The sequence below is a fragment of the Eleutherodactylus coqui genome, chromosome 8 (genome assembly GCF_035609145.1).
Source record: "Eleutherodactylus coqui strain aEleCoq1 chromosome 8, aEleCoq1.hap1, whole genome shotgun sequence".
NCBI lineage: Eukaryota > Metazoa > Chordata > Amphibia > Anura > Eleutherodactylidae > Eleutherodactylus > Eleutherodactylus coqui.
In genome coordinates this window covers 69,868,632-70,156,989 of record NC_089844.1, presented here as the reverse complement: position 1 = coordinate 70,156,989, position 288,358 = coordinate 69,868,632, and the positions used below count along the sequence as shown (strand labels likewise).

The 288,358-nt window shown below is 44.4% G+C and overlaps 1 protein-coding gene and 1 long non-coding RNA gene across 3 annotated transcripts; both read left to right on the top strand.

The window, feature by feature from the left end:
- The first annotated feature begins 12,963 nt into the window (after positions 1-12,963).
- On the top strand, positions 12,964-67,684 carry LOC136577499 (uncharacterized). Its single transcript, XR_010786500.1, has 3 exons — positions 12,964-13,329; positions 65,052-65,168; positions 67,622-67,684. It is a non-coding gene; the product is annotated as an uncharacterized lncRNA (long non-coding RNA).
- Positions 67,685-94,209: 26,525 nt separating this feature from the next.
- Positions 94,210-281,542, top strand: AGPS (alkylglycerone phosphate synthase). 2 transcript variants are annotated; one of them, XM_066575786.1, is made up of 20 exons: positions 94,210-94,518; positions 137,706-137,795; positions 151,711-151,801; positions 152,937-153,057; positions 155,115-155,189; positions 164,007-164,078; positions 165,964-166,043; positions 172,442-172,522; positions 177,816-177,941; positions 185,305-185,413; positions 195,885-196,012; positions 219,307-219,358; positions 225,766-225,842; positions 233,405-233,517; positions 242,572-242,641; positions 245,086-245,147; positions 247,417-247,506; positions 262,498-262,597; positions 265,303-265,360; positions 272,336-272,503. In XM_066575786.1, the coding sequence occupies exons 1-20, from the start codon at positions 94,373-94,375 to the stop codon at positions 272,437-272,439; spliced, it is 1,845 nt and encodes a 614-aa protein (XP_066431883.1). In that variant the 5' UTR covers positions 94,210-94,372; the 3' UTR covers positions 272,440-272,503. The 2 variants fall into 2 exon arrangements, with proteins under 2 accessions (XP_066431883.1, XP_066431882.1); XM_066575785.1 differs by lacking the exon at positions 272,336-272,503 and adding an exon at positions 279,905-281,542 and having other exon boundaries at positions 94,213-94,518.
- Positions 281,543-288,358: the final 6,816 nt, after the last annotated feature.

The window sequence follows — 288,358 nt, the reverse complement described above, 5'->3', positions numbered from 1 at the left end:
CTGAAACGGTTGCACCTGTTGGCTGTTCCCAAACCATGATATCAAGACCTTACCAAGACTGGTTGAACTATGGACTGACATCCGACAGAAGCTCATACAGCAGCAGGCCACATGTGGTTGATCCTAGTGGTATGCATCAGGTGGCACATTTGGTATCTTAGTGCCACAGTGGACGACCTGATCCAGCAGTACAACAGCAGGAAAGTTAGATAAAGGAGCTTCTTCCCCACATCATTGCCAACAACGATTCGCATGGGCTCAGGAAAGACTTCAGTAGACCTTGGACATATGGCAGAAGGTCGTCTGGAGTGGCAAATCTCATGTCCTGCTGAACTATATAGATGGCCGAGTCCGCATTTGGTGTAAACAGCAGGAAGCCATATTCCATGGGTGTACCGTTGAGGTCCAACAGGCCGGTGGTGGTGGTGTCATTGCGGGAGTTGTTTCCTGGTATTGCTTAGGGCCGTTGGTCATCATACTACAATCCTTGAATGGTGAATGCTACAGGGACTTGTTAGCTGACCATGTCCTCAGGAACAAGACAATGAATTCTCCACGCTGCCTTGGACTATATCCAAACTCACTGGACTATAACCCCATTAAACATGTTTGGATTTGTTTATGTTGGAAAGGACTCTGAGATCTGCTCCCACTTATCTGCAAAATGTGCATGAACTGATGGAGCTGCTGCGGCCGGCATGGGTGGAGGATATTTGCGACCTTGCAGAATTTGTTCCCCGATGTCTGAAAGCCGTGATCACTCAAAAAGGTGGACCAACCTGTTATTGAATATGTGTTCCTAATGCAGTGTATAAGGCTAAGTTCACATGTTGCAGATTTTCCACAGCAGAAAATCAGCAGCGAGTCAGGAACAAAAAAAAAAGTTGCGCCAAATAAACAGGTTCCATCACGGGATCACCCTTATCAGGGCAGGGATCATGTGGCGATAGGCAGGACCTTTAGCTGAGGGTCTATTAAGGAAAGGATAGGAATTTTATCCTCCCATTGTCCATGTATATTTATTTGGCCCCTCTTTTTATTCAGGTTATTATTACTTTATTCATCCGACCGCTTCATATGTGTAAATGCTGAGTTATTATATTTTAACTGGGGGGCCCTTTTTGATAATGAACTTCTATTGTTTGTATTATAGTTCTCTGATGACCGCCCGGTCAGCGCTGGGATTTCTTTATAACTCCCAATGGACCTACAGCTAACATCTGGCCACAATGTTTCTTGCAGATATATGTGAAACCATGCTGAAAGAGGTTTCTGAAATCCCCATAAATGTTGAGAAAGAAAGGCTTCCAGTATTGGTGTTCATGATGACCATATATGTGCCTAGACATTGTGAAAACCGACATGTGGTCTCTTAACGCCGATTGATTTAAATGTACGGATGCTGTAACATTTTTGTTCTTGACATGCATGAGGGTTGTTTTTTTTTACTTATCTCAACACATAGATATTAAACAAGTGTCCACACTCATTAAATGATGGTCAGTCAAATGCACCAATTTGGGCAGAACCAGCCAACTACTTTATCTACTGTGTATGGACCCAAATGGCACATATCAGGAGAAAGAAGCATTGGGAATTTTTCATTGCTACATGTTCAATCCTTTGTTCCAAAGAAGATGAGCTTCTGGTAATGCTTTATTCCTCTCCCCTACCAAGTATGAATGTTTATTGGGGAGTTGGAAAAAATAGTCATCAGCCTAACAAGTGTGTAGCCGACACCTATCAAAGCACACACAACCACGCTGAGGAGGCGTTTGACTGAAGTCAAAGGTGAGTTTACTCCTTGCCACTCTATTTAATCTCTATGGGATTTAGGCTCTGATTACACTGTATTATAGGGCTATGCTTGGCCCATACGCCAGGGAACCCAACATACTCTACTACACACCAAAGGACCCGATGTTCAAAAATATGAGTACTGCACGTGTGGCACAGAGTGTTAAGGCAGCAGTATGCAGTTCTAAGCTCTCGCTCATGACCTTAAGTTTAATCCCTGCATAGTTCAGGTAGCCGGCTCAAGGTTGGCTTAGCCTTCCATCTTTCTGAGGTCAGTAAAATGAGTACCCAGCTTGCTGGGAGGGGGTAATAAATAAATAAAAAAATTACCTGAAAGCGCTGCAGAATAAATTGGCGTTATGCAAATAACAATTCCCTTTCCCTTTTTTTGGTTGGCTCACTGTAGGGGAGCATAATATGCTTTCCAATTAAGTTACAGAAAAGCTATATGGACAATCATTTGACACCAGATCTACAGAGCTCTATGTAGCCATTCAGTATATGTGCCAATAGTATGTATTGTATGTATTAGAAAATGTGCTTTAGAATGCGCCTCACTAGCAATTTCAGGTACTTTTGTAGTTTAAAAAAAGAAAAATAGAGAAAGAGTGGACTTACCCGGTGCTAGAAGGGTTAATCCGATGGCGAGGAAATAACCCCTCTGCACCTGTTGTCCACGTTTGCCTTCAGCAGGTTTCTTGCTTCTCCGTCTGTTCTTTTGGAGCGGCGTCCAGGGAAATCCTTTCACCGTGTTTTCAATCACGGTCTGGTTTGGATGATCAAGTTAAAAAACGAAAAATATCCCGCGCCTTTGAAGAAACCAATCTTTTTTTTATTTAAAACAACGCGTTTCAACACATAATTGTGTCTTTATCAAGTTTATACATACAACATGGTGTGTGCTGCCTTATATAATGAGGGATAACATGGGTCTGAGGCTCACTTTCCAATTAACTAGGGGCGTGATTTTTCAATTAAGGTGATTTATTTGTCACCTGTCTGACCACGGAGCTCTCAATGGAATGATATGCATTCCATGGTTTTTTTCTCCTTTGAACTTTATTGTTACAGTTTGTTTCTTTTCATACATCAGGTTTAATTCTAAAACTGTCTCATTGAGACTGTTATATAGGGTTATTATCTGTTTATTCTGCCTGTAATTTTTATTTTTTGACATATGTTTTTGTTTAGTTTTTTAAAAAAATTTTATTTGTTTAAAAATGATATTTGTTTAAAAATGAAGGCTTTTATCTTAAAATTTCTCTAATACTTCGTTTAGACCTTCTGGCATTAGGGTATTTAGGCGATAAATCCAATACATTTCTTTTCTTCGTAGTCTCATTATAGAATTTTGTTTTATCGTTTCTAAAGGTATTAGTCTTAATTTTGCACTATTTTTATTGTGTTTTTCTTTGAAATGTTTTGATATGCTATGTTTTTCATATCCCCTTTTAATATTATACCGGTGTTGGTTGATCCTAATATTTAAGCTGTTACTTGTTCTCCCGACATATGTATTGTATGTATTGGCACATGAACATACGATACGTGTATACTGTACATTCAATGTGCTGTGAATAGAGACTTATAGAGACAGCCGAGTGCTGTCTCCGAAAATATTTCAATGTGGACCGAGTACAGTTCAACTCATGAGTTGTCACACTCAGATATTAGGTTCTCAGTCAACATAATCTGACTAAAGTGGTCAAGCAAGTTGACTCTTGAAAGCATTGTGGCGAGGATCCATTAGTGAGGGTTGAGCAGCTTGACTGATTCTAAGAAATGCATAAGAAAGTCCAACTTAACACGCAAATGCCATTCAGTTGAGAATCATTACAAAAATACAGCTGAAGAACTAGAATTTACAAGTAATGAAAGAAATCTAAATGAGAGAAATCACTGCTGAACATAAGGAAAACATCAGGGTTAATGAGAATATAAGCAATGTTGAATCTAGTATAATCAGAAGAACTATTAACTTTTCCAATCCACTGAGCAATCTTGGCAAGTATTCGTAAAAACAACATTTTGTTCATGTTACACTAATACAGATTTTACTTGTCAGAAGTTTGTAAGGACCCTCCACCTACGCACAGCAGAGTAAGACACTGAGCGTGCTGAAACATATTCGTACATTCAGGGGTAAAAATGATTGAAATTACAACTTTGCCCCAAGGGATCAGGATGTTTGGACTTGAGTCCCTTGTTCCCACGTCAAACCAGAACAACACATGTGTACTGCTTAAAAGTTGGGTTAAAAGACTCGCTGATCATTTGTATTTGACCGTGATGGTGTTTTTTGTAAATTTTTTGGTTGGACACAAAAAATTCAGTTTTATATAGTTTAGAGAATATAGGTATAAAGCTAGTTGGGACATGACAGAACAAGTAGAAAAGAACAAATAAACAAAGGGAGAATGGGGGAAAACTGAGTTGGAAGGGGTAATGAACTTGCGTTCATCATAGGAATCAGTGGGTGTTGAAATCACATTTTTCGTTTCTAGTACAGTTGGGATTTTTTTACTAATATAGTTACACAAGAGATGTCGATTTTGCTTCATTAACAAGATATAGTTTTATATAAACTCCTCACGGATGGTAAAAGATAAATAAGAGAAAGAGCTCAACACTTCATTAAGTACTAGAGATGAGCGAACGTGTTCTTAACGAACACTTACGCACCCGAACACCGGCTTTTCCGAGGACTTCCGTGTTCGCGCGTAAGTATTCGGGGGGCGCCGGGGGGCGGGGAGAGGCGCGGCGGCGCGGGCGGCAGCAGCGGGGAACAGGGGGGAGCCCTCTCTCTCTCCCTCTCCCCCCCACTCCCCGCCGCAACCCCCCGCGCTGCCACGGCGACCCCCGAACTTTTTTCGCCCGAACATGGAATTCCTCGCGAAGTTCGGTGTCCGGGCGAAAAGGGGCGGAGCCGAACACGTTCGCTCATCTCTATTAAGTACATAATATACTGAAAAATACCCACTGGACATTGATCAGGTCTTCATGATTTAATGCAGTCTATAAAACAGCAATGGCCCTACTTCTGAACTGTAATTTAAAGGGAGCCTGTCACCTTATACAATGTGTCCAATCTGCATTCATCATGTTATAGAGCAGGAGGGAGCTGAGCAGATTGATCGGACTGAACACCCCTCTAATACGGACCTCACACACTTGCCTCCATGACTTCTCTAGAGCATCACCAATCCTCTGGAATGCTCTACCCCAAAACATACTGACGTTCCCCGACGTACGGAAATTCAGACGCACCTTAAAGATGCACCTCTTCATAGAAGTATACCAAACCTCCTGATCTAGTCCCAACCCCCACAATATGCCCCCCTGCCCCTCCCTATAGCTTTCCACTTTTGCCTATCATGTACATTTCCTGCCCCGTACCTTCTGCACTACTCCAACCCCGCTTGTGTCCTAAAAACTGTACATCACATGTCATCGTCACATTGCTGTGTTCCCCCTTGCTCCACCACCTATACCTTCTGTATCACCCCACCACCTTTGTTTCCAAATAATTGAATATCACATGTAACTTTTGTAATTGTTTGTGTTCCCCATGTGCCTCAAAAGTGCTGCGGAATAAAGATTATTATTGTAAAATGTATAGTTTTATGAAAAAAGAGTCAGTAAACCTTGTATTCTATTGATCTAAATCACTGTTTTTCTATATACCTAGGAGTTCAGTGGGCAGTCCTACTCAGTGTAACACCGCCCACTGGACTCCCAAGTATAAAAAGAGCAAGGATTTAGGTCAATAGATTATAAGTTTTACTGAAACTTTTCCCACAAAACTATATATCAGTCTGCACTATAACATGATGCCTTCAGGTCAGACACCATTTTCAATGTCACGGGTTCCCTTTAACAGGTTTTATGGTTATGGCTATTATTACCATGACAGATTTTCATCCTCTAAGTATAAGCAATAAAGGTTCCCATCTACTGACACCTTGCATGGATCTTGAAAATGGTAAAATAAAAATTGACACAAAGTATAATAAAAAAAATTGAAAAACTTTTCATAGCTTGAGTTGCTGAAACTGTACTACCCCTTTAGTGTGTTTTTACACGCAATGGACTTGTTGAAAACATCTCAGCCACCATTGCATTTACAGTATTTCAATGGGGCGTCTGGAAATCCAAGGATACTCTGCAGAAACCATTGAGATGTATGGAACTGATAATCAGTTGCAGAAATTTGAAATAATAAGGGTATAAGATACCCCCTAAAAGGTCAGACCAACAGGCATGCGGAACGGGAATTCAGAGGTGCTGCACGCTATTTACACATTCTGGAAAGGGCATGTGGGCAGCCTTTTTTAATTAAAGGGAAAAAAATGGAAGTGAAAAAACAACAGCGAGACATATGTTATCACTTGCAATTCCGCATTTATTTTCAGAAACTGTAACGGGTTGAATCATCAGTAGGACTCTGATTTAACTCTCGCAACAAAGATTAATTTTCTGAGGCTATTTTCATTAAAGCAGTATACTCAGAAGTCAATAAATACAGTGCAGTACCCAATCCACTGCAACTATTAAGTTGAAAGCTACAAAAAAATGACATTAGTGTTTTATAGCAAGGAATATCGCCCTATGAAGTAATAATTTAAAATTCTCCTTAAAAGGGGTTTTCCAGGACTTCCCAGGCCCAGAAATTGTGTAAAAAAAAACTAGACATACCTGCTCCAATGACTACCAGTCCAGCACTGGAACCCTGATGCCCACTGCTCAGAACCTGGAAGCAGCAGACTGGTAGTCATGTGCCGTTCATTAAGTACATGACTACTCAGCCAATCACAGGCTCTAGAGGTGCTTCTTCCATAACTAGTGCAGTCTGTGATTGGTTGAGCAGTCATGTGAACGGTGTTCCGGGTTCTGAGCAGTAGGCATTGGGGGTATAGGGCTGCATGGGGAACGACTGGAACAGGTGAGCATGTCTGTTTTCTTTATTTTATAAAATTCAGAGCCTAGAATATATTTAATCTGTATATTTGATATTATCTGTTATTTAACGCTGGGACAGATTCACTTATATTGTCTAACAGTTAAAGCAAACTTAGCCTAGACAGATTTAAGATGTGCTAATTTATTACAGTGACTCATTCTGGATGATTAATCAGGGCCGTCTTTAGATGCTTGTGTTTAACTTTTTATTCCACCTATTAGTTGGCATAGTTTATAAAAGTTTTAGTGCAAAGTTTAAGGTGCATGTAGGCCATGCCCCCTTCCTCACAAAGCCATATCCTTTTATGGATGCAGCAAGAAAAAGTATCTAAAAACAATATCTAATAGATGTACAAAGCATATAAGTCAGTATCTGGTATAATTTATCAGAGAAATAGCATCTTTTCAATAGTGCAGAGTAAGAGGTGATATGAACCTGTTTTATATAATTTGAGGTTGAGCCTCAAATGTATCCCAGTTCAAGACTTGATAGGGATAGCTGCTTCAGCTGTCCTGTGGCAGAAAGGGAACAGTATCAGTAGTAGCCTATGGCCGACCACCTGTACTTGTAAGGTGTGAAGAGCACTATGGTCTAGTTAAAAACTAAGCTAGCCTTTAAAGTCAACAGGACTTGTGTGCACTTGTGTACAGGTACCCCACTCTGATCCTGGGGGCAACAAGATCTGCATCTCCTATTACTGTCACCACTATATTCTTTCTGAATAAAGGAATACAAAAAAAACTATTTTAATCCAATAAGGGCTTCACTTGAAACAAAGTTTTTTAGTTTTAAGAGTTATCATTTCCAGTCATTCATTGACAGCTAAAGAGAACAGTGGACTCCAAAACTGCTTACAGGACAAGTATCCAGTGCCTAAAGCCTGGTTTAGACATAACGATTATTGCTCAAAAAATCTTTTGAGCGATTTTTGAGCGATAATTGTTGTGTTCTTTTTACAGTGCAAGGTGATTGCTCAAACGTTGAGCAATCACCTTGCGCTCCGAGCGGAGGTGTCCCCGCTTTTGTCTTCTGCATCCAGCTATTCCCCGCTGGCAGCGCCCAGCTGTTATACAGCCGGACGGTCCGAGTGGAGAATACAAAAGACAAGTGGGGTGTCCCCACTTGTCTTCTGCATCCAGCTGTTCTCTGCTCTGAGCGCCCGGCTGTTATACAGCTGAGCATTCCGAGCAGGGTATGGAGAAAAGAGCTGAACCGCTTTGTCATCAGGGAGCTGGATACAGCTGAAACAATAGTATCAGTTGTATCCCGCTGTGAATTCCTGATAACTGATCGCTGATCTTTCAGCATACTGAAAGATCAGCGATCAGCGATGGGTTAACGAAAACTGCACAATGTTAGGGCAGTTAGACACAACGATTATTGCTCAAAAGACGGCTTTGAGCAATTTTTGAGCGAAAGTCGTTGTGTCTAAAAGGGCCTTGACTGCCAACACAAGATAAGCACCAACTTGGATACGTCCCCCCTTGACTGGCTAAACTTGAAAAAGTGACAAACCACTTCACTAGACCTGGGAAAAAATGTCACATCAACATCACCTTTTGAAGTTCTTTAAAGTTTTCCATTAATGATTGGGGATATTTCTAGAAGCACTTTTCACTCCGTTTGATGCTTGTTCTATGAATAAACAGGCTTACAGGAAGCAAATATATATATACTAACTTCCAATTTCTGTTACATAGTGCTAAAAGACTTTTTTGGTGACTTTAAAGGGTTGTCTCATGAGATAACCTTTTTAGTATTACAGCATCCAACTTCTGTACCATACAGAAAGCAGCTGATACAGTCCACATGCCATAATGTTGTATCCATGAGACAACTGCCCTTAGGCCTAATGCCCACGGTTGTGATGGGCTACGCGACGGAATACCGCAGCAGAGCCCGTCACGACGCCCCCCCCCCCCCCCCCCCAGAAACCCCATATTTACCTCCAGATCCGCCGCCCAACATCCCGCATATCCCTCATATGACACGGCCGGCGGTAGGCTGGGAAGCGTTTTTTACGCTATCTTCCGCTGTGCTACACAGCGGAAGATAGTGTGACGGATGGCTTCCATTGAGTGTACGCCCCCGGCAAATAGAGCAAGCCGCGGGTGAGTACGGAAGAATTCACGGGGCGAAATTCCACAGTGGAATTCCGCACCGTGAGCATTGCGCTATTAGGTTCAATAGAACCAAATAGCTGCGGGGCAACGCCGCGGATTTCCGCTGCATGATACGTGGCGGAAATCCGCCCGTGGGAATTAGCCCTTAAGGTCCTTCTAACTTAACCTCACACACTTAGGGTTCACGTGTAACGGGGGGGGGGGGGGGGGGGGTATAGACTAATGTGGTAAAGTAACTATGTTGATGTTTAAATTTTGTTAATTGGAATTTTTTTTGTTCATAGGATTTGTCGCAGACCAGCTACACTAGCCAGATGACACCAAACAGGACTAAATGGAGAAAACTAGAGATGAGCGAACGTGTTCGGCTCCGCCCCTTTTCGCCCGGACACCGAACTTCGCGAGGAATTCCGTGTTCGGGCGAAAAAAGTTCGGGGGTCGCCGTGGCAGCGCGGGGGGTTGCGGCGGGGAGTGGGGGGGAGAGGGAGAGAGAGAGGGCTCCCCCCTGTTCCCCGCTGCTGCCGCCCGCGCCGCCGCGCCTCTCCCCGCCCCCCGGCGCCCCCCGAATACTTACGCGCGAACACGGAAGTCCTCGGAAAAGCCGGTGTTCGGGTGCGTAAGTGTTCGTTAAGAACACGTTCGCTCATCTCTAGAGAAAACCTACTTGCCTGCACTTATACCCAGGACTGTAGTGCAACCTCTACCTCATTCTGTTTCATTTACTAACAACTTGTGCTGAAGGAGTATCGAAGCAGTAAAGTTTTGTTTCAATGGCAGTGTGTGGTCCCGACCAGGGGCGTAACTATAGGGGATGCAGTTGCGGTTGCACCCAGGCCCAGGAACCTTAGGGGGCCCATAAGGCCTCTCCTCTCCATATAGGGAGCCCAGTACTATGAATAAAGCATTATAGTTGGGGGTCCTGTTACAGGTTTTGCACTGGGGCAATGAAGCTTCAAGTTACGCCTCTGGCCTCCCGACCACTGACTTTACTGCTCCATGTCCCCATCTTGACGAATCCTTGCAACAGGGAATTCTTCTGATGCTGCACAGCTGACGACCCCCAGGTAATCTCCTAGGACTACTTATATTTGGATACTATGCAGCTTACCGGAACTGCCTCTTCCTTGCTACCAGTTACACATACACCCAAGTGTATTCAGGATCTATGTTGCATCCACAACCTATTCCATAGGGCCTCTGCTATATCTGTGTGCCTCCAATTTTAATTATGAACTTTATAAGAAAAAATATCATGAAATACTCTACACATGACTTCACAGAGCATGTTCCACTGAGACACATGGAGGTAACACATAGATTGCAATGTAGGTTTATATTGCAAACTCTTGTAGCATGTTGTATACAAAACCCCCTTTTTTCGTTTTCTCTTTGCTTCCGCACCCCGACTACATATGACCTAACCTGTGAAGGCACTTTCCAAACTCTATTTGGCAGAAGCAATGGTTACAAAACTCTAGTGATGAACGCTTAACAAGCTTCAAACAGGTTATGCAAATTGATATAAATGAGTCTGTGGCCAATTATCTGAATGCATAATAAGCTACAAAGGCTGAAGGAACAATTTACATGTCTCTGTCCACTAAAGTAAAGAATAACCCACCCCCCTTTTTTTTAAAGGTTTACTATGGCTATTAAGGTCCATTTAGACGGGACGAATGTCAGGCAAACGATGCCCGATACTCGTCCCTGTGTGTCCTAGTAGCACTGGCTTGCTCACAGAGTGGCCAGCAGGGGGGCGGGGAGGCTGCAGGAGATTTCACTCCTCTCGCTTTCCTGTCTCTCTCCACTGGCATAACACAGCAGCCGTTCAGTACGGAACGGCTCCTATTTGCACTGAACGATGAGCAAATCAGCTCATCGTTTATGCAGCATAAACAATGGACGATGAGCTGATCACTCAGTGTAAATAGCAGCCGTTCAATACTGAACAGCCGCTATGTTAAGTCAATGGAGAGGGGCAGGGGTGCGCGAGGAGAGAAATCTCCTCCAGCTGCCCCCTGTGAGCCAGTGATACTAGCTCCCGTACAGCAGCACGGGAGCTAGTATGTGCAGGGACGAGTGTCGGGCATCGTTTGACTGAGATTCGTCACGTCTAAATGGGCCTTTAATCAATGACAGGAAGTTTTTTCCTTGTTTCATGTGCTAGGGTTCTTTGTAGTTTTCGTTCAGAAATGGGAGTATGGCCGCATCAGCAACAACCATACGCAGAAGCCAGAGCCCACTGGGCTTGGTAGGTCAAAGGCAACCTGGAAAAACATGTTCTATACTTGTCAAGCCAAATGTATGTTAGACAAGAGGACCACCTGGAGTCAGCCCTGAAGGTAAAAATGTACCAATTTAACACAAGAATGAATAGAGGTTTCCGGAGATGATGAAATACAGAGTAACCACAATACTATTTATCACTAAAGATTTTTGCTCCCTTTCCTTAGGAACTTTCTCTTAGACAAAACGCAAGAGCTTCACTGACCCTGCTTGACTAACCTGCTTGTTTAGTCGGATCAGCAGATACACTGACATTAACTTTAACCTACTTGTAAAAAAGTGTGCCAAAGTGTTCTGCAATCACAGGTCACTGGAGTTTTCCGTAGGCATAAGACTCTGTATCCGCTCAATGTTCCAGTGAAGTGTGATAAATTGTTTGGCTCCGTGCAGAATTCATTTTCACTGTAGTGCAGAAAACACAGTAAGAAAGACTTAGTGCTCGAGATAAGACAGGTTAAAGATTAATACAGTACATAGAACAATTTATAAGACCATCTGGTGACATAACCAAAGGTAACTTGGGCTGAGAAATATTGGTACATGGCACACTCTTCCAAAAATAAAAGTGAGATGTATCTGATTTCTCTATTATTGTGATTTAAACCAACAACAAACTACGTTTCGAGGCACAGGGCCTCTTCTTCAGTAATGTTAGGGTAGGTTACTGTTAGGGTTTGCTGCTGTGATCTGTTGTACTACATAGGTTTTGAGCAGCACAGCTTCACAGGTGGTATTGATTGAGCTGGCTGGGTCTTGCTTGCTCCAGGCAGCCAATCCCCAAGGTCTGTTTCTGATATATACCAGCGTCTCTGCTAGAGGCTGCTGACCTTTTCTCTGCTTTTTTAGTGTGGGCAGCGTTGTGCTCCTGCATGTCTATGTATGTGGCTGGACATGAGGTGTCTGTGCAGCATTCAGGATGTTCAGTGTGAACAGTGTCATGCTCCTGCGTGTCTGTGCGGCTTTTGGTACGTGTGGTGTGAACTGTGTCTTGCTGTGGGTCCTTTATCATCTAGAACGAGGTAGGTCCCTAGGTTGCAGCACAGGGTCGTCCCTATCGGGATGATCGCCCCGCATTGCAGGCAGGTTTTCTGGGGTTAGTTGTCTCATTAGTGTAAGAGCCCGTGAAACAACGAGGACCCGTGAAGTGGGTGCACAGGCTTAAGTATCTTGGCCAAAATACAATCTAATACTGAAAATTGTATCTACTCCATGTGTTTATACATGCGAGTATGCTTGGTGCGTGTTTTGAGCGTTTATCAGCCATTGGTTTGTGTCTGTCCGCGATTATGAAGTCCGTTTCACCGTTCTGCTGTTCGATCTGGTTTCACCAGTTTATGGGTGTAAATGGCATAACATTTATGTCTGTTTCTCAGTCATGGCTGCAAATTTTGAGTCCAGTTTGCCGTCCTGCAGTTCTCGTGCCAGTAAGACTCTGCAGTGTGTTCATGTCCTAGTTTGACGGTAGTTACAGCTGTAGATGAGGGTATATGTAGCTGTACATTCAGAGGGTAAGGTTCAGGCACCAACTGCAGAGAACTGTGTGTGTCCAGCTGTGCATCTAGAGAAGCCAGAGAGCTCCCTCCAGTTGATTCCTGAATCTTGTCCAATGAATGTACAGCTAAGCATACCCTCAGCCACAGCTGTAACCTACACCAGCATTGCTGAAGAAGAGGCCCTGTGCCTCGAAACGTATGTTGTTGCTGCTTGTTATCACAATAAGGTCAGTTTCAAATGATTGTATTGTACGCATTCGTGTTACAGATCTCATCACAACAAAATGTCTTTCATTTGAAATGAACTCATTGAATTAAATTGGTGTATTTTTGAGCGTGTTTTTTTACACGCTGTAACAGGGTGAGAGGTGTGGTCTGGAATGGAAGATATATGTCACAAAGGTTGTTAGCTTCTGTGATGTAGATCGGTCCAATTGTACTCCAGGCCAGATCTTCCACCTGAACCAGCAAGCTATGTAAAGAGACAGGTGGAAGTGAGTAGGAGGTGTGTGTGTCTGGGAGAACCAGAATTCTGTGGTAAGCAGAGAGACTCTGTGACTAAACGGAGAGCTACATTGTACCGGCAGGACACTTGGGGAACTCCGTCCCTAGAACTGGGGTTTGGAGACACTATGACGTAAAGACAAGCTGCGCTTCCGGACAACTACAGGTCTGTGAATATAAATGGACGTATTGCTGTTAAACTCAATTGTGGACTTAATTGCTCCTCCTGTGGACTGGTGGGGGATAAAACTGATGGACTTGGCAAACTTTATAATTTTTTCTGGAGACCCAGCTGTTTCTGTAATGCTACACTTACGTTGAATAAACTATCTGAAAAGTAAACGTTACTGCTGGCGTACTCATTAACCCCCGTGTCGTTACAACGCTTTTTTAAAAAAAAAAATGCAGCGTGTCCTATTTTGGACCGTGAAAGTCTATGAAGTATGAAAAAAGACAGTGTGAAAAGTAATATCAATTGGGCCCTTTTTGCTTTTTTTTTTTTTTTTTTGTCAACATGCGTGAAAAATGCAGTGAGTATAGATGCAACAGGGACGTAAAAATGTGCATACACATCAAAGATGCCCATACAAATGTCGTGAAACCGGTGCATTTTTCATAGAATTGCATATGCCTGTTTGAATAAAACCTAACTTGGACTATCAGTCCGAGAAAAAAGTCGCTCATGTGAATTAACCCATTCAAATGAATGGGATCTTTTCCTATGCAAGTTCTTTCCATTTCGGAAACGGAGATAACTTGCATAGGAAAATCACCCATGTGAATACACCATTAAAGAGAAGTTGAATACATCTTCTCACCTTTATGCTTTTATTAGTGGAAGAGTGTGTGACATGTACCATTTTTTTCTCAGTTCCATGCCGCCTTAGGATAGGTCATCAATATCAAATGGGTGGGAGTCCAACACCTGGCACATCTACTGATCAGCTCTTTGAAACAGCCGTAGCGCTCAGGCAAGAGCTGAGGCCTCTATGTTGTACACTAAGCACAGTGCCGTACATTGTGTAGTGGCTGTGCTTGGTATTGCAGTTCAAATTCCACTAACTCGAATGGGACTAAGCTGCAGAGAGGCTTTGTAAGCGATGAATGTGATGTCAGACGCCTGAAGAAGATGCCACAGAACTGACTTGGATGCCGTTGGCCCTTCAAATAGCTGATCAGTGGTGTTGACAAGAGTCAGACCACCACGATTTATATTGATGACCTATCCCAAGAAAAGGTCCACAATAGAGAACATCCCTTCAATGCCTAAGGCACATGACCTTATTTTCGGTCTGTGTGCTGTCAGAGCCTAAAACTGACTAGATGCGGATGGCACACGGATTCATGCTAGTCAATATACCAATTCACGCAATGTTTTTTTTCCACACGGATAAAAAAACCACAGAATGAACTACACTAATTTGCGAATCAGACTTGTCTATTCAAGTAAATGGGGACACAAAAAAGCGTATGTCATCCACACTGTGCCAACCCACATATATGACAAACCCCAATGCTAGTGTATCAATATCGTGCTATAGAGGTGGTGTAGATATGGCAGCATGCTATAATAGTGCTTTACAAGACCTCGTTCACATGACATTACTCTGATTCGTATTTTCCATCAGTATTTGTAAGCCAAGCAGGGAAGAGATGCAATTTTTTTCCATTATTGTATTTCGCTGTTTATGTTCCATTCCCAGTTTTGGCTTACAAGTAGTGATGGAAAATACTGACCCAAATACTGTCCTGTGAATGAGGCCTAAGAAGGGATGTCAGAGATTGTGCCTGCAGACACGGGCGGAGAACAGGGAGGCGCTGAAATGTAAAGCAGGCAGAAGGAAGAGGGGAAAGCCAAACTAACAGAGTATGTAAGGCTGAAAAAAGACATATGTCCATCCAGTTCAGCCTATTACCCCCCCCCAGTGTTGATCCAGAGGAAGGCAAAAAAAGCCAATTTTCTTAATTTAAGTGAAAAAAAAACTTCCTTCCCTACTTCAAGTCTGGCAATCGGAATAATCCCTGGATCAACAACCCTTCTGAAGTAATGTAATAAATCGACATAATTCTATCCGTATGGGATGATGAAATAAACTGTTGCAAAATGCCCCTATAAAACCACCCTGATCTATGCCAAGGGTGCCTCAAGGTGTGCTTCACAGTACAGGGCTGAGAAATGCAATCACTTTAGATAAAACACAGTGTATCTTTGAAATTCGCCATTAATTATATCAAGAAATGCATAAATGATTGCTTCATAGCTATATATTATGTGTCAGTACAAACTTCCTGTGTCTTCAAAAATTGTAAGGCATGCAGTAATGTGTGATAGGAATCTTTGTGTAATGTGACACAGTCCAACACTCTCTATTAAAAACCTGTCAGTCTAGCCAAGTTTACCATTTATTACACGCAGTGCTGGCCTTAGGTTAGATCGCACCCTGTGTGGAATTTGTTTTTGGTGCCACCCCAAAAATATGATGTATTGCACTAATAAGTAGTCTTCCTGTATTCTGCTTGTGCAAAAAGCTAAAGGATGGCAGTATACACCAGAAGAGCTAAGTGAATAAATACAGAACCAGAACCAAGCTCCGTACATAAAGACAGAACCAGAACCAAGCTCAGACATAAATACAGCACCGGAACCAAGCTCAGTACATAAAGACAGAACCAGAACCAAGCTCAGACAAAAATACAGTAGCAGATCAAAGCAATTGTGTTTGTGCGAGAGGTGATGGGCTGACAGCAGCACCTTGGAACATCAGAAGGGAGGAGCCAGAGCCTGGAGGAGGATGATTCATGGAGCCTAACAAGATACTGCCACAGGGAAGGAGAAGACTATCTGGTCGGGTGGACCTAAGCCGGGTGATTGCCCACAGTCTACCTCCACCTAGTGTCCTCCCATAAGCTGGTGCCCTGTACAACCGCATGGGTCACATATAGCAAAGGCCGGCCATCATTACACGATTGCAGCTTTCCTGTATGGAAATCAGACCAATGACCACAGAGTACAGTGTAAAATCAAGTGAGCAAGCTTTTTGTAAATCAGTGTGATTCCATATTAGATGGGAAAATACAGTGACCATGAATGAGGTCTGTATCTAAGGGGGGTAAGCAGTGCCCACTTCCCCCTTACTGGATAAAGCTGTTCAGCCGCTTGCAGCAGTGGCCAACCCTGTGGGAAGTTCTGCCCCGTTCTTTCACGAACTGCAGCCGGCTGCAGGGGAAAGGTTTGACAGACCCCGGCGCACCAGTGAGCTACGGCAGACCGCAGGGAAAGTAGAACATGCTAAAGATTAGAGTGCTCATAAGCGCTCATTGAAACCAATACTTAGAATCACTGTAAAGGGGATCCCAGCCCCATGGTAAGGTGGGCGGTGATGCGGCTACAGCTTCACCGCCAGAAAAACGCCTCCATGGTAGGGGACGTCCATGGGGAAGTGTAGCCCCACCTCCTCCAGGGTTCTGCAAGTTTACTATAAAAGCTGATGAAGCTGCATCACTGCTCTAGAATAGCACAGCTAGAGAAAATAGCAGCAGCAGTGTGTGCTGTTTAGCAGCACACAAAAAAGAGCTCTAGCAATGGATGAAAGAAAGGCCACCAGGGCAGCATTAGCGACATGGCAACTGCCACTGTGACAGAGGACAGTGATAACTCTGTCCCTATGCTGGAGGATCAGCACCAGAGGGACAAACTACAAAAGATCCTGATGACCTGGCCCAATGAACGACAAAGGGCTCTGATAACTGAGGGGCCAATGTGGCAATGCCAGATGTTACCCGGCAAGGGAAAGCACTGGGCCGGTGGACCCTGTAGTGCATGAGAGGAGAGGGAGTCTCCCTGCTCGCATGGGACTCAGTCTTAGATGGCACCAAGGATCTGGAATGGCAATAGAGCTGCTAGATATAGGAGACTGGTCTCCACCATATCATTACTGTGCACACACTAGGGACACTTTACGGACTATGATGGACAGACGTGGCTGTTAGTTTGGGATGCATTATGTGGTGATGGGTTTTGTGTTGATATATTATTCCAGTTATGCGGGGGTTAAGTGCTAGTATGTGCTGTGCACAATGTATGTACCAGGGTGGCAAGGCACTAAACAGGGGTGCTACACACCAAGAGAACATTATGGGAGATGGAAGTAATTTTCTACATATTGTGCGGTCATATTTGATGTACCTTGGTAGCTACGGTGCATTGAGGTCATGTTGATGGTCTAATGCCGTGGATCTCCGGAGGTAAAGTATGTAGTGTGACGATGGTTGACAAAATGGCTTAAATGTGGTTTGAAGTGACTTGTCGGTCCGAGATTGAGACATCATGTTGAAATGAAACGCTAGTTAATAATTATGCAACATTTGAAGTACTGGAGCCCTCCTCTGTGGTGATGCTAAACCGCGTTGTTCAGTAAGGTTTATTTTGGTGGTGTGCCATCCTGAACTTGTATCACCCCACCACCCACGACAGGTGCTAGACTAGCTGGGGCCGGGATTTCAAAAACTGCCAACCTTGTGGGGTTTTCTCATGCAGTGGAGAGTATACTAAGACTGGTATGATCACAGAAAAACAACCAGCAAAAGGGGATTCTGTGGACATAACTTGTCAATAAAGAGGATGTTGAGAATCGTTCGTACAAACAGGCACTGCACAGCCAAGAAAATTGGGGCCAAATACAACGCTGGTACTCCAACTAACACGTCCTAACGTGCAGCTCTTCGTTCCTTACATAGATGGACAATAACAGCAGATGAGTTCCAACGCCATTGTGTGTAAGAGAAATGAGGCTTTTAGTCACAATTGCTGCGGTTCTGATGACCAATGAAGGTCTACAGGCTCTTTTAAACACAAAGACAATCTTTCAAATGATTGAAAGATTGTCAGTTCTAGCGATTGTTTTGCTTAAAGTACTAATGGGCACTAATGTCTATTAGCACTTTATCACCTTCATTTGCATGTAAATGAGCCTCCAGCAGCTGTTTGCAAATCCCACCATTTGGTCTGGACTTTGCACTCAGCTGCATTGTCTTCGCATGGGCTCCCTCAGGCAGTCGGCTGAATAGAGTGTAATCAGCTGCACCTATGGAGCGTGCGGTCCCTGTTATCTCTTTCCGGCTGAATGATGGATTTTATGCTCGCCTAAAAATTATCGTTCAGCCAAAGGGTGAAAGATGGAAGCATTTATACACAACGATTATCACTCAAAAGCCATAGTTTGAACAAATTTTGAGTGAATTGTTGTGTGTGTAAAAGAGGCTTAACACGCTACTAGATGGGTGTTATATAGTGTATGCATAGATAGATATATTGATAGATATGAGATAGATGGATGGATAGTTAGTAGAGATGAGCGAGCATGCTCATCTGAGCGTGATGCTCGTTCAAGCATTATCATACTCGAAAGTGCTCGTTACTCGAGCGAGCACCAAGCAGTCCTCGGGGTGGAGTAACCAGCACTGGACACTTGTTTTCAATGGAGCCGCCGGCAGCAGCCACAGCTGCCAGCACCCTTGAATTGTTTTTCATGGAAGGACTTTACATATAAGCCCTTCCCTGAAAAATAATAATTTTAGTGTAAAAAAAAAAAATTTTAAAACGTACCCTCTGCCGCTGCCGTGTCCCCCGCAGGGATGAAGAACAAATCTGCTGCATAAGGTAGATGTTTCCTTCACCCCCGCTAGTAAAAGAATTCCCTGCTGCATCTGCCACATCTGTGACAGATGCAGCAGAGGAATTCTTGAATTCCCTACTGCAGCTGTCATACATGACAGCTGTGGTAGAGGATTCTGCTGCTGGCACCCCGTCAATGGATTTCAGGGAAGAACTTTAAATATAAGCCCTTCCCTGAAAATCCAGTAAAAGTAGTGTAAAAAAACAAAAAAAAAATACATACTCACCTCCCTTCAGCTGCCAGGGCTCAGCCGCGTCTTCAGCCAATCACAATCAGCTCTTTCAGCAGGCGAGGATTTTAAATCCCCGCCTGCTGATAGATCAGCACTACAGAGCCGGGGACACCGAGGAAAAGACGTGGCTGAGTCCCGGCAGATGAAGCAAGGTGAGTATCTATTTTTTGTTTTTTACAGCACTTTTACTGGATTTTCAGGGAAGGGCTTATATTTAAAGACCTTCCCTGAAATCGACTGACGGGGTGCTGGCAGCAGAATTCTCTACCGCAGCTGTCATGTGTGGCAGATGTAGCAGCAGGGAATTCTTTTTACTAGCAGGGATGAAGGAAACATCTGGCACATGCGGCAGATGTGTTCTTGATCCCCGAGGGGGACACGGCAGCGGCGGAGGGAAAGTTGTTTTTTGTAAATCTAAAGCCCTTCCATGAAAAACAATTCAGGGGTGCCGGCAGACTATTGTTTTCAATGGAGCCGCCGGCAGCAGAGCATCGGGCACCTTGAAAAATGCTTGATTCTCCCACTGACTTCAATGGGGTTCGTTACCCGAACTGAGCTCTCAAGCATTACAAAAAGCTCGGCTCGAGTAACGAGCACCCAAGCATTTTGGTGCTCGCTCATCTTTAATAGTTAGATAAATATTAGATGAAAGATATTAGATGATAGACATGAGAGAGAGAGATATGAGAGGTAGATAGATAAATAGATATTAGATTATAGATATATAGAGATGCGATAGATACAAGATGATAGATATTAGATGATAGAAGAGAGAGAGAGATGTAATAGATATAAGATAGATAGAGATATGACAAATGGATATTAGGTGATAGATAGGAGATAGAAATCAATAGATATTAGAAGATAGATTTGAGAGAGAGAGATAGATATGAGATAAATAGATATAGGGAGATAGAGATATTAGATAGATAGATATGACAGATGGATATTAGATGATAAATAGGAGAGACAGATAGATTTGAGATAAATAGATATTAGATGATAGATATGAGAGATAGATAGATGATAGATATGAGACATGAAATAGATACATATGAGCGAGATATGAGATAGACAGACAGATAGATAGAGATAGATACAAGATAGATAAATAGATAGATATGAGATAGATACATATTAGAGTGATAGATATGACAGATAGATATGAAGTAGATAGCTAGATATGACATGGCTATTCAATGATAGATAGACTTTGCAAGTAGAAGCGGAGGTGGGGGGCTGGTACAAATTATAATTTGGTGGTAGGCTTCTGCCATTGTACATGCTGAGCATTGTACTTATTATGGGTGTAGCTCAATTGTACGTGACATAATAATAGAGCAGTTGGAGAAAAATGTGAGAAGAACATTCTTACAAGACAGAGTTGCCTGGGGAACATTTCACATATATTCCTTTTGTTTTCTGTGATTGCTATGCTACCACAAGATGCACAGCCCTCTTACTTCATTATTTTATACCCGTTTACCTCACAACCGCTTACATTTTTGATTAGCCCCTGATGAGCGCCTGTCCTTTTACTTCAGTAATAGTTATTCCGTTTTTGACTGGTGGCAAGCCATCACCGTCTGCTTCCATTAGGTTTCCTTCACAGGTAGCTTTTTTTTGGAGTATTTTTCTAGCTTGCAAGAAACCCAGGAAATTCAGGCATTACTTACCAGACTTTTTAGTGGCTCTTTCTTATACTGACATATGTTGTTTTTTTTTACATGGGGTTGTTTTTCTTAACGTTAAGTTTATGGAAAGCCACTAAAAATACCAACTCTAGAGCATGCTGCATTTTGAAAAAAAATTGCCAAAAAAAATCACACACGCACCAAAAGTGAGGTTAAACAAAACAGAAAAGTGCAGTTTATACTGCATCTCACAACTCCCTATTGATCGCCAGCTAACATCTGTTTTAAAACTGTGTATTTAAAAAAAGAACGCTATGTATGAACCCGCCCTACCACAGGTAAGTGGTCTGCAATGTGTGACTCTCCAGCTGTTGAGCGCCACAGATTAGGTCTACACAAAGCAGAAGACCCCATAGCAAAACTGAAAATTATGGTCCAGTTGTCTGAGTTATTACTCAGACAAGCATATTCGGGCAACTGTAAACATGGAACCTGACTGGGCAAGTGAGTGGGAAAACAGCGCGACTGTCGGGCCGTGTAAACAGGCATTCATTCATCTATGCAGAGAATAGAACCCATTGATTCCAATAGGCTCATTCTCATTACCGCAGCATGCTCTATATTTGCACACCAAATTTCCCTCTAGAAGTCTATGTGGTGTGCAAATGCAAACTCAATACCCACGCAAATGTGCAATACAATTTTGTGGAAAAACGCAGAATTAGAACACATCTGGAACTCATTGGGCTATATAGCCTTTACAATCATGACGCAAAAAGTACAGTAATATGTGTAAAACTGTGCACGAAAGTGCATCGTTCACAGTGCAAACGTGTTGCGCCTATTCAAGCGTCTTTTGCGCTTATGCTCTTGTGAAGGGGCCCTTACTGTGAATAGTGGTGTGTGGCTGGAAGAGATCTCTGGCGCGCTCTGCCTCCATCCAGTGAGCGACCATCTCTTCGGTGTGAAAACACAGTAGAGATAATTGCTGGCACACCCAACAGTAATCCTACCCTAAGGGTATGTCCACACGCGGCATGGATTTACAGTAGCAGCAATGGAAATGAGATTTTCAAAATCTGCCAAAAAATCTGTGCGGTAATTGACATAAGGTGCAAAATGTAAATCCGCAGCATGTCCGTTAGCTGCGGCAGACTTGTGCTGCGGATTCTACCTCTTCAAATGAAAAGTTTCACGTTTTGAAAAGTTTTTGGTTTGGACGGTTCGCTGAACTTTTGCAAAAAATTTGGTTTGGTTCAAATTAGTTTGGACTGAACTGGAATTTCACCAAGACCCCTAAAACTGGTATATAACACTAAGAGCCACAAGAACCCTGTATAACACTAGTGGTTAGGACTAGTATGGAGCAAACCAAACCAGTAGAACCCTGTTTCAGGTATAATTTTGCTAAAACTTCGACCCGAAACAGGGTTCTCCTGGTTTGGTTGACTCAATACTATTAATCGGGGAAAGAAACTCACCAGTGACCGGCAGCCCCCCAATCACCGTCTCCATATAGGCTTATGCACACAGCAGACCCTTGTGTCCAGAGTTGTAGGCTGTGCATGGAGGTTATACATATCTGCAAGATGGCAGCACATAGCCTTTGTGGGCTGCCTCAGAGTATCCCATGATTTTGACATACCACTACTTTTTCCGCTTGGATTTGTACAGAATCTGACAGAAATACCCCGTATGCCACTGTATAGGGCTCTGTGCTATGGCTCTCTACAACCTTGAGGCTGTACAGAGCTGGAATATGGCCGTGTACATGAGCCGCAGTGAGTGTGCCTTTCAGAGGAGTTGTGGGGGGGGGGGGGGGGGGTAACTTAATTATAGGGTTAAAAAATATTAGGGGTTCGCTGGAGACTTGCAGGAATTGTTTGGTTTTTATAGACATTAGGCTTTAATGGAATTGCCTCACACAGTAAGACGAGGTGCACCAGTGTATTTTGGGGCCGTGTGCTGTCCATGTAATCCCACGGACACTACTCCATTATAGCCTATGGGATTACACAATTATACATTTTTTTTTCCCCAGGGACTCATGGTCTACATGAGAAAACTCATGACATGTCCTATTCGTGTCCATTCCTTCAACGACAAATAGGGCATGCTAATGCATATGAATGTCCATATATATGGGACAGGGCTGACCGATGCCAGCTATGCAGACGTCTCTTGGGTGCAACTTGCAGTTATAGCTTGTGTGCACGTTGCCTAATAAGGAAACTAAGGCCGGATTCACATGACCATATTTGCATGCGTAATACGCAGTGAATAGTGTCCATTGATTTCAATGGGTTCACGCACAAGCGCGTATTTTGCGCAGGCAATTCCATTGCGCAAAAAAAATAAGCAGGATGTTCTATTTTCCTGTGCATTTGTATAGGGGAATAGAACATATGAAACCTATTACACTAGTTGGACATTTCAATAGCTGGGACCGTGGTTGTGTCGGGTTTTTTGCACGCAAATGCACACAATTTGCACGTGCAAAAAGTACAGTGACAAAACAGAGGCACACACAAAAATGCAATGCCTGGTGCGCAAATACACGTACGCCTGTGTGAATCTCTCCTTAGCCAGTGTCTACCCTACAAATCTACCAGATTAAGGACTTATTCACATGTGCGTATATCAGACGCCGTTTTCACGGCCGGCCGATATACGCTACCGTCTGAACTGTCCTCCCCCTTACCGTCTCTCTGCCTTTCTCCTCCCCTCCGGCTGTTTGCAATAGGAGAGGGTGAGATGGGGTGGAGCTAAGCTCCCGCCCCTTGTCCGCAGCAGCCATAAGAGGGGCGTGGCAGTGGCGGGGCTTACCTCCACCCTTTACCACCCCCTCCCATTGCAAACAGCCGAAGGGGAGTAGAGAGGCAGAGAGCGAGTAAAGGGAAGGACAGCTCAGATGGTAGCGTATTTTGGCCGGCCGTGAAAATGGCGGCTGATGTACGCTCACGTGAATAAGCCCTAAGGCCGGATTTACATGAGCATATGCGTATTTACTCTAAATTTTAGATAATTGGGCGTCGCGTATCTACATGCGACACCGTGTTTTTTACTGTACTTTTGCGTGCACTAGATATGCACAACTTTTCATGCAAAAAAACATGCATTGATGCAATCAGCCATTGAAATGGCCATTTAGTTTAGTAAGTTAAAAATATGCTATTTCTTGGCGCAGATGCGCAAAATAATAGTTTTTTTTTTTTTTTGTGCAACAGAATTTTGCATGTAAACGAATCCACTGAATTCAATGGCTTCTATTTTCGGCGCACAGAGCACAAAATGTTTTTCGTACATAAATATGTTCATGTGAATCCGGTTTACGACCTCACACAAGCACAATGATATTGCGTACTTGCTTAGGGTCATGGATCGCCATGCACTATCTTGGCGTGTATGCACCTGTTGTACAGGCCAAGATGGCACATACTGCAATCTTTATTACGCGCGTATTTTGCATTATATGTCTGATCGGCAACATGTAAGACTACGGCAGATTAGTACAGCGTATTCTGCATGTAAAACCCATGTGCTGAATATGCTGCCACAATCCGTTCATGTGAAGGAGCCCTAAGGCTGGGTTCACACGGGGCGGAATTGCTGCGGAATTTCCATGCAGACTTTCGTCACAGAAATTCCACCTGCAATCTTATCCCTTTACAATCCAATTTTGGATTCAGGGTTTCCTAGGGGGCTTTCTCTTTCTGCCGTTATACAATGGCACCATCTGCTGGCTAGAGCCAGTACTGCAGTATGTGACATGCTGGAGAGGCCCCCGACAACAGGGTGGCCAGTAATCTACAGTACGGATACCCTGCCGGGCGTCTTCCGACATCGGAGCTGTACAGGCTTCAATCAAAATGTCTTTAGACGTCAGACAGTGGATTGGAAAGGATTAAACCCAAGTCTAAGCAGCAAAGTGGACAAGATTTGCAAAAATCTCATCCACACACTGTGGGCAGTTCGCTGCGGCCAAGCCACGCGGAAACTGACATGCGGTGCGGAGTTCAAATCTGCGGCATGTCAATTGTATACAGGTGGACGAGCTGCTTCAAACGTGCGCCGACGAAATTCAGCTGCCAAAATCTCGCGGAATTTCCGTGCGGTCCCGCTGCGGACATTCTGCGGGAATTACGACGCGTGTGAACCCAGCCTAAGGGTCACATTGACTGTTGTGTAAACCTCATACCCACATACAAGTCTGAGCTGGAAACTGTATCTGCAGCTCTTACTGTACACTGTAAGTCAAATATTTACTAAGTTCTTACAAGTGTCTGTTTTAGGGTGTGTTAAGCTTAAAGAAGGACAGGCAGCGATGGCTGCGGAGCATTATGACAGCTTCAAAGGGCTGGAGAATTATGTATGAAAGGAAAATTAATGGAGTAAAAGCGGTTTATGGTTTTATATGAGCAAACTGTAGATAAATGCTTGCACAGAGTTGCATGTATTGTTCTTCCCTCTCACTGGTGATTGTGGATAAAGTCAGCCAACCATTACCTAAGCCGGAAGACAAGTTAGACAAGAACTTTATGTTTAAAAAAAAAAATGTAATACATTCACCATCATGCCAAATCTATTTGTTGGCAGCTCATGCAGAGAGTCGTGCATTCACTTTGGTGGCTATATTGGTATGGGGTGAGCCCACATTTCCTATATATGTTAGGCACCGTTTGTTAATTATTCTTTTCTTAACTAGTTCAATCCAATATCATTAAAAGGGAGAGTGTTCTCAAACAAAGGAGAAGGAAACGGCAAGATGTCAGGTTGAATGGCGCTTCTGTTAAGGAAGCAGTCAAAGTCAGCAGGGTATCTCTGAGAGATAATTGCTGTTGTCATGTGATATGGGAATGTGCCAGAGGGACCAAACTTTCTACACCCCTGCTAGACCAGTAGACTCTCTAGTACAATACTGCCAGACTCCCGTGTATCCATCACCACTTCGTTCTTCTCAGAGTCTAGGAATCCTCCATCATCTATGCCTGGTTCCAGTCTGGTCAACGGTAACCAGACTTTCCGAGATCGGTGCATATTTTTATTGAGGACTGTTTTCTATTCAAGAACTGTTTGTTACTATTAGGTAAACTAGACTGGATTCAAGCGGAATGTGGAATAGAAGGAAGTTCTTGCGTTCACCGGCTTGGGCCAAGTTGGATGCAAGTGACGGGGGAGTTGCTCTGACCCCTGCTGACTGTGTCTGGACTCCAATCAGACCCAAGCTACTAGATGTACCAACTACAGACAAGATAAGCCATTAGCCCAAGGTGCCGCAGCTCAACCCCAGGGGTTCAGACCAATCTACCTCGTTCATTGAGGGAGTAAATGTACTTGTAGTGCCACTAGGTCTTTTCTGTTTTGAATGTCTTTTCCTTTTACACTATTGCAGGCTGACTCTGTTATAGGGGCACTGTGGCTAAGTGCTGTACCAGGACAATGTGATTCTGGTAGCAAGGAAAGTGGTTCTATTATGGAAGTACCGCGGCACTTGAACGATATCCTAAGACTTGCAAGGCCTATCACATTCTGACGTCTACAAATGCTGGCCTACTACAAAAATTTGGAGATCTATGCTCAACCCCTCTGCAACACACATTGAATGCTTAAGCTGTATGAAGTAAAGCCCTTTTTATATGGATGACTATCAGGCACTTCAGTGTCCAACAGCCGTCCCAGCAATGATCGCTTTTGTGACCAGAGATTGTTCTGTCCTGTCTCCATTCACAGGGTTTGGTTCATAGATGAACAATGGCCTGTTTGCACAGAACCATGCAGACAATTGATGATTTTTAGGTCTGCATGGACGATCTGATCAGAGACTTATCACTGATCGTTCTATCACAGCATGTGTTCACACAGCACAATTACCGTACAAAACACTCAATCCATCGAGTGATTTGCATGATCATCGTGCCGTGTAAAAGGGGCTTAAGAAGGCGCTTAACATCCCCCCCCCACTGTATATCATGTAAATGCCATCAATCAATAATAGATACAATTTTGCATTAATAGATACAAGCACAGTCTCGTTTAATGAGCATTTGAACAACTTGTGTAAAAGCGTGATTGATAAGAGCCTCAGGGATGTTTGCTTGGAACGGTTTTGACATAGAGAAACATGGCACAAAAATATGTATGACTGTTTTAAACATGCCTTACAAAGGCAGTTTGTTGTTTTGGACATCTTCTTCACCTGGTATTTCTCTCCATTTATCCTGTAAGCATGTGGCGCGTTCTCTCAAAGATGATGCACCTGCCCGTCTACAATGGTGCAAGGAGCGTCATCATTGGACAGTTGGGCAATGGAAGAATTGGTCAACTGGAACGAATCGCACTCCTCCATCCGCAAATCATATGGACATACCTGGGTGTGGAGGATGTCTGGGGAACGCCTTTTGTCTGAGTGTGTTGTGCCAACAGTGAAGTATGGCAGAGGGTCTGTTTTGATCTGGGGATCTTTTACGTGGCATGGTCTCGGTATGTTGGTTGTAGTGACAAGAACTATGAACACCGCGGTGTACCTTGACATTCTAGACTATGTGCTGCCAAAAACATGGCAATACTCTGGGAATGGTCAGCAATACTTCCACCAAGACAACACACATTGTTAGAAATTCTACTGTCTTATGCAAATGTACCCAATTTATGTTAGTTTGAGGATATAGATGTTCCACGATTGGACTGACCTGAATAGAGTCCCAACTGGAACCATATTGAACATTTTTGGGACCAACTAGAATATAGAGTCAGTGAATATAAACAGTCGATCTTTGAGAGAACTTGATAGACATTTTGATTCTTGCCCGGATGCCCAATTAACTTTTGGTAGGACAGTGAATGTTTATCTCTCTCTCTATTGAATTCAGATAAAATTGTTTTTTTTTGCACTGCATACCAGAGCACTAAGAAAAGGTACCGTCTGAAATAAAGCCAGGAGTCTAACAAACTTCTGCGATTTACCGAAAACCAATGGAGCAAATCACAGACTTCTTTCTGGAAAGCAAAGAAATCACTTTCTTCAAAACACCCTCTGAATATGTCAGCTGGCAACATATAAAATGCAGAAGGATAGTGATATGAAAGCTGAAGTCCTCATTAGTAGGGTAGGTACATGGGTAGCGGACAGGAGCGTGCATATGTGAAGTGAACAATTTAATGGCATTCAAGTAATGAGACACAAGCATGACTAGCAAGACGAAAGTCAAGGTCAAAACTAAGTCCAATGTGTTTATTAAAAAAGTTCTACTGGGGCGAGCTACTGTAATACAGGACATTACTGGTAGGAACATGGAACTGAAAACAGAGGAGGATCCTCGTGACTGGCCAGGAGTTTTTCTTAATCTTATTTTGTGTGCTGGTTGTGCAGTTGTCTGATAGGCTTATCAATAAGCAAGCAGCATGTGCTAATACATCTTCTACACTCACCAGGCTTTCTCATCACGGCACAAACACAACTAGAATCATAAAATATGTCCATGTAGAGGGGAAACAAATACTTTTTTTTCCCCTTTATTTGTATAGTTTGTTCTTGAGAATACAGTTGCTATTTTTATGCTCTAAACTGGGAGCCACAGCACTCTGTAGGCCAGAAAAACATTGTTCATGGATCCTTAATAACAACCTGGTCTCCAATATTACTGTTGGCAATTAATAAGATTCATGGCGTAAAGGTAAAGTCCCCTGGTGCAAGCACCGAGTCATGACTGACTCCTAGGGTGATGTCACATTGTGACGTTTTCTTTGCGGGGTGGCTTGCCATTGCCTTACCCAGTCATCTTTTACCCCCCAGCAAGTGAAGGGTACTCATTTTATCGAACTCTGAAGGATGGAAGACTGAGTCAACCTTGAGCCACGTGGGGATTGAACTCCTAACCTTCAGGTCAAGAGCGAGAGCTTAAGGCTGCTTAAGGTGGTAGTTCAAAATCAAAAATGGCAACAAAACCAACTCCAGACACCAACAATTCTTGTCTTATATTGCCACTGCCTTTATTGGTTTACTACCTCATCCACTTATTAAGAATCCTTGAATGCAGGAGCATAGATCAGGTTCTTGATTGTATCAAAACTAATCTAGTCTTTGGTACTTAGTGCTCCTGTATTGTTTTCTGAAGAAATAATAACACTCAAGGTGCAACTAAACCTTTCTGAGATATCTTGCTTTGTGATAATGTCTCAGGGATACGATTCAGCAGAGGGATTAAAAGAATATATAATATTTATTTATGAACAAGGGAATGAAAGTGCTTCGTTTTATAATGAAAAGTAAGCAATTAAACTTTTACCATAGAATCACTAGCTAAAGTAAACGCTAGGATTAGTAAAACCTTGGATGCAATACACAGCTAAGGAATTCGGGTTAAAGTGTCTCTATTATGTGAACTTGAGTTCCTATATTACAATCTTAGTCCACAGCTGTGCACAGTATACCTTGGCTAACCAGTCCAATTCCTTCAGCATAATGCCTTCTTATACAAGCTCACTGCTCAACTAGCTCTCTCCCTTGCATTGTGCACACCTAGGCTGTCCTCACTTACGGTTTAGTTGGGCGGGAATCGCTGCTGTTACTGACCTTGGATTGTCTGAAGTCAGGGTTGCAACACTACTGTGTTATCCTCCTTGGCCTCATATCACCGTCTAGCAGACCGACTACCAGTTCGAGACAATAGCCCAACTGCTCTACTCTTCATTGCAGGAAGTGCTCTCTAAACAGTCTTCTCACAGCCAGGGTCCGTGCTCACACTTCTCAACCCTCTTTCACAGGCAGCAGCTCCCTGCAGACTACTGCGCCTCTTTCCTTAACTCTTCGCAGCACCTCCAGCTCATATACATCACCCCTGTGCTTTCCTGTTGCACAGCAAGAAATTCTCTCATCTGTCAGCTTCAGCCAATCAATACATGTCCTTTGAGCATGCGCAGTTCCCATGTTCTAAAATTCTGTGCACATTTTGGTGCATGTGATCATTTTGGAGCAAATTTCGGCACATTTCATAGTCTATCACCACAGCGAACTTTTAGCTCTTTAGGGTAGCCTATTACAATAAAGTGCTCAGTCTCATCACATCAAGCCAACAAACATGCCATGGCCTGAGTGGAATATTGCCTGAGCTTTGGGCCCTTAAATATGCAGCCAGCATATTGACCTTCAGGCATCTTATAAACAGATAGCATATTCCCCACCCATCTTTAGAATAAGGGGCTGCACTGTTGATGTAGCGCAGCGTCCCATGCTATGGTTTTCCTTTACAGCGACACTTCCAGCCAACTGGCTGTGCCGGTGGAAAGCGGCACAGTCCCATTCACTTCAATGGGGTCATACCGTAGTTCCTTGTAGTTGGAGTGCTGCTCAAAACAGAGAAGGGGATATAACCCTACACCAGCCCTCCAACCCCTTTGTTCTCAGGACTGGCCGGACCCCTCTGATGATAAAGTGACCAGGGGGAAGATGATCATGCTTGCATAGCTGAAGCAGGCAATTAGCCCATTAAATGACTGTAGTAAGTTTGTATGTCGTCTGTGTAATCATGAAATCAGACTTGTCTGCTCAGAGTTACAGCTATGTTACACTGATCTCCTTCTGGCAATAGCAATTGTGGTTACAGAAACAGAAAAATTACGTCACTGATCATAATAGCTAACTACTGCGTGCCAAACCCTCTAACAGCTTGAGTCGAGATAATCCTCCCTACAAAGGAGAAGCTTCTTTTAAATGAATTGCCTTGGGGTAAATGGAGGCGTTCTACATTTTTGATTACTATGTAAGCAAAAATACATGAATTTCTTCACAAAAAACTGAACTTCTTGGCTCTTATGAATAAAACGTGTTTGCAAAGTATGATTCCATAAGTCTACAGCACTTGTTACCTGCACAACCACACATTAGGCAATCACCTTGCAGTGCCATATAGACAGGTCTGAACATGACATCCGTGTGGACCTGTGAACATCCATGAGATTCTCTAAATGGCAATTAATGGTAACAAGCATAGCAGTTGCTAGGGGGTTCAGCAGCTATAATTGATCACTGTGTATGGTAGAAGGGAAAAGTGAAGGGGATCAAAATATACCTAAGTTTTACATATAGAGAACAAACTTTATGCTTAAAGGGATCTTGTCACCATCGTTTACGCCTATATGATGCCGCCACCTTGCATTAGTAGTCGCTCTAAGTCAGTGTTTCCCAACTCCAGTCCTAATGGATCCCCAACAGGTCATGGTTTCAGGATCTCCTATAGTAGGAACCCCCGTGGCAATGTCTGAGGCACCGACAATAATTACATCACCTGGGCAATACTGAGGAAATCCTGAAAACATGACCTGTTGGGGGTCCCTGAGGACTGGAGTTGGGGAACACTGCTAAATAGTATCCCAGTCTTTTTTTTCTTTGTACCTATCTGCCATTGAAGTTTTACAACCCACTATGGAAATGACTTCTTCAGCATCACCAGGGCTGCCATGTCCATACTGAAACCCAGCCTTCTAATTTCACTGGAAATTCCATGTATGCATGGACACTGGCCTGCCCAGCACATGTGAGTAATGCTGATCACAATCCCCTATGGCTTCAGTGTTTTACAGCGCATGCGCTTGCATCATATGGTGACATCTTGCCAGATCGTATGCATAGTAAAAAAATAAAGTCAGGTGACTGTGATCGCCATTAGGTGCATGCACCATGTAGTACATTCCTGCGCATGCGCAGTATTTCATATGCACGGGCAGGGGGGACGGATCTCAACTAAGCAAAGGAGGTGGGGTTAGCGCCAAATGTTAGCAGAGTGCTGGAGTTATTTATACTACAAAAACGCCTATCCTACTCACCTCTCCTCGCTACCACATAGTACAGGAAAATATGGGGACAGAATATTGAGGTACAGGGACTCTCTTACAAATGATTCGGCATCTAAGGAACGTGATGTTTACCTGGTTTGGGGGGAGGACAAATCATGGTGAGAGGTTCTCTCCAAAAGGATTATGGTAGAATGGGGCCCTATACTGGGTTTTATTATAGGGTCCCATGGCTATGCTCATGCATTTTATTACTAATATATGTAGATATTTGGACAGAAATCATAATAATAATATTAAACTGGTCTTAGGGTACTTTCACACTGAGGGCTCCTTCACATGACTGTATGCGTTTTTGTGTTCGCACATCCGTGCCGTAAATTTGAATGAATGGACGATTTTCCGGGATCAAGTTGCATGCTTAATTAGCATTTTCTCATCCATTCACATGGTCAGGTGCAACGTTTAAGCGAAAAAATACATTATACCCCGAAAATCCCTCACTCGGCATAAATCTCGGAATGACTTCAAATACCTACATAGAGGCACCTGTAAGCTTTTCCCTGCATTGGCTGCTGCTAAACTCCCTCCCCCTCCCTTTTTTTTTTTTCAAGCTCCCATAGGAGTCTATGGGATCCACCAGCGTATATCGGTTTGAAAGATAGTTCTATTTTTTTACCCAGCGTATAATAGCAGGCGCGGATTTCGGTCAGGTATCTTCTATTTTTTTACGGTGCAACATTTTTACGTGCCGTAAATTTGCCCGTGTGAAAGAATGCATTAGAATCCAGTGCCTCAGATGGTCGTGTATATCAGCTACATAGCAGTGTATATATGCTAGTGTGAATAAAGCCTTACACTGGGGATTCCGCTTTCCTGCTACGTTCATGGGAGCAGGAAAGGGGAATCCCCACGGCCAAACGGCTTCATCTATGGACAGAACTGAACAGTGCCAGGCAAACGCCATTGATTATAATGGGGTCCGCCTACTTTCCGCACAGCTGTCTAGCCTTTGGGCGGAAGAAAAAGCACTGTGTGCCTGTGGCACTTATTCTTCCAGTATTTTCTGCCAGATCTGTGACTTAACTTCCTGCATGAAATTCCTACGCAGATGTGAAATTTGGTCTTATTCTCTAGAGAGGATCTGTTATTTTGGTGAGTAGATGTGAGTACCAGCTTAAGGGTGCTTTAAGACGAGTGTGTGTGTACATAGGTGCGCCAGAAATCACATGTCTATTAGAACCATTAGTTCCCTACGGTGCATTCACATGTCCGTGTTTTACAGGCGTGCAAAACATAGGACATGCATGCACCATAGGTCCATGGTGCGTGTCAATATTCCCCAATGGGAGTCCCCTTGTCACTGAACACTGTGACAGCTGTGGCAGAGGATCGCGATGTTCTCCAATTGCTTTTAATGGGACCGATGCTTCTGCAGCCCCATTGAAAGCAGTGGGCTGCCGGCAAGCCCTGCAGGGATTTTTTGGGGGAAGGGCTTTAAATATAAGCCCTTCTCTTAAAATCATCCCTAGAATGTGTTAAAATAAAAAATATACTCACCTCTCCTTAGCTGCCGGGGCTCAGGCGTGTCCAGTTGTCTCTTTTCCCTGCACTGCTCTGAATCTCTTTCAGCAGGTGGGGATTTAAAATCCCCGCCTGCTGAAAGGGCTGTATCTGATTGGCTGAGCGCTCAGCCAGTCACAGGCAGCACTCAGCCATTCATTGAATGACAGCTGAGTGCTGCCTGTGATTGGTCACAGCGCTCAGCCAATTCTAGGCAGCGCTTGGCCATTCATTGAATTCATTACTAATTCCCCTTTGTAGCATTTATGTTTACCAATGCAAATCTGTCTGGACTGCATAACTGAAATGAACTCGTTGCTGGTCAGCTGCACTGTCTCTCTGACTTTATCTAGTCTGACATGAAGACAGTAAAAGGAACATAAATTATGGATCACTGGCCGGTCTCAGGAATACAAAGCACAGAGCCAGTGGCTCAGAATAATCCGCTACTTTGTACAGTTGTGGCCCACAGCATTTGATCTGTTTATAATCAATTACAGAATACGCTATACTGTTTCTTCATTGTAGCGGACAAGATGCAGGAAGACAGAATCTAAAACAAGACAAATATTGTAACATCATGCCAAATACTCCAGGCCCATTTAGACAAAACAATTTTTGCTCAAAAGCCATCTTTTGAGCAATAATCGTTGGGGCTAAATGTGCCCGTCTTTCACTTTTCTGCCAAATGATAGATTTCAGTTCGGCATGAAATCCATCGCTCGGCAGAACAGCTTGTAAGAGGGACAGCACGCTGTGCTCTGCCCAGGGAGTGCTGATAACAGCTGTCTCAGCTGTCAACCCTGAAGCAGAACAAAAAGAATGTATTCAGAGAACAGTAGGCGGTCTGTTCTCTGAATACAGCTCCAGGTGGCTCCAGCAGTTTATGCAAAATGATCGCTCAAAGCCATATTTCGAGCGATCATTTTTTAGTGTAAATGCAACTTTATTCCTACTGTTTAGTCTGCAGGAAACTGAGTTTATGGGGGGGTCCAAATGGGGCAGATTTGTCGTAGAAATTCCGTGGCATTTACAGTAGTAGCAAAATGGATGAGATTTTTAAAATTTTGTCCACAAGTTGCAGAAATAATCTGCACAAAACCCGTGCGGAAATTGACAAAGCATGTCAATTTTATTGCCATTTCCTCTGCGGAATTCACCTTTTTTCTCAATGAGTGGGTGAATTCACACAGAAATACATGATAAAACCCGCAACAAACGGCTTTCTGCTGCTGTACTCCAATCCATCTGTACTCCATACCTGGTGCTGCTGTGGACTGTGCTTTCTTTTCTCCCAGTGTGTGCTGTACTGTTCTTCGTTATACACCTTACCCCTTCTTTTATCACTAGGTCCAGGAAGGTCATTTTTGTTGACTATGGCATTATCATTTAGTCACAGTCACCCAAGCTCTATATGCTGGGTTGTTTAAGAAGAAGCAGCAGATTTGGGGATTCAATTACAAACCACCTACAAAAGACAGGAACACAATCCACACATCACTGGAAAGAGGAAGGTTCAGAGTTTTTTATGACCTACCAGTAAGTCCCATTTTCTACCACATATACTCTCCATTTTCATGAGACGTGCGTAGGAGACCAGTGATTTTCTGTTTGCATATGCAACGCAGTTCAACAAATTTTCTGTGACACAAGTGCTTTGAAACATTGAAGACACTTGTAACTTTGCATGTAATAAGGTGGCTCTTTTTTTGAATCTATGCCGGAATTCACGTTGCAGTTGAACAATAGATTCATACTTAGCAAACTCAAGGACAGAAAATGATTTTTCCTGTGGTGTTGCCATTTTCCTATATGCTGTCCGTATAAATATACTATAAATACACTGTGCATATAAGCAGACATGCTTGAACGTCTCCCCTCTCGGATAAACAATACCTTAGTTGACCTTCATCAGACCGGTATGTATGATGATAATAATCATTCATTCCTGTCTGAATGCTTTACATTGAGTAGGCACAGACGGAGCTTCCATATAGGGGATTTCTTTTGTTGCAGGAACACATTTCTAAGCACGAGAGCTTGCAATCCTTTGACCTTGATACTAGGCTCTTAAAGCGAAGCTTGTGTTTAAAGCAACTTTAACCCCCTTTTTGTTTGTTTTTATTTTTCCATCTCCATTTTCAAAAAATCGTAACCTTTTTTTTAAATTATTCCGGAGACACAGGAGCTTGTTTTGGGGGGATTTTTTTGTATTTTCCAATGATACTATTTAGTGTACCATATCACGTGTTGGAAAACATATATGAATTTCTAAGTAGGTCAAAACGGGAAAAAAACTGTGCCTTTTATGAAGTAGGGGGGAATGTTGTTTTTACAGCATTCACAGGGCAGTAAAACTGACATGTTATCTTTCTGTAGGTCAAAACGATTACAGCGATACTACTTTCATATAGCTTTTTTAATAACATACTATGCAAAAAAATAACAGTATGTTAGACTGAAGGTAGACAATGTCCATCTAGTTCTGCCTGTTTCCACCCCACTTGTTAATCCAGAGGAAGACTAAAAAAAACCGATGAAGCAGAAGCCAATTTAGCGCATTCGGAGTAAAAAAAAGTCCTACCCCCAACTCCAGTCAAAATAATCCCTGGATCAACAAATGACATATCTTTAAAAAAAAAAATGTAACTCCCATAATGTTTTGATTTTTCCATTGATGCAGCCGTCAACTTTAACTGCAGCATCTACAGAGCTAACTCTGATCATGGCAGTTGTCTGAAAAAGCTGATAGATGGGTATGCAGCGGCCTCGACTTCCGATCTTGCTCCATTCACACTTCATGACCGCCCGACATAAATTTACCGTTGGCGGTCATGAAGGGGTTAAGAACCAGATTCTATATTATTGGCTCTCTAAGGAGTAGGATCCCGTATGTGCACCGCTGGAGTAGTGCCATATTCCTTTCCATAGATGGTGGCAGCACTTATCTTTCTCTACACTTGCTGTGCGGAACCTGCGACAGCTGCCAGCAGCTCATACCAATAGTTCTGATGGCTCCTGCACTTTATGACCAAAGGAGGAAAGTTTTGGGAGTTGTCAGTAAAAGCTGTTGTAGAGTTTGTAAGTAAGTGTAGAAGAAGGGAAGTATTTCTGCCATCCCAGTAACACAACTGCCATTATTGGGAGGGAGGACAGTGAGCTTTCCTAGGCCATTTGTAACTTGAAATCAGACTCAACATACAATGTTACTGACAGTCCCTATCTGCAGCTTAGACACTTTGGTGGAATCTTCCACCAATCAGCATGGGCATTCCACTGATAGTGACTGTACTGATTGGCCATTTACAGTGTTTCCCTGAAAATAAGATCTACCCTGATAGTAAGCTCTACCCTGTTTTCCAGGAAAGAGGGCTTGAAGTATAAGCCCTACCCCAAAAATAAGCCCTAGCTACACTACATGAAGAAAAAAAGAACGATACTCACTTAGCAGCCGGCATCCGGTCACTCCCACTGGGCTACGGCGCTATGGAAGGCTCCCCTGCAGTCGTCAATGTTGACGGAGCATCTTTTGCTGGTGACGGGACCTGGATGATGACTGCTAGGTTAGTGTAAGACACCCCCAGAAAATAAGACCTAGTGCCTCTTTTGGGGCAAAAATTAATATAGGACAGGGTCTTATTTTCAGGGAAGCTCGATAGTATTACTTTTCTAGAGGACAGTGTGGTACTATATATTCTGTACTGCTCTTTTCGGTGCCAGAATGAGGTCTGTTTCACATCTACGTTGGAACCCCCGGTCAGAATTTCCACCATTATCTAAAAGCTGGGCATCTGAGCAGAAACTGAACAGACCCCATTGTAGTCAATGGGGTCTGTTTAGCGCTGTTTGGTTCTGTCCTGAGATGGAGCCGTTCAGCTGCAGGGATTCCCATCTCCTGCTCTCTGGACAGAGCAGGGAACCCTCAAGGCTGATTAAGCCACCCTGAGCCACTTCTAAGGACATCAGATGACGGCGGCTCCATTATATTTTCTGTTACATTGTATGTGCTGTATAAGACCCTGAAGAAGCTGTTGTCCTCAGCATAGAAAGGGATTTACAATGTCCAGCGGTTCTTTCTGACTCTTATTTATAAGGACTTTTCTTTCATCTTCATATTGTATTACTTTGGTTAACATTTTGGAGGCTTCTGACCCAATTACCAGTTTCCATTGCACCCCTGATACATAATACCTTACTGCTATTATACAGGCATAAATTCGGTTGAAGGCTGCGTTGGGGGTTTAAGTTTTCCTACTTTGTTTGAGGAGCAGGAAAGGGCGTGTTGTAATTTGAAGCTTCTGGACCCAATGCAAAATCTGTACAGGGCCCCCTACACACTGTGTGCAATTATAATGCTTGGGTCTTCTTTTGTGAACCCCTCAGACACCAGGGCTCAGGGTGCGACTGCTACCTTTGCAGCACCTACAGCTACAGCAGACTCTGATTAATAAGTGTATACGTGTGTGTAACTTGTTCTTCATATTTACACTCTGCTATTATGACACAAATAGTTGATCTAGTAAGAGGAGCTTTATACCACAGGGCTGCTATGCCTAGCTACACCTTTTGCTAACTAGTTTGCCTACTGTACATGTCAAAGTCCATTTTGCTAAGTGGCTAAGAGGTTTCTTTACTCTACAATTGACTAATCTTCACTTTTCTATTCTACAACTTTTCCTAGTGTAAATACATATTGTATTATAAGTGAACAAGACCTGGCATTAAGTCAACAATGATGTGATTTCTTATCAGTTTGCTAATATCAGATAGCAGAAATGGATTACGGTGAAAGAATGGAAAGCTGGATCGCCAAACTAATGGTTTGCCAAAAATTCAGAAGAGGCTAAGAAGTATGCTTCTCATCAACGTACTCTATGCTCTACTGTAACCTTTACATGATTGGCAGGCGCTAAGATCCTGATGGTCGTCCCAACGATTATATCACTCTTGTGCTTTTACACAGGAACAACAATCGTTCAGCGAATGGAGGTGGAGATCATGGCTGCCCCTCTTCATTCAGACTAAACAGGCAATTTATAGGAAAACGACTGCCTGTTAAGGCCGGCTTCACACTGGCGATAGGCTATTTTGCGTTGCAAGAGGGAGTGAAAACGCAGGAAAATGAAACCAATGGTTTCATTCTCATTTGCGATGCCTTCACTGCACACTCGCAGCGCTAAGAAAAGCAGCGCTATAGCCCATTGTTTTCAATAGGGCCAGAGCCAGCAGCGCTGGGCCCATTGAAAACATAGGCAGTACATCGCGCTCCCCTGACACAGCTGTCCCAGCTATGGCAGTAGATTCCGCAATGAATGGCTGAGGGCTGCCTGTGACTGGCTGAGCGCTCTGACTAATCACAGGCACCGCTCACCTGTCAATCAATGATGGCTGGGTGCTACCCCTGATTGGTTACAGCGCTCAGCCAATCAAGGGCAGCGCTTTCTGAGGGCAAGGATTTTTTAATCCCCGGTCTCCAGAAGATAGATGTCTACCAGGGCCGGAGAGAAGAGCCGGACAGCTATTTTAGGTGAGTAAAAAATTTTTTTTTTACTTTTCCTTACAACTAGAGAGGATTTTCAGGGAAGGGCTTATATTTCAAGCCCTTCCCTGAAAATTATCGCTGCAGTGCTTGCCTGCAACCCATTGCTTTCAATGGGGCTGCAGCACTAAATCCCATTGAAAGCAGTGACAGCTGTGTCAGGGGAGCGCCATGTACTGCCTATGTCTTCAATGGGGCCAGTGCTGCTGGCACCGGCCCCAATGAAAACAATGGGCGATAGCGCTGCTTTTTCTTAGCGCTGCAAGTGTGCAGTGAAGGCATCGCAAATGAGAATGAAACCATTGGTTTCATTTTTCATGCGTTTTCACTCACTCTCGCAATGCAAAATAGCCTATCACCAGTGTGAAGCCGGCCTAAATAGCATGAGCCCACTAGCTACTTCATGGTTCCTTGCGTTTTAGTGAGTCCCTACACTAATATAAATGCATCACAGAAGGGGAAATATAAAAAATAAAAACAATCACAGAAAACGGCCATTACTTACTTATGTGTGGGAGTGTATGCCAAGCAGCCACCCCCCTCATTTTCAAGAGGTAGTGAGAGTGGCTGTCTCATCGGTGTCTCGCACAGGTGTAATTCACTCCCCCATTTGGTAGTCAGCTACCTGCATGGTGAGAGGATGCATCTATATGCACTCCTTACTCAGTAAGTCATGGCCGTTTTCTGTGATTGTTTTTAATTTTTTTTATATTTCCCCTTTTGTGATGTGGCCTGCAAGGTTTGGATGCAGAAGAGCCTCCTCTAGATGTTTGGTCCTGAGCTGTGCTGGCAAGACCCTCTGGCAGACTGTGGACTTATTTGTGGCCTACTGTTGGGTACCAGGATCGTGCCCATCATCTATGTCCTATGCCAGTGCTATGGCTGTTACTGCAGCCCCTAGAGCTTTTGGTATGCACGCACCTGTCTGCTTCTCCTGCTGAGCCTATCTTTCAGTACAGACCATGAAGCAGCTTGTACATCCTGGCTGATCCTCACTACTATCCTGCAGAGGAAAGTCTATTCTAGCTTGCCTGTTCATATCCAGTAAGCTTGCTACATGGATCAGAGAAAACATTGGATGGGGGTACATACACATGGGTGATGTAAAAGTTGCACCTGAGATCCTCTTGTACCCGTGTGCTTTCCGATGTGCTAAGTACAGCACATTGATATGTACTAATCTTGTCCGACTATTCGTACGAGTAAAAAAAAAAAGCCCATGTGCATTCATCTATTCAGATGAAAGGGTGCTATTTCTGTCAGAGGTTTTGACCGAAAATCCTACAGAAATATCGTCCACGTGCATGTACCCTTTTATTGCTGTTCAATTCAGTGAGTAAGGGCTCTGCTGTAAGGAGTTTTTTGGGAACTTTTCAGTAGGTTCTGCTAACTCCCATAATGTTTCATTTTCTCTTACTACCTGTCAGTTTAGAGTCAAATGTCTGTTGGGGGACTTGTGCCCCAATTTTTCTGGACTAGAACCTTGCTCTGGTCTGTGTGTTCTTCCCCCCCCCCCCCCCCCCCATTTTTAATACATTCTTAGAACTTATTCCGACATCCGTATATCAGACGGGTTTTCACGCCCGACTGATATACGCTGTCCCTCTCTGCAATGGGGGGGGGGTAGACGCAGGCGGAGCTAAGTTCTGCCCCCGTCCCGCCCCCTCCCATTGCAAAACACAGCTGATATACAGATGTTGGTATAAACATCCACAATTACAAACCCAGGTTTGAAGGTAACCATAATGCTGATGTGGTCCTTGGTGAAAATGAGTTTGACACCCCGTTCTACACTATTTTGAGTTTTATTCAGATGGTGTTTCAGCACCATGTTTGGTACCTCTAGATTTCATATAGATGCAATTCTGATGCTAAACATTTTTCCAGTTTCTATCATGGTTTGATGCGGTTCTGAGGCATTTTTTAAGTGTAGAGAAAAGAAGGTGAATCCGGAAGGTGACACATGTGCATATGATTCCTACATGGAGCGGTAAAGCATATTGTACGTACACTCTTCTATTATGTCTGCCCCTGGGTACCTCGTCGCCCTGCAACCCAGTGAGCCAAGCTGTAGGGCAATATACTCTAGGTTTTACTGGAATCTTTTGCATAGACCGGTATATGGAGAGCCTTTGGCAAATGGAGTTTAAAAATTAGTCTCCCATTCTTATCAGTGTCTTCTGGCTTAAAGGGAACCTGCCATGTTCTGCATGCTGCCATCACGAAGTGCAGTATAAACTAGTGGCAAACATGCTGATTCCAGTGGTCTTTCATTTATAGAGTAATGTGCAGTGGTGTTTAAGAACTTACAGCTCGTTTCTGCAACTCCTGGGGAGATATGTCACACTTATTCATGAGGTACTGCTAGCCTGACCCACCCGCCATGATTGAGAATTTTCTCAGTATGCAGTGTAATAACTAATGATGGAACCAAACAGCGCCGATCAGACCCCATTGCCTATAACGGGGTCCATTCAGTTTCCGTACAGCTGCCTGGCATTTTAACTGAAGAAAAAGTGCTCAAAGCAGCTTTACTACTTACAGTATCTAGTGCCGGATCTGCGACGGAACCTCCGAATGGACGTTCCAGGCCAATTGTGAACCTGGCCTAAGTTGATCAAAAAGTAAACTTATTCTATAAATGACCAGTGACAGGTAGTTAATAAATTGTAAATCTATTTTAAATGTACCTAATGCAATAATATTACAACTAAAGATGAGCGAGCACTCTCGGATAAGGCAGAGCATCGCTTTTCTCGAGCAACTGCATTCTTGTCCGAACAGGCTCGGGGGGGTGGGGGGGGGGAGATGGGGGGAGGGAGAGAGAGATCTCTGATAACTACCAACTATCACAAAAAAAACAACCACAATAATATTTTATAAGCAGAAATGTAATTTGAAGCTTCTTGACCCAATGCAAAATCTGTACAGGGCCCCCTACACACTATGTGCAATATATAATACTGCGGCCTTCTTTTGTGGACCCCTCAGACACCAGGGCTCAGGGTGCGACTGCTACCTTAGCAGCACCTACAGCTACAGTGGACTCTGATTAATAAGTGTATACGTGTGTGTAACTTGTTCTTCATATTTACACTCTGCTATTATGACACAAATAGTTGATCTAGTAAGAGGAGCTTTATACCACAGGGCTGCTATGCCCAGCTACACCTTTTGCTAACTAGTTTGCCTACTGTACATGTCAAAGTCCATTTTGCTAAGTGGCTAAGAGGTTTCTTTACTCTACAATTGACTAATCTTCACTTTTCTATTCTACAACTTTTCCTAGTGTAAATACATATTGTATTATAAGTGAACAAGACCTGGCATTAAGTCAATAATGATGTGATTTCTTATCAGTTTGCTAATATCAGATAGCAGAAATGGATTACGGTGAAAGAATGGAAAGCTGGATCGCCAAACTAATGGTTTGCCAAAAATTCAGAAGAGCCTAAGAAGTATGCTTCCTATCAACGTACTCTATGCTCTACTGTAACCTCTAAGGGTCCCTTTACATGATTGGCAGGCGCTAAGATCCTGATGGTCATTCCAACGATTATATCACTCTTGTGCTTTTACACAGGAACAACAATCGTTCAGCGAATGGGAGGGGAGATCATGGCTGCCCCTCTTCATTCAGACTAAACAGGCAATTTATAGGAAAACGACTGCCTGTTAAGGCCGGCTTCACACTGGCGATAGGCTATTTTGCGTTGCAAGAGTGAGTGAAAAGGCAGGAAAATGAAACAATGGTTTCATTCTCATTTGTGATTCCTTCACTGCACACTCGCAGCGCTAAGAAAAGCAGCGCTATCGCCCATTGTTTTCAATGGGGTCGGAGCCAGCAGCGCTGGCCCCATTGAAAACATAGGCAGTTCATTGTGCTCCCCTGACACAGCTGTCACAGCTATGGCAGGAGATTCCGCAATGAATGGCTGAGGGCTGCCTGTGACTGGCTGAGCGCTCTGACTAATCACAGGCACCGCTCACCTGTCAATCAATGATGGCTGCGTGCTACCCCTGATTGGTTACAGCGCTCAGCCAATCAAGGGCAGCGCTTTCTGTGGGCAGGGATTTTTTTAATCCCCGGCCTCCAGAAGATAGAAGATGTCTACCGGGGCTGGAGAGAGGAGCCGGACAGCTATTCTAAGTGAGTAAAATTTTTTTACTTTTCCTTACAACTAGAGAGGATTTTCGGGGGAGGGCTTATATTTCAAGCCCTTCCCTGAAAATCATCGCTTCGGTGCTTGCCTGCAACCCATTGCTTTCAATGGGGCTGCAGCACTAAATCCCATTGAAAGCAGTGACAGCTGTGTCAGGGGAGCGCCATGTACTGCCTATGTCTTCAATGGGGCCAGTGCTGCTGGCACTGGCCCCAACGAAAACAATGGGCGATAGCACTGCTTTTTCTTAGCGCTGCGAGTGTGCAGTGAAGGCATCACAAATGAGAATGAAACCATTAAAAATCATTAGTTTCATTTTTCATGCGTTTTCACTCACTCTCGCAATGCAAAATAGCTTATCACCAGTGTGAAGCCGGCCTAAATGGATTGATTTTTATGCTTGCAAAAACTGAACTGCGAGCAATACGCAAACAAATTATCGCTTGTTGTTCAGTTGCGGGCAGTGTTTACACTGAACAATTATTGTACAGTTTTGCACAATCTAGCCATAAACTGATTGACAATTGTTCGATGTAAAAAGGCCCTAAGCTAGAAACCTCATACAAATTTTTCTTGCACTCTTCTATTATCTTTATTATCCTGCCCTGGAATAAGCCGTCCGGTAAAACTCAGGGTTGGGCTGTTGGATGACGTGCTGACGCTTGCAGAAGACATGTTTTGCAGGGGTATTCCAGTCTTTTTGAACTCTAGATAGGTCATTAGTAGTTGATTGACGGGGGTCCGTATCTTGGAACCTCCGTACATCAGCTGATCATCCGCCCAGTTACTTCAGTGGTTATGGCAAGAAGTAGGAGTGCCAGCTTCACTTCCATGGAAATCAGTGGGAGCACCGTGTGTAACGTCCTGTTAGAGAAGCCAAAAATTGCAATGACCCAAGCGTGGGATATTGTAGGGAATGACTCGCTACCCAAGCATACAGCTGGAGTTGGGAGGGTGTAGGGCGTGGACCTGTCATGGTGGCACCTACCAACTCCTGGTCCCGAAGGGAGTTACCGCAGCAAGGGATAGGGCCAGTAGTCCTCAGGATGAGGGTAGTAGTAGTCAGTTCATGATGCCACCGTTCCACACACCAGCATTCATACACGGTGCATCAATAAACAGTGGACAAGTGTATCGTACCTCGGGTCCTTAGGAACGGTAGTAAAACTTTACTAGTGACTTTTTTTAAGCCCGGTACAACAAACTTCAGCAGGCAGACTTTACAGTGCAGGCAGATCAGCATTATTCATTGACATGAAAGGCAATGGCCACAGAATGGCAGTAATTATCACCCCACTCTTGTAGACTTCAGAACACATGGGCGTGACAGTTAACGGGTGTACCACTATACGGTGATCCGATTTTCAGACGGCCGCGTAGGACTTCTAAAACAAACCTCAGATTGTATTTAGAGATTCGGTAGACTTCTGCACTGGCCTTGCTTGGGAAAATACACAGTCACCAGAAGGAGTAGTTACTTATAAGGGCTCTCGGTTACCGGACTTTTGGGGAAAAACGCTCAGGCTCACTCACTCCCATTCTCAGTCTTCTCTTAAAGGTGAAGTCTTTCTCTCTCCTCCATCTTCAGCAACATAAGGGCTGATGGTGCCCTCATGCACCTCTGTGGTAGCCAACCCTCAGATGGTAGATGGGTGCTGCTCCGCACACAAGATAGATCACCCTCTCGAATCCAATCACTCCTATATATAGGTTCATTCACACCACGTCACATGACACAGTAAGATAGATACATTCAACATGCAGCAGAGCTCACAGGCAATGATTTTAAGGGGGTTAACCCTTCAGACGCTGCAGCTGTGCAACACACATACAAAAAATAGACATGAAAGATTTGAACAGTGCATCTACATAAGACAGACATGTAATACAATTATGAAGGGATCCAGAATGTTGTTCTGGGCCACTACACATGCTTCTCCTACACTTCCTGATTCTCTCATGGTCAGGACCGGATGTGATATCCTGACCATAAGTGAAGCAGGAAGTATAGAAGCGCTGTGGTCCGATTGATCCAGATGGGCCCAACCCAGTGCACTGACAGCGGGCCAAACGATCAGCTGATGGATGTGGGTCCTGAGCAGCGGCCCCCTCGTCTATTAACTACTTATGACCTATCCAGAGGACAGGACTTCAGTTCAAAAAGCTCAGAATACCCCTTTCATGCTGATGCTATTAGCATCTTTGCAAGTGTGGTCATTAAAGAATCTTTTACTGATTTTAAAGGTTCTACAAACTCAAAGCCGCAAGCTGAATCTGGCCTGCCACCGCATTTTATGTGAAAAACAATCACAGAAAACGGCAATTACTTACTGAGTAAGGAGTGCATATAGATGCATCCTCTCACCATGCAGGTAGCTGACTACCAAATGGGGGAGTGAATTACACCTGTGCAGGACACCGATGAGACAGCCACTCACACTGCCTCTTGATATAGAGGGGGGTGGCTGCTTGGCGTATACTCCCACACATAAGTAAGTAATGGCCGTTTTCTGTGATTGTTTTTATTTTTTTTTTTTTATATTTCCCCTTCTGTGATGCATTTATATTAGTGTAGGGACCCACTACAACGCAAGGAACCGTGAAGTGGTTAGTGGGCTCATGTATCTTGGCCAAAATCCAAGCAATGCCTTGCATTTATTATCTATTCACATGCAGCACTGCTTTAAGACTTCAGGGGGAGCCGAGGGTGGCAGTACCAATGTGGTTCACTGATGGAAGTGCAGGGCAACCCGCCGAAATATTATGGTGTCAATAGGTTGCTGGTCTGCATGGTGAACTACATGTATCAGAATGGTCTGGCACTTTGTATCCACTATGTGTGGGTGTATACATCAAGCAGCCACCCCCTTCTATATCAAGAGGCAGTGTGAGTGGCTGTCTCATCGGTGTCCTGCACAGGTGATATTGGCTCCTCCATTTGGTAGTCAGCTACCTGCATGGTGAGAGGATGCATCTATATGCACTCCTTACTTAGTAAATAATTGTCGTTTTCTGTGATTGCTTTTTAATTTTTTTATATTTCCCCTTTTGTGATGTAGCATTTTATGTGGCCTGCAAGGTTTGGATGCAGAAGAGCCTCTTCTAGATGTTTGGTCCTGAGCTGTGCTGGGAAGACCCTCTGGCAGACTGTGGACTTATTTGTGGCCTACTGTTGGGTACCAGCATCGTGCCCATCATCTATGTCCTATGCCAGTGCTATGGCTGTTACTGCAGCCCCTAGAGCTTTTGGTATGCACGCACTTGACTGCTTCTCCCGTTGAGCCTATCTTGCAGTACAGACCATGAAGCAGCTCGTACATCACAGCTGATCCTCACTACTATCAGAGGAAAGTCTATTCCAGCCTGCCTGTTCATATCCAGTGAGCTTGCTACATGGATCAGAGAAAACATTGTATCGGGGTACATACACATGGGTGATGTAAAAGTTGCACCTGAGATCCTCTTGTGCCCAAGTGCTTTCCAATCTGCTGAGTTCCGCACATTGATATGTACTAATCTTGTCCGACTATTCGTACGAGTAAAACAAAAAAAAAAGCCCATGTGCATTCATCTTTTCAGATGAACAGGTGCTATTTCTGTCAGATTTTTTTGACCGAAAATCCTACAGACATATCGTCCACGTGCATGTACCCTTATGTTACTGTTCAACTCAGTAAGTAGGGGCTCTGCTGTAAGGAGTTTGTTATGGCACTCTGACCCCCGAGCGCCAGATGGGGTGGCCTGAACTTACCGCACCCCACTGTCCCTGCCTACTTGCCTCGACCTGGCTAACCCCAGGCGGACAACTGGGCGGCGGTCCCTACGCTAGCTAGGGACCTGGCAACTACCTAGATAGAACTAACTGACGGGGGACAGAGTGCCGACAGGAAAGGCAGATGGAATGACCTACAGACAAAGACTGAGCTACAGGTAAGCTGGAGGAAGCTGACTTAACAAACTAGGAGCTGGCTGAGACTAGCTGCAGACAGACTAACTAGTAGCAGACAGAACCAATAACTGGCAGTGAGCTCAGGTCACTGCCAGCCTTATAATTGCAAAACTCCGCCCATGGGTGGAGTGGGAGGAGCCAGCTCCCCCACTCACAATACAAGAGAGAGGAAGCGGTGCGGGCGGCGTCCTACGGGCAGGCCCTCCCACGCCGCCGCACACCAGCCGCCCCACGTCGCCGGGAGAGCCCTGACGTCACAGCTCCGGGACGCCGAAGCCGGAGCGGCGCGCGCTGACCGTGGGACCCCGCGCTGCGCTGCATGGTAACAGAGTTTTTTGGAAACTTTTCAGTTAGTTCTGCTAACTTCCATAATTTTTCATTTTCTCTTACTATCTGTCAGTTTAGAGTCAAATGTCTATTGGGGGACTTGTGCCCCAATTTTTCTGGACTAGAACCTTGCTCTGGTCTCTTTGTTCTCCCCCCCCCCCATTTTTAATACATCCTTAGGGCTTACTCCGACATCCGTACATCGGACGGGTTTTCATGCCCGGCTGATATGCGCTGTCCCTCTCTGCAATGGGAGAGGAGGCGGGACAGGAGCAGTGCATTGAGCTCCTGCCCCTCACCACTATTTGCAATGGGGGGGACGCAGGCAGAGCTAAGTTCTGCCCCCGTCCCGCCCCCTCCCATTTCAAAACACGGCTGATATACAGACGTCGGAATAAACCTCCACAATTACAAACCCCCCTTTTGAAGGTAACCATAATGCTGATGTGCCTCTTGGTGGAAATGAGTTTGACACCCCGTTCTACACGATTTTGAGTTTTATTCAGATGGTGTTTCAGCACCATGTTTGGTACCTCTAGATTTCATATAAGATGCGATTCTGATGCTAAACATTGTTCCAGTTTCTATCATGGTTTGATGCGGTTCTGAGGCATTTTTTAAGTGTGGAGAAAAGAAGGTGAATCCGGAAGGTGACACATGTGCATATGATTTCTACATGGAGCGGTAAAGCATATTGTACGTACACTCTTCTATTATGTCTGCCCCTGGGTACCTCGTCGCCCTGCAACCCAGTGAGCCAAGCTGTAGGGCAATATACTCTAGGTTTTACTGGAATCTTTTGCATAGACCGGTATATGGAGAGCCTTTGGCAAATGGAAGTTAAAAATTAGTCTCCCATTCTTATCAGTGTCTTCTGGCTTAAAGGGAACCTGCCATGTTCTGCATGCTGCCATCACGAAGTGCAGTATAAACTAGTGGCAAACATGCTGATTCCAGTGGTCTTTCACTTATAGAGTAATATGCAGTGGTGTTTAAGAACTTACAGCTCGTTTCTGCAACTATTGGGGAGATATGTCACACTTATTGATGAGGTACTGCTAGCCTGACCCACCCGCCATGATTGAGAATTTTCTCAGTATGCAGTGTAATAACTAGAAAACTGTAAATTACAGCGAGTAGGTGGAGCTAATAACTTCCCATGAATAAATATGACACATCCCAGGTGCCGCAGCAACAAGCTGTAAGATCTTAAAAACCACTGCACATTACCCCATAGTAGACAGACCACTGGAATCAGTATGTCTGTCACTACTTTATGCTGCCCACTGAGGGCAGCATAAAGTACATAACAGGTTCTCTTTAAAGAGACCTTACGTGCTAGAAGAACATCAGTTGAACCACACTATTTTGGTGGGACCAAATAACTATCTGATGTGTATGGGTGTCTCAAGACTTTAGGAAAAAGAAGGATTAGGCATGTTGGACTTCAACATTCCTAATCCTTTATTCTCAAGGGAGCTAAACTGTTGCCCGCACAGTCTGGCTGCAACTTATTCCCTTTGCCTCATAGAGAAAGCATGAACACTCGACCCAACAGAGTGCCCATTTGTATAGGGCAGTGGTGGCGAACCTATGGCCCGAGTGCCAGAGGCTGCACTCAGAGCCTTCCCAGCTGGCACTCGCTGCCATCGGCTGCTCACCACATTAGTAAATACCGACAGGGGTGCCGCAGCTTCCCTGCTGGTATTCACTCAGCAGCGCTGCTAGAGGTGCTGATCCCGGCGCACACTGTGATGTCAGTGTGCAGCAGGGATCCTCCTCCTCCCTCCTCTGACGTCTACTACTTGGTTCCACGAGAGCAGGGGAGGGGAGGAGGTGTCCAATAGCACGGTACAGTGTGCTCCTGGGATCTGTGGCAGCAACAGCGCCAAGCAGAGGAGGGGGGGGGGGGATTGGGGTCTCAGAGGGGAAGGGGTGCTATTACTACTGGGGGCCACTGTGGGATTTCGCTATTACTACTGGGGGCCACTTTGGGATGTCACTATTACTACTGGGAACGCTGTGAAGTGTCACTATTACTACTGGGGGCCACTGTGGGGTGCCACTATTACTGCTGGGGCCGCTGTGGGATGTCACTATTACTACTGGGGCCACTGTAGGATTTCACTATTACCACTGAGATCACTGTGTTGTGTCACTATTACTACTGGGGGGCCACTGTGGGATGTCACTATTACGACTGAGGCCATGGTGCGGTGTCACTATTACCGCTGGGGTCGCTGTGCAGGGTCACTATAACTACTAAAGCTGCTCTGGGGGGGGTCACTATTAGCACTGCGACTGCTCTGGGGGGGGGGTCACTATTAGCACTGCGACTGCTCTGGGGGGGTCACCCTTACTGCTGGGGCCGCACTGGGGGGGTCAGTATCACTGCTGGGATATGTTTACACGAGGTGGAAATGCTGCAGAATGTTCTCCGCAGAAATTTCCGTGGCAAATTCCACAGTGTTTCCGCATCCAAAAGAAGTCGAAATCTGCACGCTGTGTATTTTGAAACAGCCTTGTCCTTTTAAGAACGACGGAGGTAAAAATCATACGTCGTGATAAGCCCCGCCCCCTGACAGGTTGGCACTTTACAATAAATAAATGGGTTTTGAGTTGCAGTTTGGGCACTCGGTATCTAAAAGGTTCGCCATTACTGGTATAAGGGATCAGGAGAAATCGCTGTTGGCGAAACGAACATTTGTACGGTATTTAAGGTATATGGCTAGCTTTGGGAGTCCTTCCGTTTTTTGGAGAGTGCTTGCAACCGGCTGCATTTTGCGTGTACTTTTATTATGATTCACTTTGCCTTTTTATGTTGTATAGTGATAGAAACATGATCTTGGCCTTTCAAAATAAAAAAGCATCAACTTATCCCCAAGAGACAACTGTCTTCAAAAGTTATTGACGTCCAGTGTCTATTTCTTAACTGTTGAATACTAAAGTTATTAACCTCTGGGACGACATAAAGCAGATGGCGTGGTATAATAGTATTGTTCTGTTTATATGATGTGTTTACATTGGCAAAAGTATCCTTACTCAAGGAGGGATTGCAAAATATGTAGAGAAAGTTTTATGGATTGTGGTGCATCCTACCAATTCTTAAGAGGCCCCTCAACCAAATAAATCTGCAGCGCTCTAAACAATTTCCAGGCCAAATAGCAATCTCGTTACTCTAATTGATGGTTTCGATGCAGTGCCAGTCCTTAGCCACAGGACAGGATTATTTTTTAATACAGTAATGTTGGCATTAATACAAGATTTCTGGAGGCCAATAATACATTGATAGCTTTCCAGAAGAATAAAAGAATGTCATTAAAGCAAAGGTTCACTGCATTCAGAGCAATTCAATAATACATAACTATTGCTTCTTTACAGGTGGGAGCAATTCACATATCAGGGGACAGCAAGCACTAAAGTTGGCCATACATATTAGATTAATGCCAGCCGAACCTGCCTATTTCCTTGGGATCAATAAATATCAGCAAGGTTAAAAAATTGGATATAAGGCGTAACAACCATCTCTACGGCTGGGTTCTCATAGGGCGGATTCTCGGCGGAAATCTCGCGGTTTGGCCGCAGAGAAAAACCGCGAGATTTTCGCCGGGAGAACCGCTGCTGCAAAACCTGCGGCGGCTTTGAAGCCGCCCAGCGACTCGCTCTTCTGCTGCGGCCGGCGCTCCCATAGAGGAGTGCACGGCCGCAGCGGGAAAAAAAATGGACATGCTGCGGTCGGCAAATCTGTGCCGCAGTGGCGGCTTCTGCACATGGCTAGCTAATCCCGGGATTAGTGGCCACATGCGGATTTGCCGCGGCGAAATTCTGCACGGAATTTCCGCGGCAAATCCGCTCTGTGTGAACCCAGCCTAAAGATATCCATCAGTATCCAGACACCTGTCCCCAGCAAGTACTGAGGAAGCAGTCTGCTGACAGCAAAACGTATATATCTGCTGGTTTTATAAATAAACAGAAGTTTGGCAAAATCTACCTCATGTCATTACGGATATCTTTAGGTTGTGCCTTATACCCAAATTTTTTACATTTCTGGTATTTATTGTCTAAACATCTACCCAGCAGGTATGACGATACTTGGGGTCGACTGCACATGCTGTCCGTCCGTCTGTCTATCTATCTAGTCTATCTATCTGCAGCCCATTACCCTCCAAAAGGAGGACACAGTCCTCATTATTCTATTTTTCGCTAGGTTTGCTCCATCTTTTTTTAAAATTCTATTTCAGCAAGAACGGCCATCCATCCAATATATGTAGCGGTATCATGACTTTCCGCCGACGGAAGATGTTGGGTGAAAGAAGGATCAAGCAATTGGAATTTAAAATGCCTGATTTTTACTTTTTTCCCAGGGAGATAAGCTGCTGCCAGAGGAGTCTGGTAGTGCCTTACACCCCTCTCCCTATAGAAAACACATGCACACTTAGTCAAGCTGAAGATGTACGTATATAGAGGGATTGGGAGAGATAGCTGTCACGGTTATCTAAAGTCTATAGGCAATTTATAACCTCCAATACCTTATGGCTGCTCTCCCTTACACCATCCTCAGCTTCTCTCCAGTATTTCTGTTAATATCTGGCAAAGGGAGCAATGTGGGTAATAAGCGTAAGTATAAGATAACTGCTATGAATGATTGGCCTATTAAAAAAGCTTGTATGCAGGGTATGTTATGTTTATGTAGGGCACAAGAATGGCGCTCCTCATGGATGTCCCTAACACATCAGACTTTAATCAATGTTCACAATGGACCAATATAGGCAACTATTATATCACCAAAACACAAAATAAGGTAAATAATAGTAACAGAAGTACAGGGATAAGAATGCTATCCCTAACCAACTTTGGTGTCACAGATCCTGCCTAGAAGCAGGGGCTCCCACATCAGGGACCTAAGGGACCTTGTCTGTCCCTAGATGGAGAATTGGGAATATGTTTAATGCAGATGGAAAGAACAATGTAACAGTATTTGATAGAAATGAATACGCCTCACGCACATTAAATAACCTCAGGTAGATGTGACAAGCCAAAGGGGGATAAAGCCGTTGGCAGAGTTCTTCGCGGAGTCCAGGATTCCGCCGGGAGCTTGGATGGTATACTTACAACTGAGGGGATCGCTGGACTCCCTGACACCCGGCTTGAACCTATCTAAAGCCCTCACACCCTTCGAGGTACTATGCATGTCACCTGAATCTACTGAGCATCTTATCTCATTACTATACAGGTTAATTCTGGAACGTGAGATGGGGGACGAACCCCCGACGTTTACAGGAACGTGGGAGGGCGAACTGGGGAAAAGCTTCTCTGCAGAACAATGGCAGAGGTCCTTCATTCTAACGCACAAGGCAACGGTGCATTCCAGGTTGCACGAGCTAAATTATAAGGTCCTGTCTCACTGGTATACCACGCCGGACAGAATACACAAAATGTTTCCCCAGACCTCCCCCCACTGTTGGAGATGTCTGAGCGGACAGGGAAACATGGTGCATATTTGGTGGGCATGCCCCCCGGTGGCGGCACTATGGAAGGAAGTGGAGGAGTTATACAATAACCTATCTGGGGCAGGCGTGGTGTTCTCGCCTGAGCTGGCCCTACTGTCCATGTTCCAGGGACCTATCGCCCAGGTAAGAAAGGGTTTATTGAGATTTTTCATACTGGCGGTGAGGCAGATAATTCCAAGGCTCTGGCGGGACACCACGAGCCCCACTAAGACCCACTGGGTCGAGGCAGTGAATACGCTGGCCAGATTCGAGGAGATGAGGGCAGAGGAGGATGCTACGGTGGAGAAGTTTTATGCAACATGGAGGCCATGGTTAGACTTTAGGTTGTCCCCAGGCCTGGGGGACTGGATTTCCAGGACAACAAATGCGTCGTAAGCACCCAGTACCCTGACAGCCTCCCGCGAGCTGAACGGGCCATGTCGCTCTCCCTCTGACGCAGGGGATCTCAGTTATGATGATACCGGAACCCACCCACTCGTGGAGTTGCCTAACCAGATCATAAGGCTTGCGCAAATTGGTACCCAACAGGCGAGCATAACCCACTACCCGGACCACCCACACCCCATCCCCCTCCCCCCCAATCCCCTTATGGGCTCCTAGGAGCCTCACCCTCGTTAAACTCTTTTTCGTTTGTCTCTTTGTCTCTTTCTGTTCCACCTCGCGGACCCCTACCCTGAGGTGGGATCGACTTCTGTTAGTTAAAAGAAAAAGGTTGGGCGGAGGCAGGCCAGTAACGAACTCCACGGAGGAGAGGGAGTGGAGTGGAGTGGGAGAATGGGCGCATCAATAAGTATGTATACGTATTGATTGTACTAATGTATGTGATGCTTCTCTGGCTTGATTATTGTTACATGCTTTTCCGCCCAAATAAACACTTATTTGAAAAAAATAAAAATAAAAAATAACCTCAGGTACATAGCTGACAGAAGTCTGCTGCCTCACCAAACACCTCAGGCAGGACAATAACTGGCGCCCAAGCAGGGGCGGGCTTGGAAATAATAGACGTCATCATACACTGAGCCCACTGAGGGATTTCCAACAGATGACACCTCAGGGACCTAACAGAAAGAAGGCCCAGCGCCGAATGACAGGGTGCATGCACTGAAGACTTGGTCACGTGGGCCAGGGCCGATGTCATTATGTCACCCTTGCTCCATTTCCCAATTACAGCTTGTGCCCCGCAACAGTATATTATTCGAATCCCACACCACTTGGTCATAGATTGTAACTAACACCAAATGAAAGCTTGATTTGATCAATAATGAGACGTTAAATAAATATATCAAGTACAGAGCTCACATAATACTGTCATGTAGTGCCTACCTTATAATGTAATACTGATAAACAGTACGCCTATATTATCGTCAAACAGTGCTGAAGTATAACCGTCATACAGTGTCCACATAATGCTGCCATAGAATGCCCTGATAAGCAATGTCCTAGTCTTCTAGTGCACATTTACCCAATGTGAATTGCCACAACAGTGTAGCAGCGTATATATGACATGATAACAATCTTATTCAATAGACAACTATTAAATCAGATAACTTATGTGCCGCAGCAACAACTCACCTCTGTAAAGTTTGCTGCATGGGCATCTTTAACTTCTTTTTCCAGTAGTTGACGTGACTCTTTTTAACCTATCTGCCCTTCTCTGGCAAGACAACCCACTGGCAGGGCATTTCTCCCTCCAGTAACAAATCTCCTCTAGCAGGGTGTCTCCCTCTTCAGTCAAGAATCACTTCAACGGGGAAGTCAGCCAAACCATTCAATGCAAATGTCATTCACTCTGCTTGGCAGGAAATCAAAAGTGAATGAAGCTCTGTGATTTGCTAGCTGAAGCTATTGGTAATGTCAAAGACAATGTCTGCTTTATTGTTAATGTCTCAGTTCATTTGTATCTGGGTCTGGGTGAAGGGCAACAAAAAGCCACTCACACAACTAAGAGAGAGCCTTATGAACAGAAAAGAATGTGACTACAAGCCAAGAAGTGAAACTTCACGTATCTTTACTTTGTCCAGTAATTACATGCTTCAAGAGTAAAAAAAAACTTCTTCCTTAGGTTGGGCTCACACGAGAGTAAGATTACAGCATATTACACGTGTGATATGCGGAAATTCGCAGGCAATCAAATACAATGGCTTACTCAGCTCCGCTCACATTTGCGATAGGAATTGCGTAATACGCAAGTGCAACAAAAAAATGCAGAATATTCTATTTCGCCGCCTATTACGCATGTGAGAGAGACCATTGTTCTCTACGGCCGTGTAATCAAAGCCGCCTATACGCAGTTACATTGTGTATGGGCAGCGTATATACGCACCGCTATAAATTTGAACAAAAAGAGAAAAAAAACAGGAATACGGAGCGTGTGTGAGAGAGGCTGTCCTACACAGTACAGTATCACTGCCAGTGATGGGCCGGGTCACTGCAGCTCCGCAGTGGTAAAATGCTGCATGACTCACACAGCATTTAACGCATACGGCCGTGTGAGCCCGGTGTTAGACTGGTGGAGGGTAAACGTAAATGGATTGTTATGGTTACTATTGAAGGTGTTTGGTGGTGGCTCACGGGCAGCCTCTATCTAATAGGAGATCTATCATAGGCATCATGCACTGCACTACATAAGTAGTGCAGTATGTCAGTAATGGAATGCTTGCTTCTTCAGGTCCCCTTGAGGGCCAAAAAAAATTGTGTAAGAAAAACTAACTTGTAATTTATACCACACAGTGAATGTTGTAGTAAAAAAAAAAAAAAAAAAACAAGAAAACAACGTTGTTTGTTCATCTCCTTCTCAAACAAGTGAACAAAAAGTCGCATGTACCACAAAATAGTAGCAATTCAAACTACAAATTATCCTACAAAAAAACATAATCTCATGTAGTTGGAGAGAAAAATTAAAATGTTGGAATGCGGTGATGCAAATATTGTTTTTTTTTTTGTTTGTTTTTGTTTTTTGTTTTTTTTTTCGTGTTTTTATTGTGAAAACAGGTACAGTCACCAGTTCCCTGCAGCATACAAAAAAATCCCAAATGCCATATAGTTGAGGTAGCACAGATGTAAAATATCCATGAACAGCCACCCACACACTTCCCATACATTGGGGGTTGCTTAGTATCATACTTGCACATAGATAAGGCTTGTATGGGGTGACAGTCAGATACGTGTGGTGCACCATGCAGGCTTACAGCCTAATAGTGATGCCCTTACAGTTAGATCGGGAGGGCAGTTCTGCACAGTCTAAGTGTATGACACAAAGCGCTGACACTCCCGACTCTCCAGCATCTGAGGGCTAAAATGCTTCTGCAAATTATTGAGGTATTAGTTGATATTTTGGCCAAAATTTGCAACCTTACAACCCGAGTCAGGGGTCCCCACGTCTTACAAGTCCCTACACTTACCTTACAAACAAATCACTGGAAGAGTCCAGGGGTGTCAGTGTAGTGTGTGCAGGGGTGTAACTATAGAGGATGCAGGGGATGCGGTTGCACCCGGGCCCAGGAGCCTTAGGGGGCCCATAAAGCCTCTCTTCTCCATATAGGGAGCCCAGTACTATGAATAAAGCATTATAGTTGGGGGCCCTGTTACAAGTTTTGCATCGGGGCCTGGGAGCTGCAAGTTACGCCTCTGGGTGTGGGGTATACTTAGAATATGCAGGACAGCCCACCCGATCTAATACTATGGCTAATAGGCTGTAAGCATGGATGGTGCACTATGTGTATCTGTGTGACTGACACACTATACAAGCCTCATCTATGTGCAGGTATAAAAGTAAGCAGTCCCGCCCATGCATGGTGGGTGTGAGTGGGTAGTTCATCAGTATCTCGTACCTCTATATGGCATTTTGCCTTTCTGCAAGCTGCTGGGAATTGGTATTTGTACCTGCCCTTGTGTCTCTGTATCAATAAAGGCGTTTTTACACAGGATGACCTGCTTGACAGGTCATTCCTGTGATGATCGCTCCTGTGAATGAAGACGGAATGGGTCGGGGATCTGCCGCTCCACCCGCCTCCATTCACATTAAACAGGCAGCCGTCAATGTGTCGGTTATACCATACAGTGAACATCACAAAAAAGAACCATAAAAACTATGGGGGCTTTTCTGTTTTTTTTCCATCATCTCCAACCCCCCCCCCCCCCCCCCCCCCGCGCCAAAAAAAAAAAATTATAAGAGTTAAACATTTCTTAAGTAACCCAAAGTGGTGCCATTAAAAATGCAACTCAATACATGAAAAACAAACCACCACATGGGTATACCAATGAAAAAAAATGTTATGTTTTTTGGAACACGACTAGAGATGAGCGAGCACCAAAATGCTCGAGTGCTCGTTACTCGAGTCGAACTTTCAGTGATGCTCGAGAGTTCGTTTCGAGTAATGAACCCCATTGAAGTCAATGGGCGACTCGAGGAGCAACATGCAGGGCTGCATTTCAGGCTCCGAGGTCTCACTATTAAGCCACAATAGTGGCAAGAGTGAGACACACCCCCCCCCCCCCGCACTGTCAGCATAACGATCGTTCTCCTCTGCCACAGCTGTAACAGCTGTGGCAGAGAAGAACGATGTTAGCCCATTGAATTCAATGGAGCCGGCAATACAGCCGGCTCCATTGAAAGCAATGGGCTGCCAGCGAGCGCGGGATGAATTTTCGGGAAGGGCTTAAAAATATAAGCCCTTACCTGAAAATCATCCTAAAATGTGTAAAAAATAAAAATAAAAAAAATTAAAAATTAAAAAATTTTTTTTTTTTTTTTTATGTCAGAATTAAGATTGTTCTTCTCTGCCACAGTCGATGTTAGCCCATTGAATTCAATGGAGCCGGCAATACAGCCGGCTCCATTGAAAGCAATGCGCTGCCGGCGAGCGCGGGATGAATTTAAAAATATAAGCCCTTACCTGAAAAAGAAAGATTTTAGTGTAAAAAAGTATAAAAATGCAGGCATTCTCTTCAATGGAGCCGCTGCTGCTGCTGGCGACTCCATTGAAGACAATGGTCCGCTGGCACACCTAAATTATTTTCCAGGGAAGGGCTTTACATATAAGCCATTCCCTGGAAATGAATTAAAAGTGATTTAAAAAACAAAAAAATAGATACTCACCTCCCTTCAGCTGCCGGGGCACAGACGCGTCTTCTCCTGCTGTCCCCTGCGCTGTGGTGCTGAACTGCTGTCTTTCAGCTGAGAGCTGCGCTGAGCCAATCAGCGGCAGCATTCACTCACCCATTCATGAATGGGTATGAGTGAGATGTGCCTCTGATTGGTCAGGCTGTGACCAATCAGAGGCAGCTCATTCAGCAGGCGGGGATTTTAAATCCCCGGCTGCTGAATACTACTCACAGCTGTTCAGAGCAGTTCAGGAGAACTGCCAGCTGGCCGCAGCTGAACTCCGTCTGCTGGGACCAGGTGAGTGTGTGTGTATATGTATATATATATATATATATATATATATATATATGTATATATGTATATATGTATATATGTATATATGTATATATGTATATATGTATATATGTATATATGTATATATGTATATATGTATATATGTATATATGTATATATGTATATATGTATATATGTATATATGTATATATGTATATATGTATATATGTATATATGTATATATGTATATATGTATATATGTATATATGTATATATGTATATATGTATATATGTATATATGTATATATGTATATATGTATATATGTATATATGTATATATGTATATATGTATATATGTATATATGTATATATGTATATATATATATAATGTATATATTGTATATATGTGTGTATATATATTTTTTTTTTATTTGTACACATTTCTGGATGAATTGCAGGGAAGGGCTTATATATTTAAGCCCTTCCCGAAAATTCATTGTGCGATCGCCAGCAGCCCATTGCTTTCAATGGAGCCGGCTGTATTGCCGGCTCCATTGAATTTAATGGGCTAACATCGTTCTGCCGGGACAAGGTGAGTATATATTTTTTTTTACTTTTTACACATTTTAGGATGATTTTCAGGTAAGAGCTTATATTTTTAAGCCCTTCCCGAAAATTCATCCCGCGCTAGCCGGCAGCCCATTGCTTTCAATGGAGCCGGCTGTATTGCCGGCTCCATTGAATTCAATGTTCAGTGCTCGTTTAATCGAGACGAGCACCGCGTGGTGCTCGTCTCGCGTAACGAGCATCTCGAGCACCGTAATACTCGAACGAGCATCAATCTCGGACGAGTATGCTCGCTCATCTCTAAACACAATGATGAAAAAATGTCTCGGTCATTTGATTAATCATCTTGTCTGAGAAATGAAATGGACCAGCTCACCAATTTGCTTCCTGTGTAAAGCTTATTTTCAAGGAGATTGACCTCCATACGGCCATTGCTCTGCAACTCATCTCAATATGGCTCTTGGGCATGTTCAGCAGCTCAGAAGCCGTTCTATGGCGGCCAGTAGATGTTCTCTGCTTATAAAGCTTATCCAAGTCATCAGTGTGCAGTTTTAAGGGTATTTTTACATGGTGCGACCTGTCATCCCAGAGATGACCGTTCTCATGCTTCGACACAGGAATGGTCATCAATGACTGAAGGCGGAGTGGGACGGAGATTGTGCTGTCCCATCCACCTCCAATCACCGTAAACAGGCAGTCATTCATAGATGGATGACTGCCTGTTTACACGGGCCAATTCATTGTTCGGTTTTTAGGCATGCATAAACTGAACAATGAACAACATATTGTTCGTCATTCAGTCTGTGGATGCTATTACACTACAATAATAGTTCATATTCGTGCTATTCATTGGAATCTGAATGATTTGGTGGCCCATGTAAAAGAGCCCTAAGTGTCTGCTATCTCTGTCCAAGGCATAGAGATTACAGTCCAGACTATAGAGCCTGCACCCTCTGCATCTCCACAGCATGTGAGTTGATCAGGACAAAAGCAGGTGAAGGCAAATTGGAACAGGTGGCAAAAAGGAGGTACTGAGCGACTGGAAGGACTGAAGAATGGAGAATGGGGGAGGGAATATGGCTAGATAACTGGAATCATGAAACAAGGCCAAGAGTCATGCAAGAGAACTGTCCACAGGCTAGATGGCTCAGTAGTGAGAGCTACCGACTGGAGCGCAGGAGGTCCCCAGTTCGATTCCTGACAGAGATTTTTATGGTGACAATACTATGCCTGTAGCTTATACAAAGGCAGCAGTAATGTGCACATTGTCAATGAGGTGTTGAGGTCCCACCAGGGGAAACCAAGAGGTAGCTGGCCTCCGGAAGTAAATCAGGGAAATGGGAACACCCCCTTTAAGACACAAAATAGACTGGTAACTTAGTGGTTAAAATCAATTTCAACATAAACAGAAAAACATACAAAATTCTAGGTCAAAAATTATCCTCCATGACTGGGAAAAATGGCAGAATTTCATATGGAAAGTTCGGTCTAGTTTCCATATTTGTGTAAATGTAGCTTTGGTTATTACTACAGAGCAAAGCATGCTCCACAGGTCCCATCACCATGTTTAATAGATGTGTTTTGTGCATCACAAATTATACATACCGAACGTTACAAACTCCTTGAATAAACCTCAGTTGGGAGCACTTTTATCAGACAGACTAATAATTAAACTGGCAAAACTTGGTTTTTACTGATGGACTCAGCAATGTTTAATGAGTTCATGCTATTAACTTATCAGTCGTCCTTGAATGTTTGCAAATATGTAACTTCTCTCTGAGTAGTGTTAGAACACCGCATCAACAAACATTGAGCAAGAGAATAATTACACTAGACCATTTTATAAATTCATAATAGTTAAAGTATAATCTCTGTTAGGCCATTGCTATAAAATAATGAAAACAATATAAAAATTCATGTAAATGATTAAGCAGTTTTTTTGTTCGCTTTTTGAGGGCTGTACTAAAGTAAATTGAGCTAAAGTACGGGGATCCTCTGCGATCCATACCTAGGATGTGTTTAAGAGAAATGTCTACTGTTCCTTTTGAGTGTCTACTGGCATTCACTGAAGACAATAGGAAACCATTGTTCCTTTGGGCTTGGTTATCACTTTCTGCAATCGTTTGAAAGATTATATTTGCGTGTAAATGGGCCTTAAGTCTTTCTTACAACCAATTATGGATGATTGAAACAGACGTTTGTCAGGCCTTCTTACCTCACCTAGGCTCGTGTTGGACTTGGGGTCCATTTAGACCTGCCGATTTCTCATTTGAACAAGCCAACGATATGAGGGTTCGCTCGGGCGGCCTGTTTATTCAGGCAGATACATCGTGGGCTCGTTCAAGCGAGACATCATTCAGTCGTTCCCATACGCTGTATAAGTGAAGGAGAAGGACTGTGCGATCGGTATTTAAGCAAAATGATTAGTGAACGAGCCAACGATGATTTGTATACCTGCATAAAATGAGCGATGAACGAAAAGCAAACGATGTATCAATTGTCGCTCGATCATTGGCTGCGTTTGCACTGAACGATTATCATTCATTTTTGCTTGTTCCACATAAAAGGGCCTTTACTCCCATGTCTCATCACCATTCCCTTAATTTGCAGAAAAGTGAAGCCACTTTCTTAGATGCCCTTGAACACTTCAAAATGTTAGAGGATGCCAAAGAATGCCCACATGGCAAGCTCCCTAGATATAGCTCGACACCATCCTAGACAAAGAGGACATATTTCCTAGGGCTGAAGTTGGCTATGTTGATGCTGCACTGTTGGTAGAATATAGTGTCAGTTCCAAAAAGATTCCAGGCCTCTGGGAACAGGAAGATGGTATTCCAGTGGTAAAATTAAGTAATCTAAGATAGAGGAAGAAGTTGCTTTTAGTCACTGGGATTTAATGACAATAGTAAACCATTGATTTGGATCATAATGGGTATTGCTTCCTTTTCCATCCAGCATTAGAAAACTACCGGCTAAATACTTTTTGGTCTACTTTGTCTTTATTCTACTTCTTAGTATTATAATATAGAAGGAACAGGAAGCTGCGTCTTAACTAATAATCCTTTGTGCATCTTACGAAAGAGGAGGCTTTTCAATGCCAAAGAAAACAACCTTTTGCTCTCTGGCTTTATCTATAACAATGCCGGTGATTACGTATTATATAAATGTGGTTTAGTAACAATGGTTCGTCTGTAAGCACAGATCGTTAATTTGTTAGGCAAGGAAGCGTATAGAGATATGATAGTGAGCAGGAGCCTGAAATTGATCCCTTTTCTGCCCTCCTTAAAGAATTTTGATGTGGCCTACAGTTCCCCAACCCCTATTTCATTGGCTGCCATTGTTCCAGCCACTTGAATGGGACAAACCCACAATACCAAGGACAATCATTACTATAAGTCTGGCGATGGCAGTATGGACCAATCTAAACAATGAAAGGGACATGATGGTCACAGCTCGTTTAAACTGCTGATTGGTGGGGGTGTTGAGAATTTTACCCCTACTTTTCCAATATTGGTGGCCTATCCTAAAAATAGATTATCAATTTTAAAGAACTGCATAAGCCCTTTAATTTGCACTTGGTAATCTTTGTCTGTTTGAGATTTGGAATAGTGATCTATCACTGTCAACTTGAAGGTAACAACGGTGACCTAATGGCACAGGAGGGTATCAATGTGATCAAGATCTGTTTAAGGTAACTCTTCATAACTGTGAGTCATACTGTATAATAGTTTGCCCCTCCATGATAGCTTTTTTTCTGTGGTCATCATGGTGTAAAAGTAAAAGCAGCATATACATTGGGGAAGCTATGTGAGCATATGCTAAAGTGTTCATAGGGCCATATGGACCTGATCCATGCCAAGAGTCCTTTTAGCATTCGCCGGTGCTCATGGGAGACAGTAGCTTACATCGGAGGTTTCTCTTGGATGTGAATGTTGGGAGTACACTGCAAAATAACCTTAGATATTATGCCACTATTTGCTACTGTCACGGCCAACGAGGACAACACAAGAACCATAGGCTAGGCTATCAGGACTTGAACACTTCCATTGCTGAAATCTAGCCTTGATCTACATTTCCCAGTTACCTAGTTCCTGCCTCCTGGTGCTGACCCTGCCTTTGTTCCTGATTGCACTTCCTTTATAAGCCCAGCCCTGCCACTTCAGGCCTCGGTCAGACGACCGTTTTTTGCCACGATTTGCGGATCACATGACGGATGCGCATCCGCAAATCGCGTGACCGGGGCCGATGATTCGCTGAAAAATCTGCAGCTAGCAGCGTTTTCGGCGAAACGGGCCCAATCAAAGGAGCGCTGTCCGCCCATTGAAATTCAATGGAGCCGGCAATACAGCCAGCTCCATTGAAAGCAATGGGCTGCCGGCGAGCGCAGGATGAATTTTCGGAAAGGGCTTAAACATATAAGCCCTTCACTGAAAACCATCCAAAAATGTGTAAAAATAAAAAAATATATATATACTCACCTTGTCCCTGCAGCCGGAGTTCTGCCGCGGCCGGCCGGCAGTTCTCCTGAACTGCTCTGTGTAGTATTCAGCAGGCGGGGATTTAAAATCCCCACCTGCTGAATGGGCTGCCTCTGATTGGTCACAGCCCTCACCAATCAGAGGCAGCTCTCACTCACCCATTCATGAATGGGTGAGGGAGTGCTGCCTCTGATTGGCTGAGCGCAGGGACCAATCAGGGGCAGCTCTCAGCTGTCATTCAATAGCTAAGAGCTGCCCCTGATTGGTCCTTACGCTGAGCCAATCAGAGGCAGCACTCACTCACCCATTGATAAATTCATGAATTGCCGGCCGGCTGCAGCTGAACTCCAGCTGCAGGGACAAGGTGTGTGTGTGTGTGTGTGTATATGTATATGTATATGTATATGTATATATATATATAATGTGTGTGTGTGTGTATATATGTGTGTGTGTATATATATATATATATATATATATATATATATATATATATATATATATATATATATATATATATATATATATATATATATATATATATATATATATATATATATATATATAGTATGTGTATATATATATATATATAATATAATATAATTTTTTATTTTTTTTTACACATTTTTGGATGGTTTTCAGGGAACGGCTTATATGTTTAAGCCCTTCCCGAAAATTCATCCTGCGCTCGCCGGCAGCCCATTGCTTTCAATTGAATTCAATGGGCGAACATCGTTCTCCTCTGCCACAGCTGTTACAGCTGTGGTAGAGGAGAACGATCTTTATAGTATATGTTCTCAATGGGGTCAGCGCTGCTGCCGCCGGGCCCATTGAGCGCATATATAGAACACAAGGAATCGCAGAACGCAGATAGGCGCGATCTGCGATTCTAGTGTCCTATAATTTATCGGACATCCGCATAAAAAGCGGACATCTGACCGATCCCATTGCGAAGCAATGGTTCTATATATGAGCAGATCGCATGCAAAAAACGGTCATCTGACCGAGGCCTCAGTGTGTATTTATTCAGCTCTCAGCCTGTAATCAAGTCCCACTGTTACCAGCTTTTCTGTTACTACAACCGTGACCACCTGCTAATGACTCAGCTTCCTCCCGACTACTCTCCAGACCGGCTTGGCTACTACACCTGGGCACCAATCCAGCGTCGGTAAGACCTTACACCGAACATACATCAAGCAAGAGGACAAGAAACAGTCTGCTTAACAAGCGGAACACCTGCCCTGAGAAGGGCAACCCCACAACAGGAACCCAGGGCCACCCTGTAATAACCCTAGATGGAGACAGACACCAGAGATGGACCAAATGGGATACATTCAGTAAACACACAGGACACCTGACAAAAGTTACAGAATAAGAGCAAACTACACAAGGGCATTAGGATACAACCTGACGCTGAACAAGAGATGGTACAATACAGTGACCTAAAGTAAAAACTCCACACCACCTCTTAACTTGACCAGGAATAAAGGGAAACAGAATTTCTTAACCAGCATCCTCCGCACAGAAGATCCAGTATAAATATTTAAACCAAGTTACTGATAGGCTGGCTGGAATAACAGACAGCCCAGCATGCCAATTAGTCAATAGACAGAAGGGAGGTGTTAATTCTTCAGTGTCCAGCACCAAATGACACTGATCATGCACTGGCAGATGCCTCCAGTGGCCAGTCCTGATGCGGTGACACCACCCCGGACCCATGTCCGCACCTTGGAGCCATCTACGCTGTGATAGCTACTTTGTGTCAGAAGTAAGAAATATAGCTAATTGTAAATCACATTGACAATTACTGTCAGGATATGTTTGCATGCGTTTGTACAAGCCCGCAAGTCTTAGAGACGTAATATTTCATCAACTAGATCTCCAGCTCTCTGAAGAAACATGCCATGCAAACAAAGCAAATAGAGGGATAACATTAAAGCTTTTTTTATACTGATGGGTGTAGTCTCCCGTTTTTGGCATTAGTGAAATCTGACCTTGCAAAGAAATGGAATGGTATTCTGAGCCTAGATTTGTCTTTAGAAAGCCACACCTAGAGTTTTACACAAATAATGATAATCTTTTTTGGCAGGGAACATGCGGCACCCAAATCACTAACTGAGCTTCACCCTGCCTGGAACCATGCTAGCCAGCTCCTTCCATTGTGCCAGCTGTATTGTATAAAAAGTTTTACTGTTCCAAGTCCCAGGTAAAGGTCATCTAAGGTGATTTTTATTTCAGCAACTTTAAAGCCTGTAATGCTATGCAATATTAAGAGTATCTATTGGTATATATACAGGGTGGACCAAAAAATGTGTACACACTTCTATAGTGGTTATCGATGCCGTTTTTTTAAAATTCCGAATTGAATTATGGTGGCGATATGTGACATTATCTTGTGTCTAAGGGTGCCTTCAGGGCTCAGTCACACGTGCATTTTTTTTGTGCGTTTTTTCCACGCGTCAAAAAATTTGCACTAGATAGAACCAATGCTTTTCAATAGCAGCAGTCACATGTGCGAGTTTTACATGCGGAAAAACACCTGCGGCAAAAATTATAGGACATCGGTTCACAGAACCCATGTAACTGCAGCACACCAGTGTTCTATGTATGTAAAACTGCTGGATGCTTCCGCATCCAGGGGTTTTACCTTGCACCCAATGGGGCTGGCGGCAGCGGCGCTGACCCCATTGAGAACATACAACGAAGATCGCGATCCTCTGCCACAGCTGTCACAGAGAAGCTCGATGTTCTCCCATTGAATTCAATAGAGCCAGCAATACAGATGGCTCTATTGAAAGCAATGGGCTGTCGGCAAGTGCTGTAGTGATTTTTTTGGGAAGGGCTTCAAATATAGGCCCTTCCCTGAAAAACAATCTAAAAATGTGTAAAAAAAACAAACAAACAAAAAAAAAAACTATATTCCCCTCTCTGCTGCTGCCGGGGCTCAGCTGCGTCCTTGCGGCTCTTCTGAATGGGTCAGTGCTGCCTCTGATTGGCTGAGCGCAGGGACCAATCAGAGGCAGCTCTCAGCTGTCATTCAATAGCTGAGAGCTGCCTCTGATTGGTCACAGTGCTCAGCCAATCAGAGGCAGCCCATTCAGCAGGCGGGGCTGCTAGCAGCGTTTTTCTGCCGTGCCACCCGCTTAGGTCACGCAAATGTTTGAAAGCATCAGTTATGCATTTAAAAATTTGCGCACACAGGCGCCTGTGTGATTGAGCCCTCACACGGGCCATAAAGGCTGCGAAATTTCCACTATGGATTTTGCTGTGGAAATTCTGCAGCCTTTACAGTATAAGCCATGTGGAGGAGATTTCAGAAATCTTCTTTACATGGTGCAGCAATAAATACAATGTTTTTGAAAAACATTGTGGATTGTAAATCGCAGCATTTATGTTGCGGACGTCTGCAGTGCAACCCTAAATGCTGTGGATTTGGCCTCTCTGGATTTCCAGCGGAATTGCTGGGGATATTCCGTTGTGGAATGCTAACTGTGATTTTCTTCTGTGTGAAAGCATTCTAAAGATGTCTAAGGTAGTTGTGCGATTGCAAAAGCTACCATGTGGACGTCGGGAAAGTCAAATAAAATGGTGGAGATGCGCTTTACAATACCTGGCGACACTGTAACCAATGTTGTTCATACAGTAGTTCAAGCAAAATCAGAAGGGTCTGGATGTTAGTGGTGACCACTAGCATGTACTGGAAGCTATGCCGCTGAAACATTGTAGTAGGGAGCGCAGCAGTGCTACCCTCTAACATGTGCAATGATGACAATAAGGTTTAAAAATGGATATAAACTGGCTTTGTATAGGCAATTTGTATAATCATTTCATCACATTGATCCAAGGAATTCCTGTCTTACATGTATTGATACAGCATGCTAATAAATGAGAAATGGTGATTAGTGTCTGAAAAGTTAATTCAAATGTGACAACCAACATGGATTCACTTTCTATTGTTAAAAAAATGGCTGCCGCAACAAAAAATACCAATATCTGTGATTTTAGCAAAAAAATATCACACATATATAAACTTTACAAACTTTTGACTATCATTGTAACTTCTCATCCCCTGATATATGATTCTCTCAAGGGCTTACATACCCTCTGTCCAAAACCCTGATAGCAGCCTCATGCTCTGCCTCTATGCTAACTACGTCTTTGATTTGTCTTCTTTGCTATTGGGTGATGGAAACTGATTAGGGCTTCCCTCCTCAGAGGAACTGCATTGTCAGCAAAAGCTAGTGAGTGGGAAATGAGCCCCATGGTCATGAAAAGGGTGCGGAGAGGAAACAAAAAAAATGTGTTCTGTCCTGGGTACTATAGCATAGCACCACAATGGGGTAATTTTGACCTTTGCTGTGGGGGTCCTGTCTCTCCTAGTTATGCAACTGAATCCTCTTTAGGTTCCCTATGGTTATCATTAACACATCAATAAACTAGAAAACAGAAAAAAAAAGTATCTGAAACAGCAAAAAAAAAAAACAAGGTAGTTGTTGTCTTTGGTAGATGAGCTTACTCAATTTGATTAAATTGTGAGCTATGAACCTAAAATTTATGTATAGTAAATATAGCAGTAAAACAATTTTAAAAAAATACACGTACAATGTTTATGGATGCCTTAGGCTCTTTTCACAGAGCGTTTTTCTCTTTTGTCACTAGTTTTCATCTCAGGATTCTGATGAAATTGCTAAAAAAACGCACTCATGTGTAACTATGGATGTAAACACAGTGTCACATCTGAAATGGATAGAACAGAAAACATGAGGAAAAATGGGGACAGGGAGACTAAATACACACTAGGATAAAAGACAGGGAAAGGTAGGAGGCCTATCCCTAATCTTAAAACAGCAAACCTGCCTAACAATTGAAGCACCTGCCCTGATAAGAGCGACCCTGCAACAAGAACTTTGGGCTTTCCTGAATGACCCTAGATGGAATAGGGGAGAGAGGCAACACCCAGGATGGACCAGGTGGTATAGACCCACAAACACACAGAGGTGCACATGAAAAAGACACAAAAAGAAGCATAACCATGTAAGGAGATAGGGGTATAAATGGGCATGGAACTAGAGACAAAACAGTGCACTGACCAAATAGTAAACACTCCGCTCTAACAGTACACAGACCTAATATAAATGGAACACGATAATATAAATAATTGTATAATTGTAAGACATGTATGTCTTATATAGATGCTCTGTGCAGAACTGTCTTGTCATTCTTTTATGTGTATTGCACAGCTGCAGCAAAAGAGAGGTTAATGTCTGCAAAGTGTGAGTTGGCTGTCTGTAAATGTAACAATTCTATCTTGTCACATGGTATGAGTGAAGGTATAAATGTGAGAGCTTGAGAGCGGGAAAAGGTTCTGCCATCTTGGCTTCCATCTGCTTCCATTTTGAGTTTCACCAAGTAGAGAAAGTACAGAGGCACATGAGAGCAACTTCAGCCCTTATGTGTTGAAGATGGAAAAGGAGGAGAGATTTCTCAAACGCAAGGATCAGCATGATCAGTAAGTGAGCCCCCAGAGAGAGAGAGCGTAAGCCCGTCCTAAATCTTTACTACACAAGGCCCAGTGCAGAGGTACTCTTTTTCTTTCAATTGTTCACGCCCAAGCGTCCTGAAGTCTGGAACCACTGGGTGGAAGTACGCGTCTTCAATTGTCACACACAGGCGTCCTGAAGTCTGGGATCGCTGTGTGGAGGTACTCATCTTCAACTCTGTCTGCAAATATCTACAATGCTACCTGCACTTGGAACACTGTCTATTTTTTGCATTGTATTGTTGAAGTGTTTATTCAAGTAAAGTTATTCCAGGCCCTGACTGTTCCCGGAAACCTGACGTACTTTATCACTGCCTGTGGCTCAATTATTTCCCTGACGATGTTCATGCCAGTGGGTACCGCAACGGTAGTGAAACCCGTGATAACCTCATCGCCTGTTCAAATGTTTATTGGGCATCCCCATGCTGGGGATGTCCGGAAGAGGCCCAGCGCTACGCTGGCCTTGGCTGTGTGCATCTCTCAGGGAGGTAGCGTGGTAAGTGCCGTCATGACAAGCCAGAGTCTTGCCCTCCCAGCTCCTCAGCGTATGCCATGTGTCAGGGGTCACCCTACGGGATGCTGCATAATTGTCGTCCTTTGCCAAAAGGAGCTAACAGAAACACAGCCTAAATACACTAACAGAAACAATGATGAGCTGGATGGGCTGTCTGTCACTCCAGCCAGCCGATCAGTGCTGGACCCAAAGGGAGATGTTGTTCCCTGGACGTCTAGTGCCGAATGACATTGCACATCACATGGTTCTTCATGAACACAGTGACAACATAGCATCCATGCCGGACCTGCGGCCACCCCCTGAGACCTTTAGCGCTAGCCACACAGTGGCACATAGGCTTTAATGTGTTTCCATTCCCTTTTGCGTAGTCAACTATGTATTTCTGTCCTCCCAGGTACGGCCCATCAAAAGTGCTCCTAGTTTTCAGTAGAAAATATTGATAAAAAAAGACTTGCAAGCTACTCCCTTTAACTCCTAAGACTCCTTTAACCCTTTCCAATCCAATTTGTATCCTGGCTTTCCTAGGGGGCTTACTCTTTTTCTGCCGTTATACAGCGGCCCTATATGCTGGCTAAAGCCATTACTGCATGAGGTGACACATTGGATAGGCTCTGACAGCAGAGAGGCTGGCAATATACAGTAAGAGAACCCCGATGGACGTCTTCCAACATCGGAGCTGTACAGCCTTAAATCATAATGTCTTCAGATGTCAGACAGTGGATTGGAAAGAGTTTAAAAAATTCAAGCAATTAAATTTTTTTTAAAATTATTTGTGACATACAGTACTAATACATGTGCCCCATTGTGTCAGAGATGTACAATGATGGACGGCTCCCACTGGTGGGTCTGGAGTTCATGTTCTCATAATATTTTCACTACAACTGTCTTTCTAGGTAAAATATTTTACCATATATAAATTCTCTGGACATTTATCTAATTATACCTAAAAGAGTAGCTGACGACACCCATGAATTTAAAGGAATTTTCTACAATATATATGACCACTGTTTTCTTTACATAAAATCAGACTCCTCATATATAAAAACATATTGAACTTCATGCCCCACCAAATGTTTAGTGTCTGCATGTAGAATAATATTTGAAGTGGCACCAAGCCACTGACGGCCGTGACAGGCTCCGCAAGCGGAATACCGCAGTGGAGCCTGTGACGGCGCCCCCCCCCCCCCCCCCCCGAGACACCATAATTACCTCCGGATCCGCCGCCCGACGTCCTGCATGACGCTCCGGAGCGCGTGACATGGCTAGCAGTAGGTGGGGAAGCGTTTTCACGCTATCTTCCGCTGTTCTACAGCGGAAGATAGCGTGACGGACGGCTTCTATTGACTGGAATGGAAGCCGTCTACGCGAACGCCCCCAGCAAAATAGAACATGCCACGGGTAAGTATGTGTGATTTCACGGTGCGGAATTCCACGGTGGAATTCCGCACCATGAGCATTGCACTATTAGGTTCAATAGAACCTAATAGCTGTGGGGCAACACGGTGGATTTCTGCTGCGTGATACGCAGTAAAAATCCACCCGTGGGAATTAGCCCTAAGGCTAGGGATACATTTGTCGACCTTTTAAAAAAAATCAATCTACAACCCCAATTGCAAAAATGTTGGGAAGCTATATAAAATGTAAATAAAAAAAGAAAAGAATACCATGACTTGGAAATCTCACATAACTATATGTTATTCGCAGTAGAGCATAGAACACATATCAGAAGGTGAAAGGGAGACATTTTTCCACTTCATTTAGAAAAGTTAACTCATTTAGAAATTGATGGCAGCAACACCCCTCACAGAAGTTGGGACTGGAGTAACTAAAGGCTGGAAAAGTAAGTTGTACTAATGAAAAACAGCTCAAAGGTTCATTTTCTACTAAGTCACATGACTGTGTCTAAAAAGAGCATGTGAGAGAGGCAGAGTCTCTCAGAAGCAAAGATGGTCAGAGGTTCAACAATTTGCAAAAAACTGCATCTAAAAATTGTGCAACAATTTAAAAAAAATGTTCCTCAATGTAAAATGGCAAAGACTTTGAATATCGCACCATCTACAGTACATAATATCATACAGTGTTCTGCGGTCCAAAGATAGGGCAAAACCTATATTTTTACGCTGCAAGAAATTTCATGCGCCGAAGTACTGCGCTTATGTGCCATTTCTTTCACTCCAATATTTTTGCATGTAAAAAAAAAATCGCTCCTCTGAATGAATACATTGGAATGTATTTATGCTTTAGATTATCGCAATTTTTTTTTGTGTGGCTAAATTAAATTGGCCACGATATAACATTCGTGTGAATAAAGGCTTATTGTGCAGTGTGGGCGGCCATGCTAGTGTCTGCTTGTAATTATAACCACTGGACACTGGCACCTGGCTCCTGCCAGCGATGTAAGCCGGGTCCTGTCCAAGATTACAGATTTTTTTGCACTGCCCTCTTTGCCACTGCTGTAGCTCGTAGTCCCACTCCTCGCCCTCTTTGCCAACTGATCGCTGGCAGCAGCAGTGGAAGAGAGTGTGGAGCAAAAAATCAATAATATTCTTGGATGGGGCCCAGCTTACATCACTGACAGGAGCCGGGTCCCAGTGTCTAGCAATTGTAATTACAACCAGTCTCACGCGTGGCCACCAACACGTCTTAGCTAGATAGTACAATAAAATTGATTATATTGTAATAAACACTGCCTGAACAACTTCAAGTCCCCATTCCTGGCTGCAAAGTCTTATATAGCAGATCTCCCTCTCCCAGAGGCTCAACTTGAAACTTCTGGGCCCCAATTCAAAATCTGTAACAGGGCCCCCAACTATAATGCTTTATTCATAGTACTGGGCTTCCTGTATAGAGAAAAGAGGCCTTATGGCCCCCCTAAGGCTCCTGGACCCGAGTGCAACTGCATCCCCTGCATCCTCTATAGTTACGGCCCTGCCCTCTCCCCTGCTGTAAGTGCCAACTGAACATCCCCCCCACCCCAGCTGCAGAACCTGTCACAGTCCTCTAAGTTGTAGTGTATAGCTATACGCTGCAAGGGCACAAGGGCACAAGGGAAAGTTTTTTCATTTATTCTAATTACGAAAATTAAATATATGCATAAAAATACATTGAGTTGAGAAAAAGGAGCACAAAAGTGTCCATTGCTTTTAAGTTTTCCCTAGTTCACAAGATCAAGGGATCAGATTTTAGCATGCATTATTACTGTGAAATGGCCACCAAGCGTTCACATGAGTCCTTTTTGGAAATGTTTTTCCGTTATTCAAGTATAAGTTACACCGTCATGCATGGTTTTAAAATGCATTTTGAATCAAATGTAACATTATTAAATAATGGCGTAAACAGTAATGGCAAATATTGTACTGATTAAAGTGTTTTCCTATTATTTTCATCTGATGACCCTTCCTTAGAATAGGTCATCAATGTATAATCATGGGGGTCCCCATCAGTTACCAGAATTGTTTAGCCAAGCGCAGAGATCAATATGAGCGTGGCGGTGCCTTATACTGCAGTTCAGCGCATTTAGAAGAATGGGTCTGAGAGCTGCAGTAACAGGCACAGCCACACGCAATAGGGGGCCAAGCCCTGAAACCCCACCAATGATACATTCATGGCTTAAGATGCTGATAGACTTACAATAGCCATCGGCCAACAGCTTGTTTAGTCAACCACTATTTCTCCTGACTCCCTCCATACACATGAACACAGTGTATGTTCATCGGAGCATTTATGTGTTTTTTCATGGGAAGAGGGTGTTAAGCCACAGTTAAACAGCTCTGACTTACCTCCAGGAAGAACAAAGGATTGGGCACTGGAACTCAACTTGCCCAATCCCTCTTTCCTCCATCATCTGTTGTTGGAAAAGTCATTCAGTCCTGCCAAAATTAGCAGGTTCAAATGACTTTTGTCTAATGAGTATGGGGGCCTTTATCCTAAGCATAAGCCATCAGTTGGAAGATACTTTAGTTATAATGTGGTATGAGATTTTTCCTGTATATTTGCCACGGCTTTTCTATATTCCACATTAATAGCATACTAATATTTCTTTTTAAAAAAAAACAGAAAGCAAACTGCAAAAGAAAAGTGACCTATACTTGCATCAAAAACTTTCCGAACTTTGATGTCAAATAAATGCTTTAGTGTAGGACAAGGATTACAACAGCTGTTGTGTCCAGAATGCTGTTATTTCTCAGTAGAACACAATGCTCACAAGTAGCAACTTTCTCAAAATGTAATATATTGTACTTACAACAAAAGCCTTTACATCACCAAAGCCACAAGTAGCATATCAAATGTTCAGAGTCAAGAGAAATACATGGCTAGAGGGTTGCATTTAATATTATAGTATGCTAGGGAATGCTATAGAAATGAGAGCGCTGGAAGGGATTCTATCAGGTTCATGCTATCCGACAGGCAGCATGGATTCTGGACAGGGATGGCTGTTGCCCCATCCGTGTTTTATTCTGAAATGCTGCTGGTTTCAGAATCAATGCACTTTGAAGTTTGACTTGGAGCTGAACTCCGAGTCACGGGGATGGGTCCACAGGTTTCTCCTCCCTTACAGCATGAATACTGACAGCTGTCTCCCTTTTTGTGCATATAGAGAGAGAGCTGGCACTCTGCATGCTGTGGCCCTGGAAGAGGCCGGCTCGGCCCATCCCCGTGACTCGAAGCTCAGCTCCGAAACGAACTTCAAAGTGTATCAGCTTTTCTTTCCCCATCCAACCCAGACATTTCTTGGTCTATTTAAGGCAGCCTCCCCCACTGGAGAATTCCGTAGCAATAGGTTCTGCAACGGTGTTACTTATTTCTGCCTTATTCATGGTTCTGACCCGTACCTGTTTTCTCAGCTTTCCCGTCTTCTTCTATCCTGACCTCAGCTTGTTATTGACCCATATTTTGTCTGGTTGACAACCACCTTGACTTTCTGCCTGTATCTGTTTATCTTTCCTGATGTTTTACATACTTTGTCTAAGATTGTGCAATCTGCTTTTGTATCCTTTCCAACAAATTTGATTAAATAATGAAACCACTTCTGACATCCAGGCTTTTGAGACAGGATTTTTATATGTGTACTTTCTTGGCACCATTACAACAACTCTTTATGAAGCATACATAGGTATTAGCCATACTTGCAATGAAGCTCAATCGTCTTTTTTGTCCTGATCAGCAAGTTGCTATACAAAAAAAAAAAGAAGAGCCCTGGCTTCTTATCCGATCTTACCTTTCTTCTTTAATCACATTATGGAGTTCAGCTGTCTGATTTAGCGGTGATGTAAAGTCACAGAGGAAATATAGATTGAAAATGATTAACATAAAGTTTAAGTATAAATCAATGAACAGAAGGATAGTTATAATTGGCAGCATTTAACCCTGTTCATCAGCGATTTGTGCATAAGGTTATGCCTCATACATTTTATTTATGCCATTATATTGTATAGAAAAATAATTATAATGAACTCCCAGTGACCATAAAAACACTTGGCATTCAGAAAATGGGCTCTCCACTGAGTAGCTAAAGGGTACGAAAGCCACCAGGACTGGGTCACCTCTTTGCAATGGATTTATGCGAGTCATGTGGCCTGCTATTATTGTATATAGTATACACTGAACGATTATTGCATTAGGAACACCTACTCAATAATGGGCTGGTCCACCTTTTTGGGCAATCATGGCTTTCAGATGTAGAGGAAGAGATTGCACAAGGTGCCAAACATCCTCTATACTCAACTTGACCCATGCCTACTGCAGCAGCTCCATCAGTTGGTTCGCATTTTGTGGATAAGTGGAAGAGGATCTCATAGCCTTTTTCAGCGTATCCGAAATATGTTCAATGGAGTTACATTCTCATGAGTTTGGGGGGCAAGGCAGCGTGGAGAATTTATTTTCATGTTCTTCTGACCATTCCCTAGTGATCAGAGCTCAATGACACGGATTGTAGATCTGTTGAAATATGGCACTGAGGTCATGGAGGAATTTTTGAAGATATGGGTTCAAATGGTTAGCTAACAGGTCCCTGTAGCATTCACCATTCAGGGATTGTGACATGATGATCAACGATCCTAGGCCATGCCAGGAAAACGCTTCCCAGACTATGACAAAGCCATCATCAGCCTATTCAACTTCACTGGTGCACCCATGGGACACAGCGGTTTATGCCAGATGCAGACCCAACCATCCATAATGTTCAGCAGGAAACGGGACTCGTCTCTCCAGATGACTTTCTGCCATGTTCAAGGTCCATTAATGTCTTACCTGGGCCCATGAGATGTGTTATTGGCGATGATGCGGGGTCATCAGGGGCACCCTTGTTGGTCTTTGGCTATTGAACCCCAGTTAATGCAAAGTTCACCGCATGGTAATTGTATAAATTTGTCTAACTTCCCAATTGTTGTACTGTTGGATCAGTTGGTCCGCTGTGGCACAATTCAACTGAGACAACAGACCTGATGCACGATGCTTTCCTCTAGGATCAACCATATGTGGCCTACTGCTGTGTGATCTTCGGTCGAATGTTTTTCCATGGTTCAACCAGTCTGGGTACACTCTTGATACTGTCGTTTGGGAACAGCCAACAAGTGTGATTGCTTCAGAAATTCTGGCACCACAACTTTGGGCACCAACAATCTGCCAGCAGTCAAAGTCATTCAAGTCACCATGTTTACCCCTGACTGCCAAATGTTTCTTTCTGCTGCACAGAGGAGAGGTGGCCACATTATCTGAGAGCAGATCGTGGTGTGGCCCTTATGTGGTACCGGGTTACTGATCACAAGATGTGCCAGCTGTTCCTATTGCAGTGATCATTCAGTATACATCCTTAAATATCAACAGCCTGTCTCCATAAATTCTTGTCGTCTTGTACAGTCTTTTGAATGGTATGAGCATAACTATTGTAGCAAGTATCTTTTCGCTGGTCATCCTCTTCCTCTTTTGCTGTCAAGAATTCCAAGCAAAAATTTTTTTTATTCTATTCACCTCAGTTTTCTTTATAATATCTCAGAAATATGACAATGCTTTCGATTGGTCATTTGTGCTTCAATGGAAGACAAGGCTTTGGACAAGGATTTGCTTTTTCGGACTATCATGGATGATTAGTAATGTGAAGATCAAATCAATGTTCAAAGGCATCAATATGGTTCCAGACTCTTCATATCCTCGTTTACACATCCATAAATCCTCGCAGAAAATACCATAATCTGAACAATTCAGACCGTTTTTTTAATAGAAATCGTGATTTTTGACGATCATTTCCAAGTCTTTTGAGTGTTTAAATTCATCCATACCAAAATCAAATCTGAAGTTTTTAAGAGATTGTTCCTCAGCACTAAATTTTACATGGGACAAAAAGTTTTTATTCCTTTAGGCCCAATGCCCATGGACGCCCACCATTCATAGACATGCTATGGTAAACGATTCTCCCATGCCCATGAGTGGAAATCAACTGCGATTTCGCCCCCTCTCCCTCCCCCTCCGTGAGCGGAAAATCACAGCATGTTCTATTTGGTGCGGAAAATTGCAGTCATTGGAAGCCGTCCGTCCCGTGGCACTTCTGCAGTGAGCACTTCCAGAAGTATCGCAGGAATCCGCGTCATCGCCTAGCACCAGTGTGTCATACCCTGCACTGTGCATGTGCACCGGTTCGCTGGCCGAGACACTCGTGGCGGATCCAGACAAGTCAGTATGAGTCTCTGTGGGTCACCGGGAGTCGAAAGTCGAAATCCTACCCGATTGTGGGCAGGAGGCCTTAAGAAAAGCTCTCCAAGTATCTATTATGTTTATATTACATCTATGCTTATTTTATATACTGTTGTTAATTTATGTGAACACTTGGAACATTAGCTTTTGGGAGCCCATAATGCTATGGAGTTGTCATAGGAGAAGTGTGTAGGCTCTTTTAAACCGGACGATTGTTGGGCACTTTTGTCTGACAGTCGTCCCAGCGATCAGTGCTCCTCTGCTTTCACACAGGAGAGATGATTGCGCAGTGAATGGAGACGCAGTGGGATGTAGATCGCTCCAGCTGCCCGCTTCTATCCACAGTAAGGGCTCATCACATGAGGGAATTTGCACAAAAAAATAGTGACCGTTAGACCCAATGGTTTCCTATGGAAACATTCAGCCGAAGGAATTTTAGGTGCGCCAAAAAAAAATTGCGCCTACAAAAAAATAGGACATCAGCCATTGAAATTCCTTGCTGCGCAAAAATATAAGTTTTGACCTATCTTTGGTGCGCAAAACTCAGGAATGTCCATAGAGTCCTATGGGAGCTGGGGAAAAAAAGGAAGAGGGAGAGAGTTTAGTTGCGTCCAATGCTCGGAAAAGAAGACAGACACCTGTATGACATTAGTAGTGATTAGGAGGATGTCTACCGACCCGTGGAATTCCAAACAGCAGCACATTTTTTCTGCAACACGTAGCCCCCGAATGTGTGAATGGGCGATTTTCACGCTAATAAGGCCTAGGACTCGATGAAGGAAAATCGTCCATTCACGTGATTTTTTTTTTTGCGCAGTTAGGACGCCTGCAGAGGGCCGGGTCATGTGCCCCTGGAGAGGCCTGTAGCTTTCCCGCTCCCGGCGTCTTCATTCTCTGCTATGCCCCAGCCAGCGCATGCGCAGAGTGGAGCCGGCCCGTCACTACTGACATTACTGTGCGGGCCTCTGCAAGACCCATACAGAAATAGAGCATGCCGTGATTTGTTTTCCGCGTGTGATTTCACGCGGACAAATCGCGGCCGTCTGCCTAGGTTGGCATTTTCTAATGCTATCCTATGGCAGCGGCCACGGGCGGAAATTCTGTGGGAAATCCCGCCCGTGTGCAGGGGGCCTTAGCAGCAATTTTTTTGCATGCAGATGAAAGAGCCTGTTTATACATCCTCTTTCACTTTTTATGCCTGCAGAAACTGAACGATGAACGATAAGCAAATGAATTATCATTCATCGTTCAGTCGTTGGCAGCATTTACTCCGAACGATTAGGGTTCCGATTCCCGCGATCCAGCGAGAATCAAATGATTATCTTTCCGTTTAAAAGGACCCTTACATATTTAGCAGCAATAGAGAGTAAGCTGCATTTAGAGTCGGTGTCCTTTGATAACTTTATTTGTATAGAGATGGGCACTTGACTAGCATCTAAAGAGTACATGGTCTGAACCTACAGAACGTACGATGGAACGCCCTTCTATAATTGTACACACCAACAGAATGACCACATAATATTTTCATTGGCTGCCACTCCCTGCTTGTACTGTTGTACAGACATGATATCTATGAAAGCTCCTGGGCTATTCAGTTCTGTACAAAGAGATTGTTTGTGTATTAAGTGGCTTCTATTAATTATATCCACAATGATCTGATAATTAGCTCTATATTACTAAATATATTGTCCTTGGCAGACAGGATTGTTTGTTCTTACCAGTTATAAAATGGTTTTTCTGTGAGATTTTGAGTTTCCTCCAATGTTTTTCCTAGGAAGCCCCACCAACAGTTCTAGCTTTGTAAACTGAGAATAACTACGGTACCCTACCAAAAGTAATTGGACACCTGAGCAAGAATGAAAAGTAGTATTTATTTACATATCTTAATACTTAGTGGAGACTCTTTTGGATAAAATGACATTGGATACTCTCCATGGTATACTGTCTACTAACGTCTGATACACTTCAGATGGTATTTCCGTCCATTCATCCTGCAAAGGTCTGGTGACATGCTGTTCATATATATTTCCTGACTGGCGTTCCAGTTTGTTCCAAAAATGTTCAGTAGGTTCAGGTCGGGACTCTGTGCAGCCAGTCCAATCGGGGGAGCATCCATATCCTCAAACCAACATAAGACAGCGTTTGACTTGTGACAAGGCGCGTTGTCGTTTCAGAAGTATCGCTGACAATTCCTAGAGTATTGTCACATTGTTGGCAGCACATTATTTTCTAGAATGACAGAGCACACCTCTGTGTTCTTGCCATTACAACCAACAAACCAAGACTTTGCCATGTAAAACATCCTTAGGCCAAGGTGGCACAACACGCTCAGGCAAAAGGCATTCCCTCATGCATTCTCCACACCCAGGAGATGCAGTAGTGTGATTTAATTAGTCCATAGAAGGTTCCTCCATTGCTCAACTGTCCAATAACAATGCTCTTTGCACCATTGTAGACAGGCCATTGCATCTTCTTTGAGAGAACTCGACAGAAATTTGCAGGATGAATGGAGGGAAATACTAACTGAAGTGTATCTGTTGTTAGTAGAAAGTATACTTGGGGGGGAAAAAACTAAGAAAAAGTCAGCTCATCCAATCCTGCAGTTCACGGTTGCAAGCGGTTCCAATGCTGGAGAGTGCATGTGGATGTTTCAATGGACCTATGGAGATATATAATTGTATCCAACTTTTCTTTATAAAAATCCCAGCACTTCTGTTAATTTTTAACTTTTATTCATTGCATCATAAAAAGCATCCAGGTAATGTGTGCTTCTACGCGTTTCCAGCAGTACTGCTCTTAATCATGGTTTGCCAAAGGAACGCCACTAAGTATTAACATATGTAGATAAAAACTACCTTTGATTCTTGCTCAGATGCAGCACCCCAGAGGGATGACCGAGACACTTGGCAGACATAGGGAGCTGTGAGGCTTAAAGGGGTTGTCTCACGAAAGCAAGTGGGGTTAACCACTTCTGTATGGCCATATTAATGCACTTTGTAATATACATCGTGCATTAAATATGAGCCATACAGAAGTTATTCACTTACCTTCCCTGCGCTGGCGTCCCCGTCTCCATGGCTCCGTCTAACTTCAGCGTCTAATCGCCCGATTAGACGCGCTTGCGCAGAAGGGTCTTCTGCCTTCGGGTCTGTCCGGCAGCAGCGGCGTTCTGGCTCTGCCCCCTTCTACGTGTCATTGCGTAGCTCCGCCCCGTCACGTGTGCCGATTCCAGCCAATCAGGAGGCTGGAATCGGCACACGTGACGGGGCGGAGCTACACGATGACGCGTAGAAGGGGGCGGAGCCAGAACACCGCTGCTGCCGGACAGACCCGAAGGCAGAAGACCCTTCTGCGCAAGCGCGTCTAATCGGGCGATTAGACGCTGAAGTTAGTCGGCGCCATGGAGACGGGGATGCCAGCGCAGGGAAGGTAAGTGAATAACTTCTGTATGGCTCATATTTAATGCACGATGTATATTACAAAGTGCATTAATATGGCCATACAGAAGTGCTTAACCCCACTTGCTTTCGCGAGACAACCCCTTTAAGTGCTGGTTTGTCACGGCGGCACTTACTAGACTCCTTTCCCTGAGGGATGACATGCAGCCAAGGCCAAAGTGTGCCTGCAGGCCGCCGTTGACACCCCTAGAATAGGGAATGCCAATAAACAGGATGATGGGGGTAGTAGTTGTCACAGGTGAAGCCACCGTTCCTACACACCGGTATTCTACACAGCAGAGAATAATCACAGTCACAGATTTCTAGTACCTCGGGTCCCCAGGCACGGTTAGGGCCCGGAATGAACTTTACTTGAGAATAATGTAGAGCAAAAAAGATTTTACATAGTAACACAGTTACAATCTTTACAGTGCAGGTAAGAAGAGAGGTCAGAAGTCAGGGAGCATACACAGGATGAAATCGGTTTTAAAGTCCACGTTATCTGTCAGGTACCGCTCCTGGACAGGAGGCACTCCGGAGGAGGTAAGGGGGTAGGAGGTCACTCCACAGACGCTCCCGTAGTAATTATTAGCTTTTAGTATTTGCACTGAAGATGCGTGGGTGTGAATTGGAGCATACGTCTACGTGGTGATCCTAGCTTTGGATGGCCATGTAGGAAAACTTAGGGATTTGGTTTAGTACCTCTGCACTGGATGCGTCTTACAGAATTACTTACGAGGGCTCTCTCTTAGGCTTGGGGCTCACTCCACTCACATACAGGTCTCATACGCTACGGGATATCGCTCCTCTTCCTCCATCTTCACCACCAGGAAGCTGAAGGTGCTTCTATGTGGCTCTGTGTTCGCACTCTCTCTGGTCTCAGACAAGATGGAACTCTCAATGAAGATGGATCTGCTTTCCCACTTTCTGGTCCTCACAAGACCTTCTAATCTGCATCTCACACAACCATCTCTAAGATTTCTCCCTTGCATCTCCCATACTTACAACTCACCCAAACTCATCCCCCAAGCTCTCCCCACCTTCAAAAGCAACCTGTAAACCCTCCTCTGCAGGAAAGCCTACAACCTACACTAGTTCTTACTACCACTACACTACCAGATGAGCTTCTACCCTCAACTACTTTCTGTCTCCTTCCCCCCTTTCTTTGTAGACTGTAAACCCCTGTGTACAGGGTCCTCTCTCCCTCTGTACCAATCTGTTATACATTTAGGCCTCCTGCACACGGCAAGTCCGAATTCCAACAGCGGACTCCCGCATGGAATCTGGCCCTGACCGCGGCTGGTGACCCCCACGTACCTTTGCTTTTCTTCTTCTTCTGTACTGCGGATGGGACCTAAGCGGGTGTCATGGCAGAAAAAACGCTGCTAGCAGTGTTTATCAGCTCAAAAGGGCTCGGTCACACGGGCGTTTCCCGCTATCCCCGGCTGTGACAGCTGTGGCAGAGGATTTCTTCATCTCCGCAGGGAGCCCCATTGTCACTGGACACAGTGGCATCTTTGAATTCACAAATGGGTGAGTGCTGCCTCTGATTGGCTGAGCGCAGGAACCAATCAGAGGCAGCTCTCAGCTGTCATTCAATAGCTGAGAGCTGCCTCTGACTGGTGACAGTCCTCAGCCAATCAGAGGCAGCCCATTCAGCAGGCGGCATCTGCAGCCCCGGCAGCTGCAGAGAGGTGAGGTGAGTAAAGATTTTTTTTACACATTTTTGGATTGATTTTCAGGGAAGGGCTTATATTTGAAGCCCTTCCCCGAAAATCACTGCAGCGCTTGCCGGCAGCCCATTGCTTTCAATGGAGCTGGCTGTATTGCCGGCTCCATTGAATTCAATGGGAGAACATCACGCTCCTCTGTGACAGCTGTAGCAGAAGAGAGCGATCTTCAGTATATGTTCTCAATGGGGTCGGCCTCATTGAGCACAAGGTGAAACCCCTGGATGCGACAACATCCAGGAATTTCACATACACAGAACACCAGTTTGCCGCAGTTACATGCGTTCTGCGAACTGGTGACCTATCATTTTCGCCGAAGGCGCTTTTCTGCATGTACAATTCGCACATGTGACTGCTGCTATTGAAAAGCATTGGTTCTATCTAGCGCGAATTTTTTGACTTATGGAAAAACGCACGGTAAAAACGCCCGTGTGTCTGAGCCCTTAGGCTGGATTCACGAGCGTATGTGTATTCGTGCATGCATTTGCGCTAGGTTTTTGCACATACGGCATTGTGTATTTGCATGTGCAACAGTGTTTTCTTTTCTGTAATTCTTGCACACACAAATCATGTGTAATTGTGCACATGTAAATGATCCCATTGAAATCAATCGGTTCTATTTTCTGCGTATTGCACGTGCAAACTTTTTTGTATACGAATATCTTGGTATGAATGCGGCCTTAAAAAGGCTTAAAATGGGCGTGATGGCATGGAAGATGTAACCCCATATCCATATGGATCCATGAGGATGAAAATTCTGTTTGCCTCTGTATACAGTAATGGTGGCCTCGCACAAGCCTAAGCAGGACGTATATGCATGTTGCCCAGATCGCCGCATTTTACTGTACTTTATTGCGCTGCCAAGACTGCTCACATCAGCGCGGTCCCGGGAGCGCCATTTAGGAGTAGGATAGACTGCCTACTAAGTAGGCGAAGCAGCCGACTTGTAAGCAGGTCAGCTGGCTCGCCCAGGTGCTTAAGCCCACGAAATCACACGGTTCTCTGCACGATTTTATGCACAAGGCGGCCTTACAAATACAATTGTGCAGAAGAATAGAGCACATAGCGTTTCCAAGCGCGGGAACAAATAAACACATGTGAAGGAATCCATTGTACTGAATGAGTTCTATACGCTGTACATTGCAAACGCAGATTTTGTGGCCGCAAATGCGCTTGTGTGAGGCCGCCCTAAAGGGCATTTGGTATGGGCATACAGCAGTCTCAAATTCTTGATAAAGCAAGAGAATGTATAATTTAGTGCAGAACAGCAGAAGACAACATTGTTACAACAAGAGAAGATACGCTGTATATGTATATTATATAGAAGGAACTGCGCCACACCTCAACAGTCATGTGACCACCGTCCTATTCGTTACAGGCAGAAAACGTGCTTATTCCAAGAAAACCCGCAGTCTAAGCTTAGCATGCCTTTACTTTGACTGAGGCCCGACACTTTCTCAGCCCTTCCCAGGGATAGCCCGCCGCTATTAAAAATATTGTTTTATTTTACTGCGCTCTTTGCATAATTATGATTGACATTTACGTGAAAAAGGAGGCACCATTTCCATGGGCACATTGGCAAGGGAGTAGCCATTGGCGCCCATCCAGCTGGGAGGATTCCTTTTATAGGATGTATAATTGTCCTGTGCTCAGATACTAATATAATTATTACCCTACGTTGGTCTAACTGATAATATTCAACCGTTTTGTTCCTAGACGGAATCTCATTTTTCAGTTGACATGGAGTTTAAGACATATGCAATGTATCATGGATGACCCAATTTTCAAAAATGTAACTTTATTACGATCATTTCCTTATTTTAAACATTTTTAGCGGCAGACTGCCAGTGTACGAGGGCGAGTCAAAAATGATCCGCGCTCCAGTTTTATTAAAACTTCTGTTGGCCGCAGTCTTATCAGCACCTTCCATTGTTGGTCGCGGTCTCTCCAGTCACTGCTGTGCAGGTTTGAATGTGTTACGTCAGTAACTTTGTGACTGCAGTGCAAGAAAAAATGGCAGCTTGTGATTTGCACGAAAGAAGAGCAGCAATTCGTTTTTTGAGCCGGAGAGTAAGGCCCACTTCACAAGGCGTAAACGCAATTGCACGCAACTCAGCGCGGTGTATTTGCGGACTCAACGAAGCTGCATATCGGCCTGTTTTACAGTGCTTTTTCTGCCCACAAAGCATGCTGATTTGCACACAAGTGCAGACAGTTTGATTTCAATAGCAGACAGCTTGACCGCTCATACAGTTTACTGTAATACCACAGTATTGCATTATATCGCAATTTATCCCGCAAAACACAAGCCCTCAGACAGCAACATCAATGGAAAAATAAGAGTTCAGATTGTTTGAAAGTTGCGAGGAAAAACTAAAACTGAAAAAATGGTCAGTGTCATTAACCCTTTCCAATCCAATTTGTATCCTGGTTGTCCTAGGGGGCTTACTCTTTTTCTGCCGATATAAAACAGCGTTATATGCTGGCTAAAGGCATGAGGTGACACGTTGGATAGGCTCCGACAGCAGAGAGGCTGGCAATATACAGTGAGAGAACCCCGACGGGCATCTTCCAACATCAGAGCTGTACAGCCTTAAATCATAATGTCTTCAGAGGTCAGACAGTGGATTGGAAAGGGTTAAGGGGTTAAACTACTGAACAACCTCTATAGGTCTATGTGGGAGATTTTGGTGTGGATCCACCACAACATTTGCATGGAACTTGCGGATTTCAGTATGGATTTTGATGTGCATTTCACTTTGTCATTTAAAGAACTGCTATCCGCGCTGAAAATCCACAGCAAAAATTGACATGTTGAGGATGTAAAATCCGTCGCCCCCCCCCCCCCCCCCCCCCCCCCTACAACATGGGACCACTTTGAAATTTTTTTCTAGGGCCACTTTGATTTCCCAATCTGCCCCTGGCTGTGACCAGAGAAGAAAGTGTGATTGTTCTCAGTAAGAAAAAGCAAGCAAACTTGTAGATATGATTCCTTTTAATGGCTAACAAAAATACATGATGTTATAGTGAGCTTTTGAATTTACTTAGGGCTCTATTCGTAGGCTTTTGAAGAGCCCTACGTCGGTTCTAAAGCTCGCTATAACATCAAGTCTTTTTGTTAGCCATTAAAAAGGTCTCATATCTACAGGATTACTTTGTTTCTCTTAGGCCTCGTGTCCACGGATGGGTTGGATTCCGCATGTGAGAGCCCGCAGCGGAATCCGACCCTGTCTACGGATGGCGACGTATGCCTGTCTTCTTTTTTTTTTTTGTACTGCCCGTTGGCGTACCGGGGCACATGCGCAGTACAGTGTTTTTTTTCTAAACTCCTGCTTTCCCACGGAACCCGCAGCCCGTCTTCAATATCAATTGCAGACAGGCAGCGGATTGGGCGGCTTCCATTGACTTCAATGGAAGCCGTCAGCATGGAATCTACACTAAAATGGAGCATGTTGCGATTGTGGCTAGGCTTCATGTTGGACGGCTTCCATTGATCTCAATGGAAGCCGTCTGTGCGGAGTCTGCACAAAAATAGAACATGCTGCGATTTTAAATCCACTTGCGGAAATCGCAATTGATATCCGCTCATCTGAGTAGACATCCGAATGTTCTATTTTAATGGGTGCAGAATACAGCATATCGTCTGTGCGGGTGACGATCGCGGATTCCGCAATTGAAATCCGGTTGTGTGCAGCCGCCCTAGCACCGTACCAAACTTTTTACCAGAGAAGAAAGTGTCACGGCGATGTTCTCTTAAACCTGTAGCTCTACAGCTGTTGCAAGATCACAACTTTCACAGCAGCGAGGGAGTGGAAGCATGGAGAACACGGCTCTACGATGTACACAGTGCTCAGTGATACCAGTGTATCTAACAACTGGACACCTCGGTGTTATCTGTGCGACTGTCAATGATCAGCTCTGTGAAAAGACCGGAATAAAGAAGTAAAGAAGCATACTAGCGGTCATTAAGAGAGCTCTATTATTGTGCTGTTTACAGAATAGCTCCTCAGCCGCTTGTTACTGATTACCAACCTGAAGGGGAATCCTTCCCGCAAGCAGAAGGTGACACCTGTTGGCGGACGGGGATTGGATTTGGAAATACTGTAACTACATTTTTGTGGGTTGTTTCTGTGTTCTTGTCCATGCTGGTTTACTTTGGAAGGCCTACAGATTTCCTATTTATTTGGGGATAAGTGTGACAGAACTGAATTGTTGTTAGAAAGTAAAAAGAAGACAGCAAACAGTAGACCATATAGGTGCAAGATCTTGGAACTGTCTTCAAGGAGGTATGGCCTGACCGCTTATAGTGCTGGCTGCTTGGTCTGCCTGCTCCTCAGGACAACACAAGATGATCTAGTGCTAGCTCAAGCCCCATCACCATTCCACTAAGGCTCCCCCACTTCACCTACCAGCATGGCTTCAGACTGCTGAGGACAGTGATTGGCTGCAGCGGCCATGAGTGTATGAATCACCTCCTCCGCCAAAGTGAACAGATGCTAGTGATGAAGACGGGAACGGTGAACCGGGGGGGATTGGTGAGTATAATCTAGTTTGGTGTTTTTAACCGTTTTATGCCCTGTCACCATTTTTTAGATAACTTAGAAAACCCCTTTATTTGATGTAAATGTTGCGCTAGAAGAGGAGGTAAATCGCCTTGCAACTAAAGGTAGCTTTACACGAGGCAATTATAATGCAAGTTCTCACAGGAAACAGTGAATTCGGGTGATAATCGTCTTGTCTACATGCGGCCGCCGACACGGGCACTAAGTGAGAAATCACTCCCTTGTCGGAGTTGCTTGTTTTTTAGCAGAACTAAAACCCAAAGGATTATCAGGCTGACTACCCTTCCCGGTCCCCGTCTATAGGCCTCTCACTAGCCAAGCCAGAGACCTGCTGCACACTGATGAGGGCGATCACCCTGAAACAGCTGTCTGTACATGGTTATATCATAACTCCTAGACAACATGCCCGCTGCCTTGGGGTCATATTCGACTCTGATCTCTTTTACCCCCTACATCCAATCTCTCGCCCGAACATGTCAGCTGCACCTCAAGAACATCACAAGAATCCGCTCTTTTCTCATTGTGGACACGTTAAAAACGCTTACTGTTGCCCTCATCCACTCCCGGCTCGATTACTGCAACTCGTTGCTGATCGGCCTCCCCTGCACCAGACTCTACCCTCTCCAGTCCATCCTGAATGCGGCAGCCAGGCTCATCTTCCTGTCCAGCCGCTACTTGGACGCCTCTGCCCTGTGCCAGTCACTGCACTGGCTGCCCGTTAAATACAGAATTCAATTTAAACTCGCTACCTTCATCCACAAAGCCCTCCACAGCGTAGCACCCCTCTATATCGCCTCCCTCATCTCAATCCATCACCCAGCCCGGGCTCTCCGCTCTGCTAACGAAACCAGACTGAGCGCCTCTTTAATTCGAACTTCTCATTCCCGCCTCCAAGACTTCTCCAGAGCAGCACCGGTCCTCTGGAACGCACTACCAAAGGCTACCCGAGCAATCCAGGACTCGCAGAACTTCAGGTGTGCTCTAAAAACTCACCTCTTCAGGGAGGCATACCGCATTCCCTAAACAAACCCCTCTGTACTCCGCCTGATAACATGCTCCCTGACCTACTGACTGCAATCCCTGCTAGCCGTCATAAACCGCTCCTGCCGTCACACGTCACCTCGCCATACAGTGCACATCTCCAGCCCCTTTACCTTCTGTATCACCCCATTACTTGTAGTATGTAAGCTCGTTGGAGCAGGACCCTCACCCCTAGTGTTTCCATCAACTGATTACTATGTAACTAGTTCTGTAATTTTTGTATTTTGTCTTTTTGTATTCCCCCCTGTCTATGTAGGCGCTGCGGAATATGTTGGCGCTATACAAATAAAGATTATTATTATTTTACTTCTGGCTTTGGCTCTTTACAAGGCTTGTTAAAAGATCTGACATTGACTTGCAGGAATGCTGCCTTCCAATAGGTGGCGCTGTAGAGGTATTGTTCCATCTTCCCATTTACTTAAAAAACAAAGGGTGGCTTCATATGTGTGTTCAGGGTTCTGCTTTCATGTTCTGTTCGGGGAGCAGGAAAGGGGAATCTTCACTGCCAAATGGCTGCATATCTGGACAGAACCGAACAGCGCCAGACGGACACCATGAACTATAATGGGGTATGTTCGATTTTGGCAATCAGTGCCTTTTCTTCAAGTATTTTGAGACGGATTTGTGACAGAGCAAAACAATTACTTTTGCTTTTCTCCTTTTTAATATATATTTTTTTAATTCGATTTCACTTTTTATACTTTTTTTTTTTAGTCTTACTAAGGGGACCTGATCGTGCAATCCTTTTGTTTGCTGATATAATACACTGCAATATCATATGCAGTGTATTATGTCTGTGAGGGTAATGCAAAAAGGCATTTTTTTCAGCCTTGGCTCCTGTGCCCCCATCATTGCCATGCTGTTTATAGTGCCATGGGTGGCTCGTGGAGTTAAAACTAATCAGAATTCTTGTATGCTCTTCTTACTCTATATCCTGACAGTCACTCTGACATCCTTTTTGTTCTCAGCCATCCCCTATATACCTTGTTTCTTGTGTATAACCCACTTAGGGCTGCAACCCACTTTTTTAACGCTGCGATATCGCTGCATTTTTTTAACGCAATTGTCAATGGGGCTTTCTAATGTTAAGAATGCATCGCACAAAAATCGCAGGGCACAAACTTGCGATCCTTTTTAAACATCAGAAAGTCCTTATTTACATTTGCGTTAAAAAAAATGCAGCGATATCACAGCGTTAAAAAAACGCAAGTGAGTGAGAAGAACCCTTCCCCTCCTGACAACTTCCTTTATTACTTCCAGCTTCCTAGTCTTGCCCCCATCCTCTCCACTTCTGTGCATAACACATAAATGCAGTCATGTAGTGAATGTCTAAAGGGTTTCTCCCACATCTAGATATTGAGGACCTTTCCTCAGGACAGGTCATCAACAGCAGATAGGCAGAGGTCCACCCCTTGTGATTCCCAGCGATCAACTGTTCCCCCAGGTGGATCACTGTGTGTACAGAGCGGTTTGTTTGCAGTCTGTATGGTTTAGGTAAGGGTATAGGTGCAGATTACTGCAGGCTGTATGGTTTAGGTATGGGTACAGGTACATATGACTGCAGGCTGTATGGTCTAGGTACGGGTTCAGATAACTGCAGGCTGTATGGTTTTGGTATTGGTATAGGTACAGATGATTGCAAGCTGTATGGTTTAGGTATGGGTACAGATACAGATGACTGCAGGATGTATGGTTTAGGTATGGGTACAGATGACTGGTGACTGCAGGAGATATGGTTTATGTACGAGTATACGTGCAGATGACTGCAGGCTGTATGGTTTAGGTATGAGTACAGGTACAGATGATTGCAGGCTGTATGGTTTAGGTATGAGTACAGGTACAGATGATTGCAGGCTGTATGGTTTAGTTATAGGTACAGGTGATTGCAGGATGTATAGTTTAGGTATAGGTATAAGTACAGATAACTGCAGGCTCTATGGTTTAGGTATGGATACAGCTACAGATGACTACTGGCTGTATGGTTTAGGTATGGGTAGTGGTGAATGCAGGATTATGGTTTAGGTACGGGAACAGATGACTGCAAGCTATATTGGTTAGGTATGGGTAGAGGTACAGATGACTGCAGGCTGTATGGATTAGGTATAGGTACAAGTGATTACAGGATGTATAGTTTAGGTATGGGTACAGGTACAGATGACTGCAGGCTGTATGGTTTAGGTATAGGTGCAAGTGATTGCAGGATGCATTGTTTAGGCATGGGTACAGATGCAGATGACTGCAGACTGTATGGTTTAGGTATAGGTGCAAGTGATTGCAGGATGTATAGTTTAGGTATGGGTACAGATGACTGCAGACTGTATGGTTTAGGTATGGGTACAGGTGATTGCAGGATGTATAGTTTAGGTATGGGTATACATGCAGATGATTGCAAGCTATATGGTTTAGATATGGGTACCGGTACAGATGACTGCAGGCTGTATGATTTAGGTATAGGTACAAGTGATTGCAGGATGTATAGTTTAGGTATGGGTACAGGTACAGATGACTGCAGGCTGTATGGTTTAGGTATAGGTGCAAGTGATTGCAGGATGTATAGTTTAGGTATGGGTACAGATGCAGATGACTGCAGGCTGTATGGATTAGGTATGGGTACAGGTGATTGCAGGATGTATAGTTTAGGTATGAGTACAGGTACAGATGACTGCAGACTGTATGTTTAGGGTCTTGAGGGATAACTTTGAGCTGGATACTGATCTGGTAAATAATAATAACCAACAACGGATGTCACCAATCAGAGAGATGTCACCTGTGATCACTGGAGGTAAGGACAGCTTTACATGTCACCAATCAGAGAGATGTCACCTGTGATCACTGGAGGTAAGGACAGCTTTACATGTCACCAATCAGAGAGATGTCACCTGTGATCACTGGAGGTAAGGACAGCTTTACATGTCACCAATCAGAGAGATGTCACCTGTGATCACTGGAGGTAAGGACAGCCTTACATGTCACCAATCAGAGAGATGTCACCTGTGATCACTGGAGGTAAGGGCAGCTTTACATGTCACCAATTTGAGAGATGTCACCTGTGATCACTGGAGGTAAGGGCAGCCTTACATGTCACCAATCAGAGAGATGTCACATGTGATCACTGGAGGTAAGGGCAGCCTTACATGTCACCAATCAGAAAGATGTCACCTGTGATCACTGGAGGTAAGGGCAGCCTTACATGTCACCAATCAGAGAGATGTCACCTGTGATCACTGGAGGTAAGGACAGCCTTACATGTCCCCAATCAGAGAGATGTCACCTGTGATCACTGGAGGTAAGGACAGCTTTACATGTCACCAATCAGAGAGATGTCACCTGTGATCACTGGTGGTAAGGACAGCTTTACATGTCACCAATCAGAGAGATGTCACCTGTGATCACTGGAGGTAAGGACAGCTTTACATGTCACCAATCAGAGAGATGTCACCTGTGATCACTGGAGGTAAGGACAGCTTTACATGTCACCAATCAGAGAGATGTCACCTGTGATCACTGAAGGTAAGGACAGCTTTACATGTCCCCAATCAGAGAGATGTCACCTGTGATCACTGGAGGTAAGGACAGCTATACATGTCACCAATCAGAGAGATGTCACCTGTGATCACTGGAGGTAAGGACAGCTATACATGTCACCAATCAGAGAGATGTCACCTGTGATCACTGGAGGTAAGGACAGCTTTACATGTCACCAATCAGAGAGATGTCACCTGTGATCACTGGAGGTAAGGGCAGCCTTACATGTCACCAATCAGAGAGATGTCACCTGTGATCACTGAAGGTAAGGACAGCTTTACATGTCCCCAATCAGAGAGATGTCACCTGTGATCACTGGAGGTAAGGACAGCTTTACATGTCACCAATCAGAGAGATGTCACCTGTGATCACTGGAGGTAAGGACAGCTTTACATGTCACCAATCAGAGAGATGTCACCTGTGATCACTGGAGGTAAGGACAGCTTTACATGTCCCCAATCAGAGAGATGTCACCTGTGATCACTGGAGGTAAGGGCAGCCTTACATGTCCCCAATCAGAGAGATGTCACCTGTGATCACTGGAGGTAAGGACAGCTTTACATGTCACCAATCAGAGAGATGTCACCTGTGATCACTGGAGGTAAGGACAGCTTTACATGTCACCAATCAGAGAGATGTCACCTGTGATCACTGGAGGTAAGGACAGCTTTACATGTCACCAATCAGAGAGATGTCACCTGTGATCACTGGAGGTAAGGGCAGCCTTACATGTCACCAATCAGAGAGATGTCACCTGTGATCACTGGAGGTAAGGGCAGCTTTACATGTCACCAATTTGAGAGATGTCACCTGTGATCACTGGAGGTAAGGACAGCTTTACATGTCACCAATCAGAGAGATGTCACCTGTGATCACTGGAGGTAAGGGCAGCCTTACATGTCACCAATCAGAGAGATGTCACCTGTGATCACTGGAGGTAAGGACAGCTTTACATGTCACCAATCAGAGAGATGTCACCTGTGATCACTGGAGGTAAGGACAGCTTTACATGTCACCAATCAGAGAGATGTCACCTGTGATCACTGGAGGTAAGGGCAGCCTTACATGTCACCAATCAGAGAGATGTCACCTGTGATCACTGGAGGTAAGGGCAGCTTTACATGTCACCAATTTGAGAGATGTCACCTGTGATCACTGGAGGTAAGGACAGCTTTACATGTCACCAATCAGAGAGATGTCACCTGTGATCACTGGAGGTAAGGACAGCTTTACATGTCACCAATCAGAGAGATGTCACCTGTGATCACTGGAGGTAAGGGCAGCCTTACATGTCACCAATCAGAGAGATGTCACCTGTGATCACTGGAGGTAAGGACAGCTTTACATGTCACCAATCAGAGAGATGTCACCTGTGATCACTGGAGGTAAGGGCAGCCTTACATGTCCCCAATCAGAGAGATGTCACCTGTGATCACTGGAGGTAAGGACAGCTTTACATGTCACCAATCAGAGAGATGTCACCTGTGATCACTGGAGGTAAGGGCAGCCTTACATGTCCCCAATCAGAGAGATGTCACCTGTGATCACTGGAGGTAAGGACAGCTTTACATGTCACCAATTTGAGAGATGTCACCTGTGATCACTGGAGGTAAGGACAGCTTTACATGTCACCAATCAGAGAGATGTCACCTGTGATCACTGGAGGTAAGGACAGCTTTACATGTCACCAATCAGAGAGATGTCACCTGTGATCACTGGAGGTAAGGACACATGGGATAACTATCAGCCAAAAATAAGAAAATTAAAAAAACTTCCTGAAGCGATCTATTGTCAGTGACCGTTGTCCGGTAGTTACTGCTTTGTTTTGGCTCACTGAAGGTAAATGACTTGTAAGTGACTCGCCCTCAGTGTAAACAGTGAGCGGACGCGGGCGGTGGGGGAGATCGCGGGCGGTGGGGGAGATCGCAGGGGGTGGGGGAGATCGCAGGGGGTGGGGGAGATCGCGGGCGGTGGGGGAGATCGCAGGGGGTGGGGGAGATCGCGGGCGGTGGGGGAGATCGCGGGCGGTGGGGGAGATCGCAGGGGGTGGGGGAGATCGCGGGCGGTGGGGGAGATCGCAGGGGGTGGGGGAGATCGCGGGCGGTGGGGGAGATCGCGGGCGGTGGAAGAGATCGCGGGGGGTGGAAGAGATCGCGGGGGGTGGAAGAGATCGCGGGGGGTGGAAGAGATCGCGGGGGGTGGAAGAGATCGCGGGGGGTGGAAGAGATCGCGGGGGGTGGAAGAGATCGCGGGGGGTGGAGGAGATCGCGGGGGGTGGAGGAGATCGCGGGGGGTGGAGGAGATCGCGGGCGGTGGGGGAGATCGCGGGGGGTGGGGGAGATCGCGGGCGGTGGGAGAGATCTCCAGCGCTACACCTTGTGTTGAGCGTTTACACTGTAAGACTTGCCTCCCGCCCGCCTCACCTCGTATACGCTGAGCGGGGAGCGTTTACACAGGAAGTGAAGCCAGCCACCCAACAAGGGTTTTTAAGCCGACTGAAAAGTCAGTTTAACCCCTTAGTGACTGGCCTATCGTGTTTTTACATCAGTTTAACCCCTTAGTGACTGGCCTATCGTGTTTTTACGTCCTGCAGCTGCAGGACATGTATGAAGGGAGATCGCGGGATGATATCCCTCTATATATTGCTGCTGCTGGCAGCCCACACTCGGCGGTAACAACTCCGATATACTGTGCTGCTCATTGGATCTGTTAACCCTTTAAATGCCCAAAACGATGTACAGGGATCCCATACACCTCCCCCCCCTCGATGAGCTGTGCGGGTATCAAGGCCCCGCTGCTGTCATGGCTCAATGCCTCATGCATCCCGCCATGACAGACTCTGTGGGAAGCGAGTTAGATTACAGTTTGTTTTTTTATGTCTTTCAGCATCTGCACAACATGTGACTGTCTGACAGGAAACTTCCCGCCTTCCACACAGCCGGTTCTCTTCATGTTGCTCATCCCTCCGCCCTCCTCCCGGTGTCCCCGCCCTCTTCGCCCTGCTCCCGGTGTCCCCGCACTGTTGTCCGCTCTCTCCGCCCTGCTCCCAGTGTCCCCGCCCTCTTGCCCGCTCTCTCCGCCCTGCTCCCGGTGTCCCCGCCCTCTTGCCCGCTCTCTCCGCCCTCCTGCCCGCTCCCGTCTTGCAGAACAAACTGTCATAACAGAAGGCGCTGGTCTAAGGGTCACGTGACTTCCAGCCCCGCCCACTCTTTCCTCAGCAGGTGAAACTAGGAAGCGAGGACCAGTGAGAGCGGGAGGCTCTGGCGTTCTCTGGTTGCCTAGTGACGGGCGTCGCGCTGCCTGATGGGAAGTTTCAGAGTGCCCACGCTGTGACCTCTCCCCTAGGCCCCCCTCCGCCACACAACACGGAAGCATGGCGGCCGCCCAGGGATCCCCGGTGCCCGCTTGTTCACAGCGCAGGCTGCGAATCATCTCCGGACACCTGCAGGCAGGGGCCGCGGCGGCCATTACTCCCAACGACTGCAAGGCCCTGGCTGCTCCCTCCATCCCTAAGAAGCGGTAGGTGTGGCGGCAGGTGGGTGTGCGGGAGGGTGCGGTCTGCAGGTGACAGGTGTGCCATGCCTGCGGGTGCCGGGTAACGGTATGGGCATCCTGCGGGCACTGTTAACCTGTCGCGGTCCTGCCTGTGGCTCAGTGTGTGCTGATGGGCAGCTCTGACGTGTGTGTTGCTAGGGGGCTTGTGTGCTGCCAGGGGAAGGGGGTGACCTGCCCAGCTGCTGCCAAGGGAGAAGGGGGCGCCCTGGACCAACCTGGTGCCAAGGGAGAAGGGGGCGCCCTGGACCAACCTAGTGCCCAAAGAAAAGGAGGTGCTCTGCCCACCTAGTGCCACAGCAGAAGGGGGCACTTTGGACCACCTAATGCCTAAGGAGAAAGACATGCCCATCCTGCCCAGTGCTGCAGGGGAAGGGGGGCACCCCCTGGCTCACCTCGTGCCACCTTTTTGCAGAAAAAAAAAAAATCACAAAAAATTAAATAAAACATGCCTGATGCGGTGATGCCCGTTGGGCGGCCGTGGCGTGCTCACACTTGTCTGATTACAGGTGGCACCCTGCTGGGGGTTGTAGTACATCCCAGTAATGCTCCTCGGTCTGTACGGCGGGTACGCTATATAATGTGTGTGTTAGATGTGCTCTGTTGGGCCCAGCCCCGTGAACGCCCCACGGGTACATCGGTACGTGGATGACGCGGCGGCGGCCGACCGAAAATGTATCTATTGTTTTTATATAAATCTCTTCTCGGTTTTTGACTTTTAATCTTTATTTTCTTTTTTGCTTTTTTTTTTTTGTGTGTTTTTGTTTTTAAGATAACGGGATCCCGTCCAGCGTAGTTCCTTAATGTCCGCTAATCTTCAGGATGGGAGGGGCGGCACTGACCGGCGAGGAGTCGCAGTGTGCACGGTTCCCTAATGTAACAGAATGGGGGATGCCTTCTAGTTGTATACACGGGCGGGGGGGCTCACCGCAGCGAAAGAACGGACAAGAATCTGTTGGCTTCTTGTCTGTCATTCATCGTCTGCCCGTTCGCACGTCGTTGTGGCGAACAGATCGTTTAGTCATTCCCATTCACTGATATAATGAATGTGAACGCCATGCGAATGACATTGCGAAAAATCTATCTGCCCCCCCCAGTCACCATCTGAATATTCCACTATTTCCTGATATCGTTACATTTTGCTACTTTCCCTTCTCAGTAGTGGATAGTAACACTTCCGGCACCCAGCGAGACCACCTGTTCTGTTGGGCTCTTACCCATGGGTGGGACGTGCGTTCCCAGCGAGGTCATCTTGCTACTCTTTTGAGCTGGTTACCCTTGGGTGACATTGGGCCCCTCAGTGTGCCCCCGCTGAAGGCTTGTTATATAAGGCTGCGCCCACAGAACTTTCTTTCTGCAGAACAATCAGAGTTTTACATGCAGAGGTGGAACAATTGGTGCTTTATGTTCCTTCTGCCCGGGGACCCGTCCTGTGCCATCCTCTCCAGCCTCGCGCGTATAAAGGGCTCTTTACAATAGCAGCGTTTTACTCCTGCATGGCTGGAACTGCAGGACTTCTCATTACACCCTCTGGAGGACGAATGACACCTGCCAATCCGAAGTGAGCATGGCACCCTAAAGTGCTGACTTGTGAAGGGTCGTCCGGCGCGTCACTTCTGTCCCTGCCAGGGGAAGTTGCTCTTGGCTGTATGTAGAATAGTAGTATTGTATACCGCCATTCGGAAGAACGGCTGATCACGTAATGAATGGACAATATGAGTCCACCAGCACTGATACTTGTTCGCAGCCCCAGCTTGTAGAGGGGGCGTCCACGGAGGGGGGCCTGCTTTATGTACAGTGATGGTCACTTCCAGACACGCCTATGCCATAATACGGATGTGTTATAGAAGATATTACAGCCATATGTTGTATTTTGTTAAGGCAGCAGTATGCAGTCCTAAGCTCTCGCTCACGACCTGAAGGTTGTGAGTTTAATCCCCGCGTGGTTCAGGTTATCTTTGGGAAACGAGCCATTTATAGGGGGTTTTGAGGGTAATAATATTGATGACCTCTCCAGAAGGTAGGTCATCAACATTTGATTGGCAGGGTTCGCTGCTCAGGACCCTGGCTGATTTGGTGTCTGCTTGTAGTCCTACATTACATGGGCACGGAACGGAAGCCACAACTTTGACCCTATATCGTGGCCGACGCTTGTAATAGCAGGTGCCGCTCTTATTAAAATCAATGGGACCGCAGCCTGCAGTTACAATCAGCGGATTGTCGCCGATCAGCTCTTTATAACCTATCCGGAGGGTAAGTCATCAGTAGTATGTCCCTGGAAAATCCCTTTAACTTTTTAGGAGAAAACGTATGTTTTGCCTGCAGAATAGCTACTTCATTACTCCCCCTTGTCCTCTCCGTGGCTCCAGGCTGGCAAACACTAGGGAAATCCATAGGATGCGCCATAAATGTCTGATAAGTATGGGACCGGCACCGATCTGTAGAGCGGTGATCTCCTGGCCCGGCTTACCTCTGCTGCCTGAGGTGGTAAGTATTACAGTAATGGCCAAACTGTCCGTTCTACACTGTTTCCAGACTTCAATGGGAGTTCGAGGACTGATGGGCTGCCTTCACAGTCCTGCCCCGCGCTCCCCATCTGGGTCTGGTTCAGCACAGATGGAATCCCCTTTGAAGAGGTTGGCTGTAAATGTTTCGCTCTCTTATGTAGGGTGGAGACCGTTATTGATGTTTAACTCCTTAACATCTGATGTACATGCGCTGGGGTTTGTATGCTGCAGGAGGAGAGCCTGCCCCATATACGCCAGGTGTGGGCTGTCGTTGACTGGCGGCAGCCAGAGATGACTCAGGATTGCGGTGGTTAACTATTTAAATGCCTTGACGAAGGCAATATTGCAGTATATTTTAATAAGTGATCGAAGAATGCTAATTTAAGTTCCCTACGGGGAATTTAGTACAAAAAAGTTTTTTGTCTTTTTTTTTTTTTTTTAAATCCCTCTTTCTCACGTTAACATAAAAAAAAAAAAGCCAAAACAAAAAAAACACATATTTGGTATCATATTTAAAATAGTGCATTATTTATCCCACAAAGTGAACACCGTAAGAGAAGAACCCATTATGCCAGAATTGTGCTTTAAGGGGCGGAACCAGAGGGGCGGATTTGCTGCGGAATTTCCGTGCAGACCCTCCGTATGGAAATTCTGTGGCATTTACAGTAGCAGCAGAGTGGATCAGACTTTGAAAGTCTTGTCCCCAGGCTGCGGTAATAATCCGCATAAAACCTGCGCGGAATTCGGTTATGCAGCGAATTTTATCGCCGCTTCCACTGCGGGAATCGCCTCCTCAATGAGGGAGTGAATTCTGTATTAGGAATAGGTAATAAAGCCCGATTCAAGATCTGCAACAAATGTGGCAAACAAAACTCAAAAATGGCTCGGTCCGCTAAAGGGGTTTTGTGATATCTGTAAGCATTGGTAGCAGTGGAGGGGGGGTGGCCCAGATATTAAAAAGCCCAAACCAAACTCCCTGCTGCCACGCTGCTTCCCCTCCTCCTCCGGTGCCCCATTTACTTGCTCTGCAGCAGTCACTTGGGTATCCACATCGCCGCTGCAGCCAATAGGAGGCCTGATGTGGATGTCATCAGTGCCGTCCAGTCAACCTACAGTAGAAGCCCATGTGACAGGCTTACGGCACATCACCGCATCTTCTCGTTCGGTGATGTCATCAGTCAGATGCTGCGGTGCTCCGGGTTCAGGGCCACAATGAGTATACTGATTTTACATAGTTTTGGGTACGGGGAGAGGGGGAGGGGTAACAAAACTATATTAAAAGAAAAAGCAGATGGGGAAAACAGATGACAATAGGACATGCTGCAATGTGCCCCCACAACTACGGACCACCAGTTCGTTCTCAATGGCTATTATGGGTCCGTAAGCGGGGTGTGAAAACAGTAGCCGTACAGTGATATGAGAATTGTTGGTGTTCACTGTTTTTTTTTCTTTCTCGTTTTTATGGAGGCAGAATGGTTTTCTGTATACAGATAAGTAACTTTTATCATGTTTCCGCAGGTGATTATGGTTATTACCGCTCGTTATCGCTCGGGTTGTATCAGTAATTGCTGTAATTGATCGCTGCCGTGGTTCTAACGCCATTGAGGATTTACCTGTCGCTAGTAGAGAGAACCTTGTTTGACTTTCTACAGTTGGCTTGTGCCGGGTCAGCGTCCGTCCGTGCAGCGGGGACAGACCTGTGGTGTTTGCAGAGTGATGGCTATCAGTTCTTGCCTTGGTCGGCCCTCCCATGTTATCTCACTGCCACCGTTCCACTGTGAAGGCTGCAAACGCTCTACAAACCAGAATCCGCTCGACACGATCGCTCTCAGGAAAACACATCATTCATCTTACTACTTTTTTGTGTGTTTTATTTTTAATGGTTTATATCTGAATTGGAGGTTTTCTGTGGATCTTCCGCTGCAGATTCAGTTTTCGACACGACATATAGTGGCGCACCTCAGCGGAACGCGACTATTATGACTCGGTGGGGTTCATCCGGTGCTGCCGGTGTACGTTGTGTGACGGATTCAGCACTGCGTCATAGTCTGACAGGTGTGAACAGAGCCTTATAATAGTGCAGTGTAACTATACTGTGAGATACCTGTAGGGGGCGCTGAGTTGCTGGTGGTGATATAAGCTGCTCGCTCAGTCTCCAAACTAATGGATGAATCGACTCAAGTTTCGGGACCAAATCTTGTACCTGAACCGGGAGGGGGGAGATATGTCCTGTAGATGATCTCCGCCATCCCTCTGTTCCTACAGCCTGATGTGCCGTTTTGGCAAATCCATGTTCTATCTTGTCGCGTGTTATGCCCGCAGACATCCTGAGATGGCACATGGGGATTGGCAGCCCGCAGCAAACATGTAGTGACACTGATGGGGCATTAGTAGCATCAATGCATGTGCTGCATGTATGTGTCTCATGGGCGACACGCTGCGAGATATTCTGCGAGATACACGTGTGAGTTATTGCAGTTTCCTTCAGCAGGATGTGATGCAGGCGGCCTCCATGGAACGTGTTATAGAATAGATACATAATTGCACGTGACTTTTATCTTTGGCTTCTGAAGAACACACATCAGACTTTAGACCTGCGGGCCAAATTCGCGTTTTGTGTGGTCCACGAGCCATGCAGCAGCCTAACAGCCATTCCTTTTACCCAGCCTGCAGCTCTGGTCTGCCGGCAGCGGTGCAGTCTGTGACCGCTGGCGTCTGTGTGCGCCATCCTGTGCTTGGCGCAGGCGCCGAGGGGGTCAGCAATCGCAGATTCAGTAGCGGCTGCCACCAGGTAAGTGGAATGCCTATAGGGGTGATACCTGGCTGGAGGCCAACAAAGAGGTCACTCCCTAATACATTACCTAACAGGCGAAGTACGCTCCGCCGCACTTCTCCCCCTAAGGCTGGGTTCACACTTGGCGTATTCCTGTCGGAAATCTCGCGGTTTGGCCGCAGCAAAAACCGGGAGAACCGTCGCGGTTTAAGCCACGGCGGCTATGAAGCGGTCCGGCCGCATGCTTTTCCGTTGCGGCCGGCTCTCCCATAGAGGAGAGCGCGGCCGTGACATAAACAAACAAAAAAACGAAAGTAAATAGACATGCTGCACCTTTCGAAGCCGTGGCTGCGGCAGCCGCGGTTTCAACCGGATTTACCGCAGCGGATTAGCCGTCCCGTGTGGACGAGATTTCTGAGAAACCTCGTCCACATGGCTGGCTAATCCCGAGATTAGCGGCCGCGGGCGGATCTGCTGCGGCAGAACCACGGCAAATCCACCCTGTGTGAACCTAGGCTAAAGCTCTTGAACACTTGTTTTTAGCTGTGGCTTCCTGGTCGGGGGGGCTCATAAATTCCTCCTCCAGGAAGCGCTAGCTCTGATTGGCTCATCCGCGGTGCTCGAGAACCAATCAAGGCAGCGCTTGATGAGCCAATCGCAGCCATTCAATGTGGCAGAGCGGACAACTCCTGTTGGGTAATGTAGTTGGGCCCCTGCTGATGACCATATACATATGCTCTCTCTAGAAAGTTCTGTCTTCTATTCTAATACTTCGGCTCCAGCAGAGGAAGATCTTTTCTCGGATCGGAGTTACCTTATTACTTTGTGCCGCGGTAAGGAAATACGTGTCACTCTTGTTTATGGGATTGTGTGGAGTCACAAAAATTTCCAACTTTGTTGAAGGCCGTAACTGTCATACTAAACCTTGCGTTGCAGTTTGACATACTTGTGAGATTTTACAATGTATTTCCACCTATATACCGCGCCAAAGGTAGTAAATGCAGACTTAGGGAACGCTCCTCTGACACAGGTAGGCCCATCACAGTCATTACCGCATTGTGATTCTGGGCAGGCCGTGTGAGAAACAGATGAGAAGGTCTACATGCAGGTACCGGTGAGACTGGGCGACGTGTAGGAAGACCGCACCTAGACCGCTGGTCTGAAGACTTGGGCTGGTGCACGATGTGCCGAATATATGAAAAGGCACGCGTCTGGTGTATATGGCTCCTGCGTACGCCTGCACAGAGGTGTCCACCAGGTCTGATCTTGGGTACATTTCTGGTATAATTTACAGCAATTTTCGGAATAAATTATATACAGATGTGTTGTCCAGCCGCGCTGCCGCCCAACAAGCTACACCGTTTTTCTGGGAAAGTGGTAAATAGTGGCGAAGCAGAGTTGGAAAAAACGTAGCATCGTTTTGCTCCAAAATCTGGCATAAATTTCTTAGTAAATCACCCCCTACGATCCCACTGGGTTTTGCAGTACTGGGAAAAGTTTGTAATGTATGCGCCACATAGTGTATGGTACATGACGGGCATGTGCGACTGTGTGGCATACCGTTGCGTATGTCTGGGCCGTACATATGGCATAGGTGTGGAACTTGTACTGCTAAGGGTGGGCACCCACTTGTGCTCCCGTGACACAGCTGTGACAGCTATGGCAAGGGATTCCTTCACCCCCGCAGGGACCTGGGGGTGAGCGTTTAGCCAATCAGAGGCAGTATTCAGCTGTCATTCAATGATGGCTGGGCACTGCCTCTGGCCACAGCGCTCAGACAATCAAAGGCAGCGCTTTCTGGAGGCAGGGATTTTCCAATCCCTGGCCTCCAAAACAGAGAAGAAGACTGCCGGGGCTGGAGAGAAGAGCCAGGTGGCTCTTCTAGGTAAGTTAATTTTTTTAAAAATTTATTTATTTATTTTTAACAGCTTGCTATGATTTTTTTAGCAAAGGGCTTATATTTCAAGCCCTTCCCTGAAAATCATCGCTGCAAACCCATTGCTTTCAATGGGCCTGCAGCAGTGCCAGTCCCATCTAAAGAAATGGGATAGCATCACTGACTTCTGCGGGGGCGAAGGAATCCCCTGCCATAGCTGTGTCAGGGGAGCGCAATGTTCTCCCTATGTTTTCAATGGGGCTAGCGCTGCTGCCGCTGACCCCATTGAAAACAATGGGCAATATCACCCATTCTTCTTTGCGATGCGAGAATACATTGAAAATGATTGGTTTCATTATCATGCGTTTTCACTCACTCTCGCATTGCAAGTGGGTGTCCACCCTAACAGTGTGAATGACGTTTAAAGGGGAAAAACTATGGGCGGTCTTCCATTTTCATTGGAACCTCCAGTCAGATTCTGCCACAGATCCGGAAAACAATTAGCAGATTTGGCACATTGTCCATTTCATGAGCCAGTTGTCTAGATTAGTGGCCGAACAGTTCTGAAGAACTTACAATCCAGGATCAAATTTCTAGGCACAAGGTCTACCAGGGTAACTGGGATGGAAATCCAGTGGCTTTAGATAAGAGATATTGATCTTGGTGTTGTATCGCCTTGACCACACAGCCGGCTTCAGGGACAGAATGCCCAACTGATATGGCTGTGTGGCCCCTTAGGTTAACCTGAATGTTTGGGTTGGAGCTAAAGTTCATCAGTGTCTTCCCATAACCCTTCCATCCCTCTTTTACTCCGTGTTATTCTAGTATTGTCTTTATTTGCTGTAAAGGCCCTTTTACACGCAACAATTATCGCTGAGTAAAAGTGAAGGCTAATCGTCCAGTCTAAACGCACCCAAAGACCAAACAATAATCGTTGACTTGTCCATTTTCTGCAGCCATAGAGATCATCCTTGGCTTCTTCACTTATCGTTCAGTCTAAATAGCGATCGTTGCGTCGTTCTCACTTAGGCCGCCTTCACATCTGCGCCGGTACCGCCGCTTCCATCAAAGATTCGGCACAAAATACCGGAAGATATAATGCTGATGCAGCGCTTTTTCTTCCAGTTAAGGCCTCATGTCCACGGGGAAAATCAGGCCCGCTACGGATTCTCCATGTAGAATCCGTAGCGGGTCCCTCCTGCCCCGCGGACATGAGCGCTGAAAATAAGAATTTAAAAGAATTTACCTATCCGTAGCGGGCGGGGAAGGTCTGCTCTTCCTCACGGCCGGATCTTCTTTTTCGGCCGGCGGATGAATTCCTCACGCCGACGGCACGTCGTCGACGTGCCGCGCGCATGCGCCGGGCACATCCGCCGAGCCGAAGCAAGAAAGATCCGGCCGTGAGAAAGAGAAGACCTTCCCGGTCCGCTCCGGATGGGTAAATTCTTTTAAATTCCTATTTTAGGTCTCCCGCGGATCCGGACGGCTTCCATAGGCTTCAATAGAAGCCCGCGGGAGCCGTCCCCGCGGGAGACCCGCACGAAAATGGAGCATGGTCCAGATTTTTTCATGCTCCATTTTTTTAAAATCCCTTTTATTGACCATCCGCGGGTATTTATCTACCCCGCGGGTGGTCAATGCATCCCTATGGGGTGCGGATCCGCGGGCAGGTAATCCGCTGCGGATCCTAAATCATATTTTTCCCGTGGACATGAGGCCTAAATGTCCCACAGCTGAGCTGAAAACGAGCAGACCCGTTATAGTCAATGAGGTCCGTCCAGCGCTGTCATAAGATGGACCCGTTTTGCCGGGGGACTCCCCTTTTCCTGCTCTCCGAACGGAGCTGGAAAATTGAACCCCCGACCCAGATGGGAACAACTGAAGGATTTCTCATTGAACAAGCCAACGATGCATCTGGTGGTATAGACGGGCTACTAGAGTGATCTCTGACGTCATTGGCTTGTTGGCTCTATCAAGACATCTGGGCTCGTCTAAGCGGACCCTCGGGCCCGGATGACATAACGACTGTGTCTTATTTGCTCATGTAAGCAGCCACCAAGTGACGGTGTACCGCCACCGGATGTATTACTATCACCTTCCGGCTGGAGCTTCGTGTTTATGGCAGATGGTGTGTAGGAAATGATGTTTGCTTAATGACTAATTTGATACTTAAGGATGCAATGATTTCTTTTTCTTTTTTTTTTTCCTTCTTTTGGGGATTTTCAGCTCCACTTTACAAAAACCATAACTTAAAAAAAAAAATCTTTCTGTTGCCGTATGCGGGCCTGTAAGTCGCAGGGTGAGTTGTAGATTATATTGGAACCATTTTTGGATACATATATTGTATAACTTCTTAATTTTTTATATTTTGGCAGGCTCAGGATGAAGGAACACTTCTGTTCCGTCATTGTTTTATTTTTCCTTTACGGCGGTTACTTTGTGGTATCAGGCCTCCGGCGCAGTGGTGAATGTGGAGCCATGTGCTCTCTGGGTTAATTCATGGACGGCGCACGGCCCGACTGTAGCGTACGGGACTGCACAGAGCGATGGTCTTCATATGGACCAATGATCTGTGCCAAAAAACTCATCATGTGTCCTATTGTTGGCCGTGTGACGGACAAGAAGGGGGACATGCCAGTGCTGGTCTATGTGCGTGTAAACTGGACAGCACATACAGGCAGGTGTCGGTGCGCGGTCTGATCCGAGTTGCGCCCAAGCAATTCACACACACAGTAAGGCCATCTCATACAACCGTAGCTGGCTGCGCGCTGCAAGTGTGCAATGGCATGAGTACTTGCAGCATGCTGCCAGTCCCCGTATGCTATCATGGCGTGTAGGTGTGTAATACGCGTAAAGACAGGATGTGCCACGATTTTTAATTTTTTTGTTTTTTGCGCACATCTTATGAGCAATACAATTAGAGTCTCTATGGGATAATGATACTGAGTATTACGTGCGCAAAAACGGATCGCGTTATGCAGTGAGCATACGCTGGTGTGAGCCCGGCCTAAATTACATGACTCGTGGATCACAGCCTCTTGCGGCCAGGACCCTCACCTCTATGGCTCAATTTTCACATTCTCTGTAAAGCGGGAAGCATTTGCACTCAGCGATCGAGCGAACTGCAAGCGAATAGTGCACGACGCCTGTGTATTTAGACGCAACAATTATTGTGCAAATCTGTTCGTTTAAATGAATTTGCGCGGAGCCGTCCTGTGTAAATTGCTCTTAAGTCCTAAAAAATCTGGGGATAGAAACCTTTTTAATAAGTGTAAATACAAAAACTTTCATAATTATGAGCTGGATTTGACTACAGTGTTTCCTGAAAATAAGACCCAGTCTTATAGTAATTTTGAGACACAGGGTCTTTTCAGGGGATGTCTTATTATACTTACCCAGAGGGCGCAGTGCGGGTCCCTTCCGCTGCTCTCTGGCGCTCTCGCTTCAGTTCTCCGTTGCCGACAGAAGATTGCTTCCTGGTAATGGAGTTCATAAACCCAATCTTCAGAAAGCGATGGCTCTGATTCCCTGAACCCTGGCACTTGAGAACCAATCAGAGCCATCGCTTGCTGGAGGCGGGGTTTACGAACCCAGTTACCAGCAAGCGATGTTCTGTTGCTTCAGTCCTCAGCCACAAAGAGAGCTGGAGCTCCGGAGACCAGCGGGAAGGACCCAGACGGCACCTGCCAGGGTAATGTATTGTGTTTTTTTTTTTGTTTAACGTAGGGTAGCTAGGGCTTATTTTCAGAGTAGGGCTTATATTTCTAGCCCCCACCCCTCCCCCTGAAAATCGAGGTAGGTTTTATTTTGTGGGAAACATGATGGAAACAAGACTTTTAATGCAATGACTTTTTTTTTAACCCCTTCCAGCCACAGGGGTTAACTGTACGTCCTGGCAGATCCTCGCTGGTCATGAATATGGTGGTCCTGAGTGTCCGTAAATGAATGGAGCGGTGGACAAGTATGAGCATTTCGGTGTGACTTGCATTCAGCCATCTCCAGCAGTCCAACTGAAAAGAATGGATCAGCATTGCATAAGTTCAACTGCTGCTTGGTTCACACGGGGACACAGAATCCCCATTCTTATTTGGGTGCTGGGCTCCTAGTGTTTGACCCTCCCATTAATCAGATATTTATCTCCTAGTCACAGGACAGCGGGATCATTTTCAGTCTTTGCACAAAACCTTTAAAACCCAGAATACATGGCCATAAAGTGTTGCAGGAGTTTTTCAGACTTTGACCCCCCCCCCCCCCCCATCTTCCTTCTCCTTTTAGGTATCTTTTTCCCCATTCATAGGCTGGTTTTCCCACCTCGGGGTCGTGAGATGATGTACTCTTACTACAGCTCATCCAGTTTAATAATCGGTTGAATAAGTTGGTTAACAGAAGTGCTTCTATTGCATGTCCTGTCCATAACGAGGAGCAGGAAAAGCAATAGAGGTGCGGCGCTCCCGTTGATTTCGGCTCATGATGAAGTCCAACCCCGCTGCACTGAAAGTGGGCCAGACGATCAACGGTCGGACGGGAATCCCAGGTGGCGGATCCCTATCCATCAGGTACTGATGACTTTTCAACTGATGACAAGCCCTTTGAATAGGAGGCCGGAATACCTCTTTAAGCTACAATACCAGGTACACCTACGTGTATGAACAAACCAATGCCGTAGCAGCAAAACCCTTTCATCGTCGTGTTCAACTCTGATCACCCGAGGTTAGATTCCCACCGATCAGCTTTGATGGCCTATCTTAAGGATAGGATCTCTTTCTAATGTTACAGTCCCACAGAGGATGCACATCAATTTCCTCCACACTGCTCGCTCTGGTGATTTGCATACTGATTACTGTTGAATACCGTGTAAAGGAAAAACTAATCTGCGGTTGGAAAAATGAGCTCTCCCTAGCGTTCTAGTCGTTTAGCTGAGCTGTTAGGGATCTGTCTGTCAACGAGCTCATTGGCTATTTGTAGGATCAGACAGCTGAATTCGTTAGCGTGAGAGAGTCCTATATTTACACGGTGACTCAACTTTTTATAACGATATGAAATAATAACGTGAACTTGTCATCCGAAGTGAACGATACTCATTTGTTAACATCTGCATGGAGGTTTCCATTCGTAACGGAACTTACAGCGCATGTCAACTGCAATGGCTTCCATTGAGTTCAATGCAAATTTATTTTTTTCATATCTTCGAATGCCTGCTATTTGCTGCGGATCTAGCAGTAAAAATCATGTGAAGCTGGTCTTGGGAATTTTATTTTGTATTATCAAGACTCGCCCTTTTTTTTTTTTTTTCTGCTTTTTTTTTTTATTATTTTTTTTAATCGTTACTGCATATTGAGATCTATAACTTGTTTTTACTTTTGCTGTCTGCAGGATGAATTGTATATCAAATGGCACCAAGGAATATATAGTTAACATTTTGTTTAATTTTTTTTATTTTTTTTTTAAAGGAGGGGGTCAGCACAACCATGGTGACCCATCAAAACTTGCCGATTGTCCTCTGTTCAGACCCAACAGTGCTGTGATTGCTATTGAGTTTGGCATTTCTGAGGTTATTTGACCAGAATCAGCGTTATCTCCTATCACGGGCACTTCTTGGGTTCAACTCCTGGTGCTATCAGTGTGTCAAGTAGGTGGTCCCCATAGCTCGCTGCCAATGAGTGATATCAGCCTGTCAATCAAATCTGACGTTGCCCAATAGCATTCAGTGTTGGGAACGCCCACTTGACACATTGATAGTGCCAGGAGCTGAACCTAAGTACAGCTCATCCAGCCCAAACACGGAGATAGACTCAGCAGGGTTACGGCAGCAGCATTGCTGACCCTACACCATGACAGGTCCCCTTTAATTATTTCACTTATCGAAGTTTATTTTATTTATTTTTTTTCATTTATATAGTGCCTACATGATATTGGGATCTGTTCCCATTGGGGCTCACAGTGTACGCTCACCTATTAGTATGTTTTTGGAGTGTGGGAGGAAACCCACTTAAACACAGGGAGAAAATACAAACTCTATGCAGATGATGTTCTTGATCAGATTTGAACCCAGGACCCAAGTGCTGCAAGACAGACAATATCTGATGTATTTTATTTAGTGATTACCTCTAGCGGTTTCTAATTTTTTGGGGACTCGTAAAGAAATCAGCTGCCTATATGCGCTATTGGGGCCTGAATAGAGAGCCACCCTTTAAGAAGAACAGGTGGACTTGACGTATCAAGTGTACTACCTTGATAGCCATTCTGCATGGCTGCCTCGTTTTACTCTTTTACCGGGGGAACGGATGAGAACATCCCATTTTAAAGTGACCTGGTTATGCCCTCGGATCAGTAGGGTCGGTAGCTTTGCAGAATCTTTCGGCTTTGAATCAGTTAAGTGGGTCATTCCCGTTGCCCACTGTCAATCAAAATCTGAGGTCATCCAGTGACAGGGAATCTGCTAAGTGGGCTTCTCCACAGCTTAAAGACTGAAGACCATGTACAGGGGAACGGGGGTGAGCAGGAACTAAAGAAGAGCGGTGATAGTCGGCAGGGCTGCGGCTACAACCCAAGGACGCGACGGGTCCTCTTTAAGTCGCTTTATGAGTTTTGAGAAAGCCACTGAAGATGTAGGCAGTAGAGTTGAGCAATCTTCTTCGGGGAGTGGAGTCTTATACGTTGGGATTACTTGTACAGCTGCCTAGTAAAAGTCAATTTTGAATTGGAGGTGTTAAAATAGACTGAGTAAAAGCAAATCTGATGACCCCGGTCACTTATGTACTGTCAGATACTTTGGTTCCAGGTTTGACGGGTAGTAGAGGATATTTATGGTTAATCTAACCGTGAAGTACTTAAGCCCACGATGTTTGGCCTAACGCCTGGAGTCTCGTTTTCCTGGCAGCGACACTTACAGTAAACAGGACAAGAGAGCGACATTCCGTTGTTGATCCTCTCATCTGATGTTCAGACGCCGCCTGTCAGGAAGGAAGCTTTCCTGACGACCGAAAGTGAAATGCAGAGCCAGCCTTAGTTTCACCTATTTAATCAGTTTTACGGTAAGATCTTAAAGTAAGAGGCCGGCTATCCCTTTACTCCTGTTCCTTCCATGAAAGGCTTAAGACCTTGTAACTTTTGTCTGATTTTTGGAGTGGTTATTGCCATCTATAGGCAAGGAAAGTGTTTTTGTTATGTTTTAACCCCTTGAGTGGCACGCCCAGAAATTTTCCGGGACGAGCTCCACTGCTCATAGCAACATAGCCCGGAAGATTTCCGGGCTATGTATCACTATGGGAGCTGCAGAGCACAATGCCACAAGCTGTGACAGTGTGCTCTGCCTGCACAGACCCACAGAGAACAAAGCAAGGGCTTTGAAAAACCAGCAGAAGATATTGCCGACATGTCGGCAATGTCCTGCTTTGTTTACAGGTTGCCATAGAGACCATCGGCTTGTCAGAAGCAAGCTGATGGTCTCTGTAGCAGGGAGAGCTGGTTGTTAGCTGTCAGAGGACAGCTAGGTACTAGCTCTTACAGCAGAGATCAGAGAAAACCTCCGATCTCTGCTGTGTTAACCCTTTACATGCTGCAGTCTATGTGACTGCAGCATGTAAAGGGTTGTCACTGCAGCATGTAAAGGGCTGTCACCATCGGACCCCCGGAATGTGATCAGGGGTCCTGATGGGTCCCTGTGGAAGTCCCCTAAAGGGACAAAAAAAGAAAAAAAAATTTAAAAAAAAAGTTAAAAAATTATTAAAAAAATAAAAAAAACACTTGTCTCCCTTTACTTTGTAAAAAATCAAAAATACAAATCACACATGTGGTATCCGTGCGTCGTAATGACCCAGAGAAGGAAGTTAATACATTATTTAACCCCTTAATGACATGGCCCCTTTTTTTCTTTTTTCCCCATTTCTTTTTTTCCTCCCCCCTGTTTAAAAAATCACAACTTGTCCCGCAAAAAACAAGCCCTCATACGGCCATGTCAATGGAAAAATGAAAAAGTTATGGCTCTTGAGACGCAACTGCAAAACTAGTTGAAATTCAATGATTAGACCATTTTAAAAAACCTGCCCTGGTGGGCACGACAGGGTGGTAGGAAACCCGCCACTCAAGGGGTTAAAGGGCTTTTCCATATGTACCATTATGGCTTAGGGTTCACCTGCTCTGGACAACCTTCTGAGTCAAAGTTAAGAGCCAGAATCCACCAGCGCCAACCTATTCTGTGTCGCTGTACAGAGATTACCATTTACATCAGTCCCTATGCCCATTCTAATTTTCCCACACCTCTTCCATGGGACGACTACCGGCTGAATAATCGCTTGAAAGAGTGAATGCCAATGATGGTTGTGTAAACATGGCCAACACCAGAGCAATAAGTTGCTAGTCATTTCGGGTTACCAAAAAAATAGTCGCTGCTTGATCAAAAGTAGTCTGGTGTAAAGTCCCAGTTCGTATTGGAACGACTTGTGAACAGGTTTGCATGGAGATCCGCTTTACAGATGACACCTCAGCGAACATCTAATGAAGAATCCTACACTTCAAGGACTTGACTGAGCGATGATCTGAACAATATAAAGGAACCTTAAGGCCTCATGTCCACAGGCAAAATAAGAATTAAAATCCGCAGCGGATTTTAACTCTTCTCCCGCGCGCGGATCCGCACCCCATAGGGATGCATTGACCACCCGCGGGTAGATAAATACCCGCGGATCGTCAATAAAAGTGATTTAAAAGAAAATGGAGCATGAAAAAATCTGGACCATGCTCCATTTTCGTGCGGGTCTCCCGCGGGGACGGCTCCCGCGGGCTTCTATTGAAGCCTATGGAAGCCGCCCGGATCCGCGGGACACAAAAATCATATTTTACTCACACGCTCCGGTTCTTCTCTTCGCCTCGGCGCCATCTTCTCTGTCGCGGCCGGATCATTTTGCTTCGGCCCGGCGCATGCGCGGGGCACGTCACCGACGTCATCATGCACATCCGCCGAGCCGAAGAAAGAAGATCCGGCCGCGACGAGAGAAGATGACGCCGCAGCGAAGGAAGTATCCGGAGCGTGTGAGAGGTAAGTTAATTCTGATTTATTCCTATTTTAAGCCCTCATGTCCGCGGGGCAGGAGGGACCCGCTGCAGATTCTACATGGAGAATCCGTAGCGGGCCTGATTTTCCCCGTGGACATGAGGCCTTAGGCCTATTTTATGGGAAGCCAATTAACGAGTGTTTTCAGTGTGGAGGGAAATCTAAATACCCAGAGGAAACCCAAGCAAACACGTGGGGCATAAATCCTATGCAGCGCTGCAAGGCAATGCTTCTACACAATGTAGTATACAGCCGAACAAGATATACGAATGTGGACCAGCTGGATGAAGGCCAAACGGACTTTTTTTTTTTTTTTGGCCAATCTCGGTCTCGTCATGGTGGGTTCAGAGTGCAGCAACTGAGACAATAGATGGTTGATAATGAAGCATGTCTAGTTGGCACCGATAAGTGGAGGAGAAAGTGGCGTGAGACAGGGACGTAGTCTGAAGTAACCAGAGTTCCAGTAGACCGATGGGCAACTGTAGAATAAGGCCGCAACAAGATGGCCTGCAGACAGGAAGAACTATTTGGAGAGGAAGAAGTGTCAACGCCAGACTAAGTCATCCTAGAGGCAAGGAACCAGATCAGGAGCAGGATGACCAGTAAAGTAGTGATAAGAGCTGCTGCCTCGGACAGAGGTTTCTGAGTTCGAGTCCCGACAATGGCCCTATGGGTATATTTCACCTAGAGTAGCTATACTTTCAGCTAACTCTTGACATATGTTTGCTGCTTCTGGTTGCTTAAGACTGCCTCAGAGGTCTATAGAAAGAGCTATACACTTCTACAAAGCAGTCTTCAGCAGCAAAGACTGCCGAGGGGGCACAGAAGTATTGATCAACAGCGGTCCCCACAGCAGGGCCCTGCTGATCAATACTTCTGATATCTCTATGACATGTCAGAAATTTGCTGAAAGTTTAATTAGTCTTTTTTAAAAGGGTATACCAGCAATTCAAAGTGACTGTGTTATGCTTTATAAGGTGATAACATGTAACTTTGCAATATAATATAACTTGTTTTACAGATCTGCAGAGATATTGCTTTACTTGTGGTCCCCCTGCTTAGTTCTCCATTGGTATCCAGTGGTTATGACCTGTAGGCTCCGCTGTCTTACTGGTCAGACATGCTTAGTGTCTTCACATTCTGTAATGATGACACATTTGTACAGTTGTGAATGTGCACTCATCAGTAACTGGGAATGGGGCATTGTGGGAAGTGTAGTTTTTGCACTTTCTGGTGGCTGTTGCGGGGCAGAAATCTATGACATGCCTGTGGGACCCTCACTGCCCCAGGCTGCCATTGTGACTGGATGTTCCTTTATGATTATGTCGCAGGGGGCCATTCAGGATGCTGAGGCCTCCTACTTCTGTCAGGCCATTACAATGTTGTTGTTGGTATTGACCCTGGCACCTAAATGGTTAACAGCTGGGATCAGAGTTATCTCTGATCCCAACCGCTGCAGCCAGGTGTCAGCTGTGACTGTTGACGCCTACCGAGTATGAAACGGGTTCAGCTCAGAAGCTTGCTCCATACAAACCCCATGCACTATACATAAGTGTTTTGGATGTCACCAAGGGGTTAAAGGTAGATTACCCTTTAAATGTCTGCCAACAGGAGGTGGTTCACCGCTCGGGACCCCGGCTGTTTGGACACCTGCTGACAGCTCTGTAAATACTCAGGGGGTGGAGTGGAAGCCACTACTCTGACCTCTGTGTAGTGCCCGCTGCTTTTCACTGCAAGCAACGCTCTTGTTGATTTCAATGAGAGCCGCGCCTGCAGTTACAAGCGCCGGCCACTACACAGGACGGAGAATCTGCTTTTCACTTCAGTTCCTGCGTATTTGCAGCGCTGTCAGTGGGCACCTGGTCGTCTGGGGTGACCAGCTAGTCAGATGACCCAGCCAGTCATCTCTTAATTATCTATCCTGAGTATTTTCCTTGGAAAACCCCTTTTAGATGCCCATACACGTAAAATAGTTGTAGGCCGAAGAATTGTTCAAGAACTATTCTCCCCGAATCCTCCATCTGATTGTCTTTTCAGCGAGAAGAATAAAGGCCTTTGTACACGCAATGATTATCACTCAAAATTTGTCCAAACGGACGAAAATCAGCGACAATCGTTACATTTGTTTGATCTATGGATTTTACTTCACATAAAATCCACTGTTCAGTCGCTGAAAGACTAGAGTAAATAGTCCATTTGAATGTATTTCACTCATCTTTCAATAGACTGCAGGATGTTCTCCCTGTGGTATGTTTACACTAGCCGTGAGGAGAGCAATGGAATGTGGCAGCAGCTGTTTACACACCTGGGAGTGTGTTTAAACACATGCTGGGCTCTGCAAACAACTCCTGCACATGAACATGATGATGTTATAATGCCATTAACACTTTATGCAAATAGATCACAAAAAGGCCCATTTGCACACAATGATTATTGCTCAAAATTTGTTCAACTGATGTCTTGTGAGCGATAATTGTTGCGTGTAAATGCTGCCATCGTTAGCTTTTTGGCCGAACGATGAAAACGATAAAAACCATCGGTCAGCCGGCCAGCTGATGGCAGGGACCGCACGCTGTGATTCTCTACGGGAGAACTGATATCATTCTTTTCAGATGCTGTCCCCCTGGAGAACAATGGAGCTGTATGCAGATAACAGACCACCCGCTGTTTCCTGCATACAGCGAGGGGAGCATCATTTAAATGCAAATGAAGCTAATAAGCTGCTAATGGGCATTAGTGCCCATTAGTAGCTATGCAAAACTATCATTCAAAACTATTACTTAAACTGTCTTGAGTGATCATCGTTGTGTGTAAATGGGGCTTAAATCTTTTAGTTGTTTGAAAGATTATCTTTGAGTGTAAAAGGGTCTTGTCTGGGAGCGGCCTACTGGAGGAACAAAGGATCTGGCATGTCCAAATCCAATGTGCCGATCCTTCTTCCGACTGATATCTGCAGTCAGGAGTGTCGTGGCACCCACTTAAACACTAGATAGTTGTCCGGCAGGTTGAGGTAACTTTTCATCTAATGTTTAGGCTGTATTTGCATGAGCGACGTGAGTTGCGCCGCAGTCATTCTTCGACGCGACTCATATGAGACTATGCAAATAAGAGAGATGGAACAATACGTCTGCAGCGCCACCTATTGGGAGGCAGCATACCTGCAAATCAATATTAGACTCTTTATACAAGCCTTGTAACTTTTGTTAGATTTTTGGAGTGGCTATAGCCATCTATAGGCAAGAAAAGTGTTTTTGTTACATTTTAAAGGGCTTTTCCATGTGTACCATTACGGCTAAGAAGGGTTCAACTGCTTTGGACAACCCTCAAAATTGAGAGACTGTATCCATCAGCGCCAACGTATTCTGTGGCGCTGTACAGAGATAACCATTTACATCAGTCCCTATCCCCATCCTAACTTTCCCCCACACTAAAGGTACCTCTTACATGGGACGACCACCGGCTGAATAATCGCTTGAAAGAGTGAATTCCAATGATGGTTGTGTAAACATGGCCAACACCAGAGCAATAAGTTGCTGGTCAATTCAGCTTCCCAAAAAATAGTCCCTGCTTGCTCAAAAGTAGTCTTGTGTAAAGTCCCAGTTTGTATTGGAACGACTTGTGAACAGATTTGCATTGGAGATCCCCTTTACGGATGACATCTCAGCGAACATCTAATGAAGAATCACAGAGGTGAGGAAAAAGAAAAAAAAAAAAAAACACATTCACTGAAAAAGCCAAAAATACAATACCTGAAGGTCTGCTAAGCAGACACGGTCGCCATAGGCACGATCGCCATAAGGCAGGCACAATCGCCACCGGCACAATCGCCGTAGGGCAGGCGCAATGGCCTTAAGCCCTGAAGATATGTAGTCAGCCAGACAATTCAGACCTTCAGGTATTGTATTTTTGGCTTTTTCAGTGAATGTCTAATGAAGAATCCTACACTTCAAGGACTTGACGGAGCGACGATCTGAGCCTATGTTATAGGAAGCCAATTAATGAGTGTTGTTTGCAGTGTGGAGGGAAATCTGAACACCCAGAGGAAACCCAAGCAAACACGGACATAAACTCGATGCAGCGCTGCAAGGCAACACTTGTACACAATGTAGTATACAGCCGAACCAGATATACGGATGTGGACCAGCTGGATAAAGGCCAAACGGACATTTTTTTGGGCAGTCTCGTTCTCGTCATGGCGGGTGCAGCAACTGAGACAATAGATGGTTGATAATGAAGCATGTCTAGTTGGCACAGATAAGTGGAGTAGAAAGTGGCGTGAGACAGGGACGTAGTCTGAAGCAACCCGAGTTCCAGTAGACCGCTTGGCAACTGCAGAATAAGGCCGCAACAAGATGGCCTGCAGGCAGGAAGAACTATTTGGAGAGGAAGACGTGTCAACGCCAGACTTGTATTGGAAGTCGGAGGTGGGCCTATTTAGGCAATTAAGTGTGCATGGTTTCTGGCTTGGCTTTCTATTCCTAGTCATTATTACAAGGCTTGTATAAAGAGTCTAACATTGACTTGCAGGACTGCTGCCTTCCAATAGGTGACGCTGCAGAGGTATTGTTTTATCTCCCTTATTTGCATATTACCCAGAGGAGCATGGATGGCCTGTTAAGTCTCCTCACTAAGTGCTCTTCCTAAGCGAAAAAGATGGCGTTCCTGACTCATGAGACGTTCATGAAAATGGGGCTTGCAGTGGTTTTCTTCTTCAAATCTGACACTGGTCCTAGTTTCAATTAACACATTCAAGTGAAAGAAGTCGCACAGAAAACAAATCCAGTCGGTTTTGGACAGGACAGAAATTGCGCAAATTTAATGACCATATTAAAATGGCCTACTGGGCAGCTTTAGTCTGTTATGACCAGGAATATGGGGGGGTCGCAGACGGATCTTCCCAGCAGCTGACTGATCCGGGCCCCTGCCCGGTGTAACCGGGACCGGTGGGTGTAGGTACTTGCACAGATGCCGGGTCCGTGGGGATAAATGAGTAATGTGTCTGAGGTTTTGACTAACGGCACTGGAGCGTTTTATGGCTTGCACATGTCTTCCTGAGGTGTGTAAAGCTCCAGTGATTTGTGCGCGGCGAGGGAGCGCCGACTCAGAGGAGATCCCCATGTGCCGTTCTCACAACATATATTACTGCACATGCAAAGATAAGGATACAAGCGCAAATATATTAGTGAGAGGCTCATAAACCGCTGCGGCTGTCGCACCGTCATCTATACGTAACCGAATCTCTTGCCGTAAGACGGGCATGATGGGATCTGCAGCCCTGAACTTGACCCACGACCCAGAAGGCCTGATTCACATATGCATATTTGTGCGTGCATTTGCACGCTCATCTATGCTTTTTTAATTCTTTTTGCACATGCAGAAAAAATATGCTGAGGTTGTTTTTTTTTCCTGACACAATTGCGCAGGTAAAATAAGCGCTTGTGAACGAACTAACTGAAATCAATGGGTTCTATTCACTGCCTACTGCACACACAAATACAGCCATGTGAAGAGCTGTCTCGCACGAGCGTATGGTCATGACGTATTAAGCACATGAGCTCTGTGCGCATAATACGCTGTACCGTTATCCCATAGGCGGCCATGTTGATACTCACAGGAATTGCGCAAAATGTGTGCAAGAAAAATGGCAACATGTTTTATCTTGTTACCTATTATGCGTGCATACAGTCTAATATACTACCTGCCAATGGGCGGCACGCAATGTCAGTGTACTGGCCACGTGCCGTCACGCTACAAGATACACTTATGTGAGGATTGCGTGTGAAGGTGTGCACCAACACAACAATGTAGTTAACAACCATATTTTGGCATTATACTGTAGATTTTCAACCGCTGATTAGATGACAGCTGCCCCTCTGCCCAACTTAATCCCATTTATAGTACTGGCAAACATGGATGTTTACTATAGGATTGGGGGGTGAAAAACCTTACTCTTTAATGTTAAAGGGGGTTTCCCATCATGGCCGTGACTGGCTCACCCCTGTATGAGACTTGGTAGTCGGACGTCATGGAAACGGTCTTTGCTGTTTCTGGAACTCCCACATAAGTTAATGGGAAGTCTGGAAACGGTGTAGCACCAAGAGCTGGTCTGTTCCTGTAGAGTTGGGGAAACAGAGCAGCTTGCTGTGCTACATTGTTTCTATAGTTAACCGTTCACTTTTATGGGAAGTAGAGAATCGGCACAGAGCCGGCCACCTCTAAAACTCCTTAGCATCAACTTTAGCTGAGCTAGAAGTGCAGTAGAGATTGGCGCGAGTCCCAGAGGTGAACCGGACGCCATCATGGCGTATCCTGTGGATATGCCTTAGAAGTTTGAGGTGGGAATACCCTAATAAATTAATTTTACCCTTAATAATACTCTCTATAAACCAACACCATAGAACTGTAAGTTGTCACGTCCCTCCTTTGGGGGCCGCATAGTGTAGTGACGGACATGAGATGATGGATGCCCCACGGGTAGCTGCCTCTCATAGACTCCTGTGTGAAGAAAACTTCTGCTTTCTGGGTTTTTCTTACTGAACTTTGGTGGATGGACTAGTGTGGGTGACTGTGCTAGAACGGAAACTAATGAATTCCCTTCTAACTAATGACAGTGGTTACCTTCGGCGGTTCCACGGGAATATTGTTTTTTGGGACCTGTAACAGAAACCCAGACTGATATTGAGATGAGCATTGCCAGATAAGCACATGAAATAACGAAACAAAGGTCAGTGCAGCGCTCCTGCGGTCATATATGGTGAGGTTAGAATACTAATAGGGACTTACCCGGTACTGAGCAGGGTCCAGTTGTGGACAGGCCCTGCCAGCACCTCCTAGTCCAAGATCGCCTTAACAATTAAGATGAAAATCCTTCCTCCACATCCGGAAATTCGGAGAGCTGCAGGGTTCCTTGGGTACCCCAGAAAGGGGACCCAAAATGGGAAAATTGAATAGAGAAAAAAATGGCCCCAGCGCTCGCTGGAGAAGAATGTTCCAATGAAATATAGAAATAACTGGTTTATTTGCAACGCGTTTCAGCCAAACATGCTTGAAAAAGGCCATCATCCCAGGGATGATTGTTCCTGGTCTTTTACACAGTAACGATCGCCGCTCATTGAATGGAGGTGGAGTGGGAAAAGATCGTTCTGGCCTGTCTGCCTCTATTTGAAGTAAACAGGCAGTCAGTCATAGATGAATGACTTCCTGTTCATACGGGACGATCATCATTCAGTTTTTATGGGACAAATGATGAGCAAACGATTACACTGTGCAACACAATTTTTATAACTGATAAGCAGATAGGCGGCTTATAGTAACTTTACCGCGCTGAATTCAAGTATATTGGATTTTTTTTCTGCCATGTAAGATTTTCCAATTATGGGGAATAATGTAATCCAATTGCCTTGTATTTTTTGAAACTGCCTCTACAATTAATCCAGTCGGCTCGCCATTAACCTTGCTTAATAGAATAACAAAAGTGATTACAAAACTATTTCTCAATCACTGTTACACACCGTGCGCTGACTGAATACTATAAGGGTAGGTTTATGTAACATATAGGGTATGTTTCCATGTGGCAGAAACACTGCGGATCATCCACCAGTAAGTTGTAATTAATGAACTGTGTTTTTACAGGTCATTGGTCAGACATGTAATAACAATATGGCTGAGCGGCGCGGATGTCTGAACAACCTGAACAATTTCTGCTGTGTCTGCGGACAGTTCACAGTGGAGGAAAATAACATCCTTGGTAAAGTGGGCCTATAGCAAGTATATGGGAATAAAGCTTGGTGACCAAGATAAGAAGTAGCATCTGTGTATCATGTAACACTCATCTCACACAGTGGCTGAAAGCCAAGTGTAGAATGCCATTCCGATGGTAGGGCACGAACAAGGAGGCCACCATGCTGTCTGCATGACAAATACAAAAGGTTTCTTCAGTAAACGGAAAGATACAATTCTGTATCCAAATATGCCTTCTGCAATAAAACCTGCGCCTCATGGCGCCAAGTTACCTATTCCTGATCCAATGGGAGGGCTGCTTTTGGTGGTCACTATTACTACTAGGGCCACCATAGGGGACACTTACTACTGAGGCCACTATAGGGGACACTGTTACTACTAGGGCCACTATGGTGGTCACTATTAAGTGGGCCACTATAGGGGCCACTGTTACTACTGGGGCCACTGTGAGCGGTCACTATTACTACTGGGGCCACTGCGGGGATTACTATTACTATTGGTACGCATTCCCATGGATGCAAGCACATTTCAGTCGTGCAAATGCGATATGTATTTGCGCAACCAAAAAACATATGCCTGCGTTTTTTTTGTTTTTTTTTGCCTGCTGTGGCGTGTCTTTAATACACTGCATCTTTGCACATGCAAAAAAAAAGAACGTGGACAGGCTCATTTTAAAATAGTGTGCAAATAAGCAGGTTTCCTGCATACTCGCTGCGTATTTGTGCCCACCTATTCACTTTAATAGCTTATTGAAGGGCCTTGTGTGGTGCAGAGCGTTAAGCTCTCACTCATGACCTGAAGGTTGCGTGTTCAGTCCCCATGTGGTTCAGGTAGCCGGCTTAAGGTTCACTCAGTCTTCCATCCTTCGGAGGCTGGTAAAATGAGCACCCAGCTTGCTGGGGGGTAATAAATTACCTGAAAGTTCTGCGGAATAAGTTGGCGCTAGACAGAAAACATGTCCCTCCCCTTATTGCAGTGTGTAATACACCCCAACAAGGTCATGCTGCACATTTTTTCACGTGATTGTACATTATGCAGAAAAACACGCTCATGTGATCTCAATGGGTCTATTCACTACACAGTCATTGAAGACCGCTACAGAGGGGAGTACAATCCAAATACGATGGGCGACTTGCTGGATCCTTCAGAGGGAAAGTAGTGTTTCTTACAGTTGAATATTACAGCATGTCCAAACTGTTCTCTTAAAGGAAATGGTTTGTAACTTGCAAGTGAGACGTGCGGCTGGTATTCAGTGTTAGCGGTGGAATCGGCAGGTTTAATCTTACAGAATCATCAATTACATTTTTGTTACGAAAATTGTTTAAAAATTAGTTGCAGGGTTATCGTTTGTCGTTCAGTCTGTGCAGATATTTACACCGAGCGATAATCGTTCAGATTCTCACTGGTTCGTGGAAAGATGAACGTATTAGCCTGTGTAAAAGGCCCTTAATTTTGGGGGTGAGCTGATGACTGGTTCCTTTTTAAAAAAATCAAATTACCGTATTTTCCGGCGTATAAGACGACTTTTTAACACCGGAGAATCTTCTCCAAAAACGGGGGTCGTCTTATACGCCGGATATAAGCTGCAGCAAAAAAACCCAAATAAACAATACTCGCCCCTCGCGATGTTCTGCGGTGCTGCTGCAGGCTGTCGCTCCCTCCTTCACGCCGACAGAGCATTGCTTTCTCAATGCAGGGTGTGAATGCCCCACCTCCAGAAAGCTAATGCTCTGATTGGCTAGCTCAGCGCGGCGCCAGCCAATGAAAGCCGGCACTGAGTTAGCAAATCACAGCCATTCAATGATGTCATTGGCTGACGCCGCGCTGAGTTAGCCAATCAGAGCATTAGCTTTCTGGAAGCGGGCAATTCAAACCCCGCATCCAGAAAACAATGCTCTGTCGGCGTGGAGGAGGGAGCGACAGCCTGCAGCAGCGCCGCAGGAGGGGAGTATTGTGCGTTTTTTTTGTTTTTTTTTTCTCTACACCATATTCCCGGCTTATAAGTCGACAGTTGGGGGTCGTCATATACGCTGGAAAATACAGAATCTGCAATATTTGTTTTTAAACTTTTTTAATGGTTAATATCAATACTTATAAACTCTCTAAAAGTTTCTACAAAGTAAAATTTTATTTTCTCTGTCGTTCCCAAAGTCCCCCCTCGTATATGAGGACTGGACTGGATGCTTTGGAGACCCCATCTAAGAGCACAAACCTCATCGGAGGTTCCTTTTGGGACCTCAGCACAAAATAGCGCAGCATTGTCGCACTGTGTTGTCTGGTACAATCCTGGGGGGCTTGATGGAAATCCAACGGAACATATTACAGTTAATGTGGCCGTCCTGTTCCGGGTCCCGCGCTTCAGTTTTTCTTGTCGTTCAACTACTAGGACGAAGCCGAAAAAAAGCTGTGTTGTGAACCCAGTTAGGGCAAGAACTTTAAAGGAGGTTTTTAAGACTTCACTGTTGATGACCTTTTGGGCTCTGAGCTTCTGGTTCTTTCCGCACTGACAGACCACCAGGCAGAAGTCCCTGCCAATCCTCTATTCCTGAGGACACTAATGTCCCTGAAAGGTGAATTTTGATCATTAAAGGCTAACGTGGGCATAAAAAGCAGAATTATTTGTGTAAATATTTCCCATAACTTGAGAATAAGCTTTAGCTTTAAATGAGTGTAATATTTCTACCTCCAAGTGGGAATGTACTCTCCCTGAGCAGATCCCACATGGGGCGGCTGCTGCCTGCAGAACGCGGCTGGGGATCAGCCTGCATTGAAGAGTCTGAAGCGTTTGCATGCTGCAGTGACATCTGCTGGCGGCTTCATGCACTGCACGCTCCTCTCCGCGTTCGTCTTCTCGTGCGCTCAGCAAGCGTCCATGACTCAAAATGGATGCTGATCAGTTAGTGAAATATAGAGCTGTAAACGCTCGCACGTCTCGGCCTCATCGTCCGCTCGTGTTCGCGCCCCGCATCCGGTCTCCAGCTAGGACTACGGTACATGGATGTCTCTCTTTTTGATTAGAAAACATTATTTTTCCTTTTTTTTTTTTTTTTTTCCTGAAAAATTATACCCAACGAATGTCTCCAGCTTTGAAGTCGCCGGTTTCTATACAGAACCGGATCACTTATTTTACGTGTTTTAGCGTTTTTGATACTCCTTTACAAAAGCAGGTTTATCTTTTTATGTAACTCCTAGTTTTTAGTGGATATAAAGCAGATGACTAGATGCCTATTTTGAACACCTAATTTTATTTTATTTTATTTTCTTTTACCTTCTTTAATAGTACTGCGCGTTACTCTCATTATTCTGGTAGGAAAAAGTACGCCCAGATAATCTACGTAAGGGTCTTTTTCAGAGCCCGATTTATAAGGGAAGATTGTTTGGCCCATACGTTTATTCTCCCAATGGTTGTCCAGTGTTAAAGCAAACTCATGTTTGTCGGCTAACCGTACCTTCTACACAAGCATAACAATGCTTCTTGCCAGCTGCACGCACCCGTCTGTGACTGACCAATGGTGGCTCTGTTGGGATGAACACTTGCACGAATAGTCAGTCTTGTAAACGAGCCCCGATCTCGTTGATGGGTGTCTGTGTCCCGGGGTAAACTGGTCCATCCGAAAGGATCTTTAGTCATATGAATGCTCCCAGCCTAGGCGACAAATCCATAGCCCCTCAGTCAGAGGGAGGTCGTCTTGGCCTCCGTTCGGCTGGTTTCTGTTGGATGGAATAGTGCAGAAAACCATCGAGACCCAAAGATATAAGAACAGGATGGAAGATCTCCACATATAGACATTAACAAGAATCATTATTGATCTTACAAAATAATAGGCTGCATAAAAAACTAAATGAAACGAATAAAACTGTGCATGAAGCCCAATATATCCAAAAACCTCAATATATCCAAAACCTCAATGTTACCGAAGGCTATAATTGGGTTTGAATAACCAATAAAATAGCTAAAGAAAAAAAATGCAACAAACTGAAAAAAACACCATTCTAGGACAAACTGCATAAATATATAGTTGTAAACCAATATATGAAGCACACCGTGCCCAACAATGGGCACCTCACTGTTATATTCACAAAGTGCGTAATTCCACATACTATTTTTGTGGCACGTGGCCGCGCGAAATATCAAACCCATATATAGTGTCCACCTAACGCAAGCCAAATACCGCTCTGTAATAATGTACAAGATCGGTGAATGATAGGAACCTGGGGGAATACTTGACCCAGGTATGAAGAAAGATCCAAGAATGCTGCCCTCCAAGATGCAAGCTTTGGCCCAGGAAGCCTCCGTCTGGAGCTGACAAAACTAATATATACTAGGTTTTGTCCCAAAAAGTGCCATTTTCAGCAGTATCATTGTGATCAAAATTAACAAGACCCCGACAGAGACCTTCAAATGTCAACGGTTCGCATCAGGAACTGTTGTGCTTCTTCAGAATACCTCCACCCCAGCAGTCTAACTACAAACCACGCTGCCCGGGTGAAGGACTCCTTATGAGCCTTAGTAACGATATGTAACCGTATTCATCGCACAGCCCTACGTAAAACATAAGCTGTACGGCGTCTATAGCTTTGTGTACGGGAAGCTACGCTACAATGGACGTTCTCCACTTAGAATGCGCCCAGATGTTTTACGGCTTGTTTCTTCGTTTGATGCCGAGCCATAAAGTTCACACCTGCCGCTCGGCATCCTTCTGGTTTTATCCTGGAGAATTGTGGGTAATGTTTGGAAAGCTGTACACGTCGCGTAGAAATGAGGACTGGCACATGGCTGCTGCTCTTGTCTGCTTTAGCTCAAGAGAAAAAGCCTGAAATAAATCTATTCTCGCTCCATTTACGAGTCAAGTCCGGGCACAAGTGAGGTCGGCTGTCTTCTGTACACAGACTACTAATTGGGATAATTACTATTATACCAGTAAAATCATGCCAACGTGCCGTTTTGCAGAATAATTGGTCCATTAAAAAAAAAAAAAAGGGATTGATAAAGGGGTATTCTCATTTCAACCATGATGGGTCTAGATGGGGATACCCCTCTGTATGCCGTGAGGACTATTGTAGAATGAAAAGGATCAATGGAACAACCCTATAGTGGTGGCTGAAGGTGAAGGCTATAATGAGGTCGTAGGGTTGGGTAGTAGGCAAAATGGCGGTGCTGCCAGCCAGGCTTGCGCTTACTGGTGGTGGACATAGAGTCAAAAGGTGTGAGAATATCTGGCATAAGGCGCAGCCGTCCAAGTTAGAAAGTTTTACAGAAGTGGCGAAGGACCAAATCCTCTTTATTAAATGGTGAGAGTAATAGGACGGCATAAAATGCGTTTTGGGCGGAGAGACACTTCAGTTTTAGGCTGGGACAACAGAAAACTGTTCTTTGCGATCCAGACCGGCTCCATCCCAGGTGGATGCACAATCTCTTCATGCCTTTAATGAGGTTTTCCAAGTTATTACTTTTATATAGTTTTGGGTCTTCCATGCCTAAAAGTAGTAGACTCAACGTGGTGCCAGACCCCGGTTTGGTGGTCCACCACCCAAAGGCCTGGGGACGTCACGTGGGCTTCTAATATAGAAGCCCTTAAATAGGATCAGCCAAGTCACCCATGTAGCACAACTGCCCTTACACCCGTCTGAATGAAGAAGAGTAGCTTTGTTATTTCTTACGGTCCCTTTACACGAGACTGTCAGGCGCATTGGCCATCCATGGACTACCACCCAACTATCGCTCCTGTGCACAGGATGATGGTCATTCAAGTGAATGAAGGCGGAGCGGCCAGAGATTGTTCCGGACTCCATCCTCCATTCCCTCTAAATGGGAGTCGCTTGATCATTGAGTGAGTCTTGTTTATACTTCTACTGAAAACCAAGCAACTCTTGGTGGCGGCGTGTACTTGGAATGATTATCACCTAATATTGCCATCTTCTCCTGCATGGTCTCTACGTTCCGCCATTGTAACATTACCTAGGACTTTTCCCTTGACCCCCCCCCCCTCCGCACACAACGGTAGCAGTGCAGTTTCCTGCTTGACCGGCACAATTCCACCCCCGCTCTTGGAAACGGAGATACCGCCCTGGGCACTGGACTCGCTATAGCCACCATAACTGCAGTAGCGGTGTGGAGGGAGCAGATTGCAGTAGAGAATTGGGGTAAACGCACTTCTAGCGGGAAGGCTGTAGCATTGCAAGCAGGGAGGCTGCAGCGATTTACTCTACTGTTTGGATGGATCTCCTTCACATGCTGCAGAAGTTTTCCGCATGGAAATTGACAAGCGGTGTAGATTTTTAGATCCACAGCATGTCCAATCCTGCAGCAAATATAACCCTTCCAGTGTAGAGCAGTGCATCTACAGCTAAGCCTGCATGCTCCACCTGTGGCTTCTGATGCATGCGCACCTGCGGTACATGAAGGGCGTATTACACAAGCACGGTTAATGCTCGTGTGATGGCGTTAATTGTTGTGCCGCACCTGTGCTTGCAGGTTCAGCCCGGCACTTGTTGGGGAAACGTCAGCACTAGGGTTGGCCACTAGCTTCTCGTGTAAGGCCATTGTCACAAGAGCGAGTGAAAACGCAGAATTATGAAACTTGTGCTTTTCAATAGTTTTATTCACATTTGCGATGTTGTGAGTTTTAGAAATCGCCGCCTGACCTATATATTTTTTCTTTTTATCACCCATGTTTTTCCTATTTAGCCTTTGTTTTATTGCATTGCGATTTTTGTGTGATGCGTTTTTAATAGAGATGAGCGAACGTGTTCGGCTCCGCCCCTTTTCGCCCGAGCACCGAACTTTGCGAGCAATTCCGTGCTCGGGCGAAAAAAGTTCGGGGGTCGCCGTGGCAGCGCGGGGGGGTGCGGCGGGGAGTGGGGGGGAGAGGGAGAGAGAGAGGGCTCCCCCCTGTTCCCCGCTGCTGCCGCCCGCGCCGCCGCGCCTCTCCCCGCCCCCCGGCGCCGGCCGAATCTTTACGCGCGGACACTGAAGTCCTCGCTAAAGCCGGTGTCTGGGTGCGTAAGTGTTCGTTAAGAACACGTTCGCTCATCTCTAGTTTTTAACCCTTTGCAATCCAATTTTAGATTCAGGGTTTCCTAGGGGGTTTTCTCATTCTGCCATTATACAATGGCGCCATCTGCTGGCTAGAGCCATTACTGCGGTATGGGACATGCTGGAGAGGCCCCCGACAACAGAGCGGCCAGTAATATACAGTGAGAATACCCTGCCGGACGTCTTCCGACATCGGAGCTGTACAGCCTTCAATCGGAATGTCTTAAGACGTCAGACAGTGGATTGGAAAGGGTTAATATTAGAAACTCCTATTGCGCGGGAAAAACGCAAGCGGTGGCAATGCAAGACTATTTGTCATCGCCGGCACTCGAACCTCTCATGAGCACATATGCAATATTTCCATGATTTTTCTCGCCATATCCCATTCGCCCGTGTGAAACTAGCCTCAGGGGGCGCCGTTCTGATCTGTTCCTTTCACGACGACTTATGACCTTCTTTTCTTAACTTTTTTAATGCCACGACCGTTTTCACTTTCACCATTAAAAAAAAAACAAAAGAAAAAATATTTTCTTGTATATGGAATAGCCATGCAGATATTGTCAAGCCGTATTCATAGCGGTAACCTTACACGTCGTCCTCTAATCACTCTAAATGCCTCCGTCCACCAGGCCGCGCTCACATGGTATCTATCCCATTTATACCTATTCACCATTGGCCGTTTCCTATATGCAGATTTACTCCGCCATGGAAAATTGCGCTCCGTAATAAGGCATTAGAATAATAAAAAAAAAAAGGCTAATAAAATGTAAACACCAAAATTGTATTCTTTTTCTCTAAATGGGACATTAATATTTGAAAATTTACCACTAAAACCCCCTAATCTGTCCATAACAATTGAGTACACCCATTCACTAGGAAGGGGATGAGTGATGACCAGCAGTGCATTAACAATTTATGAGCTCATTGAATTGGCCTCTTAGGCACATAAATGTCCAATAAAACATAATATTAGTTTCTTGCAGACGAAAAGGAAAAAAAAAATCCCTTTTTTTAAATTTTTAATTTTTTTTATTTTTTGCATCCTGATAATGTATTAGAGCCCCGTTCTGGTTTACAGGCATTATTAAATGTGTCCTGTTTTTTTTTTTTTTCTTTTAAGCGCTGGGCGAAGAAAAGGACAAAGGCATTATTGGTTTATCAAGAATTGTGAGTCCTCGGCCCCCCCGCCCCCCCATTCTCTCCATGCCCTGTAAGTCCGTCATACTGTAGAAGGCGGAAAAAAAACCTCTTACTGCAGAACTGTTCCAGAACATTAAACCTTATAAAAAACAGCCCTCCCCAGCCACGCAGCAGTTTGAAAATGTTCAATCCATTCAGCGCCAGTTGTATTTAATATTTCTCAGATGAACTCAAGTTCAACCCGGCTCTATAATTTTCAGTTTATTTGCCTTCCGCGTTCACGTTCGATAAAACAGTCACTGCCAGTTTCAGCCGGTTCTAGGTAACTCTTTCGTTCCCGGACAGGCCTGCAGAGCGTCGCACGGCTTTGGGGGAACTACAGACCATCCTGGAGCTCGAAGGGTGGGAAACATCATGGAGGGGGGTGGGGGGGTCTGTCTGTGTGAACTGATTTGCATGGGAGGTGAAATCACACCGCACATACATTTGCCTTGTAATGAATTGTCTTGTATATTATGTGTTTATGGCTCGCTTTCCAGTCTGCATCTGTTAAGCTCGCTTGCCTGCATAAGCAAAGAGAAGCGGCCACCATTATCTCCCGGCCCGCAGACAACCAGACCTTCTTGCAGACCGCTTTCTCCTTCTATCGGTTCATCCTTTTTGTTAGTTATAAAATATATAATTTTTTTTAAACTTTTTTTTTTTTGCCCCCTAATTTTTTATTTTGCCTATTTTTGAGATGCCCTATAATACAGCATTTTGGTACTTGTCTTGTGGTATACGGTTCTGTATAGTAGGGAATACAATCTTTGAATTGTACAAAACGGTTAAACCAGCTCATCGGAATGTTCTCATCCTCCCCTTCTGAGCATGGAAACCCTCGTGCCACGTTAATGGGTTAACGCAGAAAGAAAGAGATTACAGCTAAAGACAAAAAGAAAAATTAAATGGCTAAAAAAAATCGTTATTCAAGTACATGGCTCCTTTTAAAATGGTACAGGTGGCGCTCTAACGTGTTTCAAGCGCCTTGAGTAAGGGCGCTTGAAACATGTTAGAGTGCCATTTGGCCTCACCTCTGACCCTTCAAAGAAGTTCTTGTAGCTTGAAGGAAGTCGTCGTCCCCCCCCCCCCCCCCCAACACACACACATTTTCATCCTTTCTTTTTTGGACTTGGAATATATATATATAATTTTTTCATTTTTTTTTTTTTAACCTATGATTACCAGATTTTGGAACCCATTTTGGCCTTCAATACATCTTGACTTGTTCTAGATCCTAACATTTACTAGATGACTCGCCACTCTGGTCAGTTATTATATATCTACGTTGATGTCACCTGTAATTGTCTGTGTTCAATATATCCATGCGTGGGACATTCCTATTTATGTAGGTTGGGAAGGGTATTGTTTCTTAAGGAGAGCCCTTAGGAGGTGTGTGAGGAGACTTCTAAGGCCATTCCTGCTCCCCTGGGTAATATGCAAATAAGGAAGATGGAACAATACCTCTGCAGTGCCACCTATTGGATGACAGCATTCCTGCAAGTTGGGGTCAGACTCTTTAGGCAAGCCTTATAACCATGACTGGGAATTGAAAAGCAAGTTAGAATACCATGAAGGGTATCGTTTTTTCCTTCCCATTTAGACACAACAATTCGCTCAAAAATCGCTCAAAGCCGTCTTTTGAGCGATAATCGTTGTGTGTAACTGCACTGACATCCTGCAGTTTTCGTTAAACCGTCGCTCATCGTTAGATAACGATGAGCCTTATCAGGGATTCACTATTGTGTCAGCTGTATCCCGCTCCCTGATGACAGGCTGGGTATGAAGAACAGAGCGGTCCAGCTGTGTTCTCCATACCCGGCATGGGGCGCTCGGCTGTATAACAGCCGGGTGCTTCGTGCAGAAAACATCTGGATGCAGAAGACAAGCGGGGACACCCCACTTGTCTTCTGCATCCTTCGCTTATAGTGCTGCTTTTGAGCTATAATCGATGTGTCTAAATGGGCCTTTATTATGGAGAGCACCTAGAAGGTGTGAGAGGAGACTGATGAGGCAATTCATGTGCCTATGGGGAAATATGCAAATAGGGAAGATGGAACAATACCTCTGCAGCGCCACCTAGTGGAAGGCCCCATGCCTCATTCCCTATTTGCCTATTTTATGTAGTGTTTTTTACAATAATATGAACCTGTAAAATGTTTATTTTCATTCTCTGTCCTATGGAAGGGGTTGACCTTGGAGCCTATATATGGAAAAAAACCTAATGATGACCATTATGTGTGAGGCATGTCTACCATCGAAGTGCCTTCAAACCGGGAGAGGAGTCCGCTGAATGAAGCCAGTAAAGTAAACCTTGGATAGTTAGTAGCAATCTGTACATATCCTTGGACGTAACTATGGCAACCCAACTAGAGACATCCATTGTTTACATTGCTGACTGCATTCAGAGAACTGTAACACCCTAAACCTTCCTTCCATCAGACCTTGTAGACCCTTCCTAGCAGTGAACGGTGGTTGTATTAGTCTTTTTGGCCCAGATCATGTAGGTTGGGGTATATTCACGAGGGCGTCCTCCCCAACAACCCATTTGTTCTATCAGTCCACTCAAGCTAGAAAAATTGCTGCAGACCTATTTTTGGGCAATTCTTGTTCAAGAATCGCCCATTATTTTCTAGGGAAGCGTAAAAAAAAATACACATTGCTCTGTAAAGCGTTTTGCTATTGGAACTCCACACTTTTTTTTTTTTTTCTCCACGTGCGAAAAACATAACTCTGATGCAACTTGCGCGTTTATCTCAAACGCCTCATACACGCAGAAATATATGAAAGCGAAATTGCCGTTAAGCATTATTTTTCCCCAAACCTACATCCCACTCTGCCCTGTGAACACAGCCCTAGTATATTCTTCTGCCCACCTCCGATAACTGGATGTAAGTAAATGCTTCATCAGTGCCTCACCTGGCAATTCCTGCAAAGGGTTTAGAATCTGCTAGGTATATAGTAGATGGCTGCGCCCTCACACTATACTGCTGGCGTCTATGGAAGTTGATTAGAGTCCTTTTGGAATCATCTGGCTTGTCCCTTGGAGAAAGCCCATCGGCTCATCTGACATCTTATTTTAGTAAATACTTGCATTTTGGATAAAGGAACAATCCTGGAGCATCTTTTCGGAGTACACTGTATTATTGTTCCTCTGTTGTTCTTCTTGGAAATATCTGAATAAATTGGCCACCGAGTGTTACCATTCCCCCTGTCAGTGAGGCACCGTGCCCACAGTCTGGCAGTAGTGCTGACTGTCTACAGCATGCAATGGGAATGTCCCCCCCCCCCCCCCCCTCCAAATGCCAGTTTATCCATATACTTCCAGGAGGAATAACAGAGGAAAGGAACAAGGGCAGAAATCTAAGAAAAGATGGTTGATGAATGTTTATTTCACAAGGGATGCAAATATTCCCTAAAACAGACATTTTTGGATAGTCCTCCTTAATAGGGTTTACCAGGACTGAATATTTATCCTTCTGCTAGGCCTTTAGTATCGGATCAGTGGGGGGTCCAACACCTGGTAACCCTCCAGTCAGCTGATTGAAGTGACACTGGCACTTGGGTAAGGACTGCCACATCTTCATGGTCTACCATACAGAGCTTCATACAGTTACTAGTGGCGATGGCTGGTACTGCAGCTTGGTCGTCTTCACTTGAATGACAATGAAACAATGCAGAATGTACTGTGCGATGCCTAGTAGACTAGGAGGAGGTCTTGGCATCAAGGTCCCGTCAATCAGCCGATTGGGAAGGGGAGTCCTAAGAGCATGCCAGCAATATCAAATATTAAGAACCCGGAAACCCCCCTTTAAAGGGTTATTCCCACAATCAACTTGGGTGATGAGTCTGATTTATGGGTTCCCAACGCTAGGACCCCCACTGATCTCAAGAACGGCAGACCAGTGTCGCTCTGTCCTCCTCGCTGCACCCCATCTCCATCAGTCTCATGGAATTTAATAGTGGCAGTGGCCATGCCAGGCTGTGGCTCCATGATAGTTCGTGGTAGATCTGGGGGCTGCAGCGAGGAGGAAAGCCGGAGAAGGACCAGCCATACTCTGGATCGGTGGAAGTCCTACCGGTGGGAGCCCCACTGATCATACTTCTATCATATCCCGTGGGAATACCTCTAAACGTCTGTCTACACTGGCATATGTTCATCCGTGGGACACAGCATTTCACGGATCCGTGGGCTAGAACCGTTTTTAAGATAGTCCAACGGTGCATATGTATCTGCGTTTTTTTTTGGGGGGGGGGGGGGGTTGCCATTAAAAAGCATAGCCTACTAAGTTTTTCAGACCCTCAAAAACGTATGGAAATGTATAATTTATTTATTTTTTCTTCCATTCGAGTCAATGAACAATATATAGAAGCTTCTGGCTGTAAGTTTCCATTTGCTTAATGTATACGAGTTCAAAAACTTTAAACAAATGGTTAAAATGCGCCCATTATTAGAGTTTTTATTCCTGTACATTTCTGGCATACGGTAGACGTACATGTGTCTGTATGGATGACAGAAAGGCTTTCTATGGAAGCTTTAGAAGGGCTGTCCCACTTCTAGCTCTTTTACTGCAGAAAGACAGCTATGTGCATCACACAGCAGGCTGCAGTACCAGCCTCGGCCACTGCGCAGTGTACAGAGCTGTCTTCTTCCTGCAGCAAAACTGCTAGGAGTAGGGAAAAAAACCCTTTTTAAGATGCAGATAGCTTAAGTGGAACACAATATCTCGCGTGTATAGAAGCGTACTGCCAAAGATTGCTTTGTTTTCCTAATTGTGGTAGTATATACATTGTAGTTAAACCCGCTGCTAGTCTTAACCACTCTATAAAAAAAATGATCAAGGTTTACCTTCATATCGGGTTTATATACTAGCCGTATAATTTTGGTTTATTGTGTTTTTTGTGTCCTTTTTCTTACAAGTTATTTGTTACATTTTACATTGTTTTGAATGTTTGTTCAACATAAGATTAAGCAGATGAAACGGACCCTGCAGTTCCCTAACGAGCCTCTGGAGTAATGACCGTGCGGCCGTACCCAACGGGGACCAGGAGTCTACGGATATGCTAAATGCATTATATTTCTTCATTACGCTTCCATAATACTTCAAAGTAGAGCGAGTGATTGTATATATTCCTCTAGAATAATATATATCTCTTATATGGTGGTGCATTATAATGATATAATAGCCGGTGCCGGTCTAGTGACTCCCGTACCGCCCGCGCTCCTCTCTGGTCGTCTCTTCACCTTTGCACACATTTGTACAGTCCACACAAGTTGAGTAACTTCCTAGATGCTTTGCAGTGTTCTTCTCTTGCACTGGTCTTGCATCATGTATTTCATCAGCCCTTCTCCTCCACAGCAGCGCTCACAGGGGCTGCCTCAGTGCAGGGGATAGTCATCCCATTAAAGAGCTCCTCTGCTTTACCGGTTCATACATACTGTTTTAGGAAATCCTGGGCTGATAGAGGGGGCCCTCAGTTTGGGACACTCATTCCTTGGCCAGAGTGGCTATAGCGTTCCTCTGGGGGAGCGGGCCTGGCCTGCGTTTAATTAAATGGACATTGTAGTACTTAAAGGGGTTGTCTGAGTTGCAAGAACTCTGGAAACCCCTTCCCCATGCTTTACAATACAAATGGCGGTATACCCGCCTCTCCTTGCTCCCATGGTCCTCCGGTCTCTGACGGCTGCAGTCCCACCTGGTTTACGGGACGTCACGGGGGCTGCAAACAACAGAGCCCAATGAGTGATCGCAGAGGTCTGTTGTTGGCTGCAGCCCCTGTGACGTCCCGTAAACCGGGTAGGACTGCAGCGGCCAACGGAGACCACAGTGGGGGTCCGAGCCGCGTCACAGTGGGAAGAGGGGAGGATTCCGCCGTTTGTTGTTGTATTGCATGCGGACGGGCTCGTCTGGAGTTCCTATAACTCGGGCAACCCCTTTATTTGGCGGCGTTGCAGGAATATAGAACTCTTAGCCAGGGTTCACACACACCGGAATCCCACCGGAAATCTTGCGGTTTGGCCGCAGCGAAAAACCACAAGATTTCCACTGGGAGAAGAGCTGCTTCAAAACCCGCGGCCTGGCTGCTCGCTCTTTTGCTGCGGTCGCCGCTGCCATAGACGAGAGCGCGGCCACAGCGGAAGAAGAAAAGAAATGTACATGCTGTGGGCGGGGAATACGCAGCGCCAGCTTCTGCCAGCTTTGCTATGGCAGATTCGCCGTCTCGTGTGGACGAGATTTCTGAAAAATCTCATCCACATGGCTGGCTAATCCCGGGACTAGCGGCCGCAGGCGCACTGTGAAGACGGTCGTGCTGTGTGCGCTCGCTGACTTCTCACGGGGCGCAGTGCTGGAACTGGGAGAGCTGATGATCTCTGGACTCTCCTCTCCGCACCTTTTATGGGGCTCCGATGTGATCACTGCTGCCCTTTTCCATTTTTTTTCTTTCCTGTTTTGGCGGCTCCTCAAACGGGACCACTAAATGGAAAACAAAAGCGCCCCTAGGCCGGTGCCCAAAGGCGTGTTTACAGCGTTTCATTGGGCGACTGAAATGGTCGCTAACAACATTGTACTGAGCCTTGTACTGAGCCTTTCATTGGGGCTTCTCAGACCCTGCACTCAACGAACGCTGTATGTTCTACTTTAGTGCGTCACGGCGCTTTTTAACGCACCACATTCCCCACGGCAGTGATGGGGTGCAGCTTGTAAACTCGTTCAACACTGTTTTTAAACGGCATTCAAAAATGCTGCATTTGTAAAAGAATGGCGCACGATGGCTTTGCATTTACACTTAACGATTATCGCTTGTTTTTTTTCGTTTAAATGACTTTTGCGCAATGTGACGTCAAGTCCTATCACAACATCACATCCTATTTGGACATAGTCGTGTCCTCTTGCAAAGGTGGAATTCCGTGCGGCGTAGAGACCATGCGGATTTATGAAAGCACTCGTGCCAGTGTTGGAAGTACGCAAATTTGACCCTCGCCCTCCGTGCGAAAATGTGCGACCTTTTTGATTTTGCACCACTCTCTGTACTCTTCAGAAACGCTCGTGGCGTGCGCGGCATCCAGCGGCGGATTTATTAGAAGGTAGGACAGAAACACTAGTCATTTTATAGCGGAGATATATTGCCCGCTCACGGCTGCGTAAATTTCGCATTTCTGGCACACGAAGAGCGAAAATATGCAGTGAATTTATTGAGACGTGCGCCTCTTAGTAAATTAGGCGCATCTCCCTCCAGCAGGCTTCAGATTAAGAGCAGCGGATGAAACGCCGTATATCTGCGCCGGCGTGCGGAGGAGTGCAGCTCCAATGAATGAATAAATAAAATGTGTAATTTACTTAGTTAATTGTGTTTTGCTGTAACAAACATTTTACCAATCTGCATAATATGACGGCTTTTTTTTTTTTTTTTTTAAAGAACGGCCTTATTGCCTTCCGTATAAATACCGCGCACGCTCCCCGGTGTTGGAGCCAATGCCGCCCCTTCTCTGAGACATCCATGTCCTGTGATTGAACAATAAGGAGTCTCTGGGTGGGTTCAGCAGAGAGATCTAGTGCGGCACTGGAGGAAATTGGAATGGAGTAATGCTGCCACCTAGTGGCCAATCATGGAAGGTCCACTTTTTTTTTTTTTTTTTTTAACCACTGAAAGGCTAGTGATTTGCATGTGAATAGGAGGAGCCGTGCGGACTGTTTTGTATGAGTGATTATGGCAGCCTTTATAGTAATCAGCGGTTATAAACCCCCACAATTATTGCCGTTGGTCTGTAATACGTGCAGATTGTCATTAGCTAGGATGTCTTATGGGTGTGTCTATAACCCTCCCTGGCACCAATGGTGTGCCTGCAGCCAGCCTGCGTAGCGCGGGTCATGCCGAGGTGCCAGTACCTTGTTTGACCCTACTCCTTCGCTCGTCATGCTTGTAACACCCAGCCTCTTGGCAGTAACATTATTCCTAATAATAGCCGTCAAGGAGCGGGAATCAAAGCCGCCAGTGTCCGTGCCAGTCATAAGCCGGGCACATCAGATCTAGCCATCACACTTGTGATCTTGGCGAAGGACTGGGGAACTGCAGCGCTCAGCTGACGGCATGCTGGGAGTTGTGGTGTTCAGCATTCTTGGCTTCAGTTACATTTAAATGACCGAGTGTATCGAGAACGGTGTGCAAGCGGGTGAAGTGGTATCTATTATGAAAAACGCCAAATCGTGTTTTTGCTTTCCAACTAACCGTTCCGTCATGCGAGCCGCAATGCGGAAAACTTTTTTTTTTTTTTTTTTCAGCCGAAGAAAATGCGTCGACGACTTTCACTAGAAGAATCGCCGCGGGACGCACCCGTTGATATGAATGGCTTCTGTTCACATCCAAGTTCTGTGCATCTCACAGAAATTGCGCATGGATGTCGCCTGTGTAAATACACCCTCACACTGGAGCAATAGCGCAGATTACTGCACGCTTTGTTTCCGTCTTTCTAGTTAAAAACAGGGCTTTTAAAAATTTTTGCTACATTGTAGCCAGTGAGAATAAAGAAAAGCAAGTGTTTCCATTTAGTTTTGTACAATTCCGGTTTTTGTAAGTCAGGATCAATCAGAAAAGAACGCTGGTGTCCGTCAGCTAAATTCGCCCTATTAACCTAATCTACTTATATTTGCGCGCCGTCATAACGAACTCGCCGCTACCTTTTATGGAGTATGGAAAACTAAAGTCATGCCGAATACGTTGCGTGTACGGCACAGTATATTAGGGTAATAGGGCAGATTTAGCTGACAGACGTCCAATCCTGGAGTGCCAGATCTGTAATTGGGACTGCAAGCTCCAAGTCTGGTGCCGGGGGGCTCACCACGGGGGCATTTCAAGAGTTGCGTCCAATAATTTGCCGGCTTTCTGAACCATAATGATGGAAAGTCGGGAATAGTTACAGGAGTTTCTACAGTTCAGTTCCTAGAAGATGCCAGTGACTTCTCTAACTCTGTCCCTCACTGATATAGGTTCACGACCTGAAGGTTGCAGGTTCAATCCCCATGTGGTTCAGGTAGCCGGCTCAATGTTGACTCAGCCTTCCATCCTTCTGAGGTCAGTAGAATGAGGACCTGAAAGCGCTGCGGAATAAGTGAGCACTATACAAATAACAAAAGGTTATTTTTTATGTACAGCTGATACTCTGCATCCTTCTGTTATATCCTGGTTATAGCACGCTCTGTGCACCAACAATTTTTAACTTTTTTTTTTGCCCGCTGCTGTGCAGTATTGCAGTGTGTAGTAATGTACGGGGCAGACGTGTTTACATGGTATGTACTGTTCATGTTGTAATGAAAGCATGGGAAATCCTGGGAGGGCTGAGGGTGCATCTCTGCTGCCACCTGGTGGCCACAGTTGGTTGTTTTCTAGCACATATCTACCATAGTTGTAGCATGCTGTAATGCACTTGCTTCCTGGTGGGTTTTTTTTTTTTTTGTTTGTTTTTTCTTACTAGCTTCTCGTGTTTCCTAGCAACATGCGTACAAAAAAAACGTACATACGCAGCCCTAGAAGACAGTAGGGCTGTACATGCGGAAAAGTAGAATGTGCTTTTTTAATTTTTTTTTAAACGTAAGTGTAGTGGAACAATGGGAATGGATGCACCTTTCCTTAACGCCATTCACCACTTATTGTGCGAACGTACATTGCGTGATATTTATTTCATTTCTATAAACTTATCGCGCAAACTTCTAGTTACACCGTACGGTTTGCACGATCATTGTGCCGTGTGAACGCATGTAGTGAAACGGCGATTAGCGATTGACGTAGACCAGAAGATCCTCGTTGCATCATTTGGTTTGAACAGGCAGTCGTTCATCTATGATGCCTGTTCAGTGAATGGTGGCGGGTCAGAGCGATCGCCGGCCCGTTCCATTTTTCGATCGGAGTCTGTTTGGAGAGAACGGCTGCATGTCCCGTTTTTGGGTGACTTCTTGTTTAAGAATGCCCGTTACTTTCAATGGAAGAGTAAAAAAATGCGTTGCACTCACATGCCGTATGATTTGTGTGCGAGCACCGTGTGTTTTTCAAGTATCGTACCTCTGGAACCATGCGATTCTACTTATTTATTTTTGACGTGTGAAATAAATGATCTAAATCTGACGCAAACAACATTTTTTTTTTTTTAGTTTAAAAAACACAACACAAACGTTTAGAAAAATCGCTGTGAAATTCCAGGTGAAACGGTCAGTTTTCTTACCACGTAAATACAGCCAGAAGAGGGCGCCAAAATAGTGGTCGGAACGTAGGTTTTGAGTATAAATAACAAAATCGGACATACATCCATTTTTCTTTTATTTCAGGTGTATTGGGGGCTCCCGGGTTTATACATGAAGGGGGGGGGGGGGGGGCAGAATACTGCCGGGTGCAGCAGTTGGCAGGAAGTGTCACACATTAGTACGCTGGATTGTGAACGCTGAAATAACGAATCTGAGAGAAGTCTAATCCTGCAGTTCTAGGGAGCCGGCAAAATTAGGGGTTGTTAGTATCGCTCCATATAGGGGATTCTTGATTTACTCTTCGCTACAGTTTTGCTGCAAATGATTATATATATATATATATATATATATATATATATATATATATATATATATATTAGTGTGTGTGTGTATAAATATATATATGTGTGTGTATAAATGTTTTTTTAGCCTTCTGTCCAGAATTAATATTTCCTGGTGCAGATACATCGGCACAGCTGTTGCAGGCTAGATATATTCTGTATCTATAAAGAATATACATTCTTATTTAATTTTTTGTAAGAATATTTTTTGGCATTGTTTTTCTTTTATATATTCAACTAAATGTGACGCTAAATAAATATATAAATCAAAAAAATTAAATAAATTTAGAAAAAATAAATAAATTAATTTAAAAAAAATATATATTTATTTTTTATATTAAATGTATTTCTTTTACATTTTGTATTTCTCGGCTCCTCCATGTATTTCACATGCTTCCCCCCTTTCTACATGCAGGCAGGAGCTTCTGAAGTGGAACGGATGGGGCTACAATGATTCCAAATTCACTTTCAACAAGAAGGGCCAAGCCGAGTTCACCGGTAAGAGGTAAGTAGTCGTTACTCCGGCAGCTCCTCTCAAAAATGAACTTCAGACGGAATTTGGGAATGAACTTGGATGGAATTCTCCGTGCGGTTTGGCTCCTCACCTGTAACGTTAGCGATTTCAGTCTTGAGCTTTTTAGCATCTTTCTCGCACTAAATGGAATTGATTTATTTCTTTTTGGCCTCATTGGTTGTCAGATCTGTTAATTATCTGGTCCATTTTGTTTACCAAACGCAGCAATTCGTCAAAAGTAATGATATTAATGTATTAACCGCTGTCTTCACTTGGAAGGAAAACTTCCTTTCCATGCCTGTAGATGGTGCTGTAGTACAGTCCAGCAATCCTCCACTGAAAGCCAATCCGAGGAAGGGTTAACTTGTGCAGGCGGGCGTATGTAAATCCATATGAGGAGTCATATATGACTCTACCCAATGGGGATATTTGTTTACATATAGATGACGCCCAACTATTAATCACTTTTAGACCGCCGGCCGCCCCCATTCTGTGAGCGGCCAATCCTGGAGCTCCTCACAGTGGATGCAGCCTTGTGTAAACGGAGCATGAGCCCTACAATAAAACCTTTTAAAGGGGTGGGGGGTAGGCTGGTGGTGGGGGGTCTTCCACATGAACAGAAGTGAAAGAAGCCAGCGTTTCCACCACTAACCTTATAGACTCAACACGTTTAGATTCTTGCAAATGCCGTAGAGTAGCGCCTATAGCTGCGAGCTAGGCGATGTACTGAGGAGTCACCCCAGTAGTGACCCCCTAATATCCTGGCATCCTCCATACTCTTTAGTAAAAGTCGGGCAGAGTCTTCGGAGAATACTAGCCGTAGATAGTTGAGAAATTCATGTCCCACGGCTGCCCTATAAATCTGTCAGCAGCCTATTCCCCGTCTTACATCATACCGCCACGCTGCGCTGAAAGACCCTCTACATGATGGCAGTTTAGTGACTACTTAAGAACTTGTGCAAGCCCAGATATTTCTGGTTTTACCATATGAGATTACAGTGCGTTAATTGGGATATTTTTTTTTTTAACTGTATGATATACACTGCAGCTGCTGTAGAACCTCTTCTTAAAGAACGAGCCAGCATGTCGAAGGGGACGTGCAGCGGACTACTTCTACACTTAGCGCCTAACTAGGTTCTACCTTGCCAATGTGAAGTTTATTTAAAGGGGTTTTCCAGCACTAATCTATTAATATTAGGATGGGTCGTCAATTGATCGTCAGGGGCTGCCGCTCAGGACCCTCATGATCAGCTGATTGAAGAGGTAGCGGCGAGTGCTGTGGCCCTTCTCAGACCTGTGACGTCCCGTTCATCGGTCATATGGACTGAGTGTTGCTCAGTCCCGCTTTAAGTGAATGGTCCCATTTTTAAGCGAACGGGACTGGGCTGCAATGCTAGGCATGGCTGATTAGTGGTGGTCCTGAGCGGCGTACCCCAGGTGATCAACTATTAACGACTTCTCCTGAGGATGTGTCATCGTGCTGTAAACCCCCATTACCGTGTACATTAATAGGTGTTGTATACATAAACATATCAAGTCTTGCTTTAGGCCGGCTGCACACAGGCGGGTCAAATTCCGCATGCAGGAGCCCGCAGCAGAATCAAGCCCTGTGCCCGGCTGGTATCCACGTGTACCTGTAGTTTCTTCTTTTCTGTACTGCAGATGGTCCGCACAGCTCGCCGCCGGACATGCGCATACAGATTTTAACATTTTTTTTCTTTCTTTTTTTTTTTTTAACTCCTGCTTTTCTCGTCTGCCATATCAATTTGCGGACTGCCCGTCGTTCGGACGGCTTCTATTGACTTTAATGCAAGCCGTCCATGCGGAATCCGCTGGATAATGGAGCATGCTGCTATTTTTCATCCGTGAGCGGAAACCGCAGCTGGTTTCCGCTCGTGTGCGTGAAGAGTTGCTTTTTCATAGCATGCTATAGGCAGTATTTGCTGTGGAGTCCGGAGGAGGATGCCCATCGCAGATTCCGCAATACAAATCCGCCCGTGTGCATTCACCCTTATGCTGTGAATCTAACCAACCTCCTCTGCAGGAAGAGATAAGCAGCGCCCAGGTAGCATTGCACATCTCTACTTAGTCTTAAAGGGATTGGCCTAGACGTTCATATTGATGACCTTTTCTTAGGATAAGCTCATCAATCTATCACTGGGGGTCTGACTTCAAATACCAGGATCCAGCCCCAATGTGGACCCGCTGACTGTTGCGACAGCTGACATCACTAGAAGTGTTGCAGCCAATCACAGGCTGCTGCATCCATCAACACTCACATCCTGGGCACCATGATGTCAGAGAGCTGAACGGGGGACCCTCTGGCTGTAGCGATCACCTGACTGTCACAACAGACATCGGGACCACAGTGGTGCTGCAGTGCTGGATCATGGGGGTGAAAGAGGAGCAAGTACTAGTCAGTTCATTTCAGTACAGTGAGCACTATTGAAGGGATGGTAATGAACATCCCCTCTAATGCATCCTAGCAGTATAGTTGTGTAGTGGATACGTACGTGCAGTGTCCGGACCATATGAGCTTCAGATCTTATGAGAATTAGATTATCATTTAAAACTTGCTCAAAAGAACAAAAATGCGCAATAATCGTTGCGTCTAAACGTGAGCCAATCGTGTACTTTTCTTCGCTTTTCGTTTTGTCTCAGTTTCAGCCTGCATAAAGAAATCCTTGCTGGTTTTCTCGTTACGTGTGAACGCTCCGTAGGAATGTAAAGCGCTGAGCGAGAAGTGAACAACTAGCGGTGCAAACATGAATCTGCCCGTGTCAGAGGGGCGTTACACTCCGTTAGCGGTGTGCGGTCGTCTGCTTGCCCTCTAGATAAATTGCCTAGAATAGAGAGAATGCTTGGGTAAGTTGCTGCCTCCTTAGAGCATCTGGTGGCATCGCTGCACGAGGCTTACCGCGGCGGAGCCTACCACGAATGTACAACCCTTTATGAAAGGTGCTGTAAACTAATGATGGCTTTCCCTCAGGATGGGTCATTAGTAGATTGGCATGGGTCTGTCGCAGGGAACTCCGTGGATAACCCTGAGCTGCTGCATTGGTGCACCGGGCTGCTTTCTGCAGCTCCGTTTTTACTGCAGTGGCCCAGCTTGGTATTGCAGGCCAAGTTAGCATTGTAATAAGTGGATCAGTGAGCAGCTAATCAACAGGGTCCTGGATAATGGAGCCCATCCTATGTACTATTGATGACATATCTGGAAGATAGGCAATCAATAACTTACAACCAGGCAACAGCTCATCTTTATTTTTTGAACTAGTAATGATTAGGAAATTATATAGCACCAGTGTTTCGGGGGGCGCAATGCGCCACACAGCTCTGCTACATGCACGTGACAAACATACAGCACTTCTACATATACATCACATGCAGCTCTGCTACATGCACGAGACACACATACAGCTCTGCTACATGTACATCACATGCAGCTCTGCTACATGAACGAGACACACATACAGCACTCCTACTTGTACATCATATACAGCTCTGCTACATGTACATCACATGCAGCTCTGCTACATGTACGAGACACACATACAGCACTTCTACATGTACATCACATACAGCTCTACTACATGTACGTGACAAACATACAGCACTTCTACATGTATATCACATGCAGCTCTGCTACATGCACGAGACAGACCTACAGCTCTGCTACATGTACATCATGTACAGCTCTGCTACATGTACGTGACACACATATGGCACTTCTACATGTACATAGCATGCAGCTCTGCTACATACATTCTTCCTACAACAGGGATCGAAAGCAGTACAGCAGAGTCCAGCACACACTGATCACCCCCGGTCATGTGACCCCTGGACTCCTCCCACACAGGTGACTGATCACATGAGGGTGACCTCACAGGTCCTGTAAGTACAAGGCTATTGGGCTCTGCATGTTTTATGTGTTAGAACCTTTGACATCACCGTCATGTCATCGGGGGCGGAGCATATAACTCACTCATGAACTATTTCAAAGAAGTCTATAATTTTGGCAGTGTGTGAGGGCTTGGTTTTTACGGGACGACCTGTAGTTTTTATTGGTACAATTCTGTGGTTCGTAATATATATTTAATAAATTTATAGTCATTTTAAATCAATTTTTATTTATTTTTTTCTTCTTGAAACTGGGTGACCAAAACACACTGCGGCGCTCACCGTGCAGAATTAATGGGATGTTTTAAGAAATTGAATCTTTAGGCTCCTTCACACGGGCGACAAAGTTGTGTGATTTTTGTCGCGTTGCTAAAAATCGCATGTATGTGAAGCCCATGCTTTCCTATGGGTTCATTCACACATGTGATGTTTTGTAGCATGCAACAACCAGACTCAAAAACCTCGGGGTCCGGCGATCTGTCCGCGACTCGTGAGGTTTTGTAGCCCATGTTTCCCTGTCGAGCCTTCGCCTTCTTCTCTGTTGCATGGCACGAAAACGTGATTTTCATGCAGTGCGATGCAAGTTTGACAGCAGGAAAGCCTACTGTCAAAGCTCTAATCCAAGCCCTGGCCGCGGGCAAAAATAAAAAAAAAACACAGTATACATCATCTTAGAAGCGCTGTCAGCCCGGCCGCATGTTCTCCCCGATACTATTCTCCATCTCTTCTGGCCAGGGATTGAAAAATCCCCGCCTCCTGGAAGTGCTGCCTCATGTGACTTTGTAGCGCTACAATATCGTGGCATCACCTATCTACTTTGATATAGCATTATACGGTATTAAGGCCTCGTTCACACGGGCAAAACGACATCGTTGTGATAAAATCGCAGCGATCTCGCATCGCTAGTCCGTGCGACATCGCCGCGACTTTGTAGCACCACATGCAAGGTTTTTCGGGGGAGGCCTGAAATATAAGACCTTCCCCGAAAATAAGCCATAGCAGCAGAAGAAGAAAAAAAACACACATACATCACCTGTCCCGCGCTGTCAGCCTGGCCGCATCTCTCCCCGGGTCCCCGGCAGTGATCATCATCTTGTATTCTGGCCGGAAAATTCAAAAATCCCCACCCCCTGGAAGCGCTGGCTGTGATTGGCTAAGTGTCAGCCAATGACAGCCAGCGCTCGAATGGCAGTGATTGTGATTTTTTTTTTTTTCTTTTTTCTGCAGCCAGGGCTTAAATTTTAGCTTTGACAGTAGGCTTTCCTGCTGTCAAAGTTGCATCGCATTGCAACGAAAATCACATTTTCATGCGATGCAACAGGGAGGAAGGCTCCATAGGGAAACATGGGCTACAAAACCTCACGAGCCGCGTGCATATAGCGGGACCCGTAAGGTTTTCGTGTCTGGTTGTCGCATGCTACAAAACATCGCATGTGTGAAGTCTCCCATAGGAAAGCATGGGCTTCACATACATGCAATTTGTAGCATTTTAGCAACGCTAAAAAATCGCATGACTTTGTCGCTCATGTGAATGAGGCCTAAAGGCTGCTTGTTAAAGACACGCCATAGGCACATTTTAATAGGTAGACAATCCTAGCAGCCACAGGGGGCTTCAGAAGGACTCGGGCTGCCATGACACCCAGAAAGCAACCCCACGATCTTATTGCAGTAGGGCCATTTAAAGGGTTAGGAGCCACAATCTCGGATATCTGTGTTTGCAGGCGGTTGTCGGTTCCCCACATAGGTTTCCCAACTGCGCAGTTCTCGTTGCATCAGATCATCCCAAAAAAAATCGCAGATGCCGCCCGCGCCATTTCAGTGAAGCTAATAGTACAGCCATTAGTAGTCATACATGAGGTTCTTGCGTGTAAAACCCATGAGGTCCACGTAAACCGCGCAAAATAAAATTGAACGGCGAAATCTAAATGAGATGTACGTGATTCGTCGGCGGAGATATATATGCCGCTAGTAGCACGGTGTAGTGTATTCTCTGCCAGCCTTATCTGTAGGCCAGAATGACTGATGGGCGCAGCGCGGTGACTGGGACCGCTGCACTTCCCAGCCTCGTGCTACCAGAATTTTCCAGGGTTTATTGCTCGCTGGCGAATCAGCGAAACCGCCCAATAAATAATGCACATCTGTTCTTCACACGCAGAGCCGCCTGGTGCTCGGGAGATAAACCCCAGACAATCTCCTTTGTGTCCACCCAGACAATGGGCTCCGTCTGCAGCGCGGCACGCTAGATCTCGCTCGGCAGGAGCTATGCGCTCTTCATGGGGTTTGTGTCTTCATTAATTAACAAGTACGTCAGCAAAACAAGGGCATCCTAAATCAGCCCAACGACTCGCAAGGTAAAGGAGCCGTGTGGCTAGAGACGCTCTCCTGCAACACGGATTTAGTGCCCAGTACTCAACGCCGTGGATCTGATGCCCACTAGCAGATATCAGAGTTGCTCTTTGAGAATTTTCTAGAATTTCTGCATTTTTTTTTTTAAGATGGGACAAGATTTGTTCTATTAGTATTTTTCATTTTTTCTTCTCTTCATTTTTCTGATCTCAGCCGATGACTAGCGTTAATAAATGTCTACTAGCACTTGCAATTTTATAAATATATCCGCTTTGTAAAGTCTTCCTCTTATGCTAATTGGCTCCAAATGAAGGCGTTATTTTTATGATAAAAGTTAAATCCCTAAACAAACAAAGCAAAAAAAATTCAATTATAAAGGACAGATGTTAATTAGGAATTCTATCATATGGAGTTATCGCAGAGTTCGGCCGCTGTAAACTACTGGAGCGTTCCGCTGATATGTATTTTCATGATTGGTTTGCAGTGCCTCCAGTCAGCGCAGGCGGCATTGGCTTCTGATCTCGGTTTGGGTAAATGAATTCAAAAGGAACATGTTGTGTTGAACATCCAGTCTGTAGGCAGCATGTTATAGAGCGGGAAGGGCTGGGTAGATCGGTAATAAGCTTCAGTGGAAGTTTTAGTTCCTTGCGCTGGCGATGCTTGGGAGTCCAGTGGGCGGCCCTTGCGCTGGCGATGCTTGGGAGTCCAGTGGGCGGCCCTTGCATTGGCGATGCTTCGGAGTCCAGTGGGCGGCCCTCTGAGTGATGCATGGCTCTATGGCATGCTGTCTGCAAATCGGACCCTATGTACAAGGGGACCCATGTCCAGGTGCATTCATACAGTTGCAGGTGCATAATATAGAAGGATGGCCAACCAGGGCTCATGTCCACATTATGGGCACATGAATGCCGCTGTTATACACTGGTGTGAAGCTGGCCAAAAAGGTAACTTTTAAGTAACTTTTCCTCTCCTATTAAAAGGAGCAATTCTGATAATACAGTTTGGGAATTATTGGTTACCTGACAACCTTCCCCCTATACCACCAGCTGTACCAAAATTACTAAATTGGCTGTACTTGCCTGTCGTCTGGTGCTGCAGCCCCACTATCCTCTTGGTGTTTAACATATCTCCAATTGTCACATGATGACTGCAGCCAATTATAGCATGCAGCATCACTGCCCACTCTCCTGGTATCCATACCCTCATCTTGGGCTCCATGATGCCAGGAGTTCATAATGGTGACGCTGTGGCTTCTGATTGGTTGCAGTGGTCATGTGATATGCTGTGATATCATCTTAATCAACACGGTTGACAGGGTTTCAGTGTTGGATTGTGCCAACAGAGGACAGACAAGTACAGCTGATCTTATTTAGCACAGTTGGTGTTATAGGGGGAATGTTGTCTACTGGCAGAAAGCAGACCGCTCTGTACATTGCACAGTGGCCCGGGCTGGTACTGCACAATTTAATCCTATTAAAGCGAATGCAACTCAGCCTGCAGTACCAACCCAGGCCACTGTCCAATGTACGGAGCTGTCTGCTTCCTTTAGCAAAACTGCTAGAAGTGGGATAACCCCTCTTTAAATGTGTGTTTTTTGTTTGTTTTTTTTCTTTTTGTGTCCTGAATATATTGAGAAGCATTCGGAGGGTGTCCTGTGCAAAGACTTGAACCTTTTCAGACCACAGCATAGTGCAGTTTATAAGGCAGGTCTCTGTTACAGTAAATGTAGAAGAAATGATCCTTCTAGAGGCCATAGTACACGGATCAGTTGGGCAAATAAACATTTTTACTAAATTGGCGTCCCAATAAGGAGGTCCGCGATCAGCTGACAAACGCTTGGTTATTTAACACGGTTAAACAGAGGCAGAGCTGCTATCTTCTGGTCACCGCGCTTCAAAAAAATGGAATAAAGTTATCAAAAGTCATATGAACCCCAAATGGTACAAATAAAAACATTCTTGCTGTTCACCCTGCAAAAGTACTCCCCCTCCTGTCAGTGTGCAAATAATGTTTTGGCTGTTCGAATACCAATATATTTGGTATCCCTCTAATGCTACCGACCCACTAAATGGCATTAAAATGTTGTGCGTTTTTTTTTCAATCCACTCCACAGAAATTGAGAGACTTTAAGCGATACATTAGTTAATAGATTAAATGGTGCTGTTGAAAAATACACCCGTGCCACAAAAAATAAGCGCTCCTATAGCTCTAGGAATGGCCATGTACCCTAGTAGCATGCAGAAAGACAGACTGCCAGCTCACGTGTTTTTGCCAAAATGCTAACTAACACCCGCATTAATCAGTATTTTTTGCATGCAGTCTGCTATAGATGCTGGGGGAGCCCAGAATACCGTGCCAGTGTGGCGCACTGTGGTGATGCAGGGTAATTCACTACTTTGCCAGTATGGGTTGTAATCCTGTATGTGGCTGGCATCCTTGGTATCAGTTCATATATGTGAACTGTGTCTGCAGTCAGCCCTCCATAATCTTGGGTTAAGTTGGGTGGCTGCACATTAGGCTGCACTCCCCCATATTGCCATCTGGCTGTCTGCATGCTACCAGGGCCTATGGGAATTGGGCCTGCCCCGCTGTCTGTCGGATGGCGTATTTTTGGCTCCCCTTTCTGTGAGTTGCGTCTTTGTACATTTTTGTTCTCTCACCTCTGTGATTACTGTTCCATTTTTGGAGCAGAAAAACTGGATGAAATGTTTCCCTGTTTTTTTTTCCTTCATTTGTTTTAAATGGACTTTGAAAACTATGGAAGGTTTTCCATTCGCTTTTGATTTTTGTTTCCGGTTTCCTTTTTTTTTTTTTTTTCCTTTAACAAAACAAATGGCGCAGTCTGCCGCTGTGGTCACATCTAAGGAGTTATATGCCCGGGATCGGAGCCATCTCCAATCCGGGAGCCCAGCAGTATATTGCGCACATCTGTCACTGTGGGGGTCTCCACTCCTGACCCCCCAACTTTCCAGCGCTGTAAACCTACAACACTATGCAAGAAGCCCATCCTGACAGCCCCGTACTGAACATAAGAGAAGAAGCGCATGAGAAACTGCCAGTTCTCAGGTAGACGTGCCCACTGTAGACCGTGTTGGCAGTGGATGGACACTTTGAGTAGTTGGTGGCTATGCGGCCCCAAGCATTAGCCTTTTCCCTCAAATTATAGTACAGGCGCCCTTTTGTGGGTTTGGATTAGACAGGCTAGCCTTTACCCCCCGTAGGCATCGGAGCCCCTCGGCCACCCAGGACTCTGTTTCCGGTTCACCAGTTGTCCTTCCTCTGACTACTTTTGGTAGGTACTAACCGCTGCATACAAGGAGCACCCCACAATGCCCGCCACGTTGGTGAAGCCCTGGTGTCTAACCATCATGATTCACCCCATATCAGAATCAAGCGTATTTTTGGCCATTTTGGGAAGAAGAGAAACAAAAAAAAAAGAAAATGAGAAAACTAAAGAGGGTCTGCAGCGGGAAGGGGTTAATATTATGGCTGCTGTATATTCAAGTCGGTCTCTAGAACAATCTCTGATTTCTTCTGATGTGATTGTTTTGTGAAGTCCCCCAGCAGCGCAGATTACACTGCAGCCCCCTCTAGTCCTGGCAGTCATTAGCTGGAGCCACGTACGCCGCCCCACGCCGCTGCCAGCAGAGCAATTTGTCTCATTTATTACCCGACGTTGCCTTTCTTCTTGCTCCCATACCTGGTAATGAAGAGGGTAGCGGTGGTTCGCGTCCGTCCGCCGGCGGAGCACAGATGCTGTGCAGGCATCCAATATACATTTGATAGGTTGATCATGGAACACAAAAATTAGCTGAAATGGCTCCTTTTGAAGCCGGCTAGTTTAAGTAAATGATGGCCGTGGGAGACGGTCATATAATATCTTGGCAGCGCCAGTATTTTCCTACCTGGCTTTAATAAATCTTAAAGAACTCGTCTTCCGGTTTCCTCCCTGGTGCTACGGGGCATTATACATGCTTGCAGGGGGGATACACCTGGTGCTACGGGGCATTATACATGCTTGCAGGGGGGATACACCTGGTGCTACGGGGCATTATACATGCTTGCAGGGGGGATACACCTGGTGCTACGGGGCATTATACATGCTTGCAGGGGGGATACACCTGGTGCTACGGGGCATTATACATGCTTGCAGGGGGGATACATCTGGTGCTACGGGGCATTATACATGCTTGCAGGGGGGGATACACCTGGTGCTACGGGGCATTATACATGCTTGCAGGGGGGATACACCTGGTGCTACGGGGCATTATACATGCTTGCAGGGGGGATACATCTGGTGCTACGGGGCATTATACATGCTTGCAGGGGGGATACACCTGGTGCTACGGGGCATTATAGATGCTTGCAGGGGGGATATACCTGGTGCTACACGGCATTATACATGCTTGCAGGGGGGATATACCTGGTGCTACACGGCATTATACATGCTTGCAGGGGGGGATATACCTGATGCTACGGGGCATTATACATGCTTACAGGGGGGGATATACCTGGTGCTACGGGGCATTATACATGCTTGCAGGGGGGGATACACCTGGTGCTACGGGGCATTATACATGCTTGCAGGGGGGATATACCTGGTGCTAGACGGCATTATACATGCTTGCAGGGGGGGATATACCTGGTGCTACGGGGCATTATACATGCTTGCAGGGGGGATACATCTGGTGCTACGGGGCATTATACATGCTTGCAGGGGGGATACACCTGGTGCTACGGGGCATTATACATGCTTGCAGGGGGGATACATCTGGTGCTACGGGGCATTATACATGCTTGCAGGGGGGATACACCTGGTGCTACGGGGCATTATAGATGCTTGCAGGGGGGGATACACCTGGTGCTACGGGGCATTATACATGCTTGCAGGGGGGATATACCTGGTGCTACACGGCATTATACATGCTTGCAGGGGGGGATATACCTGATGCTACGGGGCATTATACATGCTTACAGGGGGGGATATACCTGGTGCTACGGGGCATTATACATGCTTGCAGGGGGGGATACACCTGGTGCTACGGGGCATTATACATGCTTGCAGGGGGGATATACCTGGTGCTAGACGGCATTATACATGCTTGCAGGGGGGGATATACCTGGTGCTACGGGGCATTATACATGCTTGCAGGGGGGGATATACCTGGTGCTACGGGGCATTATGTATGCTTGCAGGGGAAATATACCTGGTGCTACACGGCATTATACATGCTTGCAGAGATTTGGGGGGAGCATACCTGGGAGAAGGACTTTGCTGCTGGTTTGCACTCTCAGTTATTTAGGGACCTTCAAGACGACACTTCACCCCTCCTCGCATGTCTGTTTTGCTAGACTTCCCCATGTAATCTCATATCTCTGTTGTGCCAGTCCTCTGTTATCACTCCTGGACATTTAGTGATGCATTAGCAACTGGGTGTTTTCCATTCTTTTATCAAAGGGGTGTATTCTCACACTGTGTGTACTGATCAGACCATTGGGATACACGTCCAACCGCTAGCGCCCCAGATCGTCAATCTATTCATAACATTTCCAGGAAGAGTAACAGAGGAACTACATAACAAAACGTTAAGATCCTCATGTTTCATGAAGAATAGACCATTAAAATGTATCAGGAGGGTTAATGGGTCGTCTTTAAAGGGCTATTCCAGGACTTTAAAATTTTTTTGAGTTTTAATCTAGATGAGTGATAGCGCATCAATAGATGATTGGTTGGGACCCGCCACTCATAATCCCGCTGATACCCGGGGCTGCTGTTACTGCGCTCAGCACTGATCGCAGCATTGCATTGGTTGATACTGCATTGCACTCCCATTGAACTCAGTGGGAGCTGCTCCTGTAATACAAACCTAAGCTGCTACCTGTGCTGACAGCGGCCCCAAGAATCAGCTGATCGCCGGAGATCTGAGCGACCGATCCCAACCAGTTGTCTATTGATGACCTTTTGGTCATTGATTTTTTTTTTTTATTTTTTTATTTTTTTTTAATTAATTTTTTTAAATCCCTGGAATACACCTTTTTGATCGCTTTTTACTGCGATTAGCGTGGCATTTCAATCACCCAGCTACGCCTCCGTTGATTTCAGTGGGGCTTCGCAGACCTGCTCTCAAATACGGCGTTTCTAACAGCAATTTTCAAGCAATGTCTGCTATTTTTAGCACTTTTTAACGCACCTCCTTCCAATGGGTATGTTTTAAAAGCCACAATTTTAAACTGCAGCGGTCTGCGAATGCCTGTGAGAGCGGCCTTGGAAAGCCCACGTCTGATTTTATAGGTATAGGACCATGCGCTGAGATGAACCCCATCCCCACCCTACCCCAATCCAACAAAGGGAGCATTTAATTTTCTGCAATGCCATCATAGTTAGCTTGGAGATGTTAATGAGGTCTCCCTGTAAAGGGAGTCGGTCAGCGGATTTGGCCATGTTTAATTTGCACTTAATTCTGCGCATATTGCCCCCATTGAAGTCTAACTTGCGGCCCTTCCACAATTGAACTTGCGGAAAGTTTGCGGATTTCATGTTTATCGCTAATTGATGACACAGGAAAATCATGGATTTAAAAAAATCTGTTATTATCCAATGGCAAGCTGTGCGGACCATCCACAGTGCAGAAGAGAAGATGAAATGAGAGGTAGGTGCGGACACAGGTCAGGCATGGGGTCACATTCCGTTGCAGGCTCCCAAATGCAGAATCCGACCCGGTTGTGTGCAGCTGGCCCTGCCTTGCTACTGTGCACGTGATCACTCTGCACAAGATGCACCCAGATCGGGGAACAATCCAAACAAACATAAATGTATTCATTGGATTTAAAGGATGTGGAAAACATTGTGCATGAAAAATCAATACACACATCTTACTAAGGCCCTGCAGAAAAATAATGCACTCTTAATCTTTTTCAATTGAGTTTTCCTTCTCGTGCATTTAGAAAGCTCCTTATTTGGTTTGCAGGCTCTCCTACATTAAAGTTTATGGTTAAGGGAAGGAAAGTTGCAAGCACTCATGAGTTGGTCTCTCTCATGAACATGCACAAGCTCCGCTTCTCCTCTGCTCTCTTCTTTCAGAGGCTGTGTTTTCTTCTTCTCTCTGGGTAGCTATTGGTCCCATTCCCCCACACTACTGATAAGAACAGAAATTTCACCCAGAGGGAGTTACAGCCCTCTGTAATAGTAGCTTTCTCTGCTCTCTGTCCTCCTAGCCTCCTCCACCATCCCCACGGCAGTGTCATACAGCCCTCTGTAATAGTACCTTTCTCTGCTCTCTGTCCTCCTGATTTCTTCCACCGTTCCCCAACAGTGTCCAAAAGCATCCTCTGTAATAACTAGGTGGAATGTCAGTGAATGCACATTCACAACAGGGGGGCAGGCTAGGGGACGAGCTGTCAGTTTACTTTTTCAGTCCTCCAGCCTGCATAGTCCTGGAAAACCGTACAGTCATAGAAATCTATCAATGTAAAAAGTGTAAAGTTGTACATAGCCTTTAAAGTAAATGAAACTTTGAAGTTGTGTTCTCTTCTCTGGCTCCTGTGATGTGTCTGTATCTAGACTACAGTAAGTAACTGCATTGATACATGAATATTGTGCAAGTTCAGTATTTTTCTATAAAGGATACTTTTTATATGTTGTATTGGAATTGTTTTGCAGATATAAGCTGAGTGGAATGGTGCTACCGGCATTGCGAGAATGGATGGAAAAGACATTTGGTGCTAGTCTGGATCACAGAACTACCTCCCGAGTAAGTCCAACTGCTGAACCAGCTATAAGAAAACCACGTGAGATTTTTGTTTTGAGAGATGCCCGAATATGCGTATACTTGAGCGTTTTTTTTTCCCCTCTACCCCTCTGGTTTCCGCCCCGCATTGTGGTGTGGGAAAAAAATTGCAGCATAATCTATGTTTTGGGCTTTCTCTCGTAACACCTTGCCTATTGTTTTCAATGGGGCAAGTACGATCAAGCTCCCAGCCGGCAGATATAGCTCCAGACGCTTTTATAGCCGGGGCAAAAAGTCTTGAAATTATCTTTCCGGCGAGAATACGCCGGCCGCTGCATGGGCTCCTATGGGAGCCAATGACAGCGGCTGGAGAAGGGAGGTGGGAGGGAGTTTGGCAGCGTGACTGCTAAACTCCCTCCCTCTGGCTCTTTGCAATGGGAGGGGGTGGAGCTAAGCCCTGCCCCCTCCCATTGCTGGCTGTGGAAAAGGGGCGGGTGCTTGGCTCCTTCCCGTCCACACCCACTCCTATTGCAAACAGCCGGAGAGAAAGAGAGATGGGGAGGCAAACTAACGTTTGTGTGCCTGTTTACGCGCCTTTATGGCGTTGGCGGGCACACGTGAAAATGCCTATGGCCATGTGAAATTGGCCTTACTAAGCAAATTTGGCTTCCAAGCTTCTGGGCGTCAATCTCTATTGGGGTTAGTGGTAGCTAATTGGAGCTAGTATTAGCTACTTTGGTTGTGGCTCAGCTTTTGCAGAAAAGGGTAAAGGTAGAAGCGGTGTGGGTCATCTTCAGTTTACCATTAAAGCCATAGTCATATATTCTTCTGGGATATTACTAATATTGTGAAATATGGGATCTGTGATAACGCCCCGTCTGACACAACATATAATGGCATGCATTCCACTTAAGGCTGTATCGATATTTTAATGTGCTCTCCTGTAACTTTTTGCTCCATGCTTCGGCTAGACGTTGATGAGTTGGCTTTTCCTGGTGCGCTACCACTTTGAGTAATACCAGGCTGTTAGCAGTATTGATCTGTTCTTGGAAGTCTACCCTACTGCTCAAATGCTAAACTCAAGTGTTCTCAAAGTCCAATTATAGGACGCAAATTGCATCCGTTGTCCATCTTTTAATCACCAATGTTTCTTTATTAGGCATCTTTAAATGTAAGTGATGCCCCTCCAGCGGTTGTAAACGAGGAATTTATCCGGGACATTAAAGCCATTGGAATTTCTTTTTCTCAAGATGTTGAAGACCGAGTCTTCCGAGCTCACGGTGAGGATCCGTTTTTTTGCATATGCTTTAGTAATGTCCAGAAAGGGAGTAGAAGATGCCGCAAATGTCCAAAAATACGTAGAAATGTGTCGACTGGTGCTTGATGTGACGCTCCGAGCAAATTGTGTATGTCGCCAGAAAAATACATGTATCCACCACTTTCTTCTAGAAGGAGAATTAAGAGGCTCACGGTAAGGCCTTACTCACACGGCCGTATACACGCAGCTGTTCAGATACCATGGAAATATTGGATTACAATGTATTTATTCACATGAACGGTTTTTGGGCACGTAAAAAAAATTGCGCAGGAAACAATTGCACATTAGTGACAGTTTTCGCTCGCTGATTTTATACGCTGCATTTTAAGGATAGATCTTGCCCTATATTTTGCCAAGATACACTGGAAGCTCCCATAGACTTCTATGGAAGCAGGGGAAAAAAAGAGAGGGGAAAGGAGTTCAGCTGCGTCCAACGCTGGAAAAAGAAGACAGCCGGCTCTATTTAGGCATTAGTAGTCATTCCAAGAATTTATGCTGTATTATTTTGCCGATACGCAGGGCCGCCTATGTGAACGGCAGAAAATAAGCAGCTAAAGATCGCGACTCCATCGCGGCAATTCTTAAATCATGCGGGGGGTTTTTTTTTTTTTGGTTTTTTTTACGGTGTGTACGGGCAACCGTAAAAAGTCATACAGTCGTGTGAAGGATGCCTCATAGCGAGACTCTTTATTAAAGGGATTTTTTATTTGTGTAAGGTTGCCTGTCCACGGGCGTTTTTGCATTGGGTTCCCCGCAGCGATAATCCGGCCACAGGGAACGCAGTGCATGCTTTCGATAGCGTTGCTCACGGGCGGCAAATCGCAGCATGCTGCGAATTGCCGCGATTCTCTGCGGTGAGCCTATCTGTTAGAACCGTACCCTAAGGCTGTTTATAACCAGCCTACCGGATGTGTTTTACAGTATGTTTATATGCTTCGTAATATGTCAAAATTCAACATATGAGCTAATTTTTGGGGCCACTGTGACCGTTCCTTTACATACAGTAGTGTGTAGTGACGCAGTACATGTATCCAGCGGTGTAGTAACTGTATCAGCGCGGCCCGTCTGCTGCAGACGTCCTTCACGGAGTTGCAGTGGATGCATTCTGCCACGTAGTGCTCATGTGAAACCTCCTCTTAGGCCAAGTTCACACCAGCGGTCTTTGTTTTTGTCTAAGTGTTCTATTGTTGGGGAGGCTAAATGGAAAGAAAACACTTCATTTTTTGTGCCCATAGACATGGCTTGAAACTGAAGACCTTCAGTTTTAGTGTATTTGTCAATTTTTCATTTTTAAAACTGACGCAAAAGTACAGATTGTTCTTCTTTCTAGTTCAAAAAATGGAACTAAAATATACTGCATTTGCGTTTCCTACTTTTTTTTTACATTGTAGCAAATGGAAAGTGCTCCTTTACGTCCATTTAGTTTTCTTACCATTTAGCCGCTCCCACATCGGAACAGCTAAACAGAAACAAACCGCGCTAGTGCAAACAGGCCCTGATATACAAGTGGGTACCCTGTAAATATCCTGCAGACAAGGGAATGGCGCTGCTTGACCACAGCGAGGAGGAGGAGGAAACCCAGCGGGCGGTTTGAAGCTTTTTTGATGAAGTCTGTGCGTTTTGGCGCTAGACTGGCACCTTCCTTTGGCCGTGTAATAGAATGCGGAGCATGTGGTCTAAATGATCGTGCGCTTTGCATGTTATGCGCCACAGGAAGTGTCTGTCTTCACCAAAAAAGTTACAAAACCACCTGCTGGGTTTCCTCCTAATTGCTGGGTCTCTCCGGTCAGGCAGCTCCAGTCACCTTGACTTCATCCTGACTGCTGCACTGATCTGTTCGGAGCCGGTAGCGGGATTATTGACCGCCGGCGTAACGCATGAAGATCCTGTTCTTCCTAATTGATGATCGCAGGCACCAGCTTCCTGCACGATGCAGAGCCCTTTAATCTGCTGCTATCCTGGTAACCTTCTATAGACTGCTCTGTTCTAGGCCTCACTCATGTCTAATATTTCCCACAGGTCACTGCCTCCACGAGCTGTTGGCACTCAGGGAAGGAATGTTTAAAAGGATCCCAGACGTAGTCGTGTGGCCACGTAAGTGCGCTCTACTGGGCCTCCAGTTTACTTTAACACAGACCCGTAAAGTTCCTCTTGATGGATATCGCAGCGCCGTCTAATTGTAGAGCTGTTCTACTACAAACCAATTCCATCTGTAGGCCCAGAAACTGGAACTCAAGTCACTGACTGAAGAAAACTACAAGTTTTAAAAAGAATATATTTCTGGAAATACGAGTGAGAAAGGTTCCAAGAGGGGCGAATAATGGACCTCCTCCCCAGCTACTTCCAATCCTCATGCGTGTCCTCTACTAATTACTGTTTAGACCTAATATTCCCCATAGGGTTCAGGCTGCTTTCACACGGCCGAGAAAATCCCTAAAGATTTGTGCGTTGCGAGGCGCAGAAATCGCGAAGGAATATAAACCTGAATGGGGTCATATGCACATCCTATCTTTGGGCGTTCCCTCAGAGCGCATCGTCCATTGTTTTTCAATGGGGCCGGCAAAAGCATTGCACGGCGTGCAAGGAGCAAACGAGTACGTTGCGAGGTTCCCCATTGAAAACAACGAAACGGCAATGCGAGGTGTTTTTGACACACAAACGCCTCGCATCCGCTGGGGAATCGCACGTTCCCAAGTTCCACGGCACAATATCACGCTCATCCGTGTGAAATTAGCCTCATCCTATTAACATCTGATAGACATCAGCTGGCGTTTCCCTCCATTCATCTTGCAAATGTCTGACGTGTTTTCTCAAGAAGATGGTTTATTTTTCCTAAGGGCTCCTTTACACAGGCGATTGCAATGGGTTCCCTCACATTCAATATATACGCATACACTCGTGTGCAGGAGCCTTAACACAACATTACAGTTCATTACAAAGATGTACAGTAAGTAGGGTTCAGTTTGGGACTCTGCAGGCCAATCCAATCATCCAACATCCATATCCTCAAACCAAGAACTTCCTAGGCGTTTGCAGGATAAATGGAGAGAAATACCAGTGTAAGTATAGGGTTAACAAAATTAAACTTTCCCAACGCTGAGGCCTCTGGAGGGCATTCTCCTGCTCCAAATGGAAAAAAATGGCCTCTGGTTGTAACCCACAAACTGATATAAAGAACAACTCGAGTTTTGTAGAAGAAAGTACTCCTAAAGGGGTTGCCCCATGATGGTCTTCATATCTGATCAGTGGGGGCGTGAACACTTGGACACCCACTAATTGTAAGAACGGGGGTCCCTTTGTTCCCATGTGTGAATGGATCATGTGCCCCACCTGCTCCAATCATTTCAAAGGGGCTTTCAGAGATAACGGAGTTCAAGTTCTCAACTAGCTCTGGCAGTCCCAATGAAACAAGGTGGGCAGTAATGCGCATTAGTGCCCATCGGGTCCCTGTTCACATTATCAAGGATGGTTCTAGCAATCAAATGAAGTTCAGTTAGTGGGACAGCCCCTGTAAACCTTGTTCAGAACGGTCTTCGCTTATAAGAAGTAGCAGCACCCTTAGATCTGACGGTTGTCCTTGTCCCCTCTAGGGTTGGTGACATGACGGCAGGGTTACATCATTTCCTTTCAGACACCATTCACACACATCGCTATGTTTAGTTTTGCACAGCATTTTTCTTGATGGTTCTTATCAGGCCAAAACTGCTGCCGCCATATCCTATTTTAAGCGAGTGTTCTCATTTCACTGACCTGCTGCAGATTTTAGCGCAAATCTGCATCAGACGCCACACTTAAGGCCCATTTACACGAAATGATGAGCGCTCGAACGACCGTTTGAGTGACTGTTTTGAGTGATCATTTTTATATAACTCTTAAAGGGGTTGTCTCGCGATAGCAAGTGGGGTTAAGCACTTCTGTATGGCCATATTAATGCACTTTGTAATATACATCGTGCATTAAATATTGGCCATACAGAAGTTATACACTTACCCCCTCCGTTGCTGGCGTCCCCGTCTCCATGGCGCCGACCAAAGCCGCCTTCTGCCTGGATTAGACGCGCTTGCGCAGTCTGCCCTCTTCTGTCCGGCTCCGGCAACGCCGCAGTGGTCTTCTGCGCATGCGCAGAAGACCTGTGCGGCGCGAGCACGCCGGAGCGGCCCCTTCAGCGCAAGCGCGTCTAATCCAGGCAGAAGGCGGCTTTGGTCGGTGCCATGGAGACGGGGACGCCAGCAACGGAGGGGGTAAGTGTATAACTTCTGTATGGCCAATATTTAATGCACGATGTATATTACAAAGGGCATTAATATGGTCATACAGAAGTGCTTAACCCCACTTGCTATCGCGGGACAACCCCTTTAAGTAGCTAATTAGTTACTAAATAGTTAATGCAGGCAGAGAGTTAATGCAGGCTGAGCGGGATACCGCCGCGATGGTTCCGAGAACAATGCAGCTGTTTTGTATATGCAAACAGCTGCATTGTTCTTGGCGCTTTCAGCTGGTCTCCCACTGAGAACTGCCAGCGGGATACCTGCTGAAAGAATGCTATCAGTACCGCCTGCTGAGATATCAGCGTGCGTCGCTGGTTAGGCTCATCGCTCATTTCTAGCTGGCTAGAAATGAGCAATGAACAAACAGTGCACAATGGCCGCGCGTTTAGACACAACGATTATCGCTCAAAAGACGGCTTTTGAGCGGATTTTGAGTGATAATCGTTGTCTAAATGGGCCTTTAGAATTTAATTCAAATTGAAGAAGTAAAATCCGCTGCGGATCCATACCGAATGTCACACACACGTATTTGCGCAATGTTTTGCACAAGCATTATTCAGTGAATACAATCCGTTTATATCAATGAGATTGTTCACATAAGCGCATTTTGCGCACACATTTTGTTTGCGCAAATACGCAGCATGCTCTACTTTCCTGTGCATTTGCGCAGAGGAGAAAAACCTTGAACTGATTACGCTAATTGCCCATTTTAATAAAAGGGGGCATAGTCGCGCATCCTCTTGTGTGCGCAAATGCACACAAAGTATAGTACCACACATGTATCCGCAAACACGCAATCCCCATTGTGCAATACGTGACATGAAGGCTCTTGTGCTCATGCGACACCGGCCTTATGGTCCCTTCACATGAGGCGCAATCGCTGTGGGCGTTCTGCCGCAAAAAACCTGCAGCAATTACACTGTAAGTCCGCAGTGGCCACATCTGCATCTAGATGGTGCCGTTCTTGTAGCCGATCTGTGCGGAATCTAATCCTTGTATTTCAAGAGTTGAAATCCACCCCATAAGTAGACACACGGCAGATTTAGAATTAGCAGTGGTTTCAAACGGGCTTAGTATACTTTTCCCCTGGCGTATTGGGGCAGCCAGGTCCCTTCTAGACAAGCCCTGACCAGTGGGGGGACCTGCGCAGAAACAAGTCTACAACTTTTGTGCAAAACTTTTTTTTAGCCAGAATCTTGCATAGAACGCCTTGTGCCCCAATGTGAAGGGGAAGTTAGAAATGTCCTCCACGGCTGGTGCTGTACATACTAGGGAATTCCCACAGCGATTCCAGTAGCGGCAGCATTTCCACCATGTGTGAAGCGTCCGAAGGTCTAGAACAACGTATTGAAAACTTGACATGAGAGCGTTCTTGTTCTGTGTTATTTCTCAAGTCCTTAGAGAAGTCTTAAGGAAAAAACATACAGAGGTAAAAAACTGCCTCTACAAACTGTTACTAACTAAAGAAAAGTTGTTTATTAATTTTTTTTTTTTTTAAAGGCTGGACACTCCATGGTGTGTTATTTTTGTTTCCTTTTGTCATGCTATGTTCACACCTGTATCAGCACAAAATAGTGCGGCATGCAGTTCTATTTTCTCCCAGAGGGCAGGAAGGAAGCCGGACCAACTCCATTATAGTCAGCGGTCTCCATTGGGGCCGATTTATTTCTATCATTCGATCAATCCGGTGTTCCATCTTTCTCCTCCCATGATGGAGCAGGAATCCGGAAAATCCTAACAGTAGTGTGAATAGCGCCTACCAGGGTTTAACAACACAGTAAAAGTAGTGAGAGAGGCCTTAGAATGGAGAGAACGGGCAGATGCCAAGGAATGACTTCACCAGCTGTGTCCACCTGCTCCATTCACAGGTTGTGCTGATGGCTATGGGTAGTTTTTGGAGCGCTGCGTTGCTCATATATGGGTAGTTTTTGGAGCGCTGCGTTGCTCATATATGGGTAGTTTTTGGAGCGCTGCGTTGCTCATATATGGGTAGTTTTTGGAGCGCTGCGTTGCTCATATATGGGTAGTTTTTGGAGCGCTGCGTTGCTCATATATGGGTAGTTTTTGGAGCGCTGCGGTGCTCATATATGGGTAGTTTTTGGAGCGCTGCGGTGCTCATATATGGGTAGTTTTTGGAGCGCTGCGGTGCTCATATATGGGTAGTTTTTGGAGCGCTGCGGTGCTCATATATGGGTAGTTTTTGGAGCGCTGCGGTGCTCATATATGGGTAGTTTTTGGAGCGCTGCGGTGCTCATATATGGGTAGTTTTTGGAGCGCTGCGGTGCTCATATATGGGTAGTTTTTGGAGCGCTGCGGTGCTCATATATGGGTAGTTTTTGGAGCGCTGCGGTGCTCATATATGGGTAGTTTTTGGAGCGCTGCGGTGCTCATATATGGGTAGTTTTTGGAGCACTGCGGTGCTCATATATGGGTAGTTTTTGGAGCGCTGCGGTGCTCATATATGGGTAGTTTTTGAAAATAACTGTCTTCAGTGGCCTTGACTACTGTCGAAGTTGCCAATGTGATCCTATTAGGAAGGGGTATCAATATTATGGTACAATATTTGCAGCTTTAAAATTAAAAAGAACCAAAAAAAAAAACCTAATATACATATATTTTAAATATTAAAAAGCTGTCTCTTTAGTCGGCCCCGACCTTGTATCAGTCCTTCCCCTAGTCATCCTACACACTGCTCCCTAGACCTCACCTGTACACCAGACACTTTCCCTGTGAAGTCCCTGGAGCTGCACTGTGTACCTTCTGGTGCTGCTTCTAATTGTGCCTCCTAATAGAGCCCCCTAATGAACAGGGGGGTAATTAACAATCTAGTTAATCCTCCTCGGTAACAGAGTGCTTTATGCCATGAACAAGGTGCTTCAACTGTCCGTGTGAAACGGGCTGTTAGACAACCATGTTCCTCTAGTGATTAAACAGCGCCAATTAAACAGAATTGTGACTCAAAGTAGCAATTAACAGTGTAGTCATTTCAGACTGCACAACAGTAATAGTTAAATATTATTAAACATGCCATTATCACTATTGCTATTTAATTGCACTAGGTTAACTTTACAAATAGCTTAAGGCCCATTCAAAATAGCCAAATTAGTCATTGTACATTAATTAAACCGAATAAAGACTTAAATATTAGCTGACTTAATTGTATTGCAGTTTTATGCAATTACGCTTGAAACGACTAACTCCTTAAATCCAGATGAAGTGCTTGCAGGGGATGTTGTAAAGTGGGACGTGACGTGGTTGTCCACAGTTTTGCTTTGTATCAGTCTTCATATGTTCAAGTTTGAGAAGTTCCAAGAAAAAAAACACTTTTTTATATGTGTTTTATTATACTGTATACGTCAAAAACATATATGTCAAAATCTAAAAGTATAGATGCCCTGCTCTTTGCTATCCACTATCGGGCAGGGGTGCGAGTCACAAGCCTAGCATTTTGACAATACATTGTCCTGTACTTCTTTTCCTTGATTTCCCATGCTGCATTGTGCTGTCTCTGGTCCAATCAGCAGTATCTGAATGCCTTCCCCTTTGCTGGCCCAGGATGATTGTAGAAGTTGGGCATTCAGAGACATTCTGGTCAAATGGTTCATAAATTCAAAGTAATGTGCACAGACTTGCTGTAACAGCATGAGAGGCAGAGAATGTGGAGATTGCAGTCAGTGTCTACAAATCCAGTAGCCTGCGAAGACTGATCCTTCCCCACAGCTAAGAAAACATCCATACAGAAGCTCAATACCCAACAACAGGCAGTGGATTGCAGAGGATCTGGATGGTAGAACCCTACTGGCAGCCACTTCAGCCTTGATTGACAGTGGTAAAATGAAGATAAAAAAAAAAGAAAATATATTGCAAGACTGATTGAGACACACACGGGCTATTAAATGGTCTTAAGTTGTATGACGTTATTCACCCTTTTAAAGTTTCTTTAGGTCTCTTGCATATGACTCGTTTAAAAATTCATATGCCATATCAAAATGCTAACAACCACTTCTCTGTGGATGAGTGAGTTACATGCTCCACCCCCTGATCACATGGTGGTGATGTCCATCACAGGTCCTGTAAGCACACAGCTGCTCTCCGGCTAGGTGTTTGTTAGAATTTCATAACAATTGAGGCTGCAGGGATTTGTAGGGGATGCATATATTTATATTCCACAACACTTCTGCTCGATTCAATCCAAACAACCAATCACTGTGACTCAGCCAACCCAAACAACCAATCACTGTGACTCAGCCAACCCAAACAACCAATCACTGTGACTCAGCCAACCCAAACAACCAATCACTGTGACTCAGCCAACCCAAACAACCAATCACTGTGACTCAGCCAACCCAAACAACCAATCACTGTGACTCAGCCAACCCAAACAACCAATCACGTTGTGAATTGAGCAGAAGTGTTGTGGAATATAGATATATGCGTAGGGAATGTAGTCCGCTCATAATCTGCACCTGGATAAAGGGCCTGTGATGACGACACCGTCATGTGATCAAGGGCTTAGCATAATGGTGATGTGATCACAGGTCCTTCATCCCAAGTGCTGTGGTGCTTGTGAATCCTGTTGTATGAGATGAAGAATGTATGTAGCAGAGCTGTATGTGTGGGAGACATGTATGTAGCAGAGCTGTGTGGCGTGCATGCAGCCAGAAACACTGATACTATAATTTCCTAATAATTACTATAAACACTATATGGATGTGCGAACTGCATAGTTGAAACCATGTTTTATGGGGGTTTTTTAACCACCTGTATGGTTCTTTAGAGATGAGCGAGCGTACTCGCTAAGGCAAACTACTCGAACGAGTAGTGCCTTATGCGAGTACCTGCCTGCTCGTCTCTAAAGATTCGGGTAGCGGTGGGGGAGAGCGGGGAGGAACTGGCGGGAGATCTCTCTCTCACTCTCTCCCCACCGCTTCTCCCTGCTCACTCCTGCAACTCACGGCTCTCCCCCGCCGGCACCCGAATCTTTTGAGACGAGCGGGCAGGTACTCGCATAAGGCACTACTCGCTCGAGTAGTTTGCCTTAGCGAGTACGCTCGCTCATCTCTAGTACAGATATATATATTTTTTATACAGCATATCTGCATTATTTTCTCTGAAAGGCAGTCAGCATGCCTGGGGCATCCAGTGCACCATGCCACAGTTTTTCGTGTGGCAGCACATGCACTGTGTAGAAGAAAAATGTGTAAAGTTACGCAAAAATGCAACTTCACATAGAACTGCGGAACGAACGTTGGATAACATCAGTGCTGCATTACAGACCTGGACCGTACAGAAGTCTATAGTATGGTTGTGTGCATTATTATTATTTGGGAGGAACTTCAGACTACCAAATGAAATGGGTCTGTTACAAGATAGAAGCCCAGACACAACTGCTAGAGGTGACCGCCGTGGGAACTGGTGTTGTCCCCTTTGGTGTTACTGAGGGCTCATGACCAGATAATCTGCCTGTCCGTGATAATGGAATACACATTACAAGTACTTCCCCATGACTGCAGAGTGTACCTGAGGCGGAGGCGAGAGGTAGTGGTTTACTGAAGACATAAGAAATGTACAGAACAGATACAGCCAAGACTAAGGCTTCACTTTTGGATAGAAGTTACCTCTGAGACATTCAGACCTGCTCATTTCCAACCTAGTAGAAGACCGCAGCGTGGGACTGATTCCGTGTGACTTGTCATATCTAAAGGTCTTATGAGACAAAACCCCTTTCACCTAGACAAAGAGGACGGGCTTTGACTTGATATAAGTGAATTTTGTTAACTATGAGGGTGATCTCCCATGAAAAACCAGTTATGGGGCTCTCTTACAAGTGTTTTTTTTTTTTTTGCATCGCCCTGCGAGCGTATCTTGTTCATAGAAGCTTGCAGCAAGTGTGCAATGTCATGTGTACTTGCTGTGTGCCAACAATACCCATACCATGTCTTGGTGTGTATGTGCTCGTAATACACCCCAAGATAGTGCATGGCCCAATCTATTTTGCGCGCTTTGTATGACAGGTACAATTGAAAGTCAATGTAAAGATTGTGCGCATAATGCACAATACCAATCGCCCTGCGCATGTAATCTGCGGTAGGGTGCTCTCGTGCTGGGGAGTCCTAAACGCCCCTCCCGACCCAATCACCACCTAAGTGTCTCCATGCACACACCTTCTAGGTGCTCTCCTTAACGAGAGACTATACTCCTCCCGACCCACATCACAGGCCTCTCACCAGCCAAGTTCGAAACCTGCTGCACACTGATGATCAGCAAACACTCCGAAACAGCTGTCTGTGTATGAATTTCTGGCTTGGTCGTCGATTCCCAATCATTGTTTTAAAAACTTGTTTTAAGAGTCAGACATTGATTTGAAGGAATGCTGCCATCCAATAGGTGGCGCTGCAAATGTTTTGTTCCATCTTCCACATTTTTCTTTGGGATTCTTAAATAGGTTGCCCCCCTTCAGTACGACTCCGCCTGCAGTACAAACCCTGGCCACTGCATAATGTACAGAGCTGTCTGCTTCCTGCAGAAAAACTGCCACAAGTGGGGACAACCCCTTGAAATTATAGGGGGAATGTTCTATATGAGGTTCTATGTTCAGTTGAGGTTCTGTCCATAACATCTGATATGTGGTTTCCTTCATTAGATTGTCACGACGATGTCTTACGGATTGTGGACCTGGCGTGTAAACACAATGTCTGCATCATTCCTTTTGGAGGTAAGAAGGAAAAACGTTTGGTGTCCGGTTAGCCAGGTGAAAAAAAAGTGTTATTGACCTCAATAAAAGAGAAAATTAAATAATCCAACTATGATTATTTTTGTTAGTTGTTAAAAGTAATCAAATCAGCAAGAATTTAGTTTCTCTTCTGGAGAGTAACCTTTGGCGGTAAGAGCGCAGACACTTAAACACGGGGGTAATCTGCAAAGTTTCCATTGTCCTTTGTTTAGCGCTCAGTGATACAAATTTGTGTGATGGAAATGGAACCCAGCAACAAAGACGGGTGCCCAAAAATATCAACCACAAGGGATTGGGGCTGGCGTGCTGCAAAACAGGAATGTCCAAAGGCAAGAAGGGCACTAGAATGAGTCGTGCATCCAGAGTTAACGAGTATAGAAAAAGATGCCCTGTTTATGTCAAGTTAAACAGGACCGGTTACCATCCTCATGTCAGCGGGGGCGGCTATACGGTCCCACTGACTCCGCTAGGTCTTTCTTTTGTTTGTACTTCCCCCTTCTTAGATTCTTTTCCCGATGCTGTTAATATGTCAAGTGGGTAGTCTGCACCTATTGAACGTGAACAGTGTGGACCGCCCACTTGACACATTCACAGCATCAGGAGTTGAATTAAAGAACAACACTGTCAAATCCTATTTAATTCAGATACATTTCCCTAGACTACTTTTTTCTCACAGACGGACTTAAAAGGAGCTGTGTTAAGATGGCACCCCCTGTTCATATGCCTTATTAGCCATATTTATGTCAGAGTCTGTTACCCCACTTGGGGATCCCTCTATGAGCAGAAAGGCTGGGCGGCCCATGTGAATAAGCCAAAGAAGAAAGATGTGGGCTCACCTCACCAGCAGTAACTTTCAATGTTGCAGGAAGATCTGGGATCCAACAGGAGCTCCATCCTCAAGTAGCCGACGGCAAGCGGCCAGATTCCATATGAGCAGAAAATAGAGATGGAGGAGAGCTGCTACCGTTAAAAATTTCCTTCTTTATTGAATAAAATAAAGCATACAGCTCACAGGTTCGCGCTGAACGCGTTTCGGCAAAAGCCTTTGTCAAACGCTTTTGCAGAAACGCGTTCAGCGCGAACCTGTGAGCTGTATGCTTTATTTTATTCAATAAAGAAGGAAATTTTTAACGGTAGCAGCTCTCCTCCATCTCTATTTTCTGCTCATATGGGCGGCCCATGTGCTGTTCTTGTAATTACCGGATAGCCATTCATCAGAATGGACACCCTGTAATGCTACATTTCCTCTGCAGCAACCACTGCAGGGAAAATGTCTCTCAGGCTTTCCTGGCAAAATCAGGTGTTTGCTGGTAATGCCGACAGCATGTCCAATAGTGATCAGTTGATCGCCCAGAGCTTCGCATTCTGAAAGGGGTTATACAATACTTTTCAAAATAAGCTGCCGCTTGTGTACTTGAGGAGTTGCAGCATTTTTGGCCATTATATGACTTGTATTCTGCATTTATCCTCAGTTTTACACTCTGCAGGCTTTTATCTGACTTGCACAGAATAGCTGCCATTCTCCTCCTCCTCCTCCCCTCCACTGTCTATAGACTTCAATTAGCAGCATGAATCATCACCATACTCCAGCTCTCGTTCTGAGTCTTATCTTTACTAAAGACTAATTTCACTTGACACCAAAAAGAAGTGAACAATAAATCAGGAAGAATTGTGATCCCTAGAGGACTTTTTTTTCAGCACAAAAATGCCATTTTAGGTAAATAAAGTGATTTGCAATTTTGCTAGTTATCCTACTGGCCATCACGTTAACACTACTTGTCTCATAGTGCGGTGACCATATGAGATGATATTGCTAAGAAGTTGAAAAAACTGAGACACCAAGTAAATTGTGTAATACTTATTGCAGGTGGGACAAGTGTTTCCAGCGCATTAGAGTGTCCTGAAGATGAGAAGAGGACCATTATCTCCTTGGACACCTCACAAATGGTAAGTGGCCCCGAAAACCCAATTTTCCTTATGTGTCGTGGTGGATTTATTGTGCAACTTTTGAAACTGTTCCTATTCCCTCATTAATGTACAAGAGGAGATATATAAATAGTAATAAGACTGGTATACATTAAAAAAAAGTGATTGGCGTCTACCCCTCCTTCCACTTCGAATGGTCTCTTACGCGACCCTTTATCCTGGGTTTTTCCTCTGATCTGCTAACCAAATGTTAGCTTACCCATATATAACCTTTAGGAGTTAACCTGGCAGCAAGTTCAGTTGCCCCACAGCATGACCCCAGAGGAGGTAAAACATTACAGAGTTGCCTTTGTAATTATGTGATTAGACCTTCTTTTAAAGCTGTGCTGACTAAAAGATGAGAGCGCTGATTGAATGTGACCCCTCTAATTAATAACTTAAATACCTAGTAAGAGATTTGAAAATGGGTTTTTCTATACCGGTCAACCACTCTGAGGTCCCGGGCACAGAGTAGATTTCCTGCAGCAGACTACAGTGTCATGGAAGTTTAAAAACTCAATTCGTGTATTATTTCCACAGGTACTCTGCCCTGTGCGAAGGACTAATATTTTTCCAAGTTCCAGTTCAATAACCCCTCGCTTTCAATTATCTTTGGCATTGATTTGTCTTCTGTAGCTTTAAAAGGGCCTCTATCATCAGAGCCAACCCTTTTCAAAAAATGTCTGCCACAGTGGTAAGCCGATTACCTAATGTTCCGCTCCTTGCACCCTCGGCAAAGAGTTGATTTTGCCCAGAGAAGCTGTGGCCAATAGGCATTCATTTGGTCATGGCCAATGCATGGCAGTCCATTCAGTATGAAGGGTCATCCTTCTGATACAAGGACAACTCGAGTCCCCTAGAACAGGAGCTGCTCATACAGAAGGCTGTCCGGTCTGATTCGTAGAGAGGGATCCTGAGCGCGGACCCGCCCAACTGTGATGTCTAAATGACCTAATGGGGCATATGGACAGCAGTTATCTCCATCAGATAACACATTTAGCTTGAAGGGGTGTTCCCATCTTGCATAGCCAAGCTGGGAAACCACTACTATGGTTACCAGCCAACTGGCCAGGGCCTACCGAAGAAGCTGAACGCAACTTCATTAGCTCTTATTGAAATGATTGGGAGCTATGGAAACAGCATAGTACATTCACTTTAGTGACAGCTATGGGAACAGTGCTTGGGTAGGTGGTCAGGACAGATCGCCAGGGTTTCCCATCTTGGCCATGAAAAGCCAAGATAGGAGAATCCCTTTAAAGGAAGCCTGTCAGCAGGTTCAAAAACATTTTAAAGCACCTACAACAATGGAATAGCTAAGCAAAGTTGTTTCCAAAACTTATTTTGCTATGGCTGACGAACTTATCACACTTGGAGAAATAGTATTTTTAAAGCGTTCCCATGCCGCAATAAAGTGGAGCCGTCCAGTGGATGGGCCAGAACAGGGCAGCTGGCTGGAGTTTGCTTGATACACAGCCCCCTTTGCTGATGTGATGTGGATGACGTCAGAGACCTCTGATCCTAGCCGTCTCTTCCCACGTTGATGATCGGCACAGGTAAGCACAAAATCTGCCCGCGAAGGGAAGATGATCTGCCTATGCATCGGCCCGTGAAATCTCTGCACATGCATGACATTTGGAGCGCTACATGTATGACCTCAGAAATCTCGTCATGGCACACCAGCAGAGAGGGCCGGCTTTGTCCCACCGGACTGCTCTACTTCATTTGCATGCGATGCAGAAACCTTTTAAAAGGCCGTTTCTCCATATAGGATATCTTCAACAGCCATATTGAAATACGTCTTGGAAACCATGTTACTTCACTGTTCAGTCACTGTAGGTGGTTTTATGTTTGACAGGTTCCCTCTAAAGGGTTTATCCAGCTGATAAAATGGCAAAAAAGAGCCTTACTGCCCCCCCCCCCCCTACTATGGACAGTAGTAGAATAGATCACATGTCCCTCGTGAGAGGTATAATAAATGAAGACAGATGGAATCTGTAAGGAGACTGTGACTTATTTTACACCCTTCTGAGTCTTTAACATGTAACTGGCCGGACGAGCCATGTTCTTGTAAGGTAGCTTACTCCAGCATACACTGGATCAGCGGCATTATGATCAGGGGACGTAACTTTGTACTAGCATGTAGGTCATTGCAGTCCATATGTGTGGGCTTTGGAAGCCAGAAGTAATTTGGCAGCCCCTGGTCCTGCTTCTTCTGTGTGAACACTGCTGACTTGCATCTCTGTAATGGGGTATGATTACATGACACAATCCTGGCAGCCTGCAAACCTGCTCTGCAATGTAAAAGATATTCTGGACACAACGCAGAGTACGTGTGAATGATTGAGGTTATCGGGCAGCCGTAAAGGAACACAAGGAAGGCTTGTTCAGATTTCTGACACTTTTTTCCCCCTCCGCTACTTTATCTTCTGTTTTTTCCCTCCACCACTTGTGCAAGTTAACCCGGCATCTATTGGCTTCAAGTTGACTTCTATTTGCTCACTTATCATGCCCTGTAACTACAGCCGGTTATCTGGCACTGATCCTGTGTCACAGGCTGGAATATACTCCAGAGCTGTATTTATAATTCTGCAGGGTTCAGAGATGAATGCTCCCTGCTGAACCTGAGTCTAGTGACTTTGTTTTCTGGAAGGTTTTGTCTGTGAGCTGCATTATTGTACAGTGATTTTTGTACATTTTGGAAAATCAATTAATTTGCTAGCAAAGTTTGTCTACAAACTTGCTGATTGTTTCCAGTGACATCCAGCGGAACTGTGAATGCATGTGCAACTGTTACTGATTTTAATGAGTTGGGTCTGGAGTTACCAGCGCCGGCCACTACATAGGAATTGGTGCTATCTCCTTCTACTCCGTACTCCCATGTGTTATGGCGCTGGCAGGAGGTGCCCGAGTGGTGAACCCCAGCCGATCAACCATTGATGACCTATCTGGTTAGGTCAGCAATAGTACTTGTCCGGAAAACCCTTTCAGGGCTATAAATTTGAATCTGTACAAGATAAGTAAAGTGATTTATAACATATATGAAGGTGAAAGCCCTCACTGACTGACTCACTGATTGACTGACTCGCCACTAATTCTCTAACTTCCCGATGTCGTACAAAGATGAAATTTGGCAGGCGCATTCTTTAGGTCCTAAATAGGAAAAGTAAAGGGGTCACAACTCGATTTATTCCATGCTAAGTGCAAAAGTATTGGTTTAAGCTCTCGCTCACGACCTGAAGGTTGCAAGTTCAAATCCCAAATGGTTCAGGTAGCTGGCTCATGGTCAACTCAGCCTTCCATACTTTCGAGGTCGGTAAAATGAGTACCCAGCTTGGTGGGGGGTAATAAATAAAAATTACCTGAAACCGCTGCATAATAAGTTGGCGCTATAAAAATAGCAAGATTTAATGTACCTAATCTAATTCTCTAACTTCCCGGTGTCATACAAACATGGAATTTAGCATGACTGTTATTTAGGTCCAAAATGGGAAAAATACAGGGGGGGTCACAATTCGATTATTCAATGCTAATTGCAAAAAGTAAGTGCACCCCTATGTAATGTAACTTCCTGTGTCGTGCAAGCATGGAATTTGGCATGAGCATTCTTTAGGTCCTAAATGAGAGTGGGAGGGTTGGCACATTCTGCAGGACATCAGTACATGCAGTCTAAGAAGAATCTAACGCTCCTCTATATGTATATACATATTTTTTCCTCGGTTCCTCTAAAGTAACCACGACTTCATAAAAGTTTCCATGCGAACAACACATAAACACCCGTATCAAATTAACTCGGGCGAGCTGGGTATATCAGCTATATGTAATAAGTGTTTACTTGTCCTTATTTCACATTTCGCGACGGTGTCCTGCGCTGCTGCTTTATCCCTAGACCAGTGATCAGTCATATTCCATATTTTTCCAGCTGTTAATCTACTGTTTGCAGTGTGATATCCTACACATTTGGGTGTTTTTGGGTCACCACAAGTTCATATCTGTTCTACATGCGAAAAATATCACAGCCTGAATAAGCTCAATAAGCAGCATAAAACCACACAAGAGAAGCGTTCAGCATTAGAACACCATTGTAAAGGTAATTTCAAGCATCTTGGCTGCTACATCAAGGCGCTGGAGTTCCTGGCTCTGCACATGTAATTAATCTATTTCATAGGACCTCTCCGAGCATAAACAGATATCGGCTGACCATACTTAAACTCTTCAAGGTGCGCGGGGGACTGGGCTGTGATTGGACGGTTTAGTCATGGAGTCCTCATTCTGACAGACGCTGGCGGTCGCGTATTGCTGCAGATGTTTCCAGCCTTTAGAGTTGAACACTTTTACATTGTATCACATTCAGTTTGCTCCTCCTGCAACTAGTTAATTGTTGGGATCTCTTGCAAAAATGTGTTTTTTCCTTTTTTTGACTCATTGTGTAACCTAAAATTTAAGTACTTAACCTTTGTGTTCTTCCCACCCCCCCACCCACCCCCACACACACTTTTCAGGGGCTTTTACTTTTTCTGTCAACACAGCCGTATGAGGGCTCTTTTTTTTTTGAGCGGGGCGAGTTGTATTTTTAAAAGTTCTATTTAACCCCTTAGACCTCATGCACACGGGACGCGCGGATTTCCGCAGCGGAAGATCTGTGAGTCGGTGCGTAAATTATTTTTAAAGGCTTTCCGCAAATCAAATCCACCCGTGTACATGAGGCCTAAAGGACAAGGCCCTTTTTCGTCTTGATTTTTAGTTTCTCCTCCAAGCTTTCAAAAAAATCATTACTTTAAAAAAAAAAAAAAAAAAAATTTCCATCAACGTAGCGGTCTGAGGGCTTCTTTTTGGGGGATGAGTTGTATTTTTTGATAGTACTACGTAATGTACCATATATTGTGGTGAGAAACAAACATTTCTAAGTGGAATGAAATGGGGGAAAGATGCAATTTTGCTGTACTTTGGGGAGGGGGGTATTGTTTTTTATGGCGCACACTGCTGGAAGAATGACACGATTACTTCATTCTGTGGGTTAGTACGATGTCAATACCAAATAACATTTTTTGCTGTACTCTTTATATTTTAAAGAAAAAAAAAAGTTTTATATTTTCTGCGGCCATCTTCTGTCCGCCATAACTTTATCTTTCCGTCAATGGAGCTGTCCATAGGATGGGTGATGAAACACTTCAGGGGTGGGTCCCTTACTTCTGAGACATAAACCGATCCCAGGAACAGGCGTCTCGTGTCCCACTTTCCTCCTCCCTGCACACCCATGGTGAGGAGGGGCTTGAGTGGAGCAGCGGTGGAGCAAGAATGCTGCCCCTCCATCCACTTCGCTTGGGCTGTTGGAAATAACCAGAGTGCAAATGCTCTGCTAAATCCATAGTCCCATTGAAAGTGAATGGAGCGGCATGGCACATGCTAAGCCACCGCTTCATTCAACCTCCCCCCTCACTATTGAAGTGGTGCAATGAGGGGAAAACTACATCCCCATTTTTGGAGTCATTGACCCCCAATCAGTGTTTTATCACTTATCCTGTGGGTAGGTGATAAAACATGATTCTGGGATAAACCCATTAAGACCACTGCAGAGAATGGCTCCGTACTTGGATCCTGCCGTGTACAAGGATCGTCAGATGTTGAGCATATATGTTTCAAGGGGCAGAGGAGAGTAAGCCATTGCGCATTTCTTGGTTCCTGTAGTAGCTCCTCCTGGCAGCAGCTTACACTATCTGTAAAGTTAGAAACCAACATACCTGATCTCCTTTTTCCCAGCCATCTGCTGTTAGGGGACAGTCGGGAGGTCTCCATTGACATTAGCTTGTCCAAAACCAAATCGAGATCGAACAACTTATCTTGTGTATGACCAGCTTTTACTATCTTTGTAAGGAGAAATGTTGCCTGTCTTATTTACAGGTTGAAATGTTCCACCTTCCCCTAGTGTGCTCACTACTGCCCCTAATTACAAATACATTAATATTCTAGCCTTTTTACCAAATACGAGGGAATGTGGAAGTGCTATAAAGGAGGAATCTGAGAACTGTTGGTTTTGTATTTCTTTGTAGTTAATGACCTATAGTGATGTGTGGCTTCCTAACTTCCAAATGAGGGAGATGGAACAATACCTCCACAGTGCCACCTATTTGAAGGTCTTCCAATAGGTGGCACTGTGGAGGTATTGTTCCATCTCACTTATTTGCATATTACCCAGAGGAGCGTGAATGGCCTTTTAGGTCTCCTCACTCACCGCCTAGGTGCTCTCCCTAAGGGGAAATGATAGTTTCTGCCCCGCTTCCTAACTTTGCATTTGATACCTGAGCTTTGTGCTAAGTCTGTATATAAAATGACTCTACCGTGTTTTTCAGATATTTGTTTCTTTTTTTTTAACCCTTTTTCAGAGTCGAATCCTTTGGATTGATGAGAAGAACCTGACGGCACATGTTGAGGCGGGCATCACTGGTCAGGATTTGGAAAAACAGGTGAATTCAAGGGGGAAAATGTCACATCTTGGCGTTGCGTGGGTTTCTGTGTTTGTTCTGTCTACATAGCTGAATACAAAGTGCCTTGAAGTACCGTCTGCTTACTGGTGCTGGGACTGGATATTTTTGTAACCTCATGATTTATAATTTTTCACTTTTAGCATTGTTTAGTGACTTATCCAACAAATAGGATGTCATGCATTATTTGACAAATTAACCCCTTAGTGACGGCCCTATCATAAAACTACGTCCTGCTGTTGCAGGACGTGTATGGAGGGAGGTAGCGGCGCTATCTCCCTCCATACAGCGCGGGCATCAGCTGTTTATTACAGCTGACACCCGCGCGGCCCCTCCGCAGTGAGATCGGGGGAGCCGTGCAGGTGTCATGGCAGCTGGGGGCCTAATGAATGGCCCCAGGGCTGCCTTAGCAGACTGCCTATCAAGCCATCCACACAGGGTGGCTTGAAAGACTGCCTGTAAAAAAGTAGTATGACGTAATGCTATAGCATTACGTCATACTGCAGGAGCGATCAAAGCATCACATGTTAAAGTCCCCCAGGGGGACTTCAAAGTAATGTAAAAAAAATAATCAATAAAGTTTTTTTAATTGTTAAAAAAAAAAAAGTTATAAAAGTTTAAATCACCCCCCTTTTGCCATATCCATTATTAAAACATCAAAATCATAAAATAAAAATATGTATTTGATATTGCAGCGTCCATAAAAGTCTGATCTATCAAAGCAGTGCATTATTTTTCCCGCACGGTGAACGTCGTCTGAAAAAAAAAAATAAAGAACGCCAGAAATACACTTTTTTAGTTACCCTGTCTCCCAGAAAAAACGCAATAAAAAGCGATCAAAAAGTCGTATGTATTCCAAATTGATACTATCGGAAACTACAGGACATCCCGCAAAAAATGAGCCCTTGCTCAACTACGTCGACGGAAAAATGACCGCAGAAAATAATTGAAAAAAATTAAATATCTTTAAAAAAATAAATAAAAGTACTACAGCAAAAAAAATACTATACAAGTTTGGTATCGTGGTAATCGCACTGACCCATAGAATAAAAATATCAGGTCGTTTTTGTTGCAATTTGTGTGCTGTAGAGACAGGACGCACCGAAAGATGGTGGAATGTCGTTTTTTTTCCATTTCTCTCCGATAAGAATTTTTAAAAAGTTTTTCAGTAAATTATATGGTACAATAAATAGTGCCATTGAAAAATACAACTCGTCCCACAAAAAACAAGCCCTCATACAGCGACGGCGATAGATAAATAAAGGAGCTACGATTTTTTAAAAGGGAGTAGGAAAAAACAAAAATGGAAAAAAGCAAAAAAGCTCCGTCACTAAGAGGTTAAAGGGAACCTGTCATCTGGCAACATAGTGCTCACAATCAGGTGGGCCGCCTAACCGACATATTTCTGAAAAATGTAGAAACGTTATTGCTGAGCCCAAAAACTTTTAACACTTGGTGCCTTCTATACAAATAACTTTTTTTTTAAGTCAAGTGGGCTGGCTGCTGGATCCCAGAGTCTCCTCATCATAATACTAGATATGCCCTCTTCGCCGTTTTTCCCATTTCTCCCTGGCTAGTGACATCAGCATAAGTCGCGATCATGAGCATGGCCTTTGCTGACTGTTGAACCAGACTGATGGCCACTAAGAGATTTTTCATCTTGCTAAGAAATGGACTTGCAGACCTTCAGCATCTTCTGGGTCCACTACATTTGACAAAACAGTTTCTGGCTTTCAAGATCTCTGTTAGAGGTCAGTGAATGGAACAATTCTAATTTCTATCCAAATGCGGAAAATCTGCCCCAATTCAATTGAACTGACCTAAGACTGTAACGCACTGTGCGCTCTTCTCCGTTGGACACCAGGGCAGGATTTCCGCTTGCGGCTGTAGACCAACATGTTTCTACTCGCTGACAGCAAGCTCAGATTTTTTAAAATAGAGTAGAAATGAAATTCAAAAAAAGTTTCCTCATACGGCGAATAGGTAATAGTTAAATCCAAAAAACTCCTTTTAACCCTTTCCTCACCTCCGCTAAGGCTTTGCTGTCTACAGTTCTGCTATTAGTGGCCCCGTAGACTCATTATTGGCTCATTGTGTGCAGACGCTGCCTCTTCTCGGTAAGCAGTAAGTACATTTTAAGTGGGGCTTTCCATAAGCCACATGTTTTATTATTTTAGGGACATATCAGAACGTTCACAGGGGATCTATTCTGGCAATTCACATTTTTTGCTATTGCAATATGTTTTGGATTTGGTTTGCTGAAATTGCCCATTTCCTTAAATTCACAAACGCACTGAAATAAGCTATTCGTGTCGGCGCCGTTACAACACCCGGCTCTCCACTTCATCAAAGACCTATGTAAATACACACAACCTGACTTGACACACTTTTCCTTCTTTTATTGACTTATTACCGGAGTGGAAATTCTCGGCTAACCAAAATTGATTACCTCTGATTGAGAGGCGGGTATACAGTAGACGGCAGGCTCGCAGATGGCCGCCTCCGTGCCGCTTGATGCAGGGCTGCTGAGCTCTGAGAATGCTTTCAGTGGGACTCCTCCGGTTTTGTAGCAGTTTAAGGGCATCTATTCCAACTCAGGTGCCGTACAGATGGCAAAGCCAAGCTAATATGGAAAAATGAGGAACAAGTGACTATTTAATGTACAGGAATGCATGATCTGCATCACTAATAGATGGGGCCGTTGGATACAGGAAGCCCAACCAGATGGCTGTACATTAAAACACATCAGTCCTTGAGAGAATTAAGTGCAGGCAATTTGCTCACGTTTTGTAAAGGCTGCAGCAGATCACATTAGAGGGAAGGGAACGAGAGATTAACGACTTTATTTATTGGACAGATTTAGTCCTGGTAGTTTGTGGCTTTTTTTTTCTGGATGCAGTTTGCTGTTTAGATGTTTTTCAAAGAGCGTTTTTTGCGGAATGTCTTTTCATTAAGGAATAATTCGCATACGAAACTTTTATTCCGATCAGTCGTTGTGATTAGGAAGAGAAAAAAAGCAGCGCGGGTGATGGCGCACACATTAATGATGGGAGGGCTATGAAGGGTTAAAGCCATTGGCATTGTATAGCTACCGCAAACCGTTAAACTACATTCAAACCAGCGAGAAACACGGTTTGATTTTGCGCTCGTCAACGTGCGAGATGCGAGACGTGGTCGTGACATTTCCGACAACTTCTACTCTACTTTCTGCAATATAAGGGCATTACAGCTGTAGTTTTAGGCCTCCTGCAGACGGGCAATTTTGCGGTCGATTTTATGCGCAGTAAATCTGCCGCGGAAACCTCAACCATTAAGACCTATTGGTTTCTATGGGTTCCCTCGCATGGAGTGTTTTTGCACTCTTATTTCTGTCTGGCGAAAAAGTACACAACATGTTCTATTTTTGCGCACTTTTATGCACCCAAGGCCCCGTAGGGGTATCGGAGGCACGCAAATGCGCACTTCTCGCGATCAAAGGCGCACACTGAACGGCGCGATTTTGTGGTGTTAATCGATACACTGGGAGCTAATTGGACTGGCTCGCCTATTGAGTAGGCTGGACCACATGTTCAAATAGGACGCAGTTATCCCGCGCCAATTTGAACAGGCCCAGCAGCGTGTTAAAGAACAGAGAAGGACCATGGATGTGATGACGCCATTTAAAGCACAATAGCTTCACGCATATTTACAGGAGGACCTGCAACTTAAAATCACATTTGAAATGTTGCTGCTAGGGGTCTCACTTCCAGTTGCTCTGCAATCCATTCTGTTTTTTGGTAAGAGCTTCCTTAGTAATTAAGACACAGGGATGTTTCCGTAGCAACAGGGGGAAGGAGTTATCTTTACAGGGGGGAGGAGTTATCTTTACATGCGGCTCCCCTGCACTTGCAGGCTGACAGATCTGCAGACACTGCGATAACTACCTCCACATTCTCTGCCTCTGCTGCTGTGACAGGAGATAGGTGTGTGTCTGTCTGTCTGCACACAGTGTGCTTACTAACCATTTGGCCAGATTGTCTCCTAAATGAATGTCTGATTGTCCTGGGAAATCAGAGGGGGGCATTCAGATGAACATGATGTCGGCAAAAATGCCAGAAACGCTGACAGAAGTAAGTTGCTGTAATTACAAAGCATTAGGGGCAATAGCAAAGGCAGACAGCTAAACTATAGATGATATGCTGCTGCCTTTTCTCAATTGACTAATTAAAAAAAGAAAAAACCCTCCTGATTAGAATATCAAGAACTCCTAACAGACCCCATTGAAAGTAGTGAACTACTGTGGGCCCATCAGTAGTAGATCGGGAGGGGGGTGCCACCTGGGACCCGTAATGATCAGCTGTTCTCTGGACCAATGCTAAGCTGATTTCTGCAGGAAGAAGACTGCTCTGTACCCACTACAGTGGCCAGGAGTGGTATTGCAGGCAAAGTTCCTATTGAAGTGAATGGGAACTTTGCTTGTAATACCAAGTCCATCCACTACAATGAGAATGGAGCTGTCTGCTTCCTGCAAAAATCAGCTCAGTGTATTAGTCCAGAGAACAGCTGATCAGCACACCTTCGCCTTTCTACTATTGATAATGGCTTATTTTAAGGATAGGCCTTCATTAGTTTACACCTGGACAACTATCTTTTAAGGTTTATATTAACAGACCCATTTGTTATTGGTAGAAATGGTTTTAATTCCCAGTAGTCAATAGGTGCCATTGGTGACACAGCAGATTTTGGGTCAGTACTCCCAGTTCTGCCCAAATGCATCCCGGTATATTCTCTACTATTGATTCCATTGACCTGGACTCCTGACCACCAGTGCCTACGTGGAGCATCTATAAGGTACATTAAAAACCTGAAGTGCTCTTCTATCTTTTCATGTCATTCTGGCTGCTGTATGTCCGTTCATGAATCGGCTTTACCTTTTCACCACTCGTTTTGAATCCCCCTGTACCTAGTGACCCTAAAAACTAAGGCTTTCCAAAGAGCTGGGCTTGAAAATCACTTCTACCTATAAGTAAGGGTCTGTTCACAATTTGGGATCCCCTTCTAATTTACTGTTCTTTCCCCTGATGACTCTCGGCATTTCTAGAGTATGTCACGCATAGCGTTGTGGAATCCATGATTGAGTGTCCTGCACTTCACTCCTAGTTTATGGCTGTTGTAGAAGACATGAAAAGGGCACCAGAAAAGATGCTAAGCTGCACTTGAAAAATGTGTCTTGTAGTCCTAACCCTACGATCAAAGTGGCCTCCTTAATCATTACTTTCCATCTGCTCTGTTCCAGCTCTTGGAGAGCGGTTACTGTACAGGTCATGAGCCGGATTCCATGGAGTTCAGCACATTGGGAGGCTGGGTGGCGACGCGGGCATCGGGCATGAAGAAGAACATCTATGGAAACATTGAAGATCTGGTAATGCCGGCGTTCTTCTATTTTCCTTTCTCACGCGTTGACTGCTTCTTAAATGTGGTAAAATCATCTGGAGGTTATAGGCCACAGAGTTTCCTTCCTTTGGCTGATCTTTTCCCATGTCTAATGATGTACTAAATACTATTTCCATGCGGAGCTATGTATTCTAATAAAATCCATACCGGCAGAAGGCAAGGAGGACACGTGCTTTTCACTTAATGCCATCATCTTAAACACATGCCTATTATTAAGTTTCTTCAGGCCTCTCATTTTCTTTATAGTGTGTGTGTGGTTTTATAGATCGGTAAAAGTATTTTCACATGTTCGCATCATGCTTTAGTAATGTATCACTTATTACTTTATATGATTAACATGAAAAGTCCCCCCTGCTGTGTCGGGATTAAGAACCTCATCCAGCTGCCTCCAGCTTCACTAAATACCTATTTGGATTATGTCCCGATTCTGCAGCTGCAAAAAAGTGCTTGTGACCGGGTCAGTGATTTAAAGGGCTACCCTGGGACTTTTACTATTGATGACCCATCGTAGGAGAGGTCATCAATATTTGATCATTTCGGATCTGCCGCTCAGGATCTCAGCGATCGGCTGATTGTCTGGCTAGCTGTCAGGGCGGCGGAGCAGACTTCGTCATCGGTCATCAGGGCTGGAAGTGTAACGGCCTGCTTCACTCCCATTTAAATCAGTGGGGGTGATGCCACCTACTACACTTCAGGCTTCTTATCCAATTTAAAAAAGCCTATAGGCTTTTTCTTGCACCATACTTTGACCCCTTTGCGTGAGCTTTGGTGGATGGTTTTGGTGTCATTAGATTTGTCACATCCTCACCACTGATGTAAAATCATAACATTTGAGTTTGATACATTGTATCAGGTCAAAATTCCTATGTTAAATCTAGCGGCACTGTTGTGCTTCAGCCAACAGCGCCGCTAGGGAGAGTCAAGCGTTGCTGAGCGTCATTCATATCAAGTGCTCACCAGTTTGACTGTTGCTATGTCCCTAAAACGTGGAAGACCAAGCCGTGGACGGTGAACAGTTCAAGCCCAATCCTCGGCTCAACAACGTAGAACCAATCATCTCAAGCGAGCGCATCTCCTGTAGGTCAACATTGCGCCATGCTGGAACATTTACAACCAGCTGCCAAACATTTTATATTCACGTAGCGAACATCGAGTCAATCTAGTTAATTTCAATGGGAGAGAAGCCGGCTATTACACTTCCAGCCATGAGGACGGATTATGTTGTGCAGCCCGCTGCACCGACTGGATGACCAGTAGGGATCCCGAGTGGCGGACCCTACCAACTTACGTTGCCACCATATTCATTAAACTGGAGTCCATCCAAAAATTGCATAAGGCAGTATATTCTCTCTTGCTGCTGCTGCTGCAATGCGCCCTGCTGGTTTCTGGTTACTTGGATGCAGCAATGAAGTGCCCGTGTATACACGTGGCTGGCGTCAATCACTGTCCTCAGTGGTATATGGCAGGAGACCACCGAGGCCAGAGAGTGACTGCAGTGGCCATGTGTATATGGGAATGTTATCACTACAACCAAGTAAGCAAAACGTTGGGGTGCACTGGCGCAATGGGGGAATAAACCGATATGGCCATGTTCACATCGACGCTGGATCTGTGGCACAAAATACTGCAGCAGGCTGTAGGAGGGGTGCCATAAGCTGGACAGACCCCATTACAGTAAATAGTGGTTCTCCAGATCCATTTTGGGTCTGTCATGTCCCAGATCTGGCACTTATGATTTTTCAGAGCCAAACAAAGGAAAGCAATCGTACAGATGTGAATCCATTCTTGGTCCTCCTTTTGCTATTGTTTTAACACATTTTTCCATTTGGGCAACTTTTTGACCAACTTGGAGAACCCCTAGAAAGACAGTGGAGCAACAAGGGATTCTGAATTAGTCTGTTACATATGAATTCTGCATCTTCTGTTTAGAATCTTACAAGTAATGCAGATTGTCCACATGATCCACTGACTCAATGTGTTTAGTCAGAGGAATATAAAACCTTGGTGGTAGAAATAAAGCGCTATATACTCTATATACTGGCTGCCGCTCTTCCAGACGGGCCCATTATTTTCCTGGTGCTCCCAGGATGTGAGGATGTAAGGGCATCCGTAGAGTCGGGTACATTAGACCACAGCAGCACTTTACTTACTTGCTCTGCTCTCGGAGGGCTTTGTCATGTTCCTATCATTTTTCATTTTAGCTGCATCTTGGCTGTTAAGAATGTGTGACCAAATATAGCTCCGTAAACTGCTTAGGCGGTATACCTTTAATACTCCTGTGTGTTAGATTCGATATATTGTGACACACAAGCTTGTCCGCCGTACCTGTGAAGATTGAATTAATGATACAAAAATAATTTCTAATCCGCTCTCACTGTGCCTATAGGGTCGGCGTCAAATCAATACAATCCTTTTTTCTTCTAACCGCATTACATATAGGAGCCGCTTCTATTGTTTCTTTGCAGATTATTACTTGAATGGACACAAAATATTGTTACATTTCAGAATTTTAACTTTTAATTTTTTTTTCAATAGGTTACCACTACCTTTCATAAGTAATGCCTCATGCCCACGGCCGGGTCAGATTCCGAATGCGTAATATTGCAGCGGAATCATACCTGACGCCCCCCAGAGACACCCTATACTCACCAGCAGGGAAGTTCTTCCAAACTAACCATAGATCGTCTGTGGATGTAGCCTTGCTCAAATCCTTCTGTCTCTTCATGTAATCTCGGACAGACACTGTGTTTTGATCGGGGCTCTGTGGGGTAATATCATCACTTCCAGGACTCCTTGTTCTTTACACTGAAGATAGCTCTTAATGACATTGGCTGGGTGTTTGGGGTGGTGGTTCTGCTGCAAAATAAATTTGGAGCCAATCGGATGCCTACCTGATTGTCAATTGACAAAAAAAAACTTAGCACGTCTACTTTTCAAAGCATTCTTGCTTTGTAGCATTTTTTCCACACCTGCCTAAAAGTTTTGCACAGTAGTCTATGCTGTGGATTTTTAGAGCATATTTCAGCTCTTCAAATGGGGCATGAAATCAGCCCCATAATCCGCAGTGGATTTTTTTACTCCAGAAATTGACTACATGGGAATGAAGCTTAAAGGGGTTTTCTGGTTGGGTGATGTTTTAGTTTCTAGGTTTCTTGGTTCCGGTTAGATGACTCTTTCTCAAGTATTCACTTGAGTGGCTCCAAGTGTTAAGACAGCAAAAATGCAGTCCTAAGCTCTCACTCACGACCTAAAGATTGTGGGTTCAATCCCCACTTGGTTCAGGTAGCCGGCTCAAGGTTGACTCAAACTTCCATCCTTCCGAGGTCGGTAAAATGAGTATCCAGCTTGTTGGAGTGGTGGTAAATTATCTGAAAGCACTGTGGAATAAGTTGGCGCTATAGAAATAACAGGATGTAATTATTTACTTACCCAGCACTGTGGTCCTCCCGGTCTTTATTGTGGAATGGCTATCACCTGACCGCTGCAGTCTGATGCTCTTCTCCTGGGATCACCAATCAGATGTAGGGAGCTATGTTACCAAGAGAATGGCCCCTGACCGCTACAGTAATCAGGTGGTGTCCATTCCACAACAAAGACTGGGAGAATCACCAGGGCAGAGGATGGATAAGTTCTTCTGTTATTTTTTTGTTAACACATGCACCTATAGGCCTCATGTCCACGTCCGGGAGCCCTGCCACGGGATCCCACCCTGACCGTGGCATGAGGCCATTACTTACCAGTCCAGGTGCGTGCGGGTCGTCTCATCTGTGCACGTGGGAAGGCCAGCACGCCACCCGCACATGCGCAGTGGAGTTTTGTTTCCCCCCCCCCCCCCCCTAAATTTCCTGTTTTCCCGCAAAACCCACACCACACCCAGAGTGACAGTTCCGGTTGTGCTGCAGATTGAACGGCTTCTATTGACTTCAATGGAAGCCGTCCCTGCGGAATCCACGGCAAAACAGAACATACTGCGATATATTTTCTAAACCTGAAGGTCCAGAAAACAAACCCGCATGCTTTAATTAAGCTGTGGGCGCCCATGATTGTCTATAGGCGGCTTGAACTCTGGATTATCCGCGCATGTGCCCCATGTGGATCCTGAAATTCAAACCTGCCTATGGACATGAGCCCATATTAAAAAAAAAAATTTATAAAAATTGTTTGGCAACCAGATTCCCCCTTATTACACGAACAAACAATTGAACGATCGCAAGTGGGGAGACATGAGGTAAAAGTGCTTGTTCAGTCTACCCAGGCTCGCCCACATGCGCGACATACGTACATTTTTTTTTAGAAATGTACCTAGTTCACACAAGTCTGACAGTTTTGCATTTTATGAATACCGGTTGTATTTGTGTACTTTGCACGCCAGCTGATAGAAAACCAATAGCTCCACGCATGTAGACGCACTCCTCGCTGCGCTCTGACAAGGACGTGTGTGATGTTTTCCCGCTACGTCGGACCTTTTCTACAAGGCTTACTGTAGGCACTGATAAATGCATTGAGGATTATAGTCCTTCTGTCTGGATGTTTTCATGAAAGCAGGACTCATTTATAGAAGGTTAAAAATGAGTAATCAATGGCGGGATCCCCGGGGAGAGGAGGTGTGTTAATTGGCAGAGATGATTGAGGGCAGTGTGGAAGCAATGAAATATCTGAACCTTCCCTTTATGTTCTGCTGCTCTTTCATTTATCTATGAATTTGCAGTGAATGGTGTTGTAGACAAATGACTAGATAGCGGCCGCTGAGCTCCTCAAGTGCTGCTCGCTCGCTTTACTTACCGTTGGCTTGGCCGATTATATTGTGTGCGCCGCACTGAGGCTTAATCATTTAGAAGGGGATCTCCATCAGTTATACATAGATCAAACATGATGTATCGCGGCAGAGTATAAAGAGCTGCGTTCATGGAGGCGGGGTGGGAATGCCTGATACCAGCTGCTGCCGTGTTGGCCATGATGTAGGCTAGGACCCCATATACATCTATAGGGGTCATGCTCTGTACAATATTGATTGTTGTATGGAGCTTGGCCACACATAGGGAGCCTAAATAAACTTTTGTTTGGTTTTCCTGTTTTTTTTAGTAAAGTGAAACCATTTAATGTTTTACTGCTTTTGTATATATGGCCATAATTTTACAACTTTATAGAGAAAAACGCCTTTTCCTTATATCTGTATATACACTGGTATAGGAGGAGTGAAACATTTTCAAAAATATAAATGTTTAAAAATCGTTAAATATAAAGAAAAACACTAAAATGATCAAACAATTTGCTCCAGTTTTTTGGCGTAAAAGGCACAAAGTTTTTGCACACTATTTGCAACAAAACTTTGCTCGCTCTTGCCGCTGTTTAAAAAGTAGGCAGGGCTTAAGGGCAGGGGGCGGAGCTCCTCTGGACTATCAGATTTATAATATACGCTAGAAACTGGCTTACGTCTGCTCACAGTAGGTACAGACTTCAGTGCCCCTCTTAATAAATTTTGCACCTCCTAAAGCAGCACATTAAGGCCGGTCTCTCACATGCACTTTTTATCGCGATTACCGCAGCATTTTGAGCGCCGCATTATAACGCTCCCATTGATTTCAATGGGGCCTCAGACATGCGCTCAGTCGCAGCGTTTTCTAACGTCGTGATCTTTGAGCGCTGTCTGCTTTATTTCAGAGTTTAGCGCACCGATCACAATGATGGTGAGCGCTAAAACCCACTGTCAGAGACAGTACCCTGCGTCCGAAAGCTAAAGTAAAATCATGGCGTTTTGCCGACCGCATGTGTTGGAGTGGCCTAGGGCCTTTCCCACACAAATATGTTTGTGCATTTTGCGCGTGCGATACACTGTGAGTAGAACCCATTGGTTTCAGTGGGTTCATTCACATAAGTGTATTTTGCAGGCGCATTTCATTTGCGCAACAAAAATGCAGCATGCTCCTATCTTTCTGCGCATTTGTACATAAAGATAGCGCACATTGAACTAATTCACTTAATCGGCCATTCTAATGAATTGGAGCATGCTTGCATGTTTTTTTTTTCACATGCAAAACACGTGCATGCAAAGATGCAACGCCTATTGCGCAAATGCATGCACTCCCATGTGACACCCGCCTTGGGTTTAAGACTGGCTTAAGAAATGCAGTCTTAGTAAATGTATCGAGACATTTCCGTTTTGCCATTTCATAGTTCTTCGTAATATCTGTTTCTAGAATATCTTTGAGATGACCAAATGGCTCTCAGTGCAGCTCCCACGGCTTCCCATGATGCACTCCTAGCTCAACCAATGACATATCCCACTTCTAGTTTGCCACAGAACTCTTAAGAAATCTTTGGGAGATGTAATGGTGGCTCTGCTGGTTGACACCAAAATTCTCCAGAAACCTAAAATGAATTCCTAATTTGGAGTTTTGAACAACTTGGGTGGAGTGGGATTACTTAACGGGAATCGGTCACCAGGTAGACCCCTTAGGGCTCCGGTCCATGGGCGAATTTCCGCTGTGTTCCCTGCGGCGATAATCCAGCTGCGGGGATTGCAGCAAACACTTTCCATAGCGTTGCTATGGAAAGCGCGGCCCCCGACGTCCACGAGCGGAGAATTACAGCGATTCTCCGCTTGCGGCCGGCAAATCACAGTATGCTGCAAATTGTGTCAGAGAGGCTTACCGAGGAGATCCGTCAGCTGGCTCCTGCTCCCCCGTGGCGGCTCCCATAGCGGATCTCTGCTGTGGGATATCGCAACGCCAGCGGACAGGCAGCCTGAGAAGCCAAAAAACACCCTAAACTACTATTCTGGGTGCTTTTCAAAAGGATGTGGTATAAGCTGGTTCCAGTGCCTTTCCTCCTATTGGCCTAGAGGCAACACCTGACTCTTGTTGTGGCCGCCCCTGCGGGATGCCGCTTGTCCACTCAAAATGTGGGAGCTGCCATAATTGCCGTGCGGCGGGAGCCACTAAACAGCGGTTCCTTATCACCATAACACATCCCCTCTAAGGACTTGAGCATTAAAGTAAAAAGGAAGTTGCCCTGCCGTAAATGCATGTATTGTATATTTGTACTGCCCGGTGATGGTTTGTGATTTCGGTGCCGTCAGTGTGGTGCGATCACATTTGCCACGTTGTCACATTAATGCGCGGTAACTTTCATTTATTGGTTTTTAAACTTGTTGAAAAAATGATATTTGTAATGTTCATAAAAATGGCAGAAACCATTCCTACACATCGAAGTCCATAACTTTGTGCAGATGGCAGATCCATTAGATTGTTGTAGGTCACATATTCATATTCTAATATCCGAACTTGCTCGCATTTTTATAATTCGTCTCATTTCTTTAATGTTATTTGCAGGTTGTACACTTAAAAGTTGTGACTCCCAAAGGCATCGTAGAAAAAAGCTGCCAGGGGCCTAGAATGTCAACGGGACCCGATATTTACCATTTCATTATGGGATCTGAAGGTACGAACATTTTTTTTTTTTTTTTTGGTTAGAGACAATTATGGGTTAACCCTTTCATGACCAAGGGTCATTGATCCACTTGTGTCCAGATCACATGCTGCAGTTCTAGTATTCGCACATTGAAAAAATCCTAACTTTATTCTTCCAGGGACGGATCTATATGAGGGCTCGTGGTTTGTGGGGCGAGTTGTATTTTTCAATGGTACCATTTAAGATATCATATATTGTATTGGAAAACGTTAAAAATTTCTTAGTGGGGCAAAATAGGTGTGTGTGTGGCGGTGGGGGGGAGTGTGCATAACATAATCCTACCATTTGGGGCTTTTTTTTTTTTCTACTGTGTTCACATTACAGTAAGAATGACGTGTTCTCTTGATTCTGTGGGTCAGTACGATTACAGTGGTACCAAATTTATGTAGCGTTTTTATGTAGTGCTACTACAAGGGCTGACACCCACTGGCGATATTTTCTATCTTGCACTGCGAGAGCAAGTGAAAACACTCGCCTCACAGCGCAAGAAAGACGCCGGGATGAGAACGGGATAACGCCAGTCTTTTCAATGAGGCCAGCGGCAGCAGCGCTAGCCCCATTGAAAAGATATATGGAGAATACCGAGGACTTCTGTCACAGCTGTGGCAGAAGTGCAGCATGCTATCCCATTGCTTTCAATGGGATCGGCACTGCTGCCGGTCCCATTGAAAGCAGTGGTGTGTGGCGAACCCTGCATTATGATTTTCGGGAAAGGGCTTAAAATATAAGCCCTTCCCAGAAAAATCATCATTAAGTGGTTAAAAAAGTAAGAAAAAAAAAAAAATACTCACCTCTCCTCAGACGCGTTCTCCAGCTGGCTCCCCGACACTGCTATCCAGCACTTTCAGGAGGGCTGTGCTGATTGGCTGAGTGCTCAGCCAATAACAGCTAGTGCTTAGCTAGTCATTCATTTTTAATTCCCCGCCTGCTGAAAGTGCTGGATAGCAGTGTTGGGGAGCCAGCCGGAGGACGCCTTGTGAGCGGCGGAGAGGTGAGTGTTTTTTTTTGCTTTTTTTTTAACCACATAATGATGATTTTTCTGGGAAGGTCTTCTATTTCAAGCCCTTCCCCGAAAATCATAATGCAGGGTTTGCCACACACCACTGCTTTTAATGGCACTGGCAGCAGCACCGATCCCAATGAAAGCAATGGGATAGCATGCTGCACTTCTGCCACAGCTGTGGCAGAGGATTCCTTCATCCCCGTGGTCCCCGCGGTATTCTCCATATCTTTTCAATGGGGCTAGCGCTGCTGCCCCTGGCCCCATTGAAAAGACTGTGGCGATATCCTGGCGTCATCCCGTTTTTTTTTTTTTCACACTGTGTGGCAAGTGTTTTCACTTGCTCTCGCAGCGCAATAGAGAAAAAAACACCAGTGGGTGTCCGCCCTAAAATAGCAAAAAGCAAACGGAACTTCACCTATGCAAGGCATTTTTGCCTGAAAACCGCCACGCATCCGCGGGTAAATTGCACGCTTGCAAGCGTGATATTGGGATGCGCTTCACAGCCCGATATTGCGCTATCCCGTGTGTAAGTAGCCTGAGGGAACTGAAGTACCCAGAGGAAACTTCCCCCCTCCCAAGGGGAGAACCTAAAAACTGCATGCAGATGTTGTCCCTGGACCCGGGCCGCCAGCGCTAACCAATGAGCTATTGGACTGCTTATTGTAAAACTGGGATTTAGCTCTCAACTCATAAATAAATGAAATTCGGGGATAAAAAGGTTTAAAAATTCACATTTTGGTCCATCTGCCGCCGTAGCTTCTGTGTAGTATGCGCTATTTTAGAGCAAAATAAAAGCTTTGTTTGAAAGCCCTTTAAATCTCTTCTACGGCCGCGCTGGAAAAGAAAAGCTTCCTGCGTGCTTCTTTGGTGTTTCTACAGTAAAAATGAAATGTATGTGTATAATTGTCTCCCGCATCCAACCCCTCGATTTGCTGCCATGATTTCCATAGCAACCGGTGATTCAGGAGAGGCATATTTAGATAAAGTACATGGAATGTTCCAATGTTTTCACCTGTGCTTGCCTGAGGAGAGCGGGAGAGAATGGTGGCAGATGAAAGGCATTCTTCACGTGAATGATGATTGTTCTCCGACTGAAGCCGCCCCATATGGGAACTTTATTACCCGGAGTGTAGAAATGCTGAGACAAATACGCCTGCCAAAAAACTCATGGAACTTGTCAAAAAACATTAGTTTTTGTTTTTTTACTTGTGCAGGTGTTAAAGCAAATGTTAAGCATTGGTCGCTATGGACCACCGCTCCTCTTCCATGTTGGTTTTTGGGGGGGAGGGGGTTTGCGGTTTCCCCTTATTTGTATGTGTGATTGATCTTTCCATTGGTTGAAGGCTGAAAAGCTCTGTGACGTTTTCGCCTTCTAGAAATTTGTGACTTTTAAACCTAGTAAAGTAGCTGCTGCGTTATATACTATTATCAGATATCCCCCTATGTCTGTGGCTGGCTGCTGCGTTATATACTATTATCAGATATCCCCGTATGTCTGTGGCTGCAGACTTCTCCGATTCTCCATCCGTGTCCTGGAGATCCATCATCAGACTGCGGACCGCCACGTTTCATGGCTTGTATTCTGCTAGTGAGCGTGGCTACAGAAGATGTCCTAAACACTTAACGGAATCTGTCACCAGGTTCATGCTGCCCAGACCGCAGGCCACGTGAAACCAGGATAGATGTGTCCAGGGCTGGGAAGTCAAATTAATTTGGTTAATCCCCATTTTACTGATGCACAATTCCAACTTTCAACAGAAGTGTGAAATGAACATTACACTGCCCCTTGTGGGCAGGGATAGTATCGGGTCGAGGGGTAGTGGGGTATATGGGACACGAAGGAAGAGCCTATAATGATGACTGGGGGAAAAAAGTACATGGGGCTGTGATGAGGGGGGGAGAGGACAGTATATGAAGACTGATGAGGTGGGGGCATAATACATGGGGGCAGGGGTGATTGGGGGAGTGTGTGCATGGTTCATGGGGGCAGGGGTGATTGGGGGAGTGTGTGCATGGTTCATGGGGGCTGGGATGATTGGGGGAGAGTGTGCATAGTACATGGGGGCAGGGGTGATTGGGGGAGTGTGTGCATGCTTCATGGGGGCAGGGATGATTGGGGGTATTGTGCATAGTACATGAGGACAGGGGTGATTGGGGGAGTGTGTGCATAGTACATGAGGACAGGGGTGATTGGGAGAGTGTGTGCATAGTACATGGGGGCAGGGATGATTGGGGGAGAGTGTGCATAGTACATGAGGACAGGGGTGATTGGGGGAGTGTGTGCATAGTACATGGGGGCAGAGGTAATTTGGGGAGTGTGTACATAGAACACGGGGACGGGTGATTTGGGGAGTGTGTGCATAAAACACGGGGGCAGGGGTGATTGGGGGAGTGTGCATAGTACATGAGGACAGGGATGATTGGGGAAGTGTGTGCATAGTACATGGGGGCAGGGGTGATTGGGGGAGTGTGTGCATAGTACATGGGGCAGGGATGATTGGGGGAGAGTGTGCATAGTACATGGGGGCAGGGATGATTGGGGGAGAGTGTGCATAGTACATGGGGCAGGGATGATTGGGGGAAAGCGTGCATAGTACATGAGGACGGGTGATTGGGGGAAAGTCTGCATAGTACGTAGGAGCAGGGGTGATTGGGGGAGTGTGTGCATGGTTCATGGGGGCAGGGATGAATGGGGGTATTGTGCATAGTACGTAGGGGCAGGGGTGATTGGGGGAGTGTGTGCATAGTACATGGGGGCAGGGATGATTGGGGGAGAGTGTGCATAGTACATGACAGGGGTGATTGGGGGAGTGTGTGCATAGTACATGGGGGCAGAGGTAATTTGGGGAGTGTGTACATAGAACACATGGGCAGGGGTGATTTGGGGAGTGTGTGCATAAAACACGGGGGCAGGGGTGATTGGGGGAGTGTGTGCATAGTACATGAGGACCGGGATGATTGGGGAAGTGTGTGCATAGTACATGGGGGCAAGGGTGATTGGGGAAGTGTGTGCATAGTACATGGGGCAAGGGTGATTGGGGAAGTGTGTGCATAGTACATGGGGGCAGGGATGATTGGGGGAGAGTGTGCATAGTACATGGGGGCAGGGATGATTGGGGGAGAGTGTGCATAGTACATGGGGGCAGGGAGGATTGGGGGAGAGTGCATAGTACATGGGGGCAGGGAGGATTGGGGGAGAGTGCATAGTACATGGGGGCAGGGAGGATTGGGGGAGAGTGCATAGTACATGGGGGCAGGGAGGATTGGGGGAGAGTGCATAGTACATGGGGGCAGGGAGGATTGGGGGAGAGGGCATAGTACATGGGGGCAGGGAGGATTGGGGGAGAGGGCATAGTACATGGGGGCAGGGAGGATTGGGGGAAAGTGTGCATAGTACATGAGGACGGGTGTTTGGGGGAAAGTCTGCATAGTACATGGGGGCAGGGGTGATTGGAGGAGAGTGTGCATAGTACATAGGAGCAGGGGTGATTGGAGGAGAGTGTGCATAGTACATAGGAGCAGGGGTGATTGGGGGAGTGTGTGCATGGTTCATGGGGGCAGGGGTGATTGGGGGGGAGTGTGCATAGTACATGAGGACAGGGGTGATTGGGATAGTGTGCATAGAACACGGGGACATGGGTGATTGGGGGAGTGTGTGCATAGTACATGGGGGCAGTGGTGATTTGGGGAGTGTGTACATAGAACACGGGGGCAGGGCTGATTGAGGGAGTGTGTGCATAGTACATGAGGACAGGGATGATTGGGGAAGTGTGTGCATAGTACATGGGGCAGAGGTGATTGGGGAAGTGTGTGCATAGTACATGGGGCAGAGGTGATTGGGGAAGTGTGTGCATAGTACATGGGGGCAGGGCTGATTGGGGGAGTGTGTGCATAGTACATGGGGGCAGGGATGATTGGGGGAGTGTGTGCATAGTACATGGGGGCAGGGATGATTGGGGGAGTGTGTGCATAGTACATGGGGGCAGGGATGATTGGGGGAGAGTGTGCATAGTACATGGGGGCAGGGGTGATTGGAGGAGAGTGTGCATAGTACAGAGGGCAGGGATGATTGGGGAAGAGTGTGCATAGTACATGAGGACAGGGGTGATTGGGGGAGTGTGTGCATAGTACATGGGGGCAGAGGTAATTTGGGGAGTGTGTACATAGAACACGGGGGCAGGGGTGATTTGGGGAGTGTGTGCATAAAACACGGGGGCAGGGGTGATTGGGGGAGTGTGTGCATAGTACATGAGGACCGGGATGATTGGGGAAGTGTGTGCATAGTACATGGGGGCAAGGGTGATTGGGGAAGTGTGTGCATAGTACATGGGGCAAGGGTGATTGGGGAAGTGTGTGCATAGTACATGGGGGCAGGGATGATTGGGGAAGTGTGTGCATAGTACATGGGGCAGAGGTGATTGGGGAAGTGTGTGCATAGTACATGGGGCAGAGGTGATTGGGGAAGTGTGTGCATAGTACATGGGGGCAGGGCTGATTGGGGGAGTGTGTGCATAGTACATGGGGGCAGGGATGATTGGGGGAGTGTGTGCATAGTACATGGGGGCAGGGATGATTGGGGGAGTGTGTGCATAGTACATGGGGGCAGGGATGATTGGGGGAGAGTGTGCATAGTACATGGGGGCAGGGGTGATTGGAGGAGAGTGTGCATAGTACAGAGGGCAGGGATGATTGGGGAAGAGTGTGCATAGTACATGGGGGCAGGGGTGATTGGAGGAGAGTGTGCATAGAACACGGGGGCAGGGGTGATTGGGGGAGAGTGTGCATAGAACACGGGGGCAGGGGTGATTGGAGGAGAGTGTGCCTAGAACACGGGGGCAGGGGTGATTGGGGGAGTATATGCATAGTACATGGGGGCAGCGGTGATTGGGGGAGTGTGTGCATAGTACTTGAGGACAGGGGTGATTGGGGGAGAGTGTGCATAGAACACGGGGACAGGGGTGATTGGGGGAGAGTGTGCATAGAACACGGGGACGGGTGATTGGGGGAGAGTGTGCATAGAACACGAGGACAGGGGTGATTGGGGGAGAGTGTGCATAGAACACGAGGACAGGGGTGATTGGGGGAGAGTGTGCATAGAACACGAGGACAGGTGTGATTGGGGGAGAGTGTGCATAGAACACGGGGACAGGGGTGATTGGGGGAGAGTGTGTATAGAACACGGGGACAGGGGTGATTGGGGGAGAGTGTGTATAGAACACGGGGACAGGGGTGATTGGGGGAGAGTGTGTATAGAACACGGGGACAGGGGTGATTGGGGGAGAGTGTGTATAGAACACGGGGACAGGGGTGATTGGGGGAGAGTGTGCATAGAACACGGGGACAGGGGTAATTGGGGGAGAGTGTGCATAGAACACGGGGACAGGGGTGATTGGGGGAGAGTGTGTATAGAACACGGGGACGGGTGATTGGGGGAGAGTGTGTATAGTACATGGGGACAGGGGTGATTGGGGCAGTGTGTGCATAGTACATGGGGACAGGGGTGATTGGGGGAGAGTGTGCATAGTACATGGGGGCAGGGGTGATTGGGGGAGTGTGTGCATACAACACTGGGACAGGGGTGATTGGGGAAGAGTGTGTATAGAACACGGGGACAGGGGTGATTGGGGGAGAGTGTGCATAGAACACTGGGACAGGGGTGATTGGGGAAGAGTGTGTATAGAACACGGGGACAGGGGTGATTGGGGGAGAGTGTGCATAGAACACGGGGACGGGTGATTGGGGGAGAGTGTGCATAGAACACGGGGACGGGTGATTGGGGGAGAGTGTGCATAGAACACGAGGACAGGGGTGATTGGGGGAGAGTGTGCATAGAACACGAGGACAGGGGTGATTGGGGGAGAGTGTGTATAGAACACGGGGACAGGGGTGATTGGGGGAGAGTGTGCATAGAACACGGGGACAGGGGTGATTGGGGGAGAGTGTGTATAGAACACGGGGACAGGGGTGATTGGGGGAGAGTGTGTATAGAACACGGGGACAGGGGTGATTGGGGGAGAGTGTGTATAGAACACGGGGACAGGGGTGATTGGGGGAGAGTGTGTATAGAACACGGGGACAGGGGTGATTGGGGGAGAGTGTGCATAGAACACGGGGACAGGGGTAATTGGGGGAGAGTGTGCATAGAACACGGGGACAGGGGTGATTGGGGGAGAGTGTGTATAGAACACGGGGACGGGTGATTGGAGGGGAGTGTGTATAGTACATGGGGACAGGGGTGATTGGGGCAGTGTGTGCATAGTACATGGGGACAGGGGTGATTGGGGGAGAGTGTGCATAGTACATGGGGGCAGGGGTGATTGGGGGAGTGTGTGCATACAACACTGGGACAGGGGTGATTGGGGGAGAGTGTGCATAGAACACGGGGGCAGGGGTGATTGGAGGAGAGTGTGCCTAGAACACTGGGACAGGGGTGATTGGGAAAATGTGTGCATAGAACATGGGCAGGAGCGGATGTAGAGTGGAACTCCATCCTTCATGTGTACATAACTAAAGTTCATACCTCATTTTTTTACATAAGGGAATCGCATACACAGCAACTCCTTGATAAGTACTAGGTACCACAAGCAGTTACCACGGATTGACCGCAGCACCATAATACAAAAGAACTTACACCAATTTATACCAATAATTACCCGTTTTGGAATGGATGGTGATCCTTTACTGTGAAGCCAGTGGTTCATCACAGTTGGCGGCACGTAGAGTCGTTTTCCCCCAGGTCAGAAAACTGAAATGTAACCCTCATGATTCGGATGTGGGATCGGCAGAATTTACCTACAAACTACTAGTTGTAATTGTGTTTGGGTTACACTTTCATGTTATTCTGATGTTTTTCTTTTCCCCGTTTTCTCAAGTGGCACAATCTTATAAAACTGTAACATTACCAGTATTTATTTACTAAGTTTTCCCTTCTCTTCTTTCTTTCCCGAAAAGAGAACAAATCAGGTCATGGCAATAATCTTGATAAATTGCTGGCAAGACTATTTAAGGTGATGAATTAAGAAAGGGGGGGGGGGGGGAAACAACAACCCCAAGCATCTCTATGACTGAACTTGTTATACACTTTTCGTAAGAATGCCGAGCGCTCAGATTTATGGCGCTGACAGTTATATTACGGTATAATACAATTACATCAGTTGTATATCTTAAAGCATAGTTATAATGTTCACAGCCTTTTAAATCCTCCTTACAGTTATGGTGGCATTTATAGCCCATTGACCTTGTAGATAACATTTAATAATGTCACCATAACCTTTTAACCCCTCAGTTTCACGGTGTAAAAAAAAACCCAAACTGCTCATTCTGCGCCGGAGCGGTGAGAATGAGCGGCGTCGGGCGCCGTCAGCTCCTTACTGTATGTATTTGGAGATGTATATATCAAATTAATTTGCAATTCTTCAGCCGTAGATCATGGTGAAAGCCACGTGTATTATTCTCCTCTTCCCCGGGAAATTGATGTGTATAAATTGCACATAGCACTCAATAAAGTTTACTCTCGTCGTGATCATTTTTAATTTGGCGCTTTATAGCCGCTCTCGTAACGCTAGGCGAGTGATGCCCCAAATTAAATATACAGGAACTACAATTATGGAAGACACTAAAAGTGCAGGTTTAAGCTGTTTTATGGTTGACACTTAATTGAGTATTGGTTACTGGTTAGATTGAAACGACCCAAAATGCCTGGTAAGTGGTGGAGGTCAGGGTTTGGGGGAAGAAGGGATGACTTGTACTTGATGGTCACCCCATTATCTTTAATGGATATTAAAGAGAAACTCGACTAAATCTAACGTTTTTACGACCATTCAGACGGCCCGGGCCTGGCGCATTTACATCAAGTTCACAATGCTGTTGGGTGGGAGGAGACAGTTTAGTTCTCGCAGCCAGCAATGGGAGGGGGTGGAGTTGAGCTCCAACCCTGTCTCCCACCCATTACAAACAGCCAGCGAGGGGCGGAGAGGAGCAGTGAAGGGGGTGGGATTTAGCAGTCATACTGCTAAACTCTCTCCCACCTCCTTTCTCTGGCAGCTGTCATAGGCTCCCAAAGGAGTCTATGCAGGCGCTTTTACACCGCGGAAATACGCCCATGTGCACTGATGCGTTGTAAACGAATGCATCAGAGGAGCAGCATATATCGGACAGGCGTGAAAACCCAACCGCTATATACGCCCGTGCGAATCCAGCCTAAGGATGTGTTCACACACAGCTGATTTGGTGTTGATTTTGGTGCTGATTGCAGCAGATTTCACCCTTTCAATTCAGTTTGAATCGAACGGGTGAAAATGGATCTGCACTAAAATCCGCCACATATCAGTGACGTCTGCAGGAAAATGGAGAAAGTCCAGCGTGGGGTAAAAAGCTTTGTCTTTATTAAATGATCCAGACAGATGGACATGGAGGAACAAAGGAGATGTGTTATCTTACATGTTTCAGGCAAGCGTGTTGCCCTGAATCATGTGATATGTGAACATACTTGAAGGGCTCATGCACACTGGTGTATGCAGTTTTCGGTGCGTGATTTTGTTTTATGTGTGTAAATACTTTTTTGGGAAATGCAGGTCTGAATACCCCAATGCAAATCCATGGGGATTCAGCCTTCCGTATTATGCGCATAATATGAAGTGTATGTACGCTCGTGTGAATGAGCCCCAGAAGAGGTTAATCTATGTAATACGGCTTGTAGAATTGGCTGTCTGCCGGCAGTATCTTTGGTAGCGACATATCCCATGATGTTGTACTCGGGCATCACACGGGGAGGTGGGGTTACAACATATCTTAAAAGAAGCTATGGTAATATGAAATATTCTGGAGGCTCATGAGAGGCTGCAGACTGTGCCCCCTACAGCAGCAAGCATGTCACAGGCAGGGCACAAACACCTGCAAGAAGGGGCAAAGCCAACCAATTGGGGAGCACAGTCACTCAATGGCTCCTATTGTTATTTTGCAGCCCTGGAGCTTTGAATGTGACAAAGTGCCTCTCGCTTCACAGCAATTTTCCCTCTATTACTCGGAATAGTACACAATTGAAAAAAGTTTATATATTCAACTATTTTTTATTATGTCCTGCTGTGTAACAATACAGATGCACAAAGTTTAACATGACTTAAGGCATTATGAGAACTTGTTCTTACAAAGTTTGTTTCACCTTTCAATTAACTTATAATGGGTTTTGTTGTGTTAAGATAAGAGAACAATGGCTTAATAATGGATTAAAAGTAAAGTTATCACAGATAAGTTACAATTTTCTACATTAGTACATTGTATCAACCTGTAATTAAAAAATATATGTATATATATTTCATCCAAAAGTATCACTTTGGAAGATACATTTACACTGGAGAAGATGTAGTATTGTCATACTTGGCGTCTTACAGCCTTTACCTTGAAGCCATTTGTATAATACAATTTATTGCCTTGTTATAGGGACTCTCGGAGTGGTTACAGAAGTCACAATTAAGATCAGACCTGTTCCAGAATATCAGAAGTATGGTTCTGTGGTATTTCCAAACTTTGAGCGAGGTGTGGCTTGCTTAAGAGAAGTTGCAAGACAGGTGAGTGTCCTTAAAATTCTCATTACTGTGCTAGTACACAAACTTTAGCCACTAATTGCTCACCTGTAGTTGCAAACACAGGTGTAGCCCGACAATTGGTGGTAGAGTGCGCGTGTTAACAGCCAGTAACCTTGTTTACTAGGACCATTGGGGTGCTATTACATGAGCACCTTTAAGGGAGCTACTACACAAGCGCTTGTCGCTGTTGCCCGAATGGTAATGGCACTAATGTAATAGCATCCTAATGCTCATGTAATAGTACTCATTGCCAGATCAGCCCAACAGTTGTTGGAAAAGACGAGCATCGGCCACTAATGCTGGCTTTCTAACTATACATTAGCATGCCCTTCCGGGTTGGAGTCTTGTCAATACTTGAACATCTAAGAAAACACAAAGAAAAGCTTTGAAGGAAGGGCGCCACGTAGCGGCCACAGTATGGCTGAAAACCACGTGAATTTACAGGTCTCCGCGGTTTTCAAAGTGATGGTTTAAAAATTCAGTGTGGATTGATGGTTGCCTGATAATTTTTAGCCGGGAGGCCCTCTGCAACGAGGTCTAAAGGCAACCTCCGTCTTCTGTAACATATTGTATAAGAACCACCAGCTGTACAACTATTGCATTATATATAGGCTTCATGATGCACAGTTACGTTATGATGATCACATGGACACAGGAGTTGTGGGTGTTCAATCAACCAGACTCCTTCTGTAATAGCCATGGTCAGAGAAACAGCTGGTGCCAACCCTATAACCCATCTAAGGAGCTTGATGGAGGGTACATCCTGTGTCTACCTATTGGCACTTCAGTAGGCAATTGAGGGGTGCCAATGGGTTATTATGGCAACTTTGGCCCCACAAAGGTCTCCCGGTCTACCGCAGTTATAAGCCTGTTAGAAAACACCAACTGTCTTCTTGCTGCATCTCAGCGATATCCCACTTTCCACGGTGGTGTGGCATCTCGGTAACGTGGCTAGAGCATGTCATCCCAAGATGTGGGGAGGCAAACCTTCCCTCCTATTTTCACAGAATACAGGAGATCGTGAGGGTAGAGGACCCTACAGCTTCCATTAAGGGTGCTCAAGAGAAATTTCAGAAGTCATGGTTTTACTAGATGGAGTTCCAAAACTCGCCGGAATACAGACCGGTCTCCATCCTGAAGCATATGTCGGTGTTTTCCCATTGTTCCCTTCCATTCCTCCCTCCTTTCCTCACTTTGCATTTCTTTTTGTTCTTCTGTTGCGTTTTGTTTCCCTTTTTGGCTCAAGCTGACCTGAATATCTATATTGTAAGCTTTGTGAACCTTTTATCTCTATTTCCATCCAGTTTATATCAGAGACACTTGTTCGACCTGCGTGCCGACATTTCCGTAAATTTTTAGTTTTTTCCAAAGTATTACACAGTAGAAATGTATGTGGCCACTTATTAGTTGTTCTTAGCTGTTTGTGGCCCCCAGCTTATCCTTCTAGTTAAGGGCTTCCTTTCTTTGATCTGAGCTTCATGAAGCACCTGGGTTAGGCTATTACTAAGCATTTGTTCCCAAAACTCTAACTGCATCTGGCACCCAAAGGGAAGCAAGCTGTGCCTTTATGAACTGTGCAAGTGCCATGCCCTGGTTTCTTTTGCTTCTAACTAGAGCCATAACCTACTTCAGTCACCAAATGTGTCAGCCTTTTTTATGTGCTCAAACTTGGCTGTTCAAGATTTAATACGGAGATGAAATGGGTATCATTTACGTGATTTAAAGTATCTGAGATACCCAGCTGATACGGTGATATAACATGTAGATGTTAGTTTTGTAGCACTATATACACACTGTGGTCTTAGACACCTGCAATGTTCAGGATTTTATATAGTCTAATGTTATATTAGTCTGGAAGGGTTAAAAATTACCGTAATCAAGCATGCTGGAAAAATAAATATTTGCACTTGACCCGCAAATGGGGAATCAAGCTATAAACACTTTATTGGTGGTCTTTGCAAAGTTCCCCTCGCACAATTTGTCGTCACAGGTATACCTGGGCTGTATTTCAGCGGAGTGGCCAGATATGTAATGTTGGGGAAGGTTCCCATCAACACACTGAGTTATGTAAAGAAAAATTATCACAACTCCCATTCCACTTTAATAGGACGGACTACCCAATGACCCCGCAACGTATCAGATTTATCGGGACAGCCAGGAGCTGTAACTGCCAATTTGTAAATGAACTCTTCACTTAATTTCATGTATCCATGCATTTTCTGGTGGGCTTCTTGGGGTGCATGCCATTAATCGGTATTACTTTTTTAGCACAGGATAACCGCAGTTTATACAGAGTATGATGGGTAGCTGCATCCACCGAAATGTTGCCCACAAGTCCAAAGAGGCATACCATGGGATGCAAAATCTTTGGTGCCCCCTAGCGGGACTCCAGAAACTCGAACGTCACGCCAGAAGTCCCGTAAAACACTGAACTCTGAGAACGTATATAATCCTACCCATGCCTATCAAGCCTCTTGAAAAGCCATTATAGGAAACGACCCTGCAGCCTGTAATCAGGAAGGGGTCTAGTGGATTCCGCGCATAAATGTCATTTATCCCTAGCACTGGCAAGGGGAGGGCCAAAGCCAGCCAGAAGATCTTCTGCATCATCCGAGTCCAGGTCTAGAATAGCAAATTGCCGTTTCTGAAGGGCCTTCAACTACTCCTTTTTATTTTTACCATTTTAAAAAAGTTTTCTGATCCAGCATTTGGCTGACAAATTACTTACAGAACTTATACTGGTTTTAACATAGGAATTAGGGAGGCAGTCATTACCTGGTGCTTAAGACCCCATTTATACTGACAGATCACTCAAAAGTCGCTCAAACAGTTAGAGTGACAGTTTTGGGCGATCATCTTTGCATAGTCTATAGTAGCTAAGTAGCTACAAAAGAGCTATGCAGGCGGAGCGGGACACCGGAGCAGGAAACCTCAGACACACTGCGAATATCATGATTACACATGAGAAACCCAAGCTTTCACTGGGGATTCCCTGTAATATGTGATTTTAGAAAAAGCTGTGCTTAAAAATGTTTGTCGTCTACCTTAATAAGCCCAGTCCTGTCTATATGCCCTATCAGAGGGGCTCTTGAATGGCCACCATGTGACACTTCTCTATCCTACCAAAAGTAATTGGAGCAAGAATCAAAAATGGTATTTATTTCCATATATTAATATTTAGGTGGGCCTCCTTTGTTACAAATGACATCAAATACACTCCATGGCAAACTACCTACCAATGTCTGATACACTGGTATTTCCCTCCATTCATCCTGCAAACATTTGGCAAGTTCTCCCAAAGAAGATGGGCACTGTTCATATTCACTGATCCGATATTCCAGTCTGCTCTAAAGACGTTCAGTAGGGTTCAGGTTGGGACTCTGTGCAGGCAGGCCAACTGTGGAACATCCATATCCTCAAACCAACGTAAACAGGATTGGATTTGTGACAAAGCGCATTGTCTTGTTGGAAGTATGGCTGACCATTCCCAGAGTATTGCCACATTGTCGGCAGCACATTTGTCTAGAATGTCAAGGTACACCTTAGGACGTTCTTCCATTGCTCAACTCTCCAATGATGGCGCTCCTTACATCACTGTAGACGGGGTCAATGCATCGCACTTCATGATGGAAGGCTTGTGTGCATCGGTGTAACCCGTAGATACAATAGCATGCAGTTCCCGTCACAAACTGTCTGACACCTCCAAGTGGCTGCATCTTATATAGTTTAGGACACGTGATGAGGTTATAAGACACGATCCGGTCTACTGATAGAGGTGTCTTAATCATTTTGGAAGGGTAGTGTACATATCCCTGCAGTGACCATCGAATATATGCAGGCTGGCAATTCTGGAAGACCGTATGTTCTTTACATTGAGACTCATAGGCGTGAAGTAACAATATGATCCCAGTCATTAGACAGGACCTAGTTTTAATGCCGTGTAGACCAATGTGGACATGTTTTGTCTTCATCTATGAGGCCATTGACACGACAGCTCAGAAATTTTTAGTTGGTAGTAAATGTTACATGTTTGTGATGCCGATTTAAAACAGATTTGCGCACTTTGGGTCATCGCTGGAACCGTATAGGGTTTGGTTATTACCATAAATGCAGAGCGGTAGCCGCACGGAGTATTGTGTGCTGAGAAATATCTGCAGCCTTCACGGCTTATGACAAAGAGATAATTTATAGGGGGGGGGGGGTGAACCCGCCAGTAACAGTACATTAATTAACTGGAGTGTTTAGAGAGGTGAGAGCGCTGATCTGTGGATTCAGGGGATAAAACACAAATAGGCAGGTATTAAATTAATTTAAGTAGAGGTGCAGTTAGAGAGAGTAAATAAAGTCACTGGAAGAGTTCCTAACTTGGCTTCGTAGCGGCCACGGCCAATAACAAGTAGATTTATGTGTTTGTCCAACGTGGATTTAATGCCCTGAGAGTGTAGTACAGACGCAGAACCAACTTGGGAACAGTTGTAAAATTGTCACCGGCGCTGAACTGTTCACAAAGTCACGCCAGCCATATAACACTTTGTGACCAGCAGCGGGTGATCCGTCCTGCAGCCTTCTAGATAAGCAGCTGGTTACTCTAGTAAAAGCGTAGATTACGCCAACACTACTTACATAAAGTACGTTTATTGTCAGAACACAAAGTATTTACACCAGCCTAATGTCCGGACATATAGAGATCGCTTTGTCTCCTTTCAGTTGTAATGTAGTATTATGCCCATATTGTATAATAATCCTCATTGGACAACCCCTTCCCGTATGCCCTTTTATGATTTCATGGGGGGAGGGGTTACCTTGTTAAGCGCCCTGTATGAGCTAGCTGTCCAAGTATTGGTATGAATGACCCTTAGGTAAAACTCTGAAACTTCTTTCTAGCTGTATCCTCCTCACTAAGGTCTATCACAGCATCTCTCATATTAAAGGGGTTGTCTCACAATTGACTTATCAAGTACGGTATCCATGGAATAGGTGATAAAAGTCTGAAAATTGGGGATCTCACCACTGAAAAGCCCATCAATCCCCAAAACAGGGGTTCTTTTTTCCCTCTTTTCTACATACTGTATGCTCATCGCACCCCCCTCCGTGAGGAAGGGGCTGCATGCAGTGGTGGTTGTGCATGCGCAGTGCCCCCCATCAATGAGGAAGGGATTGCATGATGTGGCAGTTGTGCATGCCTGGTACCCCCCCCCCCCCCTCCCATCTCCCTTAGTGAGGAAGGCATCGCATTGAGGGGAGATCGTGCAAGCCCGGTGCCCCCCCCCCCCCCCCCCCAATGAGAAAGTGATTGCATGGAGCACCCTCCTCAATGAGGAAGGGATCGTATTGAGTGGCGGTCTTGCTTGCCTGGTGCCCCCCCTCAATGAGAAAGGCATTGCATGGAGTGTCAGTCGTGCATGCACAGTGCCCCCCCATTAATGAGGAAGGCATTGCATGGAGTGTCAGTCGTGCATGCAGTGCTCCCCCTCAATGAGGAACGGATCGCATTGAGTGGCGGTCGTGCATGCACAGTCCCCCTCCTCCAATCCCCTCAATGAGGAAGGGATCACATTGAGTGGTGGTCATGCATACGTGGTGCCCCCCATCAATGAGCAAGGGATTGCATGGAGTGGCAGTCGTGCATGCGCAGTCCTCCCTCCCACTATGTCTTTGACATAGTGTCCTCAGAGCAGCTCAGTCCCATTCACGTCACACTTCTAAAATGCTGCTGGAGAGGAGAACACTTTCTTCCTTGGTTTGAGTTCTATATGCTCAATGCAAAGAGAACAAGAACAACTTGTGTGTTCCCATGACTAATGTCTCGGGGAAGTAACGGAGAGGCCATGTAAATATACTGACTGCCCTGTACCCCACCAGGCATATTCTGCGGAGGGGCTTATGAGAAGTTGATTATGGTGTGTGTAATAAAAGCGTGTTTGATCCGTTAACCATGCCAGCCTCTATTGTTCCCAGTGCTGGCCCGGACTTGTATTTTTATTCTTCATTTGTCTTCCATTTCTATAAACAGGGCTGCTGTTTGTGTTTTCTTTGGTATCAGCCTACATGAAAACCGAAGCCAAACTGCGTCTGCGAATGTTCAAAGCATATTTAACTTTATCTTTAAAAATAGTCCCTTCCAGGGTTGTAATGAATGCGTGAAAGAGAAACCAGGTCCGTGCCAATAAATCAAGGGTTTGTTTGGATTCAGAGCTGAGAAGAAAGAAGATTTTTGTTAACCTTGAAGTGCTTTCTTATTAATTTTTTCTTTGTAGTACTTTGGCCATTTTCTACTAAACTGCGGTTGACTGAATAGCGCAGAAGCTGTTATACGGTATTTGCAGCCATGTTGTCTCCATGCAAGAGAATACAGTGTTGGGGTGCGTATGAGATAGTCGTATATCAAAGGCGAGATGATAGTCGAATACATACTTGCTCTTCATGTACTTTGCTCTGCTCATACAAACATCCTCTTGTAATATAGCAGCTGCTGCAGAACATCTCTATCAATGGCAAACTCTTCGGTCAAGGGATTCTGCAGCAGCTTTTGTCTCTTTAAATTATTTAGAACTATTAAAAGTCATTTGAGTTGAGTTAATTGTATTTAAGGAATACCTGACTTTTAAGAATAAGCTGCCTTGTGTATACATGAGGGGTAACGCTATTCCTGATCATTGTATGACCTACATTTTCTCCTCTGGAGGGTGTACATCAGATTCTCAATCCTCTCAGGACTGATTGGGGGAGCCTGCTGTGCTGTGTTCTATACGCTAAACACAGAGAACTGCAGATCCTGCTATTTTAATGTCTTAACAGCCGTAAAATCATGTTGTAGTACAGTGCACAGCAGTACTGAGCAGTGGCAATGTGATTTCTGTACTAAAACACAGTAAAAGGGGGTGGCTTATTAATTAGCTTTTAGGCAGCTTTGTGTGAGTCTCTACTTCTTAAATCCTGCCTCCCCTCTCTATACACTTCCATTGGCGTGATGACTCCTCATTCCCCACCCCTGTTCTAACATCTCCTGTCAATCAGTTGAGAGTAGACAGTGGACAACAAACTAGGAAAAGAGAGACCACCTAAAGTCCGGAACTTCAGAGGGATTTTTTTTTTAGTACAAAGGTGTCATTTTAGGTAAATAGCAGTTTTAGGTAAATAGTCATCACACTGACCATTGTGGAAGCACAAGTTGTTTGAAAAGTTAGACCCCATTTACACTGACAGATGATCGCTCAAAAGACAGTTTGAGTGACCGTTTTGAGCTATCATCTTTGCGTAGTAGCCAAGTAGCTACTTAACAGCTATGCAGAAGGAGCGGGATAACGCCACTATTACTCGGCAAACAATGCAGCTGTTTTTCTGTAAGCAAACAGCTGTATTGTTCTTCGCTATAATAGCTCACGAGCTGAAAGAATCTTATCAGCGCAGTCGACTGGTAGCTTTGCAACCGTGACCACAGGAAAGTACAGCCGTCGCAGCTATAGAGGTTGTCGCCGATTTTTTGAAAAACATGCCTCGTTGGTGAATTGTTACTTTCCTTGCCTCTGTTATTAATGCATCTCTATTTGCTCATCTGGAGCCCAGAGGTTCATAGCAAAACTTGTACTGGTGGGAAAAATCGCAAATGGTTTTTATTCAACAGCGGCTCACTCCACACACACCAAATACAGATATGCACATTGCCTAATGATGGCAATACACAATGGAGAAATGGCAGCCGAAACCATCGGTTTTGCTTTAAACAGCTGACTGTAATATCTAGGGCTGTCACCTGACTCTTCTCTGATGGCAGATGTTGAGGAAAAGAAAGATTGGACATGTCGGATTTCAATATGCTCAATCCTTTGTTCGTGCAGTTGATGTGGCAGTGGCATACTCTCTTTGCCCCATAGAGAAACCACTCTGCTTGGTGGTGGAGTCCAACAACACTTTTATATTGCTTGTATGGTCACCTTAAAAAGGTGATGAGTTGTTTTTGGTAGAACAACCCATCCACAGTATAGATTTCCACCAGTCACGAGAACAGGGTCATGAGTTTCCCTGTTTGATTGGAGTGGCAGTCATGTGAGCGCGGATGTTCCATTCATCTCTGTAGGACTGCTGGGTGCTTGCATTGTCCCTTAGAGATGACCCCCATGATTGGTGAGACTCCATGAACGACTCCTCACCAGTCAGTCACTTATCTATCCTGTGGTTAGGTGATGAGGTGCTTTCACAACTGCACTAGGAATTCCACTTTCTTGCTCTGTTCGGGGAGCTGGAAAGCGGAATCCCTGTGACCGAACAGTTTAGTTTCTGGATGGAACCAAACAGCGCCGGGTGGACCCCATAGACTATAATGAGGTCCACCTAATTGGCCGTACTTTGGCCGGAAGGGAAACCGTTGCATGCAGCCTTTTTTCTTCCCGTGTTTTCAGCAGTATCTGTGACAGAACCTCCGGCTAAAGGTTCCGACGCAGATATGAAACCACCCCAAGGTCTAGGTTCCTATCCTGTGGTACATGCACCCCAAGTGATACATCCACCTCACAGGAGGGTTGTACCAGGATCACACGTTATCCACTATCTACAGGATAGGCAATAACTTGCTGATCGTGGGGGTCTTACAACTGACACCCCCTCCGATCTTGGAAATGGGGGTGGGGGTCTTGTGCCCCCTCTTTGCCAATCACTGTGGGGTTTTTCACGCTCTGTAGTGGTCAGAATGAATGGAGTGCTGACAGAGCATGTGAGGTCGGCACTCTATTCACTGTAATGGGGGTGATGGAAGTACTTGATCGCTTGCAACTCTATCGGCAATCATTCTCCTCCTCACTCTATGGGAGCAGTAAGCCCGGAATGAGGATGGGAGACACGGGGATCCCCACCTGTTCTTGAGATCAGAGGAGGTATCGGGTGTGAGCCCCATGCCGATCAGCAAGTTATCACTTATCCTGTGGAAAGGGGATAACAGATGATCCCTTTAATAGGCAGCACGGTGTTATGATCCTAGCCAAGGGGGAATGGAATTTGAGTAAGGGGTACTTGTTGGGTTGAGTTGGACACGTGATACTAGATTTATACCTTGACTTAAAAACTATTAGCTACCGTGCAGTATGGTAGCTTTCACATATAATTATAGCTTTGAAGGCCCTGAGGGAGGTCTGTCATTAATGGTGTTAAAATGGTTGTTGAAAAGGAGCCGGCGATCAGCGATGTAACCTTCTGTTTATTGGCTGTTACCAAGCGCAGCACTGATCAGATTCTCATCCGTAAATTTGGCATATCAATGGATGGCTAAATAAATGAATTACACGCCGGCCATCTGCCTCCACTGAATGATAGTGGAGGAGCGGCAGTAACGCCGTGGGCCTCCCAGTCATTCTTCTCTGTCAGCTCACCGCACATCTGTCTTATAATGTCACTGAACCTGACATCCAAAATGGCGGCCCTTCTGGGGAAACGCAATCCAAGGGTCAAACAGACGGCAACGCAAGATATCTGTTTGTGGAAAATACAATTTTAGCCACAATATAATTATAACAAAGTTTCTTTTCTGAAAGCCCCGTGTTAATTCTCCTCTGGGGAAGGAGATCCATGACTGAAATATGGCAGCGCTGATTGAAGCTGACCGCGAGCGATGGCTGCTGCTCCGCTCTGAAACAATGAAGTGAACATTTCATTTGTTTTATCGAAGGCAAGCGGAAGGCCATGCATGGACTCGGTTTGTGTCCTTGGGGCTCACTAAGACAAGTGTATTTAGCCTGCGTATTATGCACGACGTACGCAGCAAGTATGCGTATTTTATATACAGACTATGGTGATGGTGCGTATTATGCGCCAAATTCGGACATGCCGCTTTTTATTTTTCATATGCATAATACGTGCAGGTCTGTATGGCTGAATGTAAATCAATGGCTGTTAGCACTGCGTATTACGCACACAAAAAGTACGCACGTAATATGTAGGCTAAATACGCTAATGTGAGTAAGCCCGAGGACCGCTCTCAAACCATCCATTTTTTATTTTTTTTGCCGCAATTGCGCAGTGTCCCGAGCACTGCACTAATCGCGGTACAACGCTCCCATTGATTTCAATGGGCCTCGCAGACCAGCGCTCAATTGTGGTGTTTCTAACTGGGTGATTTTTTTTTAAATTTTTTAATTTTTTTTTTTTTTTTCCCCAGGGCCGTCTGTTCTATTTTTCTGCGGTTTCACGTTTTTTTAATGCACCTCATCACCCTATCACAATGATGGGGTGCGTTAAAAAGCTCTGGCAAAGGCACAGTAAAACGGCCTGTTTGCCAAGATGTAACCACACCTTATTACTGCTAACTGAATGTATTGCTGTACTGTTGTGGGTATTATGGAATAAGCTGGCACTACACAAATAAGGAGGATTATCGGGGTACATATAGGATATTCGCTTATAAGCCGATTACTCACAGACATGGAGACTCCTATCGTAATTGGTTGGTCCGAATAAGCGGCATGACCATACACAAGCGGTTGGTAAACCTGAGCTCCGTGTTGATGGAGTCCTACATAATGGCACTGAGTAAAGGGCGGTAATGAGGAATGTACTGTGTAATCGCCCCGGATGGCCAGTTCTGGTGGTCGCCCTCAGGGAATGGAAGATGCCATAGTTCTCCTCCAAGGACAGGAATGCCAGTTTTCTCAGTAGACTCTGCAATTAGCCAGTTACCCCACCCTCCTAGCGTACGCAGGGACTTGGCTAAGTGGTATATTCTTGTACATACTGGTAGGGGGGTTCTGGTTTTCAAAACCCATTTGCGTGCGATCTATTGGGGAGTTCTGGGTTAATAAAAGGGGAGCCCCTATTAGCCAGCGTGAAGAACGGTTACAAAGACCACCTCTTCCTCTGAGGGACCCGACCTGCATTACTGACATTCCCTTGATTTGAATGAGCGTTGTGCAATATTTAATTTCCCCTGTGGGGGCTCTGTAGGGAAATTGAACACTTACTGCCAGGTTTCCCTAAAGATTATAGTAGAGAACTGCCTTTTAAAATAATGCAAATAGAAGGGATAGAAAAAAAAAAGCAGAAGCTTGGGTTGTCAATTCCATCTTAAAAAGAGAGAAAAAAATTCAGAACTGATCCTTTTGAAAATTGACCCTGCCGCAAAATCCCCCCCCCCCCCCCCCCCCCCCCCCCCCCCCCGTGTAACACAGAGTTTGCTGTTAATTTTCGTGCAGAGGAGTTCCACACCTTGTGGAAGAGATTTTGCCTAATCTCACCGACGCGGCTGGTACTATAATGTACTGTTCTGTGCGCACGCAGAAAACCCCCAGTTTTTCTGATTGATCTACCGGTATTTACCCTTAGGTCACATGGAAATAATACTTTGCATTTTTGCACTATAAGGCCCAATGTCCACGGGCGGATCTGATGTGCGGAATCCACGTGGAAGATCCGCAAATCAAGACGCCCATCGGCGTGGATTTGATTTGCGAACCTTTTTGGTCCAGAAAAAAAATCTCAGCACGCTCCATTTCACTGTGGCTCTCACACGGATGGCTTCCGTTGAAGTCAACAGAAGTCGTCCGATCTACAGCCCATCCGCAATTGAATTGTGGACGGATGAGCCGCGGATTCTGCGGAAAAGCCGGAGTCTAAAAAAAAAAAACTCCACTGCGCAAGTGCAGCAGCGTGTGCTGGCCACATCCGCAGTGAAAAAAGAGAAGACCCGGACGGGTAAGTAGAATCCGCAGTGTCCTCGGCCATATCCAGGGTGGGATTCCGCTGTGGGCTCCCGCATGCAGAGTCCCATCCGCCCGTGGGCATGAGGCCTTAATGCGGTTGAATATCCTGACACAGACCTGAGGGTCTACTGACCCGAATTCGCAGAATCATAGTTATCTATTATGCGGTGAGTAAAGCCCTGTTTGTTTTAAATGGTGTCCCAACCCCCACCATGGGGGACACAAGAGCTGGGTCAAGAAGCAAATATTTGTTAGAGCCTGTCATGAGACAACCCTTTTAAATGCTGACTATTATGCAGATATCCCGGCCGAACTCTGTAGGATCGCCAGTGATGGCAGTCCGCCGCCTCCAGGGTATGGAGTGGTGGTGCACAAGAGCAACCATCTGCTTTCATACACTTCAGGACGAGTGGTGGCTGGGTTATCTGCATCACTGGTAAAAACCTGCCATAAGACACCCTCTTTTAAGATCTCAATAAGTTTTGAAAAGGAGTCGTCTTTAAAGGGGTTGTCTGGATAGGTCATCAATAGCTGATCGGCCAGGTTCCGTCACTCGATACCCCAGTCGATGAGCTGATTGTGCGCCCTGCTGACAGTGACACAAATACACAAAGGTCTGAGCAGAAGCAAATGCTCCAACCTGTGTGTAGTGGCCGGTGCTTGTAACTGCAGGCAAAAGCTCCCATTCGTAACAGTGAGATGTGCTTGTAATTACAAGCGTTGGCCACTACACTAGGTGGCACTGTTAGTGGGTGCACAATGTGTTTGTTTTTTGTTTTTTTTCTGGAAAAACCCTTTTTAATGAAGATCAATGTTTCCATATCTGTATATTAAAAAAGCTGTTAAGAAAGCTTGTCGGCCATGAATATTCGAAATAAGAATCCCAATGGCCACATTAGGACTTAAGACGGAGCCTATTCCATGATCCATTCTGCTATACAAAAAACCAAGTATAGTACTTATAATATTCAGTATCGGTCTCTATTACTGCAGGAATGTGGAATAAAAGGCTGATTTCAACCCAAAATGGGAGAAAAAGGGCGTGCCGCCGGATGATTAATTGCTCGGACGTTGATTGCAGATAAACGTTTCTTCCCACCGTTGTTCCCAAACCGCTCTGACAGTGATGAATGGCCCGAGGGCTTTAATGAAAGAACAGCTTTGATAATGCTGATAAACATGGATTTGCTTTATATGTTAAAAATAAAAAGAACAGACAAAAAGAACCATTTAGTTTTCCGCTTATAAGCTACTCTTTCCCCAGGAACTGGTTTACAAATTTAGTCTTGGATCTTGGTTTGTGCCGCTAGTATAAACACCTAACCGGAGCCATGCATCGGTGGCCTTCTTTATACAAGACTTATGAGGCTAGAACTACATGGCGACACGCGCGAGAATCCAAACCTGCTGCATTCCTTGCAACGTTCGGGTCACATTCATAGCAAGTTCTAACATGACCATAATCTCTTCTGATGCAGGTAGAGCGATGCTGTGTGCCGAGTGTCGAAGCCAAAGTCTGCATGTAGCCCCAACCCTTCGTCATGCTGAAAGTAGCAGAATTTTTTTGGGTCTCATTCACCTTTATATAAAGAGTAGAGATGAGCGAGCATACTCGCTAAGAGCAATTTCTCAATCAAGCATTGCCCCTAGCCAGTACCTGCCCGCTCGGAAGAAAAGGTTTGGCTGCCGGTGGCGGGCGGGGAGCGGCGGGGGAGAGTGGGGAGGAACGGAGGGGAGATCTCTCTCTCTCCCCTGCTCACTGCCGCAACTCACCTGTCACCCACGCCGGCGGCCGAACCTTTTCTTCCGAGCGGGCAGGTACTCGCTAAGGACAATGCTCGCTCGAGTAATTGCTCCTAGCGAGTATGCTCGCTCATCTCTAATAAAGATCAATTGCTGAAATATCCAGAACATATATATGTGAAAATGCATGCATTAGGACTACTTGTTATAGGAATGTCTCTGTATACCTTTCTATAACTTCCAAGTTAGGTTAATGTGTGGCCTTAGGAAGCACTGACACCATGGGGCCACCATTTGCTTCATTTGAATCAGTCTCCGTGCCCAACTATTCACTTGGGGATGACTTTTGCGTTTTACATTTTGATTAGAACGCACAGCAAGCGATACATCCCACCTTTTATTAGTATCCACTACCAGTCGGAGATGTTCGGGGTTGATGAACCCCCTGTTGTTATATCTGAGGGTGTTAGGCGTCAACGTGGTGCTTGGGACCATTTTTGAAGTGCATGGCCAGAGGCGAAGAGGTTTTTATACAGGTCACAGATTTCATGGAGTCTTTTGGCATCCTTTTCTTCCCATGGCTATAGACCTTGTTAAAAGAAGAGCAAAGTTTGTACGGACGCAGCAAGAATACCAGCCGTGAAGACTTCAGCGGCACATCTACGCCCGCTCCTCATGTTGTGTTCTGACAAGTTTCCTCCTATGTAGGTTACCTCGCAGTCTCTTCTCATGTTGAGGAAATGTATTCAGTATTAGAATGAGAACCAGGATTTTTCAGGCCAGCTTGGGGATTTCTTCAAAGTAGCAATGACTTGTCTGATGTAAAAGGCGAATACCTATTAATTCACCGTTCTTTGTTTGCTTGGCAGAAAAAAAGTTTTTAGTTTTTTTCTGGGAGTATTAAAAAAATGCACTGCTAGAGCCAAAATTAGAGTCCCATCAATACTCCCTGCTCCTACTGGTGCTGAAAAGGGTTCCCGGTCTTTTTAGTGTTGGAGAAAACCTGCATTTAATGGCACTTACAATAAGCGAGGAGACTAAAGTCTGACTCTGAGAAGAAGTTTGCATGTAGACTCTACAGAAAGACCAGTCTCCCCCTGAATATAAAGTCCAATAGCATGCAATTGCACAACATCAACACCCCCAAAACTGTGCTGGGCCACATGGACACACACAAATAAAATCTTATACATATCTTTATTAAAGGGGTTGTCCAGTTGTGAGCTAATGATGGCCTATCTTTAGATAGGTCATCAACATTAGATCAGCCTTGCTCCACTGCCTGGGATCCATGGTCATCAACTATTCGCCATGCGAGTGGGCTCATATACTGAGCTGATTTCTGCAGGAAGCAGACAGCTCTGTTCTTATTGCAGTGGTCAGGCTCGGTATTACAGGCAAAAATCCTATTCAGTGCAATATAAAGAAATGGTCAGGGAGGCGCTTCAGGTGGCTAATTGGTGAAGTAAATTAGTGTGATCACTGGATGATCGTAACACGTAAGAGAGTATAGATGAAACTAAAACAAATGAAATAAAATAAAATTAAAATGACTCACCCGGCGTGTGGTGGAAACTCCTGTGGAGGGGAGTCCCACCAACGCCTCCAAAGTCCGAGTTGGCTTATCAGATCTCTTGTGGGATCTTTCCTATGTCGTCCGCCAGGTTCCCTGGTCGCTGGAGTGCTGCTGCAGAGCTGCTGTGTCCAATGTAGAATTGGGCCCACGGTGTGAAAATAGGTTTAAAAATAAAAAGTGCTCCTGCGCTGCCTCGTACTTGATAAAGTCGTGTTTAACGACGAAACGCGTTGTACCTATACCTGAATAAATCTTTTTAGACAATATTATTATTGTCAAAACCGGTCGTTTGTTCGAGGCAGCGCAGGAGCACTTTTTATTTTTAAACCTATATTCAGTGCAATGGGATCATTGCATTTAATACCACTTCTGACCACTGCAATGAGAACAGAGCTGTCTGCTTACTTAAAAAATCGTCTCAGTGTGTGAGCACACTGGCCTGGCGAACAGGTGATCGTGGGTGTCCTCGGCAGCAGATCCTCACTAATCCTCCACTATTGATGACTATTCTAAAGATAAGGTATCAATAGTTTGCAATTGGACAACCCCTTATAAAATGGATAAATACACTAAAAACTGAAATGATCACCTACAGACATACCTTACCAATCAGATTAACTACCACTATACCGGTATAGAACATGTCACGCAAATATTTGTCATGTAAGTAATAAATCTAGAAATGCCAAAGTGCAATAACATTGCCAAATATATACCTGGTGGACTCTAAGCTGCACGTGCTATCAGAAATAACTACTTCAAATATCACATTCATAGATAATAGAACAACTAAAAATAACATAAAATCATTTGCAAGTGCATGCAAACATAAGGGGGCAAACGGGGGCAGCTCACATACAACACACGTTCTGCAAATGCTTTATCTGGGGTCTAATGTGAGATTTTATTTTTGTGTATCGGTGTGGTCAGCAGAATTTTTTTTTTTTTATGTGGGGGGGGGAGGGGAAATAAAATTCTTCTTTTAGATATTTTTCTGTTTTTATGGTAAAATTGCAAAGTATTCAATAAAAATGCGAATTAAAAAAAAGTTTAATTTTGTGCCTTTTTGAATCGTTTGTTTCATTTTTAACTTCTTTTTGCATCTTTTCTGATGGCAACATTTTACTAAAATATATCAGGTATACTTGTATGTAGCGATATTGGCACCAAGGCTTCTCCTAATTTATCAGGGCCCTTGCTAATGAGCTATGAATTACAGGTTCATCATGTATATGTCAATTCCGGACTCCCCGGCTCCATAAATTAATGGAGTGCTATTTTTCTGTTTGTTGTCGGGAGGTCTGTGTATTTGTAGAGTTACATTTCCAGAGTCTGAGCAGAGCCGTTGATTTATTAGATGGCCTTGCTTCCTTCTTTCCAGCTACATGGCTTATATAATTACAGGAACCCGGGCCGTGTTACGGGTCACAGAATCAAAGCTCACAATGACCAGCTCGGATTCTGGGACTACCAGCTTTGGCTTGGTGGCACTTGTAAAGCAGCACACGTCCAGCAGGCCTATCCATCACCGATGACATTAACCTTCCTTCCTGTGTTTGTACATGGGGGCCTGTGGTTTATATTAGTTTGTGTTGAGTTTGTCATTACTTGCGAGTAAATGTTAGTGAAGCAGATGTGATGCCACATCCATCTGAGTGATGGCTTCCTGACTTCTGATCAGACGTCGCGCCGTTATAAACCGGGTGGCTCGCAAAACACATTTTCACGGGTAGGTTCGTTTTCTGGGGAGGATCTGTATACTGAGGTCCTATTCACATGAGCCGAAGCATGTTTTTTACGGGATGAGTAATGACGTTTTTTTGCGTGTACATCGGCATACATTACTGCATTAAGTTCTTTGGGGACCTTTGGTGCGCAAATGCGTACGAAAAACAAACTTTTTTTTTTTTTTTTTGCACAACTGAAATGTGAGCGAGCCTATTGGAATCAATGGGTGCTATTCTCTGCAAATACGCCTGATTTATGAAACCATCTAAAAGAAAAACTGGCCTTGTTGCCCATAGCAACCAATCACAATGCAGATTTAATTTCATATTCTGTTCTTGATTAGTTGCTATGGGCAACAAGGACAGTGGTTTTTTTTGTTGTTTTAGGCAGTTTTTATAAATCTGCCCCCTATGTTGTTGGATTAATAAACCTGTTTGTAAATACATCATGTTTTTGTATCTCAGGAAAGATCCTTTAATTTGCCGCTAGGAGGAGTAATTGTGGTGCTGATATCACCATCTGTCCTTTTTTTTTTTTTTTTCTCCCGCTATTGGGCTACATTCACACGGCGAGCACGATGTCGGACCAAGGAACTCGGCCCAATATCCCGCTCTGCAACGTGCGTTTTACCCGCGAATGTGAGCCGTTTTTCATGCTGAAATGCCTTACATCGCTTCTGTGAGATTCTGAACCTCAAGTGTAATAGAGGATCACAAGTGTCTCCCATTGATTTCAATAGGAACATCGCACTCGCATGCCAGTTATGTGATGTCTTTAAGGTCCCACTGAAAACGATGGGCAAGTCGTTCCAAGGAGCGCGAAAAAATAAGACATTTATCCATTTTTAATTTTTTTAAATCTTGCGGCATCGCTGTGACGGAAAACATCGCTCATGTGTATGACTCCACTCAAAAGAATGGGGTTGATATTCATGCAACGCACAAAAACGGCATGAGATTCGCGCTCACGTGTATGTAGCCTTAGGGTAACTTCACACATTGCAAAAAGATTGTGGGCTTTCCTCAATGGAAAACCCGCAGCAAATGCTCCGCAAATCCTCACCTAAATGGGACATATCAAGTAAGCTGGTGATTGGCTGCAGTACATGATGACGTCATCGCTGACCCCCTACAGCGGGGAAGGGGAGTATATAAGCTTTCATGTTGCTACTTATGGCTGAGCCGGTTTGGGGAAAAATGTTGCTGGGATAACCCCTTAAAATTCATACTTCAGGTTTTCACTATTTAAGTACAATAAGCTGTCCGATACAAAGTGCCGCTACAAACAAACAAAAATGGTTGGATGGGGAAGGATCTTTCTAAATTTTTGTTTCCGTTAAATGGGTCTTGATATATCTCATGGGCAGATGTAATATGAAAAGCAGTTTGCGCTGCATGTATGTGTGCGTGTTACATGCATTTTTGCTTCATGTGTGCATTTCTTAGTTTTTTACACCCATGTTGCATTTGAAGTCTACGGTTAGGGATGAAGTTGATATTGGGGTGGGTCCCTATCCACCAGCGGACTACTACAGCAGTGGCCAGCCATTTTTGGGTTGGTGAAGTAGAGGCCAGTTCTGTCTGGACCACAGCAGGTGTTACCCTTGGGGTCATATTGGCCTTTTCAGACGTGGGGGGGAGGGGACCAGGGCGATCAACATCTCATGCCCAGAGTCTAGAGCGCAATGTGCTGAAAGTAACTGGAAATGGCATATAATATAGCAGCATCCGTTTTTCACGTATGCCAAAAAAAAAATCAAGAACGCACAAGTGATGTCACTTCTGTCACAGCCCCACAGAAGATTTGCTGTGAACAGGGATGCTAATGTGTGCGTGCTACTTTTTTTCCCTAACCTTTACATGCTTTAGCGGGTGAACATGGACCAAAATAGGACATGGTACAATATTTATTTATTTTTTAAAGACCTCATTGGTCTGCATAGTAATAAGCAGGTCTTAATACACCAATTTATTTCAGTGGGTCCACCAAAAAATATATGGACAGAAGATACTCCCATATGAATTGGCTCTAAGGCCGCCTGCAGACGGCCGGGTCTCACCTTTTCCTGTGGCTCCGGCTCTCTGATGTGCCGTCAGCCGGCGCATGCGCAGAGCGAAGCCAGCAGCCCAGTAGTGACATTTCTGTGCGGGCCTCTGCGAGACCCGCACAGAAATAGAACCTGCTGCGATTTGTTTTCCGCATGTGATTTCATGCGGACAAATCGCGTCCGACTGCCTAGGATTGCGTTTTTTAATGCAATCCTATGGCAGCTTCCACGGCCGGAAATTCTGCGGGAAATCCCGCCGCAGAATTTCCGCCCGTGTGCAGGGGGCCTAAAAGTGGTTGTCCCATTTTTAAAGAACTGCTATCCACAGGATAAAGGGTTAGTATCGGATCAGTTGGAGTCTGGTCACTGGGATGCCCAGCAATCATAACTAGGGTCCCAAATGAAGGAGTGGTTACGTAAGCGTACTACCACTCCTCTCATTTCTATGCTACTACCCCAGAAAGTTGAGTGCTTGTACTCTCTGGCAGTCCATAGAAAGTCTCTTTTTTCCTCTCTCTGATCGGCCGGGCAATAAAATTTGTGTCATTTTTTGCTAAATCGAATTGGATCATCGCACTTGGATTTGTAGCAAAAATCACCTTTAATATCGGCTCTGCTTGGAGCAGAGAGGACCGGTGTGTTGGCTTAGTACTACTGGCTTGCAGGGCTGGAGGTCTAGGTTTGAGCTTGATCTTGCAGCGCTAACCACTGGGCCACCACCACCTCAACTGTTCGAGAAACATTTTTGGGGCCACATTAGAGAACCCAATTTTTTTTTTATTTGTCTTTCAAGGATATAATTAAAATGTAGTGTTGTCAAATACAGCGGTGATGTACAGATTTACATGTTTTCAAAAACTTGTCCTCATCAACCACAAGAGGTAGGAACAGGATATGGATTACGTTGTTGTCGAGGTTAGGCAAATTTGGAACCGTGCTCCAACAGGAATGTTGAGCCTGGGATTTCTACATTCTGGAAATTGACTGTTGGCCCACTTGAACCTGGGAAGGAGGGTTGTTGAACGAAAGAAGTGGAGGAGGGGGTGGTGGAAAACACAGGGGTATAAGGGGAAAGAAGGGGCGAGAGAGGAAGGAATAAATAGATAAAACAAAAAGGGAGGGAGGGCGGAACTGGAAACCAATAGAATCCCACCGGAGAACCCAATTTTTGCTCCTATTAGTTTTAATGCGAATTGGCAGTACCGATTCTCGGTCCTTTTTTTTAAAGAAGGATCTGTCCCTCCTGGCCAGATTTATTTCAATATTTGCTGAACGCGACTCCCCATCTTGTTATCTGTAGCAGTTTATGATGTGTCTTACAGTATTCGGCTTCTGCACATTCGTACAGGGGCACTGACTCGGGATGATGAAACCATTTACGAAGAGCGTTTCTAGATGCTCTTTAACATTTAGGATGGCAGATTAATTTGTGACTAAATTACTAATTTACTTCTGTTTGTCATGAGAACACGCACATTTTATATGGCTTTATACATCTGCAACAACAGAGGAAACGATGATAAAGAACAAAATCCATATCTGTATCCCCCTGGTCTGGTGCTCACGTCTGCCCTACTTATGTAATGTCTGATAACCACAGCTGTAGCCTCTGGGTGAATGATGCAGCGATTCACAGCGGACCACTGACCTGCGTGTTTTCATTCAATCGCAGTTATCAGATGGTGCGAACACTACTTCCAATCCCTTCAACACCTGGTTGTCATACGGCGATGTGCTTCCTGCACGCCGGGACAACTTGTAATAATAAAGTAACGTTTGGATGTCTTAGGCTGGTATTTTTTGTTGCCGTTTTCAATTTTATAAACCGCATTTGCAGACAATTTTTAAACAATATATGTAGTTTTTAGTTTTTTTTGTTTGTTTTTTTTAAACGGATGTTTTTGAAAAATCACATTTTTATTTATTTTTTTTAATATGGTTTTTAAGTGCAACAAAAAAGCCGTGTGTGAACGCTGCCTTATTGTAGTTTTAATTCTATGAGCTCAGAATTCTTCAAGTTGCTTGTTTAGCGGAGGGCTTTTATGCCTTGGGGTATGTTTCTTAACCTTCAATATTTCCATTAGCTACATGGCCTTTTTGCAGCTTGCTCCCATTCAAATGAATGGGATTGAGCTTATTGTACCAGGCATCATCGCTATGCAATGTATGTCACTGTGCTAACTATACAGTGAAGAGGCTGCAATGCATTTCCAAGTGCTGCAGTCCCTTAAAGGCTATGGAAACATTGACAAATGTATACACTTACTAAGTCCCCTGCAGGAAAAAAATGATGCAATTATCTGTTTTTGCATTGAATTTTCCTTCTCATGCATTTAGAAAGTTTCATTCTTCGTTTGCAGGCTATCCTATATTAGTGTTTCTAGCTGGAGCCTTTTTCAGAGGCTGTGTAGCATAACCACTCCCACACAATACTACACAGCTTTCTCTCCTTTGTCTCATCTTCTCTTTAAGTATCTGATGAGAGCAGAAAATTCACCAGGAGTGCATTACAGCCCTCTGTAATAATAGCTTTCCCTGCTCTCTCCCCTCCTGATCTCTTCCACCATTCCCTGCCACTGTCCTACAGTCCTCTGTAATAGCTCAGTGGAAAGATAGTGAATGTTCATTCAAAACAGGGGGAGTAGGCTAGGGGAGGCGCTGCCAGTATATTCTGACAGAATTTGCTAATATTTTAGTCCTCCAGTAATCGCCTTGGAAAACAATACAACTATAGAGGAATCAAACAATCAGAAATTTTTTATGCAACAAATTACAAAAAGTCTTCATTTCCAAAAATACATTAAGTTTAAAAAAAAAAGGTCAAGGGTATACAATAGTCTTTAAAACACCTGATTGGCATGAGTGCAGGCAGTCTAATCCCCCTTTAATGATGAACCCTGTTAATTCAGACCTTTAAAAACCACGTGTGCTTTTATTTGCAGTAACATTTGCCACAAACCTATCACTGCTCCATGCAACCCGTAAGTTGTAGTCAATGGAGCCCTAATGTTCCTGTGTATGCTTCTGACTTAATACAGAGGGGGATTTTGTTCAAATCGGATTACACGTGTCTGGTGCTGTTCTTCTCTAGAAGGATTGCTTTTAAGGGCTTATTTACATGTTTTTTACGGCCGGACGATATACGCTTCCATCTAAGCAGTGTCCACCCCCCCCCCCCCCCCATCCTTCCCTCCCACTCACCGTCTCTCTGCCTCTCTCCTCCCCTCCGAGCAATTTGCAATGGGAGGGGGCGCGATGGGCCTGGAGCTAAGCTCCCACACCCTCCTCGCCCCATGTCCATAGCCAGCAATGAAAGTGGGCGGGGCAGAGCTTTGTTCTGCCCCCTCCCATTGCAAACTGGAAGAGAGAGGCAGAAAAAGTCGGTGAGGGGGAGGGAACTGCCTAGATGGAAGCGTATATCGGCGGGGTGTGAAAACCCGACCGATATATGCTTGTGTAACATAAGCCCTTAGGGGGCAATTTCTTGTAATACAGTGCTATACAGGTATTGCAGCACATTAAGTAGGCACTCTGTTCTGGATGTGATGATTGTTGCCGCTCTAAACCACACTCAATAGCCCTATTTCAACCTGGCTTAATAGTTGCCATGGCTGAAACATGTGGCATTACTTGTGATGCCATTCATTCTAAGTGTAAGGGTTCCTTACTTTTTTTTGTGCCATCTGTTTGCTTGTGACTTTTTTAATTCTATAGACTGTGTTCAAATAAATATTTTCAACTTATGAACAATAAATGACATTTCGAGATCTCTGCAACTCCTGTTATAAGATGTACTAATATATAGATTTTTCTTAGGCCTCATGTCCACGGGGAAAATCAGATCCGCTGCAGATTCTACATGTAGAATCTGCAGCGGGTCCCTCCTGCCCCGCGGACATGAGCGCTGAAAATAACAATTTAAAAGCATTTACCTATCCGTAGCGGGCGGCGACGCTCTGCTCTTCCTCACGGCCGGATCTTCATTTTCGGCCGGCGGATGAATTCCTGACGCTGGCGGCACGTCGCCGGCACGTCGTCGACGTGCTGCGCGCATGCGCCGGGCACATCCGCCGAGCCGAAGCAAGGGAGATGCGGCCGTGAGGAAGAGCAGAGCTTCGCGGCCCGCTGCGGGTGAGTAAATGCTTTAAATTCCTATTTTAGGTCTCCCGCGGATCCGGACGGCTTCCATAGGCTTCAATAGAAGCCCGCGGGAGACGCGCATGAAAATGGAGCATGGTCCAGATTTTTTCATGCTCCATTTTTTTTAAAATCACTTTTATTGACGATCCGCGGGTATTTATCTACCCGCGGGTGGTCAATGCATCCCTATGGGGTGCGGATCAGCGCGCGGGAGATCCGCTGCGGATTTTAAATCTCATTTTGCCCGTGGACATGAGCCCTTAATGTCCCAACTTTAAATCTCCATTACAATATCTTTTGCCCCTTTTTATATAATTAAAAGTTCTTAACTTTTTTTTTGTCTTCTCCCTTCTTACAGAGATGCGCTCCTGCCTCAATCCGCCTTATGGACAATGCACAGTTTCAATTTGGTAAGTTGGCTTAGTGCAGATAATGATTTGTGCTGATGTAACGCTGTAGAGTCTTCCTGGATCCAGTCCTTAATGTGTTTGCAGAATGCTGCTACCAGATTATATCCTCAGAGTAGCAGACTTGTTTAACAATCAATACCAATCAATATGTAATTATTTTAACCCTCGGAATGTCTTGTTAATATGCCGTCCAGTTATCTGAAGCCTTCAGTTAGGGACTGAGACCTTAATTAGTGAACAGTCACTGTACTGTATGTGATTGAGGAAACAAATGGACTTCAGGGAAATAAAGCATGTAATGTGTAGGAGAGCAGCGACTTGTCAGCAGAAATGCTCTTTGTATGGGAAGACTTAGCATTGTTAGGTGTATTGAGATGGAGAGCCTGCATTATAGCGCTGCCGAAATAAGACTGCCAAGCCGGTAGCTTGTAGTGTTGGCCGGTGGAGAGTCCTACTGGTGAGATCTCCAGTGGGGTCATTTCCTAGAATCTGCAGAACCAACCTTTCAGTTCAAATGTACTAAGACCTATTCCTTCATATATTACCTTATGAACAGTTTTAGCACACCCTAAAATAGCAAAAGAACTTGCTGAAAGGGGTATTCCAGGCAGAATTGATTACTCTAATCCAATGGTCGGACCCCAAACTATATCTGCAACAGGATAGAGAACCCTGCCTTGGGGGGAATTTGAATGGATCCACAGTCTAGCATGCGCCTGGCTGCCCCATTAAAATTTAAGTCCAATTTCACGGCATTCACAGTGTAGTAAAAATGACACTTTACTCTGTAGGTCAGTATGATTACACCAGTACCACATAGCGTTTTTTATTTTTTTTTTTGTGGTAGCACTTTTAAAAAGTTGTAGGTGTCAAAATCATTTTATAATGTATCAATCTATAAGGCTATCTGAGGGCTTTATTTTTGAGGTTTGAGCTGTAGTTTTTACTGGTACCATTTTGGTGTATATACATCTTTTTATCATTTTTCATTCAGGTGTTTTTTTTTTTCTTTTTTAAGAGATAGGGTGCCAAAAATGCTGTAACTGGCAATGTGTTTTTGATTTTTTTTTTCTTTTCTTACAGCTTTCCCTCATGGGAGAGTTATGCTATTTCGACGATTCAGGCTTTTATGGATGTGGTGATACCAATGGTGTGGGATTTTTTATTATTTTTTTTTTTTAATAGGAAAAGGGTTCAAAAAACATAACCTTTTTTAAAAAAAATTTAAGTCCCTTTAGGAACCCAAATGGAGATAACTTGTGCCATTTACAGCAATTCTTCTGTATTGCAGTAAATGTTTTTTTTATATTATTACCTGTTAAACCCTGCATGGCAGCGTAAGGAGCCTACAGCAGGCCCGGAGTTGGCATGCCAAATCCATCTACACCCCTTGATCGCATTGGGGCTGATGGAGGCTCCCTTCACTTACTGCTTAGATGTAGCAGTCAATATTGAACCACAGCATCTATCTCTGATCGTTGCTGGTGGCTTTCAGTTGTTGTAGACAGTTAACACATGTCAAGAATTTTATGCAGGCTCGCCTCCCAAATCTGCTCCATACACCCTTAGCGACGGCATGACGTATATTTATGTTATAGATTCGAAAGCGGGTTATAGTAAGTTTGTCATACTCGTTGTCCACTACAAACCTATGCTAACCATTGGTAGGAGATAGGAAACCAAGTGTAATGGTACTTTTTGTTCAACACGCAGTGTTCTCCGGTCTCTAAATCACGGTTTTCACGGTATGCAAACGATGTGAATTGTCTGATGAGACGGACTAGTCTCTGTTTGCCGGATGGCAACTTCATTTGCATACCATGAAAACTTGTGATTTCATGACCAGTAGAAGATTGTGTTGAAACAAAAAAAATACTATTACCCTGTCTTTCTATCTCCCATCTGTGCTTGGAATAGGTTTTTGGGGTACAATAAGTGTGTCAGACTCCATTTTTGAAAAGTTGAGGAGCTCAATGGTTGTGAAATCTCAGAGGCATAAATGGAAGGCACTATGAAAATCTTGATGATTTTGCTGGCACCTAAAGTCATATTAACTGTAGGCTTGCCGGCATATGGGCTAAAGATTTTAAGCAGGCCACTGAGTCTAAAACCATATGGGAGCTTAGGACATGTCTTTGATTTGGGCTTCAGGTTTTCAAACTACCAACAACTTCTCAGAATTTGTTTTATTTAGCAGAAAATGACCCGTCCTTGCATCAAGATGACAAATGTAGGACATAGAAATCCCCAACTGCAATAATAGTGCAAGCCCTCAGTTCTTTCCTCCAACAAGTAAATCAAAAGTTTGTCAGTATACATGATTTTTCCTAGCTGTAGGGCAGATCATCTGTAAATAGGGTCTATACAATCAAATGCTGAGCTCTGTCATTGGCTGCAGAACCGGAGCATTTAGCTAGCAACGCTGCAGGGCAAAGCAGGGAGCCAGGGGAGGTGGGTATATGCCTATTTATTGTTTCATGGTAGAGGTAGCTTGGTTTTATTTAAAAAAAAAAAGTCTCGGACAGCCCCCTTAGGGTACTTCACACGGGGCAGATTTTGGTGTGAATCCGCAGCAGATTTCACCCTTTTAATTGAAAGCGCGAGGTTAGCTGTCCATGCACATCAAAATTCTCATCAAAATCTGGTGTGAATTTAGACGCTGGCTTTCCTGCGAATTATCCACTGTGGAATACCCACACCAAATCCACTACATGTGAAAGTACCCTTTAAGCAATGTTCTCATGGGGCGGATTTTATTTTCCACCCTGAAAAGGTTCACAGCAAATCCGCTCCATGTGAAATTTGAACTTAGAAGAAGTGCTCCCCTGAAAAAACACCATCTTCCATCCCTACATCCTGCCACCATTACCTAATTGCCTGCCACACTCTGGATGTCTCCTCTGTGTATTGCAGTCACTTCCATGCAGTGTAGCCCCTTGTCTGGTGCTTATCAGGCACCATATTTATGCTTGTTTCAATTTCACATCAATTCCATGATGCATCAGCTAGAGCCTGTACCATTTCTGCCTGCTGTGTGGATAGTGTAAATATCATTAACCTTTACATTCATCTAAATAAGCTAAAGTCCATAAGTATACAGTCATGGAGGATGAACCATCATCTTCTGTAGTAGAACTGTGTGACAAGAGTCACTAATCATCAGCAGTAATGTGATAGGAGTTTTTGTCCCCCTGAGAACAGCATGTGTGGTACAGGCCATGTAATGTCATCCACAGACAGTTCTAGTAGTGACCACCTTCAGAGAACATAAAGGTTAGAAAGGTTTAAATTACACACTATACGCTTTTGACAAGCTCTCTTTTTCTTAGAAGGGTTTCCCTCATTCCCCAAAAGACACAATAAAAAAAGTTTATCACAGGGTATCTGTCTGCAGGGATTTCTAGTGATCAGCTGTAATCCATGGGGAACCCAACAGCGCCCGGGCAGGGGGAATTAAATATTACACAGTTTGTAAAGTGGAATGCATACATAGACTACTATGTTAACTGTAGATAAAAATGTGCTTGGGTAGCTGAAGGGCCACTAGTACTGCGGATGAACTTTTAACTATAAGGGAACTTTTAGACAGCGATGATCGTGCAAAGCTGAACAATAATACACTGCCAGCGGCTGAACGATTACACTGTGCAACACAATTTTTGTAACTGAAATGCAGATAGGCGGCTTATAGTAACTTTAGTGCGCTGAATGCAAATATGATATCTATTTTTTTCTGCCAAGTAAGGTTTTCCAGTTATGGGGAATAATGTAATCCAGTTGCCGTTGTATTGTATTTTTTGTAAATCTGCCTCTACAATTAATCCAGTCGGCTTGCCATTAACCTTGCTTAATAACAAAAGTGATTGTCAACTATTTCACAATCACTGTTACACACTGCTGCTGACTGAACACTATAAGGGTAGGTTTATGTAACATATAGGGTATGTTTCCACATGGTGGAAACACTGCGGATCATCCACCAGTAAGATGTAATTAATGAGCTGTGTTTTTACAGGTCATTGGTTAGACTAAATAAAAGAATCCTAAAACAAAAATACATTTGGTATCGCTGCGTCTGTAAAAGTCCGATCTATCAAAGTAACGCATTTACCCTGCATGGTGAACGTTGTCCGAAAAAAAAAAAAAAAAAAAAGGGCCGCCAGAAATGCGCCTTTTTTGGTCATTCTTTCTCCAAGAAAAAATGCAATAAAAAGCAATTAAAAAGTCATATTCCAAAATTATACTAACGCAAACTACAGGATGTCCCACAAAAAATGAGCCCTCGCACAAATATGTGGATGGAAAAATAAAAAATGTATTGTGTGCAGGAGATGGCAGCAGAAAATAACTTTTAAAAAAAATTAAAAATAAAAGTAGTACAGGAAAAAAAAACTAAAGCTGCATAAGTTTGGTATCGTAGTAATTGTACTAACCAATAGGCGCAATGTCCACATGCACATTTTATTTATAAAATCCACGCGTGGCCCCCGCACGGCAGCTGCGTATGTCTTGCTGCCCATAGGGATGCATTAGCATCGGTAGGGCAGCTAAAAGCATGCAAATCGCAACACACTCCATTTTCCGTGGGTCTCCTGTACGGACAGCTCCCGCAGCTTCCATTGAAGCCAATGGAAGCCGTCCGTATCTGCGGCACAAGCACAGCTGTTTTTGTGCTGTGCCGCGGATACGCGGGAGTGCAGGGGATTTAAAATTAAAAAGATAGCACTGCGCATGCGCTAGGAGCGTCGGCCGGCACTCCCGGAAGCATCCGCCGTGCTGAAGAAAGAAGATCCGGCCGGCGCAGAGGAGACTCTCCATGTCCTCGGGCGCACACAGATACCACTGTGGGATTCAGCAGTGGTATCCATGCGTACAAGCGAACATGAGGCCATAGAATAAAGTTATCAGGTCATGTTTGTTGCAGTTCGTGGGCCGTAGAAACAAGACGCACCGAAAGATGGCGCAATATATCGTGTTCTTTCTCATTTTGTTCCAGTTGGAACTTTTTAAAGGTTTTTCAGTACATTATATGTTACATTACATAGTACCATTAAAAACTTCAAGTCGTCCCCTAAAAAGCAAGCCCTCCTACAGCGATGTCGATGGATAAATAAAGGAGTTATGTGTTTTTAAAATGAAAAAAAAAATCATGCTCTCTAAGGGGTTAAATAACTTGAAAGTGAGACGTGCTGCTACTATTCAGTTTTACTAGTGTAATCGGCATGTTTTCACTTTACAGAGACATATCAGTTACTTTTGTTTGAAAATTTTTTACAAATTTGTTACACAGTGTAATTTGTTTGCTCAGTATTTGTCCAGTCTATGCTGGCCTAAAGATAAAACAATGATCGGCCCCGTGTAAACAGGCAGCCTTTCATCTATGGACAGCTGCCTGTTTACTGTGAATGGAGGCGGCCAGCTCGAAGTGATTTCCGGATTGCTCCTCCTCCATTCACTGAAGGATTATCCCTCCTATGTGAAAGCTTAAGGACGCGACTTTTGTCCCGTGTAATAGAACCCAAGTTAAATGTCTGCAAAGCCAACTGCTGTCCTATCCGTTACACATCATTGATGACTTTTACTAATGGATGGAAGGAATCCCTTTTTCACTTCCACTTTTTCTTCTACTCTGAAACCATAAAGCTGATGTAAATGATCTAAAACCATAAAGCTGATGTAAATGATCCTCTTACATATATCTAACATGGCGTGAGATGACAAGCTTTGGGAAACATATGTTGCATTATTAACACCTGACGGAATAATGCAAATGGTCTCTCTCCCCCACCCCCGCCCCTTGCGCCATTCATCTCACAATATCTTGATTCAAGAGGAACGGAAAGAAAGGACACATCTGTATGTCCCATACTCTGCCTAAATTTGGTATACCCATGTGTGGACAGTCGCAGCGCAACCATTCTGCCTCTCTTAATATACCTAAGCACGTTGTGTAGTCGATAAAACATATACGTCACCACCTCTCTGCCCGCTCCTACTTGACGTAACCATAGAAGGGCGAACCCCAGAACCTTTTTACCTCTGTTTCCCCACTCCTAGGGCTCTTTTAAAGGAACCTTTCAGACTTGCAGGATATTTTATGTTGTATGAACATCTGTGTTTTGTTTCCCACCATGAGCAGTTGAGGTCTCAGTTGGCATGGCTATAGCAAGAAGCAGCTTTTACGTTTTAACCCTTTCATTGTCAGCCTGGCCAGGCATCTACTCCAATGCAACATTTTTGACATCCCAGCCTGACAATGAAAGGACACAGAACACATTTTACCTCTCGATTCTTCCCCAGAAATGACATAATTTGAGCTTGAATGCTTATCTCATTGAACGTTCATCACAGCCGCTTATTCATTTATCTTTGATTTATTTGTGCATGTGTGTATTTTTATTTTACAGGGCATGCTCTTAAACCTCAGGTGGCCTCAATTTTTACTTCATTTTTGGATGGTTTAAAAAAATTCTACATCACAAAGGTACAGTTTTTTGTGTGTGTTTTGAAACTTTTTTTTTTTTATTTACATGACGCCAACTAGACTTTTTGCAAAAAAAAAAAAAATGTCCGTAGCATGTCCGTTGGGCGCATACTGCTTTTAGTTTCTAGTGGTATTAAACTATCCGTGACTGAGCATTGAATTCTGAGCATTTATTATCCTGCTGAGCCCATAAAGGCTCCCTATTAAACATAAAGACCCATGTGTAGCATGATAATGTGTACAAGGTAATATTAGGAGTCTATGCACACAGCTGCTGTTTGCCATGAGACAGACACCGCACATCCCTGGGTAAAACATGCAATATATCTCCGGGACCCACCGCCTATTGTGACTTCTGTCTTCCCTGGCCCACAGCCTAGCTGTATGTGGTGGCAAACATATTGGCCGTGTTGATTTTCAGCATGCTTTAATCCTTTGTTTCCATAGTAGATGATGAGCTCTTGCCAGACCCCCCTTATTCCCTTCTCCCCACTGAAGAAACTATTCACAAGTCTGCATTTTTATGATGCAGTCAGAAGACCAAACTTTCCACCAAACTACTTTCATCCAACTACTATGGGTTGAAATGCCATCTTAATGTGCAGACACAACCCTAAGCGAATAAGACAGTGGCTTCTGGTGCCCAGGCTTTAATTTCTAAGAATTCTTCAACTCTTAAGCATTTAATTGGAAAAGGAAAGGTGTTGAATTTAGACAATCTCCATATACTTGCTGTTTATTTACAAGGTTGTATTAGTTTACATAAATGAGTCTGCCACCCTTGCCCATGGGCTTTCCCTGGTATTGCAGCCCTGTCCAATTACTGTAATGAGGTCCAAATGTGATGCTTTTACTGCCTACAAAAAAGACCAAAAAAATTCTACTTTCACCCCACCCCCCCAGACAAAATGGTAAGCCCATCCTGCTGAACAAAGGTAGGTTCAGCTGACTTATATCTAGTGCGCATGGCCATCTTAACATAATCTAGAACAGAGTTCCCAAACTCTAGTCCCCACACCCCAACAGGCCAAGTTTGCAGAATTTCCCCAGTATTGCACAGCTGATGAGATTGTCAGTGCACCAAACATTGCCACAGGTGTTCACTCTATAGGAAATAGAAATCATGTCCTCTTTGGGGGGAAAGGGTCACGAGGACTGGAATTTGGAAAACTCTGATCTAGAGAGAGTTTATTTTTCCAGACTTTCCTCATAAAATTGGTGTCACTGGAATGCGGATCTAGTTTAAATGCACTCTTTGTAGAGAAAGAAACGCCTAGAAGGAGTTGTTAAAAATTTGGCATGCAGTTTCATCTCACTCAGATATGTAAATAGTGTTGTGACGTGAATAAATGAACGGTCTAAAAGTGGTTCCACCTTTTGGCTTATGAAAAGGACCTCCTTTTTTCGCTTGTTGATCACTAGACATGCTTTTTATGAAGCAATCAAAGAGATTTTCCCCCTGTTAGTTTGAGAAGGGGTGCCTTATTGGACAGCGAGAAGCTGGATGATTATATCAACGACACCTGGGTCGTGTTGCCCTGACGGTTAGGGACCAGTGGATGCGTGTGAGCACACACAAGGTGATGGGGCTCAGGGCGCCCTTCATAGGTCACCAGTAGAGAGGATCTTCTAATTGTCCGACAAACAGCTTCAACAGTTTCATTGTCCGCCATCCAGAGGCAGGTGGCATCATCATTACACCCCTGTGTCTGTTGGAAGCATTTCGAGGTACTTGGCTGAAGGACATTTGGTCTCTCGGTGCCCATTATGTGTACTGCTTTTTACATACACCCAACAGTTGCCTCCGTTTGCAGTGCTGTTGCAAACAACTAAACTGAGCTGCTATGCAGTGGAACCAGGTTGTTTTCAGCGACTAATCCAGGTTTTGTTTGGGTCGCTGACCATGTCTGTTTTTGTGTCTGGAAACCCTGGGCATGAGCACCTCAATCCTGCCTTTGCTGTGGAGCAGCACACTGCCCATATCACTGGTGTGATGATTTGGCACCCATCACATGCATCAGTCGGTCGCCCCTAGTAGTGGTACGAGGGACAATGACAGCTCAGCGATATGTGTGGCAGCTTCCAAGAAGCATTTTCCAGCAGGTCCAACAGGGTACTAGAGCCTCCATGCCCCCCCCCCCCCCCCCCATCATATCTTGTACCCAAGCTAGAGGAGGTCCAACAGGGTACTAGAGCCTCCATACCTGCCCGTTTCACATCTTGCATCAAGCTCGAGGCGGTCCAACAGGGTACTAGAGCCTCCATGCCAACCTGTATTACATCTTGTCTCCAAGCTAGAGGCGGTACAACAGGGTACTAGAGCCTCCATACCCATCTGTATCACATCTTGTATCCAAGCTAGAGGCAGTACAACAGGGTACTAGAGCCCCATACAAGTATACAGTTTTCACCACTAAATTATTTTTTTGTTCTGATACTGTAATCACTTAATGTTACAATCACACATAGAAAGTTTCATACGATTCTGACAACTCTTCTTAGGTGCTTGATTTTTTTGACAAGGAGTTACATAACTAGTGGTCCCAAATGGAGTGTCCAATACTTGTAAATCATTAAAGGGCGTTCCAGAAAAAACTGTAAAAAAAATTCTTTATTGTACCTAATAGCCCATTTTTATAAGATCAGAAGTAAATTGGTAATTACCTGCGATCTCAGCATGTGCTTATTGCTAGTGCTAGTCTGCAATTATGGCGTATGGGGGTTTACTCAGCTTGCTGCTGAGGCTATGCTTCCCCTAACGGTATAAGCAGGATGTAGTAGGGTTCTCCCTCCCATACAGACGCATGCACTGCCTCTATTGGCTAACAGTATGTGCCTGAACCATGCATGCATGGAACTTAAGAGAATACAGTGGGTAGTGGCCACACACGTTCCCAGCATTTAAAGTGCACCCATCAAAATGGAATGCTGCTAGTGACGTCACTGCAAGGCTTCTCCGGGGATGGAAGAAGCGCCGACACCACAGGTCATGTGATGTGTGCCAGGATCACAGAGAGGGGCGCACTTTTGGAACCCTGATTTCCAAAGTTATTGTATGCTAAAACTTTTAAGATAGGTGAGATCAAATAAAAGTAACTCCTGTGAACCATTTTTTACAGTTTTTATAATTATCCAGGAGGGAATATACTACAAATTAGGAAAAATGGGTCTCGGCAATGTTTAAATTTTTGTTTAATGGATACAATTAATTAGGAATATTATTTCAGCTATAGAAAGGATTGTTTTTTTACCAATGTGTTAAAATATTTAAATACAGAAATATGTTCCCAGTCTCTTTATTTAATTAAAGCCCTGTACTGTTCCACTTTATGGTTTTATGCAGCAATTTGTAGAAAATACAGCTAAAAATGTTAGTCTTGGGAACAGAGCTGCATGTTTATTCTCAAACAGTCTATTCTTTGGCAGACGATGTAGAAACCGTCCTGGTGCTTGGCGGTACTTCCACGGGTTCTTCCAGCGCCTTCCATGATCTGACTAAATGTATAAAAGATGCTGTCTTCTAGTGGGCCTGATGCCTGCACACATGTATAGGATGCTGACCTCAGCAATATTGTAAATCCATTCTCTAGGAGCTTATGGGATCAGCGAGTCCTAGTCAGTGGGTTCCCAGAGAAGAGGTAGCTTTGTAGATTTGTGTCACCATTTAATAGAGACTACCTCATGCTTTTTGAAAAGTGCCACAGCTGGGACCACGTGGTACACCTTCGAAGGGTGCCTCTAACAGGAAATTGGGGAACCATTCATAGAGTGCTATAGAAACCGCTGACACTTAAAGAGCGTAGTAGTTTCAGTAAATAAATGTTATTCTTTAGGGGTTTTCTGAGATTTAAAAAAAAAGTGTTATCGACAGATTTGACCCCAAAAGGAAAAACAAACAAAACGCTACTTCTCTGCCTGTAGTCATCCGTCCGTGTCGTCCCCCCCCCCCCCAATCCAGCACAGCCACTCACAGGTCTGGTTGCAAGAACTCCTGAATTGGTCATGTGCTATTCACTGGTCACATGACCACTGCAGGAGCCTTGGGGATTGGAGTGATTATGCAGCAGGGACATTTATTGGGTATTTGTTTTTTGAGCTTTTTTATTTCTTATTAAAGCCCATTCCCTGACCTTGTGGAAAGAAAGGAAGTTTTAGAAAACCCCTTTAAAGGGGTGCTCCCATCTTGGCTTTTCATGGCTGAGATGGGAAAACCCAGCCCTCTATTTACGACTACCTGCCGGAAACAGCTGAGCGAGCAGCACAGCACTGGTTTCATAGCTCTTGTTGAAGTGAATGAGAGCTGTGGAAGCGGCATGCCGCAGTGCCCTACACTGCTTCTCGAACTCCCGGGTTACGAAAACTGAGCAATGTCCTGTGCTACGCTGTTTCCATAGCTTCCATTCACTTCAATCCAAAGCTATGCAAACACCACTGCGCTGAAGCGCTCGCTGTTCTTGTAGATAGGTGGCTGGTATTTAGAGCAGTGGATTCCCATCCTGGCTATGAAAAGCTGTGTTGAGAATACTCTTATGTGGCAGAACAGGTCAGCACATGGTCGGCCTTAAATCACCCTACTAGATGGTAGCGAGATGTGATAACTAATAGTTCCATAAACTATGTGGTCTTGGGCAAAGAACAAATATTACCTTTTGGACAGACAGACCGTTCTGTTCTCCAGCAGTAAGGACCTCTCCGTGCCAAAGTTTTTTTGGCAACTTTTTAGCCATCTTAAATTATGGCAGTCCTACCATCCAGTTTTAGCACAAGACATCAAAGTTTGTATCTGATGTTGCCGTATTCAGATTTTTAATCTTTCATTTCTCTATGAAAAGGGCTTGTGCCAATTGTTGCTGGAATAATTCTGGTTAAAGGAACACTAAATCTAGATGTTACTGATGTGCCTCCATGCCCGCGTGTCTCACATCTTGCATCAAAGCTAGAGGAGGGCTAACAGGGGACTAGAGCCTCCATACCTACCCATATCACATCTTGTATCCAAGCTAGAGGAGGTACAACAGGCTACTAGAGCCTCCATGCCTGGCCGTATCACATCTTGTATCCAAGCTAAAGGCGATACGACAGTGTACTAGAGCCTCCATGCCCGCCTGTATCACATCTTGTATCCAAGCCAGAGACGATACAACATGGTACTAGAGCCTCCATGCCCACTCGTATCACATTGTGTATCCAAGTTAAAGGAGGTACAACAGGGTACTAGAGACCCCATGCCCGGCTGGATCACATCTTGCATCCACGCTAGAGGAGGTACAATAGGGTACTTGAGCCCGCATGCTTGCCTGTATCACATCTTGTATCCAAGTTGAAGGAGGTCCAACAGGGTACTAGAACCTCCATACCCGCCCGTAATCATATGAGTCTGCAGGATGTTCTGCGGATTTTACAGTCTTGTAGGAATCCTAGAGAGAGCACAAGGGGTAATATGCTGAGGAGGCGAGTCTTAACCAAGGGATTTGGACATGTATCCTACTGTAGAGGGGTGAGGCTCTTGGTGCAACTACTTGTCCTACAGTTGGGCACCAGGCAGTGGGGAGGAGGTGCATATATCGGCTGGAGGTCACAGAGAATTTCTTTATAGATTTCTCCGTTTTATATGGGTCAAAATGAAGACCAAAGGGCAGAAGGAGATATGGGAGAAAGTTATGGGATTTGTTATCACATTTTCTATGTTTGTTCATATAAGATCAATAGGTCATTGAGAAGTCACTTTAAGCATAACCTAGATAGAAAGCAGATGGACTTCCCTGAATTAGATGGTTTTACACAATGATAATGGGCTACAAAATAGTTCACATATGGAATTTAGTGACTTTTCATACAATCGGTAATCAGTGCAGCCTAGTAATTATGAAATGTTCTAATGAAACGTTAGTAATTTAAAGTTACCGTAAGCAAAACCGTTAAACCATTTCATTAAGATTTGGTGCCTTCAGACTGGTAGAATCTATTTTCCTTTTCATGTAGCGCTCATGTAGCATTTATACTCTTATTTGTGACCAGGCCTTTTTGGAGGCGATTAACATATCTTCATAGAGTGTGGTGTGACACACAAAGAACATACGTGTGGCTTACAGCTCATATTTGAAAATGTATGGATAATGGGAATACATCACCGAAGGGGGAAATATAGAAACATAAAAACAATCACAGAAAACGGCCATTACTTACTGGGTAAGGAGTGCATATAGATGCATCCTCCTCTCACCATGCAGGTAGCTGACTACCAAACAGAGGAGCCAATAACACCTGTGCGGGACACCGATGAGACAGCCACTCACACTGCTTCTTGATATAGAGGGGGTGCCTGCTTGGTATATACTCGCAGCCACCTGATATATGTAGACCATTCTGATACATGTAGTTTACCATGTATCAGAATGGTCTGCCACTTTGTATCCACTCTGTGTGGGAGTATACACCAAGCAGCCACCCCGCTCTATATCAAGAGGCAGTGAGAGTGGCTGTCTCATCGGTGTCTCACACAGGTAAGTAATGCCCGTTTTCTGTGACTGTTTGTATGGATAATGGGAGTTCAAGCTAGACAATATTTTCATGCAATTGACATGTAATTTAAGTTATAGAAAAGCCATTAGTGGTGGGATAACAAATGTTATTGTCAAAAATTGTCCATCGGGAACTCCGATAGAAGTTAACAGAAGACCACCTAGGAGTTTGCTACCTCTACCAAACTTTTGTTGTCTCCTATTGACTTCTATGGGAGTGCTTGATGGGCTGTAAACTTATATCACAATAGATAGTGGTGAGATTTCTGTTGATTGGTGATTAGTAACTCAATAGCAGCCCATTTGATGATAGAGACTTTAATTATGCAGAGGTTCTTATTGCAGGACAAACATCTACTAGAAGTTGTTTTGCATTATGCCAGGGTTTATAGTCATGCAAGGGTCCAAATTAGGCAAAATGATTACTTTTGGTTTTCGCTAGACCTTCTAGTTCAATCCATTATGACTAGTAGTGATCTCCTACAACATTTGTGCTCTGTTCACTCTTCTGTCATGTATCCTTTCTTAACCCTTTCCAATCCACTGTCTGTTTTCCTACATTCTGATTGAAGCTTGTACAGCTCCAATGTCAGAAGACGTCCAACAGGGTATTCTCACCGTATATTGCCAGCCACTCCGCTACCAGAGCCTCTCTGGCACACAGCAGATGGCACAGTTGTATAACAGCAAAAAAAAAAAGCCTTTTAGGAAACCCTAAATCCAAAATTGGATTGGAAAGGGTTCATTTGATAAATATCTGTTTTCATATATGACCCAACAAATCTTGATGGTTCCCAATGACATATGATGACATCAGCCAGGTTTCTGTCAGGGTTCTGGTATTTTTGATAAAATGAGGCTAGGTTGCGCTTTCCATTCAGACATTACAAAATTCTTGCTCAACGTTCTTTTCTATCACATACGATTTCTTGCCAGGCCCCAGCAGCATCTGCTGTTGTAGTGCAAAACACCATAGGCTTTTGATCCATTATAGGTTTATAAAATTACTGAATTCTTGTTTCTGCTCTTTTTGTTTTGCAGTTTAAAGGATTTGATCCAAATCAGCTTTGTGTTGCAACGTTGCTGTTTGAAGGTGATCGTGAGAAGGTCCTGCAACATGAGAAACAAGTGTATGACATAGCTGCAAAGTTTGGGTGTGTATCATTGGATATCATATATATATATATACCTACAATTTAAATGCCCTTTCTCATTTATAGTAAAAGTATCTCATCCCAAATAAGCTGCCTGTAAATCACTCTTCCAATTTATATGGGCGCCCCAAATGTCCTATTTGACAAAGTTAAAGGAACGCTCCATTTCGTAGCCACTTAACATGAAGAGCATCTGTATTGGAAGAGAGGAGTACTTCATGTCCATCAGTGGTTGATTCCAGAGAAGAACCTACCTGTGAACATAATCTGTAACAGCCCATTTCTCAGGAAAAAATAAATAGCACTGCTGGTCTCTGTAGAATTCTGGCATTAAAATAAGATGTTTATGCAAATTATTAAAGTTTGCATTGAAATCTAGTGGGTAACAAGATGCAAAACCAAAAAAAGACTCATGTCCATCCAGTTCAGCCTATTACCCCTGATTGTTGATCCAGAGGAAGGCAAAAAAAAACCAATGAGTTAGAAGCCAATTTTCACCGTTTAAGGGAAAAAATTATTCCCTGACTCCAATCTGGCAATTGGAATCATTATAACATATAATATTGTATCGCCCAAGAAAGACGTCCAGGCCCCTCTTGAACTCTTTTATCGAATTTGCCATCACCACGTCCTCAGACAGAGAGTTCCACAGTCTCAGTGCTCTTACAGTAAAGAACCCCCTTCTATGTTGGTGTAGAAACCTTCTTTCCTCTAGACAGAGGATGCCGCCTTGTTGCCGTCACAATTCTGGGTATGAGCAGATCATGGGAGAGATCTCTGTATTGTAAATATAAAGATAATTTTAAAAATGTTTTCCAAAACCCAAAAAAAAAACTGGGGCAGGGGATGGGCAAAAAAAAATTCCATACTCGCCAGTTAGATTTTTCTACAGTGCAGCACTGCTGCTCCGCTCCCCGAAGCTCCTGCGGCTGCTCATTGTTCACGTGACTGCTGCATCCACACGGTGATACTACCATGAGCAACATATGACTGCTGAGGCCTCTGATTGACCACAGCAGTCATGTGATCAATGACTGGCAAATGACCACTTCCGGAGCAATGGGAGCCGAAGAGACTTATAATCAGTGACAAGTAAATAGTTTTTGTCCTATTCTCTGACCGGGCATTTTTTTCTTGATTGTTTCGAAGACCCGTTTTAATTTTATGCCCTCTCCTCACATGACCTGCAGGAATTGTATGGGTATAAAGCAGGTATGTATGATGAGGACTGCTAATTCAGACAAGCCAATATGTAGGAAGTTCCCTCCCAAGTCTATAGCTACATATGCAAAGATCTATGAAGAATGGAAGCTGTATTAATCACCCAACGTATTTCTAACACAAACTGATCTCCAGTAGCAAAATGAAAATGTGCCTTCCATAATATATATGGAGCTCCTATTGGGCATTATAATGACCTCCTTTTCGCAAGCAGCGGTACGGTTTTCTATTAAGTGCTTTAAATGTGAGAATATGCATATTCCATGCTATTAAGCATTTTGACGCTCAGGGCATGATTTCTAGCCCATGCTTTGAAAACATATTAAACGTGCATTCATTTGTCCTGTGTCACATACAGTGTTACAAGGGTGAGCGCTTTCACTCTCGCTCCTCGCTCGGGTGTATCGGTCTTGTGACACCACTGCTTCATTAATCAACACCATGAGATCAGAGGTAAAAGCGTTCAAGGGAGACATTGCTTTGGGGCAAATTATTTCATTGGTCTACTGTGACCTCCTGGTCTCTTCTGCCTGAGAGAGGATCTCTCCCAATATCATAAATATAGCTCCCCTTCCCCGTGGAGAGTACAGCTGAGGCTGGCAATGAACACTCTGTGCAATGCCTAATGAATATTAATTGTCAGTAGCTAAGGCTGTTCACATCCTACAGTCCCCAATCAACAAGGTTACTGTGATTACGGATATGTACTGAAGATTTTTTTGCTGACATTTCTACTTGTATTCCACTTTATTTTCTTTCTCTGTTTTATTTTTTTTCCCCTAGTTTTTTGGCATTATATTTATTACTTTTTGGCACATACTGCACCTTTTTATTGTGTCAAATAAAATGGGAATTATGCTGCAGAACACGCATACATAATCGTTGCTTGTGTAGAGATAGAGATATATATATATATATATATATATATATATATATACATATATATATATATATATATATATATATATATATATATATATATATATGTATCTATCTCTATTATATAAATTTTTTTATTATATATATATATATCATAGATTTTTTTTATATATTATAGATTTTTTAATTATATATAAAAAAATATATATATATATAATAAAAAATATATAATTAAAAAATCTAATATATATAATAAAAATATAATTATATATATATTATAGATTTTTTAATTATATATTTCATTATATATAATATATTTTTATATATATATATATATATATATATTTATTCTTTTGTTATATATTATATTTATTTTTTTATTATAATATATATTATATATAATAATTTATTAATACATTCTGCCGCTCCAGTACATGGGATGAGCCATCGGCCTGGATCAGCACCCTATTTACTTTCGAGTCTATATGTACGTTCTCCCTGTGTTTTTATGGGTTTCCTCCCAGCCTCCAAAAACAAATTAGAAGATTAAATGGCTTCCCATGGAGATGGCCATAGTGTGTGCGAGATAACAATATTAGATTGCAAGCTACACAGAGGGTAGGGACTGATATGAGTGATTAGTCTGTCACAGGGAAAGGAATTTAAAAATGTCTGTTGGTGCTACATGAGCAATATTAATATGTATAAGAAAAATATGTGAACCTGGCCTTACTGCATATCACCATGTGTGCTATATAATACAATTGTATGGTTTACACAAAAAGTGTGTACCAAAAACAGCAAAAGTAAAAGCCATACGTACTAAGGCCTGTTTCTAGACTGGACCAATGTTAAAGAGGCTGAACCAGAATCCATAAGGCAAGGGATAGCCTGCTGATCGGAGGGGATGGCCCACTACTCAGACCCCCACCAATCTTGACAACGGGGAGCCCGTGTCCCGCTCTGCCCGTCACTACGGGTTCACTTCTTCTTCAGTGACTTCAAAATGAATGGAGCGCTGCCAGGCATGACTAAGCCAAGTAGCAAGTGCTCCGATATATCTCTGGCGGTCGCATTGAAAATGGAGTGCCAACTCTCCATTCAGTCTCCGCTTCACTGAAGGCAGTCAGGGAGCCCGCAGTGAGGGGGAGAGTAAAAACGGGAACCCCGTTCTCGGAATCAGTAGGGGTCTCAGCCCCCACCGACCAGCAAGTTCCCTATCCTGTGACTAGGGGATAACTTGCAAGTCTCCTTTAACTTGGTGGATACAAATAAAATTATTTTTTTTTTTCAGTTATTGTTTTTTTCCCCATTTACTGCCAACCGCTCAGTCCCCTTGTGTACACAGCCTTCCTACAGCTGCACTTCTACACGGCGGTATTCTGGTCAGTATTCGCAACCCAAAACCAAGAATGGAACCAGCAGAGACAAAGTAGAATGGAAAGATCAGTATTGCTTCTGTTTATTGGTCCCACTCCTGATCTTGGTTTAGAGATACTGAAGCAACATACTGACCAGACTACTACAATGTGAAAGAAGCCTAAAGCGGTAAGGCTGTTAGTACTGACTGCCACTTTCAGGCGGAACGAAATATATGGAGTATGTTTTTGTATATCCAGATCTCTTGTAAGTGTCATTCTTGTAGCAGTTTGTCAACTTCATGAATGTAGTCTTAGTGGTCAGTCTGGTATATTGACTGATTTAAGGTGTTTTTTTCTTTTTCCTTGTGAATAACGATGAATCAAAGTTAATATTTAATTTTTTTTTGTCCACTATCGCTTAGAGTCCTATGCTTTAAAAAGGAAACAGAGTAATCAAGAAGATTTGATAAATAGTCAATAGCCCACCCCCTGTCAGTAATTGTTTTGTGCGGCTACAAAGGGACAGAAAACATTTCACTCCGGTAACAGGCTGAGTAATGACGGGGAGTTTTCTGTCCGTCTTCCTTGATGGATTACATGGCTGATCGATGAAAGCCCAGCAAATAAAATGGCATTTGCTCAGCCTGCCTTTTCATACCCCCCTTCCCAATTTCCCATTGAGTATCCAAAATTTGACACTCCATCTAGGTTTTTGGGATATTTCGGCCGAATTTCACTTTTTCTGTATTGGCCCATCTTTAGGCGATGAAGAAGAGAGTTGATGGATCGGTGCTCAGTGACACCGATCCACTGTTCTTCCCATTCTTCATATGTAGCTGCTTGTACATCATGAAATCATTTTATGTCACTAATGGTGAAAGACTGCATGGCGGGTAGGCAATTATACATGACATCAATCACTCAGAGGCCGCAATCATTTCTAGGGTAATTAAGATAATTATCTGGATTTTTTTAATACATATATTTATTTCACTTGCTACCTTCTTGGTCAGCTGTGTTCCTGGTTTATTTCACTTCCATTCCACATATTCTGCAATATGTGCGCAGGGTCTTGAGATCCTTGGAGTATAGTTTATGTATGTGTAATATATATTACACACACACTGTATATCTCTAAGTTGGGTTTGTGATGGGCAAAGTATTATTTTAGTTTTTTTTTTTAAAAAGTGCACATTTGTTCGAATTATTTCTTTATGTAGATTTTGATATAGAAATGTGTGCATGTTGTGTGAGCCAGAATTGCTTTGATAAGCCCAGACCCTCCAAAGTATTAAATAGATGGCCATTCATTTTAAAGGGCTATTTTTCTATTGATGACCGGCATCAATAGATGATCCTGGGAACCTGCAGCTTGGATCCCCACTGATCAGCTGATTCCTGGGACTGCAGTCACTGTGGTCAGCTCAGGAAGCGGAATGCACTGACTATAGCGCAGTGCCCCGGATTGGTACGGCAGTGTGGTTTCCACTGAATTCAGTGGGAGCTGTGCAGTGCCTTTTTGTATTTTGTGGCATTGCTTTTGAATTTTCAATTGCAAGATATAGACTCTGCTCACATTTGCTCAAAGGTTTCCATTTCTGATTTGTTCTGCTTGTTAACAGATTGAAACAAAATGAGATTAAAATCCCTACTGGAATCTAATTCGTTAACAGAAACCTTTTTCTTGGAAGATTCTGTTCTCTTATCAAAAATTAGTGTAATAGCTTTAAATTACATCAAATAGCTTTTTAATCAATTTATATGGATTGCCTATACGCGTGGCCATATCTAGTACTGCAGCTTGGACCATTCAAGTGCATGTAACTGAGCTGCAGTACCAGTTACAGTCACATATGTATGTCTCCTGCAGGGATGTGGACCTGGTGCTCCAGTGATCTTCTCTGCCTCTTTGTTCTGCTGATCATGTGAGGTTGCATGACTAGGACTCCGAATGATCATGTTTCTATGCGCTAACCTTTGGATAGGCCATCAATGTGAAATCCTGCAAAACGCCTCTTTCAACGTTTTTTTTTCTCCAAGGCTTTATCCTCGTTAGTACACTCATTATCAAACACCTACGAGTTGTCGGAATTGAATGAAACTTTTATATGTGTAACTATAGAATTAATATAAGTAAGTGATTACAATATCAATGCAAAAGGAGAACACTGGGGAACACAGTATTTAGTGACTGAGATCTTAGAACTTTATGAGGGGTATTTTGGGGTCATAGATTCTGAATGACATTAGTTTCTCTCCATCAAGTCTGCTTATCAAGATATGACATATGTCCATATAAATGAATGCATGTACACATATCGTATTATACATGTAACGACGGCCAATCAAAAGCTGAAGTTACAAAGATGAATCCCAAGAAGTCTAGAACATGAATAAAACAGAAGTTTCTTCACTGAGATGTCGATGAAACTGGATTTCTGTGATTTTCGGCAATGAGATATTCCTGGACATTCACGCTGGATGTTTCACCAGTAGTCCGCCATCATATGTGTATCCCATCTCCCGCAGTACTGTTTTTCCATGGTCACCAGTAGTCCGCCATCATATGTGTATCCCATCGTCCGCAGTACTGTTCTTCCACCGTCCTTATTTCCTGGTGACATCGTTCACCCTGTTCATCACTTACATCACCAAAACAGTTTTTTTTTTGTTCCTCAGTGTAATTTATTACGGAAAACAGAACACTTGAAGGGAGGCTCTAGTACCCTATTGCCGCCTCCTAGCTTGGATGCCAGATGTGATATGGGTGGGCATGGAGGCATACAGGTTCCATATGGTATCCTACGGCTTATTGGCCCACATTTGCTGTAACTGAGCCTTTAGATCATACAAACTCTTGGGTTGTCAAGGTTGGTGTCCCAGATGGTCCCATACATGTTCTATTGGTAATAAATCTGGTTACTGGGCAGGCCACATAAGTGTGGCAATGTTGTGGAGGCAATCCTGCAGGATGTCCTAAACATATGGCTGAGCTGTCATCATCCTAGGTCTACTAGGGGTGACCGACTGTCATATGCAATGGCCCTCCAGCTCATTACACCAGCAGTGCGGGCAGTGTGCCCCTCCACAGCAAAAGCAGGATTGAGGCACTCACCCCTAGGTCTTCAGAAATGAACATGGCCATAGTCTGTGCCCAAACTAAACCTGAATTTGTCACCAAAAACAACCAAGTTCCGCTCTGTAGCAGCCCAGTTTTGTTCACAACACCAGCGCAATCAGAGGGGACAGTGGGTGTCCAAGGCACTATATATAATGGGTGCCAAGAAACCAAATGTCCTTTAGCCAAGTGCCTGGAAATGGTTCCAACAGACAAAGGGCCTGTATTGATGACGCCACCTGTCTCCAGATGGAGAACAACAAAGCAGATTGCTCCTGCTTGTCGAACAATCAGATGATCCTCTACTGGTGGTCTGTCAAGGTTATCCTGGGCCCGGTCACCTTGTGTGTGTCCACTCACGCATCCACTGGTCCCAACACCTCCTAACAGTCTGGACCGAATGGTCAAGGTAACGGCAATTCGTCGATATGACCTTCCAGTTTCTCACATTCCAATAATACGCCCCTATCAAACTCTAACTGGACAAAACCTCTTTGATTGTGTTGTGGAGGTGTCCAGTGGTCAACAAGATCTATACAAGCGGAAAAAGAAGTCTACTACACACAAGTAGCCTCTGAGAGCCTTTTTATAGGACAGGGGTGGAACCACTTTTAGGGCCTCAGGTGCCAAGACTTCATCTAATCACACCACAACTCTAATCATTTGTATATCTACCTGAGATGTAACTGCATGCCAAGTTTTATAGCAAAACGACAACTTCTAGGGGGGCTGGATGGTTTTTTAAAGTGTATTAAGTCTGTGTGGTCCATTTATGATTCCTGTCATGGCTCTGTTAAAATCTGCCGCCAAGTCAATAATGTAAACTAGTGTTCTCCAACTCCAGTCCTCAGGGACCGGCAACAGGTCATATTTTCAGGATTTCCTCGGTATTGCCCAGGTAATTATAATTATGGTCGGTGCCTCAGACATTGCCACAGGTGTTCTTATCATAGGATATCCTGAAAATATGACCTGTTGGTGGTCCCTGAGGACTGGAGTTGGGGACCCCTGATGTAAACAGAACTTATGCACTGGTCATTAGCTGCCATGTAGTTTTATAACATAAGCCATTTTCTCTTTCATTCAAACTTGAATTCATGGTGTATTCATAAGTACAGCCATTGATACAAAACCCATAATTTTAGGAGATTGGGAAGGCCAGCTAGATAAAAATGTAATATAAGGCTGTTTAATGAGTATGTTCTAATATGTTGGTTTCACACATTCAATTTTTTTGAAAAACGCCATTGCAGTTTTTTGATCCAAAGTCAAAAGTAGATCTTGCAAGAAGCAGCATAACCACTATCGCAGCTGAATGTAAATGAATGCCTTCACGTTACTAGGAATCCAAACCTGCTGGATACCTTGCATCGGTAGGTGGTGGTAGTGCACGAGCGACACTGTAATGTTTGGCCACGCGATGTGTCGCTGTGCAGTCCTGTCTAAGTCTGTTATTAAAAAGGAAGGGGGAATATAATGAAGTTCTGGTTTGGCTCAAAAAACTGTATGAAAAAGTGCCGCAAAGAGTACGCAAGTTTTGAAAACCGTGCGGGAAACCCTTAGGGTGCCTTCACATGGGCGAGTGCAATATGAGTCCGAGAAACTCAGGACTGATATACTTGTAAACCCACAGTTTTTTCCTTCATTTAAGGTTGATGTGAAGAATACTTAGACATGTACAATGTACTTCGAGGATCTGTCATGTCACGACTCACTGACAACCGGTGACATCCGGTTTTCACCACTAACTGATGTCACCCATTGACAGTGAGTGGAGGAGACCGCCGACTTGACAGGTTTACAGTCCTGGAAGCTGGATCTAAGAGGAGCCCGTATGGGTGAACGCGAGTGAGTATAAAGACGGGCAGTGATAGTCAGCAAGGATATGCAGCCAGCCCTGCTGACAGTCACATGACAGGTGGGATTCAAACCTCCGTTTTCAGCCCCTCGAAATTGGTGGAGTTGAAAAATAATAGTTATATGCATCTTGAATAAACCTGTGTGTTCAAAAATGAGGAGCATCTCAATATGCAGGAAATCCTAAATTTTGGGAAATTTAAGGACTACGAGAAAAAAATCCTACCGTGTATTGTACTGCCATTTATTTTATCAGGGTATGTTGTCTTTTATTTTGATGATGTATACAGGAATATGCTAAAGTGCAGGTTACAAAATGCAGTTTTATGGCCCAAAAAACATCTTCCTTTTTAAAAATGGGTTATTAGGAATAAGATGAAGCTCCTCCTGGCTATAGAATCTTTGGAACGCTCAAAGCTTCGGTTTACAGCAGAAAGCTGATAAATTAGTTCCACCTAAATATATTGTAACACTGTTTTAATGTTGCGGAGTGCTTGTAGTCAGACGTCATTGTTTTAAGCTTTGTAAATGTGTTTGTGTATTTTTTCCCTTTGACTGCAGCATGTAACGATTGTGCATAAATACCCAGTTAATCATTGACCATCTTTTCAATTGCAGAGGTCTGGCAGCAGGCGAAGATAATGGGCAAAGAGGTTACATGCTGACATTTGTCATTGCTTACCTTCGGGTAGGTCGCATCTATTTTCCTCCCCTCATTGTCTGGTCACCAGTGTGAATATTGACATATTCTGACCCTAAGGAATATTGAGGGCTTTATAAAGGATCCCTTTAAAACTTGCTGCACGGTTTTATCTTTTTTTTTTTCCCTTTTAAGCAGATGCTGTCATCTTCTTTTACAGCTTTCCCTCTTCCCATAGAATACAAATAAAAGCATATTAGTTAAGGGTGTGCAGATGTTGGCTGCGATTGATAGGCAAGTTGTCAATTGAGAAGTCGGTGCATTATTTGGTACTTGTCCGGTCCACAATGAGTAACGGATTCCAAGAGATTTAATGCACTTGGTACACTAATTTACCCCCCAAATATTTCTCCCTTACCCACAGAACTTGCCTGCATATCGCACCAATTCCCTGTTTCTCACACACTCCGTAGGTCTCTTTTAGGTTTCGGCTTCTAAAATATCAACATCCCCTGTGCTCAGAAAAAAACTGTGTATGAGATAGATAGATACACAAACAGATAAAGTCAAAGACATAAGCATTGCAACGAAATGCCATAAAGTCAAAGCAATCTTATTTTCCCAATCACAAATTCCGGCTGCGAAAGTTGGACACTGAAGAAGATGGACCCGAGGATGCCTTCAAACTTTGGTACTGGCGGAAACTCCTACGAATTCCTTGGACCACCAAGATCACAAACAAAACAGTCCTAAATCGCATCAAACCAAAGTTTTCATCAGAGGGCAAAATTACGAAACGGACACCCTCAAACTTTGGCCACTAATGTGAGCTAGTTCATTAGAAACTCTGATAATGCTTGGATTGGTCAGCTGTAAAAGAAGAGCTGGCTGGACTGATATTGTTGAAAGCTTCCACCAACCTGCAAATGATGGAACTAAATGAAGCCATACAAAACAGAACTGCATGAAGAGGACTGCTCCATAAAGTTTCCAAAAGTCTGCACCAACCAAGCAAAAATAAATATATATACATGTGTGTATATTAGTAAATGTTATGCAACTTAGTGGCACAAGTTAAAAATATATCATTTAGGAATTATTGTATATTCTTTAACTTGTGAGATATAGGTTGAAAATACGAACATCATAAAGGGATGGCAGCATTTCATGCAATGACATGTAAAAAGTTTTTTTTATATACTTTTATAAAAAAGGCTACAATTTTCAATATTGAGTCGAAGAAACCAAACAAAAGTTTTGCGACAAAAATTAGGAAACCTATTTGTTAAAATTATTTAACCATTTTAACAAAAATAATGGTGTATAGTATACATGTCTGACATATATTTTCATTATAATCTAGTAAGATCTTGGATAACTTTTGAATTTGATGACTAGTATTGCAAACCAGTTTTTCCAATTTTTTTTCCCATTAATTCTGTCTTATTAGTAAAAGAACAACCTCCCAATTGACATCCAATATCATCCCACAAATGGTATATTACTTATTAACCTCCACCAAGCTGGATACTCATTTTACCGACCTGTGAAGGATGGAAGGCGGAGTCTTCCTTGATCCGGCTACCTGAACCACGTGGGGATTAAACCCGCAACCTTCAGGTCGTGAGTGAGAGCTTCAGACTGTATTTCTGCTGCCTTAACACTCTGTGCCACAAGGATGTAGCATGGGAGATGTACAGTGGGAGATTATGATGGTAATGAGGGACAACGATGACTATCATGGCTGTAGGTTAGAAAGCATTAGCATGTGTGATGGCTCTATCACAACAACATGAAGTATGCTCCTTCATTCCAACAACTAAGAAAACTGACTTGTCAACCTGCAGTTGTTGGGTAGCTGAGCCAAAATCACAGCGAGTAAGAATTTGAAATTAACCAGTACCCATAGTAGCACATCCACAAGAAAAACAAAAATATCCAGCGCACTGCCTCAAGACCTCATGAATGGGAGGCATCATCAAGATGACCAATATCTCCTCAAAGCATATTCACTAGATAACACATGTTTCAGTTCTGAGCGGGGGTCCTCTTCAGGCTTTTTTTTTTTTTTTTTTCGTACTACATGTGGTAACCTTATCCCAAATTATTGTGCGGAGACGCTGTTGATCTTCTATTCTGTAATGATTGCACACCTTGAATGGTATACAAGGTACGCTGACCACCCAGTTTTGAGTGCAATTTTCCAGTTGGGCTCTACTTTATCGCCTTTTTTCGTTTGCTTTGTACTGCCCAGTAACAGTAGTAATGCTCTCCAAATGGAGAAGACCGTTATCGGTTATATTACTTTAGAATATCCCCGGGATGGTAGATGGTCATCGGTACAGGAAACGTCAGCAGTAAAGCCTTCAACACTCTGGCTAGAAACCAGTTAACAACTTTATGTCCTGCCTTCTTTCCACGATTTGTTAAATGCATTCTTCATCCATGTTAATCTGAATGTGTCTATAATGCAGTATGTTTATCCTCTGTAGGATCTTGGCATGGATTATTATCTGATAGGCGAGTCATTTGAGACCTCCGTTCCATGGGACAGGTAAGATAGTAACAGCAGCACTAGCTGCATTCTCAGTTAAGAGTTATTGAAATTCCATATCTTATAGTATCAGTCAAAAGTTTGGACACACCTTTTCAGTCCATGTTTTTTCTTGTTTTTTATTTTCTACATTGCAAATTGATATTGAAGACATGGAAATTAGGAAAAACCATCTATAGAATTACGTGTTAAATCAGAATGTTTTATAGTTTAGATTCTTCAAGGAAACCCCCTATTTGCTTTGATCACGGCTTTGCACATTCTTAACATTTTCTCATTCAGCTTCATGAGGTAGTCACCTGGATTGTTCTCCAACCGTCTCGAATGGATTCCTAGAGGTGATGAGCACGTTTGCTGCTTTTTCTTAACTCTGCCATCCAGCTCATTGCAAACTATGTGAATTGCGTCAGTGATTGTGGGGATCATGCCGCCTGTTGCAGCACTCAATCACTCTCCTACTTGGTCAGATAGCCTTTTCAGTGCGTGATGGTGTGCTTGGGGTCATTGTTCTGTTGAAGAACAAATGTTGGTCCCACTAAGTGCAAACCAGATGGGATGGCATGTCGCTTGGATTGGTAGCTAGTTCTGGTTAAGTGTGACTTTTTTAATTTTGAATAAATCGGCAATAGTGTCACCATCTAGCACCATCACACGTCTGCCTCCATGCTTTATGGTGGGAACCACACATAGAAAGCACCTTTCATTTTCTGCGTCTCACAAAGACATGGAAGAAAAATCTCAAATTCTGACTCAGCAGACCCTAGTACAGATTCCCACTGGTCTACTATCTAGTCCTTGTTTTCTTGGCCCAAGCAATTCTCTACTTGTTGATGTTCCTCAGTAGTGTCTTTTTTGCAGCAATTCAACCATAAGGCCCTGATTGTCACAGACTCCCCTGAACAGTTGATGTTGAGACATGTCAATACTTGATCTCTGAAGCATTTATGTGTTCTCTAATCTGAGGTGCTGTTAACTTGAGGTTTCTGCGGCTGGTAACTAATGAATTTATCCTCTTCACCAAGGGTAACTCCTTGGTCTTCCCTTCCCGGGGCGGTCCACATGAGAGCCAATTTCATCATAGCATTTGATGGTTTTCATGACTGCACTTCAAGGTGAATGAAATATTGCGGATTGACTTACCTTCATCTCTTTTAAATAATGATTGGCTGTCATTTCTCTTTACTTAGGTGAGTGGTTCTTGCCATAATGTGGAGTAGAACAGTAGGTGAATAGGGCTAAACGCTATATGGAACTGTGTACCATCCTGACCTCTGCACAACACAACTGATGGTCTCGGCCACATTAATGGGCACAAATTTCCACAAATTAACTCTTGATAAGCCATAGCTGTAAACCATTCTAGGTGACCACCTCATGAAGCTGGCTGAGAGAATGCCATGAGTGTGCAAAGCTGTCATTAAAGAAAAAGGGAGCTACTGTGAAGAATCTGAAACACAAAACCTGTTCTGATTTTAGCATTTCTTTGTTTTACTCCTTAATCCCACGTGTTCCTTCACAGTCTTCATGTCTTCAGTATAATTCTACAATGTAGAAAATAATGAAGCAAGAAAAATCATGGATGAAAAGCTGTCCAAACGTTTAACCGGTACAGTATATATCATATCATTACAGTGTGACAACATCAAATGCATATTATGAAAACTACGGCTGCTAAAGAGAAGTACCGTGTTTCTGCAAAAATAAGCTCTACTGATTTTTGGGGAGGCTTGAAATATAAGCCCTACCCCGAAAATAAGCCCTAGCTAGACTACATAAAAATGAATACATTACCTAGCAAGCACGGTGCGGGTTCCTCCGGTCTGCGAAGTTCCATAGCTCCGCCCGGCTTCCTACACTCTTCGGCCGCCGACAGAACATCACTTCCTGGTTGCGGAGTTCATAAATCCCGCCTCCAGGAAGCGATGGCTCTGATTGGCTAAGAGCAGCACTTGCTGGCCAATCAATGCAGCGCTCGCTGAACCAACGGGACGGCTGTGATTGGCTGGTACAAAATTTTGTCACCAGGAAATCACTTTAGGTAATGAAGCTTTTTATAACATATATTATATCTCCCATCGTGAATTTGAGAGCCTTGATCTTGTTCAGTGAACACAAGTGCAAGTCTCTTTACATAGGACGCTGCAGTAAATCATGCACCATGTCAGCTGAACAGCAGGGCAGACTTACAGGATTGTGTTGTTTTTTTTTTTTTCAATTTTATGTAAATAAAGCTTAAACTAAGCATTGCATTTTTTGTTGTTGAATCAAGGGTGCTAGATCTTTGCCGGAATGTTAAAGAGAGGATTGTTCGAGAGTGCAAAGAAAGAGGTGTGCAGTTCCCGCCGCTCTCTACTTGCAGGTAGGTCTACTGGTGAGGCTGTGTTGATATTTGGAATACTAGCTACTTACCTCTTATAGTGCACCACCTCGTAGTCCATGTGCTAATCCAGCAGTTGGATTTACGCAAGATGTCAAAAGTTACCACTTTGGTAATACTGCTGTGGCGACTAGTGATTACTTGTCTGTATTTTGATAATTTTTATTAGCCAGCAGGGTGTAACAGACGGGTATGGTGGCCTTAAAGGAACCCTCTGGTCCTGGACAAACCTCAATGGCCACACCGCTTCTCTGACTACCTGATGCACACTGTGCATTAGTAATCAGTCAGATGTGTTCATTCAGACGGGTGTATGAGTACAATGCTGCGAGACTCACAACGTTGTACTCCTTGCAGCCCCTACATTCTGAGATCGTGTAGGACTGCGATAGGCACTGCACATGACCAGGATTCTGACGTCATCGGCGTGCACAGTGTTTAATTTTTTTTTTTTTTTTTAAATAAGATCTACATGACTATGGGGATGGCTATCTTGTGTGTGCTGCAATTAATAGCATTTAGAAATGCTTTATAGCCAAATTCATGGGCTGTAGACACAATGGACACGAGGGGACCCATTGACCTCTATGGAAGAGTTTTGTGCGTGTGACCTGGGCAGGGTGAGCTGCGACCATTGCATTTTGTGAATGGTGGATCCTGTGTCATCTATATTGGGTTACCTTTCATTGTGATCCTTTTTTTCCATTATAATCCTGCCTGTGATAATAAGATGGCTATTGCAAAGTGATCTCTACAGAACAGGAAATGTAAAGGCTCATTTACACGGAACGATGATCGCTCAAACGACAGTTTGAATGACAGCTTTGAGCGATCATTTTGCATCAGAACAGGAAATGTAAAGGCCCATTTATATGGAGCAATGATCGCTCAAATGACAGTTTGAATGACAGCTTTGAGCGATCATTTTGCATCAACTATTAAGTAGCTACTCAGCTACTTAAGTACGAATTAAGTGTGCAAATGAAGCCTTCACTGAATGCAGTTAATAGTCTGAGGGCTCTTATCTGTGTTCAGATATTTTGTTCTCCAGGGGAAAACAATGCTATCAGCACTCTCCCCCCCCCCCCAACCTCCCCGTGCTGCTGATAAGGCTGAGGGACGATTTTTAGGTTGGACTGAATATAACAATCAGGTAGCAGTGCATGAAAAGTGCATGATGGCCGTGTGTTTAGACGCAATGATTATCACTAAAACGATCGCCGATTAGCGATCATCGTCTGGTGTAAATGTCCACCGCACGCAGTGCATCCAATGCACATGCGGATATCCACAGCGAATCATCTATAAAATGCTGAAAATTGATTTTTAAATGCTTGCAGGTGATCGCGGATTGTGTTTTTTTTCCTCGCGGGGATGTATGCGGATGCACTGTGGATGATCCGCAAAGAAAAAATCCGCAACCCCACCCCCAAGCCTTTTCCCCACCTCCCTAATTGCTTCTGACCTTAAAATCCACAGCAAATCCGCAAATGCATTTAAATGTATTTGCGGAACCTAAGCTCCCATAGAGATGAATGGAGCCAAATCCGCAATGAAATAGATTATGCTGCAATTTTAAATCCGTGTGGATACTAAATAAATACCGTATATACCGGCGTATAAGACGACTTTTGAACCCCGAAAAATCTGCTCTGCAGTCGGGGGTCGTCTTATGCGCCGGTAATATAAAAAAAAAAAAAGTGTAAAAAAAAAAAAATTTATTACTCACCTCCCCCGGCGTTCTGTCGCGCTCCGGCAGGATGTCGCTCGCTCCGGCAGGCTGTCGTTCGCTCCTCGTCCCCGGCGCAGCATAGCTTTCTGAATGCGGGGCTTGAAATCCCCGCTTCCAGAAAGCTAATACACACGCCGGCAGCCATGACAGCATTGAATGGCTGTGATTGGCTGAAGGCGCACGTGTTAGCAATCACACCCATTCAATGATGTCATTGAATAGTGTGATTGGCTGAAGCCACGTGCGCCTTAGCCAATCACAGCCATTCAATGATGTCATGGCTGCCGGCGTGTGTATTAGCTTTCTGGAAGCGGGGATTTCAAGCCCCGCATTCAGAAAGCTATGCTGCGCCGGGGACGAGGAGCCAGCGACAGCCTGCTGGAGCGAGCGACATCCTGCCGGAGCGCGACAGAACGCCGTGGGAGGTGAGTAATGAATTTTTTTTTTTTCTCCACTGTATACCGGCGTATAAGGTGACAGTTGGGGGGTCGTCTTATACGCCCCGTCGCCTTATACGCCGGTATATACGGTACAATAAAATCAAATCTGCAGACCTAAAATCAGTTGCGGAAGCCCCAAATATTTCTAAGGGCGGATTTCCGTGGCTCAAATCCGTGCGGATTTCTTCAAATAAAATCCACAGGTGAACACTTAAAGGGGTTGTCCCAAGCCGAAACGCTTTTTTTTTTTTTTTTCAATAGCCCCCCCGTTCGGCGTGAGACAAACCCGATGCAGGGGTTTAAAAAAAAAAAACGGATAGTACTTACCCGAATCCCCGCGCTCCGGTGACTTCTTACTTACCTTGCGAAGATGGCCGTCGGGATCTTCACCCTCGGTGGACCGCAGGTCTTCTGTGCGGTCCATTGCCGATTCCAGCCTCCTGATTGGCTGGAATCGGCACACGTGACGGGGCGGAGCTACGAGGAGCAGCTCTCTGGCACGAGCGGCCCCATTCAGAAGGGAGAAGACCGGACTGCGCAAGCGCGTCTAATCGGGAGATTAGACGCTGAAAATTAGACGGCACCATGGAGACGGGGACGCTAGCAACGGAACAGGTAAGTGAATAACTTCTGTATGGCTCATAATTAATGCACAATGTATATTACAAAGTGCATTACTATGGCTATACAGAAGTGTATACCCCAACTTTGTTTCGCGGGACAACCCCTTTAATAGTCAGCGTGAGAACTAAAGAATTTCGGGATTCTTTAAAAATCAACATAATGACATTGAAAATAAAGGAAAATAAAACCAGATTCCTACAATTAAAAAAAAAAAAAAAAGTATAACATAAAAATGTGAATTTTTTTGTTGGCGCTCCCAACTTGCCCGGACATGTCTACACAATGCAAAGTTCTAAGGAAAGATGCATGAAAATAGTAGGTGGTTGTGGAAGCAAATATTTCCTACAACAGACGTGTCGGCAGAGCTGACAGTCTCTGTTTAAATTTCTTTAAAAAGTAAATAAATTTGAAAAAAATCCTAATGAAATTGAGACTCTGAATTCACAGTAACGTTTCATGACCGCGCGTTTTGGGACGAGAGAAAAAAATAGTCTCTGCTGAATATGATAAAACTAAAGCCTTATTGTGCGCCCGTTAATTCCTACGACCGGTGCTTTATGGGTTTCAAATTGGAATGGCACACTGGAAGAAAAATACCAGGCAAAGTTTTATTTTTGTTTTATACCAACAACGTAACGTTTTTATCGCTCGCCGACATGTTATTCTTACTAGAACGAGCTAAATTAAATTGTTAGCAATTTGGCCGTTAAAAAACCTCCGAAGCCGTAAACAGAATTGTAGATTTTATTTAGAACTAAAGAAAATAATTGAAGGATGTGGTAAAAAGATGAATAACAGATCTTTTAAAAGGCTCAACATCTAAGGAAATGCCCTTAAAACTTTCTTGGTGGTGCGTTGCAAATGTGTCTTTATTATCTATTCCCTCTACATGGGATAATTGTAGGGCATATATCTTCATGCTGCAATGCTAACAAAAGCAAGACCTGGGTTGTAAAGCACATTCCTTAGCACAAACGTGTCAAACATATCCTCTGCTTTGTCTTTACATGTTTATGGGGAGGCGCGGGTTGATTATCTCTTTCTGGAATCCTTGGGCAGCATGGAGAGATGTAAATCTTCAGATTGTCCCTCTTACAGTAAACCCAGGTTGTTATGGGTCTTATGTAAACTTTATGCCTTCAGAACGGCCACACGCAATTAAAACACAAGCCGCTCCAGGAAAACTTCAAGGCTTCACTCCCGGAAGGCATTCGGTGACGAAGCCTGTGCTGTAATGGGGTTGGAGAAGTGCTGCAGTGTTTTATTACCGGTCGGTCTTCTGTTACATTGTAATTCTTTAGAAAAGGCTCCGAGGAAGAGCCAAAACGTTGCGTCTAAACGTAGGCGAATACATTTCATAATTCAATTTATGCATCAGAAATTGTATCTTTTCTTGTTAGGGAGAGCAACTAGACGGTGAATAAGGCAGTCGACTTCAAAGGCCATTCATGGGTACTCGCTCTGGGTAATATGCAAATAAGGGAGATGGAACAATACCACCTATTGGAAGGCAGCATTTCTTCAAATCACTGAAAGACTCTTTATACAAGCCTTGTCATTGTAACAAGGCTTCTATAAAGAGTTTCTGGCTTTGCTTTCAGTTCCCAGTCATTGTTACAAGGCTTGTATAAAGAGTCTAACAGGGATTTGAAGGAATGCTGCCTTTCAGTAGGTGGCACTCTGGAGGTATTGTTCCATCTCCATTATTTGCAATTTATACATCGGAGTGCTGACTTAAGGACTTGTATATTAAATGGGACCGGTTACTACAATTTTCACCCTAAAAGGACACTCCCTTGCACTAGTAATTGCCCTATGTAATAGTTCAACCCTTCTTTTTTTTTTGTTTTTGTTTTGTTTTCTTCTGAAATCACCGATGTACCTGCTGCTTCTGCCATGGAAGCTCCCCTGCCCCCTGTGTATAGGAGCTCTTTAGTGTCACCAGCACTGCCCTTTTCGTGCTGTACCCCTGCCTTCAGGCTTATGATTGCCAACCGAACCGGACTTTCACATTGCCCTAATTTTGCTGGAAATCCCGCTCATGCATGGGAGTGTATGGCCAGCAGATAATTGTGATCATAGTCCTCTGTGGCTTCATTTATGGTCGGCAAATGCACCAAAGGGGGTCAGAGTCATATGATGTCATCTTGTCTGATCCTAGCGCATTCGGTTTACAAAAATGGAGCCACAGGGGAATGTGTGAGCCATAATTATCCATGTAAATGGCCCATTAATGCAACGTGACACCACAGTGTGCCTTGGTATCAGAGGGGTTCATTTACACTTTGAATTACTTCACAGTGGGGTTTTTTTGCCGAGGTAACCAAAGAATACCTTTTTAATGGATTACGGTAAGGGTCCCTGAGCGCAGGTTGACTATTGGACACATAAGCTTCTGACAACCGTCCCGCAGACTACTGTGCGACTATTGCTCCTGTGTGCTACACAGGAGCAATCGTTCTATTGAATGCTGGCTGAGCATCTAGAATCGTTCTGGCTTCCCGTGTCCATTCACCATAAACGGGAGTCGCTCAAACATTGAACGGCTCCTACTTACATGGCCCGACAGGCGCTTGGTTTTTAGTTTCGCTAGAAGTAAAGCAACTTGTTTGCAATTTCTCGCTCCGTGCCCTGTATACGGGACAATTATCACCCAAATTTATTGTTTCCAGCAAGAATTCGGGTGATAATCGCTCATGTAAAGGTACCTTATGATAACTTTCTACACCATTCTATCACAATCGAGGTAACATTTGCATCGCATGTACCAGGCATCTACCACATATAGTACTCTGGTCGTCTTATGGTGCCAGGAGTCCATTTGGACACAAAGTTCCACAAGAAACTCTGCCCCCCCTGTAGTACACCCCCGGATATTACTTAAATTGGTGACTGAATCGGTTATTTACGGTCAAGTTCTGTATAAATAGTTTTTCTCTTCTCTCCCAGGAGCGTGTGCATTGGAAAAAAATCATGTATTATCCGTTGTGTATGAAAGCTTTAACCATGTGTGGGATAAATAAAGTGAGCTCAACTATACAGCGGACTGTGGGGTCTAAGTAGAAGTTATTTTAAATATTGACGTGTCTCCAGATCTACATACTCCATGTACTTTTATGTGGCAGTACTGTAAACGGCATGATGTGTCGGGTCCAGTTGCTTCCATACTGGAAATGTATTCTGTATTTTATTCAGATTTCCATTCTGTTTTGATTAAAAATACACTAGGCGTAACGGGGAGGTCTAGTTTAGTAGAGAGTACTCCCAACTATACACCGCTGTCCTAGAGGACTGTTGGCATCCAGTGAAGCTGCTGGTGCCTGGTAAGATCGGTGGGCACAGATCAATGGGGCACAATTATCATAACGATCATAAAGAAAAACTAGAAAAACTTTGGCATGTCCATAGCAACCAATCACAGAGCAGCTTTCATTTTATATTCTGCTCTTGAAAGTGAATGCTGCTCTGTGATTGGACATGAAAGACACAAATGATACAAAAGTTGTCATCACTCTACTTCCATGTGTCTTCCCCCACCTCCCAACCTCATGGAGTCCGGCTCTTGGGATTCTCCCAATCTGTTATCCCCCAAGAGGACCCAAATTCTAAGAAGCAATTAGCATTTTAAGTAGCTCCTAAAATTCTGGTATTTTCTAGAAAATATTAAATGTTTTGGGTGGAAATCCCCTAAAATTTTAGAATTCAAATAGATTTTTCTGTCTGTTCTCAGGAGAACTGTTGGAAATATGCTAATAGCTAATGGCCTTCAAACAGCAATTTACTAATGAGATGTTGTCCAGCGTTCACACTACATGTCTGGGGTTTCTGCCAGGATAGACTGTCAATGGACGCCCTGCTGATGGTATACATGGACTCCTGCGAATGACATATAGCATACATAGACTCCTGTGGATGACATGTGGCATACATAGACTCCTGTGGATGACATGTGGCATACATAGACTCCTGTGGATGACATGTGGCATACATAGACTCCTGTGGATGACATGTGGCATACATAGACTCCTGTGGATGACATGTGGCATACATAGACTCCTGTGGATGACATGTGGCATACATAGACTCCTGTGGATGACATGTGGCATACATAGACTCCTGTGGATGACATGTGGCATACATAGACTCCTGCGGATGACATGTGGCATACATAGACTCCTGCGGATGACATGTGGCATACATAGACTCCTGCGGATGACATGTGGCATACATAGACTCCTGCGGATGACATGTGGCATACATAGACTCCTGCGGATGACATGTGGCATACATAGACTCCTGCGGATGACATGTGGCATACATAGACTCCTGCGGATGACATGTGGCATACATAGACTCCTGCGGATGACATGTGGCATACATAGACTCCTGCGGATGACATGTGGCATACATAGACTCCTGCGGATGACATGTGGCATACATAGACTCCTGCGGATGACATGTGGCATACATAGACTCCTGCGGATGACATGTGGCATACATAGACTCCTGCGGATGACATGTGGCATACATAGACTCCTGCGGATGACATGTGGCATACATAGACTCCTGCGGATGACATGTGGCATACATAGACTCCTGCGGATGACATGTGGCATACATAGACTCCTGCGGATGACATGTGGCATACATAGACTCCTGCGGATGACATGTGGCATACATAGACTCCTGCGGATGACATGTGGCATACATAGACTCCTGCGGATGACATGTGGCATACATAGACTCCTGCGGATGACATGTGGCATACATAGACTCCTGCGGATGACGTGTGGCATACATAGACTCCTGCGGATGACGTATGGCATACATAGACTCCTGCGGATGACGTATAGCGTACGCCGACTCCTGCGGATGACGTATAGCGTACGCCGACTCCTGCGGATGACGTATAGCGTACGTCGACTCCTGCGGATGACGTATAGCGTACGTCGACTCCTGCGGATGACGTATAGCGTACGTCGACTCCTGCGGATGACGTATAGCGTACGTCGACTCCTGCGGATGACCAGCGTTGTTTTGTCACATATCGGGGCGCTGTGGAGTGATGCATTTTTTTAAAAACTATATTGAAAAGCATAGGTTCACCACAAACAATATGTTTACTCTTCTACAGTTTACGGTAGTGGGGGATGTCTGCACCTGTATTGCAAGTAGTTGTCTATGGGCCATGTGTTCTGCATGTATATACTGGTGTATATGCAGAATGGCCACTCCCCGCAGTGTGAACAGAGCCTAAGAAGTGACCTAATTGATCTATAAGAAGTCTCATTGGCACTGGGGCTCTCTGAATGGTGGCAAGCAGTATTGACATATGCTCCTTTGTGAAGTGACCTTCCAATAGGTGGCGCTGCAGAGGCATTGTTCCATCTTCCTATCTGCATATTTCCCAGAGGAGCATGAATGGCCTTATAGTTTTTCTCCCTCACCTTCTAGGTGCTCTCCTTAACGAGAAATGATACCCTTCCCGACACGATTTCCATATGCAAAGTTCCATTGCACTTTTTTGGTCACCCTGTCTCCATGACAAAAAGCAATCAAAAAGTCGTATATATTCCAAAACTGTACCGATAGAAACTACAGGACGTCTTACAAAAATGAGCCCTCAAACATCTCTGTCAACGGAAAAAATTAAAGTTATGGTTGTCAGAAAGTAGCGGCAGACAAGAATTAAGGGGAAAAAATAGGAAAAAAGATGAAAGTAGTAGAGCAAAAAGAAACCCTTTCTCCCCCCATAGTAAATGCGTACATTGTACATCTGTGTTAAATATTAACTCTTGCTGCACAGTCTTCCTTCCAACACCCCCTAGATAAGAGCTGATTAGACGGCCCGTAGAGTAGACGGTGCATATGCCGCATGCAGCGGGAATCCTGAGTAGGACTTCTGCTCTCACATTTATGAATATGTTTTAACAGCTGGAATTTAATAGCTACTGTACCATTCAATCTTTCAATAAGAGTAATGTGGCGGGTCGGCCATTCATTCTGCGCTCAGTGGAATCCACTAGCAAGGGAAATACTGAGCCCTTTATTCTTGTGCAGAAGCTGTGATACCAGGATGTGTGCATCGCTATCTGATTTACCGAGCAGTCGCTGCTTTCAATACGTCTTTTGATATTTCTGGCCGAAGGAGGAATGGTAGAATATAGGAATCTATTGAGGGCAATCAGATTTATACAGCGTTTGAAAGCTAAATATACGTAAGGAAGTATTTGACATGGCTGACCATATACAACAAGATTTTTCAAAAGTAACTTGTCTCATCCTGTTTTTTTCTTCTTCTTTTTTTTTTTTTTTTAAAAATGCATCTGTGTGTCCCATAATTCTAGTGATCCAGCATTTTGTAGCTCAGAAGACTTTTTTTTGCTTGGATCTTCTGATTAACCCATTGAGTGGTGGGTTTCCTACCACCCTGTCGTGCCCACCAGGGCAGGTTTTTTAAAATGGTCTAATCATTGAATTTCAACTAATTTTGCAGTTGCGTCTCCAGAGCCATAACTTTTTCATTTTTCCATTGACATGGCCATATGAGGGCTTGTTTTTTGCGGGACAAGTTGTGATTTTTTTAAACAGGGGGGAGGAAAAAAAGAAATGGGGAAAAAAGAAAAAAAGGGGCCATGTTATTAAGGGATTAAATGTATTAACTTCCTTCTCTGGGTCATTACAATGCTCGGATACCACATGTGTGATTGTATTTTTGATTTTTTACAAAGTAAAGGGAAGGGAGACAAGTGTTTTTATAATTTTTTGTTAACTAATTTTTTTACTTTTTTTTTTTTTTTTTTTTTTTGTCCCTTTAGGGGACTTCCACAGGGACCCATCAGGACCCCTGATCACATTCCGGGGGTCTGATGGTGACAGCCCTTTACATGCTGCAGAGACAGCCCTTTACATGCTGCAGTCACATAGACTGCAGCATGTAAAGGGTTAACACAGCAGAGATCGGAGGTTTTCTCTGATCTCTGCTGTAAGAGCTGGTACCTAGCTGTCCTCTGACAGCCAAGCACCAAGCTCTCCCTGCCACAGAGACCATCGGCTTGCTTCTGACAAGCCGATGGTCTCTATGGCAACCTGTAAACAAAGCAGGAGATTGCCGGCATATCGGCAATATCTTCTGCTGGTTTTTCAAAGCCCTTGCACTGCTCTGTGTGGGTCTGTGCAGGCAGAGCACACTGTCACAGCTTGTGGCATTGTGCTCTGCAGCTCCCATAGTGATACATAGCCCGGAAATCTTCCGGGCTATGTCACTATGAGCAGTGGAGCTCGTCCCGGAAATTTTCCGGGCGTGCCACTCAAGGGGTTAAAGGTGGCCAAACACACTAGACCACTGATTTTTGAGGGCTAAACATACCATCTATTGTATATGGTAGCGTCCCCTCCAGGGTGTAACTACAGGGGATGTGGTTGCACCCGGGCCCAGGAGCCTTAGGGGGCCCATAAGGCTTCTTTTCTCCATATAGGGAGCCCAGTACTATCAGCAAAGCATTATAGTTGGGGGCCCTGTTACAGGTTTTGCATTGTGACCCAAAAGCTTCAAGTTACGCCTCTGGTCCCAACTGTCAACCAATATGAGATGTCAGAGAAAATACTCCTTCTATTTAGTGTGTGTGGTGGGGTCGGGAGGAGTAGCTGTTGACTTTAAGGGGCTTTACATGGAACGATTATCATTCGTATTCCCGCGAGCCAGAGAGAATCTGAATGATTATCTTTTAGTGTAAATGCATGCAACGACTAACGAGAAGTCATTCACTTGTCGTTAGTCTTCAGTTTCTGCATGCAGATAACTGAACGATGTGTCGTTCCGTGTAAACAGGCAGTTGCTCACTTATGAGCGACTGCCTGCTTACTGTGAATGGACGTGGGTGGGATGGAACGATCTCTGGGTCCGTACCGCCTCTATTCAGTCAGCGATACTCATTCCTTAGGAACACTTATCACTGGGATGACCTGTCGGGCATCTGTTGCCCAACAGATCGTCCCGTGTTAAAGCACCTTTAACCAGTTTTTGACCATTGGCAGATATTTTGTTCTTCACTTGAAGAAGTTCTGCCAGGTGTCCTGATATGTGTTAAATGAAATACTTACTCTTCAACATTGAAATTGCAACACCAAGAAGGACCAGCAGTAAGGTTATGAAAATAGAGAAAGTTGAAGGTGTCCATAAGATATGTAGATGTTCAAATTTTCAAGCACCTAGTTCCAACCTGTGGCATGTTGGAGGGGCTTTAGTGGTGTAAAAGCCAGATCAAAGTCTCAAAAATGAGATAGTCCTGTGGTATGATTGTGCGATGCTTCATGTTTGTCGACATGCCGGTTATCACCCCTTGTTGCAAACCGAGAGGAACAGAATCCTTGAACTAAGAGACCTTGGTTCATGGCTCCAGCAGATAGCGTTTCGTGTAGACCAAGATGTCAGTGATTGGAAGAACAACGAACTCTAATGTCAGCAAAAGGTGGACAGAGGCAAACCTCTGAACAGACGGATCGTCAGATTGGAAAAATGGCGTGACACATCCCAATCCTAGGGTGCCAAAAAGTATCTACATAAACCATCAGAGGATGCTAGGCTATGAGCCAGATGTCCAGTGACAGGAGCTCCATTGACCTCACACCACCACTCTCAAAGGCTATCGTGGTGCAGAGCAAGACTGCACTGGAGGCTGGAATGGAGGTCTATTCTCTTTCCTGAAGAGTTCCGCTTATGTCTCTGATGCAATGATAGCCAGAGATTGGTCTGGACAACGCCATGAAAAGGCCCTCCTGATAAAACCTCACACTCTACTTACTCCTGGGATTATGGTGTAGGGTGACATATTGTACAGTAGCCCTATAGTCTTCATTCCAGTTACACGAACAGATCAGCATTAGATTGATTTGGTTGTGGAATCAATAGTACGGCCATTTCTCTTGTGCGTCCCAGGAGCAGATTTTCAACACAACCCCACCAGCCCGCATGTTGCTCGTGTGACTCCAAGCAGCCTGTGTGGCCTAAACGTGCTACCATGGCCTGCAGTGTCTACTGACTAGTCTCCCATCAAGCACATCTGGGATGTCATTTGTCAGCAATCGCAAAGGGAGCCGTCAGCAGCGCATCTTGATGATTTGCGTGCACAAGTGCATTCAGCGTGGCAGAGCATTCCTCAGACGACCATTAATAATCTCATTGATGCACGCACTTAACACCTTGGCTCGCTATTTCTGCACAGAGCGCACATACTCAACACTGAATAAATCAAGGGATCTTGAATATTTTGTTTCCATTTTTTAATCCTTAATGTATCTGTTGATCCTGCGATTTCCATAATTCCACAACTTTTCCTTCTTGGTGTTTCAATTTCAATGTTAAGGAGTATAGATTTGAATGTGCAGGGGTGAAAATGTTATTGGGTGGGAACTGGCTAAATAACACTTGAGGATCCGTCTTCTGCATTGTGACAGTTCTATTATTCCTCCTGGACATATATGAATAAAGTGATGACTAGGTGTTACTATTCCTGCCGTCAGCCTTGGCACCGTCCAATCAGTGCTGTCAGTGGCAGAATGGAAAGAGGCAACATATTCACAAGGGGAATGGTAACGCCCAGTTGTCAGTTCATATATTTCCGGAGATGATGATAGAACAGATGAGTTCTAAGAAAATGTATTTATCAAAAAACACCTTGTATTCTTTAATCTGGCATAAGCGATCCCAGCAAACATGCAGGTCTCATGATGGTCAGGCCCATATTTGTAAAGTCAAAGTTCTGGGATCTCCTCGTTCTGTAAAGTCCCTGTAAAAGTTCTTTCCCAATTCTAGCTGGATCTTCTTCTCTAATCTAATTATAATTTTACTATAGATTAGATTGCAGGTATCATGGATGAGAGGGAAGCCCTATCCTCAGTGGACTTCGCCTTGAGTCCCTTATCTCCCTCTGACCTGTAAATCTTCCAAGGGAAGCTGAGGTCTGTTGGAGCCCTGTAGACTCTATGAGCTGCTTTTCCCTATGGACAACCCTAGATAACCTCCTGACCTCCAATGTTAAACAACCATAACAGCAAATACATAACTTGAATCCTTATTTATTGCCGTGCTTATGCTATGGGGGCTCCGTGTATACATCTGCCATCTTTAATGTAATTGGTGCCTTGGAAATGATTATCCTATAAATTCAAACATGGTTAAAGTCCAGATATTTGTGTGTTTTTGTTGTTTTTAGACTAGTTTGTGTTTTAGGCAGCAGCAACTATCACTTTATAGGCGAGTTTTAGATCAGTTTTGTCCGAGTTTGTAACAGAATGAACTCTGACAAAACTCGGGCCCATTACAATCAATGGGGCTATTCAGACTAGCAATTTTTCTTCTTTTCATGGCCCACGGTCTGTGTAAGATGGGCCCAGCATGCCCTACTTTGGTGCGATTTAACGGACCAGAATCGCCCATTCAAGTCAATGGGTTTTTTCATGCTCCTAACGACTTGAATGGGAGTTTTAAATGGCATTAAATGGGCAACTTCCGTGTCTTTTTTTTGTTTGTTTGTTTTTTTACCACACATATGTACTGATGAAACACGCATGACGCTCAGGCATTAACGCAAAAACTAAAAGAAAAAAAAAAGTAAAACGCGCGCACTCTTGCAGAGAAATTGTTCAGATTTTCTACGATTTGAAGGCCTCATAGTAGGGCGTGTTGATCCGGCTCAAAGATACTCTGGAGGGGGTGGCAAAACTAAGCACGGACATGCCAACTAGAACGAAGCCTCTTTTCAGGTTAAGTTTGGAAAATACTCTTGACTGAAAGCGCTCTATGAACTCTATCATGACTGCACACTCGGCTCAGTGTTGGGTGTCTTAAGGCTCCCATAAGTGTAAGTCCTCATTCACATCCGCACTCGGGGGTTCTGTTTTCCTGCTTATTTTTAAGACAACTGGGTCCATTCGGTTCCTGCCTGGGCTTCTGGCTTTTTACAGGATGATATTGTGCAGCATGCATTCTGTTTTTCTTAACAGAACTCAGTGACCAAAGTTTGCCGCTGTGAACCAGTCCTTAAAGCGTCGACCCATCCTAACAAATAATTAGGTCAGTTTAGGCTAGTTTTAGGTTAGTTTTGATCCACTGTACATTGTCAACTTAATATGGTTGTCCACGATTTAAAAAAACATAGCTTTTTTTTTTTTCGGGAAATGTCGTAGTGTTGCAGTTCAGCTGCATTGAAATGAATAGCATTAAAAGGGTTGTCCTGTTAGACACCGAATAGGCTATCAATAGTAAATAAGTGCGGGTCTACAGCCCTGGATCCCTGCCAATTAGCTCTTTGCCAGGCTAATGCGCTTGTGCACTGAGGTGATTTCTGCAGGGAGCAAAGAGCTCTGTTCCCGCTGCAGTGGCGACGCTTGGTATTACAGGCAAAGTTCCCATTGAGGTGAATGGGAACTTTACATGTAATACTAAGCCTGGCCACTACAGTAGGAACAGAGCTGTCTGCTTCCTACAGAAATTAGCTAAGTGCGCAAAGTACACCAGCCTAGCGAACAGCTGATCAGTGGGGGGCTTGGGTGACAGACTTCCACCAATGTGCTGTCGATGGTCTAACCTGAGAATATGCCATTAGTCTGTAACTGGACAGTTCCTTTTAAGCAGCAGTATCACATAAACCATGCACAGGTTTAGTTCGGTTTCGGGAAGAAAGCTGCCATGTTTTTCTACATCTTGATAACCTCTTTACCCCATGATAGAAAAGTAACTCAGGGATTCCCCCCATAATGGAAAGGTTGGAAATCTCCTGGCTGGATCATCTAGAGTAACCGGTTTCTATATATACACAAATAGGCAGAGTCTGTCAGTCTTAGAGATTTGTGTGGGAAGCCACCCTGTAACTCTTCTCTCCACTCCGGACAACTTTTTAAAGTATATATTTTTTCTAAAACTCTGCAGCATTTCGGACTATAACCCCCTGCCCTGTAATGTGGGCATCTGTCTGGACTTCGCTGCCCATGGTTGTGCACCATCAACCTAGTGACAGGTTCCCTTTAAATTGCTTGATGGAATGTACGTGATTGTGATTTTTGGAATGTTGCAAATTAATGACTTGATGCTCGTTTACTAACGGCTATAATGGAATAATCTATTTCTTGACCGCCTGGTGTGATCCACATGCACATGTTGTTTCTCATTTCTTTTAGGGTGACGCAGACCTACGATGCGGGCGCCTGTGTATATTTCTACTTTGCATTTAATTACAGAGGCATAAGTGACCCTGTTCACGTCTATGAAGAAATCGAGGTAATATGCTGTGAATGTTAGCGCACAATCTATTGGGGATGTCATGAGTTTATGATGGCATTTTGTCCTTTTCTACATATCTTTATACAAAGTGTTGCATATCTATTACATATTCTCAATCTATAATCTCCAAGAGTCAAATAGAGTCCCTCTTATATACTGACACAGTAATAACATGTTGTGTTTCACTTATAGTATATGCTCACCTTTGGCAAACTTCCTCTATTAAAGAGGTTTGTAAGACAGCGCTTGCTGTCAGTGCCGGGATACACTGGGGGTGGAGCTAAAGACTCTGCTCCGCCCTCATGTAGTGGTTGGCGCTCATCATTGCAGGCACAGCTCTCATTGAAATCAAAGCACAAGTGATCACTGCAGATAGTCATTGGTTGAAGTGGTCACTTGCCCCATGTTGGAATGTCTTTGCTGCAACAGAAAATAGTGTTGGGGGACCAGGCAACATCAGAATAAAAGCAATGGGGGGAGCGAGTATACCCCTTATTTTAAGTTTTAGTGTTGGGTCAAAAAAGAATATAAATATCTATATATGTTTTAATTTTTTCTTTTTAAATGTTCTCTCCAGCCAATGCTCTTTTGTGGGGCAATTTTTTTTTTCACTTAAATGCATGTATTTTGGACTAACAATTATTTTTGTAATCTAGTTTAATTATAATTAGAGATGAGAGAGCACGCTCAGTTAAGGCAGTTACTCGAGCACAAGCGTGCTCACTCATCTCTAATTATAAACCTTTGCACTGGTTTGTATTGTGCAGCTTCTGCATATCAGTCTGTAGAGCAAGATTAGTCTAAAGGCCCTTTTACACGCAACGATTAATGCTTAAAACTCATCCAAATGGACAAAAATGAGAAATAATTGTTACATGTAAACGCTGGCATCATACGCTTTTCGTTTGATGGATTTCACAGTTGCAGGAAGAACACCTGGATGTATAACTAATTTGTCACAGTGAGGGTTCTATTGTAGTCTCGAAAACGTAACTTTTATTCAAAGTCAAGAATAAAAAGGATTTGTATCTCAAAATCCTAAATTTGTAGACACACGAACAAAAAATAATAAAATCTAACCCCTATCATATAATGGGGAGACTGATATATAAGCCGCCTTTCGATAGGTATTTGTATCAACAGTATCGGAATAGGGAGATCCCAGTTTTTTATTCCAAAATCCAATCCTACATGTCTTGAGATTGAAAAATGAAGTATAGGTCAGCTCAATAGGACTAGTGTTCCCACCTCAGTGAAAGGATGCAGCTATTCAATAAGTAGGTAACAAATATAGGGCTCCAGCGTTGGAGCAGGTGCAAAACTTCCTACTATTGATAAATGCTGTCTATTTCATCAAGAGCCAGAAGTGCGTATAAAAGTTGGGAGTAACCACACTTTTTACGGCTAGTTGGGGAATATCAGGGAATAACAGATGTAACGCTGACATCTAAAACTTGCTGCAGCTCCACAAACAATTTGTGAGCTAGTAGCAAACAAAAGCCCAAATGCAGTATATCAAACTGCAAAATAAGTTCATAAATGGGTTCAACGCGTTTCCACTACGGATAGCGTAGCTTCATCAGGAACCACAAAAATTCTATTTCAAAAAGTCAGCTTCAAAGTGACCGGTAAATCCCAAATTAGGTTATCTCCCTAGTTATAGATGTCAGCATTACATCTGTTTTTCCCCAGTCCTCAGTCTCCCCATTATATGATAGGGGTTAGATTTTATTATTTTTTGTTCGTGTGTCTACAAATTTAGGATTTTGAGATACAAATAATTTTTATTCTTGACTTTGAATAAAAGTTACGTTTTAGAGACTACAATAGAACCCTCGTTTGATTGATGGATTTTACTTAACAGAAAGCCTGAGCAAATATGTTCCATTTGAATGCATTTCGCTCATCTTTCAAAAGTCTGCAGGCTGTTCTCACCACGGCATGTTTACACGAACTGTGAGGAGAACAAACCACTCCTAGAGCTGCTTTTACATGCAAATGAAGAGAATAACGTGTTAATGGCCATTAACACTTGATGCAAATACATTGCTAAATCTTTCAATCTTTTGTCCATTTGAAAGATTATCTTTGTGTGTAAAAGGACCTTAAGTCTCAATAGAAGATCCATCAGTGAGGCTGGACTGAAGTTTTGGCTTTCAGCCGTTATCCCTTCTCTCTTCTCTTCAAAGTTCAAAATAAACTTTGTTGTGGTCCTAACTTAGCTGGTAAGAACATGCAGGTGAGGGGAGAGCAGAGGGAAGCTTAGCCGTCAGTCCAGCCTCACTGACAGAGCTCATACTGAGACTTCTGGCCCTTTTATACTGAAGGATTATTTAGATTCTGTCTGGATCGTAGGAATCTTAACGATTATCGTTCAGTGTAAATACCTGCATAATCTGAATGATTCGTACATCGCTCAGATCGTGCAGGCATGAAAATCAAATGACGATCAGCCTGTAAAAACAATTCTTCTAGGCTAGGCTGCATGTTTACTGTGAATGGAGGTAGATGGGCAGGAACTATCTCTAGCCCTTTCCGCCATCTAAACGGGCACACAAACGTTAGATTTGTGCACCCGTTCACGCGTTTTTATGGCACCGGCGGGTCCCAAACGAGTCCATATGCGGAGTTATGTTTGCAGTGATGAGTTATGCCGCCCTTGCCTTATAATAATCCTGTTGACGTTCTTTATTTTTTTTCAGTTTGCTGCTAGGGAAGAGATTCTCGCTAACGGCGGAAGCCTTTCACATCACCATGGAGGTAACGCATTTGTGTAACTTTGTTCTCTGTAGGCTTTATTGGTTAACTAAAGCAATCCTGTAAACTAGTGGTCGCTGGCTTATTGAGAGGCCTGTCCTGCTGCTGGAAAAGTACTACATCCTGGAGATACAGAGGTATAACGTATATACCTCTCCTTGTCAGCATCACTTTTTTTTTTGGTAACCTCATTAGACCTTCCCATAGGGTCAGCATGATCAAAAACCGCACAGAAAAGGCAATAGTCGACTTTTTTTTTTTCTGTTTCTGATTTTAAAGTGAATGTCCAGTCGTATATGACAATGATGCCGGTGTGATGGCACGTCATGCTGCAATCACATGTCAAGTATAATTTCAGCAAAAGTCAAGTGTATGTGAAGGTAGGGGGGGATTCACACCTGCTCTGGGGATCCCTTTTTCCTGCTTTGTTTGGGGAGCAGGAAAGGGGGAATCCCTGTGGCCGACCGGTTCAGCTTGTGAACGTAACCAGACAGACGCCATTGACTACAATGAGGTCGGCCCACTTTCCACTCAGCTGCCCTGTTTTTTATTCAAAGCAAAAGTGCTGCATGCAGCGTTTCTTCATCCGGTATCTTCAGCCAGATCTGCAACGGACGTTCCGACGCAGATGTGAAACCAGCCTAAGGCCTCATGTCCACGGGGAAAATCAGGCCCGCTCCGGATTCTCCATGGAGAATCTGCAGCGGGTCCCTCCTGCCCCGCGGACATGAGCGCTGAAAATAAGAATAAATCAGAATTAACTCGCCTCCCGCCCGCTCCGGATCCTTCCTTCGCTGCCGCGTCATCTTCTCTGCGTCGCGGCCGGATCTTCTTTCTTCGGCCCGGCGGATGCGCAGGATGACGTCTGTGACGTGCCCTGCGCATGCGCCGGCCCGAAGCAAAATGATCCGGCCGCGACTGAGAGAAGATGGCACCGCGGCGAAGAGAAGAAACGGAGCGGGTGAGTAAAATCTGATTTTTGTCTCCCGCGGACCCGGACGACTTCCATAGGCTTCAATAGAAGCCCGTGGGAGCCGTCCCCGCGGGAGACCCGCACGAAAATGGAGCATGGTCCAGATTTTTTCATGCTCCATTTTTTTAAAAATCACTTTTATTGACCATCCGCGGGTATTTATCTACCCCGCGGGTGGTCAATTGCATCCCTATGGGGTGCGGATCCGCGGGCAGGAGAAGAGTTAAAATCCGCTGCGGATTTTAATTCTTATTTTGCCCGTGGACATGAGGCCTAATACTTTTAAATTCTGTCTGCAACTTGCAGTAATAATTAAACTGCTAATTGTAGCAGAACGCACCTTATTTACTCTAGCAGGTTTCAGTAGCTTAGAGATAATGTCAGTTCATCTTATAAGCATATTCAGGCTTGTAAAGTCAGATATATTGCAGTGATACAGTGTGTCTAATTATTAGTTTTAATCTCTAGTAAACTGATGTAATAGATGACAGGTGACTGTCACTCTAACAGAATCCAGATGCGCTAGAACATCTACCTCTGTGTAAGTGCAGCCTGCATCATTGGAGATGACCCCTACCATAGTTAACTCCGCCATTACAAAACAAGAAGCCCTTGATCGTACGCTACATCCAGCCTTTGTCACATTAACATGCAGGGGTTTATTTTCTTTGATCTATCTATTTAATCCAGATGTTCTGCCAGGCTCTGGTCAACGCAGCACGGACTTCTAGATCAGGTTCTGGAATAAAGTTTAGGTACCGCCGGTGATGCAGGCTGCTTGTTTAGTGACACAGAAATGCCTGGATAACTTGGACTTTGCAAAGCTGCAAACAAGTAACTGAACACCTACCAATAACTAACTTAAAAAAAAGTATTTTAAGAAAAAATGTTAATAGCATTTATTATTACTGGACACACAGCATCTGAGAAATGCAAAAAAGTAACCCTATATTGCTACATGATTGTATATCCCAATTGGCTCTAATGCTTTGTCCCCACTGTGTACGAGCATACATCAAGAATTATCTTATATCTCAAAGAAAGTGCAATTCTATATAATGTTCAGTATAATTCAAAGTAAATGTGGAGCTTTTATTAGTACTTGTCATGCTGGTCCCCATCGTTTAGTTTACGGATGCATCCTGTGCAGAGGGGATCCCTTTATTTCTGGGGATAACTCCTTTAAGGCTTTGATTAGTTCATATTTGCAGCTTTATTAAATCTAGAGCAGAGTACATTACCTTTAGGCAATCACTGACTTAAGATATCAAGACTAGAGATGAGCGAGTATACTCGCTAAGGCACATTACTCGATCGAGTAGTGCCTTAGCCGAGTATCTCCCCGCTCGTCTCTAAAGATTCAGGAGCCGGCGCCATTGACAGGTGAGTTGCGGCGGGAAGCGGGCGGGAGAGGGAGATCTCCCCTCCGTTCCTCCCTGCTCTCCTCCGCCGGCCCCCGAATCTTTAGAGACAAGCGGGGAGATACTCTGCTAAGGCACTACTCGATCGAGTAATGTGCCTTAGCGAGTATACTCGCTCATCTCTAATCAAGACCTTTTGGATAGAGGATTTTGTAATGGCCCTTGTGGCAAAAGTGGAGGCAGCTTGATAGTAAGGAGTCTGGCTATGAGATTTGGGGTTGTACATCATAAGTGTCTTGAGGAATTGGGGACAACCTTCCCTTGACCCATCTCAGAGCTCCTAGTAATATAGGGTACAGAATACCTTTTATGATGGAACGTCCCAGAATTTCTTTCTATAAAGAGTTGAAGAAAGTTTTGAAACTTTCTGTAGAAGTTACTCTAGGACATAAATAGTCCAAACCAGACTGGCCACCTTTAAGAACTGCAACTTGGCTCATGATCCGAAAAAAAAAAAAAGCAAATTAGATTTGTTTTAAGGTGTAGCACATGAACTTGTGCTCCGCATTAACTAAAGGACATGGTCTTCATTTACTGACCTTCAGGACATGGCCTGACATTCTTAGCCATGCTTTTGGAGTTTTGGCAATGAAGGGTGGGGGACAAATATTGATGCTATTTCTCTTGTACTGTGGGGCCTGTAATTGTGATTAATAACAGTTGCTTTCACTATCTAGAAACAGACAGGCTGGTTTGTCTGCCTACAATCATGCTGTGATAAATGGAGCTATTTTAACTCTGGTTTTGTGTATTAAAGAAAACAGATGTAGTCTAAGACTCGGGGCTATGAGGAAGTCTAAATGCTGTTTAACTCCACTTCCCAGCACTTGTTATTGTAAATGAGGAGCTGGTCAGCCTTCACTCCTTACTGCAGAGTTCTTAGTACGTTGAGTGAGGAATTGCAGAAGTGGATGATCGTGGGGTTAATTTTCTTTTTTTTTTCTTTTTGCTTTCTCAACTTTTTTTTCTTCTCCTAGTGCTATTACATTTTCAGCAAATAAATATTATTTATATATAAAAGTGAAAATTTGTTATTCATAGGCTCCTGCATGCCTTGATATGGATATTCTTCATGATCCAACTTAAAATACTGGGGGGAGTTTCAACTGTCTGTTACTCGTAGCAGCCAATCACGGCACAGCTTTCATTTTACTAGAAGCAGATTAAGAAATGATGATTGGTTGCTGTGTGTAGCAAACCGTTTTGTACACAATAAATGGGGCCTATTATATAATCTATGATAAAATAAGATGCTTTGTGATTCAGCGTAGTGAATAATTGAGATATATTGTACATCTGACAATTCTTTATATACTTTAAACTTAACCTTTTTTTCTTTCTTCTTCTTATAGTTCCACCTGTAACAATTCTGCGTGTTTTTCAGGGTTTTTGCTTATAGGGGTTTTTTTTGTTTCGAAACTTTTAAATGTTTACTTTCAGTGAATTTTAAAAAAAAAGTCTGTCCTAGTCATGTGATGGTCACCCAGTGGGGCTTTTGCGCCCGTACTGTAAGGGTGCCTGTCCACAGGTGTGATTTCGCCTGCGGTAAACCGCCGGCAAATCGCACAGTCTAAAGCTTTCTATAGTATTGCTATGGAAACCACCGGCCCCCTGTCCACGAGCGGCGGGCAATTCGCAGCATGCTGCGTATTGCCCAGATTCTTCGCGATGAGCCTATCTATTAGATTAGGCTGACTGGCAGAGATTCGTCTGCGGCTCCTGCTCCCGGGCGGAGCTCCGCCGTGGGATACTGCATCGCCTGTGGACAGGGGGTCTAACTTTGTCAAACTGAGCACCTTTTGTGTTCATCACATGACCAGGACAGATTATTATCCACTGGAAGTAAAAATCAAGGTACCTATTGAATAACTGCAAGCAGAGAGCTTGAAAACTGGGTGATATTCATGCAGAAAGTTTTTAGTGCATAAGTTTACTTTTTTCTTTTCCCCCAACACTGCAAGGGTGAATTGACACCTGCATTAAGGCTCGGTTTAGGATTTCCTCCTTTCTGCTCCGTTTTTGGAGAACAGAAACTGACATAATTTTAGGTTAATTTTAGATGTGACCGGTATCGTGGCATCAGCATCTCCTTTTCCTTTTGATGCAGAGTTTTTGACTATTACATTCCTAGGTGGTTGTTTTCACCAACTGATGGCACGTAGGCAGAATTACTGCACAACACTGCATATAATTGCAAAGTGCTAAAAATAAAGGGGAAAAAATTCAGATTGCAAGTGTTTCTTTTTTAAAAATTTATTTTTTACTATATTTCTATAGCTCCAACGCACTGGCAGTTCAAAATGGCTGTTATGCGGCTGCATCCTTCCTTGGATTTTGTGAACCGAACTTGAATCACCATAGAGTTCTCTGGTGATCCCAGCTCTGTTCAGTAGCTCTCTCAGAGCTTTATGTATCACTGCCCATAACCCATTCACTGAAATGAGGTTGTCTACATTGGTGGCAAGTGGTCCATCTGTTTAGTTTCTTTCCTTTGTTTTGTTTTTCTGATGGAATAAGGCCGATTTCACATCTACCTCAGAACCAGCGAAGGTTCCGTCACCGATCCGGTGGAAAATACCGGAAGAAAAGATCTGCATGCAGCGCTTTTCCTTCTGTCCAAAAACGGCGCGGAAAGCAGGCGGAATCCCTTACAGTCAATAGGGTCCATCTGGTGCTGTGCGTAAGGATTCCCCGGTTTGTGCGTAAGGATTCCCCGGTTTGTGCGTAAGGATTCCCCGGTTTGTGCGTGAGGATTCCCCGGTTTGTGCGTGAGGATTCCCCGGTTTGTGCGTGAGGATTCCCCGGTTTGTGCGTGAGGATTCCCCGGTTTGTGCGTGAGGATTCCCCGGTTTGTGCGTGAGGATTCCCCGGTTTGTGCGTGAGGATTCCCCGGTTTGTGCGTGAGGATTCCCCGGTTTGTGCGTGAGGATTCCCCGGTTTGTGCGTGAGGATTCCCCTGCTTGTGCGTGAGGATTCCCCTGCTTGTGCGTGAGGATTCCCCTGCTTGTGCGTGAGGATTCCCCTGCTTGTGCGTGAGGATTCCCCTGCTTGTGCGTGAGGATTCCCCGGCTTGTGCGTGAGGATTCCCCGGCTTGTGCGTGAGGATTCCCCGGCTTGTGCGTGAGGATTCCCCGGCTTGTGCGTGAGGATTCCCCGGCTTGTGCGTGAGGATTCCCCGGCTTGTGCGTGGGGATTCCCCGGCTTGTGCGTGGGGATTCCCCGGCTTGTGCGTGGGGATTCCCCGGCTTGTGCGTGGGGATTCCCCGGCTTGTGCGTGGGGATTCCCCGGCTTGTGCGTGGGGATTCCCCGGCTTGTGCGTGGGGATTCCCCGGCTTGTGCGTGGGGATTCCCCTTTCCTGCCCCCTGAGCAGAGCAGGAAAGTGGAATCCACACCGCAGATGTGGAACCACCCTAACATAACATAATATCCTATTTGTCAAAAGTAGCAGATTGGAACAGAACCTCAACCCAACTTACAACTCAAGAAAATCGCAATAATACCCGTGGCAACATTTCTCTATCAATTATAATGTATAACAAAAATAGTGTGACAAAAATATTAAAACGTAAATATTCCAAAATATTAATGATTTGTCTATTTACGAATACAGTATCTCATATATAATCAGTGGAAAAGCCTTCTCAGAACAACTTTCTGTACATTAATGCCTTTACAATTCATGATCAATGAGCGTCCACCATAAAGGAATGCTTTTCATGCTGACCTCATGGCTGGAGAATCCTTTGAAGATTTACTACGGACTTTGCTGATTTATTATTCTCCACTTACGTTGCTGCTTTATCCTCTCTTCAGCTCGGTCATATTTTTGTGCTTTAGTTCAAGTGGTGTCCGCCGCGCCGTTTGAATTACTGCACAATTGGTGGCTGATGTCTCCTGACATCCCAAGAAGACTCGTAATCCTCCCCCTAAACAAAATGCTCTCTTAAACTCTTGAAAAGCCTTTAGAGCTATTGTGTAATTATAACGTATTCCACGGGGGCAACTTCCAGTTCGTCAAGCAGGTAGTGAAATTTAATATCCAAAACATAAAGGTCATCATTGCTCATGATAAATGTACTATGATTGTTCTCATCTTCAAAGAAATAGAAAAAGGAAACTCCTTCTCCTGTTATTGTACGCAATAAAAATGGGCATCATTATCCTAAAAATGGTTTTCAGAATAGGAGTTTTTTTGCCTTTTAATTCATTTAGACACAATTTTTTTTTTAAATCACTTTTCTCCTTGACAAGGCGAGTAGAAATCTATATTCTTATATCTTTAATTTTTTTTTATTTTTTTTTGTGAGTAAGCAAAGCTTTATGGGAAAAAAATTAAAATTAAAAAAAAAATTTGGGAAAGTATTAAAAATTTTTTTTTTAAATTCCTTTTATATTGTTAATATTGAGCATTCAGGAACATGAATTGTTTGTTTTATTGCACTTTTAATTACTGTAGCAAAAAAGGCAAAATCTACAGAAAAATATAGAATACATTTAGGATATTTATCACAGTTTCCATGGAAGTTTTTTAGTTGCCCATCTTTTTTATTTTTTTATTTTTAATAATGTGTTTGCTTTTCAGTTTTAGTTTTCCCATTAAGAAATCTCTACGGTAAGGGCCCGGTAGCCTTTGACCCCTGCATCAATTGTTACAGTAGATCTGCAAGTGGTGGCCAAGACCTATAATCATTGGCATGTAATCAATGGGTCTGATAATGAATAGGCTCCAAATAAAAGTAATGACCCTGTTTTCTCCAGTGGTTTTTTTTTGCCTCCAGAGTTGAATGAAGATGAATGAATGTATTAGTAATTTGTATTTATTACCGTTGTCCACGCTCATTATCAAAATTAACTAGTTTCTGGGTTTAGCCTGTGTTTTTTTCTATACTTAAAGCTGTGTTTTGTGAGCCTGCTTGATCAGTTTTTGGTCATCAAGAAATATCAAAAAGGGTATAAAATATTTGTTAACATACAAAGATTTTTTTCACCATTTTAGAATTATGAAATGTATCTGTAGCGCATCTAGATAATTCCCTGTATTGATAAACTGAAACTATGACCAGCATCCACGGATAAGTCACTCCTCCTCCTTAGATCATCTTTAAATACATAATAAGCTGGGGGGGGGGGGTTTAACTCAAATCGAACAGTACACTTATACACATCTGGGTAATTTTCAAATAAGGGAGATGGAACTATTCCATTTCCCTTATTTGCATATTACCCATAGGCGCGTGAATTGCCTTACAAGTGTCTTCACTCACCTTCTAGGTGTTCTCCCTAAGGAGAAAAGATAGCGTTCCTGGCCCACGTTACAGGCCTCCTGCTAGCCAAGCCAGAAACTTACTGCACGCTGAGCGCTTAGTCAGACGAGTGATTTTTTTTTTTTTTGTCCATGTGCCTATGTGTGCAAAAAAAATGTGCTTTGCGCATGTTCAAAACTGAGCTATTGTGCCAATTGCTTTCAATAGAGCCGGCGTTACTGCCACCTCATTGAAAGCAATGGGAGCGGATCGCTACTTCCTGCTGCGGCTGTGACAGCTGCAGCAGGAGATTGCTTGGATTTGAAACACCTGGATGCTGTCACAAGCCAGGGATTTCACCTTGTCGTTGATGGGGCCGGCGGCAGCAGCACCAAGCCCATTGAAAACGTACAGAGTAGATCGCGATCCTTTCTCACAGCTCAGCCATTTAATGAATGGCTGAGCATTGCCTCTGATTGGACATAGTGCTTAGCCAATCAGAACCGGCGCTTTCTAGAGGCGGGGATTTTTAACTCCCTGGCCAGGAAAAGATGCTTCAGAAGAGTGCTTGGGAGCCAGAATGAAGACGCGGTGGAGCTGTACTGCATCGGAGAGATGATGTTTATATATATATTTTTGTTTTCTCAAGCAGTTTGGGTTTATTTTCAGGGAAGGGCTTATATTTCAAGCACTTCCCCGAAAATCACTGCGGGGGCTGCCTGCATTCTGTTACTTTCAATGAGGCGACAGCAGGGCCAGCCCCATTGAAAGCAGTGGGAGAACATCACGATCCTCTGCCACAGCTGTGGCAGGGGATTTTTTCGGCCCTGTGCGGAGTCCCGTCATCACTGAACACTTGCAGTGCTGTCACAGTGTTTAGGGATGAGGTGACTCTCCGCGGGAATTCTTTACGCGCAGCGCGGACCTTGCCGGCGCACGCATCTCCCATCTTTTGCAGGTGTAAAGATTTTGCGCCAGTAAAAAAATAGACATGTGAGCACTGCATAAGAAACCAATGCTTCTAATAGATGTCCTATTTTGGCGCACATAGGCATGCGCAAAAAAACGCTCATCTGACTTTGCCCTGATGATGTAGAAAATAACATGAACATCCTCAGAAAAAGCTGCAGCTCTCCTACTAATTGAATGCATATAATGACTTATCCTTGTAGATGTGAAGTCATTCATGCATTTGACACTTTTTAAATTATTTTCCGTTTTATATTTTTTTCCAGCAGATTGTTTGCTACAATTTGTTTTGTATTTTATCTCTCGAATCCTACAGAATTGTTATCACCATTTTTAGACGGATGAGAGAAAAAATGTACTTGTGTGTCTTTAAAAATAGCAGAAATTACATTTTATTTAATCACTACATCAGTTACACACAGAGGCCTAATTATGCAACAGCAACTGGTGCTTACTAGGACTACTAAACATTTGGAGCCCTTAAAGGCCCTTTCAGACGGGCGTATGCTAGGTGCTACCGAAATTCCCAGTCACAGCTTGCATCAAACAGCAGATATTGCATATCCTATATTCGTTCATGAAACAGACCGGAATAGGACATGCAATAACATATAGATCTCTCATTCATATAGATAGAAAGGTGGATGGATGGATAGATGTGTGTGTGGATATGGATGGATGGATGGATAGATGTGTGTGTGGATATGGATGGGTGTGTGTGTGTGTGTGTGTGTGTGTGTGTGGGTGGATATGGATGGATGGATGGATGGGTGGGTGGGTGGGTGTGTGTGTGTGTGTGTGTGTGTGTGTGTGTGTGTGTGTGTGTGTGGATATGGATGGATGGGTGGGTGGGTGTGTGTGTGTGTGTGTGTGTGTGTGTCTGTGTGTGTGTGTGTGTATATATATAGTTAGTGTGTGTATGTATGTATGTATATATATATGTGTGTGTGGATATAGATAGATATAGCTAGATATAGATAGATATGGATGGGTGTGTGTGTGGATCTCTCTCTCTCTCTCTATCTATCTATCTATCTATCTATCTATCTATCTATATATTAGTTATATCTATGAGAGAGATTGATTTATAGAAGTAATATGGAAAAGCACTCATGTGAACAGCACCTCTTGCTATAATGGTCTGTGTGTTGTCTGTGTTGACAGCACATGGATGGGATATACTCCCCTCTGTATGGCTGCTTAGAGTATATTCACACGCTGCAGATTGGTTGCAGACCTTTTTGTGCCTGTCTTCACCTGATTGGAGCTTGCAGAAGCCCATGCACATGTTGCACAAACCGCTACATTCACATTTATGGAACAGGTTTTTCAGCCACCCAAATATCTGCAACGAGCGCTGCTTATATGTCAGGAACCGCTAACGTCCTTCACACGCAGGGAAATGTTTTTGGAGAGCCTCAGTCCCGGAGAGATCTGATATAAAGTGTTGGGAATCCTATTAAAGAACACAAAGTATACATTCATATATTGGCATATTTACAAACTAGATTCTCCTGGCCCTTTTATGCAAGAAAAAATGCTGCAAAAATTTGTGGCAAAAATGGTGAAAACCTTCTCTCCCCAGCCTGACTGTCAGCCGCTGCTATTCTGCAAGACCCTTTAATTCCAGCAGGAGATACTAATGCTTGTGGAATACCCGGCTGTATTTCTGTTCTGTCCACATTCCATTAAACGTCCCGCAATCCAGAGACAATAGCTCTACCTATATCATGTATATTTCTCGAGGAGATCCAGGGAAATTGTCTTCTGCTCTCCATCCTTCTCCTCCTTCTTTGTTTCCACTCTGCTAATCAAATGCACATTACATTTATTCTAGTAAAAGTGTAAACCATAGAAAATTTGACAAGATAGATGTGTAAATTATCACTCTGACAGAACTAATGATGCACTCCAAGCACCTTCTGTTTTCCAGCACTTGGCGAGCGACTTCATTAAATATGCAATGGCCGTTTGGTGGCTGCTCACAAGTTGGTTGCTTTCCTTGTGGAATTGCTGTATTTCCTGAGGTGGATGAGCAGGCAGGCACGTTGGCTGCCGGACGCCCCGCTGCGGCTCTGATGTACTCCATCTTGTTTGTGCAGTTGTTTGAAGTATTTTCAGGACAATTGCATCTATAACCACAGGACATGTTCCCTGCAGCTATATTGTAGACAGCAGTAAGAGAAAAGCAGGCAGATTATGTTCTGCCTTTCATCTACCTATAATAATTCAGCCTCTGAGAACTGGAAACAATGCCGAGACTCATTTATTAGATGGAAGATTAACATTAAAACACATCATGACTCGTTTGTACGGGTAACAATCAGCCCAATAAATAAGAGCTTTATCAGTTTAGACAGATATTAGAATGCTTCTTGTATCGTGATTTTTTTTTTTTTTAAGGACCGTTCACACTTACGGAATATTCCGCTGGGATGCAGCGGAATTTGCCACTGCGGAATTCTGCACCAAGTTCCACAGGGCTAACAGCAGAATTGCAGACCGATTTAAGCAATTTTCATTCCGCATCGAAGTCTGCACGGAGGCATGCAGAATGCGCTACTACTTGCAGTGCGGAATGTGGGAAAGTTGCACCGTGAGAAAGGTCCCTGTGTTTTGGATCTGCATGTTAATTGCACATCTGAAATGCGCTGAATGAAAACTACATGCAGTTTACTGTGAAATGAGGCGGATTTGCAGTGCAGAGTTCCAAAAATTGGCTTTTATAGGTGTAGGGCATTAAAATTGGATGCTTCACCTATGGAAGTAGAGCGACTGATAGCTGCATAGCGGAACCACAGCGGTTCACAGTAATGTGGGCGTGCGGTTTTCAGACATTGTTTATGATGTGCAATTAAGATGCACAGAACGCTGTAAAAAACATGATAAAACTGATACAAAAGCCATACGGAAACACAGCCATAACTATTAATTAGCTATTAGATGGATCGCTTGATCGAAATACTGGATTAAAGGAGTGTAACTGTACATGTCATTATCATAGAAGTGTGTGTGTGTGTGTGTGTGTATGTGTATATATATATATTAGTGTGTATTTGTGTGTATATTTGAGAGATCATTTTGGGGGGGCTTGTTGAGTTTTTAGGGTTATAATGTGGCATTTAAGATGAAAATTGCTATTAGCAGTAGTGCAGTCAGGAATCGTAAAACAATATTGTTTTTTCCCCAAGAAATATCAAATATAGTAATTTTCTTTTAACTCTTTGCAACCCGCTTTCTCTTTGGCTGCATGTATCGCTATAGCGACATGGTGACTGTGGCCGAGATCAAAGATCATGGTATTGCAAAGCTACATTTCAGCCCAGTGAAACTGAATGCAGTTGGCTTTTAAGTCTTAAGTTACTGCAACCCAGCGGTTGCAAAAAAGATCCCAACCTGGTTAGTTCTGATGTATCATCGTGGGACGACGATCATTGGTCACGCTACGTGTGCTGCAGTCAAAGTTACCATGAAGTCTTAAAGGGGTTGTCCCGCGGCAGCAAGTGGGGTTCAGCACTTCTGTATGGCCATATTAATGCACTTTGTAATATACATCGTGCATTAATTATGAGCCATACAGAAGTTATTCACTTACCTGCTCCGTTGCTGGCGTCCTCGTCTCCATGGTGCCGTCTAACGCTGTCTTCTCCTTCCATTTAGATGCGCTTGCGCTGTGCGGTCTTCTGCTGTGTTCAATGGAGCCGCTCCGGCGTGCTTGCGCTGCCGAGGTCTTCTGCGCATGCGCAGACCAGCTCTCCGGTGCGAGCACGCCGGAGCAGCTCCATTGAACACAGCAGAAGACCGCACAGCGCAAGCGCGTCTAAATGGAAGGGGAAGACCGTATTAGACGGCACCATGGAGACGAGGACGCCAGCAACGGAGCAGGTACGTATATAACTTCTGTATGGCTCATATTTAATGCACGATGTACATTACAAAGTTATACAGAAGTGCATAACCCCACTTGCTCCCGCGGGACAACCCCTTTAACCTAAAGTTGAAGCATCTTCTTTAGTGTAACTTGTACTTGTTGAAATGAAATAATGAAAGGGACACTAACTTCTCAAACAGCTTGTTCTATGTGCAGTGTGATATACAACAAGACTGCAAATATACTTTTTCCATGAGTTTTTGTATTGAAAAATCCTTCTAAAGTGCTGGCCACTAGGGGTCTCCCTTCCTCCTAACTTGCTGCCTGCTCTCAAATGACTGATTATAGACACTAGGAGGTTAGAACAGGAAAGTAGACACACACACTGCCTCAAAGCTAATAGTCAACTATTTACGGTGTTTTAGCTACACAAATCACATCTCCATTACTCGCTATTTTATGTATGTTATAGACATTTAGTGATCAGAGTTTGCAGTTCTCTGCACAGTATATAGAACACAGCACAACAGCAGAGTCCTCCCACCAGACCTTAGAGGATTGAGAACCAGAACACTGCAGAGGTGGTAATGGGGAAGAGTACAGGGATACAAGTCATATAATCTACATAAATAGGCTTACTTCCCATATACCTACATGACCGTTTATTGTGAAAGATAATCTGAAACATTAAGAAGACTTGAAGGTATAATCAACTTTCCAAATATATCCTTTGCCCCTTTTCCATTAGAAGGTGAGGCATCTGTAGTAATAGTGCAGTCTGCAGTGCTATTGTTGAATATATACTGCGCTCCTGATGGACCCCCTTATAAGGAATGAATGCTATATATAGATATATAGCTATATAGATATATATTAGTGGTCAGTAAATTAGCATCCTCCACACTATAAAGTCAGATTGCTTCTGCATGACTTTACAGCTGTGGTGCTAACTCTATACCCGTCCCTTTTTTTTCACCCTTCAAACTTGCTTGTCTTTGCCTGGACGGGGTCTGCTTAGGTCAAATGGGTGGTTTCCACTGCTCACACATAAGGGATGCCATTAGATATAATTAGCAGTCTGAAAGCACCCATTGGGAGTGGGTGGTGGGGACCGCCCACTTGACACTGTGACAACTCCGTGAGCCCGTCCTAGGAAAAGCCCATCAGAGAGTAAGGAGGTAAGTATGGAGGAAAGGAATGGGTCAGTGGGTGGGGGGGATAAGTCGGTGGGATCACAGCTGCAGAGCTATGCAGCCAGCCCCACAGGTCCTTATAAAATAAAATCAAAACCTAATGAATGCCACGTTAGCATTAATATTACTCTGTCAGCTCTTTGCATAAAAACACAAAGAAAACCTAAAGTGTACCAATTATAAGGTAATGATATTCATCACGATGTGTTACAAAACTAATCCGTTATTATCATGACGGTTCCTGTAAGAAACTGAAGTCCTAAATGCCCGCATGATCAGAGCGCCAGAAAGTATTGAGCAGTCAGCTTATGCCAGTAATAAGGGAAGGAAATAGAAAAATAGTCCTGACCGTTTAGGTACCCGATGTAACTTTTGCCTTTTTGTTGTGTTAAGTGGGATTTGCCCTTCTGAAATGTCTTGAATCCACTGGAGACTTTACTTGAAGACGGCGATTCGACTTTTTTTTTTTTCCTCTGTGCGTGTTTTTATTTTTAAACAGATCATTAGATTAAGATTTTAGTTCTTTGGAAATAAATGTGGTTACCATTTCATTATTTGCTAAGCAACCCATAATCCCCGCCTAAGCCTCATCTACATTTTGCAGTTTGCAGAGAAAGCAGGCGATGCTGAATGCAGTCTTCCTTTGGGAATACACCGAACTTAATGAGCTTGATAGTCTGGTGGGCTCAATAAATCAAATAAAGGAAAACATTTCTCATTTCTGAATAAAAGCATTTATCACCCCGTGTTTATTCATTCATGGTCATAAGATTGATTGGCTTCTTGTATCATGAATGTATACCGAAGCATTTTATTTTATTTCCCCCCCCCCCCCCCCTTTTTTTTTTTTCTTCCTGTCCCTTCTTGTCTTCTAGTGGGCAAGTTACGAAAGCAGTGGCTGAAGGACAGCATTTCACACGTCGGAATTGGAATGCTCCAATCTGTCAAGAATTACATCGATCCCAACAATATCTTCGGAAGCCGAAACCTTTTATAAAGAAAGCTCTATCTGTAATTCTGTCTTTGCGTCAAAATATTTTAATACTCCACAGAGATCCCAGTGAAATCGGCTCGGTCCAAGGAGGTGGAAGCCGGAATGAAATATGCGACGAAGTGAGAGAACAAAAAAATCCTCATGTTTGATCAAATGTCCTTTTTTTTTTTTGTCCGATACAATGTTTTAGGAAGATTCTTGCTAAGAATTGGACTTGGCAGCCCGTATTAGGGGGAGGAAGGGGGACAGCTGCACTTTTGCCGACTGCTCTTGACCCTCCAGACATATGTTACATTAACGTGCCCTCGGTTGTCATGGCTTGAAAATTCACTTTGTCTCAGCCGGCCAGAAATGCATAGCATGCTGCCGTTTTTAGAGCAAATGGCAATTTCTTAAGCTAGTCAAGCAAGACGTTGATTTATCCGAATATGTTTTTGCTGCACAAGGCCAATTTTTTGGAGAGTAAATAGTTGACGTTGTAAGAGGTTCTGTCAGGATCGGCTGCAGAAATGCTAAAAAAAATTGTGCTTCCTAAATAAGATTAACCACAACTAAATAAGCTACATAAATATATAAATACTTACGGCTCCCTTTTTTAAAAAAAAAAGTTATTTTACAGTAAAAGGATAAAAAGTGTAGTTCTAGATTGCTCTAATGGTGGCGCCTTTTTTCGGAGTATGAGTCGGTGACTGACTGTTGTGAGAACCCTCTTTTACTGGATGTTGATTTTTTTTTTATATATATATTTTTTTTTGTACCGCTTTTTAGTATAAAGAGAAGATTTGCAATGAGTAAAAACATTGAGACAGGTGGAAGGAAATAGGTTGGCTATTTTGAGAACAAAAGTGAGAGCAACATCCCCTCCCTGTCCAATACCCTTGCTGGCACATAGGCCGCCCTTCTGTACTACCTACTTAGTGATAAAGGCTTTTCATAACAATCTGCAGATAGGATGCACAAAGCGGCTGGTCCTCATTTCCTTGTCGGAGGGTGGCAGCTGCTCTGTGCAAAAGCATCCCTATCGAGAGACAAAGTCTGATGCTTGGAAGTGTCTGCAGAAACAGCTGTTCTCCCTGCCTCCTATGAGCTCGTCTCCTGGGAAGAAAACTGCATTAACACGATCAAGCTTTACGAAAGCTCTTCCTGTGTCTTGAAGGGTTTTTTTTTTTTTTCTTGAGGATTCATCTCTGATGCATTAAATATTTAAACAGCTTTTGCATTTTTTTTCTAGCGGCATATAAAAGTGGAACATATGCCGCCTCACTCATATCACTCAAATTTGGCTGTTGAGGACTCATTTCAAGGCATGTTCATTCTCGCTCTACCGTTAGTTCAATGGGGCCCGTTGGAGTTCTGTTGTAATGATGGGATTCTACTCTTTAACCCTTTCACTATGAGCAGTGAGCTGGTTAAAAAACCAAATCCTGATCTAGCCATACTTTTTGTACAGAGATTCTAACATCTTCATATTGTATGTTCACTACAGAATTTGACATAAAAATTAATGCTTTCACCCAAATGGCCTTGATGTCTTTATTTCATATTGGTAGTTTTGTCAGGCCTAAAGGTTTTATGGCCGCCATTTATTTATTTTCTTGTTGTGTTGGACTTTTATTTAAATAGAATAGGACCCAAGGTTAGCAATAGACCAGTTTACCATTGTGTTTTATTAGATTGATGCGGATGTGGAAATCGGTGATGTCATCTAGCATCATTTCATGTCCAAATTTTTATAGCAAATCTATACCTATCCAATGCCTCCTTTTGTCTCGACCTGCAAAATTACAGCTTCTGTTTGATTGAGAGAGACCTTTTGGGGTTTTTGTAGCACTCATTTCTGGAAATGACTTGTAATGTGTCTGTAGCTCAGTGCAGTATAACTGGTGTGCATCATTTCACATTCTAGACTAAGTCGAGGGAAGAAAATGACGAAATACAGTGGCTTTAATTCTGCATCAGTGGGATCTGATAGCAAATTATTCGATATTCTGCATTATCGGACAACCATGGAAAAGCACTTTATGCTTACAAAGGGTAAACTAGGCTGAAAAAAATCCAATGTAAAATGTTAGATCCTTGTGATTTTTGGACTTTTCATAGAGTCCAAAATACTATAAATATCTTTATAGTATTGGGAATTCCAACACTGTTCTGTTGAGCACATTGGGTAAATGTTAAGTCAAAGAAGAAAAAGTGAACCTTTGTGTTAATGACGTCTCTAAGAGGTAATTGTCAAAAGGCATTTCTATTAGAGTTAGGATTGTCAGTGTTGGTTTCACAGGTGCTTTGCTCATTAAATAAATGCATGCAAAGCTTGGTTACTGGCAAATCTGTTCTCAGGAGAGATTGGTTAGTGTGAGCCAATAGTTGACTCGATGCAACTAATTTTTAGAAGACTTGTTAGATATGTGGAAAGCTGGCAAAGGTTACAAAAGCATTGCTAAAGACCTGAGTGTACATCAATCCATGGTTAGACAAATTACCTACAGATGGAGAAAATTCAGGATTGTTACACTGGACGAATGTTGGGCAAACTATGCCGGGCACTCGTCCCTGTGTGTACTCGATCACATGCTGCTGCACAGGAGCGTATATCGCTGGCTCGCTCTGCAGAAAGGCAGTGTGGCTGGAGGGTATTTCTCTCCTCACTTTCCACTGCCCCTCTCCATTTCCTTTATCAGTGACCGTTCAGTACTGAACAGCTGCTGTTTACACTGAAAGATCATCGTTCAGATCATCATTTAAGCTGCATAAAATCCTGAACGATGATCGTTCTGCGTAAACAGCCATTCAGTACTGAATGGCCGCTGTGTTAAGTGAATGTAGAGGGCAGGTGAGAGCCAGTGATACTCGCTCCTGTGCATGCATGGGAGCGAGTACACACAGAGACGAGTGTCGGGCATTGTTGGCCCGACATTCGTCCAGTGTAAATGGGCCTTTACTGTCACTAGCAGTGAGGGTTATGTTAAGGTCACTTCAAGAACACAATGGTCAATCTTAAAAGAGGTAAGGGATAATTCATGTGTATCCGTAAAAGATCTACTTCAAATAGGTCTACAAACTGCACAAACCTGTGTCTAACGGTACATTTACACTGCAAAAATGATCGCTCAAAAGATGGCTTTTGAGCGATCATTTTGCATAAACTACTGCTTGGCACTAATGTGTGTGAGCCCCCAGGAGTTGTAATCAGGAAACAGACCTCCTGCTGTTTCCTGATTACTTTCGCTTTGATCTGCCAGTGGGACTGGTAGCTCAGAACAGCTGATACAATGTTATCAGCTGTAATCAGCTCTCCGCAGGCAGAGCACAGCGTGCGGTCCTGCTTATCAGCTGTTCTGCTGAACAATGATTTTCAAGCAGAACTGAAAACCTTCGTTCAGCTGAACAGTGAAAGATGGGCACATTTAGACACAACGGTTATCACTCAAGGCGGCTTTTGAGCGAATTTTGAGCAATAATCGTTGTCTAAATGGCCCTTAAGTGTCTACTGTTAGAATACGGTCACTGAAAGCGGCCATATATTCAGTGATATACTGATGCAAGATGGCAGGCACATACACCACTTATCCCTCAACACGCAGACAGCCAGACTGCTAATGGAGGAGCAGGTAACACATGTGCAGGATACTAAGGAGCAGACACTCACAAACCCTCCTTATATTTGGTGTGGAGTGACTGCTTACTGTTTATTCCCACACAAGAGTAGATACAGCGAGGCAGACCACCTGATACGTGTAGTGCACCATGCAGACTTACAACCTTTTAGTGACTCCATATTTGAATCCAGAAATGGCAAACAAAGTTCATGGCAGCATGCGATCTATATGTATAACGCAATCTTTATTCCTCCATACTTCAATAAAATGGCGACGTTTCGACCGAGTGTTGGTCTTTATCAATCTCCAAACACATAATGGCATACACCCAAATATATAGTGGAAACGCATATCCCAAAACTTTCTACAGCTGTATACAGCAACTACAACTCAACCCAGGTATCAGCTGTATATAATGTCTGAAATAATTTAATTAACAATACATGTTAAAAACAATGCGCCGTGAATTTGCATGAATTGAGGTTTTTCCGTGATCAAGTCCCGAGCTTAATTACCCTTTTTTGTCCTTTCACATGGCTATGTGTGATATTTTAGCAAAAAAAATATTTTACAGCCCCCGGAATCCCTCATTCGGAATGACTCAAAATGCCTAAATAGGGGCACCTGTAAGCTTTTCCCAGCGTTGGCCGCTGCTAAGCTACCTAGCCTTCCCTTTTTTCCCAGCTCCCATAGAAGTCTATGGGAGCTGCCAGCGTTTATCGGTCGAAAGGGAGAACCAGAACTATCTTTTTACCCAGCGTATAATAGCAGGCGTGGATTTTGGTCGCGTATGTTCTATTTTTTGCAACGCATTTACGCGCTACAAATTCACCCATATAAATAAAGGCATTGAAAACCAATGCCTCAGATGGTCGCGTATATCGGCCAGCCATGAAAACATGCCTACATAGCCGCGTATATACGATCGTGTGAATAAAGCCTAACTGTGAAGCATGGTGGAGGGAGCATCATGGTAATGGGCTCCCTCCACCATGATACTTTGTTCATCATGGTAATGGGCTACCTCCTCCATACTTTGTTGCCTCAGATCCTGAATGACTTGTGATCATTGTTGGAACAATGAATTTTAAGGTATATCAAAATATTTTATTAGAGAATGTATGAGTAGCAGTCTCTGACCTAAAAAGATGTGTGCTGCAAAAAGACAATGAGCCAAAGGACAATAGTAAATCAACTGAGGAACAGCTCAAAAATAAGATTCGTGTTTTTTCAAGATGCTGTGGCATGACCTGAAGAGGGCTGTAGATGCAAGGCATCCTAGAAATAGTAATAGGCTGAAATACATTTACAAGGAGGAATGGTCCAAAATTCAACAGGACGTTAAATTCAAGGGTTCACTTGTTGCTTTTTTTCCCTGCACTGTTGATGTTTTCTCAGATTCTAATTATTGTTTAGATGACAATCGGACCACATTTTTAGTAATTAGTGCTAAATTCCAGGTAATTCCAAAGGGTACACTTTTTTGGCAAATATCCAGTAGCAGTAATTATCCTAAATTCCTCAGTTGGTTACACAGCTGGAAGGTCTTACTCCTGAGTCCTGTACTTTCTTCATGATGCCTTTTGATAATTTCTTTCTTTAAATTAGAGTCTTCCTGGAGTTTGTTACTTCAGTCTTAGAGCTCTGCAGCGGACCATGGAGATTATGCCTTTGGGACACAGTTCACTTTGAGCTGTAAATATCGGCAGGTCACTTTGTGAAAACAGGACCACTAGAGCCCTGCACTTACATGCTTACATATGTTATGATTGGGGCTGTCACTTCAGACTCCTTCATCTGTGACCACACATTTGTTGATGGACCTCTACATGACTTTTTTGCTAATGCCCTTTAATTAGTACCCCGTTCACAGAAAGAGTGCCCTAAAAAACCTAAATCTTTGTTATAACTCTAAAATCTCTGGGCTATGGACTAATAACACACACTTTTTTGGTATCCTGTTTGTCTGTTTGTTTATCTAGGTAGGCCACACTTTAGTCTTTCCAGAATTGGATGGAAATAAAAAAAATCCAGAAAGATGGAAGTGTTAGTCATATACCTTTTTAGTATATATTGGTAATGACAGCCTGAGCACCCAGAGATCCCCAAGATGCAATCCCGGTTGCCCAATTTTACATTCCCACACTTAAATTCAACCTCAGATGTTGAGCAGAGCTATATCAAATTATATTGTCAGAGCCCAGAACAAACCATGGGCAAGGACGAATATTAACTTAGCCTGTTTGATGGATTAACCCTACTGGAATGCCTGAATCGCATTATTCTTCAGTCAGAGTAGGAGATAACTGATTTTGAGGAACTCTGAAAAATATGTCAGAGTTCAAAGCCTGGTTAACAGATTCCCAAAAATAAAGGGATCCAGTTATGTAGAATAAATGAGACGGTACAAGGTGGTTTGATGCATTTCAGTTGGACCTACAACTCCTCAGGAACCAAAAGGTCTAATGTCCTAAGAAGGGGAGCCTCATGTACATGGCACCTCTATAAATCAATGCCCTCAGACCCGAAACACTGTCTAAGGCCTCATGTCCACGGGGAAAATCAGGCCCGCTACGGATTCTCCATGGAGAATCCGTAACGGGTCCCTCCTGCCCTGCGGACATGAGGGATGAAAATAGCAATTACTCACCTCTCCACACGCTCTGGATCTTCCCTTCTTCGCGGCATCATCTTCTCTCCGTCGCTGCCAGATCTTCTTTTTTCGGCCCAGCTGATGTGCACGGCACGTCGGTTGCGTGCCGCGCGCATGCGCCGGCCCGAAGAAAAAAGATCCGGCCGCGACGGCGAGAAGATGAAGCCGCGAAGAAGGGAAGATCCGGAGCAGGTGAGTATATTCTGATTTTGGTCTCCCGTGGATCCGGACGGCTTCCATAGGCTTCAATAGAAGCCCGCGGGAGACCCGCACGAAAATGGAGCATGGTCCGGATTTTTTCATGCTATATTTATTTATTTTTTTAAATCACTTTTATTGACCATCCGCAGGTATTTATCTACCCGCGGGTGATCAATGCATCCCTATGGGATGCGGATCCGCATGCGGGTGATCCGCTGCGGATTTTAAATAATCTTTTGCCCGTGGACATGATGCCTAAGGGACCATGCCAGAACTGGAATGCTCCGATGTTGAGAGAAAATGCACTAATGATAATCTGCCCAAAGTAGACGCTACTACTGTTGCTGGATCCCTTCGATACGCAGGATTCCTAAGGCTGTAGTCGTCCTGGATACTTATGCACAGAATCCCTATAGCTACACTAGTCCCAAATATCTGGCTGCCATAGTCCTGGATCCCCACAATACAAAAGGTCATGATAGTCTAAGATATCTAGTCTAATCTCCTACGAAAAAATGGGTACAATCCCCTACTAAAATGAGCGATAGAGGAGACTCTAGAGAGTAAGCAGCATGGCCGCCAGCCCGCCCCTATAGAGGTCATGACAAAAATGTGATTTGATGAAGGCCCAAAGCAGATCATATTACTACAGATTGAGGGTGATTGTATTCTAGATGTAGGTTTTTCCTGTAAAACCTATCACTATGCAACTGAATGTTGAGTTAGTCAGTTTTGTTTCCTAGTCCACACAAATGCAATACCTTGTATTCAACCTGCCAAAACGTCCACAGACTGCATTAGAGTCCACTAACCTTAAGTGCATTCTGCTATGCAACAAGATTGTCTGGAACAATTATAGGTGAACCTTGCATAAATTGTTCCAACAATATTGTTGCAAAGCAGAATGCACTTAATGTGAGTTTTCAAACTTGCAATTTGTTAGCAATTTTTACAAAATTGGAAATACTGCATAAGTACTCAGCCCTTGTAAAACCTTGCACAGGTGAAAGATATATATATATATATATATAGCCTTAACTACTGACCTCCACCTGTAAATCATATAAAAATATGTTTTTGATGATTGCAGAATGGCCATGGGACATACACCACTTATCCCTCAACATGCATTAGGGTGCATTGAGTGTGGGCGATGCTGCTGAATGAAAGGATCTGGTTCTCAGGAATAGTGTAGTGGGGGCAGTAAAAGGAAATGAGTCCAGTTAGGGAATGTGATAGGCCTGGCTAAGAAGATGTGTTTTTAGAGTACGCTTAAAACTATAGTTGTTGAGAATTACAGGGGTTGTACTAGAATTACAATTTATCCCCTATCCACTGATACCTCCACCGATCCTAAGAATAGGTGTCCTGTGTTCCCTGTCCTCATTGTGGGCTAAGTGTACCCTCTACAGTAAGGAGAAGACTGATGGAGTGACTTGCATAAGTGCTCTGCCACTCCATTCTCTTTCAATAGGACTACTGGAGATGGTGGAGTACAAGAGCTTTGGGTATTTGTCAGCCCCTTGAAATGAATGGAGCGTGGACCATGTGTGCTCAGATGGTGCATCATTTATTCTGATGTCACTGTGGGGAGAAAAGCGACTCCTTAGTGATGAGCATAGTGGGACACAACCCTTGTCATCGAAATCAGTAGGGGGTCTCGGCAATGAGACTCCCACCAATCAGCAAGCTATCTTCTATCTTGTGGCTAGGCTGGGGGATGACTAGTAATTCTGTTACAACCCCTTTTAATTGTCTAGTGTAGCTAATTATAGAGAATTGATGCAGCCTGAGAAACGTCCTGGACGGGAGTGGGAGATTTGGATTATTGGAGATGTTAGTTTTAGATGATTGGTAAAGTGGCATCCGGGTTAGGGTGGTA

Bases quoted from the DNA above. Each gene is read 5' to 3' on its own strand.
- AGPS (XM_066575785.1), top strand. From the start codon at position 94,373: ATGGCGGCCGCCCAGGGATCCCCGGTGCCCGCTTGTTCACAGCGCAGG. The intron at 166,044-172,441 runs GTAAGTGGCCCC...ACCCTTTTTCAG, and splicing joins CCTTGGACACCTCACAAATG to AGTCGAATCCTTTGGATTGA. The intron at 172,523-177,815 runs GTGAATTCAAGG...GCTCTGTTCCAG, and splicing joins GTCAGGATTTGGAAAAACAG to CTCTTGGAGAGCGGTTACTG.